This window comes from Astatotilapia calliptera, chromosome 7 (genome assembly GCF_900246225.1).
Source record: "Astatotilapia calliptera chromosome 7, fAstCal1.2, whole genome shotgun sequence".
Classification (NCBI taxonomy): Eukaryota; Metazoa; Chordata; class Actinopteri; order Cichliformes; family Cichlidae; genus Astatotilapia; species Astatotilapia calliptera.
In genome coordinates this window covers 1612702-1868696 of record NC_039308.1, presented here as the reverse complement: position 1 = coordinate 1868696, position 255995 = coordinate 1612702, and the positions used below count along the sequence as shown (strand labels likewise).

Here is a 255995-nt window from a genome sequence, read left to right as displayed (position 1 = left end):
ATTCATTACATGAAATAAATGACTGATTATTTATTTTGCATACATATATATACAGGAAGGAAAATACTGTCTTCTAGTATAACAGGTGCTTGAAAAGGAGTGGGAAGAAGTAATACCTATAATACTATATGATACTTCTATAGACCACCTGCACATATTGTTGTGCAGCTTCTTCCTGAGTGTTTGTAATATCTTCTCTAACTTATTATATGGGACATGTGGAAAACACCTGCTGTAGCTTCATGCCCCCCTCATCTGTTTACACACTGATTTAAATTTGTGGATATTTGGACGTTGCTCGTGCTGAGCCCCACTCCACCACTGAACCGCACACACACAAGAACCTTTCCTACTTTCTCACCAGCTTTAAAATTCTTCTTCAAATCGCAGCCTCGATCTCCGTGGTTGAGTTTAAATATCAACCAGTAACAGATTATTTTTAACTCTAAACATTATCTGTGCTGAGCTGTAATTAACCAAGTTTGAATATCTTGACTGTATAAATAAGAAACTTGTATGATGAGGATATATACGAATTATACGAACTGCCTTTTTTGTAGTGTGAAAAGAGAATTTAGTGTATTTTTATAATTATTTCCCCATAACTCAGTTACAGTTAACAGTACAGTATACAGAGACAATTATAATCTAGAACCTGTTTAATTTTGTTCATGACTGAGATGCTTTTGAACATTTTGTTTTGTGCGTGTCTGTGTGTGAGGTTTCCAAGTATCCTAAGAGTTTATTCTCATCATTCACCTGATAGTTACCAAATATCATTGCTTTGTTTCACTAAGATTCAGGGATCATTTTTTGCTATCCATCCAAGTTTTTAACTGTCTTAATTTATTATTTACATTATTAATAAGTTCCTCATAATTATCCCCAGGAAAAAATATTAGTATCATCAGCAAATAATATTAAGTTTGATCACTTAGAAACATGACATTAATATATATGTTACATAGACAATAATAAAGTAACGGTTTTACACAATTATGTTGCAGCTGAGTGATCAAATATCATTTTTAAGGTGGTATGACAATGATCACGTCCATCCTTTATATACAGTCTATGGTATCGATACATCCGGAGTATAAAATGTTGAGTTTTGTGTCCTTGTTTTAGCATCACTGCAGTCAACACAGAGGAAGGAAACACACTTTGCTTCCTGTGAAATGAATCAGAATTAAAAAGACGGTTCATACAGGAACAGTCTCATTAAACTGTAATTTCAGCTTCATAAATGAGCTCTTATGAATTCACCCGTTAAGAGCTTCTGTTTGAGGTCTCTGACTCTCAGCGGCCAATAAAGACAACTTCAGACTCATTATGTATATTAATACGAGTAAAACATGAGAGCAGAGGACACAAAGCGAGATGTGTCGGAGCTCTAAGAGCAGCAGGATGAGATGAATTTCATCCTGCTGCAGCCGCTCAATAGAAATTCATTTTCTGGCCTCGGCTCCCCGTGCAGTTTGTGTTTCGGGGTGTGACAATAAGAGCCGATTCTCATCTTCTCACAAACCTCACCGAGTGTCGCCTGAACTCCACGACCTGCAGCTCCGCTCCTCTTGCTCATCCCTCCTCTTCCTTCTCGGGAGAGCTTCGCTGAGGGCCTCAGGGGCTGGACACACTCCCTGGTTTCCTCTGTGTGTGTGTGTGTCATATGTCAGATGATGGTAGATATCAGAATCCATAATGACGGCGGAGGATGAGTCCCAGAGGACGGGCGGGTTCAGGAGCCGCTGACCTGCATCTTTAAGCAGAAGCTCTGCTGTCATGACGCCTCTGAGTAATCACACTTCATGAATTGGTAATCGTTGGGGGGGGGCAGGCCCCACGGAGGGTCCGAGTCCCAGGAACAAACAGCGCAGTCTCTGTATGAAACCCCCGGGAGAATTTATATGCAACCGGCTCGGTGTTGCTGTCTTTAATACTGCAACTCACCGAATCTTTGTGCGGGATTCACGTCCTGCAGAGCTCCTGGAAACGTACAAACTGCACAACTGATAAATGAATTTAACTGGCAGATTGATCAGTAATGCGTGCGTGTGTGTGTCTGTGTGTAGGTGTGTAACAATAATTCTTTGTTACTATATTTTTGAATGTGTGCGTTGGCTGGTGCTCACAGTATGTTCACCATATCCATGCAAGTGCGTGTAGGCTTTGTGTGTGTAGGAGGCGACTCTTTATTGGTGTTCATACTAAAGTAAGAAAAGCAAAACAAAAGTTATTCAAAAGAATCCTTCTTCATCTTATACTGGAGGCTGGCGGACCCTCATCCTCTGCTAAAAGCAAGTGTGTCCCCTCTCAGTGAGAAACATCAAATCTGTGTTTGCTGCTGACGGCACAGTTGGTACAGTCAATTTATATGGGTTGGTTTCCTGGCACAGACGTGGCTTTTAAGCACAAACGGGGTTGAGTTCCGGGCTTTGGGAAGGCCAATCCAGACCCATTTCTAGACAACTGGATTATTCAGGAACAACCCAGGATCAGGCCTGCTCTGGACTGGAATCTGCTGGCACAGCTGCCCACGTGGAAAAGCCAAACGGAGAAAAGTTTGATGGTTCAACAAGACAAAGATGGAGCTGTTTGGAGGAGTAAAGGTGAGGCTTTCAACCCTGAGAACACTGCAGCTGTGAAGCATGGCGGTGGTGGTGGTAGCATCACGCTCTGGGCCGTGGTTCTGGTACATTAGACAAAGTGGATGGAATAAAGAAGGAAGACGGACTCCAAAATCGTCAATTATACCTCAGATCAGCAGCTGGAAAATTGAAACGTGGACACAATCAAGTGTTCGTACAGGACAATGATCCCAAACACACATCAGAACTGGTTTTGGATAAAGCAGCTTTGCATTAAAATGCTTACTGCGAGAAGAAGCCAGAAGCTTGTCGATGGGTACCAAAAGCATCCGGCTGAGGTGCAACTTTAAAGTTTAACCACATATTCGTGGAGGTGTGTGTGTAGGCCTATTCTGTTCCATCCATTGATGTTCATTTTGTGCAGAGAGTTTTGTTCATATATCTGAATTATTAAATGTCTGATTCCTAAAGATTCACTTGTTCTGGATAAAAATTCAAAAGTAGAATTTTGAAACTATCCAAATGTGTGCATGTTTTTATGCAAATCCTGCCTCATCTGCATGAGCAACACTTCAGACAACTCGTAATACAAACTATAGCCATAACGCAAGCAACCAGCTGAGAAAGATTGATGATGCCATCGAGTATTTTTTCCACTCTGCTCACCTCGTCTCCACTCACAGCAGTCGTTTCCCGTCTTTATGCTAAGCTAGTCTGAGCACTTATTGACTGTAATAGATGCATCCAGCATGTGTTCGGTCTTGAGCAGTAGGTGTGACAAATCTATTTTGCTGATTATGTAAAAAGGGTTCAAACGATGTCTTCAACAGCTACACCTGTTTGACTGAAGCAAAAGAGGATTTTTCTGATCCTTTTGTCTCCAAGGAGGAAAAACGGAGCTAAAAAAAGTTTAAATCTCTTGAACAAAAGGAAACAAACAGGTTTAGTGGATACACACACAGCTTTTTAAACTTGGCCTAAAATAAGGAACACGTCCTAGTTTTCATACAGACCCAGAACAGGCCTTATTTACCATCCAGTGAGAATGAAAGGAGACACAATCAGACCTTATTTCACACGTTTGTGTATCGCACTAACAGAGCACCAGGAGCCTGCAAAAACGAAAAAATCCAGAGCTCAATCTGCCTGTGCGAGATGTAGAAACATCATATTTCCAGTTGTTATCAATCATTTTGCACCACTGAGGTGTAAACATCACTGTTATTTGCACATCTGTAAAATGAAACACAATTTTATTATAAACTTGTGAACTTTATACTAAAAGAAGTTCTCAGCTCTCACCTGGCTGACCTGTAGGTAAATACATCTCTGATAAAAGCTAAAGACCTGCGTGCGTCACTGAAACCTCGAGTATAAAGTAAACCTTGACTCCTGAGCCCAAGACTTTAGGTTTGTCCTCCGTGTCTAATTTGTGGCTACAGCTGACTTCTTTTCCACTCTAATGACCACAATAAATTCAACCATCCAGCTGTTTTCAAGCTGAGAGTCTGTCCTGGGTCTGCTCTGGTATCCACCAGGTTGGATATGGCTCCTGGACACCTTCTGGATGTGTCTGGGTGCCGTGTCCAGGAGCCACCCCAGCTTGCTCCTCTCAGTGTGCTTGATTATACCTCTACTCTCTATACCCTTCCTCTAACAGGGGATTTACTCCGTGTACACGCTGTAACCACAGACTCTTCTGAAAACCCACTCTGTAACCTGACGTGCACCTCTGAAGTACATGTAACATCAAAGCAGCCCACAGTTACTGTCCTTGGTGTGTGTGGTGCCATAATTCCTCCTTTTCAATGTATCAGTCAGGGAATAATAACCATTGCCTCATGGATGGAGATTCCAGAAACTATCGGATCAGATGTGAGGGGATGTTCAAAAGAAGTGAAAAATTTGAGGGACAAAAATGTCAGCCTTTGAAAAGTAAAATGACCGCAGCAAAGAGTCGGTGCTCGTGGCTGGCACTTCTTATGAAACCCTGGGACACGACCGCATGGTGATGAACACATGATGCTCCAGCACAAGCAGACATGTTGGCAGAGATACCAGAAGTCTGTAAAGAGCTGGGCTCTACAAAGATTCACCTCAGAAGTCTAAACTAGCCGTGAGTCTTCAGCAGGAGCTCACGTCCATCTTCGGCCTCGTTCTGTCACTGCTCACAGCTTGTGGTGAGGGCAGGACGGCAGACTCACCAATAAATCGATAGTTTTGGAGCTTTAATTCCTTCATTTGATGCACTTGATTTAATGAAACCAAATTTGACAAATGAGGATGGAGATGATGGAGATGCATCCACCTCAGGACACCGCAGGCTCGTAAAGTGGGAAGGAGCTAAAGCTGTTAGAACCTCCTCTCTGAATGTTGTATTCAGACGTGAAACTAGTGACTGAGACCAGAAGAAAGGTAATCAAACTTCTTTTGGCCTAATGCATGTCATCATTAGCTTAGCTTTCCTTTGCCTGTGTTTTTATGGTGTGGCGTCCTTCTTTTGCATGTGCCGCTAGCTAGTCATGAAAAAGGATGGTGGAGGTTGCATTCTGTGCTGAGAAGAGGTCAAAGCAACATCTAATGTCAGATGAGGTCACGCAGCGCACAGATAAATGAGGGTAACCGGGCCTGGAAGATGGTTTTTACTCCCAGATGGTTTGGATGCTCTTTCATGGTGAGAAGAAAGCCCGAGGGCGAGGACCGCACCACGTTTAAATATCAGGGACCAAATATGAGTCAGACATACATATGAGCCACATTATGAAGATTATCTGCCGCAATATTGTATCAGAGCTCATGAAGAATGCAAAAAGAAGATTTATTGACGGGAGTGTGGCACAGATATGGCTCCTTGAACCCTTATTCGACATGAATTGGAATAATGACACTTTAATGTTAGAGCTAGAGGCTTTAACGTCAAAAAGGGACAATTTTATCCAACCAGACAGTAACATGTGGAGATAATGAACTCTTATTTCTGTCACAGCTGAGGATAAAGAAAGAAAAAAAGCTTCAGCGCTTATCTAAAATATTCTATTTTTCAACACAGCTTTCAAATTTTTCAGTTCATCATTTGTTATCTCAGTGATCGCTCTGCGTCTGCATGGCTCGTATGACTGGGAGCTCGCACAGAGGCAGCCTCTCTCATACACTCGGTTTTCATTCTGCTGCTGCGACTCGGAGCAGACACAGACTTCCCTGTGGTCTGTATGGACGCCTCCATCTGCTGTGACCTCAAACCAGAGAGACTTTAAGTCCCTTTGGACAATGAGGAACATGTGTGAGGTTGCTTTTGAAACTCAAGTGTGATTGGATGCGGTGGTTGGAGATGTCGGAGAGAAAAGAGCTGCACCAGGTGAACCGATCAAACAAGACTTCTGAATTTGAATAATCAGGCTGTGAGACGCCAGAAAGCAGCTTTAAACCATTTTCAGATTTGATAAATCAGAGATATATATCTCTACTTTATTTTCAGTTGGGTGAGATGAAAAGGAAGCAGCTGAAAGAAGAAGTTGTTGCAGTATTGTCTGAGAAGTTTTGGGCAGCAAAGCTTCTTATCTCCCAGAGTAACTGCAGGAGTTAGATCAGAGACATCAGACATCAACCACTTCAGCCTGAGAACGTCGCGGTCAGGTTCAGGAACCCATCCCTACCTCTTCCTCATTTCTTATTTTTTCTATGTTTGTCACACTTAAATGTTTCGTATGATCGAACAAATTTAAATATTAGACAAAGATAAAACAAGCAAACACAAAATGCAGCTTCTAAATAAATCCGAAGCTGCATGGATCAGATTTACAAGGTTTGCCCTGAATAACAAACACCTTCATTAGAAACTGCATTTTGTGCTCACTTGTGTTATCTTTGTCTAGTATTTACATTTGTTTGGAAACAAACATACAAATAGTCGTTCCCACCACTGTACAACAATCAAATATGACACATCCTCAAGAAATCAATGTGGTGAGCTTTGGACACCGAGAGCCAGAGAAACAACTGATTTTAAATGGAGGCAGTTACTTTACACTCCACCCTCTGGTTTCCATCACACACAAACGGAGCACAAGCCTCCCAGCCGCTCTACACACTCCTGACATGACCACAGGAATGTGGTCAGGTTTCAGCGGGGTAGCAGGATCAGGTCTGAGAGCACCATCAGCAGCATAACATCATCTGAAGCTCATGGACATTTTCCACACTTCTCACAGACTTTTGTGCTTTACTTGTTATTTTTTCATCAATCAAGAATAATATATTTGCACTTCTTTGAAAAAGTGGTTTAATTACAGTCATTCTGGAGGAAAGCATTATGGGAAAATGAGAAGGCATTAACTGAAGTAGACAAAGCAGCCGAGGCAGCCTGGAATAAAAGAAGAAAGTACTTTGAGATTAAAATTAACTTTTTAAATCATCTCTTGCCCATCGCTGCTAAACTTCCTGGAGGAGATCCAATTATAAAAGATGTTCATTTAGAGCTAAACAACTCCAAACTTGGTGAACTCTCATGCAGCTTCTGCTCAGTGATTTGGGAGCCTTAAATTTACAGGGTCAGCCAAACTTTAATTTGCTGTTAATATGAACGTGATTGCTTGGATTTGCAGAACACGCAAAGGTCAAAGGTCAGCTACTTTTGCGCACTAAAGAGAGTTTGGTCTCACCCCGATGCTGACCTGAGTCAAAGCAGAGGAAACGTGATCAGTGGAGCCACTTCAGGACGTTTCTGCAAAGCGCCGTCACACTGATGGATGGAGAGATGATGATGGCGCTCCTCGTCGCGCTCTTCACCTGGTCTGCTCAGAAACCGTGGACTCGGGCACAGCTGCAGGAGTTATCAGGACATCCTCCAGAAGATGATCTCAAACAGGAAGTCATCTTATTTTGAAATTGGCCAATGTTTTTGCCTGTTTCTGCTCCTTTTGTTTCAGAGGAAATGTCTCGTTTATTTTTCCCTTAATGACCATATGAACCCATATTCATACATTCTTATATAGTTCTATATTGTGTATTTTGTTGTACAGTTATTTTATTTTCAACTTTAATTTATATATTTATCTTTATCTTATTCTTCCCAGTTAAATTTACCCTTCATTCTAATTTGTGTTGTACAGTTATTTCATTTTTAACCTTAATTTATATTTTATTCCTTCCTAGTTAAATTTACCCTTTTTAATTTTTCATATTTATTTCCTATCTTATTCATAGCCTTTTCCTTTTTTGTTTTCTTTAGGTCACGAGCAGTTGTCCAAGCATTTCACTACATATCGTACTGTGTATGACTGTGTACGTGACAAATAAAATTTGAATTTGAATTTGAAGCTTACTCAGCCCTGGATGGACTGAATCAGCAGTCCAGAAGGAGCTAAATGCATTTGATTTAGTTTTTAGTTTTAATTTAACACAATCAAATTCAATTCTATTTTATTCATAGAACACGTTCACAACAGCAGCCAGCTCCGGCTGCTTTATATTGTCAGGTGGGGGGCGTTCAATTAAACTGTAAGGAGGTCCAGTTTAAACCCGTCTTCAAACAAAAGCCTGTCGTGTCATAGAAGTTGCACGTGCATTATAATTTGATGCGATATGTTGTGACGTAGCTTAATAGTTGCATCAGTGTTTGCATAGAGTCAGAGGCTGTTAAATAAAGCAGCTAAAGTAACATTCAGCAGTATTTTCACAGTTTCTATTATTCATCTGACAAAGAGCAGGAAGGCGCTCTAATCAAATAATAATAATAAAACACTTCGCTGAAAACTGCACGTAATAAAAATGCTCCAAAAGTCGTCACGCTAATCAGAAGGCGACGCCCATCACACTCTGAGGACACTCTGACGATGTTAGGCTGACGAACACCTTGTCGTCTCTCCATTACAGCGAGAGGAGGAGACCAGTCAGAGGGGGTGTGGACAGCTTCACTTTCACTGCTTCACCCCCGACCACGGCCCGGGCTAATCGGGGAACAATTCAAACCATCATTCATCACTCCCAAAGTACTGGGCTGGTGTAGGGTTAGGGATGGCACCGCGGAGGCCTTTGGTACTTTCAAACCACGTTGGAGCGTATCAGCATCCAGAATGATACCAATCCCACAAAGAAACAAAGTACAGTAGGTACATGTTCAGTCAGGCAGTTCCAACGTCACCTCTGAAATTTAAATCCAGCCCCGCCTGTCATCTTTCAAACGTTTCTGTGCATCTTGCTGCGTCTTTATACACCTGTGGAAAAGAAAGGTGTGTGGGAGAAAGAAGAAGCTGCTGTGAATCGGTGTAATCATCCATGAACGGGCTGAAATCCAAAAGATCTTCAGGCTGAACCAGCTTCTGCTTTTCCTGCAGAGGTGAAACTTAAGGCTCAGGTGTTTCCACTGGTTTGGTGAGAACGGGTACAACGCCAGACTAGAGGACAGCGTTGTGCGTAAAGAAATTAGATGCGGCTTTTTCAAAATGTGGTTCGAAAACTTAGATAATTAAAAATTAAAGCACTGAAAGCTTGTGATAACTGATTGCTCCCATCTCGTTGGAAGGATCTGGTAATCTAAGAGTGTTTTAAATCAGTGCAGTCAACCCAAATAACAGGCTTTAATTAGCCAACGGTGGAAATGTTCTCTTTAGCGTGTCTGATGGTTTATTAAGGTGCTTTTGTTTTAAAGCATTCTATAAGTGCTAAGCAATTACTGTTATCATTATGAAGGTAATGACTTCTAAAAAGCATGCTGGTGTAAGCTCGTGGAACACGAAAAGGTCTCCAGAAGCTCCAGCCGCTCGGTAAATCTAATCCGGGTGTTTAACCCCATGCCGAGTGTTTGGCCTCACCCCGACACCGAGCTAATGAGTCAAAGCAAAGAGCTGCTGGTCCACTAACACACTCGGGGAAGTGAACAGTAAAGCCATCTGTGACTGAAAGGCTGCCAGGACAACATGAATGTTAATAACTCAGAATGGGTTTATTTACATGTGGCTGCCTCTGTCTGTAGTAATGTATAAATAAAGTTATATTTAAAGGCCTTTATTCGAGATCAAACCACCTTTCAGTGGATGGACTCTGGTGTAACACACAGGTTTGATCTCAGTGCTTAAAAATAGAGATGCAGACACTGTTCAGCTGTTCCTGCACGGTGGATGGTACTGTTCTCCATCACAATCAGGTTTCACAAAGATCTCCAACAGCACCGGCTGAACAACAGCCCACAGTGCTTCACCGATGGATGGAGACTCTCTCTCCTGACCACCTCCATCCATGCCGATCCATGATTTGGATCCGTGTCTCCAGCAGACCCATTCTCAGTCCAGTTCTTGTATAATTGTCATACCTCAGTATTTCCTCCCAGTTGCACCTTTCCTTAAGCCCCACACTTCTTCTTTTGTCCAGTTTTTTCCTCAGTGTTTTAAGGACACACTGCACAGTGCACTGAGATAAGATGTCAGCTTTGAACTGTGTCGTCTTTGGTATTTCTCACAGGTTCAGTGAAAGAAGTTGTAACACGTGTTTTACTGCTACAAACAAGGTTCTTAGTTGTATCTTCAGACGATGCTCATGTTTCCAACATATGTACCACAGCATGGTTCAAAGAGAAGAAGCTTTCTGTTCTGCATCACTGAAAACAACTGCATAAATAAATGACCCCTCTGAGATGCTTTCAGAGACACACGTGGCTCCACGAGTTTAGCTAACATTACAAGAACTGCATAAAAAACAAGAACCTGACCTGAAGACAAGAAAAATATTTCTTACTTTACAGAAACTATCTGGATTTTCAAAATAAGAATATATTTGTTTGATATTTGTCTCAATTCTGAAATCAGCATCAAACTGTATAACCTCCAGGAGGAATGCTGTCCATGAACCTTTATCAATATCTGATGATCATCTGCAGCAACAGGGATCTTATTAGTGTTGATTTTTGTATTTTCCAACCCCAGAGACAACGAACGATCAATAAATACTGACATTAAATGTCCCGGAAATTACTGCAAAATGCCAAATTGTAACACAGCAAAACTGGCAAAAACATCAAAGATAAAAATATGACAGCAATATCCAGCTACGTTCATCGACATCAGAGCAAAAACAAAAATCACAGTTTGATTTTTTAATTTTTCTCGACTCTCTTACTTTTGTCTCAGCCAAGAAATCTTTGTTGGGTTTTATTTATTCCAGGTGAACACAGACGTTCCCTTACTAACAGGTTAATTAATGATGTGTGAACACAGCACATGCTCTCAAGGTCGCAGAAATGAAACCATTACTTTAAAATCCTTTACATGATCCAGCTGTTGCAGCTAATCACAGGACGATGTCTAACCTTTCTTTATTGAATCATCATAAGTCAGCTGAAGGAACTTTTCTTTGAGGCGTTTTTCCGACAGACAGCAAAACTGAAGGCTGCAGTGATCTTCGTGTGGCCTCTGGAGGCCACTCATCCCAACCTGATACTGCTGATCACAGCGTTTTAATACAGAGGTGAGAACACACCGTTGGTATCAAAGGAAATTCCCCGTGCTTGTTTGAATCATATCTGTATCATATGACTTCAGTTCCTGCATGTAAATGAGGCGTTTTCTACACACGCTAAAGTTTTTCATGGATTTCCTCGAGGTTCTGTGTTGGAACCAATACCTTTTGCATTATACATGCGTCCCTTAGGCAATATTATTAGAAAACACGGCATTTTCATTTCTATGCAGATGATGTTTTATTTATCCGTAAGGTCAGACAACACAAATCCACTAGTTAAACTACAGACAAAGACCTGGATGACTTCAAATTTCCTTCTTCTAAAATCAGACAGAATGTGTGTCTGATCAAAATCAGTGTGCAGACGTCATCTGAACAGTATCACTAAAATCCAAATCATCTGTGATGTTGAGGACGACTGTAATTCATTATTATCAGGAAGTCTAAAAACTCCCTGAAAAGCCTTCAGTGAATCCAAAATGCTGCAGCAAGAGTCCTGACAGGGACTAGAAAGAGAGATTTCTCTGTATTGGCTTCCTGTTAAATGCAGAATTTAAAATCTATAAAAATATAATACCATATTATCTTAACCCTTGGTAGAACCTCAAAATCCCATCCTTTCGTGAACCTCGGGACCAAAAATGGTCCCGCCCCAAAAGTGCTCTAAAAATGTTATATATCAATATTTTTTTCTACTTTAAATTAGTCAATCTTTTAAAACTACTTCTGCTTAAAATATCCATGTCAAGTTTTAATTATATTTTCATTGTTTTAACCCTTTAAATCCCAGTTTTATTACATGAGCGCCCTGTTTTTTTAGCCCCAAAAAACAAAAAACTTGAATATTTTCCAAAAAAAACATTTGAGGTAATATTCAATTGTTATTATAATTAGGCCTTTAGATGGACTAAAGATTGGCACCAAGAGTCATTTCGATCGCCTTTTATTTTTTTTCCAGGAGCGCATTTCATAAAATGCACACTATCGACCACGCCCAAAAAGTGCAATAAAAATATTAAATATTAATTTTTTTTTCACTTTAAATTGGTCAGTCTTTTAAAACTACTTCTCCTTGAAATATTCATGTCAAGTTTTAATTACATTTCGCGGATTTTAACCCTTTATATCCCGGTTTCGTCACATGAGCGCACTGCTTTTTTTGCCCCAAAAACATAAAACATAAAACATAAAATATTTTCCAAAAAAAACATTTGAAGTAATATTTTATTGTTATTATAATTAGGCCTTTAGATGGACAAAAGATTGGCACGAACATTAATTTCGATCCGGTTTTAATTTTTTTTCCAGAAGCCAAAAATGTCCCCAGGCGGCGCTGCTGCTCCTGCTCCCCCGGGGAGGAGTGCCTCTGCCGCGGGTGTGTTTCGCGCAGCGCCGGAGCATATGGTTCGGTTCCCGTGTCTGCAGCACACACTTCCGCTACCACGTGAAAACAAATACGTCATTTCCTGTTGATTAAAAAAAAAAAAAAAAAATCAAACGAACCTAAGGGTAGAAAATGGTCCGGAACGAGCAGCGGGACAGGCTGCTGTGGTACGCGGGAAATTAGTGTGCCTTTTCCGGGTATCTGTCTCGAGCAGGCCGCTGGAGAACATGTGTATGTTCCAGCAGGCGTCACATGTGGAGCAAGGGCGCCACCCGGTGGACAAATAAAAAAATTACAACTCCAAGGCCTGTAGTCACTTTTTGGCACAACACCGGAAACCTGACCATCGATTTGACCGTAATTTTTCTGGCGTGAAAAATAGCGTTTATAATGGGTTTCAATGGGGCACAAATCGGCCACGAGGTTCGATAGTGGATGTATGCCTTTTATTCAGCCATTTAAGCTCATTTAAAAAACTCAGACTGAAATTTTAAAATAAAATGGGAAAAAAATACATGTTTGAAAATTTGGCTATACTCCATTAAACACAGTGGAAATGGCGTGGAATTAAAAAACGCAAAGGCCACGAAATGGTCCCAGGTTCTACCAGAGGAATTTACTCTCTCTTTGCTGACTTAAATGTGGATCCAAGTTTCTTCGGCTTTCAGGACCCCGGTTTGGATTCAGGAGGCAGACACTGTCTCTACTTTAGGCTTCAAACTTTCCTCTTTGCTAAAGCATATACTTAGTGCTGGACCAGGTGACCCTGAATCCTCCCTCAGTTATGCTGCAGCAGACTTCTTCCTGTTAAAAGGAATTTCTTCCTTCCCATTGCTGTCGAGTGCTGGTCTGATAGTTGGCTCTCCTGGAGGGTGTTTACGTGCAGCAAAAATCACCCTGAGGTGTCAGTTGCTGTAATTCAGCACTTTATGAATGAAACCATATACAAAGATTAAAAAGGTATTTCCATCACACACCGTGACAGATGTCATTCTGAAGAGAAAACCAACGATTTCACTTCACCTGCAGGTGTTTCTAATGTTGTGGCTGATCGCCATGGGGGGGCAATGAAGCTGAATTTGTTTGAACCTGGTTAGTTTTTAGAAAATCCTGAAATGTTCACACTGTGTGTTGCACATCACCTAAAACGAGGCGACAGCAGGTGAAATGGAGGCATTTCAGCAAAGCGCTTCTTTGTAATTTGAACCACCGACAGATTTTAAACATCAACCAGATCTTACAGCCGTTTGCTCTAGAACATTTTCAACATGCGTCAGAGCCGAGCTGGGATTTTTATGCCCCCTGCCTGAGCCTTTAACATCATCAGGCTGACTCAGATTTCAACAAACGGCGAGTTGTTGCTGCTGCTCACCCCTGCTGCCGTTCAGGAGGTGAGCTTAAGGCCCAGAGTGCAGGAATGAGCCTGTGTGCTGTTACGATTAGCATAACAGCATTCACACCGGTGAGAGAGGAGTAAGAGCCGAGTCAAATGAGCCATGGGGTGTTTATATACAGCTGCACCATTAATTCATTAGGGAGCCACAAAAACCAGGAACAGGAAAAACTGTTGGATTTTATAAAACCACAAAATACAAGAAATCTCTCCCCAGAGGATTGGACTCCCGATCAGCCAGAAATCAGCGAGGCTGTCAGTTTAATACAGATTTGAGGGAAACGGAGAAAAGATTACAATTACACAAACACAATGAGGTGAAAGTCCTGAGGATAAATGTCAGACCGACACTTTGACTCCATCATCTGGATCTGTTACACTTCTTTTTGGATCATTTCTCGCATAAAAAACTGAAAATGTGGCACAGAACAGACACAAAGAGACAAATTCATGGCAACATTTGGTTTTTTAATTTGACCCGCCTCCTTTTTGACCATAAATGGAAGGAAAATAAACTGTAGATGAAGTTTTTCACTGATACCTGTGTGTGGTAGGAATAATTTCACCGCTGCAGATAAAAGATTTCCATCTGTAGTAATTTATTTTTAGTGGTGTGGGTGAGATGGTGCAGAGGTGGGTTGCAAAGCGGTTTGCAGCTGCTTATTGTTTTGAATTTACAATCTAATGCTAAGTCACAAACATAAACGGATCTCAACACTCCGGCTTTGGAAAGTGAAGCTTTATTTCTTAATAAACTCTTTGAAGACCAAAACTGAAGTGGAGATGTTTGTCCATACTGCCCAACACGACGTTTTACTGAAAACCAAACACAGGAGGGATGATGATCTGAGTGGACCACAGCTACAGCTCAGACCATCAACAGGACAATGATCCAAGCACAGCAGCAGATCTGCAGCAGAACGACTGAAGAAGAATCGAGCTGCTGCAACGGTGCAGAGTCCAGACCTCAACCTGCCTGAGACCTTGGACCAGCTGTGCATAAATGAATGCTGCATTTGCAGTAAGTCTGCAGCTTGTGCACCGGACTAGACATAGTACTTGAAAGTCTCGGTGCTTTAACTTAAAACATTTACAGCTTGTTAAGCCTCTTTCCACACATCAAATACTGAATTCTCCAACAGCTACGACAAGAAATTTGACGTGTATAAAATCCAGACGCGTGACGTTTGCCGTCCCCGTCGGTGCTGATGGAAATGGGTTTGGAGTCCTTTCCATTCCACTTCGCTGAGGGAGTTGAGAGGAAAAGCACCATGTGCAGCTCTGACTGTGAAGAGTACAGAGGCATGAAGACCTGTAGTGCACTTCATGCCTGTAAACTCACCTGTGCTCTCGAAAAGTGAGTACAGGAGTCCGCCATTCGAACGGACGAGCGTCTCAAACATCCTCACATCCAACCCCACAGTTTGGTTGTGTTTCTAAGCCTGTCACCTTGTAAACGTTAACGCTGTGTTCAGACCAAACGTTCAGCAGTTCTGCCCGAGGTTACCCTGTAAATCTGTGAATATTTGTGCGTAAAGTAGGAGAAATTAAACATATTTTCACAGAAAATCCTGTCATTTTGCTTATTTTTCTCCTGCATCTTGTTTTGTTCTGCCTCTATATAAACGATGAATTCTACACATGCTGGGTGTTACTGGGAGAACCAGTCCTACAGTCTTTGTACGAGACCCCATTACAGGTCTCATGCTCAAAGGCCAAACTCTTAGATGTAGAGGTATCAGGCGAAACGTCACCTGAAGTCTTAAATGAAGATCATTGTTCTGTATTCATGGCTGAGTTTTTCTCAGCAGTCTTGAGGATGTGAGCTCGTTAATGTGTTTGGCACCTGCAGCAGGTTTGAGACTGCACACCACAGAACCTGCAAATTCAGAAAACTGTGTAAAGAACACGTTTGCAGAAGGATTCGGTGCATCTGTTAACTCACGGAGGAAGGACGGGCTGGCATGTGGCATCCCTTCTGTTAGTGCAGTAATCCCGAATGTCTAAACAAGGCCATATCTCACCACGGCGACACCGGTATCCTAGCAGCTGCACCCGATGGTGTTTGTTGGCACGGAAACAGCACAGAGGCTTAGAGGCGAGCACACACACAGAGACAGACTGATGAGTCTTTTCAGCTCTCTGTAAATAAGGTAAATGCAGGATGCAAAGTACCGGGAAATGTGCAAACACGGGCTTTACTACCCAGAGAGGATATCAGTCAGTCAGAGATGCCGTCTGCAGCCGTCTTTCATGAACATCAAATATATTATCAACTAAATCATTAGATGAAGCTGATGCACAAATGCACAGAACATTTAGGTGAATTAATCATGCACATGTGAGCCTCAGCGGGAGGCTCGGGTACATCTGCATTTAGCCCCACTTATCCTTCCGGGGTCCCCTTACACTGTGACACAGCTGCAAGCGTCGCACAATCAGCAGCTACATCTGGGAGCTCAGTTTGGCTGAATGCACCACAAGTGTTCCCTCGGTCTGATTTATGCAAATCAGCGACGCACATCTTTAAAGACGGAGCGTTTCAGCTGCTGCAGAGGTCAGCTGGCTGCACATGTTTTGTCACATGTGCTTTTCCCCTCTAATTAAGACTTCACACACCCCGCTTGATGTGGAAGGCTAAAGGCTCATTTCTCCTCCAAGAGCAATTAATAAAAGGGGAGAGCGTCTGTGAAGTGTCAGCAGCCCTCTGCTTACAGCCGACAGCAGCAGCGACACAAACAACAGCAAAGTGAAAACAGATTTTTAGATAATGACCCAGACACAGCTCGCTCCCATCGCACTGCAAAATAATTGAATTCGCTCAGTTATCATCAGGAGCACCTCGGAGGTCAGATGAGGGAAGCTCTGCTGTGACAACATCCTTAAAGAGGAATACCACCAGGACCTGAGGACATGAGCGGTTCTGAGCGATGTATGGAAAATAGTGTGTTTGACTGCAGCACGGACGTTAGATCGCCGTCAGCAGGCAGTCGACGCCACAGCCTCTGATCTGGGAGTTATTTTTACAAACATAATCATCTGTTGCTCTTGAGCTTCAGGTGCAGACATCCTCCTTCAGGCTTTTCTGGCATATTCATGGTTCCCTCAGTTACAGCAGCCCAGACCATCACGCCACCGCTGCTGTGATGTTCTCTTTATGAAACGCTGTTATTTTGATGTGACGGGACTCAAACCTTCTCAGGGATCATCCAGATGTTTTCTGGCAGATGTGACACGAGCCGTGGTCAGCAGTGGTTTTCTCCTTAAACTTTCCCATGGACGCCATTTTTGCCCCGTCTCTTTCTTGTTGTTGAACCATGACCTCTGACCTTAACTGACCCGAGCGAGGCCTGCAGGTCTGTAGATGCTGCTCTGGGTTCTTCTGTGACCTCCTGGCTGAGTCGACGTGCTCCTGTGAAGGTTCAGCACCGTTCCGGGTTTCCTCCATGTGTGGATAACGGCGCTCGCTGTGGTTCACAGAGGCTGGCTCAGGCTGATGATGTCACTTGTTTCTTTAGATCGCAGTGTGATGCTGACGTGCTGCTGGTTGAGACCTTTCAGTCTGCTTCACTTTATCAAGCAGCTTCTGTTTAAGGGATTTATCATCCAGCAGGTGTGACAGTGATCAGGTCTTTTCGGAAGCTCAATAAAATGTGGTTAACGAGAGTTAATTCATTTTTAACAAGAAGGTCCAGGTGGGTTTGGATTTGTGTTTGTATTTACTCTCGTTATCTTTGTCTAATAGTCAAATTACTTTGATGATCTGAAACATCTGAGGCCTCCAAATCTGAGGCCATGGTTCTCAGCCGGAAAAGGGTGGAGTGCCCACTCCGGGTCGGGGATGAGTTCCTGCCCCAAGTGGAGGAGTTCGAGTATCTCGGGGTCTTGTTCGCGAGTGATGGGAGAAGGGAGCCGGAGATCGACAGACGGATTGGGGCTGCAGCTGCAGTAATGCGGACGCTGCACCGGTCCGTCGTGGTGAAGAGGGAGCTGAGTGTAAAAGCGAAGCTCTCAATTTACCGGTCGATCTACGTCCCTACCCTCACCTATGGCCACGAGCTGTGGGTAGTGACCGAAAGAACGAGATCGCGGATACGAGTTCGGCCATCCGGGAGGGGCTCAGAGTAGAGCAGCTGCTGCTCCACATCGAAAGGAGCCAGCTGAGGTGGTTCGGGCATCTGATAAGGATGCCTCCTGGGCGCCTCCTGGGTGAGGTGTTCCAGGCATGTCCCACCGGGAGGAGGCCCCGGGGCAGACCCAGGACACGCTGGAGAGATTATATCTCTCGGCTGGCCTGGGAACGCCTTGGTATTCCCCCGGATAAGCTGGAGGAGGTGGCTGGGGAGAGGGAGGTCTGGGCCTCTTTGCTTAGGCTGCTGCCCCCGCGACCCGGCCCCGGATAAAGCGGATGAAGATGGATCAGAAACACGTCTTTAATTTGACTTCTCAGTTCTCAAACACAGAAATGAGACTAAAACCTCTAAAATTGTAGTTGGAATTCTGTAGCAACACACATCCGCCTCCTACGCTGGAAAATATAAAAAATTTAAAGTGGACAATGGAAGTTCGAAGTTAATGAGGGACAAACGCAGAGAGCTGTGTGCTTGTTTCCACCTCTGAATGATTCTTACACATCTGCTGTTTGTTTACGGAGCCAATCGAAGAGGTGCTTTAATTCAGAATTATTTATGGAGCTAAAGAGACGCTGAATCACGAGTGATGGGAAGCAGAGTGGGAGAGAAACAGGCTGACTGGTGTGGGCGTTATACTGGACCATCATAGTGAAGAGAGAGGCGTGCCTCCTGGGTTTTCTGGTCACACCCACTCGGGAGGAGATCCCAGCAGAGACGCAGGGGCTCCCTGTTGAAGTACAGATGACATAAGAGCTAAAAATTGGGGTGTTGTTGAAATATTGAAGCTGTTCACTGAGACGAACACCGAAACCTCAAAGTTTTAATCTTAGCCTTGACCAAGTCCCGCACTTTGTGACCTGCTACAAAAATGTTTTAGATTAAGAAAATTCATATTTCTGGTTTAAGGATTCAGAATAATTTCCCACAAGCTCAAAGCCTTGGCAGGCTAAAGATGAGGTTAAAATGTGAATAAAGACATGAGACTGCCGTCACAGAGAGGGGAAATCCCTAATATGGTCAGAAGCTTTAAGGGCAGAGGAGAAAACATTTAAAAAAATCATAAAAAATAAAAATATGCAGCTGGAAATGAGCAGATTCAAACATTCAACACCAGGATAGGGTGGAAATTACAAATGAGTTTAATTGCCCATCACATCACTTTGCCAGTGATTATTAGCTTAGTTGATAAAATACCACAAACTTAACTTAAAATTCTTGGTGGTTTACAGACAAAAGCTTTAATTTTTCATGTAAAATGTGAAGTTCGGGGACAGGACTTCAGTTTGTCGTCTTTTCAGCGTTCAAGAAAGAAATATTTAAAAACAAAAGTCTGCAGTGAAACGAACAAAACACCACCTGAGTGTACAATGAGCACGGTTTATATAAAAGCCATGCAGTAATCTGACTCACACGGTCACAGCGAGCGGCTCTTGCTGTGAATTTGACATTTTAAGAAAAATACAGAAACTCTGTGGGCGTGGTCAGTCCTCTTCCTCGGTGTCCAGCGGTCCTCGGTTTGCAGGGAGCGATGCTGTGATTCGCTGCCAGCGGTTTGGTGGCCAGATGATGTGAGAGGCCCGACCGTGAAGCAGCCCCACAGACACCTGGGAAAAAAACAGCATCACAACTTTTAACAAATGGTCAAATTAAACAAATTTTATTTGATCGTTTTACCACTTTCGAATTCCCTGCTATTGTTTTTAGCAGCCCTCCAGTTTTATCTGTCACACTTTACAGACCACCTAAAGACAGAAGTTTTAACAAACACACACTCAAAATCACTTTAACCTGCACATAGATAATCCTTCTGACCCTGCAGCAAAAGAATTCTTAAACGTTCTTCACTGTTTGGATTTTACCTGCACGTCACGCAGCCGACTCACAACAGAGGACACACTCTGGACCTGGTCATCACCCATGGGCTGTCCACAGCGTGTCCTCTGTTGTTGGCTTGGCTGTCTCTGACCACTACTGTGTGTTTATTAACATCACCGGTTTTATTCAGCGGGAGACCTCGGTGCGAACTGTGAGGAGGCGCTATCTAACCTCTGAAGTGGCTGCAAATTTTACCAGGGTTTTAGACGAATGCCCCCCTGCGATTTTATTTTTAATCATTTTATCAGCAAACTGAAGAAAAGCCTTGACTCCGTTGCTCCACTCACCACCAACAAGATTAACGTAAAACACGCATCACCCTGGAGAAACGAAGAAGTCAAAACACTCAAAGAGATTGCAGGGCAGCAGAAAGGAGGTGGAGGAAAAATAAAAATGTAATTAAGCATCAAAATCAAAAACTTAAAATGTACAATAATACATTAAGGAACTCAAGAAATTCATACTTCGCCAAAATAATCAGTATTAACAAAAATAATCCCAAGGTCCTCTTTTCCACCATAGATCATTTATTTAACCCTGATTTTAACAGCTCCCAAAGAACCCCCACAGACTCGCTCTGTGAGCAGTTTGCAGACCACTTCAGGGGAAACGTCAGCGCCATCAGATCTGATATTTTATCTAATCGTGATATGATTGTAAACACATCTGAGGGCTCGATTGTACCTGAGGAGACACTGGACAGCTTTGTCCTGGTTAATGCTGAGAACCTTAAGAAAGTTTTCTCCACAGTGAGACCCACCACATGTCTTTTAGATCCAATCCCTTCTTCACTCTTTAAAACACTTTATGGATTTTTTGAGGCTGAGCTTTTATACATGATGAATTGCTCTCTTCAGTTGGGTGTCTTCCCTGCTGCCTTTAAAACGGCGGTGGTGAGGCCCCTTCTGAAGAAGAGCAGTTTGGATTGTAATGATTTTAATAACTACAGACCTGTATCCAACTCACCATTTTTAAGTAAAGTCTTAGAAAAACTTGTTTTTACTCAGATTACTGATTTTCTCAATGATAGACAGATCCTGGAGATATTCCAGTCTGGATTTAGGGTGAACCACAGCACAGAGACTGCTCTCCTAAAGGTTTTAAATGATCTTAGATGTAACTGGGACGCCCAACAGCTCTCAGTCCTGGTGCTGCTGGATCTAAGCGCAGCCTTTGATACAGTAGACCACGCTATTCTTTTAAACAGACTAAAACACATGGTGGGCCTCTCTGGTGCTGTACACAACGGGTTCACTTCCTGTCTCTCTGACAGAACTTTTATGGTGAGTATGGATACATGCTGTTGGACACATGAACAATAACCGTATGACTGTTCCCGCCACTAACACATGACCCTACGCTGTGTCACTGCATCATTCCATGTTTTGGCACTGATCACCACCTGCACTCATGTATATATCTTTCTACGTAGCACTTTTAATTCTTATTCTTACTTTTATTTTTTCATGTCTATTTAAGTGCAATTTATGACAGTATGTTTGCACTGAAGCACCGCAGCAATTTCCTAATGTTGTAAACCTGCCCAACATTTGGCAATAAAACCCTTTCTGATTCTGATTCTGATGCTCCTCTAAGATCCATAAAATGACATGTGGTGTGCCTCAAGGGTCGGTTCTAGGCCCTGTACTTTTTAATTTGTATATGCTCCCTCTCGGCGGTGTCATCAGGAGGCATGGAGTGAACGTCCACAGTTACGCTGATGACACGCAGCTGTACATCTCTGTGTCTCCTGATGACACCAGACCAATGGATGCTCTTTTTAACTGTATTCTAGATATAAGATCTTGGATGGCAGAAAACTTTTTACAGCTTAACCAGGACAAAACTGAAGTTTTAATCGTCGGTCCCGAGGCTCAGAGAGAGAAACTCTTGTCTAAATTAGAGGCATTTTCACTATGTCCTTCGCTACAAGTGAAAAACCTGGGTGTTATTTTTGACTCTGAGCTTGGTTTTATCCCACATATTAAACATGTGACCAAAATTGGATTTTATCATCTAAAAAATATAGCCAGAGTCCGCCCTATTCTCTCTCGGGCCAACACAGAGATGCTGATGCATGCTTTTATTACCAGTCGCATTGATTACTGCCCTGCTCTCTGGTCTTCCTAAGAAGAATATTTCAACTTTACAACTTTTGCAAAACTCGGCAGCTCGTGTGCTGACAAAGACCAGAGGGCGGTCATGTATCCATGACCGCTTATGTTAAGACCAGGACATGTCCTTCAACGCACATATTAAACAAATATGTAAGACTGCTTTCTTCCATTTGTGCAACATCTCTAAAGTTAGAAATATCCTGTCTCAGAGTGACGCTGAAAAACTAGTTCATGCATTTATTACTTCCAGGCTGGACGACTGTAATTCATTATTATCAGGAAGTCCTAAAAACTCACTGAAAAGCCTTCAGCTGATCCAAAATGCTGCAGCAAGAGTCCTGACAGGGACTAGAAAGAGAGAGCATATTTCTCCTGCTTTGGCTTCCCTTCATTGGCTTCCTGTTAAATCCAGAATTGAATTCAAAATCCTGCTCCTCACATACAAGGTCTTAAATAATCAGGCCCCATCTTATCTTAATGACCTTGTAGTACCATATCACCCTATTAGAGCACTTGGCTCTCGCTCTGCAGGCCTACTTGTTGTTCGTAGAGTATTTAAAAGTAGAATGGGAGGCAGAGCCTTCAGTTTTCAGGCCCCTCTTCTGTGGAACCAGCTTCCAGTTTGGATTCAGGAGACAGACACTATCTCTACTTTCAAGATTAGGCTTCAAACTTTCCTTTTTGCTAAAGTATATAGTTAGGGCTGGACCAGGTGACCCTGAATCCTCCCTTAGTTATGCTGCAATAGATGTAGGCTGCCGGGGATTCCCATGATGCATTGAGTTTTTCCTTTCCAGTCACCTTTCTCACTCACTCTGTATTAACAGACCTCTCTGCATTGAATCATATCTGTTATTAACCTCTGTCTCTCTTCCACAGCATGTCTTTATCCTGTCTTCCTTCTCTCACCCCCACCAATCACAGCAGATGGCCCCGCCCCTCCCTGAGCCTGGTTCTGCCGGAGGTTTCTTCCTGTTAAAAGGGAGTTTTTCCTTCCCACTGTCGCCAAAGTGCTGCTCATAGGGGGTCATATGATTGTTGGGTTTTTCTCTGTATCTATGAAGCGCCTTGAGGCGACTTTTGTTGTGATTTGGCGCTATATAAATAAAATTGAATTGAATTGAATTGAAGAGAGTGTGGGGAGTGAATTGGAGGGTGGGGTGGGCTGCTTTTAACCATGTAAAGCACTTTGTGCTACATTTCTGTGTGAAAAGTGCTTCATAAATAAAGACTGATTGATGGATTGATTGACAACAGAGAGCCGATTCAGAGAGCGAGAGCCATCCTGTCCTCAGGTACCACAGGTGTCCTAAAGTGAGCCTGTCATGGAAATCTCTTTGAGCATCGCTGACTGAAGCAGCTGTGGTGGAGCAGGAGGTTTGGGGGTGACAGAGGAACAGGTGGGCGGAGCAGACTGCAGTTTAGAGGGTGAGTAGCCTCATATACGGAGGTGGCTGCCTTCCTGTTTGTCCTAGCAGCAGGACAGCACAGAGGGCAGTGACCTGCAGACGTGGGTGGAGCCCTGCAGGATGGAGCGCGTGCGGTCAGGGTTAGCAGTCGAGTAGTCAGTTTTGCATAGCAGGGTGTCTGAGGATGTTTGTGGCAGCCATGGAGCAGGTCAACCTGTCATAACAGGTGATTCAGGGCTCCCTTTATAACCTGCTTTAGCAGGTCCAGCAGACCATCTGTTATTAAAGGGAACAAAGTGAACTGAGCACAGTTCAGGCTTTTCAGTTCTACAATCGATGGCTTTCTCTCTGTAATGCCCCACCGTCTTTGACTGACGTTGGGGGGAAAGTGCAGTTCGTGACAGCATGAGTCTTATAAAACCACAAAATCTGAAGAATTCAAAATGAAAAGATTATTGGGCAATGAAATGTGAACAGAAATAAGTAAAACACGGCTCCAGCTGCCTTTCTTTGCTCAAAAACCCTCCTCTAGTACACGTGTCAAGACCTGTCATCCAAAAATAGTTTTCTCATTGTTTATTCTCCAGTCACATCACGGAGCTGGAGGCCTCAGCAGCCAATGCTTGCTTCAGAGATGGATACCAGATCTGCAACCACAGTAAGTTGCCATTTTCAAAGTGCCCCATCAGAGCCAGTCTACTTTATGTTGCAAATGCATGCAATCATCATCTCATTGAATCTGATTGTGCTGACGGGGATAAAATGGCAACAACTGCAAATATGTTGCCGTCTACATACAGAGAAAGTGCAAAATGGTAAAGCTGCTCTGCAATCTTCCTTTTCTAAGGAATATAACCAGAATACAACCAGCCGAGTCAGCGTGTCACAGATGATGTCGACACTCTGACTCAGATTTACTGCAACACGTTGGTAAATCTGCAAACCTTCACCAACCTGAGAGTGACGGCGCTCCAACCGACCACGGTGGTTTGGAGAAAGGTCGCCTCCACCAGTACCGTCGCCTCGCCATTAAATTCGGTCACCCAGAGGTTGAGGGTGTTTCTGGGTGACCGCTTTGATTGTACTTGCAAACTCCAACAGCAAAAGATGTTTGAACTTGTTTAAATGTAGTCTTTGGTTGGGCTTAGTCACAACCACAGCTCAGTTATGCTGAATGTAAAAAAACTGAAGCCTTCTTTGAATCGAACACATCAGATGCTGACATCCAGAACCTGCAGGGACTGTTTGTGAAAGGCACCAATCCTCTGCTTCGATTTTGTTGAATATATTAAAGATACGTATCCAAGCAGCCTGAATTAACACGACGCCGTGGGTTGGTTTTCCTCTTTTTGAGTCACTGGTTGCCTTGGCAGTCTGAAATGAGCAAAAACTGATTTTTTCTGATTTTTGAAGTGACGTGCTTCTTATTTAGGTTTTCACAGGTTGACATTCAGCTTGAGGTGCAGAGACTTGCAGACATCAACGGCAGAGATAATTAAAACCGGCGCGCTGACAGCTGAAGATCCGTCCACTCACTGCTGTCCAGCATCGTCCTCGCCGCATCAATTAGATCTGCTTTTCATAAGGGCGAACGCACACACACCAGCAAATGTCATAAGCTTTTAATGATTCCTGTTATCTCTCAAAGCCAGCCTCTATATTTAAAACCATATATACATATGCGGCATTCATCTCCATCTCCAGAATAACCTTTAGAGAGCTCGCGCTCGGGCTGGAGGTATTATGAGGAGTTGGTTTCAGAGAAAGAAAGCAACGTTTGATTTGACGCAGCAAATTCAACGCTACAGTCTGAGTAACAGGAAGGAAAAGAAACCTCCACCTCACAACAGCTGCGGGTCAAGCTCCAGTTTAATAACATGTGGTAATGAAACAGCTGATTAATATTCATCCGGCTGCAGATGACACTGAGCTGTTATCTGCTAAGGTGAGACAGTGAGGAATTACTAAATTACACACCTGAAAGCTGTGGAGGCAGAGAACCTCCAGGTCAGCACAGATTCATCTTTCTTTTAATCTCAGAAACACGAGGTTGGAAACTTCAAACAAAAACGTTTGTTTTGCACCTTCGCTCCACGATTTGGGTTTGAAGATTCCTTCAACTGGTGACAAAAATCAGGAAAAGTATCCACGCTGGCTTCTTTACGCCAAACATGGTTAAAACATGGCTGCCAAGGTGACACGTAGTTGTTCCTTCCTTTGCTTTATTGATGCTTTCTTTCTTTCGATGCTCTGTTTTTGGCTTATTTGGATATTTGGTTTTTTTTGTTGATTATTGGATTAGCTTCATTTCTTGGATTCTTTATAACACGTTGCTTCCTTCTTTTCTTACACTGAGATTTTTAAGGCGACGATTGACAAAGACAAGCATGTAGGAGAAAGTGAACGTGCCTAATTTCAGGTTTTTCAGAACAGGAAAATTGAGAATTAATTAAAATGCATTTATATAGAAATTCTTCCTTCTTTTGTTTCTTGGAGGTTTTTCCTTTCAGGATATGTTTTTATTTTTTAGCAGTTTCATGCTTTAGATGGTTTTTTGCTGCCCTCTGCTGTCCCATGACCACTAGCTGTGGTTAGACCAGCGGTCTCCAACCTTTTTTGCACCACGGACCGGTTTATGCCCGACAATATTTTCATGGACCGGCTTTTAAGGTGTCGCGGATAAATACAACATAATAACGATAAAAACAATAACAAAATAACGCTGAAAACCGATAAAACCCCTGAAAACCATACATTTCACACCTGAGCCTCAACTCTCGCGGCCCGGTACCAAACGACTCACGGGTCCGAGGCCCGGGGGTTGGGGACCGCTGGGTTAGACGACCAGAGTCGGGTTGCTGGGCTCTGTCACTCCGAACCCTGCACAGCGGAGGTGGTTTACTGAACCTGATTCCTCCTGAATGGTTTGGGAGGAGGCTTCTTTGCAGAGTTGGGAACACCTGAGTGACCCCTCCCGGGGAGACATCTGGAGATTTCTGCCTTGAATGCTGCTCCTCAAATGTTTTATGTGGGCAGAAAGTGGACGGGTTAACACTACTGTTTTTAATGAGCACATTTTTCAATGACTACGACTCTGCTAGTGTTGCAGACAGATTTCAATGGTTTTGAAAACAGAAGAGGAGCTTTGATGGACGATGGTAGCAACAAGCATTCATCAGGTGCTGAACAGAATAATGAGCTCCGCCCAGGTGTTTCCAGGTACACGTCACATTACCGTGACTGAACAACAACGCTGGGCGAGAGACTCAAACGGTTCCTGAACGATGAGAATAAAAAACTTTACAGGTGGCCTGCGTGATGGATGCTCAGGGTTTCTTTAATGGTAACCATTAAAGAAACCATTAAAGTTATTGGTATAGTTTAGACTTTTGTAATTCATCCATAATTTTTCGCTTCACTTGTTTTGATTCTATTTTCTTGGATTTCTCTGTTTTGGTTTCACCTTTTAAAGGCGACCGCCCTAATAATTAACAGCTTTTGTGCTTCGTACTTTCCTACCTTCCTCCGTTGCCTCTACGGTTTGCTGTTTTCCTGATTTTGTCCATCGGGTCCTCCTTTGGGGTCTTCATTAGTCTTATTTTTAATTTCCTTGCTTGTTAGTCGAACATCTCTCAGGTTCGTTGTCTCTGTTGCGCCTTTGTTTTCTTTGTATTTTTCCGGATCGTTGGTCAGTGGCTTCCTTTTGCCGTTCAGCGGTCATGCGCCGAATTCCACGCTGCATCACTTAGTCCCGTAGTCTTTTCTTCTCGGCGCTCTCTCGGCTCATTACTTTCTCTGTTTGTGTCCACATCAGGATTGGCTTTTCAGCTCTGAGAGGAAGAAACCTCAGCATCTGGCTGACTCACCGTATTGATCAACACCCCCCCATCAACTCTCTGCAGATGAATTGCGGCCGTTTCATGCTTTGGGCTCAGTAGAAATCTTATTTATTGCACCTATAAACGCTTTAATAGGCCATACTTCCCACAGCGTGAGATCGACTGACATGAAAGCCTGACTCGTGTTGCATATGCATGAAAATCTCCTCGGTTTCACATTTTACAAAGTTCTGAAAACCAAACAAAGAAAGAACATTTTTAACTTAGCAACAAAAGAATGTGGAGGAAAAAGCTCCATACAGCGCTGCACTCGGACCATATAGTGTATATAGAGGTTGTGGGTGTTTTTCTCTGTTTTGTTTTGGACTATTTCTGATCGACCCGAAGGCTGACTGCATCATCTGCTGCACTGAAAGACTGTGAGGTGGGTGGCAGCGAGGACTGCCAGGCTGACTTTAAAAAGAACATTTTATTCAAATGAGACCTCCTCATTGGAGAGGATACATCCTGAATATAGTCAATTGATTTAGCTGTTCGAGTCTATTTCCTGTGGTATGAATATTTGGTAATAATATGAAACTGTCAGCACATTGTGTTTCATGATACAACACAGCTGAGGCTTCTGCTGCTGTGGCTTTGGCCATTTGGCAGCAATGAAAGGGTAATGTGATTTTAGGGACGAGAACGCCGGTGACGTCTGTCACGAGGGGCAGAAGCTGACGTGTGCTCTTCAACTCTGCAATGAAACATCTACTGACAAAGACCACTGCGCTCACACCACCTTTCTGAGCAGCAGAGAAACGTCTCCAGGCTGGAACAGGCCAGAGCTAGTCTGGAGCAACGACTGGATGTCATCCTTCTGTGCCATTAAGCAGTGACAGACAAATAGCTGTGAAAATGGTGACAGGTGTGGATGAAATAAACACAGGTTGATGTTGTTGTTGACTCTGACGTCAGCAGATTTCTTCAAACGTGCTGAAGAAAGAAAAAAACGGCCACAGCTTTGGACTCTGGGTCTGGCAGAAGCTCCAGTTTCACCCCAGCAAACGAGCAGATGCATCTCAAGCTGCAGAATAACGTGAAGCTACAAATATCTGTAAGATACCACAGCCTCACACCTTTCGCTCTTGTATTTGTCCGTGCAGTGACAGTGTTAGACGATTATATGTAAAAGAAAGTTTTCATGTGACAGTCGAGGGAAAGACTGAGTCCACCCCTGATTCAACAGCTTGTAGCAGCAATAACCTGCAGGGAGGATTTTCTCTGTGGCTTCGTCAGTCTCTCACATCACTGTGGAGGAGTTTTGGTCCACTCTTCTTCATATTCTTTTTCGCCTCATTGAGGTTTGCAGCATTCGTTCATGCACAGCTCTCTGAGCTCTGCAGCAGCTCCGTTCTTCTCTTCTTCGGTCGTTCTGTTGCAGACCTGCTGCTGTGCTGGGATCTTTGTCCTGTTGATGACCCGGTTTGGTCCGAGCTTCAGCTGTGGGACACACGGCCTCACACTGACTCTACAGAGGAGCTCATGGTCCACTCAGATCATCGTCCCTCCTCCACCGTGCTGACGGCTGTATGAGGTGTTTGTTTCCTCCAGACGTGCTGCTGTGTGTGATGGACGAACATCTCCACTGTGGTCTCGTCTGTTAAGATGCAGTTTTGGAAATATACACCATGCTGGTATGTTCTCCTTAGAGAGAAGACTCTTTCCCCTGAAGCCCTAAACAAGCCATACTTGTTCACTCTTTGCTAACCAGCTTTTGGATTTTTGGAGTTCTTCTGAGTTTTGCACGGTCTGACCTTGGGGTGAATTCTTTGGAACGTCCAGTGCCGTGAAGACTTGCAGCTGAATGTTTTCAATTTGTGAATAATCTCCCTTAGTATTTGTAGACGGCCTTATAATCCTTCCCAAGATCTTTGCTGACATCTTTCCTCCTTGGCTTGGTTCAAACTAGCAAAAGTGCCATAAGTAGTGGTGCTCACACCAACTGATGATCCTTTAATTAAGTGCATTTGTGCATTTAATAAGCAGCACCTGGCTGGTACTGACCTTTAATATTCTTAATTCCTATGGAAGCAGTAAGCGTGCCATTTACTGAGACTGAAAGTTAATAAATACGCTGAACTCACTGTTTAGTACGTTTTACAGAACCATGGACCAGAACAATCCTAAGGCAGGGTTAGGGTTGATTTCAGCTCCTCTCTATCAGCCCATCCCAGCAGCCATGACATCTGGTCAGACCCCCTTCATAGCAAAGATCATCTAACAGGATGTCAGAGGCAGCAGTTTGTAAGGAGCTGTAGTTTACACCTTCGTAGGAAATTCTCTGCAGATGATCATCATGTGAATCTAAATTACATTTAGCCACAGACTTCACACTGAAACAGCGGTCTTTAATGAAAAGTTGGAACTGAACGGGCGTTTGCTCGAAATACTGAAAGAAAACTCATAATCTGCAGAAGAGTGGTGTGGTCAGAAACATAATAGGAGAGAGGCACAGCATATTTAAAACTCAGCCTCTCTTTGTAGGGCAGAACAGCTGCCGGTCGTCTCAGGAACAAAGAGGCTCTGCAGAGCTGCTGCTCTATGTGCTCTGGGTTTGAGCTCAGAGGGGATTTCTGCTCAGCTCCTTGGATAGCTTTGCATCAGTGGGAGAGCAGGGCTTTCTGTCTGGCTCTGAATGTGCTGTCCATAGCAAACGACTACTTCTTTGCTGAAAAATTTATCCCGCTCCAACCAACAGGGGAAAAACTACAAATAGCGCAGAGAACAGGAGTCAATATCAGACTTTTAACACTCTTCCTGCTCCGGAGAGATGAGCCTGAAACACGGCGTTAATGAAATCTTTATGTGTCTGTCAGGATGAACAAACCAGGTCTGCACAAACATCCTGCTTTGTTAACGTACTTGTCATCTCTGCCGACCACAACAAAACGCTGAAAGATGGCGCCGAAACAAGCCGTCACTCTGGCTTCCCTACGGACTCTGTGACGCTCGGCTCCAGTCAGGAGGAGAGGACCCAGCTCGGATCGGGACAGGGCAGATGAAACCGGGCCCACAGTATGCAGTGCACGTAAAGGAAACATACTGGAGTTATTTATCCGTGGATTCTCCCAAAGCTCCATGTTCCTTCTTTACCGTTTCCCCCAAACAGTACAGTGTGCTGCAGTAATGCCTTGCTCACAGCTTCATTATTTCTCCTTCTGTTTAAGCCATAATAAAGCTTTACACCACATTTATGAACAAAGTGTGAATCTCGACTTTGACAGTGAGATTTTTGCGAGACTTTGGGTCCTCATTAGTCAGGTCTCCATGGCAACGCTGACGCGTGTGTGTGTCTATGATAAATTTGTTTTCAGGTTCACGTCTGTCCATCAGCCTACTGGGTGAGGAGCTAAAACTCTGCAGAGGGATTTAAAAAACACCTAATTTTAAATAAACGATTGTAAAGGAATTAATTCATTATTAATTATATTAAAGAACATTTCAATCACAGGTTTAATCGAAGCCCAGATTTGGATCCCGCTGAAACATTTTAAACTTGTAGTGTATGCAAGAACACACATATGGACACAAGTATGACGCAGCCTGCACACATCACACCTACAGGAGCTGCTCGACCGTCTCTGCACTCAGTGATGTCTCTGACACACTGTGCAACCAGGTAAAGATGGTGGTTGGTGTATAATTCGGTTTTTTGATGTTTGGGACTGACTGCAGGTAGCTTCAGTGATCAGTGCAGAGGTTTGCTGTCAGGAGGCAACCTTAGTCTAATCTGGAGGGATCATTCAAACAGACTGTTGAAGGTTTGCAGTTAATCAACATCCATTTTATAGAGTCAGACAGATTCCAACACGTAATCCACCAACGGTTTGGACCTGTGCAGGATATACTGGACAAAGGATGATGAAGATGGAGCTGCCAGCAAGGAGGAAAAGAGGAAGCCCTCAGAGGAGGTTCATAGATGCAGTGAAGGAGGCCGTGCAGAGGGCTGGAGTGATTGTGGTGAAATAGAAGTTAAGGAAGAAGAAGTCTCTATCAGGTCATCACAGCAGCTGCAGCATCATCTGCAAAGTCATGTGTTTTTATACTGATGAAGATTAAGAGACGTAACCCAATACTGTTTCCTTACTGTGTATCGCAGACTGACTGAAAACTCCTGAACATAGAAGTTGTTTCTACCAAAGGAGGGCATCAATGTCACTGCAGTGGGATGAGTGCTTACCGGTCCAAAGCTGTTGCTGTCCAGACTGTGGCCGTGATGATCTCCCTCGATCCAGAAGTGACCATCTGGAACTCGAACATAGCGGTTCTTGTAGGCCAGAGTCCTGAAAAGATGGAAAATGAGAGCAACTTCTAAGAAAGCAAGAACTTTGTTTTCAGTCAGACGTTCATTATAAATTCATTCAATTTAATCGAGAAGACATTGTCGAGATGACCTGCTGAAGTTAGGGTTAGGGCATCACAGTGGGAAAGAAAGCTGATGGAGGGAACTCTGAACTTGGCATGGTTGTTGGTGCCAGACAGATTGGTCTGACTGTTTCAGAAACTGCTGATCTGCTGGGATTTTCCCACAAACCCATCTTTAGTGTTTACAGAGGTCGGACTGAAAAAAAAAAATCCAGTGAGCCACAGTAATCCAGTAACGTGCCTTGCTAATGTCAGGGGTCAGAGGAGAGTGCCCAGATTGGTTCAAGCTGACAGAAAGGCAGCGGTAGGTCAAATAACAACCAAAGCCTGCAGAAGAGCATCTGTGAGTGCACAACATGTTGAACTTTGAGGCAGAAGTCCACACTGGGTGTCGCTGCTGCCAGCCTAAAGCTGCATTTCAGAGTCTCACCAGAACTGCAAAATAGAAAAGCATTGAAACATCTTTTGAGTCTCGATTTCTGCGGCGACATTTGGACGGTAGGATCAGAGTATGACGTGAACAACATGAAAGCATGGCTCCATCCCGCCTGTATCAGCAGTTCAGGCTGGCTGTGCACTGACTGCAGGAGAGTTTTTCCTGGGTCCCAACTGAGCATAATTTAAACTCCGCAGCCGACCTGAGTAATGTTTCTATGTCCATCTCTTTGTGACCACAGTGAACCATGATGGCTCCACTCATGCTGAGAGGACCACAATTAAACTCCTCAATTCAAACACAGAAATACAACAAAATCAAATGTCGCCATTTATATTCAGACTTCAGGCAGCATTACATTTAATGCAACACCAGCATTGGAAAATTATTACTGTTAAACTGCAGCGATGACAGCAACTACACCCATTTTTACTGATGCATGAAATAAATCAGGTTCCAAGTATTGATGGCAGTGATAATAAAAGAAAGAAATGTTCACCAGAATTATGATGGTTTTGTAATTTCCACTGTTTGTTTTCAGTTCAGTTTAGGGTCAGTTAGTTATTTCAGTTATATATTTATATTTTATCACACCCAGCTTTATTCTTTGATTTAACTTTGGATATCTATGACGACCCGACTCAAAAACAGAACTGACTAGGACTAGGAATGACTAGGAACAAAGCTAGCGGGCTAACTGTAGCCTGCATGATGTTATTTTTTTCAGTCACAATACAGTAAAAATATAATGACAACTACTCACAAGGCAACTATACAGGCTGCCTGGATGGAGGCAAGCTGTCCAACTTGGACTGACTGCAGTCACTCACACTTTCACACTTAAAGTTCATTTACTCTGAATCAGATGATGAGGTTGCAAACTTCAGCCTTTTCCTGTAGTTTTTTCCCAAAACTGACAAAAACAACAAGTGAACCAAGCAAGTCTCTTTAAACCAAATGAGAATGTTTAGTCCACTTATCCGCTCTTTAAGTCTGACGTCATTAGCCGTTTCTGGGTCCAAAGTCAAACGAACACTGCACCATCGCTGAGAGTTACATAATAAATAAAATGATCAGCGTTGCTGCTTTACCAGGTGTAACAATTAAGTTTAACATCCAGGCATCCATGAAAACAGGATTTATGAAGTTTAACAGAGTTAGAAGTTAGCGGAAGTTAGCTCGCTAGCTTCCACCTAAACACCTAAACACCTAAGCATGTTCTGAGTGAGAGGTTTCTGAATAAATTAAAACGTACAGCTCTGTTATCACTTCCAACATAAATGAAGACAGAAAACTAAACAGCAGTGACGTTTGTAGGGTTACTGAAGTTTGGCTAGCTGGTATATAATGATGTGGTAAATGGACTGATTCTTACATGGCGCTTTTCTACTCTCCCAGAGTACTCAAAGTGCTGTATACACTCATTCACACTCATACAAGCACTTCTATATTCAAGTGCAATCTAACCAACATTCACACAACTTGGGGTTAGAAACTTGCCCAAGGATAATTTGGCATGCAGACTGGGGAAGCCAAGGATCGAACAACCAACCTTCCAATCAGTAGCTGATCTGCTACGTGATCGCTAGCGACACAGCTATGTTAGCATAAACACACTGAAGCCTGCAGGATGAACACCAACTTTTTTCCACTGGATAAAAGTTAACGTGAGGGTTCCTGATGGTTAGAGACAAATGCAATCGCATGGCAGGATGCTGTAAATGGACCAAACTTCAGTCAGGAGAACAACTGAGATAATCCATCCACAATATGAGGTTAGTCATTCATATACTGCTGCATGGGCTGGAGTTACATCATAAGGGTTTAAAAACTGAGCTTTAAAATGAAGAGCGATGATAAAAACTGAGAGAAGCCGACAGTGATCACTGACTGTTTTGAGGGGCTTGTTCAGATTAAATAGAAAAAGATACAAAACATTAAAACATGTTAAAAACACAACAGCCTTAATAAACGTAGGGTAGTTTGGGCTGGAAGCAGGATTCATACGTCATCACTTAAAGACCGGAGTGGCCAGATTGCATTAATTCTACTGCTAGCTGCTATTCCACACTTACCGTTTGTGTACTCTGCACATATATGGTACCTGTTGTATCTCAGATTGCAAAACACACCCAACTACAGGAGGGCGCTTAGCTCAAATTGCAGCATACACCTGGTAGCTGTGTTGGATTGAGGTTGGATCACATTCACAACATAAACAAACTGCTCTGGAGTTCATTTGAAACCTGATCGAGATGTGTTTTTGGTTCACACCAGAACAACTGTAAACTGATAATTGCTGTGTCTTATCATCATTTCATTGCCTTAGTGATGCACTAAAGTCACTCTGACGACTGCAGCTGACTGCGAGTTGTCTGAGACCTGGTCCTCATCTTCAAAGGTAACATGGATGCAAGTTGTTTGCACACGGTTGGAATCATTTTGATTGTGTTACGGTCTCTAACTGTAGCATTAGCTAATGTTAGTGGTGTTGCTGGTATATCTCCAAAAGTTGATTCTGTTCATCTGGACGTAGCGTTTTGTGGGAGAAACATTTCATCACTCATCCAAGTGACTTCTTCAGGCTCAGCTGACTGCAGGTTTCAATCTTATAAACAGGACATTTGCATAATGAGTGAAACCAGCCCACTGAAGGAACAATGGGCTGGGAGGTCAGTTCCTTAATCTTAATTATGCAAATTCTCATGACCATTGATCAACAACCACTGATCAATGGCCATGAGTCCCATTCACAGAGAGTTGGGGAATGGCTACAATCACAAGTGCATTTTCTGCTTTTAGCATGTTTCAGACTTTTTGTATTGTGCTTTTAATCTTAACAGTTTCTGGAAACCAAACAGGAGCTCACAAAATGATCTCCAGCGGTAAACTGATCAAAGTGTTCATGTGGGAAGACAAAAAAAAGAAAATGAAAATCAGGAGAGAATAGCCGTTAACGTTTTCATTGACGGTGGATCAAATTATCGCCTTCATTTCATTATCCTTAATCATCAGCCTCCAAATCATCTCCTGCAGCGTCACTTCCCTCCGTCACCTTATCGCTCAAACAAAGATCTGATCAGAGGATTCAGCCTAACAGAGGTGGTGGAGGGGGGCGGTGCTCATCTCGTCCTGCAGCCGCTTCAGTTAGCTCGTCGCGTTTATGAGGAGAAGGTCCGACGCCCTTCATCATCCCTCTGGACTGTTACGAGGCTGTTCCAGCCCTGATTTATCATCCAGCTTGGGAACATTGTGAATTATAGCCTCAGTGACTTTTTAAATGGAAATTTGTCTGCAATTCCTCACGCATGTGTGTGTGTGTGTGTGTGTGTGTGTGTGTGTGTGTGTGTGTGTGTGTGTGTGTGTGTGTGTGTGTGTGTAGGTTGGTCCTGCAGGCTGACCAAAGAGGCCTTGGATACATAAATATTGATTTAGCCATAGCAGCTGAATTTACTGACTCGCAAAGGAAAAGAAATAAGAGAAAACAAGCTGGGACCTTTTTGCAGAAATAAAAAGGTTGCAGTTTATATGACACCAATTCTCTGCTACATTTGACAAGGAATGAGTATGAAATCTTTAAAGAACCAAGGACAATTGAGTTTACTGCATTTAGTCTTTCATTCGACTCAGCTTGGTGTGCTGTGGTGATGAATCAGAGCTACAAGAAAAAGAAATCATCATCATTTGTGGTTTAAAAATCCGTCCCAGCAGTTATTTTTTGATGAAATGTAAATTTTCTAATTAACTTTTTTTCCATTAACATGCCCGCCGTGCTTCTACATCAATTAGTGCGTTCTCCACGTGCACCTTTCAAGTGAGTAAAAAGGTGCGACCTTGATGTTATCTCCACAGCGAAATTAGCAGCAGAGCTGTGGCCTCCCAATCTGTTTTTAATATCTTTAGTGCCTTTGAGCAGAATTTCATAGAAAACCTAGAGAAAGCTGCGTCTTAATAATCCCAGTTTGGGAAAATGCTGCATTAGAAGCACTCGCAGCTACACCGACTGAGCTTTTACAGTTAAAGTGCTTCACAAGTAAACTTACTTTCATATCTGTCGGTGTCTGGTTTTCTTTGAGGTCTTTCCGGATTACAAAAGAAAATAATATGCATAATGTAAAAGGTATTTTACTGCTACAAAGGCTCTCCCAGAGAGACGAAGAACATGCATTTTATAAATATACATATAACTGGATAAATGCTGCATAAGAATCTCTCAGAACTGACGGAGCTTACTGCACTGGCTTTGAGCTCTTTGAGTAAAAGCGTAACATATAGAGTCATGTGGAAGTCTTCTCATGTTATGAGTACGTGTTTGACAGATCCTGTTGTTACAGCTGTGTGTTGTAGTTTGTCATGTATGCATCATGTGGTGTATTATGTAGTTTGTGTACGGACCAAATCTGGGGGGGATGCTGCAACAGTCTCCATGCTGCAGAGAATGCACTGTGGATAGTAACGGCTGCATGGTGAGGATTGCTTTTGATTTCTCAAGCACATTTAACACCATCCATCCAAGTCTCCATCCACTCATAACGAGCACGAGCGTCAGGGTGATCCTGGGCTTTCATGATACCTTTGAACTGGTCTTTTTCCAGAGTGGAAAGATTGTACAGCATACATCTTTAATGACTTTAAGAAAAACTGTTTGGGGGTTTTCTCTGATCCCCACGGGTCAAAGGTATACATATAGGCTCAGATATATACATATATGCCCACTAATATATGGTTAAATAACTCTTAGCAAGTTGCTCCTCAACCAGACGTTTTTGGTACCCATTAACATCATCCCGGCATAATCCAGTCTCATATTTTTCCACTCTTCGTAGCAGAATTGGAAAACTGTCACTAAACTGTCCACGTTTCAGCCATCTAGCTGTTGATTTGAGAAGTTGAAGAATTTAGATTCATTATTCCATCCACTGTGGCTAATGTACCAGGACCACTGGCAGATACTACCGCCACCATGTTTGACAGCTGTTGCACTGTTCTTAGGTTGAAAGTCTCATATTTACTCCTCCAAACATACTTCTTGTCTTTGTGGCCACATAGCTCAGTCTTGGTCATGTCTGAAAACCGTACATGGACAACTGCAAAAGTTTTGATTTTGTAGCTTCTGTCTTTGTTGGCACCCTCTCAGTCAATGGAGATGCAAAACTGGCCTCACTGTTGATGCAGGTGTTCCAGCAGTTTCCAGTTCAATTCAATTTTACTTATACAGCACCAAACCACAAACGCCTCAAGGTGCTTTATATTGTAAGGTAGACCCTACAGAGAAAACCCAACAATCATATGACCCCTATGAGCAAGCACTTTGGCGACAGTGGGAAGGAAAAACTCCCTTTTAACAGGAAGAACCAGGCTCAGGGAGGGGCGGGGCCATCATGGAAGGCTTGAGCCTCGGTGGTTCCTTAACATCCTAACCAATTTCCTCAAACCTGAGATGAACAGTTTGGGTCTTCTTACAGACCTCAGTAAAGCAGTGACACACCTAAATAACTTGCACTAACATACAGTTGTTGAACTGATGATCTTGAAATCTGCAATTGTTTAGAAATGGATCAGAGAGACTTTGCTAACGTGTTTAAATCTGGTGTAAATCTTGTGCAATCCTTCCACACTGGAACAGTTCAAAGAAATCATAAAAGCTCAAGGTTACCCTGACATTCATGCTTGTGATGAAGGGGTTACATGAAGAGGATGTGGAATCTTCAATACCCCGCATCCAGACTGACAGCTAGACAACAAGTAGCTCCAACTTTCAGAAGAAGGAACTGCTCTCAGAGCTGGAGATCGACAATGTACAACACAAATGCTACAGCAAGGGGGGGGGGGGGGGGACATCAGGTCATTCTGGGTGTCTCTCATCTACTAGCATTTCTACTAACGTCTCATCAATGGGTGCTAACTGAAGACCAGACAGTCCTGATCCCCGAGGATCATCTACCAAGGTGATGCCCTGTCCCCACTGTCGTTCTCCGTAAGCCTGAACCCCCTCAGACTACGGAGTGGAGCAGTTGTCAGCCACCTCCTCTACATGGATGACATCAAGCTGTATGCCAAGAGTGAGCGAGACATCACATCATCCACACCGGCAGGATATACAGCAATGATACTCAGACTGGAGACGTGTAGTCGGATAATAACAAAGAGAGGGAAAGTAGTCAAAACCGAGGCGCTCAAACTACCAGAAGGCAACATCGCAGACATCGAGGACAGATACAAGTACCTGGGGATCCCGCAGGCAAATGGGAACCATGAAGAGGTCGCTAGGAAAGCTGTAACCCAGACCCAGCACCCTGAGACTGTATAATAAATGGAAGGAATGAGGCCGGGAACTGATAAGTGTCAGTACCACTGTTGAAGATGAGACAACATCCACGAGTACATCAGGAAGATGCCCACAACCGACCGAGGGCTCAGTGAATACCTCAGACAACAGAAACTCAAGAAAGAGGAGGAAGGAGAGGAGCCATCATGGAAGGACAGGCCCCTGCACGGTATGTACCACCGGCAGATAGAGGTGGCTGACATCCAGAAGTCCTACCAGTGGCTGGACAAAGCTGGACTGAAAGACAGCACAGAGGCACTAATCATGGCAGCACAAGAACAAGCTCTGAGCACAAGATCCATAGAGGCTGGGGTCTATCACACCAGGCAAGACCCCAGGTGCAGGCTGTGTAAAGATGCCCCAGAGACAATCCAGCACAAAACAGCAGGGTGCAAGATGCTAGCAGGAACATCTGTGCCGAGTATGGCCTGGAAGTCCTGAGGTCAAAATCAGACATGCACCCTAGGGTGGTGGAGAATGACTGTGTCTGTGGGGTATATCTTGCTGTGGTCTGCTGGGGGGAAGGAGGGGGGGCATCTGAGCTGGTAACACCGACAGACTGAACAAACTGATGAGGAAGGCGGGCTCTTTGATTGGCTGCAAACCGGACACTTCTGTTGCTGAACAAGCTGTTATCCATCATGGATCATGCTGACACCCTCTGCACCACTTACTGGACAGGCAGCTGTGTCCAGTGTGTTCGTGGGGTAACTGCCTCATCTCACAGAATGAACAACTCCACCCAGCATGACATCCTGGTTCCTGCTGTGGGAGTGAGTTGCTCCAAAGTTTCCTGGAGTAAGTTTTAGTGGTGGAAACTCGAAGAGAGAAAACAGGCACCCAAAATAAAGAGATCTGACTCAGACCGTCCAATTTACCTGGTAACTGAGACACAAAGTCAGAAAAGAATCATATGTACCAAACAATCACACAACTGCTTGAGAAAAGCATGATCACAGAGTCCATTCATGCTCAAAATGATCTCATCCTCATCTAAAATATCTCATATTTTGGCTTTGTGACTCACACACAGCTCCAACAAGCCTGTGATCCACTTAGTTTTTTTTAATAACAGAGCTTCAGAAGTCTTCCGGCGTGTCCCCAGACTAACCTGAGATGGACAGGACACACTCGCTCCAAATGTACTTATCCACAGAGAAATGACAAAAAGAGCGCAGAGTGACGCCACAGACGCCTCGAAGAGCTTCCAGATGCTACAAACTGCCTCATCATCACTGTGTGAACACAGCAGTGGATTTTTCACCGGCTCTTCTCCACAGAGGGCTGGTGTGCGTCACTAAGATGATGAGGGAGATGTTCCACTCACACACAGTCACATTTTTACTGTGACACACACACACCTCCTTCCATCAGTGTTAACAGCAGCTGATGGATGTTACAGCAGAGGTTGGGAGGAGTTTAATGAGGCCGAGGTGGACAGCTGCTGAGAGATCCACACGGTCAGGTAAACCTGCTGCCTGCGCTCCTCAAGGCCAGTTCAGATGATTAGGTGTTTGGACCGGACACGTCGATAACGATCATTACATCTCCATCTGTTCATGCAGGGAAATTCCAGTGCTAATAAAGTTTTCCACTAATTTTCCCTCCTAACGAGTCCGCGTGTCTGCTCTATGATTTCTGACATCGGCTGTCAGACACTACAGACACGGCTCAGCATAATTGGATGGAAATATGTGCACTGAGAGATTTACAGGTGGGTCTCAGCATGTATGGATTCCTGAACTGTCCTGTGTAAAGATCAAACCGAGTACTAAAGCTGCCAGAGACACAGGATTAGCTCTTTCTGGAAGTACTTCTGATAAAAACATATGAACTCTGAAAGCTGGTGCTAAATTCATGCAGCTCTGAACAATATTTCATACAAATAAATACTGATAATTAGACGTGCTTTCAGAATATTTACCGATTCTAACTTCACTGTAGATGTTATGTAAACATAAATGGTTGTTTCTCTCTGTTAGCACTGCAATACACTGGTGACCTATCCCAGGTGTACTCGACCTGGGCGCCCACTTCCGATTACAAGGTGACAGCACGGGTTGGCTGGCTGGAACCGGTCTCTACTCACAGACAGACCGGCAAAGGTTTGCTGATAACTGCAAACATATTTCGACCTATCAGAGTCCGTCTGCACCGACGACTGTGACTCGTCTGCGCTGCAGTTCTCAGCTCGTTGCATTCTCATTATAAAAGCAAAGTTGCTGAGCTCCTTTGTCATTCTGCAGTTGATTCTCCTCTTTCAGAGCTGCTTTAATTCTTGATGTTGCAGATTCAACAAGGAAGCATTCCTCAGAGATTTTGGTCCGTGATGACGTCACACAGTCACTGATAATGAAAATCTCTCATAAAATCACATCTTAAAGGCGCTCTACTGCAGCGGTCACCAACCTTTTTTGCCGGTTTATGTCCAACAATGTTTTCACGGACCGACCTTTAAGGTGAGATTATTATAAGATTTATTCATAACACACGGGAAAAGACCCAGGGAAACTGAGTTAACGATAAAAACCCTGAAAAACTAAAATTTCACACCCGAGCCTCAACTCGGTACCAAACAACTCACGGACCAGTACCGGTCTTTGGCCCAGGGGTTGGGGACCGCTGCTCTACTGGACTGAGATCTGTGCCTGTGGAAGTAATGTGGGTACAGGGAACTCATCGTTATGTTCTATGCACAAGATAGTCTGCGGCGCGGTGTGTTATCCATCAGAAGGAGGAGGAGGGATGCACATGGTCAGCAACAACACTCGGGTAGGCTGTGGAGTTCTGAGCGCCCCGGTGTGTACCAGGAAGATATCCCCACACCATCACACCAGCAGCAGCCTGACCTGTTGACGAGGGGCAGGATGGAGCCAAGCTTTCATGCTGTTTAAACCAAACTCTGCTCCTACTATCTGAAGCTCGCACGCAACGTGTTTCCATTATGGGATCGTGTGAACTGTTTCCTGTTTCCTGTTCTTAGCCGACAGCAGCGGTCTCAGTGTGGTCTTCTGCTGCTGTAGTCCATCTGCTTTGAGGTTGCTGCCATGTGATTGGCTGTTTAATGTACCAAATAAAGTAAAGCTGTCGACGAAGAATTAAAATGAATCAGCGTAAACACAAAAGAGGACGATCTTTAGCTCGTGTGATGATCAGAGTATCGATCAAAGGTTTTGGCAGACTTCTCAAACTGTCGTACTGCACAGTACTGCTAGATGGTAACATCACACATGCAGCACCCACATGATGCATCAGGTCACATCAGCTAACTGTGACACAGAAAGCGACCGCGCTCTGACAGGCAGCACGCGCCAGCCTGGCAACCAGCAAACACCATAGCGAGACCCTGCAGCAGCGCGCCAGACACTGAGAGGAAGTGGCAGATCGTACCGCCGCGTTCACGTATCATAACACGCCATCGTCATGTGATTCAACCTGGCAGCTGTTGGAGTCAGACGCCTCTGTGCAAATTACAGGTCACCTGCTGGTGATGGGATGAATAATTAACCAGCCTGTGATGGGTTTCATATCAGAGGCGGCGCTGATGACGCTCAGCCCGTACCACCCTATCAGGTCAGCATGAATCACAGCTGAGCCCAGAAACGCCCGCCACATAGAAACAACAGCTTCACAGACTCGCCCCCGAACAGCCCACGCTGCTCGTAAATCTCCCGTTGGTGCTGTCAGGACACACAAAGTGCGACCTGTGGCCTGCTGCAGGAGAATCGGCGGATCTGAATTAATAGCAGCACATCAATAAAGTTTATTTGTCTGTTAAAGCTTTAAAGGTCTCCTTCCAGCAGGAAGCACTGACATGAAGAGTCGCTCCAGCTCCAACCAAGCGATTCACACAATAACACCTTAAATAATGTCTTCATACGGGAAAGAAGTCTTTCATTTGCACATAGAAAGCTCACGAGTCCTTCAGCAGTTTAAACAGCAGATGAACCTTTATGGACCAAACAACCAACACCCTCATATGTTTGGAAGACACTCGAGGTTAAAGGGCAAATTTACAACTAAAAGTCACCATGCTCACTGTCCTTGTTGCAGGAAGTGCAGAATGGTGAGATTGGCTTTACTCTGACAGAGAACCAATCACGAACATGGTGTTGGTCAAAATGCTGAAGTAGAAGCTCAAAAATGAGACTTTACTGACCACCTTTTACATTTGTAACATGCTTCATAGCTGTCTGTCCATTTTAAAGCAGATGCCACATTTTAGGTTTAAGTGCCATTATTTTTCCATCCAATCAAATGTGTATCCTGATCTCTTCCTATGCTGAAACAGGAGGCATCCTATCCTATCAAATCACCTCAAATGTTTTAAACACCATGGATCTCATTCTGTTCAGTCAATACTCGTGCTCGTGATCGGGGTAAGTAAATAATTCATTAGCTTTGGTGCTACGATGCTCCACCCGATCTTCTCTTCTCATGAACAACATAAACTTCTTGACTCTAGGTGGCGACTTAATGTGGACTTTTCCAGCTTTTCAATTTTGGCCATCTGGATCTTGGTGTTCAGAAACCAGACATGAAATTCTAATTTTAATAACAGGAGGAGGCTCATTCACACCGATATCTCTGTTATCATCAGTAGTGGTATACCATGGTCCTTTAACAGGAGTAAATTAAGAAACACAAGCACATTATAAGCTCTCATCGAGGAGTCCTGCAGCAATTTTCCAAAAGATAAGAAAGCCATAATAAATTCCCATCATGTTGGGGGAGGAACTTTCAAAATTCAGCATTGCCCTACCTGCAGAAAACTCATCTTCAAAGAAATAATAAAATAATTATTAACCATAAACAAACCTCTTAAGATTACTTTAATTAACAGGGGCTGAAAGTTGAACCAAAATAAATCTAAAATCAAATAAACCCTCGTTTGGATCCCCCCACTACAGGGGGATCTGGGAAGGTCCAACTGGTCTCCCTTCTTAAAGATGGGAACCACCATCCCAGATCTCCACGCAATGTTGTAGCGGCGTGTCAACCAAGACAGCCGACAACATCCAGAGCCTTTAGGGACCCAGGGTGAATCATTCACTCCAGGGACCAAGCAGCTGTTTAACTGCCTCAATGTTGGTTCTGTTGGCTTCATCAGGTGGTGGCCTCTAGATCGCACTGGAGTGGGTAGCAGTTGAGTGTGAAGCGGCATGAATGAGAATTAGCACCTCCAAGTCTGAGGCCTGGTTCTCAACTGCAAATGGGTGGAGTGCCCACTCTGGGTGGAGGAGTTTAGGCATCTCTGGGTCTTGTGGGGAGCGAGAAATCGACAGATGGATTGGTGAAGTGGCTGCAACGATACGTAAGCTGTGCCGGGCTGTTGTGCTGACGAGAGCTGAGAGTGAAAGCAAAGTTGTTGATTTAGCGGTTGATCTATGTCCCCACCCTCACCTGTGCTCAACTCAGCTCTGACCGAAAGAACGAGATTATTGTGGCGAATCCACTTAGCCAAAAAATGGATCGGACACGAATTGTAGAAACGAGTCTTTATATAAGGCTTCAAAAAGGGGAATGTACAACAAATAAACTGCTCGACATCAGAGCAACATATAATGGCTTCCCGAAACTTTCCTTGCTAGCTAAAACCTGAGTAACTTTCATCTACCACAAAGGATTCTGGGAAACGCAGTTTTCTAATGAAATACCTTTTAAATGCTCAATTTTAGCAGAAAATTAAATCTATAATTAACAGCTCTCACTAAACATGTGGCTAACACTTAAATCACTTACAAAATAACCAAAATGCTGTTATCAAACAAAAATCTGCGATAAAGTTACAACAGAGATTGAATTGGCGCAAATCAGCTTCCTCTGAAGGGTAGCTGGGCTCTCCTTAGAGACGGGGTGAGGAGTGGTACTCCAATAATCACACAACTGGCATAGTAACTCCAACTTTAATGGTCGCCTTCTTTTGTACAACCACAGAAAAAACGGACCCTCCAAACTTCTCCACCCCCTTTCCCGCCTGCGCGTAGCCATGCCCCACCCCCACTGGACACTTGCGCAGTAGGACACATACATCTTAACAAGGAGTTCAATCATTTGGGAGAGACTCAGAGTAGAGATGCTACAGAGGAGCCAGCTCTGGTGGTGGTTTGGGCATGTCGAGTTAGGAGGTGGTCCTGGGGTTGGCACAGGACACACTTGACAGATTATGTCTCTCGGCTGACCTGGTAACGCCTCGGTGTTGCTGTGGATAAGCTGGCGGAGGTGACTGGGAAGAGGCAAGTCTGGGCTGCTCTGCTTAGGCTGCTGCACCTGAGCCCAGGTGAGCAGTAAAAAAATTAAATAAACAACAGATAAATTGGTGTAATACGAGCACATTTTGGGGCGTAATTTTAGCTCTCTTTGGTCAAACCTTCTCTAAAATACTGTGATGTGCAAAGACAAAGCAAAAACATGAAGAAATATAAAAATGAGACATAAAATCTTATCATTACTGGGACCATGAGACATCTTTATGTGCATTTTTATTGGGAAAAAAAGGGGGGGGGGGCTGTTTACCTATTTACCATTGGCTCTGCTGCTTTTCCGAGTATCAGAGGAAGGACAGAAAAAAATAGCCCAGTGGAGCAGTGTTGGTGTTTAATTGCATTGCTTGTCTCATTCTTCAGCTAATGTGGAGGCTTAATGGACTCTGCTGGCCTCGGCTTCAGAGCAGATGACAGCTCGTCAAGGTGATTGACAGGCGTGGGGGCGGAAATTTGACCGAGTCCATTTGAAGGAGAACTAAGAATAGGCCAACTGTCTCAAGACATAAACTTTAAAGATAATTCAGCAGTGAATCATCAAGAGGAGGAAACTGCTCCAACTGTTTGTGCACTGACTCAGTGTAACTGCAGTTTTTATTGAAAGACTTCATGGCATAAGAAAAAAAATTAAAGGTGTAATTAATAACAGCATGGCAGCGGTTTTTATCGTGTGACAAAGCTTATAAGAAAGGCCCATTTCTAATCAGACCCAACCCACAGTTGGTGAAAACACAATAAAAAGCAGCTAAGAGTAAATAATAATGAACCCACGTAAGACTGAAGCCCAGCTGTGGTTTAAACCAAACCAGCTCAATCTAACAGGCGGTTTTAATGCTTTTAATGCCTTTGCTGCCTAAACCACACGGTTTGAACCACATATCTTTGTTGGGCAAACCTGACCAAGAAATTTTGTTGCTTAAACTGCATCAGAAGCGAATATGTTGGCCTCTAGCAGTCCTTCAAACTTCTTATGTCTGTCAGTTCTTAATTGTAAGCCTGTAGGGTATAAAAGTGCTGTAGAAGAGCTAGTCCATTTACACTGCATGAGACAGCTCCAAACAAGGCTGGTCAATCCCAAGAAGATTTGCTTCACGAGGTAGTAGACTTTCCATAGTATGGTTACTATGGGCTGTCAAAACCAGTCCAAGTCGGTGTCATGTCCCTATGTCGATGAAAATAAACTCAGCCAAAGGTTTCATGATTTGAGAGTTTGCCAAAGTTTCTTTTCTTTGAATTTACAGGTTAAAAATAAAGACAGTGATGCTAATGGCCACAGAGAATGTCTGGGGACACGATGCTCTCGGTAATAAATAAAAGGCCGTCTAACGTTCAGACGGTGATGTTTAGGAAGTTGCTGTATTAGAGCCAGTAGCCGGGGCTGCTCTGTTCCCCTGCTGTGTCTCATTAACTGAACTGTGGAGCTCATTTCCTCACGAGAACGCTGCGTAACAGGGCTGAGAACAGCTCCCACTTCCTCCTGAAGGATATCCAGGAAAAAGAGCATGACTCAGTCTCTCTCACACACACACACACACACACACACACACACACACACACACACACACACACACACACACACACACACACACACACACACACACACACACACAGTGCACTCATACAAGAATATATAAATAGCAATCTGCAGCCTAACTTTCACGTGTTCTTTACATTGGTTCAGTGGTGCAATTTCAAGACTTAATGTAGCATCAGGACAATTCGATCTGATTTAAATAGCAGATTTGTGTCCATAATGCACCAAAAGGTTTCCTCCAACCCGTCAGTCCCACAGCTGAAGCTTGGACCAAAGCGGGTCATCAACAGAACGGCTGAAAAAGGAAAGAATCGAGCTGCTGCAGAGCTCAGAGAGCCGTGCATGAATAAATGCTGCAAATCTCAATGACATGAAGCAACCCTGTGAGGGAGACTGGGTTTTACTGCACTACGTAACGTGATGGCTGCTTGGGCTGGGAGTACCTGAGGTGTAAAGAACCACGAGCACTAAGAGGAAGTTTAAACTCCAACCTGACATTTTACGTATCACAGGCTCGGATTTATAAATGATCCAACTGACTCGTACATCTTTCCACATTTTAATTTTGCAGAGCTGTTCGAGACTCGTAAGCCTCCACTGTTTATCTGATGTGTGTACATGCTCGAGTCGACTGGCATCACACGAGTTTCTGGTAAGCCTTTGCTGTGATCCCATCTGCGTGTTGGGTCCTTGCTGTACACGACTAGTTTCAGTTTGAGGCAAGAAAGAGAAAAAAAAGCTCGACACTGCTCTCAGCACTCTGACATGTTAGTTTCATGGTGTGCTGCACCAAAATCCTTTTCTCTAATGCGTTCAGCCTCCTGGTAAATGCAGCACAACACATGATGCCAACAATTCTGCTCCCATTATCAGCGGGAGCCGCTTTATAGTCAATGCAATAAAGTGATGCATCTTGTAGACAAACACTTTAATCTAAAGAAAAAGAAAAGAAAAGAAAATGTTGAACATTGAGGCTCGAAATGTAAAAGAGAGGAGGTGAACGATGGGAAGTAAAGGTCCAGCAGGCCGTGAAACAGCCTCACATACCAGCCACATACCTGAATGACGCAGTTTAAAAAGTTAAACAGTGTACAAAGTGTTGGTGAGTAGTGTGTCTACCCATGAATCATAATGTGAGACGGTTAATGGGAGAGGAAACCCTGCAACAGACTGGCGACCTGTCCAGGGCGCAAGCTGATAGGCTCCAGCCCCCACGACCCTGAATTAAGGAAGTAGAAGAAGATGGATGGATGGAGAAAAAGAAGAAAGAACAAATTTCTCCAGAAATCAATCAATCAATCAAAGTTCTGGTTTTTCTCTGGTTTGACTTTGCTAGGCTGACAAGAATCCAGAAGAAATTTACAACCTGGGAACTAGAAACACACTGGTGGAATGACGCAGCCTTCAGCCGGTGTGCACATGGCTGGATAAATGCGTAAAAGCTGAAGGATGCTTGAAAAACTTTAAAAAAAGGGTTGATCCTGTGATCTGATGTATAAAAAAGCTGAAATGCTGCTCAGTTTGAATCTGTGTGTAAGGAGCTTGTTAAGAAACACATCTGCACACTTTTCTTTCCAAGCTCCTTAGACTTCGATCACCTGGATGATTCTCCTTTAAATCGCTGCTGATGAAAGCTACGGCTCACAAGCTTAGTGGAAGAGTCTGCAGCATCCGAGTATCAGGCAGCGAGAGTGCTCGTAGTCCACATTCACAGGGTCGTGCACCATGAGTTTGTCCCCGAGTGTCAGAACTCCCGTGTTCCCGTCACTTCCTGAGGTGTCTTAACCACGAACTGCACGAACCGTGGCGCCCGCCGTTTTAACACCAACGCAACACTCATGCCAGAAGGGTTTTTTCTTGTTATCCGCTTGGTTCATTTTCTCACAGTTTCAGGGCATCGTTTTTTCCGGTTGTGATAACTTCTTTGAATAGCAAGCCTGGCTGTTCAAACACAGCTGAGGCACGCAGCTGTGTGACCACAGGCCATCGTCAAACGAGTGGTCAAACAGAGGGTGCAACTGGCCTCCACAAATGGTGTCAGATAAAGTGTGTCTGACAATAAGCTGGTGAATATATGAACGTATCGCTTCACGTCCACTACGTAAAGCAATTTCATGCATTAAAAAATATATCCTGGAAACTCAGAGGCTGAAGATTGAGCTGATGTAAGGCAGGTGGCTGATGAGAGCGAATATTCAATGAAGACGGTGGAGAGAAATACTGAGGCCAAAAAGTCTGGAGAAAACAAAACAGGAAGAGATCCTGGAATGGTGGAAAATACTCCATGAAGAAAAGATTTAGAGCCGACAAAGTCAGGAAAACTCTGAAATGGGTGAGGATTTTTATAAAGACTTTCAGAGTTTCAGGAAGTAACGGAGGGCAGAGAGGAGCAAACTGGATGAAACCAAACAGACAAAGGAGGAGCAGCCGGCTCTGGACTTTATGCTTTTCTGGGAGACAAAGAGTTCTGATGACAACTGACAAAAATCAGTTTTAATGTATAAACACTTTGATTCTTCATCTGAAGCCCGAGGTTGATGAATCAACAATGTCACAGACATCCACAGTTATCCCCTCTCCTGTCCATCAAACACCCGCCACAGCGACAGGATGGACCTGATCTTTTGTGAGTCAGTCTGAAAGTGTCATCGCAGAGACGTTGGTGTCTTCTGGGACTGACAGAGGAGCAAAAACGCGTACACTACAGAGATGATGTTCTTGACAGCAAAAGAAATGATGACAGCAAAAGGCAACAAAAAACAAAGAAAGAAACAAAAAAAGCAACATTTTACAACTTCAACCTAAAGCGCTCCATCTATGCAAGATAGCATGGGTGCTGTGTAGGAGTAAAGTCAGTTTCAGTCCACTTCTGTCAGGCCACATGGTCTTCTCCGGCCATCACCTCCAGCATGATGGCGCCTGTGTTTGGCTTTGCCGCTGTCGGGTGTAGCCGTTTTCGCTCTATTGTTGTGTTTTTTCTCTCTACTCTGCTGTTTTTTAACTGTTTTAATGATGTTCTGGCTGCATTGGTCTACGACCGTCTGACGCTATTATCCATCCGTTCGTCAATGACGGCCAAAGATGTTTTTTCCTCTTCCTTTTGTGGGACTTTCCATTCTCCACACTTTTTCCCGCATTCCTCTGGTACCTTCCACCCTCTGCCTGTGACTGAATCTTCGGCCAGCGCTTTCAGCGTTCCCCGTAGACTACGGAGAAGAAGAGGAAAGAGATCAGGCAGCCAGGTGAAGTTTAGGCTCCTTTGGCGGCGGGGGCTGATTAGAAAGCGATGTTGGGCGTTTTCTGTTGCCTATGCACATGACAGCTATATGGAGAGGAACCCGTCTCCCAAGGCCCCACTTGGATAGAGGGGGCCTGGCTCTCCGAGGTCGTGTTATCTCAGAAGGGTTCATCCAAACTCTTCTGCTGACTGGTTTTTTATCCCCTCGGTGAGTGGAATATATGAACATGAAGGCTCTGATCTCGGGAATTTACGCCCTTTAGCTCGAGAAACTCGAGCTTCTACCAACAACAATGTTTTCACCCCGCTGTCTATGGCGCTCTTTAATGCCCGATCTTTGGCGAATAAATCGTTTGTGCTTAACGATTTTATTGTTTCTAAAAATCTGGACTTCCTGTTTTTGACTGAGACCTGGCAACGGGGTTCGGATTATTCGTCTACTATTGAAATGTGCCCAAACGGCTTCTCTGTCATTAGCCAGCCTCGAGGATCTGGTCGTGGAGGAGGCCTCGCGGTGGCATATCGGAGCCGTTTAGACTGCCATCCAGTGAAAGTTGGACACTTTCTGTCTTTTGAGCTGCAGCTCATCAAAATCGGAAAGAAGGATCCTTTTCACTGTGCACTGGTTTATCGCCCTCCTGGCCCAAACAGCTCGTTCTTAGCTGAGTTTAGTGATTTTCTGTCCTCTACTATGAGATTGTCTAAATTGCTTCTTGTGGGAGATTTTAATATACATGTCGATGATGAGTCCGAACCCTTTGCTAGGGGTTTTACCAGCATTATGAATTCATTTTATCCAACATGTATCTGGCCCCACACACAACAAAGGCCATACACTGGACCTTGTCTTTTCTTTGGGTCTGAATATTGATTTTATTTGTTCTAAGGACATTTTTATCTCTGACCATTATTGTGTCTTTTTTAATATGTCTTTTTGCGAGCCTATGTCTCCTGTTCATCGGACAGTCATTTCCCGTGCTATAAACCCCTCCACAGCACAGAAGTTCTCTGATGCTTTTAATTTAACATTATCCCCACAAAACGATGTTGATTTTTCTATAGATCTATTCAATTATCATTGTCTTTCGATCTTAGATGAAATCTGTCCGATTAAAATGAGACCTGTGCTTGTTTCTAAGTCTGTACCCTGGTTAAATGACAACATTCGTCTTATAAAACGAAATTGTCGTAAAGCCGAGCGGTTATGGAGGAAAACGCACTTAAATGTTCATCTCCTCTATTTAAAGGATCTTTTAGCCTCCTTTAACAATGCTATTAGAGTTGCGAGGGCTGCTTACTTTTCTCAGTTGGTTGCAAAGAGCAGAGGTAATCCTAAAGTTTTATTTGATACTATTACTAATATTATTACTCCTGCTCCACCTGCCGCCATTATCTCCTCTGTTGAAGATTGTGAAACTTTTCTTGATTTCTTTTTAGAAAAAAATTAGCAACATAAGGAAAAACTTGTCTTTTTCAGCGTCTGCGCTGTCTGTTCCCACGCCAGCTCGGCCTGTTGTTTTAGAAGGTTTTTCACCTGTTTCACTACCAGAGTTGGAAAAATAGTTAGTGCAACAAAATTATCCTCTTGCTCTCTTGATGTGTTACCTGCATCACTATTCAAAAATGTCTTTTACTCTACTGGTCCTTGCATTCTTACTATAATTAACACCTCTTTGGCTTCAGGCATAGTCCCTGCTTATTTTAAAACTGCTGTTATTCATCCTTTGTTAAAAAAGCCTATGCTGGACCCATCTCTCCCTAGCAATTATAGACCAATTTCAAAAATTCCGGTAATCGCTAAGATTTTAGAGAAGATCGTGGCTAAGCAGCTTACAGCAGTCTTAGATAATTATAGTATTTTCGACAAATTTCAGTCGGGCTTTCGTAAAGTCCATTCCACCGAAACAGCCCTTCTTAGAGTTTCTAATGATATTCTGTTACAAAGTGATGCAGGTAATTGTTCTGTTCTCTTAATGTTGGATCTTACGGCGGCCTTTGATACTGTTGACCATTTTATTTTACTTAACAGGTTGAAATACTGGGTCGGTGTCTCTGGGACTGCATTGAAATGGTTCTCCTCGTATCTCTCTGACCGATTTTCCTCTGTGGCAGTTTCTAAGTATAGATCATCTTCTGCATCTCTGTCTTTTGGTGTGCCACAAGGCTCTGTGCTGGGGCCATTACTGTTTTTAGTTTATTTACTCCCTCTTCAGCACATTTTGAGCCCTTTTGAGGATATTTGTTACCATTGTTATGCGGACGATATCCAACTCTATATATCTTTTAAGCCGGAGGAGGTTTCTAAGCTGCGGCTTTTAAATGTGTGCTTGGAAACCATTAAAGGCTGGATGGCTGAAAACTTCCTCCAACTAAATGAAAATAAAACCGAAGTCCTCTTATGTGCCCCAGATAGACATAGACCCAGTATAATAAATGCTCTTGGTCCTCTTTCAGCGTTTGTAAAACCATCTGTCAGGAACTTAGGGATTATCCTTGATCCTGCTCTTACGTTAGATAGTCATGTTAAATCTCTTGTTCGGTCCTGCTTTTATCATTTAAGAAATATCTCTAAATTGAGCTCTATAATATCCTATACCGAACTCGAGATTGTTATTCATGCTTTTATTTCATCACGACTGGACTATTGTAATTTCCTGTTTACTTGTTTAAACAAAGGTTCCTTGGAGCGTCTGCAGATCGTTCAGAATGCTGCAGCAAGACTTTTGACGAAAGTTTCTAAATATTCACATATAACACCGTTGCTCATGCAGTTACATTGGCTTCCTGTCGAATTTAGAGTCCATTTTAAGATTTTGGTTTTAACTTTTAAGGCTCTTCAACAACAAGCACCACCATATATTATTGAACTTTTGCAGCCCTATGCCCCTAGTAGGTCTCTGAGGTCGAGTAGTCAGGGCCTACTTGTCATTCAGTATACGAGACTGAAAACTAGGGGTGATAGAGCTTGTGCTACTGTGGCCGCTCGACTTTGGAACTCCCTTCCTCAGGACCTACGATCCGTTGATTCATTGATTACTTTTAAAAAACAGCTAAAAACTTATCTTTTTAAAATTGCTTTTTGTTAACTTTGTTTGTTTTTTGTCTTTTAATCTGTTATATCTGTAAAGCACTTTGTGATGTCTATCTAGAAATGTGCTATATAAATAAAATTTTACTTACTTTACTTACTTACAAAAGCTGCACCAGGAGGAGGAGCAGGTGTTTTCTATCAACAGTAGTGATGATTGGAGACTCTGCTTGTTCAGGATGTTTAAAAATGTGAAGGAAACTCTAACGTGAGAACGAGATGTTCAGGATAAAGTGTTAGAAGCCTTTCAAGTTTTCTATAAATAGCAAAAAAAACCAAAGATTCATTCATCACATGATTCTGATTCTACTTTTTTCCTCCTTTTAATTTTTCTATTCTTGTATTTAGTTTTCTGTAGACCCAGAGGCAAGATGTCTCACTGAAGTCCAGGGTTCATGCCCCTAACAACTACACATGAGGCAAACCGGGGGAAGATTCAAGCATCAGTGGAATTAACGAGCAAGTCTAATGTCTTAAATTTCAGCCTGTCTTTGGTTCACACAGGTGTTACTTTCAGTATTGATTGGCTGTTAGCTTCTCTTCACTGGCTCCCTATGAAATCAAGAATCCTTTTCACACAGTATTCAATGATCATACCTAAATGACCTTGTAGTACCATATCACCCTATTAGAGCACTTCGCTCTCGCTCTGCAGGCCTACTTGTTGTTCCTAGAGTATTTAAAAGTAGAATGGGAGGCAGAGCCTTCAGTTTTCAGGCCCCTCTTCTGTGGAACCAGCTTCCAGTTTGGATTCAGGAGACAGACACTATCTCTACTTTCAAGATTAGGCTTCAAATCCCCCCAAAAGTTGATTCTGCTCACCTGGACGTAGCATTTTGGCAAAGGATTGCAATTTACTGCTGTCTAACTCATAAACTCAGATTTCCAGCAGGTTGCAATCAATCTGAGTCAGTCTGTGGAACTCGATCCAGTTATTGGCAACTGGTTGTATTCCAGTATGGTATGGTTATGTTGCTATCTAACAGCAATGTTGCTGAGCATCTATATCATATTTCAGTTAAATCCGATTCTGCAGCTACGACATGATGATTTGTGGAGGAAGTTCTGAGTTTGAGTTTCAAAGCTACAATCTATGATGTTCTGGCTTGATTCTGAATTTTTACTGTGCCTTTCTGATGTAGACAATAATAGATTTTCCACAGATGGCAACAGACTTGCAATTTTTGGTGAACAATATCCATTAATTGTTGTACTATCACAAACAGACTGTATGTTATTGCCATCTTGCATCGTGTTTGTTCTTTGTGGTCTCTCCATGCTCCTCCTTCCTCTCTTTCCCCCCAAACTCCAGTCGAGGTTCCTTATTTCGCGTCCTTCTGCCCTTGCTTGAGCCGGACCCAGTTCTTCCTCATGTTGGAGTGTCTCAAATATTACATAAAGCACCTTGCAAAACTTTTATCATCAATATGAAATTCACAACTTTTTAGTTTGAGGTGATTTATGTTGAAATATAGAAAACCGTTCCTGTGGAGGTAAATATATGTGCAAAAACATCACAGAATTAGAAGAAAGTCTTTGACTGCAAACATAAATAATTTAATTTATGGCTTAAATGTCTCTCTGTATTATTTCACTTTTAATCATCACAAAAAGCAGGAAAAAGTCATGTTTTAAGGGGCGTAGTCGTGTGCTGATTTATACCACTCATAAGAGCTTTTCAGACACTTTTCCATGTTTTCTGTGAGTTATTGCGACACATTCAGTTGTTGTAAATGTCACTCAGTAACCCCTGACTCATTAAGTTGGGCTGAATCTGACGAACGCTGGCACATTCGTTTATTTCGCTTGTTTTCATTATTCAGTTGGAGGCGACGAAAAGAGATGAGAATGAAGCGGTTATGAAATTAATGGCAAGTTCGCGTCTGCCTACATTTTTCATTAAACTAGGAGTTATCAGGGAAAAGTCGGTGAAAACTGCAAAAACAATTAAAATTTCCACCTCCTGTGATTCCCCACAGCTGTTTTTAATTTCTGAGAAATGAATGCAACTCTGATGTTATGGCAGGAACACATGAAGCACGCGACACACATTTTAAACCTTTTTTCTTAAAGTGTGGTCTTACAGTTTCAGCTGTGTTAGCAGGTGATGGAAAAGTTAGTTCCTCCAACACCAAGGTGATCAGATCAGGATCGCCGACCTCTCTTTGTGATGGTTTGTCTGTTATCTGCTTCTGTTTCCATTTTCCTTGGTCTTTACTCGTCCTTTGTGTGGTTAAACACACATTCTTGGATTTTATTTATTCTTTTGCCTCCTGTGTTCTCCAACTTTGATTTACTTCCTGTTTTATTTTGAAGGACCAACCCTCATGTTGTTGTCTTTCCTTTTACTTCCACTTTCTTAAGAGCTTATCCAAGCCTATCCCAGCTCTCATAAGACAAGAGGTGAGGCACGCTATGGGCCAGCCTCACACCGTACACTTGTGAGGGTGCTTCTTCCTTCTGTCTTCCTTCTCTCACCCCAACCAATCACAGCAGATGGCCCCGCCCCTCCCTGAGCCTGGTTCTGCCGGAGGTTTCTTCCTGTTAAAAGGGAGTTTTTCCTTCCCACTGTCGCCAAAGTGCTTGCTCATAGGGGGTCATATGATTGTTGGGTTTTTCTCTGTATGTATTATTGTAGGATCTACCTCACAATATAAAGCACCTTGAGGCGACTGCTGTTGTGATTTGGCGCTGTGTAAATAAACTGAATTGAATTGAACTACTTCTACTAACACTGAGAATAACTAAAATAATACTGAGAGGAAGGAGGAGGAGGAGGGAAAGAGAGAAAAGAAATGAATGAATGAAAATGAAAATATGAACAGAAATAAAAGACGGGTCCTCTGGGGGTGGCACACTGGGGGGTACATGGTGTTTCGGAGAAGGGGAGGTGCCATCATTGGCTGGTCAGAAGGATTTTGTTCTTTTTTTGATAATTATTCTTTTATCTTTCATGGTGTTTTTGTTACCTTTATCTGGACCATTTAGAGACACTTCACTTGGACACTACGGAGGAAGCCTGTTTATTACTGGTTAGTGGACTGTTTTCTATCTATCAGTGACCTAGTCTACCTTAGGTATCAACCCTGTGACTCCCATGTGGATCTTCCCAGTTTTAGGTTATGCCCTGTGTTTGTTATCTGGGCCTCCTGCCATCTCCGGCGGTTACCTTGCAGGAGCATGCTCTGTATCTTTAAGCTTTGTGTGGGCCTCGCCACAGCTGGACATCCCAGCGTCCACTCCTGCTCCTCCCCAAAGAAGTTCACTCTCAGCAGCTTTGTCCGTGGGCTAACAGATGGGTGTCTGGCAGTAAAGATACGGCTTCTGCTCCTTCACTGCATGCTGTTTTTCCACTGAGTTAAAGTGATTAGCAAAAAGATGTTTCACTCTCTGATTAAATACCTTTTTTAATTAGACTATTTTGTAAACAAGAGCCGATCGAAATACGGGATACTGTCTCAGTGTGTGTGACAGAAGGATAAGACATTAAAATGTTATGCAGTCCCACATAAAGAGAGACACACCTAAAGGTGACAGTTATTCAAATAGAGGAACGTTACTGTTACGTCCGTTTAATTACAACGCGTAGACCACCTGCAGATAATCAGAGTCTGAGAGTCTCAGACTGGCAGGAAGGACGTGTCCCGTCATCATAAAGACTAAAAATATGGTGACAACAAAAGTCTGTTTCTAAATGTAGTGAAGAGTTTGTGCTCACGTGAGAACACGCTAGTGATTTATTTTCACCATGAGGTGATGCCAGCTGCTCTGATTAGAAGTTCGTCTGGTGAAGCGAATGTCTCGACTGCAGCACGATGCGGCGACACGTTCGCTCCCTCGCAGCACAGATCTGATGTGAAACGCTGTAGCTGCTGCTGTAATTGCGACGCCTCGGTTGGATTTTCAGCAAAGAAAAAAGAAGCTTCTTCCTACCTGATGAAGTCTCCCTCCAGGCCAATGACCCGTTTGATGATCTTCTGCTTTGGATTCCTCGGGGACCTGAGGGAGCAATAAATATAAATACATTAAAGGCAATAAGCATAAAACCCAAACAGGAAAACAGCCACATTAAAATCTTACAAGCGTGTTGTAGTAAACTGTGGAAACAGCTCTGTTCAGATCAAGTCTGAGGCTGCAGCATCTTTTTACCTGACGTCATCATACAGTGGGGCAAAAAAGTATTTAGTCAGCCACCGATTGTGCAAGTTCCCCCACTTAAAATGATGACAGAGGTCAGTAATTTGCACCAGAGGTACACTTCAACTGTGAGAGACAGAATGTGAAAAAAAAATCCATGAATCCACATGGTAGGATTTGTACTGAATTTATTGGTAAATCAGGGTGGAAAATAAGTATTTGGTCAATAACAAAAATACAACTCAATACTTTGTAACATAACCTTTGTTGGCAATAACAGAGGTCAAACGTTTACTATAGGTCTTTACCAGGTTTGCACACACAGTAGCTGGTATTTTGGCCCATTCCTCCATGCAGATCTTCTCGAGAGCAGTGATGTTTTGGGGCTGTCGCCGAGCAACACGGACTTTCAACTCCCGCCACAGATTTTCTATGGGGTTGAGGTCTGGAGACTGGCTAGGCCACTCCAGGACTTTCAAATGCTTCTTACGGAGCCACTCCTTTGTTGCCCGGGCGGTGTGTTTTGGATCATTGTCATGTTGGAAGACCCAGCCTCGTTTCATCTTCAAAGTTCTCACTGATGGAAGGAGGTTTTGGCTCAAAATCTCACGATACATGGCCCCATTCATTCTGTCCTTAACACGGATCAGTCGTCCTGTCCCCTTGGCAGAAAAACAGCCCCATAGCATGATGTTTCCACCCCCATGCTTCACAGTAGGTATGGTGTTCTTGGGATGCAACTCAGTATTCTTCTTCCTCCAAACACGATGAGTTGAGTTTCTACCAAAAAGTTCTACTTTGGTTTCATCTGACCACATGACATTCTCCCAATCCTCTGCTGTATCATCCATGTGCTCTCTGGCAAACTTCAGACGGGCCTGGACATGCACTGGCTTCAGCAGCGGAACACGTCTGGCACTGCGGGATTTGATTCCCTGCCGTTGTAGTGTGTTACTGATGGTGACCTTTGTTACTTTGGTCCCAGCTCTCTGCAGGTCATTCACCAGGTCCCCCCGTGTGGTTCTGGGATCTTTGCTCACCGTTCTCATGATCATTTTGACCCCACGGGATGAGATCTTGCGTGGAGCCCCAGATCGAGGGAGATTATCAGTGGTCTTGTATGTCTTCCATTTTCTGATGATTGCTCCCACAGTTGATTTTTTCACACCAAGCTGCTTGCCTATTGTAGATTCACTCTTCCCAGTCTGGTGCAGGTCTACAATACTTTTCCTGGTGTCCTTCGAAAGCTCTTTGGTCTTGGCCATGGCGGAGTTTGGAGTCTGACTGTTTGGGGCTGTGGACAGGTGTCTTTTATACAGATGATGAGTTCAAACAGGTGCCATTCATACAGGTAACGAGTGGGGGACAGAAAAGCTTCTTACAGAAGACGTTACAGGTCTGTGAGAGCCAGAGATTTTCCTTGTTTGAGGTGACCAAATACTTATTTTCCACCCTAATTTACGAAGAAATTATTTACAAATCCTCCCATGTGAATTCATGGATGTTTTTTTCACATTCTGTCTCTCACAGTTGAAGTGTACCTCTGGTGCAAATTACTGACCTCTGTCATCATTTTAGGTGGGGGAACTTGCACAATCGGTGGCTGACTAAATACTTTTTTGCCCCACCGTATATGTTATTTTATGATTTGTTCAAAAAGTGCACGCGGGTGTGACTAAAGATCTGAGTTGCAAATCTGTCAAAATTTAAGTAAATCTGGAAAACCAGGAAAGCTATCACCCCAGGGCTTGAAATGATGCCACTTTGTGAGACATGCCACCTGTCTCAACTTTACACAAAGTGTCTAAAATCCCATCCTGGTTGAGCTGGAGGAGGTGCCTGGGGGCGAAGGATGGATGCAATCCGAGTTAATGATAAAAACAATAATAAAATAACGCTAGAAACCGATAAAAACCCTGAAAACCAAAAATTTCACACCTGAGCCTCAACTCTCGCGGCCCGGTACCAAACGACTCACAGACTGGTACCGGTCCGAGGCCCGGGGGTTGGGGACCGCTGATTTAGGTTATGGCAGGTGAGTAATTAAACACACGTGTCTTTGTTTGATGTTTTAAAAAGCATTTGATCAAGAACGTATTTAGAGACTTCTGGTACAAAGTCACCAACATGAAACAGAAAAATAAGCCGCAGAGGTGGTGATGTTAATTCTGTCGGGAAACAGAGGACACATTCAGTCTCTGAAGAGGAGGCACCTTCCCAGTGCCCACATCCATGGTGTTAAACCAGAATCATGCACAAAACCTCAGAATCTCAATTTCACCAACTTATTTTGACGTGGCAGCAAACATGCTAACATTTTGGACATGTATGGAGGTCGTATCATTTCTATGAAGCAATATGTCAAATGATTGGTTTAGCAGGATCCACTCCCCAATCTCATCGATTTATCATAAAAATTCTCTATTTTACCATATCATAAGAACTTGTTCACAAAAACATTTTAAGCTAAAAGACCAGACTCAGACCAGCAGGTGTCATTGTGCTGAGGTCCAATACATCTCTCTGAGAAAGCAGCTTAGATGGATCACAGATACAGTCGGCGGAAATGAGCTTCCTCCAAAGAGTGGCTGGCCTCTTCTGTAGAGATGGTTAGAAATTCAGTTATTTGGGAGGAGCTTGGATGGGTGGATGGGTGGATGGATGGATGATGGGAGGGAGGATGGATGGATGGATGGGAGGATGGATGGATGGATGGATGATGGGAGGGAGGATGGATGGGAGGATGGATGGATGGGAGGATGGATGGATGGATGATGGGAGGATGGATGGATGGGAGGATGGATTAATGGATGGATGGATGATGGGAGGATGGATGGATGATGGGAGGATGGATGGGAGGATGGATGGATGGATGGGAGGATGGATGGATGGATGGATGGATGGATGATGGGAGGGAGGATGGATGGATGGGAGGATGGATGGATGGATGGATGGATGGATGATGGGAGGATGGATGGATGGGAGGATGGATGGATGGATGGATGATGGGAGGATGGATGGATGGGAGGATGGATGGATGGGTGGATGGATGGATGGATGGATGGATGGATGGGAGGATGGATGGATGGATGGGAGGATGGATGGGTGGATGGATGGATGGGAGGATGGATGGATGGATGGATGGATGGATGGATGGATGGATGGATGGGTGGATGGATGGGAGGATGGATGGATGGGAGGATGGATGGATGGATGGATGGATGGATGGATGGATGGATGGATGGGAGGATGGATGGATGGATGGATGGATGGATGGATGGATGGATGGATGGGAGGATGGATGGATGGATGGATGGATGGATGGATGGATGGATGGATGGATGGGAGGATGGGAGGATGGATGGATGGATGGATGGATGGATGGATGGGTGGATGGATGGGAGGATGGATGGATGGATGGGAGGATGGGAGGATGGATGGATGGATGGATGGATGGGAGGATGGGAGGATGGATGGATGGATGGATGGATGGATGGGTGGATGGATGGATGGGAGGATGGGATCAGTACTCAGAATGAGAAGCCCGGTTGTTATTCTGAGCAGAGCTTTCTCAGAGTCAGATCGTGGCTGCACTGAATGAATACTTCTGAGTGAATCATGTATGGAGCTCTAAAACATTTTGTAGAAAGTAGATGATAAAAATAGGACTAGGAAACTAGTCTGTCTGATTCAAAGTGATCACACCACCAGAAGATCAATACATCAACCACTGACCACTGAGAGAGAAACAGCTTCTTTTACAGATAAAAATTTACTAAATAAAAAGACCCAGTTTAACAGCAGGAGTAGCCAGAAATACAGTTAGGTCTCTGAACCACTTCTTTGAGGGGAAACAAGAGCAAATGTGGAGGTAAATAGGTGACGACATGCAGAGCGTGGTCAGAGCATGGCTCGCAGCGGCAGGTTAACGTCCACACGCCTGTGCAGAGCGTGGTCACACATCGCTCTGTGGTTATAGGCCAGTCTACTGCATAGTTTACTTTATACATCAAACTACTGCTGCTGCTACAGCTTCCCCTCACAGAGGCGGTGCCGTCATCCAGTCCGATCTTTTGTGATGGTCATCACGACTTTGCAAGTAACCTCTGCCTGACCCCCCCAACAAAAGAAGTGGCAGTGTTGAAAAGCAGGAAACATTAATCTCATGTTCATGTTCCATCTCCAGCTCCGATTGAACGTGAACTGTGGGGGCAACAGAGTTCATCCAGAGGTGGGCTGACACCGATGACACAGGTTATTTTATCTTATGTTGAAACAATATTCCCAGATCCTTGCTTTAAAAATAAAATTTTATTTTATTTTTGAACCAATATGAAGAACTCTAACCTCCTGTTGCTAAGTAAAAATGTCTATTTCCTGACGGCATGGCGACTGGTTGCTGGATAAACCAGTTGCTGCATAGAAAACCTCGTTGTGCTGGCTTTGGTTTCTAGCAGATTGCTGTGGTTACCAGTACTTTGCATTGAAGACTTGTCTGAACACAAATTACTTGCCAAGTAGATGTGAAGCCAAAGAGTGCGATGCAAACTGGGAATGGAATAAAAGTTGTGCCTTTCTGCTGAAACCAGCTCACTAAAAGCACAGCTTTTACTCTTTGCAACCAATCTCACGTAGCAAAAGCAAGAAACTTTCTGCAACCACTCACCAACTAGTTTTGCCCTGGTAACTGGTGGTTACTATGGCATCACTGACTGGTCTTTAGGCCTGCATGGCTGGTGATTAGCAATTGATTTCACAGCAACTGCCAGCAACCACCCAGCAACTGGTCTGGGAACGCTCATTTTCCCCAAAGACTGGTGGTCTCAGGTGGTTACCAACTGGTAGCCAACCAGTTTCTTAACCAAGCTTAACCAAGCGTGTTGATGGTCAACAAGTCCTGCACAGCCTCAGCTAAGACACAGACAGTAGTTCACAGACAGTGCTGATAAACACCAGGCAGAGCTCAGTGACTGTACAGCAGCACAGAGATACAGCGGTGACCCCTGACCCCGCTGAACATTTATGGCGACTCGTGAAAACACAGAAAGCCGAACACTCCTGAGAAGATAAGCAGCTCTCTGAATCACTGCGAGACCCTGCTGGGATAAGTCGGGTTATCAGGCTTGAATAATCTCTGCTGTTTTTTCTCTTTTGTCTCTTTTATGTGATGAAGCTCTGACAGGAATCGATCTCTGATTCACTGCCTTACTCAACCAGCTGCAACACTACAAACCAAACTACCCAAACTCAGCTATTACTCTGGCTCGTTACAGCTGTAGAGACGAATCAGATCACACTGGATTCAAACACGCTGCACATTTCAGCTTTCCTTTAATCAACAGCATCTAACGTGGAAGAATGAGTGATTCTTTATCTGATCATCAAAAAACAACAAACTAAAAGCTAAATTTTTTTTATTAATCGCTCATCATGGAGCTGACATCAAACAGGAAATCGAGCCACAGATGCTGAAGTTTGCTGTTCGGACCACCGACTCATCAGGACACACCGCTGCCCATTTATGTTCCACCAACAGTCCCAAAGCAGTGAGGCGGGGCAAACCCTCAGGACAGCAGCGCTGAATGAACACGATTATTGTAATGTATGAAAGATCTCTTTCCTCTGATTTAAGTCTTATTAACAGCGTCTCCTGGATTGTGTGTTTATCTTCAGCTAAACTGAGGCAGTGAACATGTGGCGGTGATGAACAGCGTGCAGGCAGCAGTTCACCGCACTTTCATTTTACCTTAGAGGACAAAGGCGCCTCCCACTAACCTGTTCACACACAGACTGTAACTAAAGATGGACACAGCCACTGTGATGTCACATGTTGGTTACAGAAGCACGAGCTTGAAGCCCAAACGTCATCTTTGTGTTTTGAAGCGAGCGGTGGATCTGACAAAACCAAAACTTCGTCTTTTTTTAGCTCTAATATTGAAAATAATAAAATAATCATGTTGTATTCAGTAACTGAGACCATAAACTCATGAGCTGTGTTAACTGAGGTCAGAGATCAAAACAGCAGTAGGCTCATTTTCCTCTACACTTCTATACAACATGCCGTCCTCCTGAAACACACGAGTCGCCCCCTGCTGGTCACTAGAAAGCCTGTCTGTTTAAGACACTTTCATTAGCTTCACCTTGCAGACCCAGAAGCTGTGTCCATGTCCTTTTTAGAGGTCCAGTCTCTATTTGCACGCAGACGTGAATGAATGTTACAGACTGTATTTATTTTTCAAGAAAAGTCCCCCACAAGCATCTGAGAAATGGAGTTTCCAAAAAATGATAAATCTCATACAAAGTCTTAGAGCAAACGTTTGTAGCTGAACCTGCTGATTCATAACATGTTTTTATGTTTAAAGTTTGGAGAGATCATTTAATTTGAAAGTGTTCTTACACCAACTATGTGGCAAAAAAATAGTACAATCAATGAATGAACTGGATATTCTTGGTGTTATTCAATAACAGCAAAGGATGGATATCAAAATAAAACTCATTTTAAAAAATGCAAGTCTGCAACAGTACCAAATATAGAGCATGTAAAGACCTCTCTGCCCAAAGCGGTCGCAGCAGATGGCCCCGCCCCTCCCTGAGCCTGGTTCTGCCGGAGGTTTCTTCCTGTTAAAAGGGAGTTTTTCCTTCCCACTGTCGCCAAAGTGCTTGCTCATAGGGGGTCATATGATTGTTGGGTTTTTCTCTGTATGTATTATTGGAGGGTCTACCTTACAATATAAAGCACCTTGTGGCGACTGTTGTTGTGATTTGGCGCTGTGCAAATAACACTGAATTGAATTAAATAACTGTTTGTTGGAAATGAGCCGTGCAGGTGAAATGTTTTGCATGATCGATTTAAACGGGTAGTCGGACCACCATGTGGCACCGATGCCAAGTCTCTAGTAGTTTATGAGTTACGTCATTTGCATCTAAGCATTTAGTAACCTTCGTGTCCTTTGGACATGGAAGAGGGAAAGGTTTACTATAAAGATGACCACTTATTAACTTTTTGCACAGCTGTGATCCTCAACCCTTTAAGGTGGAGCCAAATGGTGCAGGTGAAATGCACACTGCAGCATGACTGACAAACTGGATCTCCTCAACATTTCCAGGCCACATTTAAAGAATCTTGTGAAACACGAGTCCTCGAACCAAATCGCTTTCCCCACATCTCTGCAGTCGTTTGTCTGGAGCTGCTGAACTTTCAGATGTGGATTGGTTGCGACTGTGAGGGATGTCTGGGCATTTCCGCTCCACCTGTGATGGATGGACAGGTTGTATTCAATAAGAGTTGAAATGTTTAATGAGGCCATAAGATCATCAGGCCCCAGATCGACTGAGCTGAGGTTCGACTTTTATGCAGTCAGACTTCTTTGTGCAATCGGAGGAGCCGCCCCCTGCTGGTCATAAGAAAGAATGCAGGTGTAAAGCACTTCCAGAGAAGCTAAACTCTTCAGACTTGGTGCAATGCCCATCTTTTATATACAGTCTGTGAATTACCCTCGCCTGTGCCTGTTGGACCTTTGTGACTTGCACTATGACCCCTCCCAGGCAGGCTGACGGTGCTTCACCTTCCTCCTCCTTCATGCCTGTTCTTCCACCTGTTCCTCCTCTGGTCTCTACTTTTCATCATCTTCCATCTTTTTCTCCTCCTCACCAGCTCACCCTGTCGTCCATCCTTCTCTTCCACAGATTCTGTCTCTAATTCCTCCTACCCACCCACTCCACCCCAAACCCCCTTTCCATCACCACCTCCTCTCCGTTGCCGTGGGGATACAGGGAATCATGACTGACAGGCAGCTTGCTAAACCAATCAGATTCATCCACAGCTTCAAAGGCGAACACTCATTGGCAGTTCCCAGGGGAGCTGGAGTGTGTGTGTGTGTGTGTGTGTGTGTGTGTGTGTGTGCGTGTGCGCATTCATGGAGTGTGTGTGTAATAGAGTGATGGATGATCTCCTCTCCAACAGCAGAGGAGAGGAAGGATCACTCATTCTCAGTGTCTCTCTGTTGCTCTCTCTCTATTTAATTCCTGATCTCTCTCTCTCTCTCTCTCTCTCTCTCTGTATGAGTGTCTCTCGCTCGCCCCCCCTCCCTCCTCTCTCCACATCTCTGTCGCTGTGGAGAGCCAAAGAGAGAAGACGTTTGTTCTTGGAGATGCTCGAGGAAAACAAGAAAATAGCTGCTTCTGCTGGATGTTAAAATGCAGCACTGCATGCCTTAAATAAAACACACACACACACACTGACACACACACACTCCGCGGCGCTGCAACCATGCCAGGAATACCTGCCGTCCATCTGCTGTTGCGCGGTGCACGGGATGTGATGGATGCAGCTCCTACTTTCTGTTGGTGAGTGTTTGATTGCTGTGTGTGGTTTTTCGGGAATGTGTCCGTGTACTCGTGTGATTGTGTGTTTGTGTGTGTGCGTTGTCAGGACTGCGGTAGTCCTTGAGCGCTGTGGCGACTCAGCCTGCGGTTCTGACAGCTGAGGGGAATAGGAAAACAGGGCTGGGGCATTTTTTCTCTCTCGTTCCGGAGGGGTGCGAGGACGCCTCGTCACTTTAGTCGCTATTCGCGTTTTGTCACTTTGGTGTCTTGCAGTGGAGCGTGAGGGGACACGGTGTTGTCAGTGTCACTCCACAGGTTCATCCCTGAAGTCAGAGAAAGGCAGAGTGTGCAACAAGCCTGGATAAAGGGAAGGGCGGGTGCGGGGGAGCTTTGTGTCTTTTCAAAGTGACGAGAAGCAGGAAAGACTCGTGATAACACGCGAAAGCTACAACCGTCCCCTCAGGAAACCGAGCCGCCGGGACACTTCCCAATGAGGCGAAAGCGTCCCGGGCTTCGTCGGCTCTCGTCAGAGCCGCCGTGGACTGGCAGCCGATGCCAGCGTGCGGTGTGGCGACGTGAGTCAGGAGAGAAAGAGGGGTCACAGGATTGGCTGTGGGGTGATCTCCACCACCGCCTGCCTAATTTGCCAGAACCTCAGCCCCTCTCTGCCTCCCTCCTTCCTCCTTCCTCACTCCCGCTGTATTTAAGCCTCCTTCATAATAAGCAGCAGTGCACGGAGGCGTCTTTAAGTGCTCAGACTGAAATCAGCACTTCTCCCCCCTGCCCGGCTAAACAGGGGTCAAGTACGCCGAAGCTCAGTTTCCTCACGTCAACATGCAGCAGCGTCAGGCTCGGAGCGTCGGCCGTGGACACTTTAAAGACGCAGCCCTCTCCGGAGCTCCAAGACTGATACGTCAACGTTCATCCTCAATTTTCATGGCGTGATTTCTCAGAGGGTTCGCAGCACATTTGGACTGATTAGACTGCATGAGCAAAATAGCCTATTATTTTGATTTAATTGACAATAACAGTGCTAAGTCACTTTGGAATAATCCTCCTAATTAAATAATGACAGCAGGTCTTTTAAACCGGAGACTCCGTCCCTGTGTGAGGAGGAGGACAAACACAAGCACGTTTGGACCCATTTATCACAATCACATGTTTTAAGGGAGCCACGCAGCTCAGAGTTAATTATTCTGTGGGGACTTATTGCACTCTTATCATTACGGGAATCCCCAACTTCACAGCACAAACTACATGTTGTCTTCTCTCTTTTCCTGATGGGATAAAGTCCCATCCTCTCATTCTCTGAAAGCACCGACAGTTAATCTGGATTTTAGGCATTAACATTCAGTTTGTCCATCAAACATGCAAATTGATCACAGACTCATTAGGAATCATAATTATTACTTTAAATACGCTTAAGTCTAACCAGTAACAAAAGGATAATTACGAAGTGCTGAACTCTATATCCATGTGTTTAAACGACATCTCACAGAAACAATAAAAAACCTTCCAGTAAACCGGGTCACAATAATGATAAACATCATCTAAGCTTTCACGTATCCAGAGCTGCAGCTTAAACCGAGCTCCATCTAGTGGACGGCGCGCACGTACTTAAAATGCGTATTTAAGACTTCACGTGTGGGAATGAACAGCATGAAACCGTTACACAGCAACTCAGTTTCCTGCAGGTTGAACGACCCATGCAACTCCAGTTGAGCGGTTACACAGCGCACATACGAACACTCATTATCTACATTTGCACCACTTTGCCGATTGGCTTGCTGGAAATGTGCTGTTCTTTGGCTCCAGCTCCGCAGGACCGTGTTCATTCAGAAAAAAGAACAAAAAGAAGCAAAATTTAAAAGGTGCCAAAAACTGCAGTTCTTCTAACGGCCACCAGAGGCTAAAGCAGTGAATCACATTACTGCACGAGAACGTCACTGTTCTATTATTAGTGTTTTATTCAAATCAATAAATAAAGAGAAAGTCCCACACGGGCGTCCAGGAGACCTTCAAGAAGAAGTTTAGATGTTTTGTAGATAACGGGGCTACATATGGTCAAAGCTCGCTGGGGGGCGTGGCTTCTTTGGCTTACAGGTGTACAGCTGCTAGCTGCTAGGGTTCACCTCGGCTAGCTCCTGAACTGGACGCCTTGATGGCGTTTGTGCTGTTGGAGCCTTTTAATGACATCATGTGACCAATAATGTGGCTGCTATGAGGTTACTGTAGCAACAGACCATACAGGAAGGCGGAGCTCCAGTTTTGAGATTCTAGCACTCAGCAGGTATCTGTGCCTGTGTGATACAGTTTGTGGATGCAGCTGTGTAGCCAAGCCAAATGATACCAAATATGGTCATCTCGAGCTCTAAAACGCCAACATGGCCGCGGCTAAAACTGCGACAGTGAGACGTCTAAAACCCGTGGGGGACATCCCGGTTCTCAGGTCTCTGGTGATTGTCAAAGTGGAGTCTGCTGCCCACTAGAGCTCCCTCATGTTACTACATGTGTTTGGGGTCGATAAATCAAATATTTTCTGCTGTTTCATAATATAATTAATATTTATAAAAACATATGTAGGCTCAAAAAAAGTCACAACTAATACAATAAAGTCCCCGAACTGAAATTAAAGCTTCCTGCTGGTGTCAAAAGGAAAGCTGTTAACGAGAAAATCAACATAAATCACAGAGAAGAAAACACTTCATCTTAGTTTGGTGTGTTAATCAGAGCTGTGATTAAAGGTCTGAGTGGGCCACGGCCGCTCGGCGTAATTCTACACTCAGCTGCTTCTTTTGTTTTTGGCAGAATTAAATTCAGCTGGAAGAAAAAGTTGAAAGTTAAGCTGCTGCTTGTTTTCTTCTATGCATTTCTTTGCATTTCAACGTGTCTGGCAGATATTAGCATCTTTCTCAGGTGTAGGAGAGTAGCGTTTGCTGCAGCTCTGCCTGAAACTTTGTATGAGATTCATCATTTTTTGGAAACTCCATTTCTCAGATCGATGCTTGAGGGGGACTTTTCCCGAAAAACAAATGCAGTCTGTAACAAATGGTGATAGAAACTCATTTGTCACATGAATCATGATGTATTCTTGGCCCTCTCTCATTGTGGCCGTGTTCATAAATGGATTTGGGCCTCTTATACTATCTATACTAAACCACTTGTGCAGTACGCAGCGCCGCCAGGAAAATCAACATGTCTGCATCGGTTAATACATCAGGATATTGCTGCGGAATAAAACTTGCCCAACACAAATCAGCGCTAATCATGTTTGCTTGATTCTTCTCCCCATGCTGGAAATCGGGCTCATTGTTTGGAGGTTGTTTCAAAAATGAAGCGCTGAGCTGAACAGAAACAGAGACACCGTGGTGCTGAGAGCGGACAATAAAGCGAAGTTTCCTCGTACGCGTTCACGCCGAGAGACAAAACACAACGAGGGGGAGATGTTTCCGAGAGACGTAATCTCCTCTGCCGAGCCTCCCGTCGACGACGAGATGCCAAAAAATTCCTTTAGAGTCGTTTTGTCTTTACTGGTGATATTCCAGAATTCTCCTCAGGGAAACAAAGCAGCATCACTGTGGCTTCCCGGCCCATCGTTGTCAAAGACTCACTCCAGCATCAAACGTGAAGTAAGCTGCTGCTGAAGCTGGAGCCCGTTCACATCTGCTGATTCTGCGCTTCAAAGTCGAGGCCAGAGCAGGCGAGGAGGTCAGGGCGGTGGACGGGGTGTAATCAGCACTCAGAGCATCTCAGGTAGATGAAGATGACCCGCGACCTTCAGCTACCTGACACGTTAAAGCATGCACACATCATTTCCTGGCTTCATTATTACTTCATAGCTCACTAATGACCAAGATGAGCACATATGCTGTTACAGAATGAGTATTTCTGCACATGTAGACACACCAGTCTTTATGCATCAGCTGGGGAAGTTTCATGGTGATGTTAGTTGATGGATTTTCACCACTAACATGTGTTTTGCAATAAAAATGTCTGTAATTTACAACCATAACGTTAGAGGCCACAAATCTCCACTTCAGCACCGCTGACACCCACCAAACTTTTCACTTTTATTCCGGGCTCGAGGGAATCATAAATCACACAGATCTGCGGAGCGTTTCACTCCTGAAACACGGGGAAATTGCCCGACGTCTTCTTGAGAACATTTTCTGATTTATTAAATAATAAAAAGGATCAGCGTGTAAAATGTTTGACGGAAACGTGTCACCATAACCGAAACTAATTTTTCCCACGTGGGGAGGTGAACGATAAGGTCCACGTGATTTCCTCCTGTCGGCATTCTGGAGGTTTAAACGTTTGTTCCTACATCGCTCCGAGCCTGACTCAGACGCATGGAGGAAATGGACTTCATGGATTTCATGAAATGATCAAAATACCCAGAAGCCCCTCTGTAAAAACCTTTGACTCCAAATCAAAAGGAATTTCGAACCCGGCTTTATCCATCGTTCAGATTTCTGAGCTGGAAAAGTTCAACGTGTCACATAAATGGACACGTTGTGTTCTGGAGGTTTGGACTGAGAGGTTTGCTCATCTATCATTCATCTAGCACCGCCTGATTTATTGACTGATTTTATTCCTAAAATACTGAAAAAATGATATGAATCCAAACAATTCCAGTGGGAAAGATTATTCCCACGTGAAGACAGTCACCAGTATTCCCGGGACTGGACGTCCCAGCAAATGTACCCCAAACCCAGGAGCGTGCACAAGCCTCGGTCAGCGTGGCAGAGGTTAAAGTTCACGGCAGGGCGATTAGAACAGGTTCTGCTGTGACAGCGTTTGCGAGTAGAATCAACAGTTTCACGCCGCTCGCCAACATTCTGCTTTAGTATTTGCTCGATCTTCCCGGGCATCCGCAGCCCACGGCCCTGCCCACCATCCGCCAGCATCGAGCCACACATGAAACAGTCTGAAATGTAGTGCAGCACCATCAGCTTTGTATCTAGCGACCTGTCAGAGTCGATATAAGAACCCATCTGCTGCTGCCTCCTCCGCACTGAACACACAGGAGATGGTTAGCTTTACACATGTACCGTCGTCAGCTGACAAACAGAGGTCAGGCTGTTAACCCGCCTGTGTTTACGTGCTCCACATGCATGTGACTGTGAGGGTAATTAACAGCAAGACTGGCTGCTGATTAAAGAGAGAAGTGCGACTCGTGGGAGTGGAGGCTAAGTGTGAATTCTAATGTTGGTGATGCTAACAAGGAGCGTGTGCAGAAGGAGGGGGAGCGGATAAATGGGCGGACGAGCCTCGCTTGGGATGGGTTTAATCGTAAATCAATGGCAAACGGAGGGAGGAGAGAAAGAAGGGAGGGAACGGGGGATTTAATGCGGGAATTCGGATCTTATCTGGATGTTTTGGCGACGTCGTCTTCCCCGTCTCGTGCCAATAACACCCACAGAAATCAATTAAAGTAAAAAGAGGAAATACAGGAAACCGGTACACACTGTTCTGCTCGTGTCTCGCTGTCTGCTGCTAACCCGAGCTGCTGATAATGAGTCGGGTCGATCGGAGCGAAGCTGCAGGCTGATCGAAAACGAGTCTTCTGATCCAAACGACGAAGTTTCATTCAGTTTCATTCAGTTTCATTCAGTTTTCAGTCTTTTACAGAATCCTCTTACAGGACCGATCAAGTTTTCAGGATAGCAGAGAGTGCTACTGCACATTTCCTACGACAAAAAGGTTTTATGCAACTAAGAATTTCCAGAATTTCTGTACAGATTTGAGGACTTTTATAAATCTTTAGAAGAGAAAAACAAGTGTGGGAGTATTAATACCGCTGCAGCCGGAGCTAATTGACAGTGCACTAACATGTCTGTAAAAACACAGTCCAAGGATTCAACTGAAGGAATTTTCAGTGTGAATTTATTTCACCGTATTTTTTAACTGGGCAACAAATGTTACCATTTCTGTTTATGGAAATGACAAAAAGCATAATTAAAATGGATCATGTAGTGACATTTAGTTTTGTTTCTCTAATCGAGTCGCTCTTGTTCCCACGTAAGAAACTAAACTTTGGAAATCATATTGCTGTGCGGCAGGTGGCGTTTGGACTCCGGAGATGGGGAGTGAACTCCAAACTCAGCTTTACTTCCGGGAAAAAAAAACAAAACACACGGGGAGACAATTAACCCAATCAGTCAGAGCGAGAAGTTAAAGTAGAGACAAAACACAGGAAGCAGCCGCTGTGAGGATAAACCAAATAAACTCAGAAACATGACAATAATTAACAGAAAGGCTCTAAATGATCCCCAAAGTCCAGAACTCTGACAGTCTGCTGCTTTTTGAGGTCGTTTCTTTGTCACTGTTAGGACCATCCTTAATTTGATATAAATCAATGTGAATTGCACAGGATTACCGCAGCGCTGACTCATGTCAGGTAAAGAAAAAAAGATGAAGCGACGCCGCTGTGTGTCACATTACCCTAATAACGGTCTCGGGTTTGAATGACTGTCCCGTGCATGAAGGCAACAGAATACAGGCATTCAGACTTTGTTTTAAGACATCCACGAAGCTCAAGAGACTAAATGTGTGCAGAAGTACACACTCCAGCTTTTTATGCAGTTGTTTTAAGGATTTCAGAGCTTCTCTTGCTAAAGTTTTTATTTTTATTGCATTAGTAGAGCACCTTTATTGGCTCCACCATTGGTCACTCGCTGCTGGATGGAGTTTCTTTCTTTCTTTCTTTCTTTCTTTCTTTCTTTCTTTCTTTCTTTCTTTCTTTCTTTCTTTCTTTCTTTCTTTCTTTCTTTCTTTCTTTCTTCAAAGCACAGATCACAAAGCAGGGGCTGATGTCATGACGTCCTTCCAGTAACTTTTCTGTCCTAGATGCTGGAAATTCATAAATTTGCACCGGACTGTCCTGTATCGCTGGAGTTGTGATAATACCTTCCTCTTCAGGACTTTTGATGAGGACATTATTATTATCTTTGTATATAAAAGATGGCTCTCACACGCTTTCAGGCCTTAATGGCAGCATTTGCCTCTCTGTGGCTGTAAACAGGATTATTTCTGCTGGACATCAGAGTTTATGGGGACTGTCACTGTTGGAGCCTCTAGTGGACATTAGAGGTACTGCATTTTCTGGCACTTAAGGGCTTCTTTTTTTGCTTGCTGTTTGTTAGATTTGAGAAAAGATGATGGTTTTAGGTTAAAAACATGTTGATAATACCAGCAAACCCTATCAGAGTGTATAAGGTAGTACTGGAGACAAGCAAGCCAAGAGCAGTGCTGCTACTGTTAGCATTATTTTCATCTGGCTGATTAACAGCACTTAAAATGTCTCAAGGAACAAGACAATAATAATATACAATGCCTTAAAAAACAACGTTGGTCTAATGAATCCTAACCACATAGAACAGCTCCACACCTCCCAGCTACACCAGTTAATCCATCACTTAACAGATGGGCCCGAATATGACCGGCCACTTCCTGTCAACACCATTTAATGTCTGAAATTGCTGAACCAGAGGAGACCAAACAGAGATTTCTTTGCAGAGGGAAGATCAAGAAAAACAGAGCTATCCCAGAACAAACAGCACAGATGGAAGATCCAACACAGCAACCTGAGTCTGTGTGCGCCCGTGTATACAGTGTGTGCTGCTTTTATATACGTCCAGATTGCAGCCGGCCTCACCATCACATAGAGACGTAACTACGCAGTAGGATCAGCAGCTTTTTAAATAGACGTTCTATCATTAACGATCTTAAGGTTTATTAGAACAGGAGCCGCTCGGCAGAAAGCACAGGAAAAAACATCGCTTTTACTACACGAAGCACGGAGTGTTTTATTTCCCAGAAACAAAATCCGTCTTCAAAGGTGAACTCGGGTGCCACGAGAAACAGCTTTTCCTGCTGTAATCATTCGTCACGTGTCTCTGGACAGCTCGCCTCTCAAAGATGCTTTTATTGAAAGTCGAGTCCTTTCTTTGAGTGATTCACAGTGCAAAAAGAGTAGGGTGAGGAAAGGACGATTAGCCAATCACCTGCCTGGGATGACAATGGGGTGGCTCTCAGGCGAGGTGAGTGCTGTGACGGTGGAGACATGGATGCACTTTTCCAGCATGTTCAGGTGCTACCTCTTTAGCTCTGAGGATTTGAAACCCCTGGTTTTGTTTTCGGGTACAAATCGTCTAAAGGAGGAAAATGCCAACAGCATAGTCATGGTCATGGTGTGCATTGGCAGAACGTTCCAGAGACCTCGGCTGGAAACAGTCCTGGAGGTTCTCCTTGGTTAGCATTTCCACATCGTTTCTGCTGCTGTGATCAAATCTACCACAACCGACTATGGACTAAGCAGAAGTCCTGAAAGATCCATAAAGACTCATCCAGGATCAACTGTCCTCAAAACTGATGAGTGTTTCCCTCCCTGAAATTCTCGCTGCACTCTGTACATCTTGAAGTTTCTCGGGAAACTTTACGAACTTGTCGTCTTTAGTTTTTTGCCTCTAAATGCAGCAGGTTCATCCCCGGCTCGTTGGCTTTGGTGTCAGGCAGTGAAAGGAGGGGTGACGGCTTGAACCCCAGAGAGCTCCCTGAGTGTGTTTGTGAGTCGTCCTTTAGTCTTAGTCCTAGACATCGAGCTAACATGTCAGGTCTCATACAACTGTTCATCAAATGTGCAGAATCTCCACCAGCGTAAATTTCTCCACTCTAACGCAACAAAAAATGAGAAGGCTCCACCTTCTGTCCCTTTGCAGCGTTGCAGTCATTGTATCTCTAAATCAAACTCATCGTATTTGGCCCAGAAATGCTGGAATACTGCTGGTGAGTCTGGAGGTGTGGAAGACCAGAGGCGCCCACCAGAGGGCAGTGGCTCAAACAGTTGGTGGGCAGGGTGTGAGGGGTCACCTGTCATGGCCCTGGTTTACCTGAGACAGGAGGATGTGGTGATGGCCTCCAGGGGGGCACAGCCAGTGTTTTGGGTGGTGTTAATGACCCTCTGTGCAGCCTTCCTGCTCTCAGTCGTGGCCCCTGAGTACAAACATCAGGCAGGAGGGGAGCACGCTCTCCACCGAGGAGCTGTAGAAGGCCAGCAGCAGGTCCTGGTCCAGGTTACTCTTCCTCAGGAGACGGAGGAAGTGCAGCAGCTGCTGGGCCTTCGTTACCGGGGTGATGGTGTTGTGACATCAGCACTTGTTACTTTGTCTGATTTGAAAAATGGCTGACTCGACGAGGACCGGGTCTGCGACCACGCGCACTGAGCCGCCGTCTCCAAAGCCACATTGGTGCATGGAGACGGCGTTAAAGTGGCAACGAGACGCAGTCTGCTATCAATTTATGAAGTGGGTATAACATGAAATCTGTTTGTGATAATACGACGATTAACTGTGATAAATCAGCAGAAATCATAAATCTGTCACCGTCTGCTTACACCGAGGTCTGCTGCATGAGATGTCCTTGAAAGGAAAAAGCAGATGAGCTTATTTCACGGGGTTTTCTTACACTGCAGTAGTTTTCTCCCTCCCACGGGGAGGTCAGAGGTCAGCAAACAGAGAGCCGGTGGGTGTTCAGCATTTTGCTTAAAGGCATTTGTGTTAGCCCAGGGTCTCAAGGACAGACGCCTGCAGAGTGGAGACAAAGCAGCTGACTGAAAACACAGCAGCTAATAAAGATGAGAGAGAATCTGACGGTGATTATCTGTCTGCAGGGAGGAGAGTTATTTATGTGCAATCTACAGAAAAGAAAGGCCGGGTGCATCGGTGCCGTGAATAAAAGTGTTAATTAGAAACTTGAAAGCAAACAGTTTATTCTGCAAACACAGACTCATTTATATGATTGTGCACCTCGTGTTTTGGACACTTTCACAGCAACATTTATTCGAAGAACGAGTCAGCGCTTGTTTATTTGTCCTATTTATTCTCACTGCTCGCTCCACTCTGTTCACATTTGTCATGTTTATGTTCAGATGTCCACGCTTCACGTTCTCATCAGCGAGGCGGCCATCGTGACCGTGCAAAAGTAACGGCTCCCTAAACCTAAAAACTGGATGTGCCGCTGTTGGCAGCAACATCTGCAATCAGGCGTTTGTGAAAACCGATGCTGTGACGCAGCTGCAGCTCCATGCATCGTTCACATGTCTGTTTCACTGTGAGGAAGTGTCTGCAGATCCTGAGCAGTAAGAATTTACTGTTGCAGCAGTAACAGAAATTTAATATCCCAAAATATCTGCATGGCAACAACAGCATAGCCTGTTAGCTAACATTAGATGATGACGAGCTCCTTTTCTGTCTGTTTCAGACCAAGTCCAAAAACGCAGCCTTGTCTGTGCATGCGGTCCACACGTACTCGCCGTTAAAGTTTACATGAGATGAATTTCAACAAAGGCGGATAGAGGCTATCTGCAGGTTTTACACACTTCCATGTAGACACGCAGTTACTGTCGCTCCACTTAGAAAGACTGATTCTACGCGCCATCTTTGTTTACTCTTTCCCTCCCAGGCTCCTAGGCTTCTGATTGGCCAATTTCTACACGGTTAGAATCATATCGCCACCTGTTGCTTTGGCATGTTCTTCTTATTTTTGGACTTTCCTAGAGTAGCTTTGCACGAGTTACATTTCCAAAAATGTATTTTTCATCTTGTACTGGGCTTTGATGCGGTTCATCCACCACCTTAAATACTTTTTCAGACGTTTGATTTTCTGCCGTTTGTTGGTTGGTTTACGCTACACAGAGGAAAAAGAGTGGCTGGAGGCTGCAACACAACCGTGTGCAATGAACCCCTTTAAAGTAGACATTATGGCTTTAATGCTTCAGCGACTGGGTCCAGGAACACAGGAACAGGTGGTAAGCTGCTATCTTCTGACTGATTGCAACATTTAAGCTAAACTGTCAGCAATCGGTGGCAGACTGTTTGGAGACAGGTTGCCTCTCAGCAGGCAACCTTGTGCATTCGTGTTGCCAGGAAGTTGCACGTCAACCTCTGGGTGAGCAGTTTGTCACCATCACCACTACGATCAGGTTCCACCAGCAGAAACAAATTCAGTGTAATCAGTGGGCTGTCAGTTTGTTTTTTGCTTTCACATCTATCTCCAAAGATGTAATTAAGACATTTCCAGGAGCAGCAGCTCAGAGGAGGGTGTTAGCAGCGAGCTGCGGATAGCCGTGTGTATCAGCGAGTCCTGAATAAAACATGGGGAACTGGGACCACTTTATGAAACGTCTGCCACATTAGGACGGAGGAGCCCTAAGAGCTGTGGCCCCTGGCTTCTCCCCCCGCTGTATAAGAAATGCATAAATATTTCACATTCGAGCTGCTTTAATCCATTCGCCAAATGTCAATACTCAGCACTTAAAAAAAGTGGCCAGGCCTGCAGTCCCACCGGGTTAAACAGAGCAGCTCCCACGTCTGTATGCAGGTCGTATAATGCATTACTAAATACTTTTATCAACAGTGGGAGGGTCTTTCTCCCTAAGTGCTGCCCTGGCAAAGAGTGAGCCGGAATAGGTCCTGCAGCCGGATCGCGCCGTGCGCTCAGCAGCAATCGCTTCTATTCCCGGCAAAGAAAAGTAATGGGGAGAGTACAATCTCTAATTTCTGAGGTCGTGACATTTCTGTGCAGCGGGCAGTGATCCTGCACGTCAGCTAAACATGTTGGAGAAACTGCGAAAGGCCCGTTGCAGCAGAAAACTCCTCTTTAATGAAAGATTCAACCCGGGACGAGAAACATTAGTCGTGCCATTAACTGTGTAGAGCTACAGGTGACTGAATTTATCAATACAGCAGTTACACTCGTCCACAAAAAGATTCTTTATTCCAGAATTCAAAGGAAGAATTTCCTTTATTTACCAAAGACGTCGAATATTAAAAACAAGTATCTCACAAAGGTTTGGTGAACCTCTGAGTTTATATGCACGTATGATTAGTGACAACAATATCAAACTATTATGAAACTGACCTAAATAACAATCGTGTCCCCGCACATGGTTTCTCTTTCCAGTATAAATCCACCTCCCAGTTATTTCTGCACTGGCAGCACTTGGTAGGGTGGTTCAGACCAAGGTTACTGTGGTTAACAAATGATTTGGGGAATTTGGAAAACTAAAATAAAACAGAAATGCAGAGGAAATATTGTTAATTTAGTAGCAGTCTTAGCTCATGAGACAGATGGTTTTATTGAGACTGTGAGTCACTAAAAGTTTGATTCATTTCCCTAAATTTACCTGGTGGAAATTACAAATAAAATCAGCATCAAAATGCAGATTTTAGTGATGTTTTCATTTATTAATATACCAAAACTACGCAAACCTGCCCTGTGTGAGAAAGTCAGGGCTCTGAAAACACTGAAAAACTTATTTTTATTTGCTCTGGGCATTTTTGTCTGATATGATAAGTCCGACAACTATGCAAAAAAGAAAGTAGGAAGGGGTCAAATACTTTGTACAGCATTTATACTGTATATGTACTGTGTATGTATATGTACTGTGTATGTACAGTGATCCAGTGGTGATGGTGAAGCTTCAGACTGTTATAAACACTCAGGTTCAATCACTCTGTACTGGGCGTCTCTACGATTATCACCGTGTGCCAAAACTAAACTGAACTGAACACAAACACCAGCTGTGGAGAAAAAATAGATTTGAAAGAATAAAACTGTGAAATTCTACTGTGAACAAATCAAAGTGAAGCAAACAAACAATATCCTGTTTTAGTCTTTGTCCATACTTTAAATCTGAAAACTGAAAACGTCTCTGGAGGCTCTGCTTCAGATGGTTACTGAGACAACCAATCAAGCTGGCTTCAAAGGGGGCGGGGCTGAAACAATAAACCCACAGATCAAGAAGGATTACTTTAAACAGCGATTGGTGCAAGTGTGTAAGTGAGCAGGCCTTCACACTTTAACAGCAGTGAAATTAGTGACGCCTTAAACACGTGACTGCATAAAGAGTGGACAGTGAATCTCCATCACTTCCTCTTTCAATAAAAACTAAAACAATCACGGCGTTTAAACTGTCACATGATGAAAAGCGGCACCACTCTGATCTCCATTTGATGTAACTGTGTTTGTGCAGGAAGGGGAAATGAAAGAAGCCCCTGCGGGCTTTTAGAGTTAAGTAATAAGAGGGAAATGAGTGTGCGAGCACTGCCGAGGTAAACAGGAGAAATTAAATCAGCGTACGGCGGCGTCTCCCGAGAGCGCGCTCTCCAGCCGAAAGAGAAAACATCCACTATTAAACCGTCCGTTTAACATTCCTACCACGCTTGCTTCATTAGCAGAGAGCTCGGTTCTGTCGTTACCTAAATACTATACACGACGCTGTTGTTTCCGTGTCTGTGAAGAGGCATTTACATAATCCTGTAAGGTTAGATACAGCACAGCAGCTCGCTGTCTGGGCGATGGACGCCCGCGAGAGCTTTAATGAGCGGAGACGAGCGAGGAATGATCGCAGTTTGAAGTGAGCCTCGTAAGGCAGACGGTCCAAATATAAGTGTCCAATACAGCCTAATTACACGTTGAATGAACGTGCTTGATCGGCACATTCATTCGTTCCAACGTTGTCAGCTCAGCCGAGCGAGCTGCTGCACACAGACGGATGCAGGCAGAGAAGCTCCACCCTGATGGCTGCACGGGAACACTTCCCTGCTTCATCTGTCAGTAACATTCAGGATTATTAAAGTCATGATTTGAATTTTCAGATTAGTTTTCATTCATGTTTGACAACATAAACAGTCACTCTGCACCAGTGCCTTCTCCTGCTGAACTGAAGTGGGAGCTTTGAGTTTAAGTTAACTTTTGTTTTCATACAAAGTAACTTCGATACGATTATGTCAGCGTTTGGCCCCGACGCCTCTACGTCACCGGCTCCCAGTGCAGGCCCCGTGTGGGCTGTGAAGGTACTGCAAGTGGTCGTTTATGACTTTAAAAAATAACATTACCGTAAAATATTTACCTATTTATTTGACCATCAAAGCCATCGTGCAGAACAGTACTTAAGGTTTCTAAAAGAGCACACGATAAAGAAACGAGGAACGAGAATAAGTGACAGAGCAACGTTCAGTTCTGCAAACCTGAACGCACAGAGCGCCACAAACAAGCTAATATATGCATGAAGTGCCATAGCTCGTCCTCATCAGCAGCCGGCTGCTCGAGCTCACGCTGACAGCTTCATCTACTGTTGTACACTCGACTGTGGCTTCTGCACTCAAGGTCACAAATTAATCAAAGCATCAATACGTGCAGTCGACATAGGCAAAGCTCGCTGCAGACCTGTCACCTGTACCGACAACGTTGATTCAGCGTCTCATGAATTAGGCAGAAAGCGGCGCAGGCAAGCTTGCACGACAGATAGTTGTGGTGGGTCTACAACACCTCGAGGTTGTGCGCATCAGCTGTGGCTGCTGTGTTTTTGTGTGTGGGTGATTTGATAAGTGTGCGCAGCTGCATTGTTCACAGCAGAGGAGCGGTTCAGGGGGCGGCGAGAATCTGTTAATTACAACACAGGGGAAAGAAGCGAGGACTTGTTTTGCCTCTTGAATTAACATTTTTAAGCATCATCTCAGAGCTCCATGTTTGACAGAAAATTAAAAACTTCATCCTGTCTGCCTTTCACCCTTCAGCTGTGGAAATGTGCTCATTCAAACTTATCCAAAAATATACATAATAACAGCGGTCGGGTCACCTCACTGAAAGTTGGGGTTTGTCTAATAGCCACCCACGTTACTGCATCTTAACAGAGAAACTGTGATGTAACTCTGAAGTAGTAATCCCAGGCAATGTTTCTCAACATTCCCCAACAGCAGCGTCTTATATCGGTCTCTCTTTCTCTCCCGTCTCCCCAGATGGAAACTGCCACCAGTGACAGCGACGGAGGATAATAATGATGGAAGGCAGAGTGATTCGTCCCCAGCCAGAGCCTCAGCACTCCTCCACCGCCCTTCTGCTTCTCAGCGCCGCTCCCTGAAGGACGCGTCGACCTTGACACATCACAGCGTGCGAGACAACCTGACACACACCGAGCTGAAAGGTTGCCTCTCATTGCCAAGAGTGGGAAGACAACGGGGCCAAAGCTTCGGGGACCAGGCGTCAGCAGAAATCCGCTCTGTCTTGCTGGAGTAACAAATGAGCTTTTATTTGTGAAGTTAACACCGCTAACAGCTGACTCCATAAGGGCCAATTACTGGCTGAAGGGAATACGGGGCCAAGATGAAGGAGGCAGCAGTTGTGGCTTGTTTGCTGGCTGAGCTGTGTCTCGCTGCTTTTGTTCTGGCCTCCGAGGGGGCCGCTCGTTGCCCCGCGTTGTGTCGATGCGAGATACGACCCTGGTTCTCTCCCAGCTCTATTTACGCCGAGGCTACCACCGTGGACTGTAATGACTTGGGCCTGTCGGCGCTACCGCAGGGACTCCCCTCAGAAACACAGGTGCTGCTACTGCAGACGAACAACATTGTTAATGTGGAGAAAAGTTTGGATTACTTGGCCAACATCACTGAAATTGACTTGTCCCAGAATAACATTTCCTCGGTGAGCGATGTTCGTCTGGGGTCTCTCCCCCAGCTGCTGTCACTCCACATGGAGGAGAACTGGGTTCAGGAGCTTTCTGACAGCTGCCTCGCTTCCCTCCCAAACCTCCAGGAGTTCTACATCAACCACAACCTGATTTTCTCCATTAGCTCCCGGGCTTTTCAGGGCCTGGGCAGGCTGCTGAGGCTCCATCTCAATTCCAATCGACTGACAAGCATCGACAGCGAGTGGTTCAGGCCTCTCCCCAATCTGGAGATATTGATGCTGGGAGAAAATCCCATCCTTCACCTGTCAGACATGAACTTTAAGCCCTTGGCAAACCTCCGAAGCCTTGTGCTCGCCAGGATGAATTTGACTGAAATTCCTGATGACACTCTGGTCGGGCTCGACAATTTGGAGAGCATCTCATTTTTTGACAACCTGCTTAATCGAGTACCCCGAGCAGCTCTGACAAGAGTTCAGAACCTGAAGTTTCTGGATTTGAATAAGAATCCGATTGAGAGAATCCAGAGAGGTGATTTTATGGACATGCTGCACCTCAAAGAGCTCGGCATCAACAGCATGCCTCAGCTGGTCTCCATCGACAGTTTCGCCTTGAACAACCTGCCAGAACTGACAAAAATCGAGGCCACAAACAATCCCAGGCTGTCCTACATCCACCCTCGGGCCTTCCACAAGCTCCCCAGACTGGAGACTCTGATGCTCAACAGCAACTCCCTGAGCGGCCTTCATCGCAGTACCGTGCAGTCACTGCCCAACCTGCGAGAGGTGAGCCTGCACAGCAACCCGATCCGCTGTGACTGTGTCATCCGCTGGGTCAACACGAACAGAACCACCGTTCGCTTCATGGAGCCCGACTCGCTGTTCTGCGTGGAACCTCCAGAGTACCAAGGGCAGCACGTCCGAAAGGTGCACTTCAGGGAGATGACGGAGATCTGCCTTCCCCTGATCTCACCCGGGAGCCTCCCAGATCGAGTTGAGATCAGCAAAGAGAGCTCAGTGTCACTGCATTGTCGGGCGTTTGGAGAACCAGAGCCCGAGATCTACTGGGTGACACCGTCGGGTGTCAGGGTCATACCTGGCAGCATTTCCAATAAGTACTACATGCACCCAGAGGGAACCTTCGACATCTACGATGCCACGGAGCAGGAGGCTGGCTCTTACACCTGCGTCGCCCACAATCTCGTCGGGGCAGACCTAAAGTCTGTGCTCGTTTCAGTGAACGGATACACTGCCCTGCCTTCGAAACAACTTTTACATGTATATATCATGTCTGTCCAGTCCTATTCTGTCATTGTGTCGTGGGAAAGCACAGGCTCTTTGCTTTCACAACTAAACTGGTCCATTTTAGCAGAGGGCCGCCGCCTCTCGATGCCATTTACAGCCAGGCTTCCTGCTGATGTCAAAGAGTATCACATCAAGCAGCTGCAGCCGTCCACTCGCTACCAGGTTTGTGTTGAGGTGGTGTCAGCGCAGCCTGGATACAGCAGGGACTGCGTCAATGTGACCACAAAGGAGACGGCAGTCCCGAGGGAGACGACCCACAAATGGGACGTTGTGGCGATGGCTGCTTGTGCTGCGTGTTTTATCGTGGTCGCTGTGGCTTGCTCTGTCGTCTACACGTCCCTGCACAGCCAGGTGTTTTACAGGAAATTAATGGCCGACCAAGCCGAAGCGCTGCTGATTGCCAGCACTCGTTCCTCGTCTTCTTCTTTCCTTGAGTTTGGTGCGTCTGGGATCAAGGTGACGGCAACTGTAATAGACTTAACGGATGACTCTGTGTAAGACGCGTCCTTGTATGTAACAGCGCTCTGGGATTAAGCGAGGATGCAGAGTGAGGGACACTGGACAGTTTACGAACCCTCCTTCCACGAGCGGACTTCAGCAGCGGATAAATCATACTCCTGCGTAACTGGCTAAAAACTATTTTCTATCTGAAATCGTGTCATTATAGCTTAATCAGGCAGATATCGCGACTATAATCCACACGGCTACTGGTCATTCATGCAGTGCAGCCAGACTAAAGCACAGCACAGGAACTCTTCTCGTCTTAAATACCTTGTCGAAGCAGCTTTGACGTCTGCAGAAAGCATTTTCTTTGCCGTGTTACATTAAGCAAAGATAGTTTATAATGGCAGAGAGAAACTTGTTAGCCTAGTGTACAATAAACCTGATTATAATGTAAACAATTTTATGAAGAAATACATTTTTCATTAAACCTGTGTAGTGTCATAACTCCAATCTTTCTCTTGAAATTTAGATAAAAAAAAACAAAGCATGTGTGCGCTGGCACGAAATAATTCAAACACCACTTTGTGTGGATGACATTTGTGTAGTTTGTGTGTGAGGTCTGCAGGAGACAAACACAATTACAGGGATCGCCCTTCAAGGCAGACACTTTAACGCTGTTAGGGAAATGCAATGCAATCTCAACAGCACGACAAGAGAGATGGTTTGTTTGTGCGTAAGCATGTGTGTGTGCACCTTAATGACTGTGTGTGTAAAGTGCGAGGGCATTGGCAAACCCACTGACTTTGAATTGCATTATATTCTCTTTCATTAAAAATCCAATATGGATTCCCAGAACAAACCTCGGCGCGGTGATGAATCGGCGTCATGCACAAACTGATAGGAGGCATTTATCAGCGGGACTCAGTCATAGATCAACCGAGTTTCAGCGCCTTGGACAGGGCTTTTAGAGCGCACCCATTTGTCACCGCCACAGGAGCTAAAATATGACCCATTAGAGGCAGGTAGTGAGTAGGTCAGCAAGAACGTGGCGCCCATGCCGGCCCGTTCCCGGCACGACCCTGGAGAGATACCGCCGCCGTCGCAGGAACAGCTCAGCAACTATCGGGCTCGTTTGTAAAGTGCTCAACGCTGACTGCAGAGGAGGAGCGAGATTAGGCACCCTGGATAAAGTAGTTTCAGTCCTAAACAGGACGAAGGGGAGGACGGGCAGTGCCCTTTAAACCAGATCTGGGTTTGCACAACAAGTTTAATTTCATGCACACCTGCACAGTTACTCTTTGCGCTGTTCGATGACACTTTTGGTTGCAATAAGCACCCTTTACTACGGTTTGCCTCTGAGGCATTCTCACAAAGTCCACGCGGTGCACCTGCCTCTGGCTCAGCTCCAGCACTCTTCAGAGTGAGCCAAGTTTCTTTCAGAAGTGATGTTTGGGTTTGTAAGTGTTTCCTCAGCGTGCTCGGAAACATGTCAGCACGAAGCATCTTCTTCAGCCTCGCGCTGAAGGCCGTTAACAGACAACAGTTTCTGCAGGTTCTTCTCCAACTCGTGGGTCGTGCTGGTGGTTAGTTATGCTTTTCTCCTCCCACTCACACATTATGTCCCTCTCACTACCAGTTACAGCCTTTCATGTGTCACGCTGTAATAATTCCCACCATCTGGCAACTGTCTGCATACAGAACTGGCTTCCTTTTGAGCAAGGTACTGATACTAAATTAAAAATGGATCCACTACTTCCTGCATGCACAGATGAATTCTGCAGCACACCTGGAACCTGCGCACCATTTGGGAAGCACTGCATTATAGCCGCATGCTTCAGCGCAGCATGGGGAAAGGTATTCTGGGTATTTAAAAGAGCAGCTGCAGGAGAAAGGAAGGATTTTTAAAAAGGAGCTGACAGGTCATTTAGAAGCTTTTCGTTTCCTCCCTCACCTGCTGGGTTCAGCTGTGGTTCACTCCTCACTGAGAGGAGCAATATGTCAACATATAATCCTCACAACCAAACCAAATAAAAAAAGGAAGCGTCTCGGTGTTTTTAAACTCTGTCAGAGATAAAAAAGAAATGCCAATACACGCTAAGAAAACGAAAAAGCTCCAAGTGAGTAATAGCTCACTGCTGAGGGTGTGTGCACAATATGTTGTGGCAGATCCAGAGGGAACATCTTGGAACAAGAATAGCTTCGCACACAGCACCCAGCCCAACTGGCAGGTTAAATTAAATCCTCACGTCCCAGTGACACTGAAACCAGGACTCCACACAAACCAGTAGAACGGCAGAAAACCACACTAGCACTGGGAATGCTTTAGCTGACTCTAACATCAATGGACCCGACTTGAGCAGTTTCGTGGTACTTTTCCGTTGATGGGATTTTTGCAGAAATGTCGGCTAACTGGTCACCTTATTGGTGGAAAAGCTGTACTGAAGCCGTTTCAGCAACGCTACTAAACTGAAACTTGATTCAGACCAGTAGAAAAAATGTCACGTGGCCAGCAGAATCTAAACGTTTGGCCAATGAGGAGCAGCCACATGCTCAGTACATGTCACTGCAATCAAATTATTCATTTATCCTCTTTGGAAAGTTGCTCTGAAGTGCGGTAACATTCAAGGATGTCAGGGCATCACAGAAAATGCTTTTTCCTTTGAAATATTTTACATGCTGGCCGGATTCTGATCCTCGCCTAGAGCTTGTGCTGCATTCAGAATAATAAGGTGCATCGTGTGGAAAGTCTAAATGTGCTCAGTGAACTTCAAAAAATCTCCTCACTAGATTATATTAGTTTTGTGTCGAATGGAAATTTTGCCCTCATGGCAAAGCTCAAGTAATGGAGAGAAATGAGAAACATTCAGAATCATCCTCTGGTGATCGCCGGGTTCTTTATTTTACCCCAGTTTATTCTAAGGAAAAGGCTGGCCGAAGGGATAAGGTACTAGATCTTTATCTATAGTAACAGTATATATCACAATAAACAATATACACCATGAACATGAAGTAAAAATTCAACATTTTAATCTATCCAGGGCGGACGCCCCTCGCCCAGCTGGGATCGGCTCCTGATATGGATGGAAGAGGACGGATGGAGAGATTTTTAAATAAAGACTATTTTTTAAATCGAAGTTTAAAAATCCTGATAATCACCGTGTGAAAGTCTGCGGCAGCACTTTTTAGTTCCTATTGCTCATAATTAAAAAAATGTTTACATCGTTGATCCCTGTAGATATTCGAAAAACACAGTTACGCTGAAGCATTCACCTCAGAGATCCTGCAGTTTGGCGAATGAAACAAAGGCGGCGTTGGCGAGGGCGCGACACGAGTCGATGTCGTAGAGACGATCAGATGTTCAAAGCGAGAGAGAAACGCTGCAAATACAACGAGACCAGGAAAAACAAGCCCGGCCGCCGAGCTTAATGAGCTCTGACTGCACGTTTAGTCCCAGCAGAATCATATCTGCAGCCATTATATACGATTACATTACCAGCGTTTACCCACCCCCCGTTTCATTTTCAGCTAATAATCCATGAAAAACATCTAACGATCTTAGCACAAGTGAGCTAATACCTCATTACAACACTTCCGTTTGTAAAGTGTCCCATTTCTCCGCTCCGTGTTAGCGGGGAAAATAAACTTGGCGAGAGAGCAACACCATTTTTCTCATGAATTATTACCCCATTATAAACATTTGGTATTTAGGCCAGGCCTGCAGCTTTTTGCTTCGGGTACGAATAAAAAAAGCCTTACATTTATCTAGCATCCCTCATGTAGAACCTCCTGGGTTTTAAGTAATTATTCTCCCGCTCATCGGCCCATTAGGCTCGAACAACATCGCTGACTTTGGGTGATCTTGGAGCACGAAGCTTTCTGAGCTTTTATTGCTGCTTCGTGATGGCAGGTTGCAGATGGCGAGAGTGCACTTAACCTCTGCTGATAAACCGCAGCAGATAGCACTCACTTACAAGACAAGGTTATATACAGTAGAGCGACAGGAACCCATTAATGACTCCACCTCTGACTTGTGTTTTTGTTCTTGGCTCCGTGGGCGTCCTTTTTTAATCTTTTCCAGGAAATACTGACTCAGGACACACAGTTTCACTTTCACACACACAGACTCGGCGCGAGCTGCCGGCGACGGTCGGCCCTGCGGCGATCGTCGGCGAGCTGCTCTAACGCTCTCGGCTCCTGTGTTTGGCTTAATGGCAGAACGACTGGTGACAGTGACCCTTCGTTTGGTTCTCATCTCAGGGCGTAAAACAGTGCAAGTCGGTCAGATATGCACAACACGCACTTTGGTGTTGACAAAGCCGGCACCACTGAAGGTGATGATTAAAAAAATGTATTCTTAATTAAGCAAGGAGCTGCTGCGGCTCGGGTTAACAACATCAAACCTTCACGTTAGTAATTCTTACACCGAGCGTTTAAATGTGATGCCAAAGGGTCCTTTACAAACATCACATACAAGGTTTATATATCAGTAAAACTAATATAAACATGTTTATTATGAGTATTACTCTTGAACTAAAAAAACAAACTTGCATTCATGAAACACTTCATTGGGTACGCCAGCCTGGACCGATGTTCAGCACATCAAAAGGTGCAGTGAACTCGTCGCCATGTTCAAGAATCCTCTCCAGTGTGAGAGGATTCGAGCTTAATGAAGTGTTATTCATCTGGAAGCAGCCAACACAAGATGGTACGCCGTGGCCACAGAGGGACAGACAGCACTCAGGGAGGCTGTGGAGTTTAAACAATGCTCAGTTGGTACTAAGAGGCCTAAAGTAGGGATGCAACGATACCAATCTTTTCAAACCGATACGATACCGATACTTGGATCTGAGTACTTGCCGATAAAGAATACAAAAACCGATACTTCTACCACACACACACACACATACACACACACACACACACACACACAAATGCAATGAATTGGAAGACAGGTTTTATTTTATTCTCTGCCGATAAAAAATTTAATCTTAATAAAAATGACCACAAAAAAATTTCAAGTGAAAAACAAGCACTTCTGTTAAATTATTGCAGAGTCTCCACATTGTAATTTAACAAAAGATCACTGAACTATTGGCACTGTCTCGAGCTTTCGGAATAATAAATAAACACTTCTGTTTGGAATAAAATAAATACAAATTAGGTTTGAGAATAAAATAAATGTTTAAATTATTGCAGAGTGTCCATATTGTAAACAAACAAACAAAATAACGAAAGTATTTGGCGTTGACGAATAAACTCATCTGCCCGTGGATCATCAGTGTGCCGTTAAACCGAGGACTGACATCGCGCACACACTGCTTGTCTTTACCTCTTCAGAAAGTTTTGGCACCATTATCTCCCTGATGTGTGGGCGCTTGGGAATTTCATATCGCAGCTCGAGTACGAGTACGCTGAGAAGACGATGCAATCCTATGTTTTCCACGACCGGCATTGGCTGGTCATCCAGAGCGATAAAATGAGTCAGAGCCTGTGTTATTTTAACTGCCCGTGGATTTTCTCTTGACATTTTCCATCGCTTTTCCAAAACCTGAGTTAAAGTTGTTGCGGTCCACACTGCTGACATTTTGTTTAGCCTAGCTACAGCAGCCTCCAGTTTCTCTTTTTTTATCTGGAGCTGCCAGTCTGACTCGCCTAACCCTGTGCCTGTTTAGTGCGGGATGTCCCCCTAGTGGCCAATCTAAAAAACTACAACAGAAATGGCAAGCCACCCTCTGATTAGTGAAATAAGTTGATATCGGTTCATGGTATCGGTTAACTTTTATGAGTATGAGTACAAACATATTTTACAGTATCGGCCCCGATACCCGATACCAGTATCGGTGCATCCCTAGCCTAAAGTATGCCAAGAAAATATCCCCACCCATCACACCAGCAGCAACCTGAAGTGTTGATGTGCAGCAGCATGGATTCAAACTCTGACCCTACCATCTGACCTTTGCAGCAGAAATGGCGCCTCATCAGACCAGGCAACGTGTTTCCATCTTCCACTGTTCAGTTCTGGTGAGTCTATTTAAATGATCCTTGTCTGACAGCAGCACCTTTGGTGGTCTTCTGCTGCTGTGGCTCATCAGCGTCAAAGTTCACAGACGCTCTTCTGCATACTTTGGTTGTAACGAGTGCTTATTTGAGCCACTCGAAGCAGTCGGTCTATTGTTCTGTGACCTCTGACACCAGCGAGGTATTTTCACCCAGAGAACTGCATCTCACTGCATATTTGCTCTCTTTCAGACTTTCTCTGTAAACTCGAGAGTCGCTTGTGTGGCAAAATCCCAGCAGTTTCCGTTTGCATGTAGCTGAGATGCTGTACAGGAAAAGGCTTGTTTGGGGCTGCGTGTCGATGCTCACAGCCGTATTCATGAGGCGAGATCTCGTCTGAGGCAAACCGGCCTCGCTTTAAGACCCTGTTACTCTTTTCAGTGTAGACAGAACTTTTCATACTCAGCAGCGGCTTTGTTGTATTTTATTATCCTTAGAAAAAGAAACCATATAACCTTTACTGCACCAGTTAGAGTCTTACAGCAAAGCACGACTCCGAGAGCACTTTGACTACTCAAAATAAAGTATATATCCAAACATATGGTCGTGTATGAACATTGTTTGCAGGGACTTCTGAGTCATTTTGTGGTGTCTACAATAATAACCGTATTACTGCAGGGTTTTTACCTTACAATATAAAGCACCTTCAGGCAGCTGTTGCTGTGATTTGGAGCTGTATAAATAAAATTGAACAGAAGTGAGAAGTAAACTGTGTGAACAGTGTTTGGAGCTAAGAACAGGATGTGACTGTTGCTTAATCTCGATAGAATGACTGCAGCTCTTAGACTTCATGAAACCCTGGAGTGCACATGCTGGACGTGCTGGACGTGACGGGCTGTAAGCGGCACTATTTTACTGACGACGACTGACGGTGGTTCAGGCGGTGCAGCCGGCAGCTTATGAGGTTCTGAGAGAATTATGAACAAAACCACATCAATTCATTTCAGAGTATCAAACATCTGCAACAAATATGAAACGTCACAGTGAGCTGAAGAAGCAGTCCTGGAATAACTGCTGAGTTACTGATAACAACAAGGAAGGTTGATTAATTAGCGTGACATGAAGCATTTTTGCTTTCGTTTTCACATTTCAACTTTACATCTTCATCTTCTCACTTTAATACTTTCCAGGAAATCCAAACTACAAGCAAACCCAGTCCTCGTTTCCATCTTTTTAATGCATCCACAAACAAAAGTTCATATCGCTTCCACAGGAATTTAGAGGGTAAGTAGCAGCTAGGTGCACTTTGTTAATTGATTATCAGAAAATGTGATCAACCAAGGCATCTCAGAGTCTACAGGCCTCATTAACAGGTTCAATTTTACGGCAGCACAATTGGAAAAAGACTGAGCATGTATGGCTGTTTGAAAGAGTTGCAGGAAGCCTCTTCTCTCTAAGAAGAACACAGCAGCACGGCGTAGGTTTGCAAAGCTGCATCTGAACAAAGCTCAGGACTCCTGGAAAGATGAGACCACAGTGGAGATGTTTGTTCATCACACACAGCAGCACATCTGGAAGTGGGATGATGATCTGAGTGGGTTGTGTGTCCCACAGCTGAAGCTTGGACCAAACTGTTTCATCAAACAGGACGATGATCCAAGCACAGCAGCAGATCTGCAACAGAAGAACTGAAGAAGGAAAGAACGGAGCTGCTGCAGAGCTCAGAGAGCTGTGCATGAATGAATGCTTTGCATTGCAAACCTCACTGAGCTGAAGCAACGCTGTACAGAAGAGTGGGCCAAAACTCCTCCACAGTGAGAGACTGATGAGGTCAGAAACCATCACTGCAACTTTCTTAAGCAGGTTCTACAAGCTGCTGAATCACAGGATCCACTCGGCTTTTTGCAGGACTGCATTCAAATATAAACACCAAACCAAAGCGTGCGAGTCTCAGTGAACGCTTTCAGGCTGGAAATATCAGAGGGAAAGCTGAACACGCGAGCTGCATCGCTAGCAGAGAGAACAGGATGATCTCCTGCTAATGAGCTGCTTTCCGGTCTGTCGTTCATCACCTGTGGATCTGCCACAGCTGCCTAACCTCTCTCCGACTCCTTTTCATCTCTCGGCTTCCTGTCGTCAGTGTTGAAGGAAATGGGTGTGGTCTCGCACCCGGAGAGTGGGCTGCGAATTCCCTCATCGTCCACCAAAGGCTGTTCCACGATTACACATCCTGTAATGAATAATTTACCTTTTCCTAATCAGCCAGTAAGCTGCTCCATTTAAACACTGGCTTCCTCTTACAGCAGTGATTAGAGCAGGGAGTCAACGTGAGGAAGGGAGATTAGAGGGAAATTAAGAGCGGGCTGTTGCGAGCAGTGCCGTCCCGCCGAACGGCGCCGCTATGTTAGCGCTGCTCACAATTGCACGACCAAATGTCATCGACACACACAAATGGCTTCTGACAAACAACTTTAGATCTTTAAAAAACAAAGTAAACGCTGTCCTTTGAGAGCGTCTTTCATGGATGCATTCGGGTCTCAAGCAGAGCTTTTAAGGTGCATTCAGCTGTGTGGATGCTGTGAAAACATGAGTTTGGACATGAAAGCTTTTTAAAAGCACCGATCTGACTCAATTTACAGCAGACTGACTGGCAGCACTTTCCTCAGCACCGGGCCGTCGCCAACACAGCCTCCACCGGCTGGGATGAGAGTGTTTCACTCTAAATTATTTCTCAGTGCTGATGCACAGAGAAAAGTGCAGTTTTTTACCCTCCAGAGAATACTTGAGGCTGGATACTTTTGACGACTTGGAGAAAGTATTCATCCCGTCTTCCTTGAGGTGTCCCATGATGTTTGGGAGTATGGGGATATGGATCCAGCTGTTACAAGGTATTCAGTCCCTGTGCAACTGTAATGAGGCTTTGGCTTATACATCTTCTTCCTGGTGGGCAGTGGGCTTCGCCCTGGCTGCTCTTTGTCTTAACTTTATGAACAGAATGCAGGATTATGGTCACGGCTGGACTGGGACAAAAAATCGGCCCAGGCATTTTGACTCGAGACCGGTCCACCGGGTAAAAAATAAAATGAAAACAAATGCTGTTGTGACAGTGATGTTCAGTCTTGTTGGTATATGTATGATTTCTATACATTTTACGTCAGATAAAAACTTTGGTTGTAAGATTCAGATTATTATTTTTTAAAAGCGAGACATTTTAAATGAGAATAAGAAAGAAAAGTATTTCTTTGTGCCCCCCTCTCCCTGTTAATGCCCTACCTGCCCCCCTGGCAACACTTTCCTAGACCCGCCCCTGCACAGTTACCAGCTGTCAGCTACTTAGAAAAGGATCCTGGTGTTATTTGTCTCTCAGAAACAGTTCATAACTTCAACTCATTCCTGTCACCTAAAAGGTAAACCTGTTTCTCCATCACCTGTTCAGCTCTGATGATTCAGTAAGGACATCTCCTGGTTTCATCTTCATGTTTCCCTCTCACCACATATCCAAACCGACATCATGACCAGCAGCTTTACAGCTGTGGCTCCAGCAAACATCAGCTGATACTAGAAAGTAATATTAAATAAATTCTAACAACAGCTGATCAAGCTTAAACGTGCTGCTGTTGTTTAGCGCGACATCCGCTGGTTTCCTCTTTCTGGCGCAAAGTGGGCGATAAACAAACAAGAGAGACGATCAGCTGATCATTGATCAGTTTCATGATTGAAGTAGCAACAGGAGAGGGAGGGGGGAGGATGAGAGAAGAAGAGGCAGCTTTGTGTCTTTTCCATTGTAGCTGAAGTTCAGGACAGATCGCGTTCCTTTTCAGCTCAATACGAAACGTCGCCGGCCCGGCGGCCGCCTCGGGTCTCTCCTCCTCCTTCCTCCCCTTCCCTCATCCACCTGCTGGCCTCTGTGGAAGCTCAACCATAGCCACCACCAAACATCAACAACATGTTGTTGTTTTACAAAAACAACAACAACAAAAAACACCATCAGCCCATAAAAACGAAAAATCACCATCGGCCCACCGGGCAAATGCCCAGCAGCAAATGCCCGGTGGGCCGATGGCCAGTCCAGCTATGATTATGGTGGACCTGCTGGCTTCCTCGGGTGATGACCTCCAAGTCATACCGTTAGAGTTAATGCGTTCAAATTTATGGCGGTGGTTTTCTGATGGAGAAGGTTGAACGCCCACTCCGGGCTGAGTGCTGCCTCAAATATCTTGGGGTCTTGTCCACAACTGTGAGACGAGTTTAGCAAGACTGACAGATGCATTGGTGCGGTGTCTGCAGTGATGTGGAGGCTATGTGGAGGGCACAGCCGTTACTGGACCGAGGTTGGCTGAAAACGATGCCTGAAGGACCTGGTCGCTCCGAAGGTCAGGTGTCTCAGACGTGTCCCAAAGAAACGAGATGACGGGGTAAACTCAGGCCATGCTGGACATTTATTTGTCCCTCTAGGGAAATCGCATGAATTTCCATACACCACCATGGAACAAACACACCACCACAAAAGTGCACAATGCATGCAAAGGTTTTCATCGCACCTGAGGAATCTTTTGGTGAGACCAGCTGGGCAACCCATATGTTGCACATGGCTTGAGGTTTCGAGTAAGGAGACGATCACGCTGCGCAGGTATAAAAGAAGAGTCAGATAGATGCCTCTCATCACTCGTCTGTAGATTCAGACTCAGTAATGCAGCTTCCAAGAAAATGTACTGCATTTCCAAAACAGTGATGATACAGAAGACATTCAATGAAAGTACAGCAGAACATGTTTGGAGTCCAGACTGAAGGGCAAAAGGTTTCTAGGCAATCAGTCCAGGAGTCCGACCCTACAGTACTTACACTCAGGCTGGATCAGCTCTCCATGAATGAAAGTGGGACGATCGTTGCCTCCTAAAATTAATGGACAGGTCCTTTTCAGTTTTGAGGACAAAGTTTAATATTAATATTGGCTTGCTTGGTAACACCTAACAGGTGTGTATAACAGGTGTGTATAACAGGTGTGTATAACAGGTGCCATCAGTAAAGGGAAGTCTAGTATATTTGCTTGGACCGCTGTGCCAGCAAGCAGAGGAAAATGGATGGGAGGAACAGCCTGTCCTCAGCTGATGTTCAAAACCGAGTCCGTTCATCTCCAACTTCTAGACTTGACAATTGTAATTCTTTATTATCTGGTTATTAAAAGTTCTTGAAAGCAAGTACAGGATTTGACCCCACAGATTATTTTTTATCCTCTCCAGGAAAAGACAGTAAAAATATATTCTCCAGTAATTCGCCAAAAGTTCAACATATCTGACAAATTAGCAAAGAAACATCTTACTGTAAGGCAGCAGGATTTAAGCTGCTTATAAGAAATTAGATTTCTCGACTCTTCTTAACTACAGTGCTGCAAATCTATAACCAAGCTCATCAGCCTGAAAAGAAGCAATTTAAATGAAACCTACATGAATCAATAAAAGACTCGAGGTTTAAATTTTGCAATAAGTCTCCTACACGCTCACCATGCAACTCATCAAACGCACCAGTTATCTATTTATATCCCATTAAATCCCCAATCTATTAGGTAAGAGTGTGGTTAAATATAGACACAAGTGAGTGAGACATCTTTGTATGCATGCAGCAGAGCTCAAACACAGCGCGCACATTAGCACAAAGTAGTGGATTTGAGCAAACTGAAACAGCAGGAAGCAGCATCTCTGAACACCCGGCGGCCACATCAGGGGGGGGCTGATATCAGGAGGGGCTCTACAGAGATAAAGCAGCAAGGGAAGCAAGCATGTCTGCTATTTGTGGGAAACTGGACGCAAAATCTATCATTTATTGATTAAAAAGAACAGTCCAGGAAATACGCTGAACGGACAGAAAACAGCCTTTTGAACGCGTCTTCGTTTGAATGCCTGAACCAGAAGCTTCACTGCAAACACAAGCAGAAACCTGAACGGTACACCTGGGAAAGGACGCCTCAGGCTGCTCCAAGTGCTCAAGGAGTCAGCGTGAACTTTGAAACCAGCTAAGAGCTTAAAAAACAAGCAAACAGGGAAGTATGAAGATTTCCAGCTGAGCCAGAAAACGATCAGAACAAACCGAGATGTGAGTGAGACGAGCCAGAAAACCAACGGTTTGATGGACGTGAATAATTCTCCCATAAACGCCACAGGGGGGAAGAAAAAGTAGACTAGCAGACCAGAACCGCTATCAGACAATATTTATTCATGCAACATGTGTCAGTGATATGAAAAACGAGTTCCTTTTATAACAACGGAGAGATTTCGGAGGTACTTCAGGGTCTTTAAAACCCTCCACCTGTCCTTGAAATACGATCGATGTTCTGGATCAAAATAAAACTTCGTTGAAAAGAAGACATTTAAACAACATTTAGATTTCATTAGAAAGGGAAAGGTGAAAAATCATCTTTGAAAGCAGTCTAGAAAAAAACTGTTGTGTCTAAATGTGGTTTGTTAGTGAGAGCAAAATCCCCTCAAACGTCACAGATGACCAGCAGACCAGAGCGAGACCGTCGTACTCTTACGCGAGCACTAACCATTACGCCACCATGTTGAACAACAGGAGGTTCATAAACAATAACTATAAGCTCGTACAGACAGGCTTACCATGCAAGATCTCGCCTGCGTGCTAGGTGTAATCCACAAATGTTCAACAGGGCTGGAAATTTGTAGATTACAGACATGCAGAAGTTTAACGTTATCCTGCTTTATCCAGTCCACGATGACAGAGCTCTGTTGTGCGTTTGAGATCATTGTGTTGACCGTGTCCAAGTTTCAACCATCTAGATGTTGATCTGAGGTGAAGTTGAAGAATTTGGAGGTAGTCCTGGTTCTTCATCACTCCATCCACTTTATCCAGGTCATCGTGATGCTACCACCACCATGCTTCACAGCTGGTGCAGTGTTCTCAGGCTTCACCTTTACTCCTCCAAACAAATCCCCTTGTCTTTGTGGCCAAACGGCTCCATCTTTGTCTCGTCCGACCATCAAACATTTCTCCAGAAGTCGTCTGGTTCATCCACATAGGCAGCTGCAAATTTCAGTTGAGCTTGAAGGTGTTGATTTTGGAGCAGGAGCTTATTTTTTGGTCACCACCCTCTCTGTCCATAGAGTCGTGAAACTGTGGGCGGTGATGCTGGTGTTCCAGCAGTTCATCCATGGTGATATCGAGTCCATGTCCATGGTTTGATCCTTGGTGATTCCCGGGTTGTTCCTAACCTCCCCAACTTGTTTAAATCTATCATTTTCCTTTTTAGATCTTCACTCACTTCCTTGGACTTTGCCATTGTTCTAAGTATTGGTCAGTCCAATGAATGAATCCTTTGTAGATTGCAAAGAGAAACCAAAGTAGAAGTCAATCAGGATCCCTAACAGAAAGTTGAAATGGCTTGGCCTCGTCACGTTAGAAGACGATGTAAAACCTTCAGGACCCCTTATTAAAAGATTTAAGTGAAAGTGTGTTTATATGTGATCCTGTGTGGATCACAGAAGAACCAATCACTGCAATCTTGTGCACTGATTTCTTGATATATGACGTCCATTCATTCCACCCTGGAAACTAAACCGTTCAAAACTTCTGACCTCACCTGTACCGTCAGTGTCTTTGTTTGAAATGTGCTTAAAGAAAAAGTTGGATTGTGAAACCGGCTCCTGGAAAACACTGAGGTTGACGTCATGTTTGCCGTTTATTATTTCCTCTGTTCTACTACTGCTCTTTGGCTTCCCATAAGTCATCGTTGCACACGAGGCTCCGAGCTATCAGTGGCTCGCAGTGACTCACTAAAATGACCTCATGTTAAAAAATGTCAAACTGTCCCCATGGTGCCTGGAGAGCCGGCTGTGGGAGTCTGAAACAAGTCGACGAGAAGAGGAACAGAACAAGCCGAGCGAGCGTACCAGGAGACGCCTCCATCATCCCCATTTGATTTGTCACCTTTCGTAACCGCAGACCTGTGTGATCAATCGGAGAGTCTGGATCGCAGTGAATTATGCCTGCTGTTTAAATGCTCCAGGGATCGATGACATAATGACTTGCCTGAGTCTATCTGCTCTGGAGTCATTTCCTCCCCTCCTGCTGAGTGGCGTGCTCTGTAACGGCAGAAAGCCCCCCTTTCCTCCCTCCCTCTCAACAGATAGTCTCCACACTTCCCAGACAGGCGATGCAAAAAGAAAATAGAGTCATCAATCTCGGCTTAATGCTGAAAACCTGATGAGAAAACATTTGGCAAACACTGAGCTGAAATGTAACGGTTGCCGTCCTGGGGTGAAAATGACCCGAATTCATCACTGCAAGTATCTACTCACAGAAAAACCCCGCAGCACGCCGAGTCGGGCCAGACTGCTATTGTCAATAAACGCTGTGAGGTTTTAGAAAAGCTAATTTAAGCCTATACAAAGTCCAGAAGAGGGTGATTTATCTCAGCACTGAGCTAGTGGAGTGCTCAGAGAGGAGAGAGTACATGAAGCCGTAAAGCCAACACTTTGGCAGCACCTTTTCTGCCTCCCCATCATCCACCGTGTTCAACTAGTTGTTTCATTTTGGTGTGAGATGAATTGTTATTTTTCAGCATTTAAAACCAACTCAGTACCTCCAAGAAGCATTTAGGAGTTTTGAAGACTGAAAACTTATTCTTGCATCAAACAATCCGCTCTGTAAGTCTGACGTCATCAGCTGTTCGGGTCCAAACTCAGCTTCAGGTCCCAAAGCCAAACGATCGCTGCAGCATCACTGAGAGTTACAAACTGTCTAAATTCTTTCATCTTTAATAAAACGATCAGCGTTGCTGCTTTACCAGGTGGAACAATTAAGTTTAACATCCAGGCATCCATGAAAACAGGATACATAAATTAAACTGAGTTAAAGGTTAGCAGGAAGTTAGCTCGCTTGTTTCCACCTAAACATGATACAGCATGTTCTGACAGAGAGATTTCTGAACAAATTAAGATGTACTGCAACGTTTACGATCTTGGTAACCACAGCAGTCTGTGTAAAGCTTCTGGGCGGCTGATGTGTTGTCCAGAGGGAAAATCCTCTGTTTAAAAAAACCCTCTAACTGTATTGAGACTTTGGGAAACAGCCTCAGCTCTCTCATTCTGCCACCTGACTGCTTCTGCAGCTGCTTCCTGTAGAGGTCGCCACAACAATCACCGACCTCCGTCTCACCCGATCCCCATCATTGTCCACTGTCACACCCCTGCTTCACTCTGGGTGGCTCATCGTGAGAAAACCTATACAGTTTGGAAACACAAACTTTTGACCAGGTAAAAGTGCTCCTGAGTCAAACTCGATCCCTCAGGTGGGTGATTCTTTTAATTTAATCTCCCACCAGCTGCTGTCAGATTTGGGTCTTGCTGAGTGACAGTGTCAGACCGATAAGCTCTGCTGAGCTCAGCATAATAAAATCAAACATGTTTAAAACATGCTGACGTACTACGATGCTCGAGAGCAAATCTTTTCTGCTACGGAAACGTTCAGAATAAAACAACAGTCAGTTAGAAAACACTGTTTCTTTCATCTCAATCTCATTTTCCTGATATAAGTCTGCAGTCACACCAGCAACAGGCTCACTGCAGGAGTCATAACGGGCGATCGTGGCTCAAGAGTTGGGTGTTCGTCTTGTAACCGGAAGGTCGCCGGTTTGATCCCCGGGCTCTCTGTCCTGGTCGTTGTGTCCTTGGGCAAGACACTTCACCTACCGCCTACTGGTGTTGGCCAGAGGGGCCGATGGCGCGATATGGCAGCCTGGCTACAACCGTAGCTGCCTCCACCAGTGTGTGAATGTGAGAGTGAATGAATAGTGGTATTGTAAAGCGCTTTGAGGGGCCCGAAAAGCGCTATATAAATCCAATCCATTATTATTATTATTATTAACTCTAATAAAAATGATATAATATGATATATTGATATAATACATAAGGCAAAATATAAATATAGTTTAAAAAACACAAAAAAAAATGTAATTACCAGTTTTTATGCTTTTGTACAGTTATGGTTCAAGGCTTTTGCTTTTTTCATCCATACATGTTTTAGTTGCATTAATCTGCCACCATCATGGCATTTTTTACCCACAATCATTTGGAGTAAAAATGCCTAATTAGAGAGGCCTTAAAGAAGTCTCAGCATGGTGAAAGCAAACACCTCGACGTCTGAGGCCCGTTTCTCCCCGAGGAGCTTCTAATCGTTGGTTTTTGACTGTAACTTCATAGAATCGAAGTTATGATAAATATCGTGGTGTACCTTCTGCTTGTTTACTAACAAAAATCCCATGTTTATGCAGTGCTGTTGTGTAAATTATGAGCGTGTCCTTAAAATTACAGTGATTTTGTTGTTGCTTCAGCGCTCAGCCCCCTGCAGGGAGCTCGAGGTTGGATCAAAATATTAAGCAGGGATATTAAAAAATGTAACTGGCCTCTGAAGAGCAGGAGGAGAGAGGCACACTGATACAGGGAGTGGAGGTAATAGAGAGACCGGGGGTCAAAGGTTACTGCAGCCCTCGCAGGAGAATAAAAATGAGGTTGAGATAAATCACCGCTGGCTGGAGGTCTGACGCCAGATGGCCACCGCACCTCCAACAAACTCATCTACAGTAAGGCCTCAGACACGGCTTCATGACACGCACACGCTCCAACCTTGAAATCCAAAAGACAAAAAGGAAAAAACAAAACATCTGTGTTTTAGGGGAGGTTTCCAAACTTCCAGGGAAAAGCCCCGAGGCCACAGCATATAGGCTGATGGGAACACGTATGCGTTTATATGTGCTAATGAAAGATTTATCCCCATGATGCTCCCATTTGAGCTGTGAAATATGCAGTAAATAATGCACGTTATTAATAATGCACACTCCATGCTTTCCTGCAGTTGCAGAAGAGCAGAAAGAACTAATTAAATCTACCAGACTTTCTTCTAATGACCAAAGATTTTTAAAGATTTTCGGGTTTTTAAACCATAGAAATTAAAATTATATTACTATGCAGGCGAAAATCTACAGCAGCTACTAAAAGTAATAATCCTCTCTGAGTGCTGACCTACTTTTAATTTGCTACAGCACGGAGCTAACAACATTTTAAACTGGTTAAATTCTGTATAATGCTGCACTTTGAGCGGATCGGTCCAAATATCAGTAGCATCGGTACCAAAGCATTCGTGTCAGATCGATAACACAGTGGATCAATACTTCAGTAGTTCAGTGCGTTGTTCCTGTTCTTCAGAAAGTAGACACTGCGTAGACACGCAGGTGCACTTTGCTCCGCCCCCTCCACGCTGTGCGGTATTTAGTTATCATACAAACTGCGAGTGGAGAGTGCAGCATCATGTAGAGCTACTTTACAGCTGTGAATGCAACCACACCAAACATGATGTTGGAGGGAAAATGTCTAAGACACGAAAGAGCACGAAAAAGAAAAGGAAACGAAAGATCAGCAAGAGAAACAAAGAGAAGAAGGACAGACCGCCAACACAGAGGTCACTGTAACAGTCCTTTCAGAGAGGCAAAGAACATCCAGCTAGCTCGCATCGTGGCCACAACCCGTCTGAAGTTAATACAACACACAAAGAAGCGATATTACAAAAGAGACCGGCTGACTGAGGAGCACAGGACAGAAACAGAGACAGAAACAGAGACAGAAATGCAACGTGATGGCAGATAGGTGATTCTGAGACAAAGTGTGTGTGTGTTTGATGTGTGTTTGATGTGTGTGTGTGTGTGTATTAGGCTCTTTGTCTAAGGAATCATCTCAACAGAATAACCAATTATCAGCTTCTTTCTTCCTCCTGCTCCCTTTAGGGGGCGCCGCAGAGATCATCTCCTCCTACCCCAGCATCCTCCTCTGTCAGTTCAACCCTCTGCGTGTCCTCCTTCACGGCACCCATGGACCTCCTCTGAGGTCTTCTTCTTTTCCTCCAGCTCCATCCTCATCACCCTTTGCCCGATATATCCCCCCTCCCTCCTCTGCACGTGTCTAACACATCTCAGCTTCACCTTCAGATCGGCCTCCTGTCTTTGTATCTGTGGCGCTACCTAACAGCAGGACTCATCACCATCTTCTGAACCCACTCCACCCTGCCTGCACTCTCTACTTCCCCGGCTTTGGATGGTTGACCACAGGTCATCCACCTTTACTACCTCAGCTCCTTCCACCTCTCCAGTTCATACCTCCACCTGCTCCCTACTCTCACTCACAGTTTCACAGCGACTCCTGTCTGAGCTCACACTCTCAAAGCAAACATCACACCTGTCGAGCTCTCTGTCTGCACGACGCCATACTGCTGCTCACCGATCATCACCGCTCTTCTTAACCGAGCTTCAAAAACTCTGTCTTTACGCCACGGCTCATCAGCTTTATCCCTCTGCAGTCACAGCAGCTCTGCACGTCACCCTGGTTATTGACATCAGTACCAGTCGAGTATTTCTTCCTCAGACATCCTCTCACTCTACAAGATGGGATTTGAGCAGCATATTCTTCCATTTAGCATTCAGTCTTCATTACAACAACATATTTGCCCAATCACAGTAAAACGATGGACTGAGTGACCGACCAACCGACCGAGCTGCAGCTAAAGCTTAAACTGGAAACAAAGCTTGCTCGGTTATTTTCCACCTCTGCTTTAAAATACGACGCCTGACATTCTGAATCTTTCCATCACCTTTATCCCCATCCGGTCAACTATTACCTGAGAGAGTGACTGACAGGTGGAGAGACATGAAATCAATGTTGTTAATACAATCACACGGAGAACGGCGACCCCCGGCAGCCCGCCCTCCCCCCTGCTTTCTGCTTCTGTGGTGCAATCGTCGACATGCTGCTTTCATGCAGGCGTTTGATTGAAAAGAAAAAATCTCCAAGGACGCTTAAGTGCCCTTAAGGTGGAGGTTCAGGAACATCAGATAACTGTAACAATTAACTGTGTGATCGATAGCTCCCCGGTGACTGTGCAGGAAACAGGTTGTTGAAGGTTTTTCAATTTCACTTTGGTTTTTGGGTAAAAACCTGAACCTGAGCAAGAAATGCAGATGATCTTTTAAATGAGGTATTGGAAAAAAGAAGGACAATCTTAAAAGTGCTTAAACAGGAGTAATGTTTGTTTTTGCTGTATTAAACATATCGTTGCACCGAGCTTATTCAGTATTGATAGCTCAGTGTGCAGTAACATTTGACCTCATTAGCCGAGCTCAGAAACTGAGTTAGGGATTATCTACAGGCAGGAGGGCAAAGTGACTAACAGACAAGAAATACCAACTGCAATTAGCTTTCAATCCAGGAAGCAAATAGAAAAATAAAGTGCACAAAGCTGTCATCATGGATTTGTTGATTGAAAGAGAAAAAGTCTGGTATCATGTATAAAAGTTCAGGTATGAAAACAGGTATGAAACTCCTTCACGACCAACCAAACCGCGTAACTCAAATACCCTGAACTACAAAAGCAATGATTCGTTGATAAGATGATAAGATGTTGGGTGGGTCCAGCTCTGCTCTGAGGCCATCCCACCATCCATTTATTTCCTGCTGCTTATCCGACCCAGGTAACACGAGCAGCTGCTAAAGCTGAGACGCCCAGACCGCCCAGTCCTGAGACACCAGCTCACGCAGGGGAACTCGGAGGTCTTCCCTGAGAGATGCAATCTCTCCACTGTGTGCGGAGTCTACCCCCGGGCCTCGTCACAGTTGGACGTGCCCAAAACACCCCGGAGGCATCCTAGTCAGATGCCTGAACTCCTCATCCTTTCACTAAAGGAGAACCCACAAGATGGCGGGCCTCTCGTGGTGAGTTGGGCGTAGCCACTGGGTCCAATGGCCTTAGGCCCAGCCACCAGGCGCTCTCCCTTGAGCTCCCTCCCAAGGCCTGGCTCCGGGGAGGTGCCCCATTTACCGGGCAGGGTAAACTGGTCCTTTATTGGTTTTTATGGGGGTTTTGTGAATCACTCTGCTCTGGCCTCACAATCAGGACCAATTTGCCTTTTGAGACCATATAAGGGGGCAAAGCCATACATCACAGTAAAAAGGACTGAAAGGTGTTCCTGTGCTTCATGGACTTACTGACAGGAAAGGACACAAGAAAACTAAAACTACGTATAAAGATGTTGGTATAAAACAACTTTCTGGCCATCAAGACTCGCTGAATGTACGTCATACGTGAGACGAGAACCTGGATCATCCTTTTATCAGAAGCAAGAAATGCTTCTTGCGTCTTCTTGTGATGCTTTTGGTTTCTTTATTACTGTGAAGGCAGCGTGTGTGTCAGGCTGAGTCCAGCCTGCTGAGGAGAAAAGTTTCGTCGGGTTTAGATAAAATAAACTCGGAAAGAAAAGGAGAATTACAGATCAGGGGAAACAATGTTAAACGTTTGAAATTCGGTATTTTAACAGCGACTTACTACCAGTTTCACTTATGAGCAACACTGTGCAGTCTAGTAAACAAATAAAATATTGATGGTGTCTGGAAACAGCAGACAGAAATCCAGATAGTGGTAAAAACAGACTGCCTCCTTCTACTCCAACAACTTTTTTCTGTTTTTGGCTACAATGTCAATACTCACCTTTGGTTTTAGGCAAAATTCAAATCCTGCCCTCAGAGTTAAAATACTAGAACCCACAGAAAACCCTAAAGAGTCCTAATCTACGGCTCTACTGACCTTTCCTTCTGGCTCTTTGTACTTTTTTTATTTGGATTTTAGACACATGAGGATGCAGCTTGTATTCATGACAAATAAGCTAATGGGAAAAACTTAAACCTTAATTCTTTCCAGTGTCCAGCAGGGGGCGACTCCTCTGGCTGTAAATAGAAGTCTGTTAGTATAACAGTCTAGGGGAAAACAGTGCTGCCCTGATATGACCTCAATCACTAGTTTTAACTCTCTTTTTCTAATAAACTGTACGTTATGGTCCTAATTACGTTGTAAAAGTTGATGAACCAGGGTAATAATTTAGGGCGGGGCTAACCTACGATTGACAAGCTGCTGTATGAGGTTGCTGCCCTCAGGCTTTTCCTCAGCCAGGTCAGCCATGGTGGAAGGACAAACAGATTGGTTGGAAACTTCAAGACTTATTAACTAATAATGACCAAGATTTACAAAATCGATTGAATTAAAATTCAATAATCTGTGTGACTGAGTCCATGAACTCAGCAAGAAAGCATTTACTCAGCGTCAAGTTAGAGAGCTATTTTGATTCACACGCATCTACTGTGTTTTTGAAACCATAGCTATCGCCATCTGGTGGCCTTCAAGGAGAAAACAGTTTTAACCTCCTGGCGCCAAATATGTGGACATCACATTTTGGACTGTCTAGACCAAAATACTAAATTTTGCTCTACATGGGCCTGATATCCACTTATGAGGACATTATACTGCCACTGTTCTATCAAAATTTAAAACGAAAGTCCTCATAGGTGGATCTCATTTTTCTCAGAAACAAAATCAGGTAATTCTTTGTTTTTACATTCATCAGGTCCCAATCAGCCCAAATAGCAAAGAGAAATTAAAAATGCATGTCATGAAAGAGTTTGGGTCTTAGGAGGTTAGGACACTCTTTGGCTTCCTTTTCTGACCTGGAAGCTACATCCGTGTCGTACACCGTCTCTGAAACGGACACACAGTGGCCATGTATCAGGTTGAAAGTGTCTCAGGAGATGGAGGACATCAAATTTAAGCAAAACTAAAAGATAATCCAGGCTTAACAGACTCACTTGGTGCACAAACTCAAACAGATGATGATGACGATAGTTGTTGTTTGCTAGGTGCTATAAAAAGCTGTCTTCTGTGTGCTCCAATATGCACGTACAGACTGAAGACATCCGGACATTTCAGTGAAAGTCAGGAGTCCAAGAAGCTTCCCTTCAGACTGACACTGACAGAGAAATCCACAAAACCTTTGCAGTAGTCCAGGAAAGTCCCTTCAGAGATGAGCTTAATATCTTTTTAAGGTCTAATTGTAGAAACCTTCATCTTCATACCATCTGTCTCAGTCAGATGTCTGCCAACAACAACTGCTCTGATGTTTCAATCAAACAGCGCTGACTCATTTTGCGGAAAAATTTCACCATAAACCAGTTGGAGTTGTTGGAGCCGACTTCTAAGGACACGCGCCGTCAAACTGGCTCAGTTTAGCAGTTTAGAGAATATCTGATCTTGGCCGAATGCAGACGATATATTGTTCAACCCAGGTGGTATTTTTGTAGCTCTGGAGGAGCTTGAAAGCAGAGAATGATTCAGCGATCTAAAACATTAACAATAGATGTCAAATAGCTGACAGATCCTCTGAATCAAAGAGCGGAGTCTTCTGTCTGTTGCTATTTTTTAGCAATGTTCAACACAACAAGATAAAAAAAACACCTGAGAACACCGACAGCAGGTTCTGCACTAACAGAAGCAGGAAATAGAGCAGAAAAAATGCAGGTTGTGGTCTGAATAAAGGGAGCTCACAGAGTTCTCCAATCTGTGATTATGGTTCTCTCCAGCTGAGCAAAAAATCCCACCTTAAAGGAACAAGTCCTCGGCTCTATGACTGTGGCGTTCATAAAAATGAGAGGTGAGAGGTTAGGATCCTGTAAGAGCAGATTAAGCCCTCCTGGAAAGTGTTGAACACCTGAAACTGATGGAAGAATGTGAAGTCGGACCTTTTTTGCACTATAATAAGAGATTTACTTTGCACTGGTGGTAACCGTCCCTCAGAAGAGTGCAAACACGTGAAGTATGTTCTGCCACGAGTCAAAAAACTGTTTTCATCACACAAAGCGGGACTTCACTCTTCCCTCTCCCTCCTTCAGCGGATGACAGCTTATTTATTCAGAGAGGCTCTTTACAGGCCAGCCTCTGCGATACACGGCAGAGCTGTGAATTCATAAATGACAAATAGGCTCCAACTGTCAACCCTGGTGCCCAAAGGGGAGCTGAGCAGTTAGCCTACTCCTCGGCTCACCCACACTTTCCAGAAAAACACGAACAGAGCATGTAGATGTTAGAGATGGAGCACGATTGCTGTGAATCAGAGGAAGCCTCTCGGGAACGTCATTAGGAGATCTGCTTCCTAGTTTTAGACCGTGTTTAAAAGCATCATAGAAGCAAAGGCAGCTTCTGCTCCAGCAGGAAAACAAGCTGCATTTGTAGCTACAAGTAGCTCCTAAAGTACGGCCATGTCTACTAAGCTGACATCACAGGACCCAGTTAATAAAAGAGTTTGACTCGTTATAAATGTCTGTTTCAATTCGAAGTTTTCTGCCTACACCTCCTAGTCCTCTGATGAAACTCATCCCTCAACTGCCAACTGACTAATTTTACTGCCTAAACCTAACACCCAGTAACACCGGCCTAGAGACTGGTTGGAAACCACTGGTAGCTTCAGGAAAGTGTGTAGGCCATGATCAGTTGGTGAAAATGAGGAAGACTGTGCAGTCGTTTCTGCTGCCTGCTGCTGTAGTCAAATGAAAACTATTTGCTTTCAAAGTAAAGTTTGAGCCTTTTCATAGATTTCATGACATATTTATGATGGTTATGTCAGGTCTGTGTGTTCAGGTTTGCAGTGGCAATGACTAAAGTTATGCTAGCGCTGTGAGGAAATTGTGTTTCTTCAACTATCTGAGGTCTACGGTGGTCCCTAGAGACAAAATACGTGCAAACTCCAAAACGCATACAAACTCCAAAACACAACAGAAGTGCTCCAGGACGCTAGGAGCAGCGTTGAGCTCGATTTGCAAAATAAGCAGCAAGTTTGTTGCAAACACATGGAGTTGGATACCGGCAGAAAACACCTGCAAGGATAGAACAACCACACTCCCATATATATTCAAATAATTTAAAAAATAATGTTCATTTACCTGTTACTACCACACACCAAATCCGGTCGTTGATACTTCCTGGCTTGTGTAGCCACTAGGTAACAAAAGCTCAACACTGCCCCCGACCATCCTGGAGCACTTCTGTTGTGTTTAGGAGGTTATACTTATTAGCGAGACTTGAGCACACTGTAGGCATCAAGGGCGCTGCCCTGGATTGGTTTAAATCCTATCTCTCCAATCGGCTCTCTACGGTACATCTGGCTACATCCTCTTCCTCGGCTGTACCTGTTTGCTGTGGTGTCCCCCAGGGATCTGTGCTGGGCCCTACCCTTTTCTCATTATACTTGCTTCCTTTAAGTGCCATCTCTGAGAAATACCATATTGCTTATCACTATTATGCAGATGATATCCAGCTCTATTTTGAGCTAAACGACGATCTTGCTCTGTCTCTGAATAGCCTCCGAGAATGCATGTCTGAGGCCAAGAAGTGGTTGTTGTCGAATTCTCTTATCCTTAATGAGAAGAAAACCGAGATTATGATTTTTGGTAGTAATGCCCTTCGTGCCAAACTCCGGGATGCCTTTGGTTTTCTTAGTTGTTCTCTCTCTGATACTGTCAGGAATCTGGGTGTCTTATTTGACAGCTCCTTTTCACTTGACAAACAAGTGTCTGCTGTTGTCAGATCTAGTTTTTACCAGCTTCGTCTTATCTCTAAGGCTAGGCGCTATATCCCGCATAAAGATCTCGAAAAGCTCATCCACGCCTTTGTAACGTCGAGGCTAGACTATTGTAATTCACTTTATTGTGGTCTCCACTCTTCCCTTTTACAGAGATTACAGACAGTTCAGAATGCTGCAGCTCGCATTCTAACTAAAACCAGCAAGTTTGCCCACATTACTCCTGTCCTTGCCGATCTGCACTGGTTGCCTGTCAAATATCGTATTCAATTTAAAATTTTGTTGTTTACTTTTAAAATTACTAACAACACTGCACCCAGCTACCTTAAGGACCTTTTAAACCCTTATGCTCCTGCTAGGGCTTTAAGGTCATCGTCACAGTTACTGCTGGCTCAGCCCAGATCTCGACTTAAGACTAGAGGTGATCGATCGTTTGCTCTTGTTGCACCTGTGCTGTGGAACAATCTCCCGATTGGCATCCGAGCATCTGATTCTATTCATTCTTTTAAATCACAGCTTAAAACATATCTTTTTAAACTTGCCTTCTCCACCTTTTAATTGCTGGTTTGTTTGTTTGTTTGTTTGGTTGCTGTGACCTATTGACCTCTTGTATTAATTCCCTCCTATCTTTCTATTGGTGTCTTTTATTATGGTGGTACAGCTTTTATCTTGCTATTACCCATGTGCTGTAGTCATTCTTATTGGTAGCTTTTATCTATGAACATAACTCGTTATTTTTATTTATCCGTTATCAATGTTTGAACCTTTTATTGTTTTATGTAAAGCGCTTTGGTATGCCCAAGGCTTTTAAATGTACTCTATAAATAAAGATTGTTGTTGTTGTTGTATACGTGTTTAGGAGGTTATACGTGTTTAGGAGTTTGTACGTGCTTTGGAGTTTGTACGTGCTTTGGAGTTTGTACGTGCTTTGGAGTTTATACGTGTTAAGGAGTTTGTACGTGTTTAGGAGTTTGTACGTGTTTAGGAGTTTATACGTGTTTAGGAGTTTGTACGTGTTTAGACGTGTTTTGGAGTTTGTACATGCTTTGGAGTTTGTACGTGTTTTGGAGTTTGTACGTGTTTATACGTGTTTAGGAGTTTGTACGTGTTTAGACGTGTTTTGGAGTTTGTACATGCTTTGGAGTTTGTACATGCTTTGGAGTTTGTACGTGTTTTGGAGTTTGTACGTGTTTATACGTGTTTTGGAGTTTGTACACGTTTAGGAGTTTGTACGTGTTTAGACGTGTTTAGGAGTTTGTACGCGTTTAGGAGTTTGTACGTGTTTAGACGTGTTTTGGAGTTTGTACGTGTTTAGACGTGTTTAGGAGTTTGTACGCGTTTAGGAGTTTGTACGTGTTTAGACGTGTTTTGGAGTTTGTACGTGTTTAGACGTGTTTTGGAGTTTGTACGTGCTTTGTCTCTAGGAGCCACCGCAGATGTCAGTTTGGCAAACAAACGAAAGCCGTGCAAAAGTGTTGGTGAGAAATATTAGATGAACCAGTTACACCAGGACACACCACACTGAAAACACTTCCCACTGAAACTGTGGCTGAAGACCGGAGAACCACACAAATGAGTCGTGGATCCGGGGAAGGCGTGGGGGTTTGGGGTTCGGGGGTGCTTCGCCTCCGTGCTGGGGCTCTGGCTGGGCCTTGGGGCTTCGGTCCTCGTCGGTGTGTCACCGAGGTTGTGGGCGGGTGGGTGCACGGGGGCTCAGCCCTGGCGCAGGGGGCCTCTTGTGCATCGGCCTAACTGGGGGGCTCTTCAACTGGCGGGGAGGTTGTTCCATCCTTGCAGGAGTCCACTCTGCAGGTGGGGGAGAGACATAGGAGAGGTGGAGAATAAACTTAACCTGGGTGTCTGTTGTCTTGTGTAGTCTGGGAGACGATTGAATGTTGGGGTGGGTACAGTTTCCTCTGCGGTGGGGTAGGGTGGGCTGCTCCGGGTCCTGTGGGGCTTGGCAGTGCTGCTACCGTAGGCCACGGTCTGGATGGACCTGGGCTCCCTTGCCTTGGTGGGTACCAGAGGACGGGGGTGCCTACTGGGGTCAGCGGGGGAGCTGGCCCTAGGGAGGGGCATCCTCCCCTCCCTCCTTTTCCTCCCCATCCCCGGCTACCTCCCTCTTCCCGCTCCACCACACTCACCCACACAGGTAGGGCCTTGGGGTGTCACAAGGGTGCAGGGGAGACATCCCCCTCCCCTCTGTCCCCTTCTGGCCACCTGTGCCTCAATTTTATCTCACAACTTAGACATCCACATTACTTACACTCTCATAACACACACATATATATAGGGCCTTTAGGGTGGGCACGTTAACGGTGTCCAGCGGACGGTCTGTGTACTCAAACCTACCTCTGGCGCCGGTGCCCACCTCTCAATTTTAAATCCATGTAGACATTGAGGGTTCTCGGGAGGGGCCGTGCTAACACCTGCTGCTCTCTGGCAGCAGCACCATGCTCTCCCGTGTTTTAAATGCACTTTAGAGCAACATGCAGCAACACTACACATGAGCGGGAGGAGGGAGGTATGGGGTCTTCACACACCCCCGTTCTCTGCTAGCCATCGGGGCGGGGGGGCTGGGAGGAGATGTTGGCTGTCCGATTGGCCTCCCTGCTGCTGCGGAGCCTGGGATGGTCTGCTTGCCTCCACCCCGGGGGGAAGGGTAACATCTCTTGGGTCTGGGTTCTGTTTCCCCCTCTGGGGGCGAGGGTACCTGGACCCGGGGTATAGAGTATGTTTGGGGAGTGTGATTGTGTGTACATGACCATTTATGTCAATCCTTACGTTGGGTGAGTGCTGAGTGTTTGTATATGTGTGCATGAGGGTGGGAATGCATGTTTGTGTCTGTGTGTGCCTGTTTGTCTGTGTCTATATGTCAGGTCGGGTCTTAGACTCCACCTCTCTGGGAACTCCCAGGCCCTCCAAGGCCTATCTCCCCTCACCACACTCCCTGCCAGTGACTGATGCCCTCAGGGGTCGGTGCATTGGTGGTTCTTAGTGTCCGGGGCTGGGCGCTCAGGTATGTACCAGCTCACTCCCGGTGGCTACCTGGCGGGGCCTGGCGCCTGTTGCTCGGTCAGGCCTCTTCCGGGGCAAAGGGGGCCCTCGGGCCTCCGGCCTCTGGGCCTGCGGCTCGGTTCACTCTGGCACAGCTGGCTGCCAGCAGAGCCGGCGGGCACGCCGGTGCAGCCCCCTCTAGCTTCTGCTCGGTGGCTACTGGGTGACGCCTCGTCTGGGGATCCTCAGCCCTTCCCATGAGGGTGGCACGGATGCCCCTCTGGTGGTCCTCCTTGGGCTCTCGCACTCTGGGGCCTCTGGATGTCTGGGGCCTGGATCTCCTCCATGCCTGCTTCATGCCCTGGGGGTCGGGGCTATGGCTCCCTACATCCTCTAGCAGACCATTACATGTGGAAACCATTTGAATACAAGCGCACTGATCCACACAGGTGTGCACACGGGTGTTCACTGCTCGTAGACTTAAATTACACCTTTCTTGGCTGCTACTTCAAAGCACATTGTGCGCTGTCTGTCCTGCGTGCTGCACAACAACATTGAATATTTAGTATTTACTGCTGTCTACACTTAGTGTTGTGTTTAGTATGTTGCTTTGGTTTTTTTTGCTTGTTTTCTCTTCTTCTTCTCTCAACAGGTGATCCAGGAGATTTTTTTTCCCCCCTTTCTCACTGTCCCTCTTCCCTTCTGTTTTTCTTTTCCTTCCTCTTTCTCTCTCCCTTTCCTATCCCTCACTCATGTCTGTCCCGTCTGTAACAACTGAAAATAAAATAAAATAAATAATAAAAACAAAGGGCGATCAAATCGACCAATACGGCAATGCCACGATGATCCATTTGGTAAAATAAATCCATTGGGTATCCTTGTTGGTCTTCAGACAACAATTCTGACAGCTAAAGAACCAAATGGGACGGGCCAAAAAAAAAAAAAAAATAGATGAACCAGTTACACCAGGACACATCACACTCAAAACACTTCCCACTGAAACTGTGGCTGAAGACCGGAGAACAAATGAGTCGTCCACTACACAAAACACTTACCAACCAGCCGGTAATGAGTGGACAATCTGCTGGTGGGTGACCCCAGAAATAAATAAGCTGCTGTGGAAAAAATTTTTTCACAACATGTCCCTGAAAATATTTCACAATACGAGCCTCATTGAAAAGAAAGGGTTAGCTGCACTGAAATGCTAGAGGGCTTTTAATCTGAAAATGAGCGAGTAAGCACCGAGGTTCTGTTAACAATGTAATACAGCGAGTTTAACAGCGACAGGCACTGAGCGGAGGCTTGAAATCTATCAGACAGACAGAATTAGACTCCTTTAAATAAAGTCCTTCTACTTTAGAGTTGAGCTGGAAAACGCACACACACGCACACGCACACACACACACACACACATATACAATGCCCTAAGCATCTGTCACAACATTGAGTGCTGATTGATGCAAATAAAATAGTCTTAAACTTTGGTTTAAACAGGCCAACAGACCGTTCGGTGACCTTGTGGCAACCTCACACTATGATGGACGATGTCTCGTCCCCAACCATGTGGCAAGTGGTTGCAGGTGCTTCGGTTGCATGGAAGACGCCCACAACGTGGGTCGCAAGGCTAAAATGCAGCAGTTTGAGTCCGACCGAGGCCCTTCGGCGCACGTCTTCCTGCCACTCCTCTCTTTGTGATTTCCTGTCCACTACTAAAGACTTTAATGAAGATGACTGACAATGACTGGATGACTTTATCTGCCAACTCTGAATCCAACTGGAACAGACCCGAAGTTCACATACACATAAAATCAGTCTGACAGCCATTATGCATGTACCCAGCGTTATTATAGGACCATCTACCAGGATGGTACACTTCAAAGGGATTTGGATGTTCAGTTTGGGCGAGTGCTCTCTGTTTACCTCAGCCTATCTCTTATCTCTGTAGATTCAAGACAACAAAGCCTCGGGCAAATCTGCATCAGTTCTCACCACCCCAGGCAAATAAGTATCTAATTGCACATTTTCATTGATTTTGTATCCAATCGACCCGACTCCAGAATTCATTTCACATTCTGTCAGAACACACTTTACGAGTCTGATGTATAAAAGAACGAAAGCATTAAACTCTTAAAGCTTGCACGTTTAGCAGAATGAGAAAGGAAGCAGCGGAGAAAGGAATGTTCTGCGGCTGGAATTAGTTCGGATCAACGGGCAGGCTCGAGCTTTAAGCCGGTTTGTGTGAAACCAACATCTGTCATTGGACCTTCTGACAGAAAAATACATCTTAATTGTATCACAGATTTCACAGACACTCTTTAGTGGGAATTCTCCTACAGAGAGCTGATGGCGTCTGGTGTCCTGATCAAAGAGTTTGGCGCCGACTGTGACCTCATGAGGGATGAATGCGAGTCACCGTATAGCGCACACGCCTCCTCTTTGAAGATCACATGCACATCCCCTCTGGGCTCCGACGAACACTCTGAGATCTCGTTTTCCATTGTAATGAAATCATCAAGGATTTGAAAACTCAGTTTTTATACATTTGCATCTCTTTCTGGCTGTGGGTGAACCGCAGGTGGTGACAATTTGGTGCGAAAACTGCCAGCTGGGCCGATTAGACTATCAGAGATTAAAACTGAGAAAGATAATTATACAAAATAATAAGAACGACAGTCCAGGTGTTAAATTGTGACAAAGCGAGGGTAAAATTACTGTTGAAGTTAAAAAAAGAATCATTTTGAGGTCTGACAGAAAAAAACACATCCAACATGTGACAGTGCATGTGACATGACTGGGAGGAGCCTATTCAGTGTGAGTCTAATGTGAGTGACAGTTCTCAGGTGGACTGGACATTAATGCAGACACGGGGGGGGGGGGGGGGGGGGGGGGGAGCTGGACTTTGCTGGAGGACTAAGTACCAACAACAGCACTACTACTATTACTACTACCAGCATCACCAACCCCAAATATCTCTGCAGAAAAGGTCCCGAGTTCTAGTACCAGAGTCTTTTCTGATTTCAGTTTGCATTCCGAGTTCTGCTGACTAGGGATGGGTATCGAAACCCGGTTCTTGTTGAGAACCGGTTCCCACTGTTTCAGTTCCTTGGAATTGTTTGCCATTTTTGCAAACGATTCCCTTATCGATTCCAGTCGCCCCGAATAACGTCCCCACGTTGCGGAGCGTCATTTACCTGGCAGGAAACACGGCGACTCAAACGCTCAAAAGTTTGGTTACACTTTACGAGAACGGATGACAACAGGGCAACTTGCAATACTTGCAAAGTAGATATTTCATTTAAGGGAGGAAACACTACGAATATGCAAAAGCATTTGCTCACAAACACGCGATGACCTTAAATGAATGTCGTGTTTTTAATTCCGTAAATCTCAACCCAGCAGCAGCGGTAACGTTTGCACGTCCTCTCCCGTTAATGCGGCAGGTAAATAATCAGCTAACAGTGCATATTATGTTAGCGCGATCTGCCTTATTACAAACCTGCCATTACTGTGCATTTAGTGACCATGATGAGACAGAGTCTGGCTCAGATGCTGCCAGTTCTCGCTGCAGTCTGCCAGTAGCGTCTCCTTTCAGGCAGGATAGACGAATGTCACCGAGCAGTGACTCAGTTTGTGGTCAAAGGTTTGCACCCATTTGCCACAGCAGATGATTTTCAGTAAGTGTGTTTAATTGTAGGCAGGGACATTACTGAATATTCTTGTGTAATTGCTACTGAATAATTGATGTTATACTTTGTTATTGCTACAGAAGAATATTTATTTTATTATTTTACATTTACAATGTTTTTCCTGGGGATCCTATGACACCCATTGAAGAGCCGTAGGCTGGATCTCTTAAGATGTCACTGCTGGGTTTGTAAGGCCATGTTACTCCTAAATTTCTATCTTGTTCAAAGAGAAGATATAAAACAAAGTCCTAAGCTAATCAACCTTAGTGTTCTCCTTTTTTTAAAAGAATCGAATCGTTAAACAGAATCGAAACTGGAATCGGAATCATGAAAATCTTATCAGTACCCATCCCTACTACTGACCAATCACGTTTGACTCGTGCATAGTTTTAGTGAAAGGGGAGCAAAAGAGGGAAGTGACGCTAAAACAGTCTTTTCTTTAAATGTACACCCAAAAAGTTAAACGTGCCGTGCACGGATCAGGAAGTGTTGGCTCAGAAACTCATCAGATCCACATAATCAAACAGAAGTACCTCAGGTTTCTGCTGCAGCTGAGTACAGATGTTTACAGATGTTTGGAGCTGGTCTACGGCACAGAACCTTTCCCCTAAAAATAAAATAAATACTTTGAGTTGAGCCAGATTTTAAAAGCAAACTCTCAGAGTGGAGAGTGTGAATGCTGTTTATGACCAGCAGCAATGTGAGGAGGGAGGGAAAAAGAGAAAAAAAACTCGGGAGAAGGCGGATCAAGAAGAACGAGATGAAGAAGAGGAAGAGGAGGAGGAGGAGGAGGCCTTGGCCACAACCAGTGTGCTTCTTCCTCACTCGTGATTTCTCTCTGGGTTTAATTATTGCCCAGCATGCTGCACACACACACACACACACACACACACACACACACACACACACACACACACACACACACACACACACACACACACACAGGCCTACAGAGTCTACATCCTACTGCTTCTTCTATCAGTTCTTCCAAGCACACAGCCGTCTGAAAAAAAGGATTTCTGGCAGCAACTTAAAGAGACGGCTTCCAGAGGGGAACGTGATGGAGAGGAAGTTAGAAAACTGAAGGAAAAAAATCACTTTTAGATGCGTAGGACATAAAAACTGTCCTCATAGTGCCTCCAGGTAATCACACAGAAGAATTTCCTTCTGTGACAACACGGCATTCAACGTGACTTTAGCTTATTTTGTCAAACTGTAAAGACAAGAGTCATGGTGGCAAGGACAGCCAGACATTTAACTAGAGAAAAAAAACATAACAAACCTGCTGCGGACTCTGAAAATATCACTGAATTGAACCAGAAATCCATCAGCTTTCACAGAACAGATGAAAGTTTATTGATCCCAGTGGGGAAATTGGGCCTCTGCTGCTGCAAACAGCAATGGGAGGAAAGCGATAAGAAAAACAGACAAGAAGAATGGAGGAGCCGAACATGAACGCAACCGACAATTAGAGCACTTCAGCATTTAGTGGACAAGAAAGAAGTGCTGTGTAAAATAGAGTGCATCAACAGAAAATCACAATTTCAGTCTTTAAGCCTCTTCAGCGTTTAGAGCAGTGCTCTGCAAGTCTGTCTCCACCACATACAGTCAAGTGTTGGGACAATGACACAACTTTTACTATTGTTCCTCTGCAGAAAGAAAAGAATTTCATCTTTCCCTCCACGCTCACGTCACCTGGAATGACCCAGAAACATCCTGCTGGTGGTGTATTCGGTGTTTTAGCCTGCAAGAATAAAAGAGCCTCTCTCAGCCTCGGTGGACTGAAGGTTTCTAAAGGGACAGTGCACAGACTATAAAACACTGTGGAAAGTGCAACCGCTGGAAAGCAGGATCAAGCAGACCAAAAGCGAGCACAGGGGATCGATATATCAAGCTTTGTTTGCTGAGAGAAACTCGCAGCTTCACCGCAAGGACAGAATTTACTAAACAAAGAAGACAAGAGTCCAAAAGAAGTCTGACATGAAGCGTCCTCAGAGGACGATCTCCGAAACACTTCTCAGGAGGGAAATCATAGCAAACCTCTGCAGTGAGTCTGATTTACTCATGAATCCCAGTTTGGTATCAACAGGAGAGACTGGCTGAGACCAGGGAGGGAGGCTTTCTTCTTTCTTCGCATAACATCCCTGACCATGAAGCAGCAGCACTGATCCTTAGAGACATGCTCCACCAGCTTGTTTGCATCTTAGTGCAAAATAATTCAAACCGCAGCAGCATATTGAGCCAAAATCATCCCAGTCTGATCACCGTGCACCATGCGCTGGGCCACAGCTCGCTGGGACTCACATATAGTACACATGCAGTGCGATCTCTTCCTCTGTAACAGCTGCAAAAACCACTTTGTTAAGCAGCTAACAGATCTATAAAGCGTGAGAGACGACAGCGTGTCAGCGCTTGCAAAAGCAGCTCCAATGAAGCCACTAAGTGCATAAAATCATTAATCTCATTAAACTCTGCAAGTGTCAGGGTCCTGGGTCTCCTGACCCAGCGTTTTAGTTCATTGTGATTTTTGTATTATTGTACTTGGTGTGAGTTTCTAGTTTCGATCCCTTGCCCTTCATGTTTCTGTGTCCCCTCTGTTCTGTGTAAGTCTGTGTCTGCAGGTTTGAGTTCCCCTCTGTGTCTCTTGGTTCTTAGAGTCCTCTGCCTTATGGTTCATGTCTCTGTGTTTCTTAGTTCCTGTCTCCACTGTGTCAAGTTCGCGTCTCTGTGTGATCCTTCCTGTTTTACTTTGTAGGTCCGTGTCTTATGTGAATGTGTCCTGCTTTGCTTGTCTCGTCAGTTCTAATTTCCCCCAGCTGTGCCCTCCTTCTGTGTCTCATTCTCCTCGTTACTTCCCAGTGTATTTAGTCCCTGTGTTTCTCTGAGTCAGTGTTGCGTCGTACCCTCAACAAGCTGTGTGTGTTTTGCCTCCGTGTTGCCAGTGTTTTGTTTCCAGTTCCAGTTCAGTGTTTTCTGCTTCAGTGTTTTAGTCCACCAGCGTTTTTGTTTGTCTTTTGATGCCTTTAGTTAGTAAGAGGGTTTCCAGCAATAAAGCTGCGCTTTAAGTTGAACTTCTGTGTCTGAGTCCTGCATTTTGGATCCACCACTCCTGCTTGGAGCGCCTTTCGAAAGTGTGAGTGTGCATGACAGAGAGAACAAGGCGGCGAGAGGAAAAGGAGCTGAGACGCCGAGACGAACCGAAGCACGCTCGATCTGGGATCATTAGCCACGATGTGAGCGCGGTCCAGTCGGGAGTGAGGAGGACTCAGGCACTTCACAAGGAACTGGGCCTGGTGTGAGTTCACCCTGAAGCTGTAGGAGCCACCAAGACACAAAATGAGGCAAAGCAAAAAGTTCCCTCTGCTGAGAAGCTGCAACTGCAAAGGTTTTCTAAGAACTAGAGAACGTCTCGCTATCCAGTATATGCAGATTAGATTTATTAAGATGACACAATGACGCCAACAAACAGGCTTTTAATTCATTATTTTCAGAGTCTGGTTGCAGGAGAATGTCGAGTGTCTGAGTGCAGATGCCGGTCACAGTTGTGTCTGCAACCACTGATGGCATTTAGGGTTCCCACTGCCTCACGCTCAGTCACACAAGACTAAAGATAGCACACCGAATTCAGTGAGTGACCAATTGCATGTAGTTGCAGTCATCAATTGGTCACCAAGAATTTGAGTGTGCAACCCCCCCAACCTCTCAGCAACCCCATTTGATTGTACAGTGATTGCACAGGTTGCCTGGTGGGAAACAATCTCTCCCCAACGAATCACAGATTAACAAAGGTTTGCAAATAATTGCTGTCTAATTTATAAATGCAGACGCAATACCAACACGTCGCAATCAATCTGAGTCTGTTTCTTTGGAGCAGGTGACTCCACTTCTGGCTCCTTTGTAAAAAAAAACCAAGGTAGCAGCGACTGCATCAAGATTTCTGTTTTTAAGTCTCGCAGCTTCTGTCTGGACTGCATCTGTTTGAAGTTGAGTCCAACCAATCAACTGCATGTTTGCATGCCATCGTCCACAGTGCCACATGTCATTTTTAATCAATCAATCAATCAATCAATCAAAATTTATTTATATAGCACATTTTAAAGACTGAAGTACACCAAAGTGCTTTCCAGTGAAATCATGATACAGATAAAAATCACAATATAAAATATAAATTACAGATATAAATAAAATATAAAATAATTACATAATCTAAATGCAAAGCCGATGTAAATTACCCTAATTAGCCTTGAATGCCAGGTTAAACAAATACGTTTTTAGACGTGATTTAAAAGACTGAATGGAATCTGATGCGCGAATATGAAGAGGAAGAGTATTGCATAACCTGGGTGCAGCAACGGCAAAGTCTCCTCTGGTCTTCAGCCAAGACCAGGTTGCACTAAGAGCAGTTGGCCCGATGATCTCAGTGCTCTCTGAGGGCTACACAGACAGAGGGGATCAGCTAGGTAGTCAGGTGCCATATTGTTTAGGATTTTATAAGCAAACAATAAAATTTTAAAATCAATTTGATATTTAATAGGAAGCCAATGTAAGTTGGCCAGAACAGGGGTGATAGAGTCGTACTTTCTAGTGCCGGTCAAGAGACGTGCTGCGGCATTTTGGACCAGCTGCAATCGCTGAAGAAGAGAAGATTGGAGGCATAAGTAGAGAGAATTACAATAATCCAGTCTTGAAGTGATGAAAGCATGAATGAGTTTCTCCAGATCTTTGTGAGGTATGTAGGGTTTAGCCTTAGAAATTTGGCGTAGTTGGTGAAAGCTGGTTTTTACCACAGTAGAAACCTGTTTATCTAGTTTGAAGGAGCTATTATTATTATTATTATAGTTTTTAAGTATTTATCTTCCGTGATGTTGCACTGACCGGAGACATCTTTCAATTTCCTTGTACTTGTGACAATGACGATAAAGAATATTCTATTCTATCTATGAAAACTCCAAGATTCCTAGCAGCATCAGTGAGGTGGTTAGCAACAGGCCCGAATGTGCCAGTCAGTTGTCCCGGAGGCATAGTTCTATCAAAAACAATAATTTCTGTCTTCTTTTCATTTAAAGAAAGAAGGTTACGTGATAACCAGTCTTTGGCATCCCTCAGACAATCAAACAGAGGATGTAGTGAAGATGAAACATCCCCAGTCAGGTGGAGGTAGATTTGAATATCATCAGCATAGCAATGAAAAGAGACATTATGTTTTTCAAAAATGGAGCCCAAGGGCAGCATGTACAGGGAGAACAACACAGGACCGAGCACCGAGCCCTGGGGCACTCCACAGCGAAGAGGGGCAGAAGAAGAGGAATATTTTCCCATCATGACAGAGAACGACCTCTCAGAGAAATATGATTTAAACCATGAGAGAACGTTTCCTTTAAGGCCTACTACTTGTTCCAACCTTGCCAAAAGAATCTGATGGTCAACCGTGTCAAAGGCGGAAGTCAAAGCCAATAGAACTAAGACCGCAGAGCGCCCAGAGTCAGCAATTAGAAGAAGCATTTGTACAGCGCTTTTCTAGTCCCTAAGGACCCCAAAGCGCTTTACACTACATTCACACACACATTCACACACTGGCGATGGCAAGCTACATTGTAGCCACAGCTGCCCTGGGGCGTACTGACAGAGGCGAGGCTGCCGGACACTGGCGCCACCGGGCCCTCTGACCACCACCAGTAGGCAAACACGGGGTTAGTATCTTGCCCAAGGATATTTGGATACAGCCAGGAGGCAACCTGGGATCGAACCACCGACCTTCTGATTAGTGGCTGACCTGTTCTGCCACCTGAGCTACAGCCACCACTACAGAAGAAGGTCATCGAAAATTCTTAGTAGGGCAGTTTCGGTGCTGTGACGCTCTTCTTGATAACAGGTTGCACGACTGCATGTTTAAAGACAGTCGGAACATTAAAAATAAGATACAGGACCCGACTGTATTCAATGCATCCTTAATGATACGAGATGTTTAAGACAAGGAACACTCGCTCTCTGACCCTACAACACTGCCACAATCTAAAAGATACCTCTGGACAAAGGAGGGGGGAACAACTAAGCTGTAGTGCCTCTTCACCTCACTGTACAATACCTTGTGCAATACTTTTTTGTAAATAGTCAACAGTGCAATAGACTCAATACTTGAAATGTGCAATTCACTTGTATTTTTATTTTTTATTCCTATTTATTCTATTTATCCCCTTTGTATATTTTATTTATATTTGTCTCTGTATTTATATATGTGTGTGTGTGTGTGTGTATATATATATATATATATATATATATATATAAAACAATTCTGTAACTGTAACTTCGGTCGTTGCTGTGCTTTTTGGAAGTCGAATTTCCCAGAGGAACCCACCCGAGGGATTAATAAAGTTCTATCTTATCTTATCTTATCTGAATAATGATTTTGCATGTGTTGATCATAAAAAAGCCTGAAGCAGAGAAGTCTGGCTTTGTTACACAACAACAGTCTCAAGGTCTAAAGAGAATGCACCATAACTTCAACAACAGGCACATTTTCTGTAAACGCGTGACACAGTGCCATGCTGTGCACAGCTCAGGTTGTCTTTATGTTGTTGGTTTTAATACTTGCACACAACTCTGTGTGAGGAAGATCTCATTGTGTTTCATCACAGATCCAACACGTAGCTGTTGCAAAATCCGCAACATGGACAACAAACAACATGGACTGAATGCGGAAATCACAGATGGGGCTACCGACGCCTGTGACCAGCTGGCTCTCCATCTGTGTGCGTTTGGAATCAAAGTGATCTTCCAAACTATTTTCAGCGGCTGCCCACTCAGGTAACAGAACAATAAATGTACGAGGGGAGGAGGATATTTTTTGGATATTAGAAACATTATTAGGATATTAGAAATGTTGATTAGTCGCACAAGACATATAATCATGACTCTTATTGTTTTTGAGTTTCTAAAGGTTAACTTCAAAATCTCCTTACAAATACATCATCAGCGACATGTAAGGAATAAGTAATGACACATGTTCATGCCTCGTGTTAATGAAAAACAGGCACACACACACAGTACTGAGACGTGGGCGGCACAATAGAGGCAACCTCGGACATGGTGGTTTCCATGGCAACTGCTCGCAACGAGAGGAGAACACAAACACCCTCACCTACACACACATATGCACCTACTGGCCGCCGTACTCGCACAGGTGGACCCACAATGCCTCGCTGCAGCCTCAGCACGCTATGCACCTGCACGTCCCCAGTCAGGCCGCGTCCACGCTGGGGGTTCAGAGCGTCGGCCGATCAATAAAAATGATTCACTTCATCACTTTCCACACTCTCTTACATAAACATGGATGTGACTGCAGAGCCTGAGAGTGAAAACATGCAGTGAGGTGATTCATCGACCCGGAGCCCCGACCGACCGTTCGATCGTTTGTCACGGACAGATGAGATTTACTTCGGTTTTTTGTGAAATGATGTCGAGCCGACTTCCACGGAGAAGACACGTGAGATGAAAGAAACTAACGAAACGAGCACAGAAAAGCAGCCGATGACGGCAAGGTGCCGAAGACTGGTAAAAATGGTAAATGCAACAGTAACAAATTCCCAACGGGAATGAAATGGTAATCTTTAGGACTGCAGTCCTCTAATGACTTCTTGAGATGGACTTTGACAGCAAAAAAGTTTTAAAGTTTAGAACAAATCTTCAATAAAGTTCAGGAAGCGGAGCCGTGCTTTCATATGATGTGTTATACATGTTATCAAACAGTTTAATATGAACTTGAAATGATTTTCCGAAAGTAGATTAAGTGGAAAAAGTAGAAGAGCTCTGAGCAACCACTTTTGTTGCCCAGTCCAACTGACTGCAATCACTCTCAGACAGCCTGCTGAAGGTTTTCATATAACAGTTTAAAATGCAGGCAGATCGCCAACATGGTGCAATAAATCCGAGTCGCTGGCACCAGCTTGGCTCAGTGGGTGAACAGGTGACCACATGGCCAGGTTCGAGTCTGACCCACGGCCCTTTTGGTGCACGTCTTCCCCTCTCTCCTTCTCCCCGTGCTCCAATAAAGGCAAGAATGCTAAAAAAAAAAAGGAAAATAAGGTTGCTGAGCGCCTATTTCAGTTTGCAACTAAATCGCTGTCCTGCAACAACTACGTCACTATCTGTGGAGGGATTTACGCGTCAGATCTAGGAGGTTCTGGGGGGACTGAATGCAAGAAGAAGCACAAAGCATCACGATTACAATACTGTAGGTTCATTTCTCCCTAATGTTGTCTTCAGTGAATTCACCAGTGCCTTGTTATCCGTCTGCAAGTTTTACCTCAGGCTGTTGTGTCTCTGCCCTCGCTCTGTTTGCATTTGGTCTACTACGCTTTTGCAATGCTAACATTTAGACTCTACCTCGAGGTAGCTACAGCGCAGAACACAGGCTTCTCAGTCATGCAGTGTAAACATAGCAGACACAGAGACAGACTAAATGCACAGAACTGTGGCAAATCCTCCAAACTGTCTGGAACAACCTACCTGCCAAATGCCTTGAAAAATTGTGCACTGAGGAGAAGTGCTCACACCAAATATCAATTGTCTGGGTTTTTTATTAACTCCATTATTTCAAAAGGTGTTCCATGCACCAGGTGGCCTAGTTTTGTGGTGTTGGGAATTCTCAAAAATAAATTGACCAGCAGAAAGCAACACCGTGGCTCACATGGGGCCTGGGGAAATAAAGCAGGCAGAACAATACATAATAAAAGCTCTTTTCCCCTTTTATTCTCTTCATGAAAACTTGAAACATTTTCCAGTTATTCAATTGATGGAACAGCACGACAAAAGGATAAGAATTAAAATTCTGTCACATGAAATTAGGCAGGTTGTATCGTGAATACTTTCTAAGTGTCTGAGAAGGATGGATGTATTTGTGGTGTAACTCACAACTCTGTTCAAAGCAGGTAACAAAATCATAGCCTCTCATTTTAAAAGGCCCGGAGCTGAAAACGATGGCAGGCACTGCTCGGCGCTGACGTGTTGGATTGACAGATGTGCAGCAGCCACGGCGCTGCAATTTGATCTGCATGCCATCGCATTTCAGAAGGTGCTGAAGCGAGATTGGGTGGGTGCTGCTTGCTGTCGCTGTATGGCTCTGGCTCAGTAATGGATGAGAACTGCCCGGTTCAGAGCTGCCTGAACCTCGGCGCTACGCTCCTGCATTCAAATGAGCCGCAGGTTAATGGAGAGGGAGCTCTGCCTCGGAGAGACGGACGCCGCTACGACAGAGCTGCGGTGGATTTCTGTCCAATTAGAGCTGACTAATTGCCTCCTTAGACACGGAGCATCACTAACTGTTTCCAGTTGCAAACACTAATAGGAGCGAATGTGACAGGGCCATTACAGCTCAGATTTATATCCAACAATTACAATCTGTTTGATGCGGTTTGAGAGGAAATAAAAACAGTCTTGCACAACTGGGCCGGATACTCGGTTGTTGCCATGACAGCAGTAGATAAATTATGGGCTATTTTAATACTCTATAAAGCCTAAAACCACAATAAATGTGATGATGAATAACAGGCTTTAAACAGGCGAGGAGTCTTAATGAGCGTTATTACAGCCGAGGAAACAGCCCTCCCATCCAGTCCTAATAAAGCCCGGGCACTCTGTTAATCCTCACATTGTAATGAAAACATTAATCTCTAATTGAATCTCTGTTGACTTTCGGGCATTTGACGACGGGGCTATTGACAGGTCAGAGCTACGATCAATAAACATCGGCGGGTCAGTCAGATCGTTATCACCACCCAGTTCAAATCAGGAGTTTTATTGATCGCAGCTTCTGTTTAAGGTGACAGCTTAGCTTAACAGTTCCAGTTAAAGAACCATATGGACTCACAACAGTTTGACTTCCAAAAGTCAAAAAGAAGACGACATATTTTTATAATGTTAATAAAGAATGACCAAAGGTAACAGCAAAGGGTGAGCTATAAACAGCTTAAATGGTTCCTTAATGTTCTTCAGAAACTTGAATGACGAGCCTTCTGGGTCAGCATAAGGCTCGTCTCAGAGTGACAGCGCTGGTGTTGTATTCCCATGCTCTCAAATGCTAAATATGTTTAGTACTTGATCATAGACTTGGGGTTACCTGATCATAGACTCGAGGTTACTTGATCATAGACTCGAGGTTACTTGATCGTAGACTCGAGGTTACCTGATCGTAGACTCGAGGTTACTTGATCATAGACTCGAGGTTACCTGATCATAGACTCGAGGTTACCTGATCATAGACTCGAGGTTACCTGATCATAGACTCAAGGTTACTTGATCATAGACTCGAGGTTACTTGATCATAGACTCGAGGTTACTTGATCATAGACTCGAGGTTACTTGATCATAGACTCGAGGTTACCTGATCGTAGACTCGAGGTTACTTGATCGTAGACTCGAGGTTACCTGATCATAGACTCGAGGTTACCTGATCATAGACTCGAGGTTACCTGATCATAGACTCAAGGTTACTTGATCATAGACTCGAGGTTACTTGATCATAGACTCGAGGTTACCTGATCATAGACTCAAGGTTACTTGATCATAGACTCGAGGTTACCTGATCGTAGACTCAAGGTTACTTGATCATAGACTCGAGGTTACCTGATCATAGACTCGAGGTTACCTGATCATAGACTCAAGGTTACTTGATCATAGACTCGAGGTTACTTGATCATAGACTCGAGGTTACTTGATCATAGACTCAAGGTTACTTGATCATAGACTCGAGGTTACTTGATCATAGACTCGAGGTTACCTGATCATAGACTCAAGGTTACTTGATCATAGACTCGAGGTTACCTGATCATAGACTCGAGGTTACCTGATCATAGACTCAAGGTTACTTGATCATAGACTCGGGGTTACTTGATCATAGACTCGAGGTTACCTGATCATAGACTCAAGGTTACTTGATCGTAGACTCGGGGTTACCTGATCATAGACTCGAGGTTACTTGATCATAGAGTCGGGGTTACCTGATCGTAGACTCAAGGTTACCTGATCGTACTCAGGGTTACCTGATCGTAGACTCGAGGTTACCTGATCATAGACTCGAGGTGACTCAAGGTTACTTGATCATAGACTCGAGGTTACCTGATCGTAGACTCAAGGTTACTTGATCATAGACTCGAGGTTACTTGATCATAGACTCGAGGTTACTTGATCATAGACTCGAGGTTACCTGATCATAGACTCGAGGTTACTTGATCATAGACTCGGGGTTACTTGATCATAGACTCGAGGTTACCTGATCATAGACTCGAGGTTACCTGATCGTAGACTCAAGGTTACTTGATCGTAGACTCGGGGTTACCTGATCATAGACTCGAGGTTACCTGATCGTAGACTCAAGGTTACTTGATCGTAGACTCGGGGTTACCTGATCATAGACTCGAGGTTACTTGATCATAGAGTCGGGGTTACCTGATCGTAGACTCAAGGTTACCTGATCGTACTCAGGGTTACCTGATCGTAGACTCGAGGTTACCTGATCGTAGACTCGAGGTTACCTGATCATAGACTCAAGGTTACTTGATCATAGACTCGAGGTTACCTGATCGTAGACTCAAGGTTACCTGATCGTAGACTCAAGGTTACCTGATCGTAGACTCAGGGTTACCTGATCGTACTCAGGGTTACCTGATCGTAGACTCGAGGTTACCTGATCGTAGACTCGAGGTTACCTGATCATAGACTCGAGGTTACTTGATCATAGACTCGAGGTTACCTGATCGTACTCAGGGTTACCTGATCGTACTCAGGGTTACCTGATCGTAGACTCGAGGTTACCTGATCGTAGACTCAAGGTTACTTGATCATAGACTCGAGGTTACCTGATCATAGACTCGAGGTTACCTGATCGTAGACTCAAGGTTACTTGATCGTAGACTCGGGGTTACCTGATCATAGACTCGAGGTTACCTGATCGTAGACTCAAGGTTACTTGATCGTAGACTCGGGGTTACCTGATCATAGACTCGAGGTTACTTGATCATAGAGTCGGGGTTACCTGATCGTACTCAGGGTTACCTGATCGTACTCAGGGTTACCTGATCGTAGACTCGAGGTTACCTGATCGTAGACTCAAGGTTACTTGATCATAGACTCGAGGTTACCTGATCATAGACTCGAGGTTACCTGATCGTAGACTCAAGGTTACTTGATCGTAGACTCGGGGTTACCTGATCATAGACTCGAGGTTACCTGAACGTAGACTCAAGGTTACTTGATCGTAGACTCGGGGTTACCTGATCATAGACTCGAGGTTACTTGATCATAGAGTCGGGGTTACCTGATCGTAGACTCAAGGTTACCTGATCGTACTCAGGGTTACTTGATCGTAGACTCGAGGTTACCTGATCATAGACTCGAGGTTACCTGATCATAGACTCAAGGTTACTTGATCATAGACTCGAGGTTACCTGATCGTAGACTCAAGGTTACCTGATCGTAGACTCAAGGTTACCTGATCGTAGACTCAGGGTTACCTGATCGTACTCAGGGTTACCTGATCGTAGACTCGAGGTTACCTGATCGTAGACTCGAGGTTACCTGATCATAGACTCGAGGTTACTTGATCATAGACTCGAGGTTACCTGATCGTACTCAGGGTTACCTGATCGTACTCAGGGTTACCTGATCGTAGACTCGAGGTTACCTGATCGTAGACTCAAGGTTACTTGATCATAGACTCGAGGTTACCTGATCGTAGACTCAAGGTTACCTGATCGTAGACTCAAGGTTACCTGATCGTAGACTCAAGGTTACCTGATCGTAGACTCAAGGTTACCTGATCGTAGACTCAGGGTTACCTGATCGTACTCAGGGTTACCTGATCGTAGACTCGAGGTTACCTGATCGTAGACTCGAGGTTACCTGATCATAGACTCGAGGTTACTTGATCATAGACTCGAGGTTACCTGATCGTACTCAGGGTTACCTGATCGTAGACTCGAGGTTACCTGATCGTAGACTCGAGGTTACCTGATCGTAGACTTGAGGTTACTTGATCATAGACTCAGGGTTACCTGATCATAGACTCGAGGTTACCTGATCGTAGACTCAAGGTTACCTGATCGTAGACTCGAGGTTACCTGATCATAGACTCGAGGTTACTTGATCATAGACTCGAGGTTACCTGATCGTACTCAGGGTTACCTGATCGTAGACTCGAGGTTACCTGATCGTAGACTCGAGGTTACCTGATCGTAGACTCGAGGTTACCTGATCATAGACTCAGGGTTACCTGATCATAGACTCGAGGTTACCTGATCGTAGACTCGAGGTTACCTGATCGTAGACTCGAGGTTACCTGATCGTAGACTTGGGCCTCCGGTGGTTGACGCCGCGCAGCAGTAAGTGCAATCACAGCACAACTCTATGCTTTTATTTGTCATCAGTACTGAGTAAATTCTACACAATCACACAGTGAGCTGTGATCCATCTCAGGCAATGGTCTTTGCTGGATCACATTAAAGCCCACTGATCAATGGCCTTGAGTCCCATTCACAGAGAGTTGGGGAATGGCTGCAATCACAGCATTGTAAGATGGTGACAGATGTACCCTTAGGCTCCTCCTCAATTCAGAGATGGTCTTTCCCTTTTCACATAAATGGCCTCCTTGACTCCGTGCTCAAACCAGCGTTCCTCCCGGACAGGGATGTACACATCCTGGACAGGGAGGAACGCTGTTTTGGACAAATAGACTGCAGAGTCCTGGCCTGGCGGGGTGGCTCTTCTGTGTTGTGCCATCATCTTAGCCAGAGGTTGTTTGGTTTCCTCGATCTAGAAATCATGACAATCCACCTGGCCCTTAACAGCAGTCTTTGATAAGTGGTTGTTGATCAATGGTTATGAGAATTTGCATATTAATGATCGAAGAACTGACCTCCCAGCCCATTGTTCATTCAGTGGTGCTGGTTTCAGTCATTGTGCACATGTCCTGTTTATAAGGGTTTTTTTTAAAGATCTGATGTAATCAGTGTCTGCGTAGGTCTCAGTCATCCAGGTCACGGTAGTCTTTATAGCTTGGTAAAAGACAGCAGCTTGACTTTAGGCTGGTGAAGATTTTTCATGGTGAGAGGCATCTTCACAAACATAAAAAAGCTCAATTCCCTACTTATCAAGTGCCATGACTCCGAGTGTCCTCAGGCTTGGCGAAGTCGGAATTATCAGAAGTTTCCAACAACAAAGTCAGCTACATCTGGATAAACTTGCCTTTTACAGGTTTATGGTTTTATGTTTCAGACAGAGGGCCTGTTCTCGTAAACAATGTAACAAGCAACGCAACTGTGTGTGTGCTGTAATTCAGACCTACTACACTGTGACCTTGAAATTTGACCCTCTTGTCGTAGATGGCATCAGATCAGACCGGCAGGAAAGCATTCTAACTTCTTGATATTCTTGGCATACTACACTTGACATACTACACCAGGGCTGTGCGATATGACCAAAATCTCATACCCCGATATAAGACATCTATCGTCCGATAACGATATAAATCACAAAAATGTAACATTTTCTGTAAATTCTGTGAATCTCGGGCAGCTCGACCTGCGTGAAGTGTTTCCAGCTGCGCGTCGTATACCTGGAGTCTAGTGTTTTAACCGATGCATGAAACGATAAATTTTTAGACATAAGTTGTAACGGCCGCCGTTTTCTTTGTGAGTATTTATCACACGGCGTGCTGCGAGGAAAAGCCTGCTCTAACGTTTGAGTCTAAGGTTTATTTTTTAGCACCTGGCGGCTCTTTTTTTACTTCTCATCCATAAATAAATCTGCTCTTTCACGTGATTCAGTTTATTTTGAAAAGTCTCAACAGGATCTTGAGCTTTATTCTGAAAGGTTTATGTGGAACATAAACAAGCGGACACGCGATGCTGTTACCGTCGTTGTTGCTAACGACAACGCATAAAAACAGGAGCTTGTCCGTCTGTAGTGTGGTTATATTAAATATAGGAGAAAGAGAGAACTTAATAACTACAGTGACATCAAAACATGAACAAATATTGCTGTAAACAGTTTATTTTGCGACACCACGAAACAAACGACAGCGTAAAATGAAACGACAGATGTTTTTATATCGTCATCCGATATATATCCTTATATCGAACAGCCCTACACTACACTGTGGGTCACTGTTTTTTGGCATCCTCAACAGTACGGTAGTGTGGGTAGTGTGGGTATTGGAATGCATCCATAAGCACCTCTGACCTCTCATTTGTCTTACTTTTTGGTAAACCCAGAATTGACGAATGAGCAACAATCGATACAAGGCCAAAGAAAAAAGAAAAAATCTGATAACTGATCCTCTAAAAAGCAAAATCATCCCAGATCTAATTATGGCCGCTAGTTGCTCTAAACAGACTTTATGTGCAGCAGTTTTAGGCTTCCAGGGATCCAGCTTTGTTTGGAAATCCTGCTTTAACAACCTGCAGAGAGATCAAACCCCAGCAGGAGGGCTGGAGGCAGCATACTGCAGCAACCATCACTTTAAAGGGCACAGCAAAAAACAGATTCAGGGATGACTTTTGTTTATTTATTATTAATTTAGACAGTCTCAGAGACTTTTCATACACGAGTTTTAATAATCATAATAATACAATTTATTTTAGATGTCTTTAACAGTCCAGGTCACCTTACACAGCAAGAATAAATGAAAATATCTCAGTCAAGTAAATAAAAAAACTTGTCTACAACATAAACAATCATTAAGGGGTTTGATGTGACACATCAGACGATCAGAGTGGGTATGCGAGTTTAAAGATGTGCGTTTTGCACTATAGTGCACCCTAACCCCTTGTAGGTGAGGAGCAGAATCTTGGAGCTGCTGAAGGAGAAGCTGCTGTGGTCTAACTGATGGAGGAGTTACGGTGATGATGTGAGCAGCACAGTCCTGGACCTCCGCTGCTCTTGTGTTTAACCAAACGAGATGAATCCATCGTTCAGGACGTCTTCAGGTACAAAGCCTCGTGTGTTGTTTCCACTCTACTATTCTTAGCAAACTTTCACAGACACATGTTCAGAGGACAGATGCTTTTACAGAACCAGCGCTCATCTGACAGCCAGCTGATTGGGGGGCTATTTTTAGAAGAACCCTGACTTGCGTCCCGCGTCAGCGGCAAACAGATTAATTACCAGACGGCACGACACGTCGAGCAGACGTGCAACACGACAGGATCTCACCCGCGGATCAATGAATACACTTTTTACACCGAAGTGCTTCCGTCTCACATCTGCACATTTCTTTCACATCAGAAGGAACGCCAGCTTCATTGATACGAAGTGATGGCACTCATTTAAGAGAAAGAAAAGGTCCGAGTCTCCTGATCACTGAGCATCCTCTTTGGAAATGCGTTTAACACCAACTCATACCTCATGTTTAACACAAAAGGCCACACAAAAAGTTTTATTTCATTATATGCGTGTGTCGTTGGTGGTTTAATCAGTCCTTCTATGACAGATGCCTCCAACCTAATGCACCAGTTCCTCAGTGTGTATTTTACATGTCGATGTTTTGTGCTTTGCACCGACTTCTCCTTTGATTCGATCTGCTGTGTTCAAGGACACATGACAACAGTAGCTGGGGACAGACCCACCAACCAGGTGATTAATGGGCAACCTCGGCAGCTCTACAGCTGCAGCTCCTCCACCTCCCCCTGCTCCTCTCCTATGGCTGCTGCTGCTGTTAAAACTGTCAGCCACAAGCTTCCTGACATATTCCACCTATTTTCTCCAATTTGAAAGTTTGCCTGGTAAAGATGTGCTACTCTGACATTTCAGGGCATTTAAGTCTAAGTTCTCTCTGCAGATATGGTGACTGCTAACTACAGGGCCATACGAGTAACACACACTAAATGTTTGTGTGCTTACGTTAGGAGTTTCTGTAATTTCCTGGCTGGATGGGCGGTCCTGGTAACTGCCCCATCGGGGGAGATTAGACTGAATTGTTGCCATGTGTGTGGAAGGAGGAGGCACATACTTCATTTGCATCCTCCAGGAAACAGCAGAGTCCAGATGCCTGAACAGCAGGACTGCCTCCTCCACCGTCGCCACCACTGCTCTTTAATAGGGCACTGTGTGTGTGTGTGTGTGTGTGTGTGTGTGTGTGTGTATTATCCATTTGCTTCTATTCGAGGAGCTGCAGAACATTGCTGACTCATAACACACTCTGCAAAGGAGGAAATATACAAACATGCAAAGATGCGACTCTGTGCAAATATTTAAGGCAGTAAAAAGTTGGCAGAAACGTCAAACAGGCCGTTTCTCCTGTGAACACAGCAAGAATCCACCGTGGAATACAGCAGGAGCTCAGTCTGCTCCATCGTGTTTCATTACAGCTACACGACATGCATCTCAACACTTTTATCTTCCCCGCACACCTGTCCACCTCATCTGTCCTACCTCACCTTTTCCTTTTATGCAACATTTTATTTGTAATGACACACCTCGCCACACCTCTTTGACCACTGGTCTGATTTGGGGTTGGTACAGTTCCTGTTCAGTTAAATGAATTATTGCCGGCTGTGATTTAATCTTTCGCTGGCTTTAACACAAACACAGCAGCCATCGGTCCAAGTCCATAAAGTCTTCTCTCGTTTCACTGCTGCAGGAATTTAAAGTCACGGCTGTTCTATATTCATAAGCTTCAACTCTGACGTGATCCGCTCAGGAGTTATCGACGGCTGTCAGGACCTCTTAATGTGCACAAGCTCAACACAGCTCGGTGGGAGCGCCACCGCCAGCTCATGTTTGGATGCAAAATGATTGAGTGACATACACAATCAGCATAACGTTGTGACCGCTGACAGGTGAAGTGAAGAACATTGATCATCATGGTACCTGCTAGTGGGCGGGATATATTAGGGAGCAGGTGAGCATTTTGTCCTTAAATTTGATGTCAGAAGCAGAAAAAAATCGGCAAGTATGAGGATTTGAAGGAGTTTAACAAGGGCCAGGTTGTAATGTCTGGTCAGAGCAAAAACTCCTGACTGATACACCCGGGGAGAGAGGCCTGACACCGTGTGGTCTTGTCCAACAGACGAGCTGCTGTAACTGTTGAAGAAGGTCTGATAGAAAGGCCAGAGCATCAGTTTGTTGTGTACAGGGCCGCAAACCAGTCAGGGTGCCCGTGCTGCCCCCGTCCACCAACAGTGGGCACGTGAGCATCAGAACTGGACCGCAGAGCGAAGGAAGAAGGTGGCCCGGTCTGAACCACGCTTTGTTCTATATGACACAGACGACCAAAGCTTTGCTGCAGACCACGTTCGCCCTTTCATGGAAACGCTGCTCCCTGATGGCTGTGGTCTCTTTCAGCAGGGTGATGCACCGAAAGCTGAAATGTTTCAGGAACGGTTCGAGGAGCACGACAACCAGTTTGAGGTGTCAACTTGGGATGGGAGCATCTGTGGGATGTGCTGGGCAAACAGGTCCCACCGAAGAGCTGACATGTTGGTGCAGACACCACAGCACACCTTCAGGGTCCAGACCAACCTGGGACCAACCTAACATTAGACAGGTGGTCATCAAGTTAGGCCCGGCCAGTGCAGATATGCAAAAGTTTTCTGATACAGAAAAATATACTAAAGTTTACCTTCAATAAATACAGAGTGATAAAAGGCCTGTAACCTTGGTGACCCTGAATCCTCCCTTAGTTATGCTGCAATAGACGTAGGCTGCCGGGGATTCCCATGATGCATTGAGTTTTTCCTTTCCAGTCACCTTTCTCACTCACTATGTGTTAACAGACCTCTCTGCATTGAATCATATCTGTTATTAACCTCTGTCTCTCTTCCACAGCATGTCTTTATCCTGTCTTCCTTCTCTCACCCCAACCAATCACAGCAGATGGCCCCGCCCCTCCCTGAGCCTGGTTCTGCCGGAGGTTTCTTCCTGTTAAAAAGGAGTTTTTCCTTCCCACTGTCGCCAAAGTGCTGCTCATAGGGGGTCATATGATTGTTGGGTTTTTCTCTGTATCTATGAAGGTGACTATCTATCTTGAGGTGACTTTTGTTGTGATTTGGAGCTATATAAATAAAATTGAATTGAATTGAACCTGGAGCAGCTTTGAAGTAGTGGGTGTGTTTTAATTTGAAAATCTTGGAAATTTTTTTGAAAAATCTTTCTTCGCCTAGCTCGACAACTTTTTAACTTTTTAACCAACTGTTGTTGGTCTTATAACTGCAGTTCTTCTATTTTAACTAAAATCGGGCACCATTCGAAAGGCTCTTAACCCACAGTTCAAACAACACAGTAAGTCAATCCTATAAAACTTTTACAAAATGACTCAGCTGGTGAAACTCTCCGTGAATTAGAAATACTCACTGTATTTTTGTCCGATATCATTTTTGTCTCGGGTAAACAACATTCATCTCTTACTGTTTTCACAAAAGTTGCAACTCCCAACTCGTGTTCACGTTTTAAACAAGCACGATGACACACTTAACTTTATGACTGGCTGCATGCAGCTACAACCCATGTAAAATAAAATATGGCTTCATGAGATTTGCATTTGTTGTTTTCCCACGTTTGCACAGCATCCCGACTGTTTTGGACCTGTCGTTGTGGTTCCTAGAAAGAAGACTGCTTCAAGTCATCACTGATTTAATCACGGGCAGCGACCCCTTGTTGAATCATTCACTGTGATTAAGTACATGTTTCAGTAAGCTGAGTTTAGTTTCAGTAACTGCACCGATCCCTGCTGAATCAAGACATCGCTTACAGAGAGCTTAATGAAATGAAATCCTTTGACGTGACCTTAAACAGGCGTTCGTTCCAGTGTGGACCAACATTTCTCCACAAAGACTCGCTGAAGTCATCACAAACACTTGATCGCAGTTCCTGCTGAGGAGGGCGGCACAGCCAGCTAATAGGTTTAGAGGGGAATTAATATTTCACTGTAATTTATTTGCTTATGTGAAGCAGCAGTTGGGGAAATATGTGAATCTGGTTAATCTGGAGAACAGCAGGTTTCCACATGCCGTCAGCCTTCGTGGACTCTCAGTGTTCAGCTTACAAACAAGCCAAAACGCTATTAATGCCTCCATTTCATCTGCTCTCATTAAAATCCCGGCAGAGCGTCTTCCTGGACCGCCGCTGCCGATATCTCAGCCATCAAAATGAGACCATTTATTTTCTCTGCATGAAATTAAAGCGTTAAATTGGACTCGAGATACTCACGTCCCTCGGCGCTCCTCGAAACGTTGCTGTTAAAATCCAAACAAACTAACGAAGTCTGCGGTCTTTCACTTCCTGCTGACATTTTAGTGTCAGATGTTCGTCGGCTCGTTTCCGACTTGGACGTCAAACATTTCCTTCACTCTCGTCTTACAGTGAAAGAAACATCAAATGAATGTAGGAAGTGATGACAAGGCTCTTAACAGTTGACACATTTGCATCTAATGATGACAAATTTCACTTGTAATTAGTTTTTACAACCAATTCATGCATAAAAACAATGATGTATTTGGACCGTTCAGAGCACTTCTCCAACATCTAGACGGGATCGTTTTCACTGCTAACCTGAGGAACTGGCTTTGTTATTCATACCTGCTCTGTGGTATTGTTGCACATGCTCAGTGTGGATTTGAACTCTTTTGTTACAATAACGAATGAATGAATAACAGGTAAATAACACTGACAAGCTGGAAAAAACTCGACCGCAGCAGCAGATAAAGCTGTTTCAGCTCGCGGCATCATCAGTGTTTAAATAAAAATCAAGAAACAGAAAAAAAATTCAAGTGGACCAATCACACCTTCACAAATAAACCAGCTGACCAATTAACATTTAACAGGTGGTATTGGCTAATTGGTTAGGCCACACCCCAAATAGGTTCTGGACTGACCCACTGCAGATTAAAGGGGGAGAAAAACATAAATAAATAAATAAATAAATAAATTCCTTGCCTGTCTTAGCGTAACACAAACTCAAAATTACACAGAAAAATGCAAATAAGAATATAAAAATAAAGTATGGAACATTAAAACAGGGAAAAATCGAGTTAAAAACATAGAAACACAAAATTAAAGTAAAACTCATTCTTGGATAAATCCTCATTCATGCCTGTAGGGTTTAAACTCCACATGCTTCTCTGTCTTTCTGATAAATTAACATTGACTGGGTTTAATGACTTTAATCCCTATAAATAAATAAAGGTGAATTTAATGTTTTTCGGTAAATCATTTCTCTAATCAAATTTCTGTCTGTGTTTCATCCAGAGCAGCGTTAACCAATTAGCCAACACCTCGTTAATTGTTACCTGTGTACTGGTTTACTTGTGAAGGTGTGATTGGTCCACGTGGATTTCTTTTCTCTTAAACGCTGATGATGCCACATCATCAGATCTTTGTCTTCTCCGTGCACCTTGGACGCAGGTGAAGTTGTTTCCATCAAAAACTTTGTAACCAACAGATCAGCAGCCTCCTGATAATTTTAGCTCCTTTTTTTTAACATTTGGGCAAACGGACACATTAAAAGCAGGCGAACTATCAGCAGCTCCAGCTTCATGTGATGTTTCCTCTAGAAAAAGTATAATAGTATCATCTGTGGTGTTTCTTGTTACCTCGGGTGACCTCTCTCTCGTGCAATCACACCAGACAAAGTGTGAAATCTGCACCGTCCCCGCCGCCCTCGTGTGTTAATATCCCGACGTGGCTAATGGGATGTTTTATCAGCGCACAGACTCTGATTCATGGCACTTAATGAGGAGGAGATCCTGGCAATAACTCGAAGGATAATTATGTAATGGGACATGATTAGCAAGTAATGCACTGTCACTGTCATCCTGCTGCCCTCCTCTGCTCTCACAGCTGGGACATCATGAGGCAGATTAAGATCTCTGGAATAAAAAGGAAAACTGCTTCTCTCCAGGCTTACAGTAAGCGCAGAAGCCGGGTCATTCCAAATGTGCCACTCAACAATTTATCATTTACTCATTTTAGAAAACACTAATAATATTTACTCATGTAGGCAGATCCCTGGTCCCACGTCAAGCCTCGCACGCCTACAGCAGTTACAGGAAACGCTGGGTTTAACTGGAAAAGTAGTGACTATAGCTGCAACGAGTGATCAGATTCTACATTATCACTATTCATCTTGCATATAGGCAGGAAATAAGAGGCAATAATCGATGTGAAATTTAAAGTAAGAAGCAGGTATTCCAGTAGGAACTGTGTTTATCTCAGTTTCAAAGTTTAAGGACCTTAAATATTTATTTTTTCGGTAACTGTTGATTGGACGGAGACTCCACCATCAGCTCGTCTGCCCTTTCAGCTGATAAAAGAAGGAGCAGGGCGGGTTTGAACCCGGCTCTTTGAACAGTAATTAAATTCCCTGACATTTACCGGCAGCAGGGACAAAGTCATTGTTTCAGTCTTGTGAACTTGTGAGCTCATCACCTCCCCCCTCCAACCTGCTGGTCCCCGTGCGATGAAACCTCTCCCAAACCCTCCTGATCTTCACCCATCAGAGGAACGTTTACCTGCTCGCTCTACCCGGCCAACTGCGTCTTCAAACTGCATGTGCAAAGCATCAGACGAGACCAACGTCTAACATAGCTGCACAGCAACACTCCTCCATCTCCTCATTAGCCTGCCAATTACTGCAGGAGGCCTGATTTCACACAGACATTTAATGATGCTCGCTCATTTAAAGAGACAGCTGAAAGCCTCCCCCAGCTTTAGAGCTAATGACTGGATATTTAGCAGAAGGCTTCATCAAACAGTCTGCAAAGTTACATCATCCAGGTTGAAAGGAGGAAGTAAAACAGGAGCCAGCCGCTTCGTTCTGTCTACAGCACTGAAATGAAACTGAGGCTGATCAGACACGACTAAACGATCAGCGCAGCTGCTGCAGCCAATGAACACGTAGAATTCAGAGGCGTGCAGACACAACTCAGCACAGTCAGCGCAGCTGATCGCAGTGCTTTGCATCACAGCCAGTAACTGTGGAACCAGAGTCCTCATGAGTCACCACGGAGGAACTTTGGAGGAACTGAGCTTTGCACAATTTGTCTGTGGGGTGAATTTGGTGGAACACCCACTCACACTGAATGCTCCAGACCAACAACCTCCCAAACTGGGCCTGAAACGCTCCAGTGACTGTTGTTCACATGCTTCACTCCAGGTGAAACTACAGCTTCCTGTTCAGTCTGAAGACTCCATTTCATCTTCAGCATCCTCTGGCTTCAGGTCCATCTTTGACTACATGACATTCTGCCCTGTCAGCAGAGAAACCCTCCATGTTAAAGTGCACTACACTTCATCACTAATGAGAGCTTTCATTCACATCACTGTTCTCTGTATGAAAAGGTCAGATGGACTTTTGCTCGCATTATTCATTCATCAGGCTTCGATCAAAGCGCCACATCTTAACTCGTAATGGAGTAAATACTTAACCACAGATGTTCCCCATGTACGCGGCACCCTTTGAAGAACAGGCCTCGTGTTCCACTCGCACCTTTAAGTGGAACAAACTCCAAATGATCCTCAAACTAGGGTTTACTGCACTTATATTTAATATAATCTGATGTTTTCTTCTTATGGCGGCACGGTGGTTAGCACTGTTGCCACACATGTTCTCGCCGTGTTTGTGTGGCTGTCCTCCGGGTACTCCAGCTTCCTCCCGGTGTGGTGTAGGTGTGAATGTGAGGGCGAACGTCTGTCCCTGTGTGTCGGCCCTGCGACAGACTGGCGACCTGTCCAGGGTGTACCCCGCCTCTCGCCCTATGACAGCTGGGATAGGCTCCAGCGCCCCCCTGTGACCCTGTAACAGATAAGTGGAAGCGAATGGATGGATGTTTCCTTACGATTCCTGCATCAGCAGGTCCAGGCTGGGTTTGTTTTGGCTGCTTTCAGACAAAATCATTCGATCTTTACTTGGACGCGCCAAACACAGGCGGACGTTCACGAAACCCTCGCCCATGATTGGTCACCAGCAGTGTTGCTCAAGTTACTTCAAAAAAGTAATTAGTAAGTAATTACTGATTACTTCTCCAAAAAAAGTAATCCCGTTACTTTCCGGATTACTTATTTTCAAAGGTAATTAGTTACTTTTTTAAAAACATGATACACAACCTGAATACGTAATAAAGTTATAGCCCAGTTCTGTTTTTTCTGCATAATGCATCATATAAAATGTAGTCAAATGGAAAAAGTGAGTTTTAATCTTTTAACTTTATTCACATTGCATCAAGCAAACATTAAATTATATGCAAGAAGAAATGTGTTTGAGATTTAAAGCTATTTTCTGCAGATTCCAGCATATAAAATAAAATGTTTTTGTTTACACTCTTTCACACAGCAGAAAAGAAAAGAAATCAAATCAAAGACTCAGCAGCTCTTAGATCTACTGTCACCTGTTTAGCAGGAGTGGGGCGGGTGGAGGTTTGTCCACGGCGGTCATGTCAGTGGGAGGATCCGGGGGTTTCTCTGTGAATGTCACATTCCCGTGGCAGCGTGCTCGCTGCTCGCTCAGATTTGAAGCTTAATTTTTCGCTGTAGAAACAAGTCTCCTTCCCACGCAGAGTGAACAGAGGAAGCTAATGTTTGTGTCACTTTTTACAGAATCAAACTCAAAGTAATGTGATTACTTCCACGGTCTAGATGCTGCACGGTCGCACTCTCTCCATCACGTCTGTTACCATGGTCGCACGCTCTTACGTTATTGTCATGAGACACTCTCACAAACAAAATCATAGTTCAGTAACGCAGCGTGCTTATGGGGAAGTTACAGTAATCTAATTACTTTTCTTGCAATAGTAATCCCTTACTTTACTTGTTACTTAAAAAAGTAATTGGATTACAGTAACACGTTACTGCCCATCTGTGGTCACCAGTGAGGGGACATTAACGATTTATGAGACGTCGACACCAGTTTGTTGGTTTGGAGACATTTCCCACCTGTAGGCAGCGAAAACCACCGTCTGTGTTCAGACTGAGCGCCACTGTTTACCATGAATGTGCTCCTATTACAGCAACATGCAACAAACAGAAACTAATGAGCTTCCCTGGAGGCCCGCGCACACACACACACACACACACACACACACACACACACACACACACACACACACACACAGCCAACACAAGGCCACAACATAAAACCACAGATATATAGACCTATTCACTGGAGAGATGAGAGATGGAGAAGACGAAGAGTGTGTGTGTGTGTGTGTGTGTGTGTGTGTGTGTGTGTGTGTGTGTGTGTGTTGAATTAAAGTCTTTGGCTTCTCAGTTTGTCCTCTGCGCGCCCCCATCCTTCATTAGCGGAGCAAAGCCCGGACTCTGGGGATTGGAGATGTTTTACAAGATAAATCACTCCAATACAGACCGACCCGCCTCTCGGTCTGTAAAACCAGGCACCTTCTGCACATCGGCGTGTTACCATGGCAGCCAGAACCTACTGTACACCTACGTGTAAATAAGACTTATTATTATGCACTTTTGCCGCTCCTGTAATGCCGTCTGGTGATATACATATTTGTCTTACCACCAATGAATCGCACGGAAACACCGAACCCAACAGAACGTGTGACAAACGGTTTCCTGTGACGGACGATTACAAACACTTCCACCAGTTTCTTTTGATTGTTTTAACTCTGACGAGGAGGTTAACCTACCAGCACACTGTTTATGAGCAAGAAAACCGAAAACGTCAAACATTTCTACATGTTTGTGTACACAGAGGGCTTTATGTTAACACTCGTGCACTGATTTTACTGTGTGGAGGATCAAACCTCTGACCTTCCAGTTCCATCATCGTGTCAGCTTTATTGGCTTCTACTGTACTGGGAGAACTGGAAGTCCGCTGCCAGCTTGACTCCCTCCACTCACAGACTGATAGCAGACTGTTTTGGCTATATTTCATGTTTTATCATTTTGTTTTCATCTCGATGCACCAAGCACGCTTTGAGGACCAAAACAAAGTTTTTCGGCCCACGTAATTGGACGAGTCCTCATGCAGTACTTTTCCTACTCAACTCCGAGCACTCAAAACACTTTCTTGCTGCAGACATCATTCAGCCAATCACTTCTAACCAAACCTTCAAGGGGTTCAGTACAAGGACAGTTGGAAAAGCCGGGAATCAAACCGCAAACCTTCCACACAGCCGCCCAGGTCCGAACCAGAACTTCTGATCATGCTCATTGTGACTGTAGGAGTTCAGACGCTTGTCAGAGGAAGCACGTTTCTGCTGGTGACATCTGCACAGCTGATGTAGGTGAGGGCAGGAGCATCCACCTGCTCCTTCTCCACACGCTCATCAACAAACACCTCTATGTTCAAAGGCAGCCAGACCTTCATCATTTGTGCACATGCATGTTCTTCATTTGTTGGTGGAGAACGAGCAGAAGCCTTTGAGTCAAACCTTCGCACAGACCATCTGGGTTCAGGCTTCAGTGGAGGTGTGCTCTGGTTGGCAGCTTTTCCCATCTTTCCTGCAGCTGTGGGATCTCGGTGCATTTGAGATATCGGCACATTTTCTCCAGTGTACACAACTTTTCCTTCTGTTAATGCTTTTAAATCTCCTGTGTTCCCATAAAACAAGATGGGCAATCAAATAAAGGAAGATTTGTGTCTCGAGGGGGGAACTGATGGCTGGGAGCCAGGAAGTGGGATTTGTTGAAATTAGGAAAAACAAAGATTAACTTTCTAAGTATGAAAACCTGCAGCAGACCAGCAGGGAGCAGACTGTGTGGTGTGCTGCATGCTGAGCCAGCAGGGGGGCTAATAACAGCCGGTGCTTTTTGCTCCACTAAACCATGCCAGGGCCTTTACCCACTCCACACCTCCTCCTCCTCCTCGCTGCCGGTTATTATCAGAAACCTACAAACCATCTTTCTCCTTGATGGCCGACCGCTCCCATCTCCTGCTCTTTGTCTTGTTTAATTAAAACCGTGACAGGACACGGTGACAAAAAAGTGGAGCTGCAATTTATAACAGTGACAGATCTTCCTGACTGAGCCCTTGTTTCTAGCAGACTGAGCACTCAACATAATCAAAACTCTCTATGGGAGGGCGGAGGCAGTCCCAAAGATGGATGAGGCTGTGCGACGGCAGACTTCAGCTGTCAGAGGAAAACCATCTTCACCTGCAGCTTCCTCTCCGCTTCCCCGAAAACGACAGAAAGTGTCCAGGTGAGACTCCGTGCTGGGGAGGAGGATTTTTTAGCTCCTATTTTTGTAGTTGATGTTTTTTTTTTATCTCAGCTGACAAAACCAGACCAAGCTGTGTGCCAGTCATGCAAGGAAAGTTTTCACACCATTATGAGTTCAGCAGCAGTGACAAGCCGAGAGTTATGTCAGGGATACCGAGGACGGGGAACACATCTGTACAAATACAGAACCAATTTGAAATACATGAATTTTCTGTATTAATCTTCCAAATTTTTCAACATCCCCTTTAATTTTTTTAAAGATGGAAAAACGTCTATAAAAAAATGAAAAAGCACTGGCAGATATTTAAGAGGAGCCTTGGGGCGGCTGTGGCACAGGAGTCGCCTACTGATGGGAAGGTTGGTGGTTCTGCTGTCTTCAGTATCCCTGTGAAAGATAATGAAGCTGCAGCTGCTCCTGATGCGATCACTGAAGTGTGAATGTTAGACTGAAAGCACTTAGACGTAGAAATAGGTGGCGGTCCGCTCAGCGCTCTCTCAGTTCATCCTCGGACTGAAACGAGCCGATCCTCCGCCCTCCTTTAATGCTACAGCAGCGAAACCAGCAGCTGGAGACTGCAGCTAGGGCTGCTCGATTATGGCAAAAATGATAATCACGATTATTTTCACTGAAATTGAGATCTCGATTATTTGACGATATTTATTTAACCCTTTAAGACCTACTATAGAACCAAGTCCACCAGAGCTTATATTATTTTTATTTATTTATTTTACATGCTGTAGTGCCATTTGTGGGAGCATTTCAAGTTACTATACATCAATACAACTGTTATAGCCCATATTTTAATAATATGTATGCATTAAGTCCATAGTAATTACATAAATTGCAAAAAAGTGCAATAAACTACAAAAAAAATTGAAAATCGCTTTTGTTTTGTTTACATATATTTCTACTTGGAGAAATTTAAGAGGTTTATCCCTCAAAACTTTAAATACAATAAAGTTGCAAAAAATAGTTTCCCACCACAGGAAATTTATTTTGAGTGTCTTCATAGTTTTATTTTGGAGATACAGCAATTTTTATATACTGCAGGAAAAACAAAAAACAATCCTATGATGCAAATTTGCAAAGAAAACAGCATGTGCATCATTTCACTGTGGGAAGTGTTACGAACAGCTGATAGGAACGGCAAAGCGTGTTTCTGGAATATTATGTTTTTGTTCCTGCAAGAGCTTTTTATGCAATTTTTGCAAAGCTATATGTGGAACGAAACCGTGACCGAGGACAAGCTGATGGCATCAGATGTAAGTACAACTCCTCCGGTTTCATATGCAAAACAAATTATTGCGCTAGCTTACACGGTTCAGGTTCTACAGGGATTTAAAAATAGTTACGCAAAACGGAGTGTGCTGCTCTGACCGGCTTTAAAGGGTTAACAATGACTTTAAAAGATAATATAACATAGTGTGCAACACCACTGAAGTTTTTTTTTTAAACTCTTTTCAACCAACGGCAGTCACTCTCCAAATAACTTCTGCTTAGCTTTCCGAGCTTCCCTCGGGTCCTCTTAATCAGCGGTCTCCAACCTTTTTTGCGCCACGGACGGTTTATGCCCGACAATATTTTCACGGACCGGCCTTTAAGGTGTCGCGGATAAATTAGGGAGGGGCTAATAATCGGCTCAGTCATTTTTAATGATCGTTGAAAGCCCAGATCGTAATCGTGATTAAAATTCGATTAATTGAGCAGCCCTAACTGCAGCACAACCACAATTACTGTGAGCGTGTACAATGAACCCTCATTGTCTGTGAAATGATTGTTTCGAAGGACCAAGTCTGCAAACACTTGCATTCAGCCGCTGCCTTCATAGCAGCGCAGTGGCAGACCATCCAGAACCTCCTCGATATGGAAGAGAGATTCCTCCATAAACAGTCACATACCTGCTGCAAGGTGCCAATCGAACTGTAAAGTGACACAGCAACCTCGTATTTACTCTATTGGAACATAACTAGAATATAACCAGTTGGCAAATATTTAATTGCAGTCAGTCTGGTGGCTGTGGCTCAGAGCGGGTCATCTACTAACTGTGAGGTTGGCAGTTCGATCCCTGGTTTTGGGGGCTCGATACTTAAACGTCAGTGACTCCTAACGTGTTAATCAGAGTATGGATGTGCGACAGCTTTGTCATTCTCAACAGAGCTTGCTGAGCGCTCAAGTCTGGATCGGACTGCAGCTGTATGGAGACAGTTTGCCTCCCACCAGACGATCTGCACAAACTTCTTCATACTCAGAGGTCGAGGGCTGGTTGCTGAATATGAAGAATTCCATGGAATTACAGGGTAAGCACTAAGACGTCATCAACTTTCTTCCAACTGCCACTCCCCCTGCCAGTGGCGGACCCCCTCAGACATTGGTGCGTTGTTCTTTGTGTCTGGGGATGGGCGTCCAGGTACACACCGGCTCACTCCTTGGCGGCTGCTTGTCGGGGCCTGGAGCCTGGGGCTCGCTCGGGCCACTTCGGAGGTGGGGTGCCCTCGGCCTCTCGGCCTGGGGCTCGGTCACTCAGGCACGGCTGGCTGCCGGCGGAGCTCACGGGCGCGTCACTGCAACTCCCCCTGGCTTCTGCTCCGCGGCTGCTGAGTGAGCCCTCATCTGGGACTCTCCTCAGCTCTTTCTGGGACAGTGGCGCGGCTGCCCCTCTGTTGGTCTTCCTTGGTCTCTTGTGTTCTGGGGGCCTCTGGATGTCTGGAGTTTTGATCTCCTCCATACCTGCTTCACGCCCTGGAGGACGGGGCTGTGGCCCCCCCACACCCTCTAGCAGATCATTACATGAAGGAACCTTTAAAAAAACAAGCGCGTCCATGCTCACAGGTGTACACACGGGTGATCACACCCACAAACTACACCCTTTTTGGCTCCTACCTCAAAGCACACTGTGTGCTGTTGATCTTATGTGCTGCACAATAATGTTTAACATTTAGTATTTACTGTCATATTCCCATATATCATTGTGATGTTGTTTATTCTATTACTCTTGTTCTCTTCTGCTTGTTTTCTTTTTTCTTTCTCAGCAGGTGATCCAGGTGATCGATATATGCATTTTCTTTTGTCTGCTTATTTAGTTGTTTTTTGTTTTTTGCCCTTTATCCCTGTCCCTCTTCCCCGCTGTTTTTCTTTCTCTCTTTTCTTTTCATCATTCAAGTCTGTCCCGTATTTAGCAAGTGAAAATAAAAAATAAAATAAAATAAACAATAAAAGGTGAATCAAATGGACCATTACGGCAAGGCTGGGATGGTCAGTTTGGTAAAGTAAATCCGTTGGGCATCTTTCCTCACCTTTAGACAATAATTCTGATGCAAAAGAGCCAAAAGTAACCCAAAACCTTTCTTCCAACCGGTTATCCCACTGCACACAAAAGATCTGGTGGGCGGGGCTTCTGTGAAACTGAGATTTTAACACCTAAATTGTGACAATTTGGGAACATTTAGTATCCATCACTGCATCAGCAGATATACGGGCCCCGCCGATAAACATATTCACAAATGTTTCAGAACATACTTCTTGATTATTCACAGCAGGTCAAACTAATGTGCGAGCCTTTTTAAAATCGGTGTTGTTTTGGATGGAAACGTCTTTTAAAAGCAAAGACACTTTAAATCTGATCTGACTCTCTGATGTTCAAACTTCCTGCTTGTTTTTGGAAGAAAACTTCATTCCATCTCCCCGATGCATTCATCTCGAGTAAGCCTGAAATTTGCTTCTGCTTTAGTGATTTTCAACATTTCTTAAAACGCAGCATAACGAGCCCCAGAGGTAAGAGACAAACTCACTGTGCTCAAACCGAAACAAAGACCTGATGTTTATGTAACTCCATCTGCTAAAACTTATTTCCAGCTGATGGAGATGTCTCACTGCATCATTAGACCAGCTCAGCTAGCAAACACAAGCATATAATTAAAGCAATGAGACGGTGGTCTCTCACGGGTATTCCTGGTCCATGGCAAAGAGGAGTCTCCACAAAGGTAAGCGTTCAAACGACCCATCAGAGGCTCGTTCAAGTACATCTAACTGCAGCCATCGTTCACCTGTCAGAAATATGGTTCATCGTTTGAAAAACGGCCTCAGACCCTGAGTCAGAAATCTGCTTGTTGTTCTCAGAGTCAGAGTCAGGCACTGAAGCTGCAGGGAACTCAAACACACTTTGTGGACACTGGATCAAAAACAGGATCGAGCAGACCAGAAGATCACGAAGATTTAATAAGTGGGAGATAGTGAAGCGCGTTGGTGCGTTTCAACGTGTTTTCATGCACAGAGAAACAAAAATTCAGCAACCCAAACATAGTAGATGGTCAAAGGTAGAGGATATCCCTTACATGGTCACATGATGCATAAAAGCCCCACCCACCCACAATATGAACCTCCTGTTTGTAAGTGGCACCCAATCAGAAGAAAGTTGGGTGAAAGGGGCGGGGCTAAATGGTTCATTTCAGGTAGAGGATGAACTGTAGCGCTACAGTGTACCATAAATAAGGCTTATTTTGCACTGCGAGTCATGCAGAGCTCCTGTATTACAGCTGAGGAAGACTCATGCTGCAGCAGCATGACGAAGCCAAACAAACATCAGAGGTGTTACTTATGCAGTGCTCGTCAACGCCAGCGAACAGTTACAGAGAGTGAGACGACCAATCGCTCTTCAGATGACCTGTGATACATTATCGGGTTTGAAGACAGTTATCCGGTTGTTCAGTGATGACGCGACGAATCCTACTTCCGGGCCTAAAGTAGTCTGCGTTTAATATGGCTTTTGTGTTGTTAACATGTTTAATGTTTTGTATTTTCTTCTATTTGATCTCAAAAAGCTCCTAAAACAGTCAGTGATCACTGTTGACCTCCCTCGGCTTTTATTACCACTAATCATTTATTTAAGCTCAGTTTTTAAAACCTTAGGATGTAACTACAGCCCAGCCCATGCAGCAGTATATGAATGACTAACCTCGTATTGTGGATGGATTATCTCAGTTGTTCTCCTGGCTGAAGTTTGGTCCTTTTACAGCATCCTGCCATGCGATTACATTTGTTCCTGACCACCGAGAAAACTCACGTTAACTTTTATCGAGTGGAAAAAAAGTTAGCTTGTTTATATTATGCTAACGTAGCTGTGTCGCTAGCGGTCACGTAGCACATCATTATATACCAGCTAGCCCAACTTCAGTAACCCTACAAACGTCACTGCTGTTTAGTTTTCTGTCTTCATTTATGCTGGAAGTGACAACAGAGCTGTACGTTTGAATTTGTTTCCAAAACCCCGCAGTCAGGACATGCTATATTGTATTTAGATAGAAGCTAGCGAGCTAACTCCCTGCTAACTTCTAACTCCGTTAAATGTCATAAATTCCGTTTTCATGGATGCCTGGATGTTAAACTCAATTGTTACACCTGGTAGAGCAGAACGCTGATCATTTTATTAAAGATGAAAGACTTTAGACAGTTTTCAACTCTCAGTAATGCCATAGTGATCGTTTGATATATGGACCTGCAGCGGAGTTTAGACCCAGACACGGCTAGTGACGTCAGACTGAACAACCGGATAGAGTCCATGCAGCTCAATGTACAGTTTATGTCTCTGCCTCGTGGCTGCAGTGCATTCTGGTACATTCCTGTTGTTGGGGCCGTGAGAACTGGTTCTTTTCTCCCCCTGAAGATTAATTTTTCCTCATAATCTCTGATTCACAGCACACCAAAATCTGAGACTCGATGCTTCAGAGAACAGAAAGCTCTTTTAAATTCCTATACAAGTACATGGATGCTGACAGGATTCGCTTCCTAAGAAGTCAAATCCTGTTTGATGGAAGTGTTAAAGCCGTGGACAGAAGCAGACATCTGACAGTGACAGATGGACTTCAGATGAGACTCTAAAAAAAGACAAACAGCGGTCACAGCTGCAGACTTTCATACCGGCTCGCTCTCTGCAGAGGCCTCCTCTACTGCTTAGCGTATTGTGAGGCTTCACGCCGGCTGTGACGGATGATCTGGAGCTGGGATGCTGGCATTTCATCTCCACAAGTACAACACAGACTTTCAACCAATTCCAACTCCTCAGCAAGCATCTAAAGCGTCGAGGGGTAAACCTCTGGACCTGTAGGTCCTCTCAAGTCCACCTGAGTCAGTCCCATAGACTGCCATGTTAAAATGTCCAAGCGTGGTGGCAGCAAAAAGGCCAACGTGAGGCTTCGAGGTGCGAGTGCAACACCGATGAGCGATGCATTTCTCTGAATTTCACAGACATGACTGATTTTTCTTTATTATTGTGTCGTGTACAAAACAACAGCCCAGCTTGAATAGACTCAGAAGACACTAATAAACTGAAGCAGCTAACTCAGAAACACCGAGATCACACGAACACAATGACACCACTTCTTTCTAATGCTTTAAAGTGGCCTTTAAACCAGAACTGGACTGAAGATCAGAGGAACAGGTCTGCCGGAGTGATGGATCCAAATCATGGTCTGATGTACGGAGCAGGTCGGGAGGAGCAGCGGTGCAGCCACCTGTGCAGCAGCATTGACACTAACACGTTGCTTAATTTGACACAGTTGCTGTTTGTATTTTTAGTTTCTCCACCTTTAGTCACTTCTTCCACTCTACACTTTTCTACAAGCTGCAGGAGCATACAGCCAATGTAGGGGAGGGGATTAAGAGGTTTGATTGGACAATCCAGTGTCAGTAATGAAAGTGAACCAATGGGCTGCTGCAGGGCGTTTGGCCTAAAAGTGCGTCAGCCCACCAGGAACATGCTGGATATGCCAGATTAGCAGTCCTGGTCAAACTCATTAAGGCTGCACAAACTCTGTTTTTGCCTCCCAGGCTGCATTTCCACTTATGTCTGCACATGTTTAAAATAAATCCTGCACCTATTTTAATAGTAAATATAAACAGAAAACAGGTGACTCAAAACTCTCGCAGAGTAGAATATATATACTGTCATATTAATAATCTAGCCCCCAAAATTAATACAGCTCTACATCCTTGGTCTTGTATATTTAAATTTGAAGTTTTGATCCTGCTGCTTTCACACATCGTGAGGCGGCCGAGGACACACAGAGACACTCAGACACGATAGATCAATACGCCTTCTTTCCCACAAACTCTCTTTTAATACAGATTTAATTTCGTCTCCTGAGTGCAGCCTTTGATTAAAATGTTTTAATTGCATCTTTAAGTATTAATTTGTATTTCCTCCACATTACCTCGAGGATTGGAGTTAACGCTCTCTGACGAGATAATCTCAGAGCGAGTTTCCGACTGTCAGAGGAATCGCTGCGAACTTTGACTTCTGAGTCAGAAAACTCGCAGCAGTTTGGTATTTAAGTTCAAAGTTCCTTTGATCTTTGGTGCTGATGGTTGTGACTTATAGACTTAGTGAAATGATGTCATCGACGCAGGCTTACTCGCCACCTCGTTTGAAGGTGCAACGCCTGTTTTGTGTGTGCTGTGGACGGAGCGCTGCACGCTACACAAAGGTCATCTGCATGCCAGAACGCCTGAGGACGAGAATGCAATGTTTCTGCAACTAATTATTGCAAAAAAGACGAAAGTTACACGAGTGTTTCCAACAAATGTCCCATTTATGACAGAGATGGTCATGTGCGCATGCAGCAGCTGGCATCCGTACTCCGAGGTCGCGGTGGCGGGGTGGTTAGCACCGTCACCTCACCGCACAAAGTCATGTTCCTCTCATGTTCTGCTCGTGTCTGTGCAGATCGTCTCTGAGCTTCATCCACAAAGAGTCTCACCCTCAACCATCCAGGTAAGCAAATCCCCAAAGGTTGAGTCTGTTCAAAACTCAAGTTTCATTTGTAGTTTTTAATGTTTTGTGATTCGTTTAAATCCACTTTAGCTTTAGCATTTTATAGCTCGACTTGAAGTCAGTCCATTACTTTAAAAATTGCAGAACAATGATCAGCAGCAGCAGGAATCCTTCCACAGGTCCGCATGCTTCTCTTTGCTTTTGTTCTGGAGCTGAAAAACACTGCAGAGTCCCAGAGATCCCAGCAGAGGCCATGAGGAGGCCTGTGGGGGCAAAACCCAGGATGAAAACAAGGGATAAACAAAACTGCTAAACTGAAGCTCCGAGGGTGCCGACTGGTTACCCAGCCTTTGTCTGAAAGCCACAAAACACGAAAGAGGAGAGAAAAAGAAAAGTGCCAGATGAAAAGGCCGTTCAAAGAAAGAACGTACTCCGTCGCTCAGTGAGCGGGGGGCAAGCAGCTAAATTATAGAGTCAAATTTTATCCCCCAAAAATAAAGTCACGCATTGAGCTTCCTGCAGAGAAGCCTTGACAGCAATCTGCAACTGCAGTTTCCACTATCGAGGCTCAGAGACGCCCCGCTGTCCGGCTCAGATGAGCTCCCTGTTGGAGCAAAAATAAGAGTGGCATAAATCAGTCGCCTGGGAACTCCGACATGCTTAAACATGAGGCCGGGCTGCACGGAAAGCTCAGGAGGAGCGGCGGCTGCGGCTCCACGGATCGCACAGCAGGGATAATAAAAACAAGCAAGAGGATGCAAACACTGATTACTAATGAGCGAGACTGATAAACAGGCAGGCTGCACCAGGCCTGTTCTCGGCCCACCTCCACACACCCCGACAGCCGTGACATTGATATAAAACCCACGCAACACTCCACTTAATGAGGCCAGCACGGGAGCCACGACTTAGGCAAGTGCCTGTCACGGCGAGGGCTCAGACCAAAGGCAGGAACACACACGGCGGCGTCCTGACACCAGCGAGCGCAGCTAGCAGGCAGCCACATAATGACCTGTCAGTGTTCCACCCGCACAGGAAGCACAATAAAGACAAACAATAAAACCACACGGCGAGATTCAAAACGGCACGAGCACCTTTTCCTCCCACTGACGGCTGCAGTCCACATTTACATAACAGCAGATGTTTTCCTCTGCACACAGAATATTCCAACATGGCTGATGATGGCGTACCTGATTATTTACACCACCTTTCCATCTGCTCCATCCAAGGTGATGGGGCAACAGTCTACGTAGGCCTCCCTCCCACCCTTCAGACAACACCATAATGCCACTTGCTCCACTCTGTCCACACATGTGAACGCGGGTCTTCCACCCAGAACAGAAACTCCACTACAGCCTGGAGTGGGTACCCCACTTGGCATTGGACTTTGAACCACGCACCATGGCCTGGGACTTTGAGCTGCTAACTTTCTTCTGTGCTGCTACACTTACAGCTGCAAACCACCCAGATGTGAGCTGGAGGTCACAAAGGAAACCAACAGAGACAAATCAGAGCAGGAGCATCACCCCGAGGCCATCGGAGCGAACCCCTGCATCCCTTTGGCTGTGCCTCAAAATAAAGTTCCTGGTCCATTCTGCCCATCAAAGGGCAGACAAACTCCACTGATACCCTAATCAGGATTGCAGCCATGCGCCTTCTTTAAGCCTACAGAGCACATGTTACTACTTGAATACAGTGACGGCACATAGCCGCAAAGAGCCGTCTTTAGCAGCTAATTGCCACCGATACCTCCTCCAGGCTGCGTCTGGAACATCAGCCAGCAGCAGAGACGGAGGCGGAGCTTCTTTGTTATAAAACAACAACGTGTAATAGGTGCAGTAATGGCAGCGAACCAGAAAGGTCAAGGTCACACGTCTGATGCCAGCGAGCCTCCAGCGACGCCACCATTCACCATCGATCTGACGGGCCTTCGCGCAGACACAGACGCGCTCGAAGCCGGTGTTTTATGCCGGTACTATCCATTGATTCGGGGAAAGTATCCAAAGATTTAATTACAGAAGTAACACATAAACTGTCCTCTGCCTGGAGTAGTTACAGGCTGGGAGAAATACGGCCGTGTCCTGCTGAAGTAATGGCCGGGGTTGGATTTGTGAGACAGTTGTGCAGTTTATGGGTGAAACGATTTCAGGCTTTTTCTCCTGCGGTGCATTAGCTCCATTAGCACCATCCACAGAGGAAAACAGGAAACCAGCTGCTGATTTACACCTGCGATCTGTCCATTTAGGGACTCGTCTTAATGCTATGTTATCGCTCCCATTTAGAGCCTGTAAATAGCCCTGCTCTGACTTTTTAAGCTTTCTGAGATCATTTTAGAGATGAAGCTTTAAAAAAAAAAAAAAAAGGACTTTAAATATGATTTAGACCTCATTTGTACATTATAGATAATCCATGGGATTTGCAGAAAGCACATAAACCACTTAAAATACAGCCCAGTGATCAGGCCTGATTACTGCCAGACCTGCTGAATCAAGAAATCGCTTAAACAGAAGCTGTGTGATAGCGTGAGGCTAATAGATCCCAAACAGCAGCAGATAACGCCACGATCTAGAGAAACACTGACAGCTATCAGCTTGGAAAGGGTTGCAGAGCCATTTCTACGGCATGGGGAGTCCAATAAACTGCAGTGAGAGCCGTGATCCACCCATGGGGAAAACCTGGAACAGCGCTGAACCTTCCTAGGAGGAGAAATCTGCATTTACACATTATAAAAAAGATCAGGAGCGGGGCCAACACTTTCTCTTTTTAAAGAATTTTGCACTATACATTCTTCTATCTGCAAACCGCCTGGAAACCCTACACCATAATCCAAAGTCAACCTCTCTTGAAATGCACGGACGCGGCCCACGACGGCTGCGGTTCGCCCGTATGTCCCGCCCAGAGATGGGCAGTAACGCGTTACTGTAATCCGATTACTTTTTTCAAGTAACGAGTGAAGTAAGGGATTACTATTGCAAAAACAGTAATTAGATTACCGTTACTTTCCCGTAGGAACGCTGCGTTACTGCGTTACTAAAACCGTGATTTTTTGCGAGAATGTCTCATGACAGTGACGTAAGCGAGTGCGACTTTGGTGACAACAGCTGTGTGCAGATCAACAATGGATCACATATCGAGTGCAGAGAGAGTATGAGCGTGCAGCGTTTAAAGCGTGGAAGTACTGACCTTACTTTGAGTTTGATTCCATAAAAAGTGACAAAAACATTAGTGTCCGCTGTGCGTGGGAAGAAAACTTCTTTTTACAGAGAAAAAACCCTAAACTTCCAACAAGCACCGAGTAGCTACGACGTGATGGGAAACTCACAGAGAAACTCGCGGATTCTTCCACTGACCGCGGCACACCTGCACCAGGGTAAACCTCCGCCTGCCCTACTCCTGCTTTACAGGTGAAAATAGAGCAACAGGACCGCTGAGTCTTTGACTTTATTTATTTTCTACTGTGTTTTACTTGCATCTATTTGAAAGACTGAGTGTAAACACAAAAAATATTTTATTTTATGTGCTGGAATGTGCAGAAAATAGGTTTAAATGTTAAACTAATTTCTTCCAGTCAGAGAATGTTGCAGATAATTAAATTTTTGCTTGATGCATAAAGTTAAAAGATTAAAACTAATAAAACAAGTTTTAAAAAGAGACTTTTCCATTTGATTACATTTTGTATGATGATTATGCAGAAAAAGTAGAATTGGGCTGAAAGATCTATCACTTTATCACCTCTTCAGGTTGTAAATCGTGTTTTTAAAAAGTAACTAAGTAATTAATTACTTTTGAAAATAAGTAATCAGTAAAGTAATGGGATTACTTTCTGGGGGAAGTAATCAGTAATTAGTTACTGATTACTTTTTCCAATAACTTGACCAACACTGGTCCCGCCCACACGTTTCCAGTTAAATCGTCTTCAGTTTTCAAACTGACACAAAGAGAATGGATCAAGTCAAAATAATGGGGAAAAAAGGCAAAATTGCATTCAACCAAACAGGTAAGAAAGAGAAAAGCAACTTATATATAAAAGCAATGACATAAAATGAGGCGTCAACAATAAGCACCTGTTATGTTGCATCCTTTCTCGCCACTTCTGTTTTTTGGTTTTTGTCTGCAGTGCGTGCTGACGAACAATCCTCTGTGTTCTTTTCCCTGAACACTGACGATTGTTTATTGACAGAATAAATGATTAATTCCACCTTCAAACGAAGCACGCTTCCTCCCTCCTTTTTCTATTTACAAAAACTTGTCTTCATCTGAAGAGAGACGCTCATTGTGTCCCTGTCAGCGTTTCACAGGGAAGCTTTCATGAACCCACAACAGATGTCTGAAACGTTCTGCCAAAATAAATGTTTTCTGCATTTGAGTCGTAATAATTAGTCGCTGGAAGCAGACTCTTGGAAACACGAGGGCGCGCCGAAAGAAATTAGGACACGGCGCTAATAAAGACGCGCTTACAGCTGACAGCTTTAAACAGGGAGTCATTAGCTTTGTATTTTATGAAAACATCATATGGGGATGTCTTGGTGTTTATTATTCGTATTAAAAAGTAGAGAACCACATCGTTACATGTGGAAACTGGATCGTAGTCATGAACTCCTGCATAGGAAACAACAGGAGGCTTCCAGCTGCTCTTCAAAGCTTTCTAAAACGGCCAACGTGAGGATGCTCTGACATCCCAGTGAGCAGGTTAACGAGATTTGATGGTGGTGTCCAAATTGGAGTTAACACAGAAGCTCAGGGATTTTCTAACCTGCGATAATGTGCTCCTGACAACGAGCTGATCAGACCATGCACAGTCGCTCCTGAGATCCTGGTGGAAACGTGCGACACAAAGCAGCAACAGGAGTGTTATAGCACTGCAGCATCAGTAGGTCCTCAGAGGCAACTGCTAATGGTGTCGTCCTTTTCTGTCTCTGCAAAGTTTCAAAACTGCTCACAACAAACCAGAAGACTTTTGGTTTGACTCTCAGGCTCGTGTCTGGCGCTGCGCCCTCATACAGATGGATGACAAGTGGCTGCAGAGTTTCAACAGTTTGCGCTGCCCATGTAAGAAGAAAGAAGTATTTATAGCACTTAATAATAATTCTGCTTAAGGAAGTGTAGGAAGAAATGTAAGCACTGAAATCAGCTTGTAGCAGCCAAAGCAAAAGTACCATCCTGTCACCGTCTGGGCTGACAGACTGTGTGGAGGTGGAGACGAGTGAACCCAAAAGCAGACGCGTGGAAACCAAAACTTTGTTTAGGATCGCGTTGAGTGATCCAAAACAAAGGCAGGAGGAAACTAAGGCAACACTTACTGGACTACACTGGGAAAACTAAACTCCAACTGGAACACGAAGCCTGGACGTGGAACTGATGCATGTGAGAGGAAACCAACGCAGGCACGAGGAAAACATCCAAACACCAAACTGCAGTTCAAACAAGGACCTTCCAAACACTTCTGAGTGCAGAATAAAGACAATGCATTAAATACAAATGTAAACTTGTGGCAAAGCGCTTGAAACAATAAATTTGTGCCATTGCAGAAAGTGCTGAAAAAGCTCCAAGCAAAGCCTTTCCAAACCAAAGAGGGAGGTGCAGGCGTGTCTGTGGTCTCTGACCCCGATCCACACCTCCGGGTAGAGCAGGGCGACACGACCAAAAGTATTTATCACGATATACATTTGAAAGTTTGCGATAACGATATAACTGACGATATAATTGACACAAGACAAAATACTTTACAACTCCACAACTTTATTAGTGCAAAAAAACCCCATCAATGTATTTTCACTTAAACAAGCAGCTGTTTTTTATCTGCATTAAAGTTATATAAACACGTAACAGTGCAAATGCAAATTCCTCGCTGACAGTTTAACCAAAAGGCATTTCCAGTGGAAACTGGCCGACACATCCTCAGCATAACCATGTATAATATCCACAAAACTTAAAAAGAGCTTATACACACACAGTACGGTAACATTATGTTGAAGCACAGTACGTATTACTCCGCGAGGCTCCGCCTACGACAGCCGTAATGCTCCGACAATCCATCAAGCGGTGCGGCTTCGTAGCTCAGCAAAGTCGTACTGAAACATTTGACAGATTTTCGAGCGCCGTGCACATAAAATCGTTTCCAGGTCAGTAACACAACCAGAGTTCATACATAAGGCACACGGGATTATAAGGGGCTCTGTCGACTTTCAGAAAAATCAAAGGATTGATTTTAAGTGCGCCGTATTTTCCAAACAACACGGTAATAACGACGGCCCGCTAGCATGCGCTACCAAAAATAGTGCTTTGTTGTGTATCTGACGGACGAAAGCTAAACCAGTTCCACACCAGTGAAGCTGCAGCATTTTTACAAACCAGTTCAGGTTCATGGTTTCATTCAACGATTTGCTTTCGCCGCCATGCTTTGTCCGACGTGTGCGTTTGAAAACAAAAGCGCTGCGCATGCGTGTTTTACTCATATTCTATCGCCATATTTCATTTTTCTATCGTTGCCCAAAATCATACCGGTGTTACCGTGAACGGTATGATATGGCCCAGCCCTTCCTCCGGGTTTGGGATTGTTTCATCATTTGTGCTCGACTGACAGCACCGCCTCTGACTCAGCACATCTCAGGTGCTTCACTGTTCCCTCGGCAAATAAACGAATAACTGGCATCCAAATCTGTCTCGTCTGGTCTGTTTGCCTTTAAACCGACACATCATCGCCCTTTCACAGATAAAGGATAAAGCTATACGACCAAACAGGCCATTTTTCACACTTGTCACAGGGAGACAACATACTGTGAGTTGGAGGTAAACCCCATAATAAAAAGGTACTCGTGCTGGACTGTTCACTGGGAACTGTGGAAGTGTGATGGACGCCAAACAGTCTGAGAAGTTCGGGCACCAGCTCTGCCTTCAGATCATCACATTCAGTTAAATATTCCCAAAATTGTGTTGCGCCATATTCCATTTGTTCCCTGTTTTACACTATTTTATGTAAAATGAGACATAAAATTTAAAAACCACTGAATTCTGTTTTTATTTTACGTCCCACTACTTTTGGACACGGGGTTCGTACAGGTAGCTCTGACAAATGGGCAGAAACGGAGCCGTTTTTATGCACCTTGCACAACATGTCATCCACATATCACGATGTAATGAGCCTGCCTTCAGTGCCAGCAGCACGGCCATCGCCTGCTTTGTGCGCTGATGATGTTTAAACAAGACGACTGCGTCTCCTCAACGATGAGATCTTCAGCTGCTCTCTTAAATTATTCACTTAATTCATTATGTTAATTAATTAACTTGATTAACATTGAAGTATTTAAGCAACAGGTGAGCCAGAACCTCCCCGAACACTTCGTGACCTCCACCTCTCCCACTGACAACATGGCGCTTCAGACTCAGATATCCAACTGGAACATTTTACCATGGAGTCGATGGGGGCTGACTAACTGTTGGAGGCGGCCTCAAGTGGACATTAGTGGAAGTGCAGCATTGGGCACTTTGTGGAGCTTGCAGCTAGGCAGCACCAGAATCTGCTGCTATGGTGGACTTTGCTGCCCCCAAGCTTGCTGTTAGAGTCATTATACAAACAATGAATAACACTAAAAGTATTTTTAATGCTGGAAACACTGTGCACATAGAAAGACTGATAGAAATGACATTTAACAGCAGGGATATTGTTAACATGTGGCCTAACCGTAAACAGCAGCACGTATCGTACATCACAAAAGCATCTGATCTGACCAGTCAGTTTAACTGGTGGAACGAGAAGGCGCTGGTGGCTCACAAACTCTTCACAGACACTCTAGAGTACTCGCGTAACAGGCGAATCTCCACAAAACAGTTTGCGACCTCCACCTCTGCCGGTGGAAATTCACATCCACCCCTACAGGTGAGCCAGCAAGCACCGTGCCAGTCACTGTCCCCCTGGAGAAATCACACCAATTGCCATTTGGAGAATTAATTCAGTGACCTATGGTAATTTTAAGATTCATTTGCTCTGTGCTGGCTGTGCTCAAACTAGGAATGAGAGCCGCTCTCTTGTCTCTTCACTCATGCAAAATTCATTGTGGATAATCACCTCCAGCCCCACCCCTCCAAAACACAAAAAAAAGAACATCTAATAGCAAAACCTTTCCTTTAGCGGTGTGATAATTAAGATCAAACATCGGATCAGCAGCCACCTCCGTTTGTTTGGCTGCGCGCTGCACAGACGGATCAGTCTGTGGCACCTGCAGAGGCCAGCGCAGCCTGGCCCTCCTCACAACTGCCCAGAGCGGCTTTTTGATTTGGCTGCAGTGACCTCGCTGCTGCAGGTCGATGCTTCAGCGGACTGGACCTTCAATGGTACGTAATGCCCGACGTCTACTCTGAGCTCCGGCTAACAATGAAAGAGCCGAGGGAGACGTCTGACTGCAGGGATGTGCAAACGTTAGTTGGGACATGTGTGAGGACGCCTCTTAACACTACACTAATTGGTCCAGAGGGGGGCGCTTCGTCAAAGGTCAACGCTTTAAGGCTGAAAGAGCTGCAAAAGATTCCCGGGTGATGCCTTCAGGCGCTCTGCAATTTAAACAATCACACTGACGGACTCGTCGTTGATGAGTCTTTACAAATTTTGCATGCAATTCTGATTCTTTCATTTTAAATATACAGTCACACAATATTACAAGTTATTGAAGATTCATAGAGTTGTGCTACAGCAGGTCACGTCTCGTGTGCTAAGCCTCCTTTATGTTCACGTGCAGATGCGAGTGATTCATTTGGTACGACTCAGGTTGTCGAAGGACGTCAGCGATTAAACTGGCTGCTGCTGTTGTAACAGACTAAACAGGTTTCTTCATGCTGTAAAGTGTCAACATGTGAGTCTATGGGCACCGACTCACTTTAGGAGTAATTTGCACTCTTCTCTTTGCTGCTCCATCAAGTGCAGACTTTGCATTTCCGTCCCAAACCAAGGTTTTTATACGTAGCTGCTTGTTTATTGTAAATCCATTTAATAAATGAGGTTCCTGGTGTGATCAAGCCCGACAGCAGCGGCCATCATTCCTCACAGTCTCCCGCAGCAGTCATTACTGTGTGCTAAAGACATCTCAAATTCACCTGCCAATGTGTTCGTTCCACGGCAGTGATCGAGTCACAGTCAGGTGTGAGGCAGGTAAACAGGCGGCGCGCTGACAGCAGCCCCGTGACGAGCGCTCACACAGGAAGCTTCATCAAGGAGAAGCGTCTCCGAGTGAAAACATAAAACCCGACCGTCTGTGCGAGAGCGAAGCTTTCTGTCAAAACAACAGCTTCCTGATGACAGCACAAACTTTTATTACTGTCGGTTTCCTTCTGAATTCGTTAAAAAAAGAAAAACAACATTTTTGGTTTTTTAGTAAACAGGAAAATATCCCATGGCTAATGATGGCGGCGGCGCCGTTTGATGTCATCTGGGATGCCGAGGAGAAAACCCGAGTGGTTTCCATGACGGTGGACGATTATTCATTACCTCTGAGACTCTGTCACACTCACACGTGCCCGACTGTGCTTGTATCTCTGCGAGGACTCTCGCTGAAATAACGCATCACCCGAATCCTAACACAAACCAAGCCTGCGCCATCAAACGGCCCTTTGAAGTGAGTGAGGTCCATCCCTAAATGTCCTCATTCCTGCCGTCTAAAATAGAGCGTTGTCCCCACAAACACAGATGCAGACATGCAAGTACAACACATCCACCACACAGATATGACAGATTTGTCTTTTACACACAGAGGAAGGCTCGTGCAGCGCCTCGCTTACAGTTCATGCAAAGAAGAAGAAATTAACCAGCGGTTGCCCAGTGGTGGACAGAGACCGAGCACCCCGCACCTCTGGTGAATGTGAGTACAAGAAAATAATTATTATAATATGATGTGTTAAGTTTGTTTAGATCACAGGAATAAGGAAGGATTGTGTTTTAGTTTGGCTTAGCTGTAGCCTGAGAGTGTGTGTAACTGTTTAGAGAGGAAGTTATGGACACTGGGGGTCTGCTGCCATAGAAGGAGACAGGAAGCTGCAGTTGGGGGTTGCTGATGCTTGTACCTTTAATAAAAGTCATAATTGCCATAACTTAGGTAGGTTAAGTAGGTTTGCAGGAGACTTTGCTTATCTGTAAATGTAAGACAACAAGAGGCCAATGGCCCAGTGGATGCAGAGTGGGGTCCTCAGTGTTTGTAATATGTTAACTCTGTTTTCTAAGGCTACGTTCACTCTGCAGGTCTTAATGCTCAATTCCGATTTTTTGATCAAATCCGATGTTTTTGTCTGCTCGTTCACACTACAAATGAAATGCGACAGCAAACGCGCTCTAGTGTGAACGCTCAAAGCGCCGCATGCGCAAAAGAAGACGTCACACACAACGCGCTCAGTTTAGACCCAGAGCAACAGCATGTTTGACTGATGGCCTTAATATAAAGACTTCGGACTTTACGTTTCCCAATTTTTGCTTTAAGTTATTTTGTTATTTACATAATAATGTAAATAACCTAATAATGATCCTTATTGCTGTTTTAGAGGAGCGGTGCTTCAAAGGATAGCTGCAGATTTCTGTCAGAATCTGCAGATTATACAGTACAAATAAAATGTTCACGTTTCTCCAACGTTGTCTTCTCAGCAGTTTCACCGGATGGACAGGAAGCATTCGCGATGTCTTCTCCGGCGCTGATAGTTGGCGTCTGTCTCCTCTCAGTGACGTAAAAGACGGATTTAATGCGACCTGACCGTTCACACAGCAGTCGCTTTCTAAAACATCAGATATGTGTCGGATTCAGGACCACATACGAAAGTGACCCAGATCGGATTTGAAAATATCGAATTTGTGCCGTTCACGCTGTCACACCATGATGGGATAGATGGTCGCAGAGGGTCAAAGAAGTCGGATTTGATGCGCTTTCACCTGCAGTGTGAACGCAGCCTTTGTCACGTATACAGAGACACACACACAGTGCTTTAACTGTTATGACACACTCACACCTACATGCACACTCACTCACGTGCTCGTGCATACACACAGACACAGAGTTTGCAGCACACCATGGGGGTTTTATGATGGGGGCGCTTCTACAAAACTGTGTTTCAGTGGAAGATTTTGCAGAGGGACACCGGCCCGGCACATCTCCCCTTCTAGAAGATGCATGCTTAAATGAAGATGAATAAAGATGAACAAAGGTTTTGTGAAATGACTACTGAGTTCCGGTGCCGTCTCTGGATCCTTCGAGGAAAAAAAAGGACCGGGGTGAAACTGATTTCGTAACATTAATCACGTTTGTGCAAGGTGATTGCACAGTTTACCTGGTGGAAGGAAACCTGTCTCCAATCAATCTCAGTTGAATTTGGACCAACCGGTGAGGATTTACAAATACCTGCAGACCGACTGCAAACATCAGTCCGTCTGCACCGATGAGCACAACTCTTCACTGATGAGTTGCCAAACGGTTGTATTCATCTATAAAAGCAAAGTGCTGAGCGTCATTTTGGAAACAAACTGAGGTCCTGCAGCAACAACACAGCTATCTGTGGAGGAAGTTCTGTTTTAGATCTGCGAGATTCCAAGTGGAGGAAACGCTCTGGCTGCAAACTGCTTTACACAGTGTTTTGTTGGTGCTGCTTTCACCTGCCCGCAACCAAAGTCTGGATCTTGAGAACTGTTCTCAGAGACCTTTCATACGGCACGAGAATAAGACAGCGAGAAGCAGAAGGTCAGCAGGAGCATTCAGCAGCAGCCAGCTGTCATAGTAACAGCAGACAGGTTTGCATCTGCAGAGAGAGATCAGAGCCATTTAACACAAAACCAGCACAGGCTGAACGATTAATAATAATTTCTGTGCCGGTTTTCCTGATGATGCTAACAGAATTCCTGCTGCAGTTCGGACTCATCGTCACCATAAACTGAACCTGTGGCTCGGCTCATATGATCAGCAGATATTACAGGCAGGGCGAAGCTGCAGGCCCCGATCGTACGCTGAAGTAACTCACTGAGATCTGATGGCGGGAGGGAAGAAAATGAGTTTGACAGAAATGTAACCATAGCAACAGCAGCAGGTAGCATCCCTGGATGGAGACGGCACTATAGAGCAAAACGAGACTGCAGCGAGAGGCTTTTAGGGACAGCCTCTGTGTTCAAACTGATGGTTTGGAGTGAGCAGAGCCAAACAACCAACAATGAACAGATAATACAAATAAACTCTTTGTGAATGCCGTCACCTGACAGACACTGATGAGCGCCTGTGGGATGCACCCGCACGTCGATGGATCCAACCAGCTGCATCCTCTCATCCAGATGTGGATCCAAAGAGAACCAACACCATGGCAACCAAGATGCTCACCTCGCAGCCTCATAAGGAAACTGATGCATGGATCTAAAGTAGCTGCACCCATCCGTATACGTGCTGCACACAGTCTACAGCTGACACGATTTCCGTTCATTTGGATCAGACTGCCAGCATACAGACTTTGATTTCACTGATGGCCATCATCAAGCCTTTTCTCCTGTTATTCTTATTTCTTAATTTTGTTCATCGTTTTCGGTTTAAAGCAAACAAGCAGCCGATATTTAAAAGAGGTTGAATTTGTCAGTAGGCTGATGATAAACGGACCGACTGGATCACAAATAGTCGGGACATCATCAGATCATCTCTTCCTAGGCAGGACTTTGAGCTCCGCCTGAACACCGAAGCACTCCGCTCACATTGTGTTTCTTGTCATTATCCTCTGAAGCTTATTAAAGACGACTGCTCGCTATGGAAAGACTCGCATTTAATTTCACACCTTTCTACCTCAGCTTACATTCACACCTCCCTGAGTGATAATTAAATCACAGACGCACGCTTTAGTCACGGTTTGCACTGAAACCATCATTTCAGCTTTTGGTATTTCTGTCCAGAGTGTGCTCATCTTTATTTGTTTACATGTTTGTTAGTCAATGAATGCTGCACATCACTGATTTACCCGTGTGTGTGTTTTACTGAGATTTTACTCACTCTGGTACTGAACCTTTGAATTACTGAATAATAAAACACAGTGTTGCTTCAGCTCATTGAGGTTTGCTGCATTCGTTCATGCACAGCTCTCTGAGCTCTGCAGCAGCTCTGTTCTTCTCTACTTCAGTCGTTCTGTTGCAGACCTGCTGCTGTGCTGGGATCTTTGTCCTGTTGATGACCCGGTGTGATCCGAGCTTCAGCTGTGGGACACACGGCCTCACACTGACTCTACAGAGGAGCTCATGGTCCACTCAGATCATCATCCGTCCTCCAGCGTGCTGACCATGGCTGGCATAGCTGGACTGGCCATTGGGCATACCGGGCATTTGCCCGGTGGGCCGCTGGCGATTTTTTGTTTTCATGGGCCGATGGATTTTTTTTTTTTTTTTTTTTTTTTTTTTTAGGAAGGGTATATATAACGAAAGGTGTTGGATTGGCCAATTGGTCATGATCGACTCTGAGCTGGACCAATTACAGCCGAGGAGGCCGGATGCACCCGCCCCCTTGTTTAGCAATCATGTGATTTTCGCGCTTTGCATGCCGGGAACTCGTGGCAAAACAATCCAAGTACCGCATCAAATGCAAGAATTTGCAGCACCGCAAAACGTTCATTCTCCGGTTCCAATACCTTCTTGTTTTTTCTTTGCCGCACAAAAAAGGAATGTACAAAACAAAAGGAGAACAATGCTGGTCCGTACAAAGACAGACTCGACGAAAAGACAAAGAAAAGATACGAGGAAAAATCAGAGTGAAAGGGTCAGACCCTTACGAGCACACAGAGTGGACAAAATACTTTAGCGTGCTGCCCAACTTTCACCACGCTCATATTTATAATTACACGGTTCTTGGAGTGAGTGCATACACTCATGAAGTTTAGTAACTTCAGGTCACTGCAACAAGCCCAGGTACAGTTTACCGACGGATGGGTACAGGACCTTGAAATGCACCGTGTAGAACGAAAGACCATCGTACATATCATAAGTTTACCAGTCTCACAAATCGTCGTCATAAATACACATTCCTTAACCGTTTATTAATATAACCTTTGAGCTCAACGGTAATTAATTAGTAGTGGAAATAATTTCTGGTAGCATTACAGAAATGTAGCAGTGACAATAATACTGTATGCTGTAATCGTACTGGGCAATTAGTGATACAAAACAACTGTTTTATCCTGTGAATAAAAGTATATGTTTTTGTCAATGTACCATAATAACAGAAGCGAAACGCAATATTGTGTCAGGACAATTCACGATTTATGCACAATAAATAAAGGAGCATAGCGCGACAATTTCTGTTCAGCGCCAGACTTGCTTGTAACCTATATCACCAATTATGTTAAGAAAAATGACGTATTAACTACTAAAAAACACTGACCTTTGTGGGAATGCTTGGAGCAGACTAACATGTGAGCTGGAGTGTTCTGAGACGTTATATTTGGTATATCCAGACCATCCGTCGGCTCTTACTTCGGAAACATGGCCGATCTCTTTACCCGTCGGCTTCCCGTGGCTGTCATGCGACCGGCTATTGCAGTTAATAATACAACAGCTTCTTGCCATTTTTTGGGTTTCTTTTTATCGCTGTGTAACTGATTTCAATTGAAAGCCTGCGTGTGCTAGTACCTCTTGCCACAAATTCCCAGAATCCTTTGCGGTTTTACCCCTGAATGACGTCACATTTCCAATCTTTATCCTGGTGGGCCGGTCTCTAGTCAAAATGCCCGGGCCGATTTTTTGTCCCAGTCCAGCCTTGATGGCTGGTAATTTTTCTCTTAAGTCCTATGGAAGCAGTGAGGGCTGACTTGGTGTTTATTGCAGAGTCGTATCAGAAATGCCTTTTTCACATGACGGTAACTGTCAAATCTCCAGATATGCTGTAGCGTTGTTGACAGATCATTGATTCCTAAGGAGATGATTCACCGTGCGACACAAGATTAAGCCACACGATGAAAAATGCCCCAGGCAGGCTGAGATGCAGAGGACCTCTTCCTGCTTCCTCGTCAGTTTCGAGGAGATAAGAGAAGTGAAAAAAGGAGATTTGCAAACACCTTAGAAACTATAATTCATCAATCATCCCAAATCGTTCTTGCTGCAGTCCGGACGTGCTGTACGCATCAAGTTATCTGACTCAAATGTCACAGAGCAGGGGGTCCCTGCACTTTTTCTTTTTGTCCTGATCTCACATGAGCAGGAACCCAGATTCTGCTCCTGCCGACACTCGCTGTCAGTAAAGATGAATGTTTGAGACCTCACAGCGTCTACCAGTGACATTACAAATTCCCCCTCTCCCCGCCTCGCTGCTAGGCTTTGTTGCCCGAGGTGTGGTCCTCCCCGAGTCCTCAGAGAGCCCGAGTCACTGATGTGACGAACAGGCCTCAAAGCTTTGGCGTGAAGCCTCACGCTGCTATCTTTCATCTGAGCCAGGCAGCGGGGAGTTTGGAGGCGATGCTCCGCTTAAACGATGAAATATGACCCGTAGCCCGAGGCTGCTTCCCCCCTCGACCCCCTCTCGCAACAACATCCAGCACTCCTCGACAGCCCTGCTTTAAACGTGACGAATGACAAAGGCGCACCAAGGCCAGCTCTGTGGTAACACAAGGACCCCGAGTATCGTGTGAGGAATTATCCCGCTAATCTCTCAATAAAAAGTGACATGCGGGCCTCAGCTGGCGACGCATTTATATTCCACCGATGCTGTGAAAGTTTCACGCAGCCTCTGACTGGGATGACCCACAGTCTGGAAACTCGAGCATCAAATCGTCTTCTCGTGGCGCATGAGGCGAGGGCGCGCAGAGAGGAGGAACCCACGTGAAGCAGATGAGCGCTCGCCTCGTCGGCGTCTCGGAGCTTCTTTCTTCTCGCTGCCACTTATAATAATAATAATAATAATGGATTGGATTTATATAGCGCTTTTCGGGACCCCTCAAAGTGCTTTACAATTCCACTATTCATTCACTCTCACATTCACACACTGGTGGAGGCAGCTACAGTTGTAGCCACAGCTGCCCTGGGGCAGACTGACAGAGGCGAGGCTGCCATATCGCGCCATCGGCCCCTCTGGCCATCACCAGTAGGCGGTAGGTGAAGTGTCTTGTCAAAGGACACAACGACCGAGACTGTCCGAGCCGGGGCTCGAACCGGCAACCTTCCGATTACAAGACGAACACCTAACTCTTGAGTCACGATCGCCCACTTCCGCTCGTTCTGTGCGCTCTGTACCAGATCTGTCAGTCACATCAACCTGGCTGCTTCCTCCTCCCGTCTGTAGAGTTTCACCAAGTTACCAAGGCAACGGACGGATGCTGCTCTATCAGTCTCCTCTTCCTCCCTTCCCTTGACTTCAGTCATCCGTCTCCTGCGGCCAGAGCAGAGGCAACGCAGACCTCGATTAAAACGACTTTAGGTCAGCGGTCCCCAACCCCCGGGCCTCGGACCGGTACTGGTCCATCGTTTGGTACCGGGCCACGAGAGTTGAGGCTCAGGTGTGAAATGTTTGGTTTTCAGGGTTTTGATCGGTTTTCAGCGTCATTTTGTTATCGTTTTTATCGTTAACTCAGTTTTCCTGGATCTTTTCACGTGTGTTATATTTTGTTGTATTTATCCGCGACACCTTAAAGGCCGGTCCGTGAAAAACTTTGTCGGGCATAAACCGGTCCGTGGCGCAAAAAAGGTTGGAGGCCGCTGCTTTAGGTGATTCACACGCTGTGACAGTAGCAGATGGATGAGGGACGGACGCTCCGCCACTGTTTAATGGCGCTGTCACTGTGCGTTTGACTGTCCAGCACGCGGATGAACAGCCATTCATTCATGCTGTGAACTGACTGTTCGAGCTCAATCAGTCTCAGGTTCACCGGTTTTACACAGACAGCCTGCAATCATCTTGCTTTGGGGTGAACGGTCCTTTTAAAAGTACATTTATACCTCTTGCCTCTGGCCTTGGTGCCATTTATCCAGCTGGATTATTTTAGTGCGACTTGCTCAGTTTTGGAGCCTGTGGACGTTTCTGACTCTCTCCCTTTAGAAAAATGAAACTAGACGTTACTGGATGGCTTGTTAAACGGAGCAGAATTACTTCTTTTCAAAAATCACGACTTCATTTCTTTCTCTTTGCAGAAGTTTCATTTAAGAACAACTGTAACATTACTGCTCCTTTAGTTCGGCCTAATTTTAGTTCTTTCCATTTCCATATTCATTAATGTTGGTTTTTAATCTTTGCATCCTGTCTGTTTAAATCAAACTGCGGAGATGCAGGATCTTCCTTGGACACGGTTACCGCACTCTCTGTATTCCCGTCCAGGCCTTGAGGGCGTCCAGGAGGCCTCTTCTTTCCATCCATCAGCCTCCTGGGGTGTGACTGGCATTTCCACCTTCTTTCATTTGGACGCCAACGATTTCCTGTTCCTGAGGCATTGATTTCCATTTGCATTGTTGATGGACGCGCAGCCTCTCACCAGGAAACACCAAAGTTTAACACTTTGCTTCGGTTACTTGTTTTAGCCCCCACATAGCAAATCAAATGCATCAAGTTTTATTAATCAGATGAAAACATCTCATTCTTTACTCTTCAAAACATAAAATTTAATACAGCATCTGGAAGAATATTTTTCTCATTGGTAAAAGCCCAGGCCCATCACAGGTGACCCCTCACACCCCGCCCACCACCTGCCGCCGCGCTCAGGTGGGCGCCTCAGGTCAATCAGTTCTCTTTTGACTGTGACATACACCGAGTGATATCTGAGAAAATCATGGAGCACTTCCATCGCTGACTTGGATGTTTTCTGTGATTAAAGTGGTGAACGTATCTAGGATAAAGAACTGAGGGGAAAAATGATAAATTCAGAGACTTTAAAATTTGAATTTTACATAAAATAAACAGAGTTTAGTGTAGTTTTAGGAACCACGAAGAAAGACATCCACACATCATTCATCGCTCCAGTTTTAGTCTTTGGTCTTAAAGTAAAATAAAAAGTAAGATATTAAAATGTTCTGAGAGAAACTGAACAGAGGCTCCATCGGATGCAGATGATTCTGCCGGAGGTCACTTCCTGTTAAAAGCGAGGTTTTCCTTCATAGCAGGATGTTCGGGTTTCTCTCTATAATCAGACGCTCTTTACGTCACAACATAAAGTGCAATGAGGTGACCGTTGTTGTAAACTGGCACTATATGAATAAATAAACCTGAATGGAATTTATTATTATTGATGGCAAATCATGTCCTGGATCGAATTCAACCACCAAAGCATAAAATACAAAGTACACAATGGTGACGGACGCAGAGAGAAAAGCTTCATCGCGGCCGTCTAAAAAAGGCCTTGAAGGTTGAATCGTCCATTTCGGTCTGAGATTCTGGGCTGAGCCACCACACACATCCAAAAATACAAACTGACCACGTGACCGCTCAGCGCCGGCCATTTATCAAAGATTTCACTGCAGAAAAACAGGTGAAGCTAAACTGAGTGTTAGAGCAGCTCCCAGTGAGCAGGAAGGGGGACGCCAGCCCATCCTGGGTCTCTGAACCCGACTCCCTGCTGCAGTAACGTGATAAAAACAAGCACCGACACACTGTGATCGGCACAACAGAATAAAATAGCCTCTTATTGTCATTGTATGTGTACAACAAACTTCTAGACGCCAACAAACAACAATATTCTTGCATTTTCTACTTTTTGCTTCAAATGTCTTCTTTGCATCCGTGGAAAAGGAAAAACCCGTTTTTAACTTGTTTAAATGTTTTATTTTGTTCGGACACTGGAGGAAATATTGAGATGGACGCCCACTCAGCAAATATCTAAACTTCACTCGTCTGTCATCTCATCATCAAGTCTTACCCCAAAATCAAAGAAGAAGAATCTTAAACAGCTTTTGTGGGAAAAAAACGGTCGAGCAAAGTCACAAATCCATAAATCCACATCCATGTTTATGCTTCCACTTTTAATTCCGACTTAAACCGAAGAACATTAAGCTGGAGGTAATCCTCCGAGTGCACGGACGCCATCAGCACGTCTGTATGCCAGAGCTAAAAGCCAGCATTAAAAATATGATCTTAAATTTACTTTATTTTATGTCATTTTAATTTGTCATCATTACCTTGAGATGAACTGCTGGGAGCTGTGATTTAATGGGGCGCTGCTACGCTGCATATCGCACTGCAGTAAATGTCTCGGCTCTATAAAACGATGTATTGATTCAACAGTAAAACTACACTCAAAATTCCACTTCTTGGTTCTATAACTCACGCATATAAAAGGAAATTCCTCCACTAATTCTTCATGACGTGTGGCTGCACCTGATGACAGAGTGAAACCAGGTTTAAAGCAGGACTCCTGTGCAGCGCGTTCACACTTTGTTTGATTCTCTGCTCTGGTTTTAATGCAGCACCACCACAGGACCAATTAACGGAACTGTGTTAAAACGCTGGCGACACAAAGCCTGCTGGGAGCTCGGGGGGGCGGGGGAACGCCTCCTGGCAGCAGAGGAATTAGCCTGGATCAAAGCTCGTTTCCAGCGCTGGCTTAAAGGATGTGGAGCAGCTGGGACTTCCAGCTCATCGCCACATGTTCAGCTTAAACCGTCGCGTGTGTGGCGTCTTCTTTGCGTCTGGCCTAAACAGTGCAAAGGTGCAACATCCACTCCCTGGATGTTCACCAGTGTCAGTGTGCAGAGCCTCCACACTGACACCGGTGAACATCCAGGGAGTGGACATGGAGATAGTGGACTCTCATAGGTACCTGGGTGTTCACCTGAGTAATAAACTGGACTGGAGCCACAACACTGATGCTCTTTACAGGAAGGGTGAGAGCAGACGCTACCTGCTGAGGCGGCTGAGGTCATTTGGAGTCCAGGGAGCGCTTTTAAAGACCTTCTATGACTCTGGTGGCATCTGTCATTTTTTTCAGTGTGGTATGTTGGAGCAGCAGTTTATCGGCAGCTGAGAGGAAGAGGCTGGATAAACTCATCAGGAAGGCCAGCTCTGTTCTGGGATGCACCCTGGACCCAGTGCAGGTGGTGGAGACAGAAGGACTCTGGCCAAAATAACATCTCTGATGGACAGAGTCTCCCAGCCCATGCATGTAGATGTTGCTGCAGAGCTGCTTCAGTGACAAACTGCTGCATCCTCGATGCATGAAGGAGCGTTTCTGCAGGTCCTTCCTCCCTGCAGCTGTCAGACTGTACAATCAGAACTGCTCCCAACAAACACAGATGTTTACATGTGCGCTGTAATAACTTCTACTGTTGTAACTGCACATTACTTTTCTCAGCTTATATATAAACTAACTTATTGGAAGTTACATGTCTACTTTTTAATGCACAGGTACAATCACACAATCTGCACTTTTCTACTTATTCTAAATATTCTTAACTAGGGCTGCTCGATTAATCGAATTTTAATCTCGATTACGATCTGAGCTTTCAACGATCATTAAAAATGACTGAGCCGATTATTAGCCCCTCCCTCGTGCTGTACTCTCGCGCTGCTCTGTGTGGCAAATCGAGCGCACCTCTCTGTGTTTCGAACACGTGTCACAACAATTTACACCAGCGGTCTCCAACCTTTTTTGCGCCACGGACCGGTTTATGCCCGACAATATTTTCACAGACCGGCCTTTAAGGTGTCGCGGATAAATACAAGAAATAAAATCAGTACCGGTACCGAAAAAAAGAAGATTTATTGATAACACACGTGAAAAGACCCAGGGAAACCGAGTAAACGATCAAAACGATAACAAAATAACGCTGAAAACCAATAAAAACCCTGAAAACCAAACATTTCACAGCTGAGCCTCAACTCTCGCGGCCCGGTACCAAACGACTCACGCACCGGTACCGGTCCGAGGCCCGGGGGTTGGGGACCGCTGATTAAGAGGACCCGAGGGAAGCTCGGAAAGCTGAGCAGAAGTTATTTGGAGAGGAGAGTGACGGCCGTTGGTTGAAAAGAGGTAAAAACCTTTAGTGGTGTGGAAACATTATTGGTTCAGTCAGACGTGGATCAAGTAGACACAGTGTGTAAACTGTGCTACGGTGTCGTAGCTGCACCACAGAGCAACACTGCAAAGTTCACTAAACATAGATGTTTACATTTTTCATTTATTTCTTATATTGCAAACATTTGCACTGTTATCAGTATTTGCACTATTTTATATTATTTTATGACAATCTTTAAAGTCATTATTCAACACATTGTTATTGTTAAATAAATATCAAATAATCGAGATCTCAATTTCAGTGAAAATAATCGTGATTATCATTTTTGCCATAATCGAGCAGCCCTATTCTTAACTATTTAAACATCTTTCAGTGTCCTGCTCTGTCTGCACACTATCTGTACGCTAGTTTGAACAACTCTGCTCTGGTAACTGTTGTCATGATGCAAATATGTAACAATTGTGTTTTTTTGTTTTCTGTTCTATGTCCTGTTCTTTTTGTATATGTGTGTTTTTTTGCTGCTGATACAACCAAATTACCCGTTGTGGGACAATTAAAGGATTATTCTATTCTATTCTATTTTATCCTATTCTATTCTATCCTATTCTATTTTATCCTAATCGCCTTGAAAACCTTTGAGAAGGAGGGTTTCTCAGGTGTAGCACTTTAACTGGTAGCAAAGCACACACTGTGCGTGATGAGCACATGACTAAACGGAGCCAGCAAACAGAAACGCCTTAAAGTGCCGAGTTACAGCTGAGCTCAACTCTGCCGGCCTGACATTAATAAAGCGCTCTGAGGTCATACTGGGCTGGGTTAGTCACTCTGTGGCGACATCCACATTTCCAATGTGGGATTTTTATCGTGTATTTATGCCAAAAAGTTGAAACGACATCCTGATAGAAAGAACTTTTTCCCTTTCTTTTCCCACCTGCTTCCTTTAAGTGTGTCGCTCCCTGCAGCGTTAACGTACAGCCTTCATCGTGCCCTCAATATGTCAACTGACTAACGGGTGCTGGGAGGGAGGCATCCGCCGCCACTAAACGGGCAGACAAGGAAACATTAGAGGAGAGCCGTGTGCTGCTTTGATGCCAGTACGAGATACTGGGAGGAAAACAAAGAAGGCGCCGTGTGGTTGGACGCTGACGACGTCTCCCGTATTAGCCAGCATGCAGAGAAGAAAGGACACAGACAGAAAGAGAAATAAATGGGTTTGCCTCCGAGTGTTTTATCTTTTAATTGCATCAATATCAGGCGTGGATAAGCATGTGCAGGCAGAACATTAGGGCAGGAGCAGATATTATGTTGTCTTGTATGTAGCGCTCTCCATTTGTAGTCTCATCCCACGGCAACTACATCACTGAGGAGGAGCAAACGGCGGTTTTGGTCGAAGTAGTTCGACAGCAACAGGTGTGCGACTTTACTCATCTTGATAATCGGTCACAGTTACACCTGTAATCATACAGAGGTCTGATTACACTCTTTGATTTGATCGGTAACTGAAGTACCGGCTGTAGGATGTCCAATCAGGGTTCTCACAAGGAGACAGCGTGGTGACCAATCGCTGGACAGCAACCAGGCAGGCCAGCAGGGGTGGGGTTTAATCCAGCTGTGGCTCAAAGAAAGCGCGTGAGTACTTCAGAACGAGAGTCGATGAAAAGCAAACATAAATTTAATGATTCACTTCAAGTCAGGTCCTCAACAGGAAGCCGTCATTGTTTGCTCTGGACTCTGAAGTTAACAACGCATTAGCAGCACATGAGAGTACTTAGAGTTTAAAAACGATCCAGTAGGTGAGGAGTGTTATAATGTAGGCGAGAGCTGTGATTAGTGTGTTCAGCGGTGTTGTTAGGTTGCCTATGAACAGGCTTCAGGGAGGCTGTGGGAAGATGGCAGTTAGCACCTGCCACAGGCTAATCGCTGGGACGGGGTGAAGCGGACTCTCGTACTGGTGTTACAGGAAACAGGACTCACTAAAAGCCACAATCTTGAGGTTAACCAAAGTCAGTGACAATCCATCTGTCAGAGCAACAACTGGGATTAACTTTTGATTCTGCAAAGGAACCTGAACCTGAAGGTGGAGACGGATTCCACCTGTTCTCCATCCATAACGACAGGACAGTGGACCTGTGTCTGTCCACTACGACTTCTTTGGTTTTAAGGACGGTCTCTGAGCGGGACAGGTCGTCTGCCTCCGCCCTCTACGCTGTCTCACCTCCATCAGAGATGAGCCCAACCACGGTGGCGTCATCGGTATACATGATGATGACGGTGGTTGGGTGGGTTGGTGTGCAGCTGGTGGCTGAATACGTAGCCCTGTGGGATCAGGTGCTGAGTGACAGTGGGGGGGATCTGAAGGTAAACAGTACATGTGTACAGAACACATACTGCATGTATTATATAGATCAGGTGTGCTCCCAGCAGGTAAACTGAGCTGAATGTCTCATTCACTGCTGAGAAGCTGAGAAGTGTTTTTGCTTCTTTAAGACTGAAACCTCTGTGGGCCCGTTTAATTAGCCCGCCTGTAACACCAGTTTAATGGAAATCAGCTTCAGAGCCCAGCATGGACTCATGTGCCGTCTCTCAGATTTGGGTCTCCTGCTATTCTCCACCAACTGTGCTGGAATTATACTTTGGCAGCAGGACAAAGAGCGGACTCTGGCTCGTTGCGTTAGCATAAACGTGTGTCAGCATTTCACTCGGCGTGCTTACATGCTGTTTGATCCAAATCAGCGGTCTCCAACCTTTTTTGCGCCACGGACCGGTTTATGCCCGACAATATTTTCACGGACCGGCCTTTAAGGTGTCGCGGATAAATACAACAAAATCAAACTAGTACCGGTACCGAAAAAATATTTATTCATAACACACATGAAAAGACCCAGGAAAACAGAGTAAACGATAAAAACGATAACAAAGTAACGCTGAAAACCGATAAAAACCCTGAAAACTATACATTTCACACCTGAGCCTCAACTCTCGCGGCCCGGTACCGGTCCGAGGCCCGGGGGCTGGGGACCGCTGCTCTAAATGATTATTTACCTTCAACAAAGACAAGAACACATAATTAGCTGTGAAGAGTTTCTCGTTCGCGGACGGCAGCCATTACTGAACGCTTGATGACACTTAATGATCAAATCTGAACACAATCTTCAAATTCATCCATTTATTATGCCGAGCTGAGCTAATAAAGCTTCACGTCTGGAGATGAAGACTGGAAACAATGAAACCATGCACTCTTGTTCTAAAAGCAGATCTAAAACGTTTCTATCTAATTTGATGAACTTCATCCAGGTGTCACAGCAAGACACCTTTAATGACCACCTGAGACAGGTGAGGAGGAACGTCACAAACACTCTTCAGCAGTAAACCACAGCGACGAGGTCCCTCCGCTCTCTGGTCTTCACTGTACTACACGTGATTATTCACTAGCCAATTAGCAATCAGCAAGGCCATAAATCTGAGCTCTAAGAAGATGTGAATACTTCATTTCCTGCTCTGCTGAACAGGAATCGGATGAGAAATAAATATATAAACGTAGCGGGTGAACACAGACACCGCAGCCGTTCCGCTCATTTCCTCGCTCGCCCTCTCTTTTATGAAATGTGTTGAAGGAGGCAGCTGCTGTCTGACGCATGACAGCAGATTAAACCGTGTGAAGCTGTGCGATCGTACCGTGAAGGTGTAGTGACTGCCGCGGGGAAGTAAAGTCCAATTAACTTGGTTTCCATTAAACTGAGTTTCAGGCGCAAAAGTAGGAAAACATCATTTTGTTATAGAAAAATCAAACGTTCTTTCAGGTTCATCCTACGAGTGAAATCGTGTTATTTTTATGGTTTCTGAGCCTTACAGCAGAAATCCAACATTGTTTCCTCTTCCTGTTTTTGATCAGGTCGCTCGTCTCAGCCAACGCCGGGTTAAAAAAAAGCCTTATATCCACAGTAAGCACCGCCTCCTCGAGCTTCTAACCAGTAATCTGCGATTACTAATCGAGTCTTTGTTATGTAAACAATCACATTTAAAGTGTGCGACAGTGTGGAAACAGGCGTACATCAACCCTACTGATGATCTTTGAACTTTGTTATTCCCAGGACATCAATTATCACCAGTTTGTCAAAGTTGCTGGTCACCACCATGATGACAAGACTCTGTCACAGCTGGAGAGGCATGAAGCTACTTTTTGCACATTCCTATTTTTGCAGTTTTTGCACTTTATGTAGTCCTGTGCTGTACCACTGCACACAGTTGGAATGACAATAAAGCTACTTGGCATGAAGCGAAGCTGTTGCTGGAGGACGCCTGCAGCCGACGGCGCTTGCTCCTTCTTCTCCTTCTCGTCTTTGGCCTGTCGTTGCCGCTGTTTGGTGTTTGGCAGCGTTACTGGTCGTCGCTGTTGTTGGCCGGTTGTGTTGGTGTGCTGTAAAGGTTGCGCTTTGTGTGTCAGTGCTACCGTGCATGCTTACCGCGTCTATATTTTTATAAAAATCTACAATGTTTTCCTCAACACGATAAATCTTTGACACCTCACAAACAAAACATGAGCAGTAATTAAATTAAGACTGTTGGTTAATTATTATTGAAAGTTTCTTGTGGTGCAAGATTGGAATGAAACGAACCAAACAACCATTGAAATACAACATTAAACTTCTTCCCTGTTATCGGTCTCTAATGTTACGTTACCATTAGCAGCCTGCAGGAGGACATGCGTCTGCTGCCCATCAGCCTCCTAATGTCTCATTTTCCTGCTGTTTTCACTTGGAAACACTCAACCCATTATTTCTATTCAATGGGGCACAGTGACCTGCATTTAATACGGTTATAAGAACCTACTGGTATTTAGAGGCGGCCACCTACTGGTTACATGTGTGACACTGATGAAGAGTAATAACAGTCATTTAAGGCTGAGAGCATGAAAAAGAGTAGACATCTACCTGAAAGGTGAAATGGTTTTAAAAGCACGTCACACGTCTGCTGAGCACCTCTCCAAGACGACTGGAGAATTATTACTCCACAGATACTCATCTTAGTGCAGGGATATGAAACTTCAAGTGAATCTGAGAGCAGGAGTCAGTTTTTCCAATTATTAGGAGGCAGATCCTCATAATATGTGTTACAGTAAAAGACACTGACTTTATTTATGGCTGAATTCAGCTGATAGGTTTTTAAGTTCTGATGCTGGCCTATAAAGCTCTGAATGGTTTAGGACCAAAATACATCAATGACCTCCTGACCCAGTATGAAGCTTCCAGATCCCTCAGGTCATCTGGATCCGGTCTTTTATCAGTTGCCAGACACGGAGAAGCTGCATTCAGCTTTTATGCTCCTTATATCTGGAACAAACTCCCAGAAAGCCTCAGATCAGCTGAAACACTCAGTTTATTTAAATCCAGGTTGAAGACTCACCTGTTCTCAGCTGCATTTGAATAAAGCACCAAATCCACACTTTAAGCTTAAATTTCAAAACTTACATTTAACTACTGATTTTATCTATTTTGATTTTATATACTGTTTTGTTTGTTTGTTTGTTAATTAGTTAGTTAGTTTATTTGCTTGTTTTATTCAATTTTAAATCATGCTTTTTATTTGTTCTTGTTTCTAATGTCTCTGTAAAGCACTTTGAATCACCTTGTTGTTGAATTGTGCTATACAAATAAACTTGCCTTGCCTTGCCTTGCCTTAAGTTAATGAGGAAGTACTGCAGCTCTTATAGATGTGAGATCCAATAAGCTGATAGCGTTGTTTTGGTGGGAAATCTCACAGACCAACGCGACTGGATAAGACGAGCTTGCACTGGAAGAAAATGATTTATACTGAAAAACAAAGACATCTGACACAATCTGGGGAATCTTGTTTGAAATATGTGGAAAGTTTAATTGGATTCCAAGACCCAAAACAGCTTTTTGTCATTTTATGTCTCAAAATTCATCCTAAGTGTCGACCTTTAAATAAACTGGGCTGTGCACGCCCACCCATCCAGAGTTTGAAACGCATTAGTGTGCTGCTCAGTGAACACCTCGGTTACAATACTACGTTTAGCAAACCCCTCGTAATTTTCTTTGAGTATGAATGAATATCACTGCAGTGGTGTTACAGAGTGACCTGTTCTGCTGGGAGTCGCCTCGTTTAGACGAAGGAAACCAGCTGCTGTGGCATCATGAGCAATGCTTCACCTCTTTTTAAACAGCGTGCAGCAAAAACGCAATTTGTTGCAATAACTGTTATTCCAGCTCCTTCAGTTTGAACTCCTTCAGCACACGAGCACGGCGCTCATTTCTTTGACTCCCTTCGTTATTTCCGCCTCGCTGTTTTCACCGGGTTTCTTCTCTCCTGTCGTTTGCATCTGTATTTGAGACGCTTATAGAAACCCCACAGGCTTTTTTTGCTTCCTCACCTCAACAGTCTACGCCTCAGAAAATAATAATTTTAAGAAACGACTAACTGAGACTTTGACACGTGTCCTGATCTCTGGAGACGTTGGAGAAAGAGGCATGTAGGTATAGAGAGATAACAAGAAAGAGTCTTTGCGCTGAAACGACAATGCTTATTGAAATTACTGTTGAAGGATGAAACGATGCTCAAAGAGCTGCAGAAGGGGGAAGATTTTAGTTTCACACCTCAACCCTCTCAGGCTCAAATTAAACTTTTTGTTGCTATGCACGACCGAGTCCTGCAGTGGTGCTTCTGAGTAAAAAAACTCGTATGTGGGGTGATCAGGTTGTTAGTTTTTAACTGTTGCAAATCGGCAACGTCTGCCTGGAGAGGGTTAAAAGTCTCAGTGTGCCGTAGGTGCTGAAGATTACAGACGTGGGAATGAAGCCCGTGATTATAACAGTCAGGCTTACATTTCATCTCATTACGATAATAACCAGGGAATGAAATTAACACTCGAACGTCCTGTTGGGGAGCCCGTGAATACCCTCAGGAGCTGAGACACGTCAAATCTGTGCTGCGTTACCTGCCACAAATCTCCACAGTGGGAAGACGTTTCCACACGTCCTCTTCTAACAACACCAGCAACCCCAGAAACACGACTGAAGCCATGTTCAGCGCGCCATGACTCGCAGAGACCCGACGCGTAAACGGCACACGTCACAATGCAAAAGCACGCCCTTCTCATTTCATACGTGTAGCCCAGGGGTGGGCAAACTTTTTGATTCGTGGGCCACATTGAGTTCTAACATTTGACAAATGGGCCGGAACAGGAGTAGATAGATGGCATGCTTTGAAAACATCACCTCATTGGGGGAAAAATACACATCTTGGGATATGGAGAAAACATGTGCTTTAATTTCATTTTTTTTAAATGAAGAAAAGCATTACAATAAAATCTCTGACTTCGAAATGAGCCTTTAAACACTGAAAATCAAATAAATGAACATTTTATTTTAAAGCACTGAAAGTTCTGTTATCCTTCAGGATATCACATCACTCTCCTCCTAACTTTTTTTTTTTTTTCCAAAAACGGTAGGAGATGCAGATGTACTTGTCCTGTTCCTTTTATTCAATTTGTTTCCCCGGTGCCAAAAGTCAACAACGACCAGTGCAAGTTCGAAACAGTTGCAGCAAGTCAGTCTGTGAAGCGTTATAGTTGATCTGCGCGCACTGTTCATTTTAACAACGTGCGTATCACGGAGACACACATTTTAATGGGAGCAGTGTTGTTGGTCTCCTTTTTTAGCCAGCGCATCAAAGTCTGGAGTTAGTTTTGTTGTGGCGATTCTCAGGATTGATCTGAGGTGTAGGTCTGTTAACTTGGATCTGTGGCTGGCTTTGTTGATGTTCATGACGCTGAATGTCTGTTCACACACGAAGGTAGAGCCGAACAAAGCCAACATCATCTGCGCTCTTCGCCTTAGATTTGGAAACGCGGCATCATTGAGTGAAGCATAGAAGTCATTTAGTTTCAGAGAGCTGAATTTCTCTTTTAAGGCAGGGTTGGACTGAAGGTTGATGAGTTCGAGCTGAAGCTCCTCTGGAGCTGTTTCGGGGTCTTGTGACAGAGGAAAGGCCACCAATTGAAGTGACTTGTCAATTTTATCGAAATCCAAAAACCGACGGCAGAATTCTCCGTGCAGTGCATCCAGTGACTCACTGTATTTCTTTACTTTTGCTCCGGCCTCTTTCAGCGTGGCTAGTGTAGGAAAATGAGTGAATGACTTGTTCAAAATCTGCCTGGAGAATAAAGCCAGCTTGGATTTGAAGGCTTTCACGTTTGTGTGCATGTCATGCACAAACTGCTCCTTCCCCTGCAGTTTCACGTTGAGCTCATTCAAGTGTGAAAATATGTCCGTAGCAAACGCAAAGTCACACATCCAGCTCTTGTTGCTCAGCTCAGGAAATTCATCAGTCTTCCCCTGCCGCTCCAAAAACACGCCAATCTCCTCTTTGAGCTCCCACACTCGTTGAAACACTTTGCCCAAACTCAACCAGCGGACACGGGAGTGATAAAGCAGGTCCTGGTGATCCGCATCAGTTTCCTCCAGGAACGCAATGAACTGACGGTGCTGAAGTCCCCGTGCGCGTATGAAGTCGACAAGTTTCACCACAGGATTCACAACATGATTCAGCTGTAACACTGATTTACATAGAGATTCCTGGTGGAGGATGCAGTGGAGGAAAATCACATCCTGGTCAGGGTTTTCATCTTTCACTTTATTCTGGATTCTCCTCAGCAGGCCAACGTTTTTTCCCGTTAAATTTGGAGATCCATCTGTGGTGACGTTAACAAGCTTACTCCAGGGAAGCTTCATGTTTTCGATGGCAGCAGACACTCGTTCAAACAAGTCCTCTCCCCGTGTTTGTCCTTTCAGAGACTCCATTGTCAAAAACTCCTCCGTTATTTCAAAGGTTTCGTTGATTCCTCGGATAAAAATGAGGAGCTGAGCAGTGTCTTTGACATCGTTGCTTTCATCCAGTGCTACAGAATAAAAAGTGAATGACTTCGCCTTTTTGTTTAATATGCTGGTGATATCTTCATCTATTAGTTCTACACGGCGAGTCACTGTCCGCCGTGATAAACTGATTTTCTCAAATTTGTCTTTGGTCTCCGGGCACAAAATACCTGCTGTCTCTACCATACATTCTTTTAAAAACTCGCCCTCTGACAGTGGTTTGCTGGCCTTTGCTATTTTGAATGAAAGCATAAAACTGGCCTTGGTACTAGATTCTTGAATGGCAGTTTGACGGTGAAAAAAACTTTGCTGAGCCTTCAAATTAGCTGCCAACTTCTCAGCAGCAGATTCCCGTTCTTTTGTTGAGAGCTTGCTAGCATAATTTGTGTGCTTTGTGGCAAAGTGACGGCTAATATTATACTCTTTAAAAACCGCCACAGTTTCTTGGCATATCAGGCAAACAGCAGATGATCGGTGTTCAGTGAAAAAATATTTAGTTGTCCACTCCTTTTTGAACACTCGACATTCTCTGTCCACTTTCCTTTTCTTGGGTCCGCTCATCTTCATAGAGGGGCGGTAGGTCACAGGGTAAAGTGCAAACGTGGAGTAATAGGCCTACGCCGCTTCACCTCAACAAAGCCAATATATCTAGAGTGCGCCATCTAGTGAGGAAACATCAGAATTGCAGGGGAAATAAAACATTAACAAGGTTAATTTATTACATTTTTTTTTCAAGTTTGGCGGGCCGGATCAAAACGTTTTAACGGGCCGCACGTGGCCCCCGGGCCGTAGTTCGCCCATGCCTGGTGTAGCCTCTAGAATCACTCTCATCGCAGGGCATCAAAACCAACATGGCAGACGGCGCCGACGACAGAAACACACAAGCTGGTAGTTCGGCACACGGGACATCAAGAGGAGGAACGATGCGTTAAAGCCATGTAGAGGCGACCTGCCCCTGAACCTAACAACGTCAGTGACTCCTTCATATCACGTCCGAGATTCTTTGTCATGACCTCAGTCAGTCCAACTTCAACTCGGCCGCTGCCAAACCTTCGTATTTTTCGATCAGAGGTTGGGGAGGTGGGAAGGCTCAGCCCCGTTCCAGGTTTCCTCCGTGCGTGGATAACAGCTCTCGCTGTGGTTCTCTGGAGCCTTAAAAAGTCTCTGTGACCGACTGATGGTGTCACTGACTGGGTCGCGGCGTGATGTGCTGCTGTTTGAGATCTTTCAGCCTGCTTCACTTTATTTTTTTCAGCAGGTGTGACAGAGATCAGGTCTGGATTGTGAAATTGAACTCTGCATGTTGCATTTACTTGGTTATCTTTTGTCTTAAAGTTTGTTCGATGAACTGAAACAACATGAAAGTAAGAAATCAGAATGTGGCCAAATCCTTTCTTCACAGCCCTGTTTCTAAGGTTCAGCATGAATCACAAGTTTATCAGTTTGTATCTTGCTTCATATTTGTGATATTTGGGTTTTATTCTGACTTGCAGACACCAAAAACCTACATCAGGTTTAGGAAAGGCCCAACGTTAAACAAGTATAACCTGTACTTACATTTCATTTATATATTTTAGCATCCTCTCCTTCATTATTTGAGTGTTTTGTTAAAGTACTAGAAATACTAGATTATTTCCAGTCTGAGCTAGAAAAACAAGAACGACAGTGAAACGTTCGACCAAGAACTCGTGATTAGGATCTCCAACTCGAGCCAAGAATAAAACCTCAACGTGATTTCAGGGAAACTACAGAACACAGGTCGTCATAAAACCGGTTACCCGACCAGCTGTTACTTGACATGATTCTTCTTCACTCACTATGTGTTAACAGACCTCTGTTATTAACCTCTGTCTCTCTTCCACAGCATGTCTTTATCCTGTCTTCCTTCTCTCTCCCCAACCAATCACAGCAGATGGCCCCGCCCCTCCCTGAGCCTGGTTCTGCTGGAGGTTTCTTCCTGTTAAAAGGGAGTTTTTCCTTCCCACTGTCGCCAAAGTGCTTGCTCATAGGGGGTCACATGATTGTTGGGTTTTCTCTGTATGTTATTGTACGATCTACTGTACAATATAAAGCGCCTTGAGGCGACTGTTGACCGATTCAACTGTATAAATAAAGTTGAATCGAATTATTTCAGGTTTCGTTTCTCTGCGTGTCTCCAGTTGGCAACGCAGACGACTCTTTACAAAAAGAGTTCGACTGTCCCCTTTACAACATGAACCCAGCACATCACAAAACTGTAACTTATTAAAGTTCATAATCATTATTTACCTCACACAGGGTCTCACAGCCCCTCAGTTTATCCTCCATTTGACATGAGCTGTCGAAGCTGCTCTCTCTTTACACTAACTTGTCTTTATGATTGGCTTCCCCTCATAAACAGAAGGCCTGACCAGCAGGTGGGTGGGTCTTCTGACCACATCTCTCCCACTCATCCAGCTTTGGAACAGGATGTGTTTGACAGAAAATAAGGAAAGGTGGAGTAGATCCCCTCTGAAATGTAACAGGAGGAGCTGCGAGTTGGTAAAAGTGACTCTTCTCACCAGTGTAACACCCAGTTCACAGATGACAGTACTGGGATGAATTTTCGGTGCTTTCCTGGCACTTCTCCAGGCTGCTGAACCTGATTGAACGTCGCTTTGCCTCTGAGACAAAAGTCTGGAGAAGTGGTGGAAAAGTTCACATCTAACTAACTTTGGGTTGGGGCTCATCTCACCACGTTACCCGACGATCCAGGATAGCCGTCATTAAAGCTTTCAAACCCTGCAAAACAAAAGGAGCGCAGGAGCACGGGACTCCATACGTCGTTCGTGGTGCAGATTTATAACCCGCCTGAAACATTTCCTCCCCGTCCTGGAGAAAATGATGTTTTGCACCAATCTGTTCCAAGGCCGCTCAGAGGAAAATGGTCGAACGTAAAATCAATCAGGTTTGGTCTTCACCAAACAAACAGCCACGGAAGCGGCGAGCTCTCCAGAAAGAAAGGGACGCAATCGCTTTCCTTCTCCAGCACGTGCCAACCAGCGTAAATAAGACTTTACTCTACGGACCGGCACATTCCCCCGAACGATCTTCCTTAAAACGAGTGCCAATTACAAGCCCGAGTCGGCCTCGCCCGCAGCGTAGTCGCACGTTTGAAATTTAAATCCGAGGCGGCCTCGCAGGATGATAGACGCGGCTTTACGAGAGATTTGAACACAATCCCCAGTGATGAGGTGAGGCGATACAGATCACTTTCACATGTGGAGGACTCGCTATCTGCTGCTTTGAGGAAAGATCCCCCTCTTCTTCAAAGGGCTGCCACGTAAACGGGTGGTGATTTAAGATTGGAAGACAAACAGAGAAAAAGGCAGAGACGGGAGGAGGGCTGAGGTGCACTGAGCTGATAACGCCACAAAAACAGCAGATCGAGTCTAAATGTCAGAGAGATTCTGCACTCAGGTGAACTTTACACGACCAGTGTCCCCATTTCCCTTTCCATCTGTATATGGCTGTGCAGCTGTGTGATGCTGCTCTGCCTCCCCTCCTCCAGAAAGAGGCCTCTTTATGCATTCAGCTACAATATAGGGGCTCAAAGTGAGCAGCACTCAGACTCAGATTAGGCTAAATTACGGTTCGGAGCTGCTGTGCTCCGTGCACCGACAGGAACACACTTTTAGAAACATCTTTTCCTACAAAAGCGCCGACTCTTGAGCAGAGAGGAGCTGCCATCCGGGCAAAATCACAGAGGAGGACTCGTCTTCCTGCCTCCTGTCACAGATTGCCTCAAATAACAAAAAATTAGGGGGAAAATGACAGAATCATCGTCACGCCATCAAACAGCTGGAAAAGGCTGTTAAATCTGTCAATTTCATTGTGAAATCTCAGTTTTGTGGGTCTCGGAGCAGCTGGAGGGACTGCAGCTTCTCCAGTTTGAACAGGTTGAATCAGTGTGTGTGACGCTCACAGGAACATCGATGGAGCGGCGGACGTCTGGGACTGAGGACGGACGGCTGAGACATTCCGGCTGCACTCGGATGCAAAAACTCAAACTTGTGATTCTCCAGCGAGATTTGTCTAATGAGCAGCGAAGGCTCTGTGTGCGTCGGTGCTCTTTCGATGGACCACACTCGCTGTTTGTTATGTTTGGTTCACTCGGAGCAGAATCCGCCGCGCACGAAGCGGATGTGGGAATCTGACTTACCTGGAGACGAGACCGGGGCATCCGGCCGAGTCACAGTTTTCAGTCGAAGAGTCCAAACTCGAACCACGAGCATCCTTGTTGTTTTATTCAATGTTCATGGAGTCAAGAATTTCGAGACTTAGAGGAGCTCTAATTAATATTCTACCTTGGGCAAAAGACTCATAGACCGCACTGTGGTATTAGTTCATCTTATCTTATCTTATGCACCACAGTGCGGTGGCCATCGTTTGCCTGCACACAGAATACGCAAAAAATCCATATAAATGCAAAACTCACCACTCCCCGAGTTAGCAGACTTACAATCCTTCCTTTGTCCAAATCTTAGACGGATGGATCAATGGACCGACCAAACTTTCCAATCACAACTTGTATAGCAAAATCATCAAAAGTGATTTAGCCTCCAAACCGGGAGGAACATACTTAGTTTCTAGTTAAAACTTAAAAGTCACTTCCAGAAATCCTTTTAACGGACCGAGTGTCCGTTTAACAAAAGGAAAACACTGGAAGAAAACGTGCATACATCCCTGCTTTAATGTGTTTCTGACTTTGAGGCTGCAGTGTGTTATCACAGCTATAATCCAACTGTTAGACCAACGGCTCAGCTTTGATAAAAAAATTATATTAGTTTTATAAGTGACTCATCTCCTTGTACCCGTGAAATGTCAGATAAAGAGCGCTCCTATTGTTCTCGCTGCGCTAAGCTTTCCAAAGCAGCCGCCATCTACAGAGAGACACACAACAAAACAAATGTTGGGAACACGTTCCCCATTAGAACTCGCAAACTTTTTAAAATACCGCAGCCGCTGTTAATCACAGCGTTTCGTGGCTTCGTTTGATTTCTCCAGCAGATATTTGTTATCTGTCACTTTCAGATCATTCTGACACGCTGGTTTTTTGTTGTCCTTTTCTTGCAGGTATTTTGTTCAAACACGTCTTTATACTCAGTGATGGTGTTGAATATGAGGCTGTGAAAAGGTTTCTGCATCAACACAAACCCAGCAGCTTAGCTGTGTAGCCGTAGAGCGACTTCTGAGACTCGTCCACACAAAAACAAACGTACACGTGAAACGTGAGTGAAAGACGCACCGGGGGTTTTGTTTACATCATCACCGTCCGATAATTTCTCAACAAAACAACCATTTCATGCACACGTGTGTCGTTTGGTTTATTTACTCACACAACAGACACGATGTCACCTCGTTGGACCTGGTAGTTTCTCACACTCCAACGATTCAGCAGGACGACGTCACACTTGGACCCCCCCTCTGGGTTGAGGAATGGCTGAACACAGAACCACAAACACAGTTTATAGAAAATCACTGTTCATAGATGTTATGTGTACAATCTTTGCAATGACAGGAACCTATTAGTTAAAAATAATCTCAGTTCTTATGGTCTTCTCCTGGGGTAGCACTAAACTGACTGGGAAAACAGCTCAAATCTGGCTGATAGCAAGACAACAGTTTGTGGGTGTGGCCAAAAATCTCTCACGTTCAGAAGCCAGTCTTTGTCTTCGGTGCAATTTTGAGATCTATGGTCAGAACAGGAAGCCGTTGAAAAGTAGCCGCCGAACAAGAAGACTAGATTGGAGGGAGAGCAGCCGAATTAAAAATCAGGTATGGTTTGTGACAGCGGTCCCCAACCTCGAGTCGTTCGGTAGCAGGCCGCGAGAGTTGAGGTTCGGGTGTGAAATTTATGGTTTTCAGCGTTTTTACCGTTATTTTTTATCACTTTTATCGTTACCTCAGTTTCCCTGGGTCTTTTCCCGTGTGTTATGAATACATTTTCTTTTTTTTGTACTGGTACTGGTTTTATTTTGCTGTATTTATCTGCGACCCCTTAAAGGCCAGTCTGTGAAAATATCGTAGGACCGGTGTGTCGCGCAAAAAAGATTGGGGACCGCTGGTTTATGATTTTAGTTTAGCTTGACCAGAACGTCACTTTGTGGGAGAAGACGAGCACACAGGGAGCCAAGCCTGGTGAGGTTGGGTTGCTTTTAGATGTACACTGCGCAGGCGAGAGATGGCATCAACATGGTCTGGGTCATTTCTGCATAAGGTTCTCCCACGGGCGCCGGCTCTGCACTGATAGTCCGACCCCAGGGCGCGAACTCAGGACTCTGTGCAGTCCAAAGAAACAAGCAGCATTCAGCTGCTCACACACTGGAGCTAATGGACCATGCGTGGGTTTGAGAACTGTAGACTCTCCTACTGAAAACTCCTCCATGGTTGGATCCAGAGACTGGACAAGGGCTGTCACAGCAACCGCATGAAAAAGTCCATATGACACGTGAGAGTCCTGTTAGTCTTTTACATGATGTATTCACTGTTCGAGGGAAAGTTTTCCCTTTTCCATACGAGTTGGCAGTAACATCTAAACTTTCCCCCATCTCTTTCTGCAATCCCAGAATGACTCCACGATGCTGAGATCGGGGGCTTTGTGGGGTCCACACCATCTGTTCCAGGACTGCTTGTTCTTCTCTGCTTGATGATAGTCCTTTATCACTCTGGATGAATGTTGGGGCTCATTGTTGTGCTGCACAATGCATCCGAGATGATCCCACGCGTCCCCGACAGATAGGAATCTGAGCATCAGATGCATATAAACTTTTTGCACAGCAGTGTGCATTATCTACAGAAATTATCTGGTCTCCCGCAGAGTAAACAGCAGGCACCGTGCTCTCACACAATACATCAGCACAACCGGTAAATAGAAAGGGAGACACACATCCGTTGGCGAGAAACGTGATGTTTACGCAGGGCAAAACTTTTATTTGGTTTGCTTTAACAACTGGCGATATCCACACACCCCCTACAGAATCCCAACATTGACCCCCATGAGGCCGTTCCTCCTCAATATTCACCCGGTAACACAATTATAGATGTGTTTGCTAAATCTTTATTCAGATTAAAATGTTAATGTTTACCCAGAGGTCAGTGTCAGGGGGTTACCTACATAAAAAGGTTTTCTCATCTGAAGGCTGGGCACTGTTAACAGTTCAGGGTCAGCTCTAAGCAATAAGAGCAGAAAGACACCAGACCTACAGACTCCATGTAGGGGTTTAAGGTCGTTGGTATACTGTCTGAGATAGTTTCATTATTCTCATACTGCCTGTAAATCATCTGCTTCATGGATGGCACCAAACAGCACATCTCCATCCTCTGCAGCATCGTCACTAGGGCTGCCACAAACGATTATTTTGATAGTCGACTAGTCACCAATTATTTTTGCGATTAGTCGACTAATCAGATCATCATCCATTGGACATAAAACGTACAGCTTATTGCACCAGCAGCATCTGCTCTTATATAACTATCATTAGCTTACAGCTTTAACTGTTTAAGGTCTGTGCTAACTAAAAATAAAAACAAGATGATAGTTTGTTAAATTTTAATGAAATTTGCAGATTGTTTCGGTGAAGTTTAATAAACTCCTTGCTATCTAAACTATAACAGGACACCGGAGTATATTCTGGAGCATCTCACACTTCTGATAATCAGCTGTCTGCTTGACATTTATTCAGCTGTGTAAAAACTATAACTTTAATCTCAGCCAAACCGATTTACTCAGGAACAAATAAAATACTGAAAAAGCCAAACAATAACATTTTTAAGTTATCTAAGTGACTCATATATCATGTTTAACCTGAGTAGCGAAAGACGGCGGTGGGTTTGAAAAAGATTAGCCGGGAGTCCGGTGTTCTCACGGCTCTAGTTAGCCTAGCCCCCGGCTAGCTATCAAGCTAGTGGGTAACAGACGTCTCCGAAAACGTCGGAGCGCTTTTGAAAATATGCGGTGTCCTGATAAACAGAGCAGATATTTGAGGTTTACACAGCTACATTCTCGCCTGAAAATATGTTAAACGTTTATTTTGTGACCCAGAAAGAATAATAAGAGTAATATTAAAACTAACTAGCTGCCACCATTGTTGGAAACTGAGCTGGGCTGCGCTATGAATTCTGGGACACAGCTTCTTCTTCGGGGTTTAACGGCAGCTGGCATCCTTGTACATGCAGTGCTGCCATCTTCTGTTTCAGTCCGTTATTACACTCTTAAATCCTGCTACTTATTCCTGCGTCTTTTGTGATCTTACAAAGCTTCAAACGACGCGTCGACTATTAAATCAGTCGTCGACGATTCTGATAGTCGATGTAATCGTGACTAGTCGACTAATCGTGGCAGCCCTGATATTCACCTTCATAATTGTGTTAATCCAACATTTGTCCACCTATTAATCTATTATCTGATGTTTATCATGCGTCACAGTCAGCGGTCAAAGCAGAGAAAGCCAAGCCTCCTCCCCCCGGATGCCTGCTTGACCTCTTCCGGCGTGTCCTATTCCTACTCCAGGGTCACCTGCCAGAGCATTCTTGAACACGTCATCTAGAGTCCAGGAGATGCTGAAGCATCTCAGTTGGCTCCTTTGAATGTGGAGGAGCAGAGGGTTTGCTCTGAACTCCCACCCCAGCTCTAAAGCAAAGTCCCTTCAGAGGAAGCCCAGTTCAACTATACAGGGGTAATGGTACTAGGTGAGGGTAGGACCTTGGATCAATGATCAATCCTTGGGACAATTTCAGCAAACATTAAAATTATTTACAGTCTGTGCATTTACATGTTAAGGTAACACCTGCATCATAGAAAACTTGAATGTTGCCACTAATGACTATCATACATATAATTTTGTAACAATTAAAACCCAGTTTCAACCTCCCTGCATCGGTCCCTGTTTCTTTAATCTTCTGCTCAGCCTCCCCACTTTGAATTATCACCCCAGCTTAATGAGTTCCCTTATGGTTATTATAGCAATGTACTGAACTATATGTGCTGCTGATTTATGGATGGCAGAACTCTGCATACGGCACCTTCAGGGACATTTTCTCCCAAAACAAATGCAGCGAGTTTAGAATTAAACTTCATCTGAAGAAATACCACATATAACCCTGACGCCAAATGTAAAACAAAACCTATATAAGAAAACTTCGTGTGTCAGCTCTTTACTTGGTGCAGCTGCTGGATTTCAGTAGTTGGGTCTTAATTGAAAATGTAACTGCTATGTAAAGCCAGAAAGTTTAATATCAGGCTTTAAAGGGGAACATGCATTAGTGGTTTCATATTTAAGCCCATTAGACGGAGGAAATAACGTGTTCTCGGATCGATCTCCTACCTTCCAGGCAGCCATTGTTTCGGTTTAGTCCAATAAAGCATGAAAATCAAGTTTCACAGCTGTGAACAATGGCTGTGATTCAGGTCTTCTTATTATTTCACATTTCAGAGCCAGCCACTGGTGAGCTGCCCAACTTTATATGCTGGAGCTAAGATGTGGCTCCTAAACTGTCTCTGTAAGGTTGAGGTTTTACCCTAAACCACGAGTATCTGTGAGCCTAAGGAAGCAGCTTGTGCCTAAATGACAACAACCCAAACCAAGAGTAAAGAAACATCAGAAAGCAGCACAAAAGTTTCATTTAAGAAGAAGTCAGAGCTGTCAGCTTTGGCCTTATGCATCTTTGGAAAGCTTGTAGATCTGTAAAAACGGGGCCGTTCTGGTTTTAGACGAAGAACCACGAACCTTTTTGCAGTCAGCCGTCTCCAGAAACCACTCACAAACTGGGCACAAACCTTCCCCAGCAACTGGCTGCTGCCAGGGCGTCACTCGCCAGTCTTCATGAACTGGGTTTTACAAATCACCTGGGCGGCCAACTACTCGCAACTGGTCAGGGAATCTGCACTTTAGGGGGATGATCTGTCAGCCTGAATGACAAGACAATAAGAGCTTCATGCCACATCTGGCTCACACAACACCAGCCCTAACCCACATCAAGACTGACCAGGTCATGACTGTCGAGTCACATCTGGACCGCACAGCATCGTTCAGAGGGGTAACGGAGCCACGAGCGCCAAAAGCAGCCAAAAATTGTTTGGGTGATAAATCGTGCCAACAAATAAGTTTCCAATATTTTGGATTGAAGAAATTATGTTTGAGAGTAAAGACAGATCCCACGTGGTTAGTTTACAGTCAGCTGGGCTGTCTCTAAACCAAGCATTTCATCTCGCCGTGTTGTAGCTGGGCATACCCGTGTCCTCTGAGACAGCTCTTCACACGCTCGCCGATGACCCCCCCCTCGCTTGTCTGACACCACTACAAACAACAAAATCATTACTGTTACAACTCTGTTCATGTCACTTCATCAAAGGATCCATGCGTGACGAAGCACAATCACACCAGCATGCAACATGACGCACGGCGACTCTTTCATTTAACAGTGCGTGCGCAGGCCATTTCACGCCTGCCGGGTAATTGATAGAATATCGCTTTCCTGTCAGACCCAAAACAAATATGAACGCTGTTAGCCGGTAAGTTCGATTTATCAGCTAGAGACGGATACTTCACCAGCTTCAGCCACATTTATATTCACAATAATAATGATGCACTGATTGTGAAAGTGCTGCAGTGACTCTGCTTTCCCAGAAAGACTGCAGCTGATTGATCTGGGACTGACCCGGAACCAGAACACAGACGCACTGCTGCCTGTTACGATGCAGTGACCTCTGTAAAAGGGAAATTACCTCCTGGACCCTGCAGAAACCACCTGTGGGTTTATCATTAAAAATGCATGTTGCAAAGTCTAGAGGACACACATGCCTGTATTTTAAAGTCTAAAAAAAGCTGCAAAGTACAAAACACTGCGGGGAACGTCTTTAAGCAAAGGTCACCGCTGTACGCCGCCCGGTCTGCACGGCACGCGGACTCTTCCAATAAAAACGTCACAAATGAAGGTTCAAGTATTTTACTGGAAGCATTTCCCCGTCTCCCTCGCCTCACCGAGCCTGGTTCTGTCGGAGGTTTATTGGGGTGGTCTAATTGCTGGGGTGTTGTCCACATTACTGTAGGGTCTTTACGTAAACATGTAAAGCACTTTGAGGCGGCTGCTGTTGTGACTTGATCTGAACTGCATTCCCATAATCCAACTCACTCTGAGACATCACTGGTAGTTAGAAATGGTCCAAATTTATTGAGCTCGAGTTAAAATGATCAGTGCGGCTGTTCTCACAGGTGTTAGGATCATTTTTACCCTGCAGGCATCCGCGAAAAAGAGGATTTACGAGACTAAAGAGGAAGTCAGACAGCTCGTTGACGTCTAAAGACGGTATACCATGTTCTGGCTGAAGTCTTTCTTCAGGAGGAGCGCGACCGCCGACACAGCGTTTGTAGTCCGTCACACTCACGCAGGTGCAAGAAACCCGAATCCCTGATGCTTGCTCCCATGTGTGGGATGATTGATGACACCTTCACTCCTGCCCATCACTCCTGTTTTCTCTGGTTACCTGTCAGGTTATGTATTGATTTTAAAATCCTTTTACTTTTCTTTAAAGTTCTTTATTGTCTTAAAAAAAGACTACCTGTCTGATCTACTTCAGCCTTGTGATCGAGCCTCTCGGGTCCCCGGGCACTTTGAGACTTTCGGTTTGTTCCAAAGTGCTGAACACAAACTTTTAATGGGACAGTGTCCAGGTTTACTGGTTTGACTATTAGAAAACTTAGAGAGCAGCTCAGAGTGTTGAGACCTTCACCCCAAACATTTCACTCTGCTGATAAGAGTGCTGTCGCAGTGAAACACAAAGTCAGTCTGGAGGAAGTAAAGCTGTGACCTGCATATTCTCTGGATCCAAAAACAACAACACACGTGTGTGTGTGTGTGTGTGTGTGTGTGTGTGTGTGTGTGTGTGTGTGTGTGTGTGTGTGTGTGTGTGTGTGTGTGAGTGAAAGCTGTAGCATGATGACACCAATGATGCTTGTAGTGTGAAACAAGCCTGAAACCAAAGGATGTTTATATGAAAGCAGATTATTTAAGACCACAAAGGAAAGCTATAAAAATGTTAATAATAATACAGACTGTGGAAGTTAACTTATTAATGTCACCAGCACATCTTTTTAAGCCCATCGGAGCATGCACGCTCTGTTTTGTGTAACTATTTTTAAATGCCAGTAAAATTGCAACCACGTAAGATGGCGCAATAACAAGGAGTTGTTCTTACGTAACACACATTCAACTTGTCGTAGGTCACGGTCTCATCCACAAACGGCTTTTTGCAAAAATCGCATAAAAAGCGTTGGCAACAACAAAACCATTAAAATCCAGAAACACGCTTTGATCAGCTGTTCATATCACTTCCTACAATCGAATAAACGTCGGCGCAAACTGGCGTGGCCGCTATTACCTTCGAAAACTGGAAGTGACGCCATTTTCTGTGGGAAATGTAGTTTTCTCCCTGCAGGACCTTTCAAAGGTTTACTGGTGTTTTTGAAAGTCGTGTTTGACTTTATGTCTTTCTGTAAAATTTCTGGGAGGCTTAAACTTAAATTTCACTGTTGGAAATAGTTTATTTTGATGCTGTTTTTTTTTTCAAATAATATTTATTTTCGTTTTTCTGAAAGTTTATAAAAAAATATCTCAAAAATGAAACTACAAAGACACTCCAAATAAATTTCCTGTAAACTATTTTGTGCAACTTTTTTGCATTTACAGTTTTGAGGGACAAACCTCTGAAATCTATTCTGTAACTAGAAATATGTCTAAAAAACAAACAAATGATTTTCTATTTTTTGCTATGTATGTAGTTACTGTGGACTTTAGTTAAGTGACAGGTGTACCCCGACTCTTCGATACACCTGTGATAAAACTCTGTAAGCTAACTATGTATCTGTAACTATGTATCTGTAACTATGTATCTGTAACTATTAGGGGTGCAACGATATTCGTATCGATATTGAACCGTTCGATACAGTGCTTTCGGTTCGGTACGCATATGTATCGAACAATACAAACTTTGTAATTTATTTTATCAACTTTCCTTCTGACGATGCTGTCTGTGTTGAGTGCTCAGTGGATCTGCGTTCGACTACTCCGCCTAGGCTGCACTGTCGAGCGCAGATCCACTGAGCGCTCAACACAGACAGCATCGTCAGAAGGAAGAGCGCAGGGCAAGCTAGCAAGACAGAAGTTAAGCTCTCCTTGCAACATGGACCTCCCCCACCCTCATTCAGATCTGGCGTTTGGAATTATTTTGGTTTCCATGTGACGTATGACCCTGAAGGTAAGCGAGTCATGGACTAAAGTAAAACAGTATGTTGGATGTGCCATGCAATGCTCAATTACATTGGTGGGAACTAGTGTGTTAGCGCAGTTAGCTCGTTAACGTAATGATTCTCCTTATGCTGCTGAGAATATAGCCCAGAAGAAGCGGATAGTATAGCTTTTATTTTGGAAAGAGACATTTCTCTGTAATAAACTCTCTTTTCCAAAGATGAGTGATTCCTCAATCAGATACAGGGCTCGCAATATCGCTAGCCCGACATCCCGGAGCTAGCGATTTTTTTCAGTCGGGCTACCAAAATCTATCTCTGCCCTGCCCGTCGGGCTATTGTAGGAAAAATATATGTCAATGCTTTTGCATTCTTTCAGAAATGTAGCTGGGTAATTATGTCATTGGCATCGGTGAGCCACTGTCAATATGTGACATATTGAAATCGTGTTTGAATTTGCGCTTGTTTTTTTGCTTTCACTTTGCAATCGTGCGAACTGTGTATAGAGAGCGACAGCACTGATCTGTGAGTGATGATAATTTGTGCACCAATTCCTCTGACATCGTCTTATTAATCGTTAGCTTACTATGCAAACATGACAAGTGAAATCTCCCGCAGCTTAAACATGTGAGAGGTTGATCGCGCAGAGAATCGCTGAGCTTATGTGAGTCGTGTGTAAAAGCATTTCAGTTCTGCTGAGCCAAATAAGACAGGTCAGGGTGAAGAAGTGACAGCCAAAGAAAAGCTTACCACAAAACGGAGAAGTTATGACAAATCAGACTATAAGGCAAAAAGAAAGTGCAGCTTTATGGTTTCATGGACAAAATAATTTCTGTGGCTGCAATATGACGAGCTAAATAACCAGGGCTGCACATAAGTGGTCCGCAGGTGCGCATTCGCTGTCAAAATAAAAAACACGCACAAGGGTTAGGGTTAAATTTAAAAACTGTACTTTTGAGTTAAAATATATATTTATAATTTTAATAAATGACAAATTAAAAATGCATGAACATTTTTTTTGTATCGAAAAAATATCGAACCGTGACACCAAAGTATCGAACCGAACCGTGAATTTTGTGTATCGTTGCACCCCTAGTAACTATGTATCTGTAACTATGTATCTGTAAAGTGGCTTTTAAATTGTCTGACTTTTTGCTGTTTTTGCGAGCAGAGTGCTAATCAGGGAAAGACGAAGACTTTACCTGCAATACCAGCAGCTCAGGTGTGTTTGTTTCTTTGACTAAATAATTGATGTGGTCTCAGGGAAACTGACTGATTAGTACAATTTTCTTTTTATCGTTTGTTCTTTGTTTGATCTCTTTTCTAATAAATAAAACAATAAGAAAACAAACAGCTGAGGTGAGACGTGAAACTGCGTTTGCAATGACAGAAACCTGAGGTGCTCCCAGCAACTCGGACAAACCCTGCGCTCGACCTTTCAGGCTTCATGGAGAGAAAATTCAGTCTTTGGTTTTACACTGTTGCCTTTTTCTTCATCGTAAATTAAGAAGTCGAGCAGGACACGATCACAAACGTACTCAGGAGGCTGGAAAGCACTGTTTCCATGACAACAATCCAAGCAGCGCAGAAAGGATGAAACAATCTGAGACTACACCTCGCACTGACTGGAATTAATTTCCTGTTGACTTAGTTCAAGATTAAATACAGCCATTAATAACATAATCCTAACCCAGCTCTCACCTTCAAACACGCCTGAACACTCAGCCACTGCTACAGGGAGCAGGTGCACAAGACAGGTCCTCACACTGCAACAGTGTATACGGGTTTATGACACACACACACACCACTCGCTCTGTGTGCTTTCCAGAGCCTCGGCCTCTCAGTGCTCTGCGACGAGGCTGCTGCAGAAGTCTTTTTCTAAACATTCAGCCGTTTGACTTCAGGGAAATGTTTCCTGCAGACTCAGCAGACTCACTGCTCTCACTGTCACGGCCGAACATTGTGCAGACATGCTCTGGGGTGCTGTTAGAAGAATCTTTGGATCATGTGGGTTGCAGAGTGGTGGCTCCACAAATTGAGCTTGTCCCAGCATCAAGGTGCATGCTCGATGGCATTGGGACTTCTTGTAGGCTGGTTTAACATCTTTGACTCTCATTTGTGTTCTTTAATAAGGTGTTATAGAGCATTTTGTCTGTGTGGAGCGCCGTAATGCTGTGATTGGTGAGGGCACTGTAGGTGGGTGGGTGGTCACTTTCATTGTAACAGCAGGATCAATGAAATCACTTTGTCTGCAACTTCACTTCTGAAGTGAGTCCTGCTAACCAGCGAGGCTAAAGAAAAGAAAAGAAACGGCTTTAACTATGTGATTTTATGACAATGATGTGAAAGTAGATTAGATGAAACTTCATTGATCCCTCGGGTGGGTTCCTCTGGGAAATTCATGCAATAGTCGTGAAAAGAAGGAGCGAGCCATGCTCTGCAGTAAACGCAGAGCAGCGGGGACACAGCCGCTCATCCTCACTCACCAAACAAACTCTCGTGACCTGACCGACGAATCACGGAGCTCGGCCACATTAAGACTCCACGGCAGTCGAGCGCTGACATTTCATTCTGCGGCCGAGTTTTTGTATCGTTACTCCCTTGTATCTTACCAGTAAAATGTCATTATAGCATCTGAATTCAACCAGAAGGCAAACATTTTCTGCTGGAGCGAATGGAGCCGAGTGGTTTGACATGGATTTCTCAGACAACCATTTTTTTTGGTTCATAGAAAGTCTACATTTATCCAGAATATATGGCATATTGGTCCTACACAGGGTAGCTATGAAACTAGACAGCTTTGGAAACACATGGATTGGACTTTTTTGACTATATTAGTTTCATTTTGCCTTTTTGAGGCTTCAGAGAAACTACCCTGCAACTTCTGTGTCAAACCTTAAAGGCCAATATCATTCTGGATTGTTAGCACAATGCTAGAATCATTCCAGGAATTGAGGTTCTAGCAAGTCTACCCAACTTCAAATCATGCAGTGCTCAGTGAACCTGCAGAGAGACCCAAGAGCTCCATCTCAGACTCTAACTCAGTTAGCATGTTAAAGGTTAAAGTTCATGAGCGTACAAATAGAAGAAGACTGAACAAGTATGGCTTGCTTCTCTCTAAAAAGAACAAATTAATGAAGAAACCACAAGACTTCTGGAACAAACAGCGGCATGAACAGCTGCACGTTTGGAGGAAATGAAACAGTTATCATCACAATGGTGGAGGGATGGTGCTTTGGGCTCGGTGCAGTCACTGAAAGGACCATGAACTCCTCGGTATACCAAAACATTTTAGAGTCAGATGTGAGGCCGTCTGTCCCACAGCTAAAACTGGGTAAACAGTCACCACCACTTGTATCACACGACACCATAACGGACAGAAATCCAGGACTTCCAGTTATACTGCTAACACAACTTCAGCTCTTTGCAAGCATCTGCACAGACAGCATGCTAACACTAAGCTAGCCAGCTAGCTAAGACCCAGAGTGAAGGCCGACCCCAGCCCAGCAGCCAGACCCTGAACTTCAACAGGTAACAAATGGATGAGCAGTCAGGCTGCAGCATCAGTTGTGCCTGTTTAAGTTTCTGAAGTAAATCATCATCAAATACAATAACCTCAGTTTGATCTGAATTAAGAAGCAGAAAGTTAGCGGCCATCCAGGTCTTTGTCTTTAAGACATTCCTGCAGTTTAACTCAGTGGTGTGTGTTATCTGGCTTCATGGACAGATAGAGCTGGGTGTCATCTGTAGGGATGGAATCAAAAAGTGGTTCTTTTATTTTTAATTGCACAAAAGGACGAGAGCGCGACGGTAAAGTGCAGACTGCTCCAGGACAGACACAGCTGCATTACACTGCTAACACAACTTCAGCTCTTTGCAAGCACATGCAGACAGCATGCTAACGCTAAGCTAGCCAAGAGTGATGTTAAAGCTGGGTAAATGCTGACCCCAGACCAGCACCGTGATGAAGTGAGCAGCTGCTGAACCTCAACAGGTAACGAAGGGATGAGCTTCTGTCCTACCTGTTCATGTTTCTACAGTAGACTCACCATGACGACTGCTCTCTTTGGGCTGGTTTTCCTCTTTGCTTTATGTTGTCAGAAAAAGTGTATGCAGTGACTATGTCTGCTATGTCTTCTAATGATGCTGCCTAAGGGAAGCATGTATAATGTAAACAGACTTGGTCCTAGCACTGAACCCTGTGGAACTCCATAATTAACCTCAGTGTGTGAACAAATCGGAGTCTATTACATAGATATGATACAAACAGATAGCTGGCTTCTACACAACCAAACGTCTTTTCGCCCCCTGCTGGCCATTAGAAAGTCTGCAGACGAATACACTCCATACCAAAGCAGCCTGCAGTGTATGATTTTACTGCTCAGGTCATTGTAACTTTCTCTCTACTTATCCAGGGAATAAGTACTTTTTGTTCCATTTCTTTCCTTCTTGTTCCTCGCTGAGGCTTCACAGAGACAAATTCCCAATGGATCAAAGCATGACGTCAACAGATTAAAGCCCAAAGCAGAGCAGGAGCTCTGTTCTCTCTGAGGATAGAAACAGTGAGTGTAAACATCTCATTTATTCAACCACTCCCTTCATCCAACACCGCTGCATGGTTTTATTTCTAATGCTTTAAGATTTGATTGGATTCTCAGGTCGCTGTCACGACCCGGGCGAAAGCAGCTACAAGACTCTACAACACGCAGCGAAGAGCGACACGCAGCTTTAAAATTCATGCTCATTAAAAATAGACAGCAGATTGTTTTATGTATAATGCAACACATGTCAGGGATAATGAGCTGCACGACAGGAAACAAGTCGGTCAAAACCCAGCAGACTCCTCATGTGAGAGGAGAGCAGCTTTATTTACGGTTTGGATGAAGAGGCCTGCATCTGTGAACGCTGATGTTTGCAGCCACCCGCACTGTCTGCAACCTTTAAATATAATACTTCCCTCTTTGCCAAGCAGGGAAGCAGGTCGTGACTTAAAGTTCTGTCTTTGTTTCTCCCACGAAATGTGATGCGGTGCACTACAGAAGCTCAGCAGAGCATGTGTGAATGAAGAAGGAAAAAATCTCTTTCATTGTTCGCTAAAATCCTTTGGACTCCCTGAGTTTAGCTCTGAAAGACGTTCCACACTACTGCGTAACATTAACTCAGAGAAACTCATCAATCCTGGAACTGGCTCATTTCTTCTGACATCAACTGGTCTTTTTCCAGTGTGGAATGATTGTACAGCATACATCTCCAATGGCTTTGATAAACCAGAACCAATCCACACAAACACACAAGTATACACACAGGCTCAAATATATACATACACCCCTGATATTTGGTTAAATGCCTCTTAGCCACTTACATCTCTGCCAGATGCTTTTGGGATCCAACAACAAGCTTCCAGCTTGCTGGCTGATATTTGGCCGCTCTTCTTGGACAGACTGGTAGAGTCATTTAGTTGGTTGGTTTTCCTCCTGTGCTCCACAAACTTTTGGCTTTTGGGAATGCCGTTCCTGAAGCTTGATGTTATTCTGCTTTCATTCCAAAATCAGTTTTGATGGTTGTTCGGGATCGTTGTCCTGCAGGAACACCCAACTACATCCAAGGTTCAACCTTCTATGTATTTAAAGAATACATAGAAGAATGTGAAGAATGTGTATGTAGTCCTCTTTCTTCATGATTTCACCAACATTATACTGTGTACCTGCACCACTGGCAGTGAAACAGCCCAGAGCGTGATGCTACCACCGCCATGCGTCACAGCTGCAGTGTTCTCAGGGTTGAAAGCCTCACCTTTGCTCCTCCAATCAGCTCCATCTTTGTCTCGTCTGACCATCAAAATTTTCTCCAGATGCCGTTTGGCTCGTCCATGTGGGCAGATTTCAGTTGAGCTCGTTGATTTTGGAGCAGGAGCTTCTTTCTTAGTCCTTGGAGATGTGAGACTGGCTTCACTGTGGAAGTGACACTGGTGTTCCAGCAGATTCCAGTCCACAGCAGGCTTGATCCTGGGTGGGTCCTGAACATTGACAGTTTGGCTCTAATTCAGATGTGTCACCACTTTGCCAAGGAGTGGATGGAGACTTCTGAGCATGACTCCACTGAAGGATTAAATAATGAAATGAGGAATATTTTGCTCATTTTGGATTTGACGCCACACATTGGCCAGTTCTGTTTCTTTCTACATGTGTGTCATGTTGACAGTGAATGTTTACTGTGTGTAAAACTGGATTTTGTTAGTTGATGAAACCCTGCATTGAAAGAACATAAAAACTCTAACGATCGTATCTTCTGTTCATTGTATTTATTTAATTCCTTGTCTTTTTATGAAAGAAACCTTACAAACACGAAATACTTTCGTGACCTTTAACCTTTAACATGCAAACTGAGACTGTGGAGTCTCAGATGGGACTCTTGGCTTTTGGACGTCCACTCCTGGGAGGACTGGTGAATGTTTTTCCTTGGTGTGAGCGTGTGATCAGCAGCACCGGCTGATGAACCGACCTCTTAATTCCTCGCTGTATTTCATTTTCCACACTTTCCTGCTTCTATGTTTGGCTTCATAAATAACGACAGAGTGTAAAAGTGTCAGCATTCAAACCAGATGATTTGCATCATGTTTCGATATGTAAAACATTAGAAACTTTGTTTTAAACCGCGACGAGAATAAAGCAGCGATTCTGAATCTGTCTCCCAGTAACGATCAATAACACAAAATACCATTTTGATATAACAGCGATATTAATCACAGAACAGGTCAAGCTTAAATAAAACCCAACATTTAGATTTACATTTCTTATTGGAGTCACTGAAATTTGAATTCATGCTTATTAAAACTCAAACTTTACGGCCATCAGCTGCCAAACTGGACGCTGTGCTAGGAAGAAGAGAAACGCAGAATCTGGGCTGTAAGCAGGACGTGAGCAGCTTCCAGCTAAAAAATGGTCCGGAGTGAGTTTTCAGTTAGAAACCTGCTTTCCAGGCTTCATACTTCCTAATCCTCAGCACGCTGTGACGATGCTCCGACCTCTGACCTGCTCTTTATCTGTAAAGTCAGACATCCAGAGAGTGCGGCTTCCCCTCCCGTTGACCTCTGCGAGCAGACGCTGTGAGCTTCTCCCTGATAAGCGGATGTGCTGTGATATCTCACCTGCATCGATGATCCCTCCACTCGTGCCACGTAGGCGAATCGATCGAGGAAGGTGACGGTTACGGGGACGGCGACAAAGAATCCGCTAACGAACGCTCGCAGGCAGCGTCGCCCCGCCGTGGCCTGCTGAGCCATCGCAGATCTGGACAGGGAAGAAGAACATGAGAGCGGGAAGTCGACGTTACCGCGACAACACGCAGGAAAATAAACAGCGCTCAGATTAGACTAAGTTAGATTAAACTTTATTGATCTCTGCGGGGAGGCGGGGCAATGCAGCAGTGGGAGATTAATAGAAACACACCAGAGAAAGTAGAGGTGGGAATCACCATAAATCCCACGATACGATATTATCACAATACTTAACGCACGATACGATATTATTGCAATTTTTAAAAATATTTTGCGATATTCAGATTCTGTACATAAAGGTAAACTTTATCAATATTCATTTTATCTAATGTCAAAGTCTCGCACTCAGTCTTTCTCTCATTTCAGTTTTATTGTTGACAAACTGAACGGTTTGTATTACAGTCTAGTCCAACTTAACTGAATGCGAGTACGTTTGCTGATAGCAACACCATGTGATTCAGCTAATAACACGGGGATTTCATCATTTGTGAAGCCAGGCTGAAAACACTCAGCAATCTGTGCATTCACGACTGGATGTAATGCTGGTAGCTTAGCTGTAGCATTTGTAGCTGAGGCTTCAGCTTCCGGGTAACAAGGAAATGACGTCATTCACGTAGATTACTGATTGGCAGCGCTAACTCGAAATTTTGAGTTGCTTTTCTCAAAATTTTGAGTTAATAAATCAAAATTTTGAGTTAAAATAACTCTGAATTTTGAGATAATAACTCAAAATTTCGAGTTATGGATCCTTTTTTTTTTTTTAGTGGCGGAAACGGGCTTCCATAACATGCTCTGAAGTCAGAGCACAGAAACCTTTTTTGTAACAAAATATCGATTTCTGCTGTCCCTGTATCGATACATTAGTAGCAAACAGAATATCACGATACTACACAGAATCGATTTTTTCCCCACCCCTAAGAGAAAGACCTGGAAGCAAAAAGGTAAATAAGGTGTGTTAAGTGAAAAGTACATGTGAAACCTTTCAGATACACTGAAATCAGTCATTGACCTGAAAATGGATGTTTTCCACATGACTGGCATCACATTAGGGGAGCATGAAATTCAAGGGAAAATGGCATCAAAATTCTCAATTAACAAGAAAAAATGTGGTGAAGGTTTCATAGATCAAAAAGATTTGCAAAAACCAAAATTGTAGTTTGTGACAAAGAAAATGCAAATCAGGCAATTTAGAAAATTTTGATAAACGAAACAAGAGGGAGGTTTCCAGTCGCACAAGAGTCACTGACAAGAAGCATTCTTACAATAAGTAAAGCTGTTGTAACAATGCTTGTGCCAAGGTCATGCACATATCCAGTTATACATCCAAAACTGTCTGAAAGCATCAAGCAGAAGCACTCATGCAGATGAAACCTGCAGCAGGACTGGAAACAAACATGCAACAGGTCATAAAGATGCAAGAACAATGAGCCCCGCAGCACACAACACGGGGTAGTGCTGTTCTGCAATGTTTGATACTGATGCTTTTGTGCGCCATTAAAGTGAAAAGCACAAAGACTCGAGCTGCTGGTGGAGACAAATATTCATCTAAAATCTGCCTTAACCATTATATTTGAAACGTTATATGATATTTGGAGTCGTGTGTGTGAAACCTGATCTAAATGGTTGCTGCTTGCATTCTTTAGAAAAATGTGTTATACTTTCCAAATTAAGAGACGGCCCTGCCTGCTGCGGGTAAACCAACGACCCTGACTGACGAAAACTCGCCACAGAAAGAAGTCGAATTTCCCAGAGGAACCCACCCGAGGGATTAATAAAGTTCTATCTTATCTTATCTTATATTAAGTCGTCCTTTTGCGAGTTCTTATCGCAGGTTTGGCGACAGCGAACGCTGAAAACACATCACGCTGAGCCCGTTCCCCTCCTGACAGAGTTTTTCATCCACTCTGCTGGTGCGCTCCAGGAAGCCCAGACAGGCGTGAAATGACCGAGCAGCTGGCGGCGGCGGCGGCAGCCATGCACCGCTGCCTTCGGCTAACAGCTAACAGCCTCGCCTCCACATCGGCCGTCCTCACTCTGGAGATCTGCCACAGCTATTACCTCCACATCACAAGAATTCAGATGAAACATCATCAAAGCACACTGTACTCTGCCTCCACGCTTTCAGAGAGTGTCGGCGAGGCCGCGTGAACACATTCAGGGATTAAAAAAGCTAATCTGTTTCTCCCTCTAATTCAACGTCTCAATGCAACGTGGCAGTTTACCAGCATACTGCATGTCAATACCAGGAAGCTTTTTCAGTACTGTGAGGCGAAGAGGCGCAGGAACACTTTCCCAACATACCAGCAGACAGACTGCAGAAACCCTGTTAGTATGAAACGCTCCCAAGAAAAACTGATTTCTTGGCTCCACACAGAAGAATCCAAGTTGTAGGTGGAAGTAAACAAACTGCCATCATCTCGCTTGCAAACTTGCACTCGAGTTCCAGTTTAAGCAGTTTGCAGCAAAGAAGACAGAAAAACCTGCAGGAGATGTTTAAGGGAGACTCAGGTTCTAACAGAATCGCACTGTGGTTGCTGCAGACGGACTAACGAGCTGGCTCGTCAGGTCTGCGGACTTCCAACCTCTGGACTGCAGCTGCTGCTTTTCAGTGCTGGGCGAGCGCAGCGGTACACGAACCGATTCTCGACCTGCAGCCAGCATCCCTGCAGCTCACAGAGCCACAACATCAACCTGATCAGCAGGTCTGCAGGGACGCACAGACCAAACGGGCCAAACAGTGTGTTTGATGTTCATGTAGCTCAAGTTTAACTTTCAAGCTTTTTTTTTTACAGCTTTTTCGGAGTAACCGAGTCGTGTTTGGTGGTCATGCTGCTGGGCAGCACACAGCAACAGCAATTTAGCTTCATTATATTGTAGAGAAGGGAGACGTACCTACAGCCGATACGTCCGAAACTCACAGAAAAGTCTATTAAATATTGGGGTGAAACGTCTCTTATATATGTGACGTAACTATGCAATTTATGAAAACTATGCAGCCCGTTCCATGAAGCGGTTTAAAAGGTGGCTGTTTGCTGTCACTGGGCGCTGACAGTTAACTAATCAGAGGCTAAACAGCCATCAGCAGAATAGGGCTGATAGGGTTTTACCAGCAGCGCATTGACAAAGGGAAACACGGTGGAGCAGGACGGACAACAACCCACAGGTGTATTTGGTGTTTGGACAACATTCAGGTTTAACTCGATTTCTCCCTGAGGGAAATCTGTCTGCAGCCATGGAGACAAATACTGACAGCAGGCACACTGTACAACCCGAGAAGCTCAACCGGACGATAAAATAATTACATGTACATTTATAAATTACACAATAAGGTCAGTTCTTGACTCAGGCTAAAGGACTACTGGAGCATTTGGGGAATTGCTAGCTTTATTTGTCCCCTGATAGTGAGAAACGAGCAGAGCAGCAGCTCGGCTCTCTGCAGCATCTGCCCCATGCACATCACAGAAATCATTTCACAGAAGTGCTGGAGATGGAAATGCTGTCAGTCACATCATCGTGTTCACAGCTGGGTTTGTGCTTCACAGTTAGGCAGCGACTTTTAGATCTGGTGTATTTGGGAAATGTGGAAAGAGTCAGGCTAACTTTGTCCAGTGCTGTTGGCCAACAGGGCGGCGGTGGTGCTACTGCTGGCACACAGAGGAAGAGGAGAGGGGGAAGGCATCGTAGGAGGCAGCGAGAGAGAAAGGAAGGGCAGGAGTGTAAAGGTGAGAGAAGGAACTCTGAAAGGAGGAGCGATGACTGGAAAATGGAGACGGCTGCGAGGGAGGAGGAACGACGAAGACCACGGAGAAGATTGATGGCACGCAGAGGGTTGGAGTGACAGAGCAGGAACCTGGGAAAGGAGGATGGAGGATAATCAAGAACAGGTGAGACATGATGAGAATAGCAGCGTCTAACAGTAAGAGACTGCTTGGACACTTCTCGGGCAACGTAAAGAGCAGCAACCACAGAGCTGCAGCCTCCTCACATAAAGGAGCGTCCACGGCCTCCGTGTACGTTACATCTTATTAACCACGGCGGTCTGCCTCCACCGGGCTTTGTAAGACATCAGTCACCCGCCATGTGCTGCAGGGAGGAAACTCCGGCGCCGGTGCAGAAAATCCATCCTACCATAACAATCCATCCTGACGTGAACATATTGCCATTACACGTCCATGCAGCCGGCCGCATAATTCACCCACAGCGCGAATGATCAGAGGAAGCTTCAAGGTTTCCGCTCGCTTTTACGGTCCAATCGTTTCTGCGCCGACACCTCGAAGCCACGCGGCGCTCGCATTAAAACGACCTAGTTTCCCACGGTTTCCTGTCGGCACATTTAAATGGCTGACACAGCGAGGCCCACATCAAAGTGACGGGTAAATGAAAAATGAGCTTCTCCCCTTGTTAGCTAAATGTCCACATCATAATATACAGCTCCTTTTAATAGGAAGACGCCCCCAAACTACTCTTTTTTCTGGGTTTTTAATTTAAAAAATGCATATTATCAATAATTCAGCGCCTTCACTGAGTTCTGCAGCTTTCCAGCAAAAGAGCGTTTAACAGTCACGAGAAGCTTATAGCTCACGGACGTGGGCACAAAACTTTTCAGCTTCATCATTTTAACAAAGTAGCACCAAAGTTTCTGTCAATTAATGCTGAAAACGTGCAAACTGTCAAAATACTTGAAACATTCGACTCTTCAGAGCACGTGCTGTGCTGTGTCTGGGAATATCGTCTTTATTTGAGACATATGAGATAGGGCTGTGCGATATGACTAAAATCTCAAATCCCGATATAAGAAGAAGTGTTCCCAGCTGGGCGTCGTGTACCTGGAGTCGAGTGTTTTGACCGATGCATGAAACGATACATTTTTACACATAAGTTGTAACAGCCGCCGTTGTCTTTGTGAGGATTTATTACACGGCGTGCTGCGAGGAAAAGCCTGCTCTAACGTTGAGTCTAAGGTTTATTTGGAGCACCTGACGGCTCTTTGTTGCTTCCCGTGCGTAAACCCTCTCCACGCTGTCACGTGATTCTTGCGTAGGTGGGTGAAGAGGTTTGTCGTGTTTGAGTCTGAGGTGGGGACGGCTTTCCTGAATAAATTACATCGTACAGTTTTCTGGTCCGCGTCAGACTTTTTATAACCAAACCATGTCCGTGCTACAGAGGGAGCCACTCGTTTAGGAACAAGGTCCTCGATTTGTTTGGACTGGTCTTTGTGTTTGTCATCATTTCAGTTTATTTTGAAAAATCTCAACAGAATCTTCAGCTTTATTGTGAAAGGTTTATGTGGAAAATAAACAAGCGGACGGCGGAGCCACACGCTGGGTTTACCGTGGTTGTTGCTAACGATAACGCGTAAAAACAGTCGCTTGTCCGACCTCTGAGACTGGTTTCACCCAGCAAGCGCCGGCCAACCGGCTGGGAAAGAACATTTATTCATAGGAACTCGGGGCTCACAATATCGCTAGCCCGACGTCCTGGGGCTAGCGATTTTTCCAGTCGGGCTACCAAAATCTATCTCTGCCCTGCCCGTCGGGCTATTGTAGGAAAAATATATGTCAATGCTTTTGCATTCTTTCAGAAATGTAGCTGGGTAATTATGTCATTGGCATCGGTGAGCCACTGTCAATATGTGACATATTGAAGTCGCGTTTGAATTTGCGCTTGTTTTTTTGCTTTCACTTTGCAATCGTGTGAACTGTGTATAGAGAGCGACAGCACTGATCTGTGAGTGATGATAATTTGTGCACCAATTCCTCTGACATGGTCTTATTAATCGTTAGCTTACTATGCAAACATGACAAGTGAAATCTCCCGCAGCTTAAACATGTGAGAGGTTGATCGCGCAGAGAATCGCTGAGCTTATGTGAGTGAGTGTGTAAAAGCAGCAGGATATATATTTTAGTTCTGCTGAGCCAAATAAGACAGGTCAGGGTGAAGAAGTGACAGCCAAAGAAAAGCTTACCACAAAACGGAGAAGTTATGACAAATCAGACTATAAGGCAAAAAGAAAGTGCAGCTTTATGGTTTCATGGACAAAAGAATTTCTGTGGCTGTAATATGACGAGCTAAAATAACATGATGTTCTGCCAGGTGTGTTGTGAGTTTCATTCGATTTCGGAGTCGACAAGCGCCTTTGTTACTGGGACCAGTAATTTTAAGGAAGACCCCATCAGAACCCATTAGAAATGCATTATTGCTCAGTCTGCAATATCTTTCCCAGAACAAACTCCAATTGCAAAAAACAGACTAAAAATAAACCTGAAAATCTGTTTAGAACAGCTACTATGTTGCAAAGAGTGAACTACCACTGGCACAATGTAGCAGTCTTTGCAAACTTCACAAAGCAAACGGCCTCGATCTTGGTTCCACTTGCCTCTTACCCGTGACTCCAGTGGAAATGTCAGATTCAGGCTCTGACACAGACTGATTCATGTCCTACACAGTTCTTACAAGTTCATAGAAATGTCTGTTCAATGAGAACCAAGTATTTGAGTTGATGACTGTAATTTTTATACAATGTTGTGATTTGTATTTTAACTATTTTGTGATAAATTTTTGTTTCCGTTACAATATTATACTTTAATGTATAATATTGTAACGGAAACAAAACAGGAAACAAAACATAAAAATAAATTGCTCTTTTTTATGCGGGCTACTTAAATTTATTTTGGGCTACCAAAAACTGAAGAGTGCCGGCCCGAAGGGCTACCAGGGATTTAAAAATCTTGCAGTCTGTTTGGTAGCAGCATCAGCTTGAGGCTCAGATCACAGTTTATGGTCAAGAACATCCCCTAAAGCCTCTCCACAACCTCAGCATCAGCAGCTGTGATGAGCTACTACAATCAATAATCGCGTCTTTTGATTATGACACATTTAATAAAAGGAAGGACTCTCCACACACACTGTACATTCTCACAGCTGCTTTTCATGGGTAGAAAACTCAGATAAATACAGGCCTACTAACAAAGAGCTCTTAAAACAAGCTGCGAGTGGCTGTCAAGTTCTCGCTTGTCTCGCCTCATTCTCAGACATTTTTCAGTAATTTATCAAAAGCAGGCGTAATAACAACACAAAAATGTAAAATCTGCATCCTGAGCCACACTTGTCAACAGTTTCAGTTCTTATTCTGAGTGAATTTGGAGAAGAAAAAAAAAACACCAAATCTGAAAAATATTGGCAAAATACCATTTCTCTGTCCTTTCTTTGCTGTTGGCCAACGCGACTTTTTTAGCTCCTTTTACATGAAAACTAAAGCTGAAGCTTCAAAAACAAAGATCTTGCAGCATGAAGACGTCTGGCTTAAAGAGAACGAGAGGTTTGTGGTTCCCGGGGCCCGTCTGAGGAACCCGGTGTCCACGCCGCCGCGGTGACAACTGCACTCCAGCACATTAAACTCCACCGGGGGAGCGGTCTTTATCAAGTCTGTAGGGAAGGCATTAATATTGTTGACGCGGTGACAAACGAGTTAACGCGGCACATCTCTCCGTCGCATTGGCATTCGTGGCGGTGCCCGACATGCAGAAGGAGCTCTGTAAGGAGCCGCGGCAACAGACCAGGCAGGTTACCATAAACAAACACTTATTGGGGTTATTAGACTGCAGCGGGCACGAAACAAAGGCTGCTGCTTTCAAAGAGCAACAAGAGTCAGAGAGCGATGCTCCGTGTGTGCTCGGGGACGCCTCTTTATGTCGAAAAGCAGCTTCTCAGAGATCCGTCAGGAGTTCAACAAACCCAATTCCACTAAGCGCTTCAATTTATTCAGATGAGCCCGATACACCGCTCGCTTTCAGATTCAGCGAGCGGTGAGCCCCGGAGCAGACCTGAGGTCAGCATATCAGCCGCTATCAAGCCGAGACATTGTGCTGTGCTTTTGCTCCAATTGCTAAAATTGAATTTCTGGGTCTCTGGGCTGGACTCCATCTCAGCCGGTGACTAATGTTAGCGTCCCAAAGCTTTTCCAGACCGATAAATCCACAGGGGAGGATGCAGCAAGGCAGCAGGAACGCTGATTACAGCCAGCCGCTGGGAGATTTCCCCACAAACCAGCTTCCACTTCTGCCTCCGCAGCAGTTCTGGGCTTTACAGGGGAAGCGGGAGGGGGGCCGTGGAGAAGCTCTGACCCACAGCTAAGTATGATGGAGGTGTAGGAAAGAGAGGGCTGTGGTGCTGAGGGAGGATCCGGGTGATGAAGAAGGATGCCCGAGGCAGCCGAGATGAGTTTTAATTACTGCACACTTTGTGCTCTCTGTAAACCTGCACCCGTAACACTGTGCTGTGGGTCCCTCTGGCTCAACAGCCAATCAATGCCACCAGTGTTAGTGACATCAGTGATATCATGAGCCTGCAGGTGATGAAAGTAAATATCAACCCAACAATAAAAGAATGTCTGAGATGCAGCTAATCAGGCCGCAGGGGGACAAACCTCACGCCGGCCTGTACAGCAAAATCCATTCATTAACACAAACGCGTCAATCTGCAGAGCTGCCTCTGAAATCATCCGAGCATGAGGCCAGTGTGAGAACGATATCTCAGACATCTGTGCGCACCGTCGATTGATTTCATGCATTTCCTGCCAGTAAACTCCTTTTTTTCATTATTATTACGCGACCAAACAAACCACAAATAACAGCAGTCAGCTGCCAGAGTTCACGGCAAAGAAATGATCTGCTGTTGCTGAGGGGAAGAAAAGGAGCCGTACTGATAACATCTGTAACATCTGACATTAATGAGCCCGTCCAGCGCTTTCTATTCGATCTACATTTGGTTCCCTGAAGCTACACAGAACCTTTTTACTACACTTGTAACAGGAGAGATTTACATCCTGTACGACTTGTGGATATGGAATCATTAGACATCTCAAATATGAGTGCAGAAGTGTCCGTCCACTCGTCACAGGCATGATGTCAGGGTGATCTGAGCGGCTCTGTTTCCAGGGTTAACTGGATTAACAACCTTCAAAAGCAAGGATTGGCTTTTCCCTTTTCCCCTCGAGGATATGAAGACCAGGCGTGCCTGATGGCTTCAGATACAAAGGTGCAGAATGAGATAAAGAGAGATTATTTTGATAATCTGACTCGTGCAAAGCTGCTCTAGCAGAACCAAGAATAAAACCATGGAGTGTGTTCATCTGCACAACCAGAAGACTGAAAGAGAAACTCTTTATTCATCAAACTGTAGGATTCAGTGAGTGCTAGCTTTCCCCCTGCTTACAAACTGCCCCCAGCATGTGCATTCGATACGTTCTGATCTGTAATAAAGAGAAAGAAGAGCGCACAGTCAGCGCATGTAAAACCTCTGCTGCTTTCACATGCAGCATGCAGGGTGTCGTCTGCTCAGCAACAACAAAAACCTAAACAAACGCAGGTCACGTCATAATACGAGGATGTGGAAGAGGGCGAACCTTATCTATGGGTGTGGCAACAACTGATAACAGACGGTCAGCTGTTGCAGGTCGGCCTTGAAGATGAATAAACACAGACACACGTTTAAAGGAATATCCTTTGAGATGGAGGACATGGCTGCAGCAGGCACGGCCGCCCAGATGTGTTCTTCTGATCAGAGCTTCACAAACTGTGTCAGCTCTCCTTATCTGGACAATCGACAAGCAGCTGTGCTGTCGTTGTGGAGTCAAAGCACCCAGCACCACCCACAGACTGAGCTCACTGGGGTCCTAAAGGCTCCACTCAGACCAGCGTGGCCCTTCTGTGATGCAGGACCTCAGCAAAGAGGAGGATTCACCCCAGAAAGCCACTCTCCTCCCAGACACCTCCAGGCTGTAGTCGTTACATGAAAAGGGCCTTTCTCTCCGAGACGCTGTAATTGCAGAGCAGCTGAACAAAAGGAAAGACGTAACTTCTATAGAGACGCAAAACTCTGACATGAACGTTATCACTCTTGTGAAAGTCATGAGATGACTCACCACGTCTGGATTCACCAAAAGTTTAACCGTGTAATTTCCACTTCCATCAACGAGCCTCAAATGTCACCGTCTCAGTATCCCACCATGACGCCTTCCCATGAGTTTGTTTTTAACCATTTCTGTCTCCAACTCTTTGTCTCTTCTTCTACAGGAAAACAACAGATGCAGGAAGTCGTCCTTTAAAGTGGGGACAGACGAGAAGCTTCCTCTTCAGGAGGACGTAGAGCCCAGAGCGCCCGCAAATGTCACGGTCTGCCTGCGACCCAGCGTTCACCTCCACCTGTCCCCCAAAGGACGAGATGGACACCGAATGGATTTTCCCCTCATCATATCTCTGAGACTTCCAGCAGACATCCCATAATTACCAGCAGGGTAGTCCACAGCGACCAGACTCATCAGCCATTTCTTCCTCTGCAGACGAAGCTCTTCTTCATCTCTCCGTCTTCACGGGAAAGATGTCAGCAGACTCTCAAACAAGCGAACCTTCGTTATCCTGTAAAAACAGCGACATACTCTTCCTCATGACGACAGCTGAACACTGTAAACAGGAAGCTGCTGTGCACTCACAGCATTGTTACACTTAATTTAAGCCACGTCTGTTAATAATGCATCTGAAACTTTATTGCTTCAAGTCCTCTCAGTGCTCGACGTGGACGTGTTAAACTGTTTGCAGCCACACAGCTGAAGCTACACCGCCCAGGTCTCGATGTGAAACAGATTCACCTGGATATTGTTCATTTAACGTGTCATCATGGGAAACAGTGTGGTCTGCAGATTTGTCTTTTTTTAATCAGGTCCTTTGAAAAAGACAACATTTCATTTTGATGGTGAAACATCATGAACCAAAAAAATAAAAGCGTGCATGAATGTCCTCGTCGTATTTTAATCTGATACACTTCCATGCCAACGGGTCTGTGAAACATTAGTAGGGCTGCTCGATTAATCGAATTTTAATCTCGATTACGATCTGGGCTTTCAGCGATCATTAAAAATGACTGAGCCGATTATTAGCCCCTCCCTCGTGCTTTACTCTCGCGCTGCTCCGTGTGGCAAATCGAGCTCCAACCTTTTTTGCGCCACGGACCGGTTTATGCCCGACAATATTTTCACGGACCGGCCTTTAAGGTGTCGCGGATAAATACAACAAAATCAAACTAGTACCGGTACCGAAAAAAAGAAAATTTATTCATAACACACGTGAAAAGACCCAGGAAAACTGAGTCAACGATAAAAACAATAACTAAATAACGCTGGAAACCGATAAAAACCCTGAAAACTATACATTTCACACCTGAGCCTCAACTCTCGCGGCCCGGTACCAAACGACTCACGGACCGCTACCGGTCCGAGGCCCGGGGGTTGGGGACCGCTGATTAAGAGGACCTGAGGGAAGCTTGGAAAGCTCAGCAGAAGTTATTAGGAGAGGAGAGTGACTGCTGTTGGTTGAGAAGAGAGGTAACAAAAACTTCAGTGGTGTGCAAACATTTGCACTGTTATCAGTATTTGCACTGTTTTATATTATTTTTTAAAGTCATTATTCAACACATTGTTATTGTTAAATAAATATCATCAAATAATCGAGATCTCAATATCAGTGAAAATAATCGAGCAGCCCTAAACATTAGTATCATATGAAAGAGTCCATCCTTTGGCGATACATACACATGGAGGTCACCTGATGGTGTGTTTGAATTCAGACACATTGGAGGGTTTTCCAACATGAAGCATCTCAGTCTGATTTAGTGCTGACAACTCCAAATTCATCTGCATCATTGTCCTGCTGCCCGAGTGCTCTTGAGCTTTATGGCATGAACTGATGCGCGGACATCCTCCGTCAGGGTTTTCTGGTCGATTCATGGTTCCCTCAGTTACAGCGAGACCACCACCGTGTCTGCCGCTGCTGTGATGATCTCTCATCAGATGTGACGGGGCTCAAACACTCTTTGGGATGATCCAGATGTTTTCTGGCAGATGTGATCTTTTTGGTCAGCAGTGGTTTTCTCCTTAAACTCTCCCATGGAGCCATTTCTTCTCTTTCTTGTGGTTGAATCATGACCTCTGACGTCGTCGATGGTCGAAGGTTCAGCACCGTTCCAGCGTCCTCCATGTGTAGATAACGGCTCTCACTGTGGTTCTGTGACCTTTCAGACTGATGATGTCACTGACTTTGGTTCTCAGCTGGTTCTTTAGATCGTGGCGTGATGTGCTGCTGGTGGAGATCTTTCAGCCTGCTTCACTTTATCAGACAGCTTCTGTTGTGGGGAGTTCTTCTGGTAGTAACTTTAATAACGGGGCACCGACTCTTCAAAAGAAGACGCTTTACACAGGAGGGGAATTTTCTGCTTTAGAATTTGCACAAAAAAATCAATAAAGGAGTAAAACTGAAAATATTTTATAGTGTGGTAATGGAGGAGGAGGAGTTTTTACCCACAAACAGTGAGACTCCTCAACCAAAACACAAACCGGACAACATGATGGACAATCTCACACACAGTACATAATTTGCACTTTATCTTTCTTCTCTGAACCTTATCCGTACCTTATTATATACATCTGTACTATGTAAATATGTATTTTTTATAGTCTTCTCATTCAACTCATTACAGTGCAATATCTTGCACGTCATGGATATATATTTATAAGCACAAACATATGGACTTTTACATTGTTTTTTTATATATTTTTTTACTTTTAACTTTTGTTTCTTTTCCTTTTTTTCTTAGCTTATGTAAAATCCTTTTTAGCATGTTTGCACAGTCGGGGGGAGTACTTTTTTAGCCAGAAAAAACATTTCACTGTATGTTGTACCAGCTATAACTACATGTGACAAATAAATAAAGAATTGAATTGAATTGAATAATGGTTGTAAGAAAACAGGCAGTTTAGGGGTTTATCCCCACACTGGTAGGTGATGTTCACCAAGTCCAAGCAGCTAAGATCTCAAGGAAAGGTCACCAGGAAGACAAACATCGATCTTGTGTGGACCCAGATCATCCACAGCACATCTGATGCCCATATATCCTGTAACAGACCAGACTCTGAGCTCCACAACAAAGTCTGTGACCGGCAAACACACACAAGCACCCTTATGCCCGCATTTAGAGGGCCAACTAAAAGCCCCCCCTCGACAACTTTGACATTTGCTCTGACTTTGTATGAGGTACTTATATGAAATAAGTCATCCGCCAGATAATCTCTTTAACCTTATCACTGAATATTTATTCATCTCCAGCCCGCCGAGCCTCGCCGTGCTCGCTCAGCCAAAACTAAGGTGATTACTGGACGGGTGTCAGTGTTGACTGTAAGCTGGGCGGATCCAGGCCCACTGCCCGGGACACAAATGGGATTTGTCTCTCATGCAGAACATCAGACGCGGCTTTTTAGGCAACGGCAGCAGGGAAAGCATTACAAAAATGCCTGCTTCCGCTCACCTTGGAGGACTAATGGGCAGTTTGGCCCACCAGCGATGCAGTCATTAGCTCCGGCAGCCACTCTGGAACACAAATACAGGCTGAAAGCCACTCGACAGCACAGAAATTACACCGAAATAACCTGGCCGAGGCAGCACTGCACATCTTTCTCCTTGTGGCTGCTTCACAGGCTTGTTATGAACCAAATAGCAGGTGTCAAAATGCACTTGTCAAGAGAAACGACAGCAAAAATCACAAATGACAGCACTTAGAAGAGAACAAATGAGACATCTCCTCCCGAGTGCGATATTTCGGGTGAAATGTGGGTTTCTTCCCCCAAAGCTTTCGTGAGCTGGGGGTGAAAAAAAAGTTTATCTTCCTCCCTGCTGAGGCCGTTTAGCAGCAAACACCACGGAACAGCACGACTCCTCCCACCGCCACATCACACTGCAGCAACGCAACCAGGACGCACATCTACACCACATGTCACCTACACCTGCTGCACCTGTCAGCTGACCAGAAGCTGGTGGGTGGAGTCATATTTAGCCAAGCAGTTTCTGTCATTTTCCCTCTGAAATATGAAATGCATAAATATTTGAAGTTGACTTATGTAAGCCTCCTTATTTGTATTCCTAAATGCTCACATAGAAGTGGGCGGGGCTTCTGCGTTCACAGTCAGGGTGGCCGTCTGACATGACCATATTAGGGCAATCTGCTCTCTATGACATCACACAGATTCAAGAACAGAAAAACTGGGCATTTAGAGTCTGAAGCCTGAGAGTGTGGCTCCCACAGATGACTCCTCCCACTGACCTCTCTAATGCGCAACAGGAACAACCTGCCCTGGAACAGGAAATAAAGCAGCTCCAGTGTCAGCACCAAACATCTGCTCTACTGAACACCTGCTATGATCATTACAGTAAGACCTAGGTTTCTCTCACCCCAACCAATCACAGCAGATGGCCCCGCCCCTCCCTGAGCCTGGTTCTGCTGGAGGTTTCTTCCTGTTAAAAGGGAGTTTTTCCTTCCCACTGTTGCCAAAGTGCTCGATCATAGGGGGTCATATGATTGTTGGGTTTTTCTCAGTGTATATTATTGTAGGGTCGACCTTACAGTATAAAGCAGCTTGAGCGACTGATTAGTTCTGTATTATAACTGAATTGTTCTCGTTGCTGAAGTTAAAGCAGCATAAAACAGACTCAGCAGACTGATTAGAATCAATCAACGTTTAGTCATTTTCACTAAATGAATACAGGAAATATTCATAAATATGCACTCATTAATGCATAATTACATCTTCCAACAAACTGATTCATTCTCATAAACTGAATTCATTAAAAACACACAGCAGCTGGTGGTGGAAGCTGCCGTGTTTGTACTCCATCTTTTATATACAGTCTATGGGCTCCAACGCATGTTTCGACCTTGGACGGATTCTGAAAAATGTGCTATAAATAAATATTTTGCTCTTTTCTTGTGTGCGTGTCTCATTTTGTTATGTACTGTAGATTTATTTGTTTATGTAATAAAAAGTAATAAAAAATATCATTCAGCTGTGCGAGTCCACAACAACAATATAATCTGATATTCCTGAGGAGGGAGGACAGCAGCGCGGCTGATTACATCTGTAATATCTGACATTTAATCAAGCTGGCAGCTCAAACTGCCTTTCAGCAACATGACAGCATAACATTATCGCTACTGTGGAAATTATACTGCAGCTCAGAGTATTTCATGAAAAGAAATCTAGAGTTACTAATCAAATTCATATTACTGAAACACAACAAAAGGGTCCTTCGAACAAAGGAAGAAGCGAAAGCTGCAATTATTACCGAGCTCCACAAACTTTTAGAATCAGTTATCTTTCCACCAGTGTTTTTTTTTTGTGTGATGAATCTTTAAAATGTCAGAAACGTCCATCAAATCTGCCCCTCTGTGTTCCCAACGGAAACTCAATATTCAGCTTACAGCTAATCTAAGCAAAAAGAAAAATGAATACAAGTCCCAAACTGAATGACAGTTCTGTTAATCTACCAACTAAAAATCAGGCGGCAGCAGCTGCTAAGCTAAGCTCGATCTCTATCTGCCAGCAGAAGCGTCCCCACGGGCGTTTGAGGACGGACGACCTTAAAAATATGATCAAAGTATCGAACGCGTCAACATCTGAGGACAGACGGAGACGGTGAGGCTGGTGTGGAACAGCAAGGTCCAGGGTATAACTGAGAACAGCATCATCTTAGTCAAATGTCAGTTACTGAGTGTAAACATAACAGGATGATGGACTTAAACAGCATCAGCACTGCTGCAGCAGTGATGGAGACGAGCTGAACGAAATCAGACGCTCTCTCTCACAGAGGGCGGATCCACACACTCGATCCGCCAGATTTTCATGTCGGGTGCAGATCAGGCAAATGTGTTAACCACCACACTATGGAGCCACTGAGCAGCTATAAGAGGAAGAGCATGATATAAAGACCCAGTGTGCACCGCCTCATGCTTCCTTTAGGGGTCGCCACACTGCTTCAGCTGCCACCACCTCCTCCTACCCCAGCATCCTCGTCTGTCACTCCAACCCTCTGCACCAATCCTTCACTGCATCCATGAACCTCCTCTGAGGTCTTCCTCCTGCCTGGCAGCTCCACCTTCATCATCCTCTGCACAGATATTATCAATGAAACTGCAGCAGACCTGTGTGAATCAGACCGCTGAAGAAGTCCTGATCCACCTGCTGTAATTAGTTCAGTTTATTTCTGTCTCTGTCCACATGAATCCTGCTGCGCTCTGTTCATTAAAGGGAGGAGCAGACACTTCCTGTTTGAAACCAATATTTTTGTCTGTGACTGTTTTTGTTCTCATGTCCTTGGATGTGCTGCTACTTGCTCTCAGGATTAATGAATAAACGATGAGAGCCAAAAGACGATCAGATCATTTCTGCAGTGGACAAAAAAGGCTGCAGCAGGTTGTTCAAAGTAAAAGGACACAGATTTGTCACATTTGATTTCGTTCTGTCCTTGGAATTTGATTCTATCCAACCCTCTGATTGATTTAGTCTTCAGAAGTCTTACATTTGAATTTTCTGACTGCCTTTTAAGGCTCTGTTTCTCAAGGCTGATGTAATAGATATATTGTTCGATCAAATGACCAAATTCAAGAAAAGTTCCCAGCCTGAAGTCCGTGGACAGAGTGCTGAAACACCTCTTAACAGAAAGGTTCTGAGTTTGGTCATAAAGATTTTCAAATGATGGGAACTAGAGAGCTGCTTCAGATACGCCATTCAAACTTTTAGGCCAAAGATCTGAAAATATGACTTCAAGAATTTGCATCCATCCATTCTGAATGTAAAAATTGGAAAACTTGAATTTGCTTTAACATTTGCTGCAGTTTCATGTTTGAAGGCCTGCAGAAAGATCAGTTACAAAACTACGTGGTTGAAATTTGTAACACACGTTCCCAATAATGAGGTTTAACTACGCAAATCCCAAGAATGGCCTTAAACATTTTAGAGCTTGGAAATGCAGGAGGAGATTATTGTGACATTCCAAAACATGCAGCTTCCATTTGAATTTTATTTTGTGTTTGGTAGTAACAACATGTCCAAAATGCTTTGACCTCCTGGGACCTGGCATCCTTATATGTGGACATCACATGTTGTGTTGTCTAAACCAAAATAATAAATTTTGCTCTACAAGGGCCTGATATCCACTTACGAGGATGTTATACTGCCACTGTTCTATCGAAATTTAAAACGAATGTCCTCATATGTGGATATTATTTTCATCAGAAACAAAAATCAGGTAAATCTTTGTTTTAACATTCATCAGGTCCCAATCAGCCCAGATAGCAAAGAGAAATTAAAAATACATGTCGTGAAAGAGTTTGGGTCTTAGGAGGTTAAAAAATCCAGAGTTGAAAACCACAGAGTGACGCCACAGTGGCTACAGCCATCTTTTATATACAGTCTGTGAGTGTGACTTTCAAGAACTGGTTCTGGACCACTGAGCAGATGTGGGATCTGTGAAACCACTAAGAAGATACCGACGGGCACAGGTGCAGCCATTGTGCCCGATAAACACACAACCGTGCTAAGTGATTTTCCTTGTTTAAATAACACATGAGCTTAAGTGATGCAGCTGATGGTGTAAACGTGTCTTTAATAATCAGATCTGTAGACAGCTCGTCTTATCCACAGTCTGATGATACACGTCGGCACAGCTGGAAGTAGGGCGGGGCGATATGGCCTAAAATTCATATCGCGATATAATTTGAAGCATGTGCGGTAATGATATATTCTTTTCTTCTGTATAACGTATTTTCCACACTATAAGGCGCACTTAAAATCCTTTAATTTTCTCAAAAATCGAAACTCGAACCGATTTGGGCACAAATCTGTTAAAATATTTTAGTACAACTGTGGTAAGCCGCACTGCTTGATGGATTGTCAGAGCATTACGGCTGCCGTAGTGAGGAGCTTCGCGGAGTAATCTGGGTCCAAAACTCCGTCAACTTCAGGTCCCAAAGTCAAACGAACACTGAGAGTTAAAAACTGTCTAAATTCTTTCATCTTTAAGTAAATAATCAGCGTTGCTGCTTTATTAAGTTTAACATCCAGGCATCCATGAAAACAGAATTTATTAAATTTAACGGAGTTAGAAGTTAGCAGGAAGTTAGCTCGCTAGTTTCCACCTAAACATTTCATACCATGTTCTGACTGAGATTTTTGAAACTAATTAAAACGTACAGCTCTGCTACCACTTCCAACATAAATGAAGACAGAAAAATAAACAGCAGTGACGTTTGCAGGGTTACTGAAGTTGGACTACCTGGTAGCTATATGATGTTGTGCTACGTGATCGCTAGCGACACAGCTATGTTAGCATAGCATAAACACAGTGAAGCTGGAGGATGAACGCCAACTTTTTTCCACTCGATAAAAGTTAACGTGAGGGATTCTGGTGGTCAGGGACAAATGCAATCGCATAGCAGGATGCTGTACACGGGCCAAACTTCAGTCAGGAGAACAACTGAGATTATTCATCCACAATACGAGGTTAGTCATTAATATACTGCAACAACATGGGAATAGAGCAGCTGTGAGAGGATTCAACATTAATGAATCAATGTTACAGAAGTGGAGGAAGCGCAGTTTTTGGCTTTCCCCATATTTCAACAGTGCTTCATGTCTTTGCTATGACTGTCGCCCGCCATAATTTGCAGATGATAATGGTTGTAGCCACTGCGATGCTTTCGACCAAAACAGGCGCAGCTTGATGACATCATCAACATGCACTATCCCGATAGAGCGATATAGTCAAAATCTCTATCGTATATCGTTTATATCGCCCACCTCTAGCTGGAAGTTCAGCTCTTTAAGGACACTTAAGGACACGTGCTGACATACAACTAGGGCTGCCACAAACGATTATTTTGATAGTCGACTAGTCACCGATTATTCTTGCGATTAGTCAACTAATCAGATCATCATCCATTGGACGTAAAACGTACAGATTATTGCAGCAGCATGCATCTGCTCTTATACAACTATCATTAGCTTACAGCTTTAAGTGTTTAAGGTATGTGAAACTAAAAATAAAGACAAGATGATAGTTTATTAAACTTTTAATGAAATTTCAAGTTTGAAGCCACCCGAAAACAAATATAACAAAATAGCATTTTGTGCTCAGTCCTCACAACTATATTGAACTTTGGGACTATATAGTCAGTATAGCAATCTACACGAGATTATTGTTCATAGCCAGGAAAGTTAGCTTTTCTACATGTTCTGCAGAAAGGCTTGCTCTCTTTTGAGAGCAGATGTTCCCTGCTGTGTAGAAGATCCGCTCCGATGGGGTGGCGGTTGCAGGAATGCACAGAAAAGATTTAGCTAGCTTTGATAGTGTGGGGAAACGTCCCTCATTTTCGCTCCACCATTTAAGAGGATCATCCTTTTTAGAAACTGTGGCTTCTTTAAAGTACAGCTGAACTTCACTTCTCACAACTTGGACATCTTGGTCCTCCTTAGATGCTTCTTCCTCATTGTCACCCTGACTGTCTGTGTCAGACTCAAGGAGGTTGTCCAGAGCAGTCTTTTCAGTTCTACCTGAACCATTGGCTGTCTGCACTTTTGCATGCTCATGTGTCCCAGCATTTGCTTCTTTGACAGCAAGCACTTCAACAGTCCCCTGCACTCTGATGACATCTTCAGGAGCCAAAAACGTCAACTTTCTGTATCTGGGGTCCAAGGCAGCTGCGAGAATAACAGGGTTTTCTTTGTCTGCTGAGAAAGTACATATACTCCCCCATCTCTGTGTTATGCCTTTTTCTGCACTGGCAATGAAAGATTTTCCTGAGCTCGTCTCCAGTTGGCTTTGGTGTACAGCCCGTGTCAGCCCTTTGACCACCTGTCGAAGACCTGAAACCGTTGTGTACTTCTGTCCACTAAGGTAAACAGTAGCAGTCTCAAAAGGTGCCAAACCTTGCTTCAGTTCTTCAAGCAGCACCCACTGCTCTGGCTTCAAGTCGAAGTAGTGTTTCCCCCTTGGCGTTACCTCGGGATCTGAAAGAGTGGCAGTGAGAGGCCAGCGCTGTTCGAGGAGTCTTTCTATCATGTGGAATGTACTATTCCATCTTGTACTGACATCTTGGATCAGTGTATTTTTCTTCACATTCATTTGCTCCTGTTTCATTTTTAGTCTTGTACTAGCCAGCTCGCTTCTCTTAAAGTGCTCCACTAGCTGCCTAGCAGCACCTAGTGCTCTGCTGATGGTGGTTTCTTTGAGAGCAGTATTGACTATGAGCTGGAGTGTGTGTCCAGCACAGCGGATAGAGGCCCATCCATGTTTTTCTTCAAGCAGTCGCATTGCTGCCACCATATTGGAACCACTGTCATGTACTACTGCTTTTATTTTGGCAGGCAAGATGTCAAACTTTGTTAGCACCTCTTCCATCCATGTCATTATATTGGCACCAGTATGCCTCTCCTCAAGAGGCATGGTATCAAGGATGAAGCTCTTCATCTTCCAATCTTCACTCAGGAAATGGCAAGACACACCAAGGTAGGCCTCTGTTGCACGACTGGTCCAGACATCAGCAGTCAGGGTGAAGAAACCTTTGACACCACCAAGGGTCTGCTTTACCTAAAGATATGAGATGATTTGGAACAATAGTAAGCATTAGGGAAATATATTACAGTATATTTTTTAATTATTAATAATGCTTGTCAGTTTATGCATTAAGATTTGAATTTACCAACTGAATAATTCAGTTACATCAAATACACTTACGTATGTTAAACAATAAACATTCAACATATCAGTAAAAAAAAAAAACAACAACTTTCCATTACATGCTTTAACCAAGATTAATTTATTGGTTCCTCAGTCAGCAAGCTCTATATTATTTCATCATGAAATGTATTAAATTCTAATACAAATTGCTATTTTGTGTTTGTGGTGTGAGAGAGTGGAGAGAAAGAGAGACCAACCTTCTCAAAGGTAGCATCATATTTCTTTTCCATCAATTTGGTGAAGTGGGATCGGCCTGGTAGGTAGTTATCATGGTAATGTGGGTTGAACTGCTTGATCATCTCTTTGAAACCTTGATCATCAACCATAGACAGGGGTCTCATGTCCGTCACCAACATGTTCAAGATTGATTCAGTCAGGACATCTGCTTGCCGAGGTGTACATGTTGTTGGCTTGGTGACAAAGTCGTCCATTGAAGACGAACGTATTTTTTTAGCAGTCCTGTAATGTTAACAGCTATTAATATAAGCAATAACAAGTAGTGCTCTCAGCGTTAATCTCGTCAATACGATGTTAACGCGGCAAATCCCCGTTAGCGCGAAAACGCGGTGCGAGGGCTGCATGGCACTGACTAACGGGGATTTGCCGCGTTAATGCGGTTATGGCGTTAACATCATACTAACGAGATTAACGCTGACAGCACAAATAATTAGCAGCTTGCTGTTTATAATAATGTTAGCAGCTAACTAGCCAATTAGCTTACCGAGACGACTGTACCACTTCGTCGTCGGATGCCACGACGTGCTTCCTTTTTAGATGCTCGTGCATCGCCGTTGTACTGCCATGGAAGGCAAGTTCCATTTTGCAGATTTTGCATTGGACCTTCTTTTCTTTTGTTTGGTCAAAATGCTCCCAGACTTTCGAGTTCCTTTGCCGAGTAGCCATGATAACGGAGACTGCTGCTTCTTCTTCTTCTTCTTCATCTTTGGCGTTTAACGGTATCCTTGTAGGTGCATTTCCGCCATCTTCTGTTTCAGTCCGTTATTACACTCTTAAAATCCTACTGTTATTCCTGCACCTTTCAGGATTTTACGGCATTCAAACGATGTGTCGACTATTAAATTAGGCGTCGACGATTTTGATAGTCGACGTAATCGTGACTAGTCGACTAATCGTGGCAGCCCTACATACAACAGTCTTTCTGCTGGTAAACACTGTCGTATGCAGAGATGGGCATGTAGGGCTGTAGAAACTTGTTTCTACAGCGAAAAATTAAACTTCAAATCTGAGCGAGCAGCGAGCACGCTGCCACGGGAATGTGACATTCACAGAGAAACCCCCGGATCCTCCCACTGACATGACCGCCGTGGACAAACCTCCACCCGCCACACTAATGCTAAACAGGTGACAATAGATTTAAGAGCTGCTGAGTCTTTGATTTGATTTATTTTCTGCTGTGTTTTACTTGCATCTATGTGAAAGAGTGTAAACACAAAACATGATTTTATTTTATATGATGGATTATGCAGAAAATAGTTTTAAATGTTAAACACATTTCTTCTTGCATATAATTTAATTTTTGCTTGATGCAATGTGAATAAAGTTAAAAGATTAAAACTAATGAAAAGTTTTAAAAAGAGATTTTTCCATTTTACTACATTTTATATGATGGATTATGCAGAAAAAACAGAACTGGGCTAGAGGGCTATAACTTTATTACGTATTCAGGTTGTGTATCATGTTTTTAAAAAGTAACTAATTACCTTTGAAAATAAGTAATCAGTAAAGTAATGGGATTACTTTCTTGGAGAGCTAATCAGTTATTAGTAACTAATTACAATTTTCAAGTAACTTGAGCAGCACTGGTCTATGTGGCCTGAGACAGGCTTATTGTGTTGCCTAAGTATCCCAGAGATGTCCTTTACAGCTGGCTCTCTGCTAAGCTGCCTGTTTTATGTGGCAACATCAGTTCTTCCCTTGAGTTTGGAGCTTTACATGACACGAGTCAGTTTATTAAAGTCAAACACGATGAAGCACAAGGAGCAAAGCACACTTCTTCAGCATTTTTCACAAAAACCCATCAACTATCTTCGATAACAGTCCACCTTAACAACACTCATCCTCACACCATCTCTTCCGTCCACCTTTAGGCTCCCTGTCAATGCTGTTGACCTGTGTGTGCTAACAGCTAGCTGGAGCTGCTGCTAGCCGTCCTGCTAACTTTTCAGACTGTGTTAGGGTCACAGACAAACGTGGGTGACCTCACAGAGGCAGAGACACGCGGGGAGCGGAGCTCCCACCAACTGAACACCGTTTAAAGCACGAGCGCAGCGGCGATACAGGCTCAGAAGCTAAAAGCTAACACACCTACCAGTAACGTGAGTTCTGGCTTCCGGTTGTCCTGTCACCACGTGTCGGCCCCCCGGTCCTAAAGCCTGTCCGTACCGCTCTCGTTTTCTGATGTACGGAAGCCCTTTAGGTCAATTTTGGACAACGAGAATAGTAAAATTAAAGGATAAAAGCACAGTTGTTTTATGCTTTGTTACTATTTGATTATTTTTATTTGTCACAGTTTTAACTTTCAAATCCAACGAAAATCAGTCAATTCTTTTCTTTTTAAATAAAATGAGAAAAATACATGTTTCAGATTTTCTCATTTTATTCATTCATTTTGGTATCACGTAAAGTTTTGACCTACAAAATGTGCTGGCTTCAGAGACTACAAATATTAAGCTAATAATCCCGAGTGTTACATAATAATTGATTTTAAAACATATTTATAAAATGTATTTATCTACAAAATTTGATTTACAAAATGTTTCCCCTTTCTACCTCCTCATTTTGATTTTTGTGCCTTAATCTCAGATTTGTGAGCCTCAAACCTTTCAAACTTTTGAATAACTGAATGTTAAGTTTTAGTTTCATCTCTGAAACATGAACTTACAAAGCCACAGCTTTTACCTCCCACTTTGTTGTTTTGTGCTGTGATGGGACGCTCGGTTCTTCCTCTAATCCCTGCTGTGTTTTTTGGACTTTGCTTTATTTGATAAAGGGTTGTTCTCTGTTGCTTCAGCTCTTTTTCCACAGTCTGCATCTTCCTGTGTTTCATGACACAAACAGTGACTTTCTAAGATTTTTACTTTTATCTCATAGTTAGATTTGTAAAAATACGTTTGAGCTTTTATTGGAAAGCTGTGGATAATTTCTTAATCACCTTGACTTCCAACCAAATTTGATAATTTAAAATCATCTGGGGTTTTTGGCTCAATCAGACTAATGGCCTTTAAAGCTGAGTGCCACAGACAGAGGGAGGAATATTAACAGATGGACTAACATACTGCTGGTTTGGGTCTCATCAGAGAAATAATGAGTGTTTCCAGCCATATTCTTCAGAAATCAATCTCAGAGGCTCGAGGACACCCCAGACTGCTAGATTAGATAGACTCTTAATTTGACACAACAGCCTTTGCATTTACATTTTAGTCATGTTGCCATTTCTGCAGACGTTCAGGCTGTTAATGGACACTTTCAGGACAGCCTGCTGTGGGAAATGAATGCGAGAGCTCACACTTACAGAGCAGAACAGTGTCTCCCTGAGGAAATGATCACTGATGACTCACATCAGCTGCAAAGAAAACCACTCAGAGGGATGCTGTTCATCTTGTCTGTTAGTCACCCAAGTGTCACTCAGTGCTCGGCATCAGTTCTTTTTGTTTTTTTAATACATATATGTCAATGACAGATGTAGGTACACTTGATTAAAAGCTCTGAATCGTGAGGCAAAACACACAAAGGCTCAAAAAGTCAGAGTACAGCCTGGTGTGTCCCTCACATCCACGTTAATCCATAAGCACGCACACTCTGACCTCTGCGAGTCGCGTAGTCGTATCCAAAAGTTACCTCGAGTCTTCATGAAACAATATTTCATTGACACAAGCAATAAGGAAGAAAGAGTATATACTCTTCATCTTCATGATTCTGCATATTTGTCACACCTACATGTTTCAGATCATCAAACAAATTTTTAGATTACACAAAGATAATCAGAGTAAACACACAATCCGGTTTTTAGATGACGAGTTCGTTTATTAAGGCATCAAACTATCCAAACCTGCCGGCTCTCTTTGTTAAATCATGAATTAACTGTGACTGAGCCCAGTTTCACTGCCACAGCAAAGCTGATCACTGTGGCACCTGCTGACTCACAAACCTCTTAAACAGAAGCTGTCTGACAAAGTGAAACAGGCCGAAAGATCTCAACCAGCAGCACATCACGATCACGCCACGATATAAAGAACCAGCTGAGGAACAACATCGGTGACATCATCAGTCTGAAAAGTCACAGAGGCATTTCTAAGGCTTGTGAGAGTCGTTATCCACACCTTCACAAGAGTGACCAGCCAACCAAACTTACTCCACGAGCACATCATAAAATACATCAGTTCTGTCCTGTGACTTAGTCAATGACAGCTCTTTAAAACGAGGCTCTAAGGTGAGGTCTTCTCACATCGTTAAATCCTCTGTAAGTCTCGTCCTCACCTCCTTTCCTGGTTCGGGCGAGGATAAGAGGACAGGAGGTCGGGATGTGAAATTTGAGATTGCTTTTGAAGCGCTGATGAGATTTGCGGTCGCCACCTTCTTAGACTTTTGGAGGCAGAAGTGTTCGTACTGGACGAGATGGTGAAGTTTGAAGCTTTCCCCACACTATAAATGGTCCAAACCTGTCTGTCTCTGCTGCTGGGCTCACTGCTGGAGCTTCAACTGGACAGTAGAGGACAGATTAGAGGAACGGAAGTGTTGGGCAGTTAATATTGGTGTAACTTTGGTCACCGCTAACAGGTTTGTGGCTAAAGTAAAATTTTCTGCCATAGAAGAGAGCGGTTTAAAGCAGCGGTCCCCAACCTCCGGGCCTCCGACCGGTACCGGGCCGCGAGAGTTGAGGCTCAGGTGTGAAATGTTTGGTTTTCAGGGTTTTTATCGGTTTTCAGCGTTATTTTGTTATCGTTTTTATCGTTAACTTGGTTTTCCTGGGTCTTTTCACGTGTGTTATGAATGAAGTAAGGAAGGAAAATACAAAGCTGCTGCCCGCTCAGGTCGCACAGAGGCTTGTGTTTTATTAAATTTAAGAGTTTATTATTCAGCAGAATAACTCACGTGTCTCTGGAGGAGAGCTGATTATACCTCAGAAAAGCAGAAAGAGTTTTAAAAGACTCGAGTTTTAAAAGACTTGGCTTCGTCAAACAGGCTGCTGATGGACAACTGAGCGGTCTCAGCTGAGCGCGCAGCAGTCGGGATCAAATGCAGCACGAGTACAATCACGAGAAAAGAAGAGCAGCCGAGGAATTAGACATGAAGGAAGCAGGCCCGCTTCAAATGAGGAAGTACTCGTACCAATCAGTTTTAAAGCAGCCATAGCTCTTTTATGATGAGGGCCTGAATTCTCCTTCAGGGCTTAATTAAAAGTGGAATGTAGAAGCCATTATCACACCGAGTGGCTGGTCCTTAAACCACCATTTCCACGTCTCCACAGTGTTTTAAAGAGGAACCACAGATGAGAGGTTATAATATTACAGAGGAGCAGTCACAGGGCACAGTTTGGTTAAAGGCTCGATGCAATAATCGAATAATAATCATTTATTTTGTGTTGCTTTTCAAAGTTGCCTCACGTAGGCTGTTACAACAAAAGAGAGTTATAAATTAAAATATATAAAGCAGCAAAAATAGGATAATAATAATGTTTTCATAGAAGATGAAAAGTCATGAAAGTTGTTTTATGAGCTCTGAGTTTGAATCAGTGATTTGTTGATTCCTGATCGACATGTTCAGTGTTTGATGGCTCCAAGCTGTCGCTCTGTAGTCTTTATTCCACTTTGTTTGACATGAACTTTGGACTTTGACCCAGTGATTTTGGGTTTGGGGGCTTCTGTTTAATCACTAGTTTGCTCATTGTTTCCATGAAGTTGACTGTTCCTGAGCTAATCTGAAGGCCACATGAAGTTTGAAAGTCTGTAGCGAATGACAGGAAGTTGGCGACCTATGCATCTCAGCATCTCCTGACCCCGCGCTGCGATTTACGTGGCCTACAGCTTCATGGCCGGGTTGCTGTTGTTCCCAGTCTCTTTCCCACTAACAGCTGACTATGGAATATTTAGTAGTGAGGACATTTCCTGACTGAACGTGTTGCACAGGTGGTGTCCTATCATGGTACCACACTGGAATTCACTGAGCTCCTGACAGCGAGTCATTCTTTCACAATCGTTTGTAGAAGCAGTCTGCATCCTTAGGCACGATCTGATATCGTCGTGTTGGTGTTGTTCCCACATCATCATGAAAATGTTGTTCCAGGTTCAACATTGCAAGTGACCAATCAGAATGTTGTGACGTCATACTTTTGCGACTTCGGGAAAAACCGCCGTAAAACAAAAAACTGTACTTAAGCTGCGAGAAACCGCCTCTGTCTGCCGATCAACGGACCCTGACCCTAACCCTAACCCTTTAATAAACGGTAAGCAGAATTGATATTGTCCTTGCAACATTGGAATTTCATAAATGCACGAATGGCTTGGCGCGCAAAAGAATAACGTCACAACAATGTGATTGGTCACTTGCAATGTTGAACCTGGAACAACATTTTCATGATGATGTGGGAACAACACCAACACGACGATATCAGATCATCCCATCCTTAGCTGCTTGACTTTATACACATGGAGGTGAATGGAACACCTGAATTTAATGAAAACAGAGTCTTTGTGTTTTTAGTTGGTTTAGCCTCTTGAGTGGCATCTTGTTAAGTCTCTCCAGTTTCTTGTTGATTGTGTCTATTTGGTCGGTAAGTCTGACGTCATTAGCCATTTCCGGATCCAAACTCCACTTCAGGTCCCAAAGCCAAACGAACACTGCGGCATCACTGAGAGTTACAAACTGTCTAAATTCTTTCATCTTTAATAAAATCATCAGCGTTGCTGCTTTACCAGGTGTAACAATTAAGTTTAACATCCAGGCATCCATGAAAACAGGATTTATGAAGTTTAGTTAGAAGTTAGCAGGAAGTTAGCTCGCTAGCTTCCATCTAAGCATGATATAGCATGTTCTGACTGAGAGGGTTCTGAAAAATTCAAACGTACAGCTCTGCTGTTATTTCCAACATAAATGAAGACAGTAAACTAAACAGCAGTGACGTTTGTAGGGTTACTGAAGTTGGGCTAGCTGCTATATAATGATGTGCTACGTGACTGCTAGCGACACAGCTATGTTAGCATAACATAAACACAGTGAAGCTGGAGGATGAACGCTAACTTTTTTCCACTTGATAAAAGTTAACGTGAGGGTTCCCGATGGTTTGGGCTTTTTTAAGGGGCTTGTTCAGATTAAATAGAACAAGATGCAAAGCATTAAAACATGTTAAAAACACAACAGTCTTAGTAAACACAGAGTAGTTCAGACCTGGCAGCAGGGTTCATACGTCACACTTAAAGAGCAGATGGGTCTAAGCTGCTGAGTGTTTCTTCTTCACTTACTATGTGTTTATACATCACTAATACAGATTGTGAATGAGATGTCATATATCTTATTGTTTGAACAGAGTGAGTAATTAGCAGAGAGATGAGTTCAGTATGTCAGAATTTGGTAACTGCAGTGTGAGGAACAGAGAAATGCAACCATCTCCAGGCCTTAACTCAAGGTTAGAGATAAGAAATGGAAAACGAGGAGAAGAAAACTAAATGTCAGCTTGTAAATGGATAATTTAGCCTGACTGCAATCAGCTGACAGTCTGAGTCTGTTCCCTCCAAACCTCACTGAGCTCAGCTGCTGAAGCTAATCAGTCACCTCAGAGGGCGACTCCAGGCACCAAACTTTGACTCTTGTTGCCTCAGCAGCTGGAAACAATTATGCGACCAATTACAGGAACTCTGAGCAACAAATCAACAACTGTTCAATAATTTCAGTCTGCATATGGAGAGCAGCCTGTACATAATCTATGTTAGTGTATTGGGTGTGGGTTGATGGGGGCATTTGGTGTGTTTTTGCTCTCTCCTTTCCACAAACGCTCTTTCTTCCTCTTTACTGATATTTTCTGGATTTATCAGCTGAGCTGCACCTGAGAGGGTGATCGGAGAAGTCGGCCAAGTGTAGATGCCAGCGATCAAAGGCGCTCCCGCTGTGAACGTTTGTTGGAATGTGTGTTTAATAAGATGATGGCGGATGGAGCTCACTGCACAGCAGAGAAACTGTCTCAAACTGGGTAAAGACTTTTGAAAGACACTATGATCAGAAGAAGATCCAACATGGAAGGCTGCACGGAGCATCTTTTGGACAGACATGAATACAGGTGTACATTTTGCCTTCTGGTGTGCCTTGAAATTATGCAAATTATTTCCCCTGCACCTTCTGTACTACCATTGCAACATGGCTGAGAAAAATTGGAAGATATCCAGTGTTCACAGGTAGAGCTTAAAGGTAATCTGTCATCGTTATCTGACAAAATCAGCGAGTCATCCACAAGCCACAGGATCCTGTATTTCAAATCCCAGAGCATCTTTCTGGATTTACTTACCCTGACATTGGTGGTCAAGTTAAGCAGTCACACAAAGCCAGTTACAAACTCACTAAGTTAACTCAGGCTTTCCCCACTTTCCTGGTGTTATACCTAAAACAACTATAAACTGCCACAGTCAGAAAACTTTTGCTCCACCTACTGAGTACCCGCCTAACCTAATGTGACCGCATGGTGGCCCAACACAACCCAATTTACGACATCTACCAACACTTTACAACAACACAGTAGATTAACAAAGCCGGAACATTTACGGAGCATAATATATTATATTCCAACACAAAAAAACCCTTCAACACAGTCCGTCATGGTGAAGAGAGAGCTGAGAGTAAAAGCGAAGCTCTCAATTTAACGGTCGATCTACGTCCCTACCCTCACCTATGGTCACGAGCTGTAGTGACCAAAAGAACGAGTGCGGATACAAGTGGCAGAAATCAGCTTCCTCCGAAGAGTGGCTGGCCTCTCCCTTAGAGGATAAAGAGTTTGGCCATCCAGGAGGGGCTCAGAGTAGAGCGGCTGCTCCTCCACATCGAAAGGAGCCAGTTGAGGTGGTTTGATAAGGGCGTCTGACAAGGATGCCTCCTGGGTGAGGTGTTCTAGGCATGTCCCACTGCAAGAGGCCCCGGGCCAGAACCAGGACACGCTGGAGAGATTATATCTCTCGGCTGGCCTGGGAACGCCTTGGTGTTCCTGCGGACAAGCTGGAGGAGGTGGCTGGGGAGAGGGAGGTCTGGGCTTCTCTGTCTCTGACCCCGGATACGTGGAAGAAGATGGATGGATAAAATAATCCAGATCAAAAGTTACAAACAACATGAATTAAAGATCATAACAATGCATGCACTCATTTACTCACAGCCAGGCAGACCTTCAGTACAGTAAAGAAAAACACAACTGTTACACAAAACAAGAAAAACAAAGTAAAACATGAAGTAACCAAAAGAAAAATAACAATTTTCTGAGACCAGAAAAGTGACGTGAAATGTAGCAACAGAGACGGAGCAAAAACACAGACAGCAGAAAAAAACCTACAAATACAGAAAAACAACAAACACATGACACACACCCACATCTGGTGGGATTTCCTGAGCTGTTCTGACATGGATGCAGTCATGACATCACTGTCACAGGTGTAGGTGGTCACCTGCAGATGTTTAGGAAACATGTTACACACAGTTCTGTGTTGTGTAGCATTGTGTGTGTGTGTGTGTGTGTGTGTGTGTGTGTGTGTGTGTGTGTGTGTGTGTGTGTGTGTGTGTGTGTGTGTGTGAGCTGGATAAAGAGCAGAGGAAGAAGAGCCCTTGTGGCTGTTGTGACTCTGATCCGTGTGGGTGACTCAGCTCGCATCGTGACGTCTTCTGAGGTTCTCGGGCTCCAAACACGAGGAACGGTGTAGGTGCCGAGCAGGCGGTTGCTATGCAACAATTCATCGCCAGCAGCATCCAGGTTGGACCCGAGTGGAGAGCAGCAGTCAGGCGGAGGGGGTGGTGTGTTCTTTGAAAAGCCGGAGGAAAGCAGCGTTTCTGCAGCGAGCTGTCAGTAGATTTGATTATGTGGAAGCTTAATGGAGAGGATCAGGCCAGAGCAGCTGCAAACGGAGATACGGTGCAGATAAATCTGGAAGACCGGGATGGAGGATGTGTAAAAACAGGCAAAGTGGGGCCTGGATGAACAGAGTGACACTAATTTGAAGTTTGCAACAGGCTGATGTAAGACAGGTACAGTGAGAGGCAGCACAGTGTTTACGCTTTACAGTGAAGGGATGAAGATGCAGAGTCTGTAAATGGAAATATTTACCGATCAGCTCTTCTCGATATGAAGCCGACCTCACATCAGCTGTGACGGTCTGGGTAATGTAGGTAATGAATAAATAAAGTACTTCCTGTTCTGCTGCACTGATTGTGATCATCTTTGTTGAATCCAACATCGTCACAGGAGAATTATTTTAGCATAAAGTTCAAAGATCCGGGCAGTCTGGAGTTTTTCTACATGGCAACTCTGCATTCACAATTTCCAGTTCTGGTGAGTAGAACTCTTCAAATTTCACTCAGTAAAACTGCAGCTCGGACTTCTTGGACGTTCTGTTGGTGCAGTAACTTCACAGCAGTCTTATTATTGATCAGATGATGTCATTAAAAATGCTCCAGAAGACTCAAAGCATAAACATGGTCCTGAGGTCCAGGTCAGGTGAAGCTGAGCAGACAGCTCTCGCCTGTGTCACCATCCACCTGTCATTCAAATAGGCCACACCCCTAGTAATGCAAAATTTAATCCTTAGTACAATTCAAACGGGCGACTTATAAAAACATTGTGGTTGCTACAGTTGCTATGAGGGACGAAAGGATCCATTGAAGGCGGACATTTTAACATGGGAGTCTGTGGGGACTGCCTCAGCGCTGGAGCCTCTGGTGGACGTTGGAGGAACTGCAGCTTGTAAATACTGTGTTTGATAAATATTTGATTGTTTTACAGATTCTCAGGCAGTCCTAACACTCCAGCTGCATTATGTCACGCTAAACTTAAAATAAGACGGCAATCTCCTGACAACAAGACAACACAGCGGTGGTTGCTCAGTGATTGGATTGAACTATTTGTTGCTTTTAGTGACTGACTGTGAGCGCTTTCTTGTGTTGATAAAGGTCCAGGTGACCACTTTTAATCTGAAGGTGATTTCACAGATCACCTGGTGGGAGTCTCCAGAATAATCCTCCCCCCCCCAGAGCTTCCAGACCCTCTCAGACAGACTCAGGGATGTGAAACGGCCAGCATGTCGCAACAAAGTAAATCTCTAAAAGTCCCACGTCTCTTTGCAAAAGTAGACTTGATTCAGTTGTTCATTGTTGTGATGTTCTGTGTATGCAGATAGAAGAGGTTTGTCACAGTAAACTACGACACTGGGATGCAGTGATTCAGTTTAGAAGCAGTCAGGCTCACTTGGTTTGCTGCTGTGTGGATATTTTAGCACTCTGAGCTGCGGTGTGGACGTCCAGGCCTCCAAACGCGCTTTTGCTTCACCTGAAGCATCAGGAACCCTGCGCTCTTTGAGTTACAGTGTTCAGGCTTGGAGGGAGAAAAAAAAGAAGATTGATGCGGCTCGTGTTGAAGTCACGGTCTAAATCAGAAAGCCTCATCATATCCAGGCTGACCGAGGCTGCCTCGCTTCTCTCCAGGGTTTAATTAGAGCCCCCGGGCTCGGTGTGAATAATGCAGCACCTGAGCGCACCTGAGCGGCCTGCTCGAGCAGAACGAGGAGCCGCAGGGAGGCCGAGAGAGCACCACCTCCAGAGGGAGAGAGAGGGTGGTGAAAGGGTTTGAAAGAGTAACATCATAACATCTGAAGGTTTTCATGTCACTCTAATGATGTCCTGACAGAACCACGAGGGGCATCAGAAACATCTGTGTCACACCTGTCCATCACTACATCTGTGTTAGTGACACTGCTGGAAGAATCCAGATTGCTTTGATTATTGTTTCCTTCCATTTTGTTTGCACTAACACTGCAAGCATCAGACTAAATCATACTTAGTATGTATGACCCCACAGCACCATATCACCCTATTAGAGCACTCCGCTCTCGCTCTGCAGGCCTACTTGTTGTTCCTAGAGTATTTAACAGTAGAATGGGAGGCAGAGCCTTCAGTTTTCAGGCCCCTCTTCTGTGGAACCAGCTTCCAGTTTGGATTCAGGAGACAGACACTATCTCTACTTTCAAGATTAGGCTTCAAACTTTCCTTTTTGCTGAAGCATATAGTTAGGGCTGGACCAGGTGACCCTGAATCCTCCCTTAGTTATGTTGCAATAGATGTAGGCTGCCGGGGGATTCCCATGATGCTCTGGGTGTTTCTTCTTCACTCACTATGTATTAACAGACCTCTCTACACTGAATCATATCTGTTATTAACCTCTGTCTCTCTTCCACAGCATGTCTTTATCCTGTCTTCCTTCTCTCACCCCAACCAATCACAGCAGATGGCCCCGCCCCTCCCTGAGCCTGGTTCTGCTGGAGGTTTCTTCCTGTTAAAAGGGAGTTTTTCCTTCCCACTGTCGCCAAAGTGCTGCTCACATGTCATTGTTGGAGTTTCTCTTTTGTCTCTTTATTATCATAAGGTTCTTACTCTACAATATAAAGTACCTGGAGGCAACTGTTGTTGTTTTTGCTGTATAAATAAAAGTGAACTGAGTTGAATGTAATTTGGTTGAACAGGAAATTCACATCATGGATCTGGAGCAGCTGTGTGATGATGTCATGTCAACATGGACCAAAACCTCTGAGGGATGTTTCCAGAAACTTTTTAAATTTGTGCCACAAATGACTAAAGCAGAAGAGAGCTCAGACCCAGCTTCACTGTCATTCAGCCATTTGACATGATATGAATGAAAAACAGATTCTCTGTCCAGGACCTGGGTCTGAGCGACCCAGGGTCCATGAGCATTTATGACTCTTGTTATATGATATGTGTTTGTTTCTGCATTGTGCTGCTGTTCCTGTGTCTATGATGTTGGAGACCTCACCTGCTCAACCGCCACCATCACTTTACCTACCTGTTGCTGCTGCATCACCGTCCAATCTACCCCCAGTGGCTGCTACACCACCATCATTTCCACTGCCTGCAGCTGCCACACCAGCACGGCCTGCGTGTCACAAACCACCTGCAGTGCTTCGCCATGGGCCATCGGAGCTCTTACGTGGCTGGACCTACTACAAGGCTGTCATCAGATCACTGGCCGGCCACCAGAACTGCTATGCCGCAGCTGCCAGACCTGTGGCAGGCCGCTCGAGCTGTTTTCCTGCCGTCACCGTCCATCGGGCCAGCTGCCAAAACTGTGGCAGAACTGCGGTTGATTTTTTCAGTTTTTTGGGGACTGTTTTGACAGCGCTGCTGGACGTGCGGTCGGACTTTGAAACCGTTGGGATTAGGGGCTCTGTTTGCTAGAGGATTTTGTTTTTGCACGGAGAGTGCGGAGACTCGGGAGCAGAGTACAGACACTTGGGAGAAGGCGCGACACGGGAGTCGTGGGAGCGCACTGGAGATTTGTTGTGTGTTACATTTACTTCACTGTAAATCAACGCACTGTTTACTGCACAGAGTCCAGCATTTAGGTCCTTTCTCCCCCACAGTCTGCCACACAGACCGTGACATTCTCAGGTCTCAGTATTGCAGCATGCTACCAAACAACGAGTAAAACATTACAAATAACTACAATTAATAGAACAAGAAATTCTCAAAAATAAGTACTGAAATATGCAAAAACGTAAATAACAATCACAAATATATAATATTTATATTTGGTTCTTCTTTATTTTATGACTATTTACAGATTTTCACTGGAGGCATCAAAACTATGGATGAACACATGGAATTAAACCCTCGGCCTTCTCTCAGCGAGCTTCATGCTGTAGTCACCTGACATGGTTTCACTTCACAGGTGTGTTAACTCCAAAGCTGGAATCCTGGAATTTCTTGCCTTCTGAATCTGGTTGGGACTAGAAGTCAGGGTGGCACGCAGTAGGGCTGCACGATATTAGGAAACCCTGCGATGTGCGATAACTGCGATCAATATTGCAATAACGATATGACTTACGATAAAATAAATAGCAAAACAAACAAAAAACCCCGACCACATAATTTACGTTTTACTGCAACAGTTTTATTTAAAGAAAGCTGCCGTATTAGCAGTGTAACAACAAAGTGCACTTTAACATTGAAACATTGCCCCCATAAAAATTTTTGGGTCTTCTTTAAGGTCCCAGCTGGCCAGCACCTCACGTAATACACGGGCTATATTTTCACTAGTGTGAGAGTTTGGAAAACACACAGTCTCTAGACACCGTGTTTTCAGTTCAAAGTCTTCGGTGAGGAAGAGCACTGTGAAACTCATATATGGCTCCGTTGTACGACTTGATCATAGGTCTGTAGCATAGTTTTCAGCTTGGCTCAGTTCAAATGTGACGGTCTTGTGTAGGGCTGGGTATCGTCCATGATTTCTAGAATCGATTCGAATCCGATTCACAAGGTCCTGAATCGATTCGATACACGATTCGATTCAATTCGATTCGATTCGATTTAAATCTGGGAAATTTTGCCTCAGTCAGATTATAATTCAGATCAGCACATTTACATATTTTTGTATCTATAAAAAGGAAGCTGACACACGCAAGACTTTATCACAGGTGTGAGCGTCACAGCAGATGCCTTTGTGTCAAAGTAGCTGAAGATAAAACACAGAAACACATGAAGGTGGTTTTCCTGGCCTGGATTTTATAAAAATATTCTGCAGTACATCAAAAACGAAAGAAAACCATTAACCAGCTTATGAACATTGCCTCTGAAGTTACAGCGGTTTTATTAGAGACAGCGTTTTGCATAATTTTAAAAAGTTTACATTTGTTCAGAAGCCTGTTGAACGGCAGAAATTAGGTTTTCTCTTTGGAAGTAAGTAAAAAAAACATCGGCCGACAGCCTGTAAACAACAGTAGACTTGTGCGTAACAACCAAGCGAATAATGCAGAAAACAGATTTCGGGGACAGACGGGAAACTGTTCTTGAAGTACAGAGAGAGAGAGAGAGCTGTGCATGAAGTGTGATTTTATCCTGGTGGAAGCAAAACAGCAACAGTCAGAGTGAATTCATGACGATGTTTATGTGAAGCGTTTGGATCTTCTTTTGCTGCTGGTTCGGTCAATATTGTTTGGAGAGAGATCAAACTAACAGCTTTAGAATCGGTGCAAAAACGGCGTGAACACAAAGCGCGGACCCGCCGAAACATCAGAATCAGCGAGCTGTCGGCTTTCAGCCCCGAGCGTGTCCGTGCCGTCGGGTGAGAAAGTCACATCTCACTGATCCTGATCCGTCGGCGCTTTGTGTTTACGTCTCTGTGCAGAATCTGTGTTCTTGCTCTCATTCACTGTTTTAAATGTTTGGTGGTTGTCAAAATTTTGTGAAGTTTCACCTGAGATTCTGGAATTTCAGGCAAAATACATTTATATTAAAAAAATCAATTCAGGATTTTAATGAATCGATATCACGTTATCCAAGCCAGAATCGATATTAATCGATGAATCGATTATTAAAACCCACCCTAGTCTTGCGGCATGTTTCGTACATTTGTGGAATGGCGACATGGGAAAAGTAGTTTCCTGAGGGGATACGGTATCTCCGGTCCACTTTATGTATCAGACTGGTGAAGCCCTCCCTGCTAACTGTATTTATAGGCATCATGTCTTTGTCAAAAAATGTGTAATGGCCTCTGTTATTTCTTTGTAGCGCTTCCACGTTTTCTCATAAGGAGTTCCACTTTAAAAACTCGGATGCAGAGACGGCCGTTGGACTGCGGCGCTCTTTGTCTTAACATTAGCAACATTAGCTAGCCCTGTCTTTCTGGAACTCTTCAAACAGTTCTCTGTGGTCGTGTTGAAGATGATGGTGGAGTCGTGTTTCCTCTGGTGGTTGCCACGAGTGTTCGGCAAGTTTTGCAGAGCACCTGTGTTTGGAGAACGTCGTCTTTACCAAATCCAAAGTACCTCCAAATAAGCGAGGTACTATTTTTTAGCCACGAGTTCATAGTCAGTAGCGTTCTCGTCATGCGTCTCGCTCTCAGCCATTACAACTCCGACTCGTCGCTGCAGCGTTGTTCGCTCCCCACCTACATAGGAGGCGGGCCTCTAATCCATTTGATTGGTTAATGCCGTGAAGGGCTCTGTTCGACTGGTCAAATGTGTAAAGGGGTTTCTTTGATTGGCAAATTCTTTAAAGCACGTGCGTAAACATTTTAAGGTACCCAATTATCGCAGTTTGCGCCGTCTTTTGCAATGGGCCCATCGCACAGGCTGATATTGCGATGACAATAAATTTTTTATTTATTGTGCAGGCCTAGTACACAGCTGACAGCTCTATTTGACAACTGTTAGAATTCATATTATGGCAAGAACCAATCAGCGAAGGAAACAACAGTCTGTCATTTCTTTAAGAACTGAAGGTCAGTCAATCCAGGAAATTGCAAAAACTTCACAAAAACCATAAAGCGCTACAAAGAAACTGGCTCACACGAGGACCGTCCCAGGAAAGCAAGAGCCAGAGTCCCCTCTGCTGCTGAGGATACATTCATCCACCAGCCTCAGAAATCACAAGTTAACAGCTACTCAGATCAGAGCGCAGATAAATGCCACATAGAGCTCCAGTAACAGACACACTCTACATCAGCTGTTCAGAGGAGACTGTGTGAATCAGGCCTTTATGGTCAAATAGCAAGCAGAGGAGATTAGTTTGGGCCAAGAAACAAAGGGAATGGACATTAGACCATCTGTGCTTTGGTGTGATGAGTCCAAATTTGAGATCTTTGGTTCCACAAAGGTGAACGATGGTCTCTACATGCATGGTTCCCACCATGAAGCATGGAGAAGGAGTGTCTGGTAGTGTGTGCGCCAGTGAACATGAACTTTTAAAACTCAAAATATTTTTTTATATACTGGTTAAAAGTGTTTGTGAAATACTTTGTTCTTTATGCTGGACTAACAAACTGCAGTCACAAAGACTGACTGTGAGCACTTTTCGGTGATTACAGAGTCATAATAACGTGTCATATATGAGATTATCACCATGGCATGACATCACATCATGTATGTATTTGCAATATTTAAAAAAAACAGCTGACAGTGTGTTTTCATATTTTCATTCTGTGCTTAAAGGGAGAAAGGTTTATTATTTCTGCAGTATTGCTGTCATTGCTTTTATCTATAGTTTTTTTTTTTTTTTTTTTTGAGAATAACAGAGTGAGTCAGACTGCAGGATGAACACTGAGCTGTTTGTGCCCCCCAGTGGTCTTTGACCACAACGTGCTTCCAGTGAATTCCCGAATCCAAGCTGTGTGTCATCAGCAGCCACTCCACCTTAAAACTGACTTCACGTATAAAACTTGGGTCATTTATTTAAGAATTTGCACCATATCCAGCCTTCTTGTGCCCCCCTGTACAGAAACTCAAATGTTATTTTCAGACTTTTATTTTAGGGAGCCTTACACCTGTACACATGGTACACATTCACAAATAACGTTTCATTTAAAAATTTGTAATAGAGGGGAGGACACATATGCTAATGTAATGTTAATAAATGGGTATTTATGAACACTAAACTTTCATGTTCAGAGAACACGCTCAGCTATATCTTGAGGATCTGAGTGTTCATGTGATTTATATTCTTTGCTATATATATGCAACAACGTCCAACGTTACATGTTAGTCAACTTCATTCACATTAATTAACCTTCAGCTTTCGAAACTTAAGTTTTTATATTTCCTTGAACCACTTGAATGCACCTTTTCTAATTCGTGTTTTACCGGGGGTCCGCGAAGGCGCTTCGTTGGCATTTTACGGCCTCCGATTGGTTCGATTTGTGTTATTTGCACCACGTGACACCAGACATGGCCGCCAGCGAGCCGAGTAAAGACGGTAAGTGTGACCTTTTAAACGTGTCCGCGGCTTTAATGCTGATATCTGGTGGTCTGCGTGCAAAGGTTTGGGTGTCGGTGACTCTCCGAGTCTGTGGGAATCCACAATCAGCAGAAAAAAGGCTAAAAAAAATCAGAAAAGCAGGCGGGAACCCGCCCGGCTAAGCTAGCAGGCTAGGAAATAGCTGGGCTGCTAACTGTGATTATACAGCAATCTGTATATTCAGTCAGTACTCAGTCTGACAGCTGTGAAGTTTATTCAGGATTTAACAGCGTGTAAAGTCTGAGTTCGATTAATGAGTTATTTAATTCATTAATTTATTTATTTTTTTACTTTTAGATCATAGTTTTGTCCCCACGGGTGATGAAAATAATTGTATACAGACAGATTTTTGTAGATCAGAGGGAAATGCTTCTTCATGCCAGGCTGTACATTCTCGCTTCCGCTTGGTTTTGACTCACCTGGTCTGGAGTAGAGTGTGTGTGGTATATAAGGTGTAGTCTCTCTTCTGCTTTCTCAGGTAAGGACAGCATTCTGGAGCCGCTGTGTTTCCCCGATCAGCCGGCTGACACCTCCAGCCCTCCCGGTGTTCAATGTCCCGGCTCCGAGCCGCTGGTCTGCCTGTTCTGCTCTGAGTCCGTCCCACCGCCGCGGAAAGACGTCCTCCTCAGACACCTGCTGATGGAGCACAAGCTTGTCATCGCCGACGTCAAACTCATCGCAGACGTCCCAAAGTACGAGCCACACATGCTCCGGCTCACTCGTTTAACTCTCGGGAACACGTTTGGATGTTTTTAGCATTTGGAACTCGATCATTTCACCAAAGACTTCCTGTAATTATTTGGGGTGATGGGGGGAAACCCTTACCTTACAAGTATAAATATATACAACAAGTCCAGCATGTCCACGCCTGTTAGTGTGCTGCTTTTATGAACCGTGACGAAGTGTTTCTGTGCGCCGGTAAACCTGGCTGTGAGTCGGTTTTTACTGACGAGTTTCCTCCATCAGGTACTTGCTGTACTGGAAGGGCAGATTCCTCGAGCAGCCGCTCACAGATTTCTGCAGCGTCATCAAAACCAACTCCACGGGCCCAGTCGGTGAGTTCACTCAAACCCACAGAGGACCTGACCTTTCAAAGTGAACCACGTACACTTCCTCCAGCTCTGATTAATGACTCATTAAAAACTCTTCTTCCTCGCTGACCTGACAGAGAAGCAGGAGGACTACTTCCTGCTGTGTGACGTCCTTCCAGAAGACAGAGTCCTCCGAGAGAAGCTGCAGCAGAAACGACTGGTGAGGAGACGTGACACTCGGAGCATCCTGAGTGAATCTTGTGCTGCTGGAAGTTTCGTTTCTTTTAAACTTTGTTTTGAGGCAAAGTCTGAAAATCAGGAAAAATCAGAAAAATTGCAGATTTGAGTGATTTGACACGCTTTGTGTCGTTGTAACCTCTGCACTTTAAATATCTGAGCACTCTGAGGTAGTTTTCTGAAGAATTCCTCTGAGCTCTTCTTCTGTGCTCCCACAGGAGGAGGTCCTGGAGCAGCAGCAGAAGGAGCGAGACGACAGCAGCTTCCATCGTCTCTGCATGTTCTGCAGCGAAGAGTTCACGGGAAACAGGTAACGCGCCGCAGGATTCCCATCAGTCCTGGAAACCTCACGTGTGTTAGATGAAAGCAGACAGAAGGTAGAGCTTCCTGAAATCATGTGACTAAAAGCTTCTTTGCTTCCTGTAGTCATCCTCTTATGATCCAACCCCCAAAAAGCTGCTTTTTACGCATAATTCCATAAACATCATTCAGTGACATGTCTGAGCCTGAACCAAGAAGCTGATCTGAGACCAGTGCAGCTCCTCACCCTTCTTCCTCTCCTGCTAAGGGTCAGGTCTGAGACCTGTGCAGGTGTGCGCTGGTTCATGAATGGCATGAAGGTGTGACTCACTGGTGTTTACCACAGTTCTTGTGTGGATCTGTGTCTTACCTCCAGTTAAGCTTCCATCCATCCATTTTCAGTCACTGTGTTGGTTCGCAGATGCTCGGCCTCCCTCTGCACAGCCACCACCTCCAGCTCCTTGCGGGAGGACGCCGAGAGACATAACCCGCGTCCGCTCCGGGTCTCCTCACATTTGGACATGCAGCGGCCCATGGCGAGAGAGGCTGCTTCCCTCTGTCTGCCACTATGGGCACGCTGCGTGGATCTTGAAGTCTTGTCCAAATGGGAACTTCTGGACGAAGCCCAAAGGACTGCAGCGCAGTGCTAACAGTGATGATGTCAGCTGATGTTTTCTTTTGTTTATTAAAAATGGCTCCACGTGCTGTTTCCAGGTCGTCTCTGCTGAACCACATGGCCAGAGAGCATTCCTTCAGCATCGGACTGCCGGACAACATCGTCTACTGCAGCGAGTTCCTCGACACGCTGCAGGACAAACTGGACAGGTACGCTAATCGTTGCTTTTTATTCACAGCGTTAAGTTTTGTTTCGCGCGCCTTTTCATTTTGCTCCCCTCGCTTCAGTCTGCAGTGTCTGTACTGCGAGAAAACGTTTCGAGATAAAACCACGCTGAAGGATCACATGAGGAAAAAAGCTCACCGCCGCATCAACGCCAAAAACCACGAGTACGACCGCTTCTACGTCATCAACTACCTGGTAAAACCCAGCGACACACTCGCCACACGCTTCCACGTCAGGATAAACGAAGCAGTTCTGTAGAAGCAAACGCACGACCTGAATGTATTGTTCCAATTTTAAAGCGTCCCTCCTGTCCTGTCAGGAACTGGGAAAAACGTGGGAGGAGGTGCAAAGCGAAGATGACCGTGAGCTGGCGGATGATGAGGATGAGTAAGTATCCTCATGTAGCTCTGTGAGGACGGCATTAACTAAAGTGTCCTGATGCATGTCATACACACTGCTCTGTGTCGTGTTAAAGGCAAAAACCGGGCCGGGCTGCACTTGCATGTAATACCAGCTTTTACCACCAGATGGTGCAGTTAGTGGGTGTAACGTTTATTTTAAACCAACACGACATCACCAGTCCGAGCACGCTTGATCTCCAGCGCTAACCAGGTGCTGTGAGCTCGGGGTAGCTGTGGATCAGGAGGTGCAGCGAAAGGTTGGAGGTTTGATCCCCGGCTCGATCCCAGATACTGAACCTTGGGTTGTCCCTCCTGATAATATTCTTATTTACTGTGTCAGCCTGGATGCAAAAGTTTCAATCAAGTCCACTTCCTAGTCCTCCTCTGATCCTGTGTGAATGCTTTCAGTCTGCTCGTGTCATCTCTGTATCGTCCGCAGTGATTGGTCGGACTGGCAGGCTCATCCGGTCTCTGCAGTGTGTCTGTTCTGTGATCACCAATCGGAGACGTTGGAGCAGATCTACGCGCATATGAAGGTACGGGAACGTAGAAGTTTCAGAGAAGGAAAATATCGTTTTCTGCTTTTCATCCCTGAAACGATTCTGCAAAGGCTTCTGGGAGAACGGAGACAGTGCACACTAACAGGAAACGATCTGCTTCCTGAGGTCTCTGCAAACATATGAATCCATCGTTCGCACAAAACATGGATTTTACTCAGAAAGTGCCCTCACACACAGACGGACCGAAGCTGAAGAGCTTTTAAAATGAAGCGCCTTTTATTTTGAAAAGTTTCCAAATAAATACATGATTGTCAAACCTTTAACGAGCAAATAAAAATGTTTCCTCGTTGTTGGGTCTGTGTTTCCACATGCCCCGCTAGTTTAGAGACTTATTCATCATGAAGGAAACAAGACATAACAGAACATCTTCAACCGGTTTTTCACTCGCTAACGAGGGAAGTCTTTGGTCAAGAACCAGCTCTTGGAGCCCACGCCCCTGTCCTGTCTCAGGCCCGAAGTCCTTCAAAGAGCAGCTTCCCCCGTAGCTATTTATTGACATGGCAGTTACAATACACAATACAACACAAGCACCTCCCACGTAAAACCCCCCAATGGTTCTAAGACGCGTGTGTGTGTGTGTGTGTGTGTGTGTGTGTGTGTGTGTGTGTGTGTGTGTGTGTGTGTGTGTGTGTGTGTGTGTGTGTGTGTGTGTGTGTGTGTGTGTGTGTGTCATAAAAGCAGGAAGCTTTACAACAGAAGAAACAGATCTGTCAGGATGCATCTGCAATAAAAGCTCCCCCAGCACAGAGTGGCTGGAGAGGTCAGAGACAAAGGAACGTCTTGATCCTATAGGTTGAACTCAGACCGTACAAATTTAAGAAACACGATGACAACATTCAACAATTAGACTTAACACTCGTGAACAATAAATAAATCTAGGATTGGACGTCGACTGCAGTCCGATTTTGTCGTTGATTAAACGTTCTGGTTTAAAGTCAGAACCAGTTTCCCAAACGTGACTCTAAGTTTGTGCTCACGAGTGACGAGTTTACCTGAGAGGCAGAAAAGTTTCTCTCTGCTTTCTGGTTTTGTTATTTATGAAGTCTGTAACGGGCGTCACGTGCGTGACCCTGACATCTTTCTGTTTTGTGTTTGCAGGAGGCTCACGGCTTCGACCTCCACCTCCTTAAGACCGAGCTCAGTGAGTGAAATCGCCGTGGTAATTCGAGCGCAGTTTGCTTCTATTTCTTCCTTCTGAGTGTTTCTAATGTTCTGTCCTCCCTCAGACCTCAAGTTCTACCAGCAGGTCAAACTGGTGAACTTCATCCGGCGGCAGATCCATCAGAGCCGCTGCTACGGCTGCACGCGGATGTTCGACTGCCGGGCGGACGCCCTGCGTCACATCGCGGCTGAAGGTCACGTGATGAAACTGCCAGAGATGTCCGCCTGGGACCAGCCGCAGTAGGTTTAAGGAAGCGCCTGCAGAATTAACCAATGAGAGCGCGGGCTTTAAAGCTGGCGTACAGCTGCTGATGAACGTGGTCAACGCCACAGATGTTTACACTTCATTTGGAGTATTTTTATCAGCTGAGGAAAATGGCGTCCTTTTTGGGACTAATTTGAGCCTGAGCACTAAACGTCGTCTCGCTCCGCAGGTATTACTTCCCCACGTACGAGAACGACGCTCTCCTGTGCACGCTCTCTGACAGCGAGGAAGGCGACGGTGACGAGGAGCATCGCGGCGAGGAGATCCCGGTCATCGCGGAGGACATCTCTAACCTGAGAGCGCTGAAACAGTCCAGTGTCCTCAAGCAGCTGCTGAAGGAGCGAGGAGGCAGCAGCTAGGACCACAGACGGACACGTGTCATACGTTTGACTCAAAGGCGTCTCTGACGTCGGCTGAGCTCAGCTCATGGTGACCACATGCCACATGGCTGGAACGCAGCGGCACGGGTTTGAGTCCGGCCCTTTCCCTCTCAACTATTTCCTGTACGTCTCTACTTAGTAAAGATAAGAAAGGCAAAAGAAGAGTCCTCTCCACAGCTGGACACGCGGACGCCATGATGTCCGCTGAAACGTAATTGCTCTGCCTCGTGCAATGAAGCTGAAACATGCGTTTTCTTGAATATGAATTTTAGTACTCGAGTAAAAATGATTTTCTTTTGTAACTTGTAACTGAGCTGGATTCAGTGCTGTGGTGGACGAGCTCATCGTCAAGATGAGACGAGAGACTCTTTATTGTCATTGCACAGTCACACTTAGAACAACAGCACTACACAATTGCAAACTGTCCCGCGTCGGCACTACGCACAACACAAACAACACAACACAGGAACTTAATAAATGAAAAGAATGAGTGTATGTTTTACTGCACATTGTTGTTATTATTGTTGTTGTTGTCCCCTCAGAAAGCCCAGGGACGTCTCGTGCCTGAAACATCTGTCCTATTTGGTGTTTCTGTTGTTTTTCTGCATCGCTTTGCTGAGCGACACCTGCCGTATGGTGGAGCCGAACTGCAGCGCTCAGAGTTTTCACCGCGTCCTTCGCGTCCAGGCTCACGTTCACGAACATGCAGCACTGAGGAGAGAAACGAGAGGTCGCTGCAGGAACTCACTGCTGTCAAACTTCCTGTTTTATCCTCATTTCGTACTCTGGCAGGCTGTAGGACATTTTGGACAATCTATAATCTTCTAACACAAAAACATACAAGTGTTCACTGAAGTAAACACACAGAGCAGTAGCAGATTTTTTTAAGTGTTTTATTTATTTTCATTTGCTGCTAACTGCCTTGTTTTCATTTGTAGTTTTTGTAGTAGGAAGAACTACAAAATCTACAAATAAACAAAGAGCAGTTAGCAAATGTAGTGCTCTCCACTATGTGAAGCCCTCACATGAATTTTTAGATTTTTCAGTTTAAGCCAATTAAATGAAATCCAAAAATTCAGCCCCAACAATCAAATGATCCCCTATGAGCAAGCACTCTGGCAACGGTGGAGAGGAAAAACTCCCTTTTAACAGGAAGAAACCTCTGGCAGAACCAGGCTCAGGGAGGGGCGGTCTTCTGCCATGACTGGTTGGGGGGTGAGGGGCAAAATTAAATCAAGCATAAAGGAGAGCACAGCGTATTTATGACAGGTCGGTGGACTGTGGCTCGAGTTCAAAAGATGCTCGAATCCCGCCTGAGGTGGTATGGACACGTGATTCGAAGCAATGAGAACTCAGCAAAAACGACTATTAAGGATCGACCCAGATGGACGCCGGCCTCGAGGCAGACCGAAAAAACGGTGGATGGACAAAATCAGGGAAGACATTAATACCATCAACGCGTCACCCGAGGACGCCTTGGACAGAACCAAACGGAGAAACCTTTGCTGAGGAGCGGACCCTGCACCAGCGGGAACAACGCCAGGATGAAGGTGGACTGTGGCTGGAAAAGATCATTACTGTTTTTAAGGGGTAACTGGTCCACATCCACAATGACAGTAGAGCTGTCATTGTGGATGCGGACCACAATCCACAGTTGTCGATGGGACGTGTGCATGCAAGCATACGCAAGCCATCCCCGCTCTGTGGGGTCATGACAATAATCATGACCCCACAGAGCGGGACATTCGCTTCAGCCGAAAATCTTAGAGGCGACCCAGAAAGCTGCAGGAAGCGCAATGACACATCCGGCAACAGTTAAACCTACTTTAAGTAGGTTTACACCCCACGAACCAGGCGATTCTCTTTCTGTTGTCTGTTGTTCATGTACCGCTGGGCGCTGAAGATTTTCCACAGTTTGTCTGACTTCTGCGATCTCTTGCCTCAATTGTGCGTATGCTTGCCCGAATTGTGCGTTTGCTTGCCCGAGTTGGGCATTTCCTTCGATGAGTTGTGCGTTTTCTTCCCTGAGTTGGGCATTTCCTTCGATGAGTTGTGCGTTTTCTTCCCTGAGTTGGGCATTTCCTTCGATGAGTTGTGCGTTTTCTTCCCTGAGTCGTATATTTCTTTGACAGACTAGTGTGATATGTTGACTGAATTCTATGAGTTGTTCGTTTTCTTCCATGAGCTGTGCATTTTCATGCTCGAGTTCCTCTCTCGTACGCTGCAGTGGGTCTGACGGATCTCCCTGTGACATTTTTGTAAAGGGTTAAAGCTCAAAAGTGTCCAAAAGTTAGATCTCTGAATGATTTAAATGCAAAGGGTAGCTGTGTCTCAAACAACTGTCTCTTTCTGCTGTAAACTGTTGAACGAGCTCCTATTTATAGACTCGGTGGGCGTGGCAGAGAATGCGATGTCGCTGTGACAAAACAATGATCCTTTGATCTTCTCAAAGGATCATTGTGATGTCGCCGTGACGTCACGATGATCGTTCGAGAAGATCAAAGGAGCGCTGTGGATCATTCTGCGCATGCTCAGATCAATGAACGGGAGAACTATTTGTAAATACTTTGCTAGCTAACAAAGGTGCTTTTAGCAACAGCTGGTGGTGGTTCGTCGCTATCAACCCTTAAACTCGTGAACTGGCTCTCTAGCTTTTCGATTGCTACTGTTGTCTATCACATATGTATTATTTGGAACCCAGCTTACCTGTAAAAACAGACACACAGCAGGTAACAGGAACTACTCGGTGCGCCAGCTCGGCACCACTAGGCTGTGTCCCAATTCAGGGTCTGCACGCTTGAAGTACGCGCACTACGCACGGTGCGTACTATAAGTATGAGAAGTGCGGAAGTGAGAGGCTTGTGAAATAGGACGGTCTTGCCTTCGTCGCGCTGCTCAGGTTGCCTAGCAACCATGATACTAACCGCGAGAAACGTGTCATACAGCTTTGTGTGACAGAAACGAAGGAGAACATGTTTTGTTCATTTGAGACCAAAGGACCGTAAAACATGATTGTTGGGCTTCATTCCTGTGCTGAACAGTCATTTAAGATTAGCTAGTAAATAACAATTAGCTGATGTTGGTCATGAGACTAAAGTCATCTCACTGTGGTAATGTAAATATAATATGGCCAATATTAAAGTTATAGTCAGATTAAGATAAGATAAGATAAGATAAGATAGAACTTTATTAATCCCTCGGGTGGGTTCCTCTGGGAAATTCGATTTCCAAAAAGCACAGCACCGACAGAAGTTACAGAGTTATACACACACACATATATATAAATACAGAGACAATATAAATAAAATATACGAAGGGGATAAATAGAATAAATAGGAATAAAAAATAAAAATACAAGTGAATTGCACATTTCAAGTATTGAGTCTATTGCACTGTTGACTATTTACAAAAGTATTGCACAAGGTATTGTACAGTGAGGTGCAGAGGCACTACAGCTCAGTTGTTCCCCCCTCCTTTGTCCTCCTGTTTCCCCTCCCTCTCCCCTCCAGAGAGGAGTTAAACAGTCTGATGGCGTGTGGGACAAAGGAGTTTTTAAGTCTGTTAGTTCTTGTCTTGGGGAGAAGCAACCTGTCACTGAACAGACTCTTCTGGTTGTTAATGGCCGTGTGCAGAGGATGCCCAGCATTGTCCATAATGTCCATCAGTTTCTTTAATGTCCTTTTCTCTGCCACTGTCACCAGAGTGTCCAGCTTCATGCCGACCACAGAGCTAGCCTTCCTGATCAGTTTCTCCAGCCTGGATGAGTCCTTCTTTGCTGTGCTGCTCCCCCAGCACACCACAGCATAGAAAAGTACTCCAGCAACCACCGACTGGTAAAACATCCTCAGGAGCTTCCTGCAGATGTTAAAAGACCTCAGCCTCCTGAGGAAGTACAGTCGGCTTTGGGCTTTTTTATACAGGTGCTCTGTGTTGCATGACCAGTCCAGTTTATTGTCCACCCACAGCCCGAGGTACTTGTACTTGTTGACCACCTCCACCTCCTCCCCCTCTATCTGAACCGGCAGTGGACCTTCTCTGGACCTCCCGAAGTCCACAACCAGTTCCTTAGTCTTTGAGGTGTTGAGTTGAGTTGTTACGATTATTATGATATATTACAGCAGTGAGCTTGAACAGTTGTTTATATGTCCTATCACCTTAAATCTTCACTCAAAGACGAGTATCTGTGACAGTGTGTATACAGATGTGTTATATATAAGAGACAAATATTGTTCGTTTAATACGTTGGCATTATTACATTTGGCTCAATGCTTACATATGTGTATAAAGCAAATGTACGAGCTGTGAAAACTGTGTCTGATAGAATGAAGAGTAGACTGATATATGAAATATTCCTTTATTGGGTGAGAAAATCAGACCATGTCATAACTGCTGTAAGTCACACAGAATAGACATCAGAGCCTTAAACAGGCTGACGTCTGCTAAATGGGTCAAACTGGGCAGAAAGTCTACAAACACATAACATCCTTATAGAATATGATGTAACACTATAGATCAACTTAGCTCAGAATATATAAAGCATATAAACAGTTACAGCAATATGATGCAACAAACACAGCAGCTACTGATCCAAAATCCTCAAAGCTTCATAGAACTGAAACCAACATTTATTTTAGCTCCATTCTGCTGCTGATACAGACTTTAGGTTTCTGAACATTAAACTTGTTGCTGCCTTTCATGGTGTGTAACTTGAAGGCCCTGAGTACTCTGAGTACTTTCTCCCACACTGGAAACACTGGGATGATCACATTATGTGAACATTACCTAATAAGACTGATTCAGCACAGACAGTTCTGTTAAACTTTCCTAGCAGTCCTTCACAAACAGGGAACAGTCTGTCTATTCTCTCCATCTGTCAGCTGCTGCTGGCTCTTCCTCCTCCTCTTCCTCACACACTGCCGAGTTTGTCCTGGTGGATCATCAGGGGTGCAAAGCCTCACAGATGATGTGCAGCAGTGGGTCCCTCAGTCTGTCCTCACTCTGGACACTTGCAGTCGTCACACATGGACATCAAATGTGTGATAAGCTGCAGGATTCAAACACAAGTGTAACTTATAAACACACGTTCATACTTTTATTCCACAATCAGAGAGAAAGAAACAGAGAGAGAGTGCAGGACAGACAGACAGGTGACAGTCTCAGGTGTACACACTGCTACACAACAGCACAGAGAAGCAGGATTTAGTGTTTGTGTCATTACGAGTGTAAACAAGAAGAGTTCCAGATGGTGCAGTGGACACATGTGTGACTGCTGTGATTAAAGCATCTTTCTTTCAGCTTAACGAGTGAACCGTCAGCTCGTTCAAACACACGTTAAAGTCCGTTTGGCTCGACACCACCGAACAGAGGCAGCAATATAACACAGCTCACATTAACAGTGCAGTGGATCCTGCTTGTGCCGTGATATTCAGGACTGCAAACCGAGCAGCATCACTGACTTTCAGCTTGTTGTGTTTGTGGATATATGACTGACTTTAATTATCCACAAAATCATCACATTCTCTGCAAGATTAAGGTCGACTATATATATATATTTATATATGGGGCGATCGTGGCGCATTTGAAGTACACTTCGAATTGGGACATCCGTCGTTGCGTGGCGGTGACGTAATCGCACTCAAAATGCGTACTTCAAGCATGCGGTCTCTTAATTGGGACACAGCCCCACAATTATAAAATCAGCACCACCATGTTTAGAGAAAGACCAACGACTGACACCACAAACGTCTCTCAGATTTCTGTAATACCAGAGGCGTCGCCCCCTGCTGGTCACTAGAAAGAGTGCAGGTTTTAAAGTAATTTCCTGGATCGACTGCACTGATCAGACTCATGAGTTAAGAATAAATTAGGTTTTTAAGTTCATTCACAGCTTCTAAGTATTTTTATCCAGCTGTGTGATAAAACTGTCTCAGTTTAATGTTGGCTTACGAACCAAAGTTCACATCGGCGTAGGCGGCGCTGCCACAGCCAAGCGAACTTTCGCTTTACCTCGACATCTCCGCTTCGGCTCTTAAAGTCGAAGTGTCGTCATTAAAAAGAAGTAGACTCTGCTCTACTTTAGCGCTCCCACAGAGACTTTTGGCACACTCGAAACAACTTTTTTTCCTGAAGTGTTCGTGGCTGCTCGGTGAAACTCTGCTGCCGTACCTTCAGAGTGTAGGACACCTTCTCCTTCTCGGAGCAGATGCGCAGCACATCTCGCACCGACCTGAGAGAAACAAACTCGTGTTAGTGCCGGCTCGTAGCGCTCAGCAGGTAACGAGAGAGCGTGAGGAGGCTGGGACGGGTTTGTCCTGCTGGTCTCTGTCTCCTCTCTGACGGGAAACTCGACCTCTGTCCGCACTGAGCTGCAGCTTCTCCTCATCAAACATGGATGCACGGCTGTCAGGAGGCACAGGTTTGTCTCAATGGGCCCACACAGCAGATCATGTTCCAGGGAGGTAGACGAGGGTATTCACAAAGTTTATTCCCAGCTATGTAGACAACCCTGTACTAAATTCAGCTTTGAGGATCAGCTTCTGAAAACATTTAAACTCTTCCAGTTTATGCTCCCTTGACTGTCTTTCAGATGGAATTTTAAATTTGAGTCTTTCTTTGTACAACATTCACACTCAAGAGCAACTTGGGGTCAGTATCTTGCCCAAGGATATTTGGCATGCACGCTGGGGGAGCCGTCGATCAAACTACCAACCTCCCGATCCGTAGAAGACCTCTACTGGTTCTACCTCCTGAGCTACAGCCACTAGGTAGCATGTCAGAGTCTCCTCCGTTATCAAAATTCACCAAACAAATCGCACCACCAGTTAAGAACGGCCATGCACCACCACCCACTATTAAGTCAGCTGTAAGCTGGTGGTGTATGCAGTGTTTTGGGGGGTTTACGCCTCAGGATACTCCAGCACGCAGGCTGGAGGAACCCGGGGTTGAACCACCGGCCTGATTCGGTTTTAGTTTTGGTGACTGTAAATGGCTTCAGAGAAGAGTCGATTGGAACGTGTCTGATAATAAGTTTCTCGTATTGGTTTTCAGCGTTCAAGAGAAGATGAGTTAAACTCCACGGTGTTGCACGGCCTTAGCACGAGCCTGTGTCTGTATGCCAGCAGGTGCAGAGGAGGCTGAAACACTTCATTTATTATATATCAGCGCAGGCTTTCCCCAAACAGGTAACCCTCCTGCAGCCTGAAGCAGCCGAAACAATAGACGCCTATTAATTATGCAATCTATTCTCTATGCTCTGTGAAATATTGATATAAATATTTGATTCAGTACAGGTGTATTGATTTGATGATGGCAAGGGAGATGATCTTATTCCAGGTGGGGGGATAACACCAGCAGCTTACAGTGTGGACCATAAAAAAAGTATTTAGTCAGCCACCGATTGTGCAAGTTCCCCCACCTAACATGATGACAGAGGTCAGTAATTTGCACCAGAGGTACACTTCAACTGTGAGAGACAGAATGTGAAAAAAAAATCCATGAATCCACATGGTAGGATTTGTAAAGAATTTATTGGTAAATCAGGGTGGAAAATAAGTATTTGGTCAATAACAAAAATACAACTCAATACTTTGTAACATAACCTTTGTTGGCAATAACAGAGGTCAAACGTTTACTATAGGTCTTTACCAGGTTTGCACACACAGTAGCTGGTATTTTGGCCCATTCCTCCATGCAGATCTTCTCGAGAGCAGTGATGTTTTGGGGCTGTCGCCGAGCAACACGGACTTTCAACTCCCGCCACAGATTTTCTATGGGGTTGAGGTCTGGAGACTGGCTAGGCCACTCCAGGACTTTCAAATGCTTCTTACGGAGCCACTCCTTTGTTGCCCGGGCGGTGTGTTTTGGATCATTGTCATGTTGGAAGACCCAGCCTCGTTTCATCTTCAAAGTTCTCACTGATGGAAGGAGGTTTTGGCTCAAAATCTCACGATACATGGCCCCATTCATTCTGTCCTTAACACGGATCAGTCGTCCTGTCCCCTTGGCAGAAAAACAGCCCCATAGCATGATGTTTCCACCCCCATGCTTCACAGTAGGTATGGTGTTCTTGGGATGCAACTCAGTATTCTTCTTCCTCCAAACACGACGAGTTGAGTTTATACCAAAAAGTTCTACTTTGGTTTCATCTGACCACATGACATTCTCCCAATCCTCTGCTGTATCATCCATGTGCTCTCTGGCAAACTTCAGACGGGCCTGGACATGCACTGGCTTCAGCAGCGGAACACGTCTGGCACTGCGGGATTTGATTCCCTGCCGTTGTAGTGTGTTACTGATGGTGACCTTTGTTACTTTGGTCCCAGCTCTCTGCAGGTCATTCACCAGGTCCCCCCGTGTGGTTCTGGGATCTTTGCTCACCGTTCTCATGATCATTTTGACCCCACGGGATGAGATCTTGCGTGGAGCCCCAGATCGAGGGAGATTATCAGTGGTCTTGTATGTCTTCCATTTTCTGATGATTGCTCCCACAGTTGATTTTTTCACACCAAGCTGCTTGCCTATTGTAGATTCACTCTTCCCAGTCTGGTGCAGGTCTACAATACTTTTCCTGGTGTCCTTCGAAAGCTCTTTGGTCTTGGCCATGGCGGAGTTTGGAGTCTGACTGTTTGAGGCTGTGGACAGGTGTCTTTTATACAGATGATGAGTTCAAACAGGTGCCATTCATACAGGTAACGAGTGGGGGACAGAAAAGCTTCTTACAGAAGACGTTACAGGTCTGTGAGAGCCAGAGATTTTCCTTGTTTGAGGTGACCAAATACTTATTTTCCACCCTAATTTACTAATAAATTCTTTACAAATCCTACCATGTGGATTCATGGATTTTTTTTTCACATTCTGTCTCTCACAGTTGAAGTGTACCTCTGGTGCAAATTACTGACCTCTGTCATCATTTTAGGTGGGGGAACTTGCACAATCGGTGGCTGACTAAATACTTTTTTGCCCCACTGTAAACACGCTCGTTTACATCTTGCTCGGCAGATTATTTTTAAACCTTTGAACAGGTTCTAACGGCCATGCTTCACATGCAGATCTGTAAATGAACCTTCTCAGGCTACAGCTGCGTTTTGGTGCTTTGTTCTAAGATCTTATAGAGAACCTGAAGCACTAAACTGGATGTATGTACCTAATGTTCCTACTGAGAACGGATGACCTGATGTTGTCCATCATGGTGTACGTCTTCCCTGAGCCCATCTGTCCATACGCCAAAATACAGACGTTATATCCATCCACACAGGAAGTTATCACAGGCAGAGTTCCTGCAAACACGACTTCCTGCAGAGAGCAGGGACAAAATCTGCAGATAATTAGTGCTGGCTAGAAAAAAAACAGCATGACGGGCATTCGACCATCCGAGGTTTGCTGCTTGGATTTTTTGGGCATGTTCTGGTTTTCTGGATGCAGATCCACGCTCCCCACAGGATCGTCAAATGAAGCCTCATGCCAATTTGTTTATGAGGCATTAAACAAAAATTACAAACCAATCAACGTTAATAAGCTGAGTGCTGCGAAGGCCAAGCGCTCGTTAGTGCCCGGGCTTCATTAAAATCTAGAGCAAATTAACGATCAAAAACAAACCTTCCCGGTGGGAAAATTAATGACAGAGCTGTGGTATTTAATAATATGCAGGATTGCTTTTAACTGCTAAGTTTTCTGTTAATTAACACAGACACTGTAATATAATCCAACCTCTTAACCTCCCCCAGATCACCAGCAAGCAATCTAAAGTAAGAGTTTGTGTTCAGAGAGCATCCGTCTCTTTGTATCGAATGTTCAGCTACCTGCAAACAGAAAAGCTCGTAAAGGAATGAAACTGCTGTGCCAAAAAAACGAGTCTTCATCTGAAAGGTTTCATCTTCTACTTTTTGAGCATTTATCTTTAAGATGTGGTTAAAATGGGCTTCCAGTTGAGTGTCGGTAGGCCAACCACTGGCTGCTTCTGTATTGTTTAAAAATAGGCATGACTTGAGGGAGGAGCTCCTGTCTGAAATCGTAAGTTTGTGTGTTCAGAATTGTGGAAGAAGTCTAAGCCTTTACCTGTGTGCTGCTGGGAGAGTAGACTTTGTCAAACTGGAACTTCTTTCTACTTCCTTTCTGGATGACGACCACTTCCTGGTCATCCAAGCAGCTGGAGGCCGAGCTTTTCCTGCAGCGGCAGAGCACCCGGGTGTTCCCCTGCAGCTCGAGCAGCTTGTTGTACAGGCTCTTCCTCTCCACCGCCTCCTTCCTGTCGAGGGATCGTAGCTTCTCCACCTCACTGGTTGCCTCCTGTTCCACTTGAGCCAACTTCCCCAGAGGACAATCGAACTGCCCCAGATGGTTCTTAAAATCAGCGAGTGCCAGGTGAACTACGGAGCGAAGGTGCTTGTTTGAGACGTTCGGCTCCCGGGTCAGCCGGCGCAGTTGGCCGATGTCCACAGCAGGCTTGATGACGGGTTTGGCAGGTGGGACGGGAGAAGCTCGGTGGTTCAGGAGGGATCAGATCTTCTCCCGGAGCTCCTGCTTGTCAGCCTCGAGCTCGGCGAGCTTCTGATTCAGGTGCTGAACAACATCAGTCAGACAGCAGACTTCCCTCACTCTCTCTCTCCAGGAGGGCTCTGTAGGGTTAAAGCAGCATGTTTGATCACATGGTGCTCAGATATCTGACAAAAATAAAGATAATATAACGTCTTCTGACTCAAATGTTCCCAAAAAGCACCACTATAGCTTTGGATTTGTATGATTTTCGTTCCACTTCTCACGTGTGCACCACTTTGTGTTGGTCTTTCACCTGGAATTCCAATAAGATTGATTCATGTTTGTGGCTGTAATGTGACAAAATGTGGGAAAGTTCAAGGGGGCCGAATACTTTTGCATCCACTGTAGATGCTACAGAAGTAGCATAAAGGAAGTAATGTTTATTAAGTGTCAGCTCATCTGAAATGCAGCGTTTCTAACAGCTCGACAAACATCAGCAAACACACAAACTGTGTGTGTCACAGTGTGTTGCAGCTAAAGGCCCAGCTGGTGTATCTGACAGGGAGAGAAAAGACAGAGAGCCAAGTTCACTCAGAGATGGAGACAGAAATTATTGTGAGTTGTGGCAAAGTCCATCTCTACAAGCAACAGAAAATAGTTATTAAAATTTAGACTGAAATAAAGTTTGTATTCGTTAGCTTTGCATACTTATAGGCGATAATAATGTTCTTTAAGGAGCTACTTTTACTTTAAATACATTTCAGAGTCGGTACTTTTTCACACAGAAGCACCACCTTTCTCCAAAGGAACATGAGCATCATTTGGTGTCCAAGTGGGATTGCTCCACAAACTGAGCACAGCATGTGTTTGCAGGCCAAGAAGCCAAACTCGGCCATGGCCCGGTAGATTAGCCGATCTCAGAGGCACCCGAAGGCTGATGATAAGCTCATCTAAGAGGTGCTTTGTGAGCTTCTTTGGCTCACAGACGAGATTATCAACAATCCAGATTATTCTTTCATAATATATCTGACAGCCAGTCAATGTCATCTATGTTGTCACTGATGCCTGCTTAGGGATATGAACATCCATCGTCCATCCCGGTGACACTGGCCGGTTGGGCTACACCTTGGGCAGGTCAGCAGTCCATCACAGGCAGACTGACAATGCTCACAACCAGTTTAGATTATTCAACCCAACATGCACGTCTTTGGACTGCGTGAAGAAACCGATGCAGGCCAGTGGAGAACAAGGAAAGTCCAGATAGAAAAGAAGACCACTGCGCCACCATGTCATCATTTACAAACACAATCTGATGTTAGGGTAACTCTAATAAGCAGCCGCCCACGTGGTTACATCTCCATGCACCATGTTCCTCACCGTGACTTGTTGGACTGGAGCTTTGCCGAACTCGGCGTTCTTCTCCCACTGAAGTGGCAGCAGCAGCCAGAGGCCCGACTCAGGATCCCAGAACCCACCCCCGTTCTCTGCGACCTGCTGGAGCAGGGGGGCTAGGACTAGGAGGAGGAGTTGGCCGTCCGACTGCGGTCTGGAGTGTGGAGCCTTCCTGCTGCTGCGGAGTCGGGGCGGTCTGCCTCCCCCCACCGCAGGGAAAAGGGAAACACCACCTGGGTCTGGGTGCAGTTCCCCCCTCCAGGGGCGGGGGCACCTAGACCCGGTTTGTAGAGTACGCTTGGGGAGTGTGATCGTGTGTACAGTGTCTTTATGTCTGTCTTTACGTTGGTTGAGTGTGGAGTAAGTACATATGAGAGCATGAGGGTGGGAATGGATGTTTGTATCTGTGTGTGCCTGTATGTCTGTGTCTATATGTCAGGTTGGGTGTCAGGCGCCACCTCTCTGGGGACATCTCAGGCCCTCCAAGGTTTGGAGGCCTATCTCCCCCTACCACCACTTCCCCTGCCAGTGGCGGACCCCCTCAGACATCGGTGCGTTGGTGGTTCTTTGTGTCCGGGGATGGGCGTCCAGGTACACACCGGCTCACTCCTTGGCGGCCGCTTATCGGGGCCTGGAGCCTGGGGCTCGCTCGGGCCACTTCGGAGGTGGGGTGCCCCCGGCCTCTCGGCCTGGGGCTCGGTCACTCAGGCGCAGCTGGCTGCCGGCGGAGCTCACGGGCGCGTCACTGCAACTCCCCCTGGCTTCTGCTCCGCGGCTGCTGAGTGAGCCCTCATCTGGGACTCTCCTCAGCTCTTTCTGGGACAGTGGCGCGGCTGCCCCTCTGTTGGTCTTCCTTGGTCTCTTGATCTCCTCCATACCTGCTTCACGCCCTGGAGGACGGGGCTGTGGCCCCCCCACACCCTCTAGCAGATCATTACATGAAGGAACCTTTTAAAAAAAACAAAAAACAAGCGCGTCCATGCTCACAGGTGTACACACGGGTGATCACACCCACAAACTACACCCTTTTTGGCTCCTACCTCAAAGCACACTGTGTTCTGTTGATCTTATGTGCTGCACAATAATGTTTAACATTTAGTATTTACTGTCATATTCCCATATATCATTGTGATGTTGTTTATTCTATTATTCTTGTTCTCTTCTGCTTGCTTTCTTTTTTCTTTCTCAGCAGGTGATCCAGGTGATTGATATATGCATTTTTTTTCTCTGCCCGTTCGGTTGGTTTTTGTCTTTTGCCCTTCTCCCCCGTCCCTCTTCTCAGCTGTTTCTCTTTCCCTCTTTCTTTCTCCCCTTCTTTCCCCCAGTCAAGTCTGTCCCGTATTCAGTAAGTGAAAATAAAATAAACAATAAAAGGTGAATCAAATGGACCATTACGGCAAGGCTGGGATGGTCAGTTTGGTAAAGTAAATCCGTTGGGCATCTTTCTTTGCCTTTAGACAACAATTCTGATGCAAAAGAGCCAAACGGGACAGGCAAAAAAAAAAACAAAAAAAGGATCCCAGAACCTGCAGATATTCCCCCTCTCCTGCACGGAAACAGCAGAACCAACAGGATTCTCTAAAGACAAACTCACATGCTTCTGAAACTGCAGAGCTAACGATAAGTGAACGCAGCAGTCGAGGGTAGGCTGGTGCACAGTTTACACAGCATCGCACAGTAAGTGGCTACTCCTGCAGTGCAGACTGGACTGTCTCAGCAGCAGGTTCACTCACAGACTTTACTCTGTCATCATGACTTTTCTGCATCAAC

At 44.5% G+C, this 255995-nt stretch overlaps 4 protein-coding genes and 1 long non-coding RNA gene across 8 annotated transcripts; 2 read left to right on the top strand and 3 right to left on the bottom strand.

The window, feature by feature from the left end:
• Nucleotides 1-19065: 19065 nt before the first annotated feature.
• On the bottom strand, nucleotides 19066-237626 carry immp2l (inner mitochondrial membrane peptidase subunit 2). Of its 4 annotated transcripts, none has more exons than XM_026172424.1 (6): nucleotides 237604-237626; nucleotides 198441-198582; nucleotides 183389-183492; nucleotides 56417-56482; nucleotides 31412-31514; nucleotides 19066-19553 (listed from the first exon to the last, which is right to left on the bottom strand). In XM_026172424.1, the coding sequence occupies exons 2-6, from the start codon at nucleotides 198573-198575 to the stop codon at nucleotides 19431-19433; spliced, it is 531 nt and encodes a 176-aa protein (XP_026028209.1). In that variant the 5' UTR covers nucleotides 198576-198582; nucleotides 237604-237626; the 3' UTR covers nucleotides 19066-19430. The 4 variants fall into 4 exon arrangements, with proteins under 4 accessions (XP_026028209.1, XP_026028206.1, XP_026028208.1 ...); XM_026172421.1 differs by lacking the exon at nucleotides 237604-237626 and adding an exon at nucleotides 221514-221617; XM_026172423.1 differs by lacking the exon at nucleotides 237604-237626 and adding an exon at nucleotides 208492-209435.
• LOC113025046 (leucine-rich repeat neuronal protein 3-like) lies at nucleotides 64664-82666 on the top strand. Its single transcript, XM_026172418.1, has 2 exons — nucleotides 64664-64966; nucleotides 79750-82666. Exon 2 carries the CDS (start codon nucleotides 80114-80116, stop codon nucleotides 82214-82216), a length of 2103 nt encoding a protein of 700 aa, XP_026028203.1. The 5' UTR covers nucleotides 64664-64966; nucleotides 79750-80113; the 3' UTR covers nucleotides 82217-82666.
• On the bottom strand, nucleotides 217482-220459 carry LOC113025048 (zinc finger BED domain-containing protein 1-like). Its single transcript, XM_026172419.1, has 3 exons — nucleotides 219906-220459; nucleotides 219382-219643; nucleotides 217482-219034 (listed from the first exon to the last, which is right to left on the bottom strand). Exons 1-3 carry the CDS (start codon nucleotides 220085-220087, stop codon nucleotides 217631-217633), a joined length of 1848 nt encoding a protein of 615 aa, XP_026028204.1. The 5' UTR covers nucleotides 220088-220459; the 3' UTR covers nucleotides 217482-217630.
• Nucleotides 236481-242669, top strand: znf277 (zinc finger protein 277). Its single transcript, XM_026172420.1, has 12 exons — nucleotides 236481-237142; nucleotides 237663-237876; nucleotides 238151-238239; nucleotides 238353-238435; nucleotides 238671-238762; nucleotides 239467-239577; nucleotides 239656-239788; nucleotides 239913-239980; nucleotides 240434-240530; nucleotides 241653-241695; nucleotides 241781-241955; nucleotides 242150-242669. The coding sequence occupies exons 1-12, from the start codon at nucleotides 237115-237117 to the stop codon at nucleotides 242337-242339; spliced, it is 1323 nt and encodes a 440-aa protein (XP_026028205.1). The 5' UTR covers nucleotides 236481-237114; the 3' UTR covers nucleotides 242340-242669.
• Nucleotides 242670-247376: 4707 nt separating this feature from the next.
• On the bottom strand, nucleotides 247377-253133 carry LOC113025045 (uncharacterized). The gene is made up of 3 exons (XR_003272757.1): nucleotides 252414-253133; nucleotides 248526-248586; nucleotides 247377-247404 (listed from the first exon to the last, which is right to left on the bottom strand). It is a non-coding gene; the product is annotated as an uncharacterized LOC113025045 (long non-coding RNA).
• Between the last annotated feature and the right edge of the window lie 2862 nt (nucleotides 253134-255995).

Bases quoted from the DNA above. Each gene is read 5' to 3' on its own strand.
- LOC113025046 (XM_026172418.1), top strand. From the start codon at position 80,114: ATGAAGGAGGCAGCAGTTGTGGCTTGTTTGCTGGCTGAGCTGTGTCTC.
- LOC113025048 (XM_026172419.1), bottom strand. From the start codon at position 220,087: ATGGCTACTCGGCAAAGGAACTCGAAAGTCTGGGAGCATTTTGACCAA. The intron at 219,644-219,905 runs GTAAGCTAATTG...TTAACATTACAG, and splicing joins GAAGTGGTACAGTCGTCTCG to GACTGCTAAAAAAATACGTT. The intron at 219,035-219,381 runs GTTGGTCTCTCT...TCATATCTTTAG, and splicing joins ATGATGCTACCTTTGAGAAG to GTAAAGCAGACCCTTGGTGG.
- immp2l (XM_026172424.1), bottom strand. From the start codon at position 198,575: ATGGCTCAGCAGGCCACGGCGGGGCGACGCTGCCTGCGAGCGTTCGTT. The intron at 183,493-198,440 runs GTGAGATATCAC...TTCTGTGTTCAG, and splicing joins TGGAGGGATCATCGATGCAG to CCATTCCTCAACCCAGAGGG. The intron at 19,554-31,411 runs GTAAGCACTCAT...TTTTTTTCCCAG, and splicing joins ACAGCAACAGCTTTGGACCG to GTGTCTGTGGGGCTGCTTCA.
- znf277 (XM_026172420.1), top strand. From the start codon at position 237,115: ATGGCCGCCAGCGAGCCGAGTAAAGACG. The intron at 239,789-239,912 runs GTAAAACCCAGC...CTGTCCTGTCAG, and splicing joins TCTACGTCATCAACTACCTG to GAACTGGGAAAAACGTGGGA. The intron at 239,981-240,433 runs GTAAGTATCCTC...TATCGTCCGCAG, and splicing joins CTGGCGGATGATGAGGATGA to TGATTGGTCGGACTGGCAGG.